The 254992-nt window shown below is 47.1% G+C and overlaps 16 protein-coding genes across 28 annotated transcripts; 8 read left to right on the plus strand and 8 right to left on the minus strand.

Moving 5' to 3' along the window:
• Nucleotides 1–29629: 29629 nt before the first annotated feature.
• Nucleotides 29630–40263, plus strand: NET1 (neuroepithelial cell transforming 1). Its single transcript, XM_065743807.1, has 10 exons — nucleotides 29630–29800; nucleotides 33232–33339; nucleotides 34077–34244; nucleotides 35023–35085; nucleotides 35490–35586; nucleotides 35701–35777; nucleotides 36275–36532; nucleotides 36848–37018; nucleotides 37877–38063; nucleotides 38828–40263. Exons 1-10 carry the CDS (start codon nucleotides 29708–29710, stop codon nucleotides 39214–39216), a joined length of 1611 nt encoding a protein of 536 aa, XP_065599879.1. The 5' UTR covers nucleotides 29630–29707; the 3' UTR covers nucleotides 39217–40263.
• A 2953-nt stretch (nucleotides 40264–43216) lies between these two features.
• On the plus strand, nucleotides 43217–44343 carry LOC136053145 (calmodulin, striated muscle). Its single transcript, XM_065743808.1, has 2 exons — nucleotides 43217–43831; nucleotides 44022–44343. The coding sequence occupies exon 1, from the start codon at nucleotides 43362–43364 to the stop codon at nucleotides 43809–43811; it is 450 nt and encodes a 149-aa protein (XP_065599880.1). The 5' UTR covers nucleotides 43217–43361; the 3' UTR covers nucleotides 43812–43831; nucleotides 44022–44343.
• Nucleotides 44344–51478: 7135 nt separating this feature from the next.
• Nucleotides 51479–58541, minus strand: ASB13 (ankyrin repeat and SOCS box containing 13). Of its 2 annotated transcripts, none has more exons than XM_065743810.1 (6): nucleotides 58469–58541; nucleotides 56633–56820; nucleotides 54866–55016; nucleotides 54125–54259; nucleotides 52909–53100; nucleotides 51479–52169 (listed from the first exon to the last, which is right to left on the minus strand). In XM_065743810.1, the coding sequence occupies exons 1-6, from the start codon at nucleotides 58509–58511 to the stop codon at nucleotides 52042–52044; spliced, it is 837 nt and encodes a 278-aa protein (XP_065599882.1). In that variant the 5' UTR covers nucleotides 58512–58541; the 3' UTR covers nucleotides 51479–52041. The 2 variants fall into 2 exon arrangements, with proteins under 2 accessions (XP_065599882.1, XP_065599881.1); XM_065743809.1 differs by lacking the exon at nucleotides 58469–58541 and adding an exon at nucleotides 57053–57363.
• Nucleotides 58542–66057: 7516 nt separating this feature from the next.
• Nucleotides 66058–97737, plus strand: TASOR2 (transcription activation suppressor family member 2). Its single transcript, XM_065740939.1, has 24 exons — nucleotides 66058–66224; nucleotides 72934–73079; nucleotides 74505–74600; nucleotides 75817–75889; nucleotides 77005–77096; nucleotides 77709–77846; nucleotides 77945–78069; nucleotides 78169–78188; nucleotides 78290–78389; nucleotides 78939–79039; nucleotides 79754–79857; nucleotides 82114–82186; nucleotides 82299–82373; nucleotides 86009–86785; nucleotides 87199–87435; nucleotides 88621–89521; nucleotides 89825–90329; nucleotides 91208–94480; nucleotides 94890–95015; nucleotides 95263–95416; nucleotides 95901–96006; nucleotides 96910–97085; nucleotides 97393–97507; nucleotides 97639–97737. Exons 1-24 carry the CDS (start codon nucleotides 66188–66190, stop codon nucleotides 97640–97642), a joined length of 7554 nt encoding a protein of 2517 aa, XP_065597011.1. The 5' UTR covers nucleotides 66058–66187; the 3' UTR covers nucleotides 97643–97737.
• Nucleotides 97738–99194: 1457 nt separating this feature from the next.
• GDI2 (GDP dissociation inhibitor 2) lies at nucleotides 99195–112692 on the minus strand. Its single transcript, XM_065743811.1, has 11 exons — nucleotides 112510–112692; nucleotides 105643–105750; nucleotides 104687–104786; nucleotides 103965–104099; nucleotides 102873–103071; nucleotides 102438–102569; nucleotides 101794–101893; nucleotides 100911–101082; nucleotides 100360–100504; nucleotides 100118–100172; nucleotides 99195–100021 (listed from the first exon to the last, which is right to left on the minus strand). The coding sequence occupies exons 1-11, from the start codon at nucleotides 112552–112554 to the stop codon at nucleotides 99866–99868; spliced, it is 1347 nt and encodes a 448-aa protein (XP_065599883.1). The 5' UTR covers nucleotides 112555–112692; the 3' UTR covers nucleotides 99195–99865.
• A 1391-nt stretch (nucleotides 112693–114083) lies between these two features.
• ANKRD16 (ankyrin repeat domain 16) lies at nucleotides 114084–130173 on the minus strand. Of its 3 annotated transcripts, none has more exons than XM_065743813.1 (8): nucleotides 129688–130173; nucleotides 125826–126046; nucleotides 122265–122307; nucleotides 121012–121120; nucleotides 119246–119407; nucleotides 116605–116683; nucleotides 114757–114958; nucleotides 114084–114541 (listed from the first exon to the last, which is right to left on the minus strand). In XM_065743813.1, the coding sequence occupies exons 1-7, from the start codon at nucleotides 129999–130001 to the stop codon at nucleotides 114798–114800; spliced, it is 1089 nt and encodes a 362-aa protein (XP_065599885.1). In that variant the 5' UTR covers nucleotides 130002–130173; the 3' UTR covers nucleotides 114084–114541; nucleotides 114757–114797. The 3 variants fall into 3 exon arrangements, with proteins under 3 accessions (XP_065599885.1, XP_065599884.1, XP_065599886.1); XM_065743812.1 differs by having other exon boundaries at nucleotides 122265–122361; XM_065743814.1 differs by lacking the exon at nucleotides 114084–114541 and having other exon boundaries at nucleotides 114868–114958; nucleotides 116605–116804; nucleotides 122265–122361.
• Nucleotides 130174–132013: 1840 nt separating this feature from the next.
• Nucleotides 132014–155479, plus strand: FBH1 (F-box DNA helicase 1). 6 transcript variants are annotated; one of them, XM_065743822.1, is made up of 22 exons: nucleotides 132019–132041; nucleotides 133207–133585; nucleotides 134595–134759; nucleotides 135492–136024; nucleotides 136792–136922; nucleotides 138663–138798; nucleotides 139014–139204; nucleotides 140535–140651; nucleotides 141936–142030; nucleotides 142960–143128; nucleotides 143858–144086; nucleotides 144769–144856; nucleotides 144998–145084; nucleotides 147106–147242; nucleotides 148344–148443; nucleotides 148593–148714; nucleotides 149238–149313; nucleotides 150650–150847; nucleotides 151471–151596; nucleotides 153297–153403; nucleotides 154107–154235; nucleotides 155152–155479. In XM_065743822.1, coding segments are annotated over exons 2-22 (3057 nt in total). In that variant the 5' UTR covers nucleotides 132019–132041; nucleotides 133207–133584; the 3' UTR covers nucleotides 155272–155479. The 6 variants fall into 6 exon arrangements, with proteins under 6 accessions (XP_065599891.1, XP_065599892.1, XP_065599894.1 ...); XM_065743819.1 differs by lacking the exon at nucleotides 133207–133585 and having other exon boundaries at nucleotides 132014–132041; XM_065743820.1 differs by lacking the exon at nucleotides 133207–133585 and having other exon boundaries at nucleotides 132014–132041; nucleotides 141939–142030.
• Nucleotides 155480–156202: 723 nt separating this feature from the next.
• Nucleotides 156203–161514, minus strand: LOC136053161 (interleukin-15 receptor subunit alpha-like). Of its 4 annotated transcripts, XM_065743837.1 has the most exons (8): nucleotides 161389–161514; nucleotides 159556–159747; nucleotides 159378–159443; nucleotides 158696–158848; nucleotides 158506–158535; nucleotides 158171–158228; nucleotides 157768–158076; nucleotides 156204–157295 (listed from the first exon to the last, which is right to left on the minus strand). In XM_065743837.1, exons 1-7 carry the CDS (start codon nucleotides 161453–161455, stop codon nucleotides 157965–157967), a joined length of 678 nt encoding a protein of 225 aa, XP_065599909.1. In that variant the 5' UTR covers nucleotides 161456–161514; the 3' UTR covers nucleotides 156204–157295; nucleotides 157768–157964. The 4 variants fall into 4 exon arrangements, with proteins under 4 accessions (XP_065599910.1, XP_065599909.1, XP_065599912.1 ...); XM_065743838.1 differs by lacking the exon at nucleotides 159378–159443 and having other exon boundaries at nucleotides 156203–157295; XM_065743840.1 differs by lacking the exon at nucleotides 156204–157295 and having other exon boundaries at nucleotides 157978–158076; nucleotides 159367–159443.
• Nucleotides 161515–172855: 11341 nt separating this feature from the next.
• Nucleotides 172856–191671, plus strand: COPG2 (COPI coat complex subunit gamma 2). The gene is made up of 24 exons (XM_065743815.1): nucleotides 172856–172892; nucleotides 174948–175000; nucleotides 175645–175725; nucleotides 176471–176542; nucleotides 178150–178229; nucleotides 178590–178665; nucleotides 179082–179174; nucleotides 180009–180095; nucleotides 181118–181275; nucleotides 181536–181669; nucleotides 182282–182349; nucleotides 182956–183144; nucleotides 183988–184083; nucleotides 184484–184727; nucleotides 185145–185220; nucleotides 185673–185776; nucleotides 186702–186827; nucleotides 187682–187744; nucleotides 187828–187967; nucleotides 188454–188625; nucleotides 189440–189537; nucleotides 190066–190204; nucleotides 190525–190623; nucleotides 191280–191671. The coding sequence occupies exons 1-24, from the start codon at nucleotides 172856–172858 to the stop codon at nucleotides 191408–191410; spliced, it is 2616 nt and encodes an 871-aa protein (XP_065599887.1). The 3' UTR covers nucleotides 191411–191671.
• An 83-nt stretch (nucleotides 191672–191754) lies between these two features.
• Nucleotides 191755–195885, minus strand: MEST (mesoderm specific transcript). Its single transcript, XM_065743816.1, has 11 exons — nucleotides 195685–195885; nucleotides 195496–195575; nucleotides 195339–195416; nucleotides 194810–194946; nucleotides 194165–194223; nucleotides 193970–194010; nucleotides 193811–193881; nucleotides 193412–193513; nucleotides 193146–193222; nucleotides 192833–192896; nucleotides 191755–192444 (listed from the first exon to the last, which is right to left on the minus strand). The coding sequence occupies exons 1-11, from the start codon at nucleotides 195836–195838 to the stop codon at nucleotides 192327–192329; spliced, it is 981 nt and encodes a 326-aa protein (XP_065599888.1). The 5' UTR covers nucleotides 195839–195885; the 3' UTR covers nucleotides 191755–192326.
• Nucleotides 195886–196917: 1032 nt separating this feature from the next.
• Nucleotides 196918–205634, plus strand: CEP41 (centrosomal protein 41). 2 transcript variants are annotated; one of them, XM_065743834.1, is made up of 11 exons: nucleotides 196918–196947; nucleotides 197454–197517; nucleotides 198399–198446; nucleotides 201354–201415; nucleotides 201707–201776; nucleotides 202592–202736; nucleotides 202953–203104; nucleotides 203378–203445; nucleotides 204399–204513; nucleotides 204659–204871; nucleotides 205240–205634. In XM_065743834.1, the coding sequence occupies exons 1-11, from the start codon at nucleotides 196918–196920 to the stop codon at nucleotides 205368–205370; spliced, it is 1098 nt and encodes a 365-aa protein (XP_065599906.1). In that variant the 3' UTR covers nucleotides 205371–205634. The 2 variants fall into 2 exon arrangements, with proteins under 2 accessions (XP_065599906.1, XP_065599907.1); XM_065743835.1 differs by lacking the exons at nucleotides 196918–196947; nucleotides 197454–197517; nucleotides 198399–198446 and adding an exon at nucleotides 199146–199685.
• Nucleotides 205635–207320: 1686 nt separating this feature from the next.
• LOC136051944 (carboxypeptidase A1-like) lies at nucleotides 207321–210944 on the minus strand. Its single transcript, XM_065741670.1, has 11 exons — nucleotides 210873–210944; nucleotides 210599–210680; nucleotides 209855–209989; nucleotides 209672–209773; nucleotides 209198–209299; nucleotides 209012–209113; nucleotides 208795–208899; nucleotides 208483–208573; nucleotides 207976–208175; nucleotides 207670–207754; nucleotides 207321–207553 (listed from the first exon to the last, which is right to left on the minus strand). The coding sequence occupies exons 1-11, from the start codon at nucleotides 210938–210940 to the stop codon at nucleotides 207366–207368; spliced, it is 1260 nt and encodes a 419-aa protein (XP_065597742.1). The 5' UTR covers nucleotides 210941–210944; the 3' UTR covers nucleotides 207321–207365.
• A 909-nt stretch (nucleotides 210945–211853) lies between these two features.
• Nucleotides 211854–216217, minus strand: LOC136051945 (carboxypeptidase A1-like). The gene is made up of 11 exons (XM_065741671.1): nucleotides 216114–216217; nucleotides 215429–215510; nucleotides 214673–214807; nucleotides 214412–214510; nucleotides 214164–214265; nucleotides 213845–213946; nucleotides 213257–213367; nucleotides 213047–213137; nucleotides 212733–212932; nucleotides 212178–212262; nucleotides 211854–212086 (listed from the first exon to the last, which is right to left on the minus strand). The coding sequence occupies exons 1-11, from the start codon at nucleotides 216215–216217 to the stop codon at nucleotides 211899–211901; spliced, it is 1299 nt and encodes a 432-aa protein (XP_065597743.1). The 3' UTR covers nucleotides 211854–211898.
• A 1605-nt stretch (nucleotides 216218–217822) lies between these two features.
• On the minus strand, nucleotides 217823–224277 carry LOC136051947 (carboxypeptidase A2-like). The gene is made up of 11 exons (XM_065741672.1): nucleotides 224211–224277; nucleotides 222098–222179; nucleotides 221327–221461; nucleotides 221038–221136; nucleotides 220355–220456; nucleotides 220155–220256; nucleotides 219852–219962; nucleotides 219435–219525; nucleotides 218875–219074; nucleotides 218285–218369; nucleotides 217823–218110 (listed from the first exon to the last, which is right to left on the minus strand). Exons 1-11 carry the CDS (start codon nucleotides 224273–224275, stop codon nucleotides 217923–217925), a joined length of 1260 nt encoding a protein of 419 aa, XP_065597744.1. The 5' UTR covers nucleotides 224276–224277; the 3' UTR covers nucleotides 217823–217922.
• Nucleotides 224278–234078: 9801 nt separating this feature from the next.
• TMEM209 (transmembrane protein 209) lies at nucleotides 234079–243837 on the plus strand. The gene is made up of 14 exons (XM_065743865.1): nucleotides 234079–234245; nucleotides 234375–234433; nucleotides 234672–234803; nucleotides 235197–235435; nucleotides 235638–235842; nucleotides 236427–236602; nucleotides 237262–237333; nucleotides 238349–238445; nucleotides 239062–239187; nucleotides 239607–239704; nucleotides 241356–241470; nucleotides 241564–241661; nucleotides 242045–242118; nucleotides 242581–243837. The coding sequence occupies exons 1-14, from the start codon at nucleotides 234109–234111 to the stop codon at nucleotides 242633–242635; spliced, it is 1683 nt and encodes a 560-aa protein (XP_065599937.1). The 5' UTR covers nucleotides 234079–234108; the 3' UTR covers nucleotides 242636–243837.
• A 2786-nt stretch (nucleotides 243838–246623) lies between these two features.
• Nucleotides 246624–252397, plus strand: LOC136051948 (uncharacterized). The gene is made up of 20 exons (XM_065741673.1): nucleotides 246624–246681; nucleotides 247363–247495; nucleotides 247569–247695; nucleotides 247787–247895; nucleotides 247985–248101; nucleotides 248250–248317; nucleotides 248397–248516; nucleotides 248643–248828; nucleotides 248906–249008; nucleotides 249105–249246; nucleotides 249324–249507; nucleotides 249612–249711; nucleotides 249795–249913; nucleotides 250013–250050; nucleotides 250243–250355; nucleotides 250455–250603; nucleotides 251246–251340; nucleotides 251588–251666; nucleotides 251932–252040; nucleotides 252324–252397. The coding sequence occupies exons 1-20, from the start codon at nucleotides 246624–246626 to the stop codon at nucleotides 252395–252397; spliced, it is 2223 nt and encodes a 740-aa protein (XP_065597745.1).
• The last annotated feature ends 2595 nt before the right edge of the window (nucleotides 252398–254992 follow it).

Consider the following 254992-nt stretch of genomic DNA (forward strand, 5'->3'; position numbering starts at 1 on the left):
TTGCTTGTTGTCATCTCTATTTATTTCCTGTTCTCCCTTCTCTTCCTTTCCAGTCAGATGTGCCAGGGTATCTTATACTTTCATTTCTGTAGCAGCTTTGAATCTGCTATCACTGCATTCTTGCTCTGAAGAAACAGCGGAAGCGTGGGGTTTCTGGTGAGTGTCAGGGCCCTGCAGCACTGAAACTTAAAGGAACGTTTTGAAATGCCTGAGAAAGGAAAGCAGTGATAAGGGAGCCCTGTGAATAATTTGTGGAAGGAAGGACTCTTCCCAGAAAAGAACATGATAGTGAAAGATGGATGAACTCTGGGAAGCACTGTGATGGGAAACGAAGCTATACGAAAACGTCCCTGAAAAGTAATTCCTAAGTGAGGAGGAAACACTTGGTGATGGACTTGTAGTTGGAAACACTTGGAAAAGCCCTTTTCCTTCAATGTATCTTACACAGTGTGGGTTCTTACTGAGTGAGGATGTCCGTAATGGTGAAGTTGGTGCCCTTTTATTGCTTTCAGTTTTTAGAAACCTGAAATGTAGGTAAATGCAGAGATTACTTAATCTGCTAATCAGAACTGCCTGGCCTAGAGGTAGTGTCTCTGCCTGCAGCAGGGAGGTTGGAACTAGATGATCTTAAAGGTCCTGTCCAACCAAAACCAATCTATGATATAAGCGTGATAACTCCACGCTAAAGGACATCTATAAAATATTCCAGGTTAGGAAATACTTCATGCAGTGGAAAGCCACGTAGTGCTGAGCCTTCAGTAAATGTAGTGTGTCATCAGTGGACAGTTAACACAGCTTTGCTTTGTGCAAGTTTTCATGCATGAGCTGTGTCCCATTGTACCATGATTTTGTCACTTCCTGACGAGCCCTGACCACAAACACTGCAGGTGTGAGTTTAAGGAACTTGGTCTTCTGAACTAAACCCAACTAAAACCTTGTCATGCTACTTAACATCCTCAGTGAGCTAGAGAAAGACGGCCTGTGATTTGCTTTCAAGTAGTATTTTAAATCATCGTAAAGTTTATCCTCCTAGCTGCATGTCCTCTTTGCTTCTAGCTTTTAGACAATGCAGGGCAAACCTTAGCAGTCCCTGGAAAGCAGCTGCAGTTTCATGTAGCGTTCATATGCCCAAATACATAGCTTGTTCTTTTAACAGTTTAACATTTGCAGCTTTGATTCAGTTGCAGGATCTCCTTCCTTCACTATGAGAAGTATAAATAATTCTGCAGTTTCCCTTCACAAAGAATTACAGGCTGCCAGCAAAATCTGCTTAACTCCACAGTGCTATAGGGTTGGTGGTCCCACAGTTACCACATCCTGGTGAGAGGGGAAGTACCTTATTAAATGTTTAACATAATTGCAAGCAATTACCTGACCAAACCTTCAACTTTACCTGCAAATGGACACGAAGGCAAGCTTGATCACAGGACTTGACTTCCTGGTGTCTTTTCCTCCTCAGGCAATTTTATTTTGGGTTACTTTGAAGTCTTTCCAGAAATTAAATCTGGGATGGAGACCCTCCCAAGAAATACCTTTTAACAGGGAGGAAAAAGGCACAGATGATATCAGACCTGTCAAATGTTTGGATGCTCCCAGGTGGAGGAGATAATTTTTATTCCTGGAGTAGAACCCTCATCGCTTCCCAACAAGTGCTCCAAAAGAGACGTTTACACCCATAAAAAGGGATGTAAAGTCTTCTGTTTAAGACCACAGCTGCAGACTTTGTGTTCTCAGCATAATCCCTGCTCTATTTGGATGGCTTGCTGCTCACCTTTATTCCCAACAGTTGTTTTGGTGAAGCTGTAGAGAACAGACAACAGCAACAACAAAAGAGGCCTAAAGCCAATAATGTGATTAGAATTGCAAATCTGAGCCACCCCTGTCTAATGTGTAGGAGTAACAACAACCTTGGCTCAGGTTTCCTGCATGTTTCAGCAGGTAGTCCCAAGGACAGGCAGTATTGTACCTGATTTCCTATGGAGCTGGCTCATGCTTGGATTCACTGGTGCCTTTTTATCTCCGTGGCTGAGGCATAACAGTTCATTCATGTTGCGTGGAAAGAGAGAGAGAGTGGTTTAGATAGAACAAGTGTGTGGGGGTTGAGTCTGAGTCTGTTCAATGGAGGCATATTGCACTGGGGAAGGCATAAATCAATAAAGCAGCTTACCCACTGCTGGTGGGGTCTGGACCTTCTTGGGCTCTGATCCCAGAGGAATCTGAGCATCATATGCAACCCACTAATGCCATCCAATACACTTTTCCAGTGGTGTGCAGCAGGAGCTTTCTTAATTCTGTCATCTTTGTGTTTTGGAGTGCACACACTGGGAATTCCCTAATTTGAGCTTAGGGACTCCAGAACTGCTAGGGCTGAGTCAGGCAGAGCTTTATTTTCCTTATTGCCAAGGATGCAATGAAATCCTCCTCCTCTAGGTGTCACCTCTGGACTGGGGAACAGATCTCCCTTCGGTTTCACCCCAAGGTATAACTCAAGTGTTTATATTTGAGTTTAATATTATAATAAATCGACCAGCTGGCCTACATTTGGAATTAATTTCATTGTACCAATTCAAATGCTTAATGCTCTCCCACCCAGGGTGAAGGGAAAAAATTTTTTTGCCTACAACAGGATGACTGCTATTTTTTTTTTCCATTTCCCACACAATTAATATTCTTTCGTGACATGCTGTCTGCTGACCAGGTACTTTTCCTAAACCATTTAAGCTCTGTGAGCTCCAAGATGACTTGTGGGGAAGAAAAGCTAGCAGGGAAGCAAAGTAAATGAATGGATCTGGGTGTGTGGGTGGTCTGGAAGAGGGCAGGGAGTGTTCATCACCTGCATCTTCACTTAAAAGCCCTTCTGCAAAGCAGTCGGGATGGTTCCAGGTTCATTTCTGACAACCAAGAATATGTTATTATTTGGCATCAGACAGACCACAAAAGTTTATTGCACGAAGTTACAGTTATGCTGATTTCACACCCCCGCACACATAAAGACATTAAGACTGAGCTCCTTCTGTATCTTGCTCACTGAGAACAGTCACTTACAGTGCTTGGCTCAGTGCAGATCTCTAGATGCAACAAGGCCTTCCAGTGAGCTGAAGTGATTTAATTTCCATGGGTGGTTTGGTTTTTGTTGTTTTTGAATGGCAGTTTTGTTCACCAGTCCCTTGAACTGGCTGGAAAGTATCACCCAGAACACTACGAAGCATCAACTAATCAGTGGCCTGTACTCAAAGCCCTTCCCTAATGCCATCTCCATTGCTTTCAGGACTTTGCACTTCACACAGCGATCTCTTGAAAGCGTTGCAGTGGGGTTGGGCAGCTGATTTTGTTAGAACTGATTTACAGAGGGCTCAGCCTCAAAGCTCAGAGCAGTTAACAGCAGAGCAAGGCCAGTGCAGAAGTGCTGACTTTCAGCAAAACCTTCTGACCACAGCATGGCTTGGCCTCTGGCTCTCCCACCTAGAAGACTGCCAGCTGCTGTCGGTGTCACGTCCCCTTCCCTATGGGGATTTATATCAGTCACATTAATCTGTTTTAAGTTGTATTCCACCAACACATGGGAAAGAAAGTGCTCTCTATAAAGGGCAGGGTGTTGAGATGCACCACGTTGTCAGTGCAGCGATCCTTATTGTTGCATCAGGCCTTGTTTTCTGAACCCAGTTTACCTATGTGATGTGTTGCGTTGCTGCTTGTTGTTTCAGCTGACTAATGTAACTCCCTGATGTTTTTTGACATTGGATTTGATGTGGAGCCATGCAGTGGGGCTGCTGCAATGCTAACCCATACACATAAGGGGGCAGATGTGAGATTGTTCTGGAACCAAGCTCCATTTTCTTTGTGTTAAAAAAAAAAGAAAGACTTCGGTATAATCTTTAGAAGAGACACAGCAATCTTTGTACTAACTGTCCAAGAATGTTATTCTGAGCATGTATAACCACTGCTTGTGCTGAGTGAGTTTTAATAGCGGGTTTCCTGTGGCCGTCTAGCAGACTTTCTCTTCTCTAAAGACTGTATGTTCTTTCTAGTGAAGTGCTGTTTGTTTCACTTGCACTGAGATTTATTTTGTGTGTGGGTGGTTTGTTTGTTTGCTGTAATAGCTGGAAGCAGCTACAATGCTTTTATTAAAAACTTCATTCTTACTCTTGACTTGAAAACAGTCTTCAGGTGTATTTATGCTTCTCCTGTGGAAAGAGATTAGAGTCTTGTGTCTGAACTTTCCTCCCCTTCTCATTATGCCAGCTTATGTGTCTTCCTTGGCCCCCAAGCTGCAGCTTTTCCCTGCCAGCCTCCATAAAATTATCCCTGCAGGCAATGGTTCCTTGTCTACTGTAGTAACTACATTTTCCCTCATTTCTTAATCCTTCATCTTTTATTGCTTTGTCTGAGTTTCAAGCTCTTTCACTCCTTGCGGGCCTTTTGTTACTCTCTTCCTTATTGGCTGCTCCCTCCAAAGTCTTTATGGTCACATATCCAAATGGTATCAGTGGCTGTCATTTCCACAAAGTGAATTGAGGCTCTAGACTGAGGTCTAACCTGATGTCTGCTACCATCTAACCTGACCTCTACTGCCATCTGTGATCAGCCTGAGCTAAATGGGCTACATGAGGAGAATGAGAATGCTCTCCAACTGGAACCTACCATCCAGAACTGGTTTCTCTAATGCTTTCCTAAGAGCATGAGGGATTGGAGGCCCTCAGTACAAAGCATCAGGAGATGCTCCTAAACATGCTTCAATGGCTACAGAGGGTACGGAGGGGCTGAGAAGTATTGTTGTCATCTTAACATCAGAACTGTCACTACGAGCTTAGGTCAGACCCAGATGCCAGCCCTCTGGGCCAGTTTCAATTGTGACCTACTGCTGAAGCTCCAGTGGAAAGTACAAGGCCAAAATATGCTGCATGAGAAGTGAAGCCACTGGAGGGAAAAAAGATAGTTAAAGGTTAAAATAGTGTGAAGAGAGGTAGCCTCTGTGAAAGGAGGCAAGTATCCTGGCGAGTCAGAAGGTGCACTAGTTTAAGTGCCTTAAATAAATTTAATAGAACAGTGTAAACCTTGGTTGTGAAAATAAATTCTCCTGGGGTGGTTACTGGCCTTTGTCAACTCAGCACAGGCTAATTTCTTACTGGCTTGCAGAGCTGCCTGGGATATCAGCACTAAATGTGTTTACTTTTTCTTGCATTTAGTAAGGAAAGAATGAAAAGGGTTGTCCCCTCAGAAAGTAAAAGCATTAAACAATTTCTTTTGTAAGAGCAAAGTACACCTTCAAGTCCTTATAATGTTTAAATATTTAAAATATGAAGTCACTCAGTGCTGCCTTACCACCCACCTACTAAGGTCTGTTTCTCTTACAGACTTACCCTTAAATTGTATAGACATTACATTACACAGCTCCACCCTGCAGCCATTTCCTGCCCAGCTCCTCAGTTCTCACTCTTTTCCAATTATTTTTTTCTCCTGTCTCCTTTTCTGTTTTTCCTACAGCTCTGGGTTTTTGGTTTTTTTTTGGAGTCTAGGAAATGAAGTTCCTAGACTGCTGCTGGATTACTCTGCCTGCCTAAATCTAGCCCTCCCTCCTGTTCTTTTTTCCCTTGTGTGGGATAAGTGCTAATCGCCTTCAGCCTCTAAAGCAATGCAGGGCATCTTTTTATAGCCCTGCTGAAGATGAGGAGGAGGTGAACTTTCCTAAGAACACAAGAGCTGATTCAGGCCAAGGGTCCCTCTGACCTAATGTGCTTGTTCTGGGCACCAAGGGACTATTAGAAACAGAGCTGGCATTTATAATGCTCCTTTCTCCCACATTGTCCCAATCTCCAGCAGTTTTCAATCTGTCGCCTTCAGTAACTCTTCCTGGGCTTGGTCTAGTTTGTCATTGAATCTTTTAAGTTTGGAAAAGACCTTTGAGATGAAGCCCAGTTGTCAGCCTGCCCCCACTATGCCCACTGAACCATGTCCCTTGGTGCCACATTTCCATGTTTCTTGACTGTCTGCAGTGACAGTGACTCCACCACCTCCCTGGGCAGCCTGTTGCAATGCTTCACCACTCCTCAGTGAAGAAATATTTCCTAATACCCAACCTGAACCTCCCTCGGTGCAACTGAAGCCCATTACCCCTCTTTCTATTGCTATTTACTCAGAAGGAGAACCGACTTTGCCTTACTACAGCCTCCTTTCAGATAGCTTCATCTCCTATGTGGACCTTGCTTTTCTGACAGCTTTTGGTAAGAATTCCCCTGGGTCAGTAGTTTGTATGGGGTGTTCCCAACAGGGCCACAGCTGGAAAGGGCTCTTTTCCACTGAAATAAGCAGGAAAAGGGATGTGCCCTGCCCCTATGCTTCTGCAGAACTGCACCCGAGGTCTGATGAGCCCAACCCAAAATCATCCTGTGGCTTTGCTTTTATTGTGAATCATAAATGGTGACAAACACATTATTCTGGTGTTAATGAGTCCTCACGTGGGTGCTGTAGCAGAAGGCAGGATGGCTTCCTTCAAACACACACAGCACTTCCACTGCTGCCATCAGTCCTCCACCTCCACTTTTACAGGAGTCCTGAGCTGCAGGATAGTGCTGTGGAATAGGAGCAGGCTATGCTGCTACAAGCAAGCAACCGCATTGCAGTGTTCTTTCATTGCTTTTTTATATGCACATGTGCAGCTTAAGCAGATAATTGTCTTTCACTGAGCACAAGCCTACCTTGTCATTCAGATTACCTTGTATTTCTTCAGGTTTCAAGGACACATGGGGAATGTATAGCGAATGCATTGGTCAATGGTAACTTGTCACACTGTGTTAAGCTGTTTTTCCAGCCCTACAACTGGCTTAACTGCTTTCATAGCAAGGGCCACAGCAATTGTTTGTGTAAAAGAGAAAAAAACACAGAGCCACTTAGAATTTCAAAAAGAGAGAAAAGTTTCTGCCTGTCAGCATTAAAATGTACGTATTCCCGAGCGTTCTTGTGATGATTTGTAATATTTACTGGATTGAGCTTGGTTCCCACAGGAACTCAAAATAGCCATGTGGATTTGAAGCGAAGCAGCCCTCCTCGGCTGGCATGGCTGCAGGAGGCCGAGCTCGCTCCCATGGCTTCTGGGCACTTGGAATTCCTCCGTCCAGACCACTCTCCCCTGGGAGCATTCAAAATAGGTACTGGAGGGGAAGGGGCTCTGGGGGTGGCATTCAGTGGAAACAGTTTAAAGTACAACTTATTTTGGCTGAACTTGGAACTCTTGCTCCCTGCCTGGAAATGTTGAAAAAGTGAGAAGTTCACATGGAGCCCTTGAGAGCATGGTTTTGTGGGAATTCAGCGTCAGGTGAAGTTAAGCAGAACGGGTGAGAGGTTCATAAAGTACCCAGAGGTGGGGGCCTTCACCATGGTACAGAAAACACCGTATTTTCAAGTCTAGTCCATGAGACGATGCTTTTCTGTGAGGCTGTCTATTGTTTACAACATTTGCTTCCTTTCTCTTTCCTCCTTGAATGCAGCTCAGGCACCCAAACATTTATTCATGGTGGATTTTATACTTTGTCACCTGGTGTTGCAAAGTTGTAACACTACTGAGAGGCCTGCTTTTATTTTTTAGTGGTGGCAGTTTCTCTGGAACACAGCTCAGTACTGAATCTGGGACTGAAACTGCTGGAGGGGATGGAGATTATTTGGGATAAAGCCTGCCTAAAGATTTCTTTAAACCTGCTATCACATGTACACATAGGATGAGTCTAAGTGAGTAAAAATGTAGGTATTCTTTTATATAACTGAACAACACTTGCATTTGAGCTCCAGCTAGAAACTTTTCCCTTTCAATTCACTTAACTTTGGTCCCCCCAAAAACTGATTGCTTAAATCCGAGCCTCACCCGAGGTTCTTTTATAGTCATGCAGAAAGAGAGGCGCCTCCAGGGCATGGCCAAAGCAGCTTCAAATGCCTGGCCAAAGGTGTCAGCCTCCCTGCAGGAGTGACAGGGGAGCCTGGACAACTGCCTGCCTGTCAGGGGGCTGACAGATGAGCCACGTGCACAGCAGGAAAAGGGGAGCAGAGGTTCGGCATGCAGGGTCGGTGCTCTTGTATTTCTGTTCCTGCTTTTTAATTGTTAGGATTATCTTCCAGCCCATCATTCATCTGAGAAGCCATGCACGGCTGACAGAGCTGATTGACAAGGGCCTGGTGCACAAAACCCGTGGCTCAAGGGGTGAGGATGCACTGTACTCTTCTGCCAGAGATGACCCTGCAGCAGTGAGAGCAATTGCATGGCTGCTGACAAGCAAAATATTTTGTCAGCAGCTGCACTGCTTCTCCCTAAAGTCCTCCTCCCCCCTCTGCTTCAGCATTTACATCATATCTCTGAAGATGAGAGTACAAATAGCTCTGTGAAGTGCACAGGATGACTACATGCAGAGTATCAGGAGACATTTTTTCTGTTGGTAGCTTTCATTTGGTCTGATGAAGAGGAATACAGTTTTCTCTTTCTAATAATGGATAGTTGCCACGATCTTCTGTCACATGCTTGCAAACAAGAATACCTGCTTGCAGAGCCAGGGCTCTTAGTACAGTGCTGCAATGAGACTGTGCAGACAAGAGCTCATTCTGGTCGATCTTCTAAGTGAAGTGAGGGCAAATGCAAGGTGAGAGAATGGCCATGCTTTGAAGCCATGAAAACGTTAACACCGATGTCTGTAGAGATGCCATCTCCCTCCTGTGCCTTCAAGAACAATGGAACCATCCAGGCTTTGTTTCCTCAACAGCATAGCTTCTCTCAAGGTGCTCCCATCTCCTCCTCAGCACGTTGGTGTGCACATGCAGAGGTGACCTTAGGCCACGACTGCTGCAGATTGATTGTGCAGACACAGAGGAGTTGCCTGAGCATGCCAGCTCGCAAAGCACCAAAGGTTTTCCTCTCCAGGCTTATGTTTGCTACCTCTCAGTTTGGCCAGTGCAAATGTTTGTTCAGTCACCTTGTAAACCCAATCACAGCGACGGTGCTCTTACAAATAATTATCACAAAAGACTATTGTAATCTGTTTCACTTCATGACGTTATTCTGCAGTGTGTCATCAGACCAGAAGCCTTTGAAAATGCCACTGTGTGGTGGGCACAAACGTTGCAGTAATCTGAGCAGCTGGGGTGAGGCTGCTGGGGAGAGGAGACCTGACTGTGTGCTGTTGAAATATCCTTCTTGTTCTCTTGCAGAGAAATCTGGCTGCCAGCCCCAGCAACACTGCTAGGAGCTCTGTGTTTGCTGACTTTAACTTGGAGCAGATACGCAGCCGGGGAGGGAAGTCTGAAGGCAAACTGGAAGGAAGATGCTTGGGTCATAAGGGAAGTCTGTGGTGCAAAGATATCACTTCAATCCTCAGATGGAACTAGATGTTGCTGTGTTGGCTGTGGAGAGATTGTTAGTGTGCAGCTCTGGAGAGGTCAGACGTGTGATTATTTAAGGATATCAGCGCGTGTTTAATCTCCTCGGCAATTATCTGCTCATGTTTGGTGCTGCTGCAGATTACTTCTTCAGACAAATAGCTACAATAATCCACTCCTACCCATGAGGAGCAAACACTTCTAATAAAATGGAAAAGCAGCCTTTCCGTTGAGTCTGTGCTGAACTTCATAAAACTACTTAAAATTAAATGTCCTTTGTACAGTGTAAACCTGCCCGGAGTGTCTGAAGGCGCTTCCTTTCGAAGCAGGGCTTGTTCCAACAGAAAAGAAGAAAATAATGGCTATTGCAGAGTGTCTGCAAAAGTACAAGAAGTTCTCAGCTCAGCAGTAGCACTCCTTGCTCCTGTCCAAGTGGTGGATGGGTTGAAGTGGTTTTGATCGCTGTTTAACTCCGCTGCCCCACGTTTTCATGGCTTGGCTGTTTGAAAGCTGAGCCTGCTAGAATCCCTAATTGTACCCTCATTGCGAAGTGTGATGCTGCTGCTGCCAGAAAAGTTATTGCAGCTTTCTAAACCACATTTCCAGAGAGCAACCCATCATTCTTTTGCTCTCGGTATAATTACGGCTATAAGTATCCCACTTCCTTTTGTGTGCAGTGAGAGCATTAATGAGGCAGCATTAATGATGGAGAAGCAGTCTGCGAACTTGAACTCCTCACGGAGTTCATCGACACCATTTTCTTCTCAGCCATTGAAGCACTGAGTCCTTCTGTCTTGCTTTTAGATATTTAAAATGTCTGTCAATAGGTTTTTCTCCGATTAAGGCTTTCACCCTGGAGCTTTTCAAGATAAGGAACCGTGACAAACTCTACTGTAAGTGCCCTTAGTCAGCAGTTGTTTGCATAGCGCTTAAGAGGCCTCTCACACTGGGCAAGGCCTCTGGATATTGTTGGGAATGGAAATATTAACTACATTAAGTTAGGGATCTAGAGGGTTTTTTGTTTTTTTTTTTTCTTACAGAAAAGCTTTAAATTAAAATTCAAAAGGCTCTTTGTGGAGCTTTCCGTGCTTGTCGTTCAAAATGGGGCTCACCCATTCAAAATGATGTTGCTTGTTTGGGCAACATGTTGCTGTAAAATTCACCATCTCAGTCCTTAGCTGGCACAAGTGGTTTATATTTAAGAACAACACACACTGAAAACATACCTCCACCCCCACTCCCCAAAAAATGGTTTGGAAGTCAGAGGGGAAGGAAACACACAACTGCTTCCCAGTCTGAAGAATGTATTTTGGAACTTCAAAAAGTGAAGAGAACTGCCAGATCAAAGGATTTCTGCAGTTTCCTGGATAAGTCATCAAAAATAAGCCAAAAAAAAAGAAAAAAGAGTGCAGACTGTCAAATGCTGCTGACTAGGCTGTGCACATTTACAGTAAAATGGGAAAAAAATGTTTCAAAAAACATAAGTGGGAAGTTGCTCTAACCTGATGAGTGTGGCTCTGCTGTTCTTTGCCCTCTAGGCTGAATAATGGGAATCCATTCTAGCACGCTTTTTGTGGGTGTCTTTTGGATTTTTGTTTATACCAAGATCTAATTTTTTTTTTCCCCTTCTTCCTCAAAAAACTTAAGCAAACGTCAAAACAAGAAACCCTAATTCTGGATAAGGCAGGCAAAAGATGTTTAAGAAGCCACACAGTGTAAACTGTTTGACAGAAACATTTGCTCGTTGATAAATCAATTTAAAACTAGGTGTTTACCTCCTTCTTCTCAGCTTCAAAATTTATCATGCTCTGAAGGGTATTGTCAACCTTGAAATTAAATCCTGAGGACAACTTTAGCTCGCTGATACAGTTGCATCCATCCCAACCTACACTAGTGAGAGGATCCTGATGTTTATTCAAGGAGGGTGTTGAACAATGACTGTTTCCTTAGCCTGGCTTCATGTGAAACAATTGAGCCTGCCCACTGGCTTTTATCAATATGTTATCTACTAAATCACCCAAACTTCCTCTATTAAGATTATCGGGGCCTCACTGCCTCCCCTGCTATGCTGCTGAACAGGTTTTGTGCTCAGGAGTTCCCCAGATTCCCTCCATTTAAGTACCTGCTTTTCTAACTGTTTGCAGACCAGCTTGAGAATATTATAAAGACACGTGCACTCTTTTCAGGTTAAGAATGTTTCATAACTAACTTCTTTATGGACCACCAGCATGGCAACTTTGATTTTAGCAAGAGGTGAAAAGATTTACTCTTGGCAAGACGGCAGTATCATCACTTGCTGGTAAGCAGCCTGGAACATTCATTTCTCAAAGCAAACAGAGGGCACCAAAACAGAATTGTTTGTTCTCTCTGTACAGTCTCAACACTATTGCCCCTCCCCTGCCCTTGGTTGGGAGAGGTTTTCTTTGCCAACGTGTTGCCGCAACGTTTTACATCTAGAAAATTATTTTTGTCTGTTCACGCAATCTTCTTCGTAACTCCAAAGTTCTTCATCGCTTTGAAATGTATTAGCCAACTGTAATTAACTCTTTCTGCTTGTCTAACCCCTGACAAGATAAGGAGGAGGCTGGGTCCTCTTTCCTTGCGTATCTGCTCATCCTGCCATAAACAAGAAAATGATGGCACAGACGGTCTATCAAGAAGAATCTTTTTCAAGAAACCCAGGAAGTGACGGAACCCAAATTCAGTCTTTGTTTGGGTGACACAGCAGTGATTTCTATGGTTGTCTCTACAACAGGGCTGTTGCAACATTTTGCTGTAAACACAGCAATTAACTGCATCCAACTGTTGGCACCAACACGGTGCTTTATTCTGCTGTCTTCAGGAACTAAAACATTACATCAAAGCCACTCTGCACTTCTTTCAGTTAATCACGCAGTGTTTTGAGCAACGACCTACAGTGCAGCTCTCCATCACGCAGCTCTGCTTCCTCTCCTGCTGCGTGGTGATATGTGTTAGGTAAAGCTTCCAGGATTGCTCTTGTGATCATCACTGACCTTTCTTTCTTTCACCAGCGCTGTCTTCGTGTTCTTGAGGGACCTTGCAAGGGATGCCCAGCTGAGCACTGCAATTATGAGTCATCCATTTGCACATAATACACGTGGTAATCATGCAGATGACTAAATTTGGCTCTGTATTTTTGGAGAGCTTTGCAGGCTTAAGCAGTAAAGCTACAGGCAGAGCTGGAGGATAAAATTCTGCAGGCAGTCATCCCAATGATCTTTGCTTAAATGATACCTCACTGTGGCTTGGTTAGCAAGGAGAAGGGAGACAGGCAATACGTGTGATGAAGTTTGAGATGGTGGAAGCCACTTTTCCTAAAGTTATTTTTTCCACTTAACACCAAGGTCTGCTGCCCACGATGTCTGATCCAATGTCAGCTCCCCATGCTTGGCCAAAGACTTAAAAAGGAAGGGGGTTCAGTAAGAACTCTCGACACCACAAAAGGCTTGTTCCTATTAACAAAGGATAGTTGAGAAATATCTGTGGTGCCAAGACCTGTAAGAAATTAGGATATCCCAGCACCACTGTAGGTGTTGGCACATGGGAAGGAGCAGTTTCTGATTTACTCTTTGCCCTTTTATCCTCTTGATTGAGTCCTCTTAGAGGACCACTGGAGGGAAGGAAAGAGCAGTAGGTCTACAATCTGTTCTGTTATTGCAGAAGATTGGGCACTTGGAGGACAGAAGGGAGCTTTCTCATTGGGGTGGATGCTTCTGAACTGTCTGTCTTTTGTGGTGATTGAGCAAAGAAGAAAGTTTAGGTGGTGGACTGAGAGGTGGAGAAATTTCTCTCCAACTCTGTTGGACAACTGGAAACCAAGCTGTCAATAGACTTTTTGAACCTTGGTCCTACTCTTCTCCTCACCCCTGTGACTCACTTCAAAATGCTAAGAAGCTTTACAAGTTAGTGCCTCTCATACACGATCGTTTCTCCTTCTCATGAAAGACCAGTGGCTGTGTACTCTTTGACACTGGGCAACAGCAGTAGAGAGGATAATACCTCTCTGTAGGTTGTTTTCTGTAAGATACCAGTGGGTAGATTCCCACCAGACTCTAAGAAAGGCTTTTTGCAAGGGCCACCCATGGGAGATACTTCACACAATTAGCTAAATGATCCCCACCACAGCTTGAACAGAGGGGAAAATGGAATACTGCATAGGCAATCCTGTGAGGCACATTGCCTTATAATGCATGGGCCAAAATTAAACACTGCTTTGGATTGAAATTCTGGTATAATGGCTACATAATTGGAAGGAGATGTGTAAATGGAAATTTACACAATTTCTTTACAGCAATTTTTTTTAAACTTATGAGAGTTGAGGATGTGATGACTGTGTAGAAGATCTTTAAATCTGAGCTTTTTGAAAAGCTGCTATTGCCAAACCTACTTGATTAAACCTCATAAAATCCCCATTTGGAACTGAGTGCACTCATACAAGTGGGCTGTCTGCATCTTGTTCTCCAAGACAGCTCTGTGCCTGCCATCCCACTGCTCCCCCAAAGCAGCAAACCCCAGACAACACAGCTGGGCCAGCAACCCACATGCATACTGGGATGACTGGGAGCTGCTCTGAACAGCTTTCAAACCTCCTGTGGCTTCTGTCTCACCACTTGGCCACCTCTGTTGTCTGAGATCAAGATTCACGAAATAAAATCATACTCCTGCTTCCCAGCATGAAAGCTCATGCCTTCACCAGAGCCTGAGGCTTGTCCGTTCTGGTGGCTCTTCACAGCTGCAAAGGGCACAGTTTGCAGACTGTCAACAATATCTTCACTTTTCTCTCTGTATTCGAGGAGAGTTTAATCATATTTTGTTCTTGGCAGCCAAGCAGGTTGTGATTAAACAGGGAGGATTGTTCTTTCACATGAGAAAAAAAAGAAAAAAATATTTTAAATTTCAAAGAAATTCAGTGCTCGTTCCCAGATTTTTTTACTTGAGCAGTATGTACCCTTTTAAATCCCAAAGAATGTTCCCTTCTAGAAGTTTCTTCCCCATCCAGTGTACTGGTATGCAATGCCATTTTCCTTTCTGGAGTGGTATCACAGACAAAGTGATTGTATTAAAAGCTTTTGGTGATCCTAAAGTACCTGAAAGTGGTGTGGTCTAAGGAATAATTTCCTCTGGTTTCATGTAAAATCAATATGAGCATGTGATATTTTGAAAAAACTTGTTTTTTATATTTATACATTTTATACTTTTTAGGTATTTTAGATATCCATATAGTTAAATAACTAAATATGCATGTAAATATAACACGTGCTACATTAGGTATTCTAACCAATTTAAATGTTCAGGCTTTGTGATTTTCCACTGATGCTGCTCTACTTCACATTTTCACTGCTTAAATTGTGGCCGCTGTGCACAAACCATTGGCACAACTGAAATGTTCCCTAAACTAATCCCGAGGGAACATCGGCCTCCCCAGAACCTGCAGGAAAGCTCCTACTCTGTGCTCTTGAGTCTGGCAACCTCATTTCTTCCTCACAGCTGAGGAGTGAAGATGCCCTTTTTGCACAGAGTGGCTCCATCTTTTTGGTACCAGGTACCAGTTTTGGAACCTTGCGTCATTCAGGTTGCTCTCAGTTGTGGGTGCCCCATCCCTGAAGGTGCTCAAGGCCAGGTTTCATGGGGTCCTGGGCAGCCTGATCCAGTGGGAACAACCCCCTCATGGTAAGGGTTGGGGCTGGGTGGGTTTTGAGGTCCCTTCCAACCCAACCACTCTATGATTCTATAATCTTTAAGGTCCCTTCCAAACCAAGACATTTTATGATTCTACAGTCATTTCAAGAAACAAAATCTGCTGCCCTTCCTGGAGTCAGGAATGCATAACCAGCTCAGACATTTAGCAGTTGGTTGGATGTCTTCTCAGCAGTCATCAAGTCACTTGTAGGAAGAAGTACACTTAAGCAAAGGGTCAGCACAGAAACTCATTTCTGGGAGGAAATCTGCTAATAGAAACTCACCTCTATAGCATATACCATCTGCATAAAATGTTTGTCTCATCACTGAAAGCATCTTGTTTTCCTTCACATCCTTCTTCCAGTATGGTGCAGTTCACAATACATGCATCTTGGTGCTCATTGAAGTGCTGAAGTATTTTCTGGGTGGTTGACTTATACTCTCCAAATACCAAAACGGAACACTGCATCCTCACAAACCTTTTGCAGACAAATGCTTTTTCTCTTCTGATATGGAGAGCTGTTGACGTTAAATGCTACTCATGCTCTGGGTGATGAATTTTCAGCAATGCCTGAGCAATGCTGGTGCGTAAGTCCCCTGAAAGTCGGAAGGATTTGCATTCCTATATTCTTTCCAGGTTTTTGAAAATCCTGTGAGAGCTCAGCATGAAGAAGAAAGATGCAGCTGGCGGGGAGATGCCTTTTCTGTCTGAATTTCTGACAGCAAAGGGGAAAAGTTCTCCCCATTCAGTAAGGCAGCTGGCCATCTTTGAAAAAAAAGTGTGTGGTCCATTTGGGACTGAAGTTCTACATGCAGAAACTCAGTGACAGACAAAAAGGTTTCTCCGTGCTACAGCCAGAATAAGCTTTAAAAAATAGTTACTGGAAACATACCTTAAGTCCACCAGACAGTGAAAGTTGGAACGTAACTTGTTTGCTTAACTCCATGCTAGTACAATAAATGACTTGCATAAGGCAATTCGTTTACCATTGTTCAAAGAGCGTGCATTATACAAACGGTCCATTGTATGTATTACTTTCTGGTGGTTTAACTTTCTTGGATCAAGAATGACTTAATGAAAGACCACGACTCAATTCCTGGTTGTAACTTTATGGGAAACTACAAGGCTGCATTGTCAAAGGTGCAGTTTGGTGCTTCCTTTCATTTCAGCTTCATTAACCTTGGAAAATGAGGTCACAATATTATTATTTTTTATTATTATTATTATTTTTTATCCTTCCTCTTGGTCAGATTTAAAACAATTGCCAGATTTGTGGTCAAAGAGAGGTTTTCCTCCCAACCAGGCTGTGGGGCCCAGGGGGAGGACTCTGCCTGACTCTGCTGCACAGAGTCATTTCTTGGAGTAAACCAGGATTTTTAATCTAACTCCTGCAATTGTCACAGGGAATACTCACAATCCCTTTTTTCTCTTCTTCCCAAAGGCTGCTCTATGTCATTGTCTTTGAGACTTTCAGGCTAGGAGCTGAGAGCCTGTGATACCATCAAAGCTGTGGAAAACAGATGTAGCTTATTAATGCAGCAAACCAGAAGTTATTTACCTTAATCCTTTTTTCTGCTCACAGGTACCCGCTGAGACGAGGCAGCTCTTTCACATTTCTCACTCCAGGACCACACTGGGACTTCACTCTGGTGAGTTAACTACTGGTGGGTGAATGTGAACAAAATCAGGAATAGGGATGTGAAGTGATGTGCTGCCTGGAGAGGAAAGAAAATCAACAGATTCCTCACTCTCCCTGTATAGAAAGATACATTCTGAGCCACTGAGGCTCCTGAGCTTTAGCTGGAGGGTGTTTTTCACATACAGGGGTGAAGAGAAGGCAGGATATCATGGAGATTACTATTTCTTCATAGACCTTTTACTTTCTGATGTTTTTCAGCAGATCATAGAATCATTAAGGTTGGAAAAGACTTCTAAGATCATCAAGGCCAATTGTCAACTCATCACCATCATGCCCTCTAACCGTATCCCTCAGTGCCACATCTCCACATTTCTCAAACACCTCCAGGGACGGTGACTCCACCATCTTCCTGGGCAGTGTGTTCCAGTGCCTCACCACTCTTTCTGAGAAGAAATTTTTCCTAATATCTAACCTGAAAAAAAAATGAAAAGAAAGAATTGTGCTAACCAAACTGGCAGTGTGATAGCAAAATGTAAAACATGGTGTAAAAGTGAAGATTCTTTTCTTAAATACAAAAATCTGTATTTTATTTGGTACAGAGACTACTTAACACAAATGTGTGGCCTTACTGCTGTAAGACTTGTACTCTTCTTTCCATCCCATAACAGGCATTCCTAATGAGGGAGGTGGTTTGTGTGTAACTTCAGCCTCTAGAGCTGAGAAAGGCACACCACCCTGAAGAACAGTGTAGAGGACTTTCACTGGGTATCTCTTATGTTTCTTCCTTAAGTCTGTCCATTTCATGCACTGAGGATTGCAATGTGATTTGTCAGCTGAAGTAGGTGCTGTGTACAGAAATGTTGCCCTATCTTAAAGCTCATTTCCATGAGCCACCTAAGCTGACCTGACCCTGCTGTCCCTGCAAGCAGTGATCCCTTCATTGGCCAGCAAAATTGACCTGGCTGAAGAACTTTGCCTTACCAAAAAGAAAACAAAATATTTCAGATGAGCTGATGCAGATGACTGAACAGGCCGTATTATTCTCATGCCAGTGTCAGCACGAGGAAGGGTGTGACAACATGTCTGGGGGTGAGAAAAAGGACAGGACTACCTTTTATGAAGGAAATCCTATCTAAAATCAACTGGAGCTTCTTGGGAAAGCACGTATGTAGACAGGCACTTTGCTGCCTGCCCCTTGAAGGGCGGCCATGTGCAAATTTGAGGCTGCACAAACACCAGTCCAGTGTGGGAGTGGAAAAAACAAAACCTGATGGTTTTTGCTTAATTTTAGAAACTTTCATCTGGTGACTACAGCTACATTAAACATATTCATTTGAATATTACTAAGCCCTAGAAATTAAATTCTTTCAGAATGAAAAATATTGTACTGTATAATGAGAAATTAAAAGTGTTTTGATTGAGTTTCAAGTCATTCCTGTTCTTATGTTTTTTTAAGTCTGCTTTTATTTGGCTGTATTTATCTTCAGTTAAACTCTCCGTTACAGTCAGAACTTATTGCTAGGCTTTGTAGTCATAACATAGACTGAAAAAAGCAAAGAATCTGTTTGAAGGACTTGACTCTCATCTGCATTTCTCCATCACGTCCTTCATCGTCCTGATTTGCCACATCTCCCTCCAAGCCCAGATAGCTTTATTTATAGCTACAGTGAGCACCCCTGAGCTCCAGATCTAGTCTGGAGATCCCAGCTTACTTGTGACTACCTGGAAGTTAATCTTGGACAGATAAACCTACCACTGGAAGACAAGAAAATAGAGAAGTGAATGAATAATGGAGAGTGCATCTCAGCTGCTGAGCAGACATACTCTTGCTACATGGCTTGGGACCAGGGCTCTGCTTTGCTGGTGTAATTATGCTGACTTATACTGACCAAAGCTCTTTATTTGGGTAGCAGCCCATAGGCAAGCAAGAACTGCCCTTTTCCCTGTGTCATCATTCCCATGTGCAACACACATTGCATTTTGTTCCCCATGACCAGCACCAAGTACTCCTGTGCTGACATCTCTTTGTGCTTTAGTTTGTGCAGCTCTTCAGCCAACAGCCTATGAAACATACCTGGCCTGAGTCTCAGAACTAGTGGATACCTAACTAGATGTCATACAGTCATTAAGGTCACTTTCATGCCTGCAGATATGGAGTGGATTTAAAGAGAAGGACCAGTGCATGTGCTACACAGTGCTAAAACAAGACCCATGGCAAAACACAGATTCATAGAACTGTTTGATTTGGAAGGGAGCCTTGATGGTCATCTAGTACAACTCCCCTACAATCAACAGGGGCACCTACAACTCGGTCGCAGCACTCAGAGCCTGCTCCAGAGATGGGGCATCCACCACCTCTCTGGATGGCTTCAGACTGGAAGCAAGGTTACACACAGTCTGCTTTCCCTACTTCCTCTCCATTAAGAAGGATGCATTTATGTTGTTTTAACAGTCCTCACCTGACACCTTATTGATGTTTTATAACTAAGGGTGGGCAATAATCAACACAAAAACAGGCTGATCCCTAATTACAAAAGAATTCTGCTTTCATGCAAAAGCTGTTTAGCATTAAGGAAAACTAGATGACTAGGATGATTTACAAACTGAAAACCAGCAGATTCTTAAAAAGCAACCCTGGAGTTTTCATGAGAATCCTTGAAATGTAATTAACATTCATGCTCATCACATTGATTAGATTTCTCTAAAATTAGACAAGGGAAAATGGTTTCAAACTAAAAGAGAGGAGGTTTAGATTGGACACAGGGAAGAGGATTTTGACAAGAAGGGTGGTGAGGCTCTGGAGTGGGTTGCCCAGAGAGGTGTTGGAAGCCCTGGCCCTGGAGACATCCTAGGTCAGGCTGGCTGGGGCTCTGAGCAACCTGGTCTAGCTGTAGATGCCCTTGTTCATTGCACAGGAGTTGGACCAGATGACCTTTAAAGATCCCTTCCAGCAGGGAAGACTTTCCCTTCTGATTTGCTTTATTTATCCCTCTCCTTTACAGTACCTCTTTGAGAGCCTAAATCAGGTCTCACGGTTTTTACAGTTTAATAACTTTCGTCGAAGTAACTTTTTCCACATGGCTTCAGTTTCATGAGAAGGTTAACGTATCAGATCTCTGATTGCGACCGTCTCAAAAATGTGAGAAAACAGGACCATAGCCGTTGCTTTTCTGTCATGTGGCTTTAAACACCCAGGTTGGAGCAGTCTGAAGAGGCATTTTTCCTGGAATCTGTTTCTGTTTTGGCACTGCACAGGAATGATACAGCTGGCTCCGTACTCAAACGTCTAAGATTTTGTATGAAACTATATTGGGCAAAGGAAATGGGGTCCGGCCAATGCAATACTTATTGCATAAGTCTAGCCAGTTTAAAAACAAAACTTTGGCCTTCCTTTCGTGTCTGGGCTTTGGTCTGGAGCTGTATGTTAAAGATGTTAATATACTCAAGTACATCAGGAACGAATAATATTCAGACCAGAAAGGCGTGGTGTCTTTGTCTTTATTGTAAGTTCTCTTCTGTTAAATAGATGCTAATATCTTTGACTTACATATGGGAAAAATAATCTGCAGACCAAAAAGGTGTGGTTATAGCAGCCTTTTATTGTAGGTTTTGATAAATAACCAACCCTGAATGTTTTACTAAGCTAAAAAAAAAAAAAAAAAGTCTGCATTTCCATGTGTTCTCAAGCCTGCCAAAGTACTGCTGAAAAAAAGTATGGAGTGTGCTGGGACATTAATTCCATGTCAGCGGTACAAATTTGGTCAGACAGAATGTCTAACATGAGAATAATTTTCCTCTGCAATTAGCAAGTATCAGAGAAGGGGCTCAGTGACGTGACAGGGGCAGTATCTTGTCTTCCTGAACACAAAACAGAAACTCTGCTTCAAGTAATTGGAGAATTTTGTACTTGAATCTGATCATTGAGCTAGTTTGGTCAGCTGAAGAAAAAAAGAAAAAAGACCACCACACCAGAACCCCAAATATAAGAAACTTGTCAGTGAGCTTCTATATCTCACCATTAAATGCATGTACTCAGTGTTGCAGTTAAATGGTAGAGCGAGCACAACCTGGACAGGTGAGAAAATACATTAGAGCCTAAGAATGGCGAGAAAAGGAAGGACTAGCAAACCAGAGAACAGGTTTGTGAACACCCTCCAGGGAACCTGGGCACCCCCTCAACAGCATGAGATAAGACAGGGTTACAAAGATGATAAAGGGCGTGGAGCACCTCCCTTATGAGGAAGGGCTGAGAGACCTGGGGCAGTTCAGCCTTAAAAAAAAAAGAAAACTCAGAGGGGACATGATCCACGTCTACATTTGCATCTGTTGGACTGGCAGAGCACAAGGAACAGAAACCTGCTGAAGTTCAGAGCACAATCATGGTGGTAGTTCCTTCTGCAGCTGCAGAGAAGCAGTTCTCTCCACTTCTAACTGTTACACGGGCCAATAACATGTAGACAAGAAGATGGACTCTGCTCTTTCTTTTATTTTGAGCGACAAGGGTCACAGGATGAAAATCAACAACTTGTTTTGTGGGTGACCAAATGCTTGTGACCCATGTTTTTTTCCAGAACAGGTGATTTCCAAGATGGCACAGCCTAACAGGATGAATCCTTGTTTAGTTTTCCATTATCTGTATAGTGTAAAAATAACACTGAAGCCCAGATAGTAGAGAAATAGGGGGAGGCTTCAGGAAGCTCAGTGCAGATGTCTTTGATCATGGTTCCACTGGCTTGTGCTTTTTGGAAAGGAAAATAGCTGAGAGCACCCCTGCCAAAAGCCCCATCTTTCTTCCACAAACATGCTTACTCTTCTAGCCCATTGCATTCCTAACAGGGATGCTTCAGCCACAGCTGTCTGCTGGCCCCATCCACAGTAATGAATTAAATAGGTGATCTAAAAGCTCTCACATACATGCATACGGTTCTTTAACTAACCTAGTGTTAAACTGCTTTATGCAGGATAAAATCTGTGGATCCCTAATTCGTGAACCCTTGCTAGGCTGATGATTAAGCATGATGAGAATTAGATATGGTATCATCTGGTGTCCTCTCCGAAATCCTAATAATCGCCAAGTCTGACCTCCTTGATACCTAACTCTTTCAAAAAGACCAAGTTTATTGCTGACTTTGACCAAAATCAGAGCCATGTTTCTGATTGCAAATCATGTGCACTGCTTTAACTTGGCTTCATCTCTTACAGAAGAGGAAACGCCGAGAGAAAGATGATGATGTCGTCAGCCTTTGCAGCCTTGACTTTAAGGTAAGGAAAACATATTGCTCTGAATATTGAGCAACCCCAGTGGCTTACACCGGGTAATGCCATACTTTCTGTGTTTGCATTTCACCATCAAGAGCACAGAGTCAGGTACAGCTGTGTTCCCTCTTGGCTACACCTCTGGGGTGGGCTGAGTCCTGCTATGGATATCCATAACACTGCTTGTGATCTCCTCTTTTAATCAGCTGAATCCTAAATCCACCACAGTTTTAGTGTTGTGTGACATGAATGTGTGTAAACTGCACTTAGCAAAAACATAAGCATTTTCAAGTGATGAGAAGGAAAACTGTGCAAAGCCCCTTCAAATGCACTTCATTGTATTGCAAACAAGCCGGACAGGCTGGGTGGTAAACTGCCTGTAAGGCTGAGGATTAAAGGGACTTAAAAAGTTAAGGGTGGGGAGTTGTATCGTTATCCACAGACAACCCAAGCTTGGTTTTGTGAACGGGAAACAGCTTCTAACTCTCTGTCTCTCACCCTGACGATCTCACCGTCACCGTCACTTCTCTGAAGAAGGGAAGGAAGAGAAATAGGGAGTTATTGAGGTGAGAGTTAACAAGTGGGTATTACAGTTAATAAACTGGAGTTAGAAGTTATTTCTTAGTGGGGAATTTCCTGCTTGACCTAATGACCAGCTCATCCTCTGCTGTTGACACTTACTTTGCATTTGTGCATTATTTATGAGCCTAACTTAGCCTGGCTACTGCTGGCAGTTTTCAGTGGCTGATTGTCCTAACTTTAGGCTTCGACCCCTCTAGATGAGATCTGCTCCAGATAAGACCATCCTTGTGATTACCTGTTAGGGAAGGGAAAAGATTATCTGCAGAGGGCTCTGACACAGCAGTGCTGATGCCTCTGAAGTGAGTGTGTTTTGGAGCTTGTTTTGTTTCTGAGGTCTTTCTGGTTTTTGGATGTAGATGGGAGTGCCATGGCTAAGAAAGCTGCCCTCAGGGAAGAGGATTTTCTTTTTTTTTTCTTCTGTTGAATTGGGCAATGTTTTTGGGTGTTGGACAAAAACTGGATAAATTAAGAGATTCTCCCTTGAAAGCAAAACTGAAATATCAACAATAGTTTGTGTACTCGCCTTTTAAGAGTTTTAACTGGAATCTTCCAAGAAGAAGGGAAATCCCTAAGCTAAAACAGTCAAAGTTCAGACTGCAGCTTTTGTTTAAGCTGACTTTTTACCTTACTGTTTTGAAAGGGTCAGGCTCTAGGGGATATTTAAGAGCTTGAGGCACACCCACCAAACACGCTCTAGTAGCTCTTGTTAAAATACCATAATGGTACCAACTGGGTTGTCCTTTGCAGGCTTTTTTATTCCAGTCCTCAAGGTTATTAAAAGTTTTAAAAGCAATGCAATCAGCTATTTATAGTTACGTTTTCAGAACACATCACTGGGACTTTAGAGTCTCATCACGCACTTATGCAGTAGTACAGATGATATTTTGCTCTGTCTGGGTTTGATGAGGGTGAACCGATAGGCTAAATTTAAGCTCCATCAGGCACAGATGTATCTGTTTCATTCATGAAATAAGGTCTCAAAAGGAATTTTGAGATAATTAAAGAATGTTATGTGTAGGTTAGGTCATACATTGTTTACCCCCATCTTACAGATGAGAACTGCTTTTCAGTGTTTGTCTATATAAGTGCCTAACTCCATCACGTAGCTCTTATTTCAGCTCCTCTATCTCACCCAGCAAATATAGCTCAGTTGACAAGTTGCTGTTTTGTCACTAAGTTTTGCCAGGATGCTGCATTCACGTTCCTATTAGACATACTCATGCTGACAAAACTACCTAGTGTAGAGGGTGATCTTGTTTTGGAGCACCCAAGTACCTAAACCTGGCACCCTACCCACTGAATGTTTTTAAAATATAGGTAGAGAAGGCTTTATTTAATTTGGACGTGTACCTGCCTTTCTGAAAAGGTTGAGCAGTCCTTTAACAATGTTTAAAACTCATGTATTGTAGATAGTTGTTCCCCAGGTTATATACACCTTCCCTTATACCAGGAAGATGATATGCAAAATGACAGGGGAGATCACACCAGCCCAGACAGTCTGCAGTGCTCTGGCTATTCCTGTTTATTTTGTCTTGTTAACCTTCTCCTTGCCCCCAGAGTCCTGCTCCACAGTCAATCAGCTCTCTTAGGTCTGTGAAGCTTCTCATTTGACATACAGCCTAAAACACTCCAAAGATAACCAAAATATGAGTGAGAAGTTATAACCTGAGAATGCAGGTAGAGCATCTACTTCCTTCAGTGCTGAGCCCACCCCTTCTCATGTGTCATAATACCCTCCTTTTGGGGGAAAAGGAGGTATTTTCTCCCCAGGTTATTTCCATACAATATACATTATTGGTAAGTGGGTAAGACAGAAGGGAGAATTGCAGTGCAGGGACCCAAACAAGTAATAGACGACAGGAATTTGTTAAGCAGATCTTTATACTTCAATACTGAAAGTTATTTTTGCATTTCAGGTAGGTTTCTGAGCTACTTCTTTGCTAATTGATTGCATATTACCCCACAGCTAAGTAAGGTGGTGAGTGTTTCATGGGAGGAAGTAGGACTGTGTTTTTTGAAGGTGTGTGTATCTTGATGTTTGTTAGTAACTGGATAAATATTTTTCAGTATAGGTCAGGGAACACATGGATGTGATAGTGTATTTTACCTGAGGCAAAACGAAGCCAGGTTGAGTAATGCTGGAAGAATCACGTCTCGTCTGGGTGATGATTTCTGGTGGTTATAGGATGTCTTTTTAAGGCTTAACAGGAGGGATTCCACAGAGGAAGTGAAGTCGTAGCAAAGACCCTTTTATGAACCTCCGTGCTGTGGCCTCTCCAAGCCTTACTCACCTTCTGGGACCAATTGTGTGAATATTACTCATCCTGGATGAGAGAGGAGTCCAGCCCAAACAAGCCCTGGAGCTGTACTGGTGTTGGCAGCAGAGAGAGACTGTGACGATAAAGCTGACAGTGACCATCTCCCCGGGGAAGGCAGATAAACCATGAATGTTTTTAAGGTAGAAAATGACTTGGAAAGAAGAGGAAGGGGGAGAGAGAATCCCTACGTGTCTGCATTCTTGTTGGTCCAGATCACAGAGAGCCATCAGTGAGTGTCTTTCCATGGTCGGAATCCCCAGGAGCAGCTTGGCTTGAGGCAGGGATAACACAGCCAAAAGAACATCCCCAAATAACGCAAGAAACTGCAGCTGCAACATCTTTCTTTAGAAGATATACCCACAGACTTTAAAGAAAGAACACAAACACTCTCTCCCTCCTCTGTTCCCTCCCCTCCCCCCCAAACAAAGATACAACGGCTCTAGAGGACTTTTATGGGAATTTTATTGGCGTGTCGGATTCATGCAAGAACGTGCCCATGCATAAGTTACAAATTTGTATTTGGAAATAGACTTTGATCAAAACGAACCTCGCTGGCATTGGCTGAGCTTTGCAACTGAAAAACAACATTTGGCACGTGAGCAGCTTGGGAGCTGAAGTCAACTTCTTGCTCCATTACCTTGTTGTTAGGGCAGATGTTGTGTTTAATAATATCCCAGGCTTGGAAGGTTTGTGTTTGCTGCTGTTGCATTCATATTCATAAGATGGAAATTGCTTTGCTGGCCTGAACGCACAAACATTCAGTTGAGGGACGGTGGAGGGAACCCTTTCTACCAAGCTCTGCACAATGTAGGTTATATTTCAGTAAAAATGCAATCTACATTGTGGGTTGGTGTTTTGGGTTTGGTTTTTTTTTCCTACTTATAACTGGATAATGGAGTTGAATGGCAGCTAATTATAGTGACCTCCCACCATCCAAAATAAATGCTGGATTCCAGACCGGCTCGTAAACATTTCAGATGACCCAATATTCTCTGGATGGGTCATAGCCTACTTTTGCTCATTTTCCAGAATACTGCTCCCAATTCGGCTCTGAATATAAATATCAGGGAGTGGAATGTTAAACACAGCTCACGGATGGTAAACAATGTTGTGTACAGCAGCAGGGCTCTGGCTGCTCCGGGTACGTGAAAATGCATGGAAGATGACTGCCTGTGGAGTTCCTACTTATTCCAGTCCTTGGATGTTCTGCATGTTATGCTATATATAGCACGTTAAGAATAGCTGCAACGTTAGTTTTCAGTTGGATTTCAGTTCCTAGTAAGCGGGATGTCAAACTGTACACACACAACAATGGAAATGAATACGCTATGAATGTAATGGATGCTTTCGTTTTCTGCGAGACTTCGAGCCGCCAAAGGGATTAAAATGTCGCAGGTTCTTTCTTTGAACAAATTGAATCCAGATGTCAGTCACGTTGGAGGCATCTGGGACCTGTGAAAAGTGGGAGAGGTGCCCACGGAGGAAGACCCTCTGCCTCTGGGCTGCCATCCTGCACCAGCTCGGGTCTTTTTCTCCCTGGGCAGTGGCAAAACTGAGACCTTTCATCTTTGGCTCCTGTCTGCCGCAGCAAACATCCTGCTCATAGGGTTAGGTATAAAACAAAGCAACCTGAAGTGCCCTGGCTGATGGCTGGGGCTGTGTAACCTGGGCAGACTTGAGATGTGAGGACATTGAGGGTGCTGTAATAACTCTCCCTTTGGACGTAGGCTGAAAATCGCATTCCAGATCTGCTAGGAGTTTATATTAACTGTGCCTGCTGTTGTCACGCATGATTTCCTTGAGTGTTGTCAAAAGAAAAGACAGAATATCAGGTCCTCAGTGCCGGCCATCATGGACACAGGTGATGGGGGACACATTCAGCTCTAGGGCAGCATTCCTGCTGCCATGAGAGGTCTGCACAGCATGCTTGGCACCCCCTGGTACTTATCCAAATGCCACACGTTGCTTAAGCAACCGAGTATTTTTTTTAGCAGTGAAAACTTAGATCAGTCAGGAACTGCACACCAGAAACTGAATGTGTTATTTCCTTAAGAATTCATCATTTCTAATCTAAAATGAATTCAGTGATGCTGTGGGGGCTAAAACAACAAAAGAACATCTGAGTACCCCCCAAGATAACTTTTATTCAGTAGCAACCCCACCCAGAAAAACACACGGGAGCGAAGAATGTAGTAGGTGTGAAGCTGCTCAGAACTTGTGGCAAACATATCAGTGTAACAGCAGTCTGCATGGAAATAAAAACCCGAGCTAAAAATGAGTATCAGTGAGGTCCAGGTGATCCCTCTGTCGCTCAAACTCTTCCTGACTCCCTAATTTGATGACAGCACAACAGGAATCATCAAGGTATTTCACTCCTAGAAGTGAAAATTCACATTTGAGTATAGGTGAGGAATGCTATTAAATACCCACTGCCAGAAGAGCAGGAAGAACTAGTCTGTTTTCCATCACCCCGTGCAAAGACCAGCCAGGCAGCATTCTCATGGCTTCGAATGCACAGCGTGGGCCAGACCCTACCCAGAGCCCAGAGGAGTTGGGGAAGGCATAAAGGCATCTGGGACCAGGACAGAGGAATAAGGAGGTACTGGAAATACAGAACGAGATGCTGTGGGGTAGAAAAATACCATCTGGGGTAGATTTTGTCTGGGGTACCATTCCACAAGTCATGCCACACTGCTTCTGCTGCGCAAGGAATGATTTTCCTTTCTTTTTTCATTTCTTTTGGCTTTAATCGGAGGACTGCAGCTTTGCTCACCACCTCTTGCTTGTGTTGCAAGTGGAGCAGAGGCAATGGAGCAATGCACAGGTATCACAGCACACCCTGAGCTGCTCACACTGATGACACTGCTGTAGAGAGAACAGCATGAGCCGGGGAACCTGTGCAAGCTCACCTTCTGCCCTTGCTACCTTTAAGCTTCTCTGGATTTATTCCCTTCTCTGCATGCTCAGTGTTGCACATTGTTCAGCGTGTACCCATCACAGCTCTACAGTGCAGTTGGATTTTACCTTGAAACAGCTCCTGATGATCTACACAGAGGTCTAGTGTGTAGCTATAAGGGCAGCTGGGAAATAGCTGGTGTTCACTGTGTTGTATTAACTCCTTAACCACCCCTTGCTTTCAACGAAGGGCAGTTGTCCAGGGCAATAACCCATCATCTAGGGCATGCAACCAGGGCACAACGTTCCATGTCAGGAGGCAGACAGGGAGCACCAATGTGTCAGGCCCAGAGCTTTAAGTTTCCATAACACAACTTCAGCAGTCTGCATCATCCAAGGTATTGCATCACCACGGATGAGCCACCCTCACCAGGTGCCACGCAGAAACAGGGATCACCCTGCCCGTGAGCTGTCCCTTCCCCGAAGGCTCTGGAAGGAGGGGAACAATTTAACTCCTACGTCACAGAGAACACTTAACATGGCATGAAGTGCTTCAGGACACAGGAGGACATCACGTTCTGGTCCTAAGGAGGCTCGTGTAAGAGCTGCCTTTGTGCATGTGACTGCTCTGTGCCTTCTCTCCCAGGTCCCGGTTGTTTGTGTCCTATTTTCAGTTGACAGCCCATCTACATCTACGAAAAAAGAGATGCCTGTCTGGGTTGATAAACATTCCCCCCTCTCAACCCCTGGATCACAGATCCTCGATCTTTAAAGTGCGTTTAACAAACCTTTGTCTTAAGGTTAAAAGGGGAAACAGGCACTTAGATAGTCCCAAAAACCCCAGTCAAACTCAGTGAATGGTTTGCCAGAGTCACAGTCTGGTGGGTTATTTGCTGTCTTAAAAACAGTTGACTTCATTAATCAGGATTAGCCCCGTCTGACGGTCTGTGGAAACTCACCATGCCTTCAGCTTCTGAGAATCCTGTGTTAGATGACCCCAAACGTCCCAGACTCAGCTGAGATTTATCCTATCACACCACGGAATCATATCGTACAATGCCTTGGGTTGGATGGGTCCTTAAAGATCACAGAACTGTAGGATGGTTGGGTTGGAAGGGGCCTTGGAGATCACAGAACCACAGAGTGGTTGGGTTGGGCTGGAAGGGACCTCAAAGCCCACCCAGCCCCAACCCCTGCCATGGGCTGGTTGCCCCCCACCAGATCAGCTTACCCTGTGCCAGTGCCTCACCACCCTCCTAACATCTGACCTAAATCCTCCCTTCTTATTTTAAAGCCATTTCCCCTTGTCCTATCTTCTGCCCACGTGAAACATCCTCCTGCCACCCTCCGAAGAGCAGCTATAGGCAGCCGTACAGCGTGCTTTTACCAGCTCAAAAGACCTTTTACTTTGGAGATTTGCAGCAGTGCCAGGAATAATACGACTTGAACAAACAAACAAAAGTACAAAACCCTTTGCATCCAAAGCCGGGCCTGCTGGGACAGGCGGCCCTGTTAGCTCTGTTAGGGGGAGAGGCTCAGCCCTTGGCTAGCAGAGCAGTGCCAGCGCAGCCTTGAAAGCTGAGAGCAGACTTCAAAGCGCAGGTCTAGACAAGAATTCGGCTTTTTGAACACGGAGGGTAAAAGAAAACAGGGAAGAAAAAAAAAACCCAACCCCGAACCACCACAGTTTGCAGCAGCAAATGATTTACGCTGCCGTCAGGAGGAGCACGTGGCGCAATCAGAGCACCGGAGGGGAGGGGGGACCTCAAAGCGAGGGGGCGTGGCTATTGACAAACTGACGTGGTTAAACGCGAATGTGGGCGTGGCTTTGTCTAGAGGGGGCGTGGTTTAGGCGGTAGCTCCGCCCCCAGCTGTGAGATCGGTGCGCGGCGCGGGTGCGGGCGCAGAGTGGGGATGAGTGCGGGCGGAGGAGGAGTTCGCTGAGGGAGGGGGAGCTGCGCCATGGTGGCTCACGATGAGCTCGGGGGGCTGCTCCCTATCAAAAGGACTATCCGGGTGATCGACGCGCAGAACCAGTCCTTCAGGGAGCAGGAGGTGAGGAGGAGTGGGGTTTGGGGGTGAGAGGGGAGGGGGAAGGAGGGTTGGGGGTGTGTTTTTTAGGGGGAGTTTGGGGTTTTTGTTAAGGCGGAAACTGCGTTTGTGTGGCTGGCAAGGTTTTTTCCTTATTAGGGCGGCTGTTTGCTTCGTAAACTGAAAAAAAAGACCAAAAAAAAGAAGTGTTGGTTTGCGGTCTTTTTTTTTTTCTTCGCTTAGTGCAGAGGTATTGTTATTTTTATGCTGCGCTGTTATGCAGATGAGGCAAATTAAGTTCCTGCTAGGTTATCTGCGGGTGAAAAGTCCGGCAGGGAGATAGGATGCTCTGGGCTGGGTTTTATTACCAAGATTACGGGGATGAAGAAGAAACAAGCAGCAGAAAGAAGGCAGTCTGGGAGCTCCAAGCTCCCCATCTGAAAATCCTGCCTAAAAACAGCCAAATTTGGGCAACTGCAGTGCACTAAAAGCAAACCAGGTCCTGAGAGAGAAGTAAAATCAACCAATAGGAGTCAAAGTCTTTCAAATCACCTCCATTTGTTAAAAAATGTGTGTTTTCTGGAAGGTGTAATCAGCACGTTGGGTATCGGAAGTGACACTGTGATCTGGGCTTGAGCAAAGCCCCCAGAGCCAACACTGCTATCAGTGCCAGGCACTCAGTGCTATCAGGAGCCACCAAACTTATCAGTAGAGAACAGTGCTGGATTGTCCCCATCACGGATGTTGAGTTGGTCAGAGGCAGTGGGTGGAAATCTCCATCCCGGTGTGATGGTTTGGGTCGAGCCAGGTCCGAGCTGGCACGTGGATCTTACAGGTAGAGTCAGGTGGCAATGACTTCCAGCAGGAATCCTTCGAGCCGATGGTTGCAATCATCTTTTGCGTGCCTGGCTCTGTAGGAGAAGTTCGGCCGCACGTGATTTTTGGATTTGTCACTGTGTTTGTGTCCCTCGCTATGGAGCTGGCCCTGGGGACATTGTCCTCCAGTAAATGATCCCTGTAAAAACCACTAATTATTACCTAACAGAGAGCTAAAGGTTACATGCGTGCGTGCTGCTGAGGGGAGACGTTTCTGGCCTCGGGTGGAGAGGCTGCAAGGTGCAAAGCCTTCCCATTGCAAAGTGAAGAAGTTGGGGTGGCTGAGCCGTGGATGTCCCTGTGGGTTGTAGGGGAGTTGGAGCTGCCGACCATCAGAGGTTCCTTCCAACCCTAAGGATTTTGTGATATTAAATGCCACTCGTGTGGAAACCCCACACAGGCAGAGATTTTGTGCCTATGTTCGTGGTATAGGATCGCTTGAAAGGGACCCTTAAAGGTCACCTTGTCCAATTCTGACTTTATATATATATAGCTGTAGGTATGTGTGATTTTAATAGAGACCTTTTAGGGCTTGTCCATTCGTATCCACTTCTGTTTCATAATCCCTCAGGAACAGGGAGCCCCTTTGTGCTGCCCGTCCCAAACACAGAGGCAGGAATGCCTCCTGCAGGACCTCACACGTACCCATGTGTCGCCTCAGCCTGGCACAGATGTGTTTAGAAAGCATTCCCACATGTCCCGTAGCCAGATGGTGCGTCCTTGTGTCTCATAGCTGGAAAGGTTGCCCAGCTGACCCTCCAAACAGCAAGCTGTGAAATAGCCCACGAGCATCCCGAAGTCCTGAGGTTTCTCTGTTAATTTTCAGCGTCGCATTTTTCTTCTCTGTGCTATTTATACCACTGGCCTTGACAGAGCTGTGCATGGCTTGTGTCTGTGTAGTTTCTGCTTTCATCCCTGCAGTTTCTCTTGGCTTGTATCCCTTTATTCCAGCACACAGTTACGTGGTTTTGTAGAACTCAATTACCTATCCTTTTGCTCCGGTCAAAAATGTCTGCGATTAATTAAAGTTTCCTTCTCTTCTCTTGAGCCCAGCCTTCTGGATAATCTTTTTCCCAGCTGACTCCTTCTTGAATATGGTATCCTTAGGGCTGGAAGGAGTGAAGTGACTTCAGCATTGTACCTAAACCCAGCTGAGGGTCGGGGGCCCAGGCCCAAGGGGGCTTTCTCATCGTTTTTCCCCATTTCTTAGCTCTGAAATTACCCAACCATTTCGAGCACAGCTTTGTGCTGCTCCAGAGAGGTCTTTCTGCTCTGCATCCGTCAGCAACGGTCTCTTTTCATGTTCTCCCCTGCAACTTTGAAGGCTTAAATTCAGTGTGAGTTAAGCTCCTCTGTTGCTTAACGCTGCCTGTAGGCAGACAGGCAGGCCAGCCCTGGGGTCACATTACTGAAAGCAGATCTGACATACGTAGCTTTTGTGCTTCCTCAGCCTCATAACTGGAATCCAGCCCTGCATGTTCTTTATTCCCCTTTTCAGTTTCAAGCATTTGTCACTTCCGTTGCTATACAGAAGCAAAGGGTTTGGGCTCCCTGTCTTCACAGTTAACCAAAAATCACCTCACGAAGCTTTGGTAAAATTTCAGCCGAGATGGACACAAAAAAAAACGAAGCTTCCATCAACTCATCAGCTTCATTATGAGGAACTTTATTGTCTTAATGAGTCTTTATTATGAGGAGCTTTATTGTCCTAATGCCAGGTGTTTAAGAGCGCCTTATGTAGCCTTTCTCCCAGCTTCAAGCTCCAGGTGCACACCTTTCCTTTACGGTATTCTTGATCCGGGTTACATAGGATTTCCAGTATAACAAGTGGGCATAAGCACCAGTAGGTTTCCCTGGGACATTTCCTCTTTCTTGGCAGCATTATGGTCAGGACAGTCAAACACCGGGCTCACAGTACAGATTAGCGTCAAGAAAAGCAGCAGCTCTGTTTTTCCAATCCAAACAACTCAGAAGAAAAATTACAACGAGTTACTGGGGGGCGATGGGGATGGCAGAAGGAGGAGGGAGCTTTGGAAAACCGAAGGTTTTAAACTTGGTCTGCTTGGCGTGTGCGTATCCCCCGCAGGAATGTTCAGCATGTTGTCATTTGCCATTTGTTAGGAGGGCTGCTGGGCTCCGACTGCTGCTTTTCTCTCCAAAATGTAATTAAAAATGGAAAAACGCATTCGTCCTACAAAGGAAAACGCAATAAAAGGGAGGAGCAGATCACAGCTCCATCTTTAGCTGAGCTCCTTTGCCCTGTAAAGGAGAGCACTTCAGTCTGTTTCTGTTCAAACCGTGACAGTCACAGCCTCAGCCTTGTTTTAAATTCTGATGTGTGCGTTATCTCGTCTCCCTTACACTGGGCAAGATCCTTGCAGTTCAATTGTACCCCTAAAGTTCAGACAAATATTTACAGCCTCTGTTTTCCATTTAAGATGAATGGCTACTTCAGAACGCTTTCTGTGCAGTGTTTCCCACTCCTTAAGGCTGTTCATGCTTTCTAAACCTGCCCGGACAGCTTGAGAAATGAAGTGGGAGTCACAGCCAGTACAATTTGTTCTCTGTTTTATTTACAGGAGCCAAGCAATAAACGGGTTCGGCCTTTAGCACGGGTCACATCCTTAGCAAACTTGATCTCTCCTGTAAGAAATGGTGCAGTTCGACGCTTTGGGCAAACAATACAGGTAAAAAGCAGAGCTTTCTGGCCCTCTGTGGAGACACAGGACTATACTGGCTGTGTGGGAGTGAAACAGACACTGGGATTTCAAGGCATCGTTGGGAAAAGCTCCTATCTGATGAATGCAGGGATGCAAAGAGGAGTTCAGTTCGGAGGTGACTTGCTAGGTACCAGGTTACTGAAGGTTTAGAGAGGCGAGAAAAATAAAGCCTGATTCACACAGGGAGAGCATGGTGATGAACTCTTCCAGTACTGGGAGCGTGTGCCTAGAAGTGAAATGACCCCGCTGCTTGGTGATAAGGTTAGAGAAGTGTTGTCTAAGGAGCTGTACACCCTGTGCACTCAGATAAGATCACTTCTCAGTCTGTGTTGTAACAACACAGCAGTTCACGAGAGCAAAGTTCAAGTGGCTCCTGATTAGCCCCATTAAACATGGAATGATGATTCTAATTCATTTACTTCCTCATACCTTGGAAATAGACCCAGGCTTTATCAGCCCACCTTCCTCCTGAGTGCTGCGGCTGGATCAGTGCAGAGAGAGGCACGGGATGCCAACCTCAGGGCTCTGGGGGCCTTCTCAGCAGCTTGATTAGTGTTCCTTTATCTGAGGGAAAAGTGTCTGGGTGTGTTTTCCTGCCCTGCACAACAGAGGAGGATGAAAGATTGGGAGGGGAGTGGAATAACACTTCTGTGCTTCTGAAACGTTGGCTCCAAACTGTATTTTTTTTTCTTCAATCCCTGTAGTCATTTGCCCTTCGCAGCGACAGCAAATCTCCCAGCTGTGCCCAGAAGTCATGCAGCAGATCTGCTGCTCCTACCCCTCCTAAAAGAAGAAACAGCGTCCTTTGGTCCGAGATGTTAGATGTCAACATGAAAGAATCTCTGAGCACCAAAGAAATCAAACGCCAGGAGGTAAGCTGCCCATCACACAGCAGGACTGGGAAAAGCAGCTGAAGCTTTGACTCAGTCCATTTCCTGGGTGGGAAAAGGAGAAACGAGCATCTCTGGGTGGCTGCATCTTCCTCCCCACCTTCATTTCTGAACCTCTAGATTTATTTCAGCGCTAGGCATGGGAAAAGGTGTGGGCTCCTCTCTCATGAGTCACCGCAGAGTTAGCCTCCCTGGTTTGACCCTTCAGAGATGCCAAATGCTTTCCACGGGGGAGCTCAGCATTTCTGAAACCTGAGACCCAGCCACGCTGGTTGCTTTGCAGCAGACCCGAAGATGGGTCGTTGTGCAGCCAGCTGTCTTTCCCTTAAAGCTCTTGACAATTGGTTGAAAGCCAAGTAGCAAGGCCTTGGCTTGCCTTTTTCCTGTAGTTCTTAGACAAATCTTCAAATGACAACACAGAAGCTGACCGAAGACGCCTGGGATTTGACCTCTGCGGTTTTCTGGGTTTTGTTCTTTTTTGTACTTGCCTGTGTAAAAGCAGTGATTTAAAAGGTGCTAATATTTAATTTGGCTTGTGTGTGAGTGTCAGAGCTTTTGCACAGTTGTAAGTAATGTGGCTTTCTCCAAGCTGGGAAAGCAGACAGATTGAGTCGAGGTTGTCGTGCCCAGGTGGCACGCAGTGATTCAGATGGCAGAGCTGCTATTCAAGACAGGATGTACATTATGTGAAGTGAAAGGCTCTTTTAGAGGAAAGCTGGGATTAAAAATAACTCACACTGCTTTATCTCCCTCCTGACAGGCAATATATGAAATGTCCAGAGGAGAGCAGGACCTGATTGAAGACCTGAAGCTTGCCAGGAAGGTGAGTGAGTTTTCCCTGCAGTCAGTAATCGTACTGTAAATACACACAAATACTTACACCTGCAAACATTACACGTCACCTTTGTCAGGCCCAGCATCCACCTTTTGAAAGCTGTCCTGGAAAGCTGAACTGGGCAGTGCTAACAGTGCTGGTTTGATTGCAACAAACAAAAAAAAAGATGGAGCTTTGCTAGGGGAATTCCTCCTGTTGAGACAGGAAAGCCCATTTCACTTGTAGGCCTTGATACCTCTGTACAGAGTTGTATCGTGCACTGATGCCAGTCACTGTTTCAACCAGCTTCACTTCAAATCTGTCCAGCACTCCCTACATCTCCCAGTACTAATATTGTCAGCCTCTGAGCTTCTGAGATCTCAGTGTATTTTAATCCTGACTTTCTTTGACAGGCTTATCATGATCCTATGCTAAAACTGTCTATCATGTCTGAGGAGGAACTCACCCACATATTTGGGGACTTGGATTCTTACATTCCTCTGCATGAAGGTAAGAATGAAGACAACATGGCATACTACCTAAGAGCTACACTCCACGCTTTCTAACATTACAACACTTAACTGGGCCATTGTGGCAACTCCTATTTTTGTGTTTCAATTCCAGATTTGTTGGCAAGTTTAGGAGAAGCAACAAAACCAGATGGAACAGTGGAGCAGATCGGGCCCATCCTTGTAAAGTGGGTGAGTACGTAACTCTCAGGCACCAGGCTGAAAATGATGGTGAGATTAAAGTACATTTAAAGCAAGAAGCTGAAAAGCTTGCAGGCTTTTGTGGCCTCGAGTGAAAGATTGAAACGGAAATCCTGACCGCACTGAAAACAATGGGACTCTGTCAGCTGTAATGGGCCACTGTTTCATCTGGGAGACTTGCACTAGTGTGGCTACAATTACTTAGTGATTTATGTTTGAAATATCTCTTATCTTCTGGGCTCTTTGCAACCGATGTGATTTCATTAGTGCTAACAGCGTTAAACATCTGAACTTCAAAGGCACTGCACTCAGGATGCCCTTGTTCTCCTCACAAAAGACAAGCTATGTACACAAGATGCCCTGTTAGCTTTTTTTTCTGGGTCAAATATCGCAGTAGGGGAAAGTAGAACTCCAAGTTGGACGCGTTAATGTGGTTTGTTTTGCCTGCTCAGAATTTGACTCCTGAACATGACTCTGTTCTCCTGCAGTTACCACGACTCCATGCCTACAAAGGTTACTGCAGCAATCAGCTGGCAGCCAAAGCACTGCTGGATCAGAAGAAGCAGGACCGGAGGGTGCAGGACTTCCTGCAGCGCTGCCTCGAGTCTCCTTTCAGCCGCAAGTTGGACCTCTGGAGCTTCTTGGACATCCCTCGAAGTCGGCTGGTCAAATACCCACTGCTCCTAAAAGAGATCCTGAGGCACACTCCCAAAGACCATCCTGATATTCAGATTCTGGAAGAAGCCGTAAGTCACAGTGATTGTGTAATCGTTGTTCTGATAGAACCGTGGCACTCAGTTCTCTCTACACTGTGTCCCTCAACACAACATCTAAACGTTCCTTGAGCACCTCCAGGGTCGGTGACTCTGCCACCTCCCTGGGCAGCACGTTCCAGCTCTTGACCGTGTCCTGGACCAGTTTAAACCTGTGGCTGTAACCCCTTCTGAAAACAAAGGAACCATCAGTCCACGGGGGTCCCGTGTTATTAAACAGCACTGAAATGGGAGGTGCTCAATTGTAAGTCCTTATCTAATCATTTGTTCAAATGCTTTGCTTTATAGATATCGATAATCCAAGGAGTCCTCTCTGACATCAACTTAAAGAAGGGTGAGTCGGAGTGCCAGTACTACATTGACAAACTGGAGTATCTGGATGAGAAACAGAAGGACCCGAGGATTGAAGGAAGCAAAGCTTTACTGTGCCACGGGGAGCTGAAGAACAAAAACGGGCATGTAAGTTCCTTACATCTGTGGCAATTAATAATCAGTTTCCCTCAGAGACTATTGAAACTGTCATAGCATGACCAGGAGCACTTACCTCCTTAGTTGAGGCAATTAACTAAATTTTCCAAAGCAGAAGAGAAAGGACCTGATGGCAGAGCCCATTTCAGGGTGTAAGGGAAAGTTTCCTGCTGACAGTTTTACAATTGGCCTTCAGAAGCTGGAAAATAATGAGCACCAAATTACTGTAGAAAGTATGCTCCGTGCCCTAGCACTCCATCAGAAGGGATTTCCTGCCGGCTGTTTACTTTCAGGTGCTCTGACATTCCCCATTGTGAACCCCGGCGCACAGTTCTTCCAAACAAAAGTGCTCCTGCAAAAGCCTGTTTGGCTTTGAGATGAACTGCCAAGAGTTTATCTCCCATTGCAGCAGCCCTGAAAGACCCCGCTGTACTCAAAGGTTTGCTGCCTTTTGTTCTGACTCGCAGGAGTGACCTCAGTTTAAACATGAAATCTCTTTCTCTTCTTATTTTTTTTTTCCTGTGGTTGATTGGTTTGTTTATTCCACTCATTACACCACGGGAGACGTGAAGCATTTGACTTAGGCAGGAAAGTTATTGCTTCTGATCGTTCTGTCCATGCCATCTGCACATGGTAATCCAATTTAGGGGCCATAAGACAATAAATGTGTTGCTTAAAGTCCTGTATGTGCCACCACTGCCAGAGCCCTACGTGACTGCAACAGAAAACAGTCCGAAAGTGAACATGGGTGAGACTTCAGATAATGTGGCCTTGAATTCCAGAGAGTGTAATCACTTTGTATACAGACTGCAACGCTTTCCTCGTACTCAAACGCGCTTTCCCTTTCAGAAACTCTACGTCTTCCTCTTCCAAGACATCCTGGTTCTGACCCGGCCCGTCACTCGCAACGAGCGTCAGTCCTACCAAGTGTACAGGCAGCCCATCCCCGTCCAGGAGCTGCTCCTCGAAGACCTCCAAGATGGAGATGTGAAAATGGGAGGGTCCTTCCGAGGAGCGTTTGGCAATTCAGATAAAGGTACAAACCACTCCAAGCCGTATGTGTGGGGATTGTTTTGAGGATAGGAGGGTACGTGTGGGCACGGATCATAGAATCACTCAGGTTGGAAAAGACCTCAAAGATCATCGAGTCCAGCCACGTCCTAACCATACTGCCCTAACTCTTAACAACCCATGGCTAAATCGCATCCCTGAGCGCCGCATCCAAACAGATTTTAAACACATCCAGGGATGGTGGCTGAACCAGCTCCCTGAGGAGCCTGCTCCAGTGCTTAATGACTTCTTCTGTAATGAAGTTTTTCCTTATATCCAACCTAAACCTCCCCTGACACAACAAAGTTCATTTCCCCTTGTCCTGTCACCTGTCATCAGTGAGAAGAGACTAACCCCACTCTCACTATAAGCACCTTTCAGTCACTGGAAGAGAGCAATAAGGCCTACCCTCAGCCTCCTGTTGCCCACACTAAACAGCCCCAACTCCTTCAGTCTCTCCTCATAGGGCATATTCTCCAGGCCCTTCACAGCCCTGTTGCCCTTCTTTGGACAAGGGTGGGTCACTGCTCAGCTCTGCAGTGTTATATCTGGAGGCCATAAACTTCAGTGCAGTGCCTTGCGGCTGGTGCTAAGATTAGGAAGTACCTACTTGAACTCATCAGTGTTGGGGATTTTTTTTTGGGGGGGTGGGGTGTTTGGTGAGGTGTTAAACGCTTCCCCTGAAGCAAAACAGGGCAGGTTGGGTCACTTGGGTCACGAGCCTCGGATCTAATCTGTTTTTCCCTTCAGCTAAAAACATCTTCCGAGTCCGTTTCCAAGACCCCTCCCCGGGCCAATCCCACACGCTGCAGGCCAACGATATCTTCCACAAGCAGCAGTGGGTGAACTGCATCCGAACCGCCATTGCCCCCTTCCAACGCACCGCTGCTGCCACGGAGCTGAAGGAGCTGCCAGAGCTCAGCGAGGAGTCAGAGGAGAACAACCCCTCCGTGCCCAACGTCACAGCCCAGCGAAGGCGCTCCGCCATCGCTGAGATGGAGCTCGATGAGAGCACCGAGTGCGGCTCCGTCATGGACTCGGAGGAAGACAAGGGTGTGAAAACACACAGAACACTCTCTGGGCACAGGAAAACGAGGGAGAAGCAGCTCAGCAGCAAGAGGAAAGAAACGCTGGTGTAGAGAGGAGCCCGGTGCTGTCGTGGTGGAACTGTTTATTTATAAATAACGTGTACATTTTTTCTTGTCACGTGAGCATGGTTGGATTTGCTCTGCTGAACAGAAGTGTCTTTTTTGTTTTGTTTTTTAATGTCATAATGGCAGCTACTGGTGTACAGTTAACACTGTTGAAACTGGAGTCTGTTTTTACAGCAGGGACGGCTCTGAGCCCCTTAATGCTGTCAGTCAGCATTAGCTGAAGCTGAAGGCGCCCTTTGGTTTTGGATACGTTTCCATGTGTGGTGGCAGAGGCTTCTCAAGCAGAAGTTTGTGCCATCCCCACGAACCCCGTGGGCTCCAAGAGCCCCTTCAGAGTGTGCTCCAAAGCTGAAACCACCGTTTTCGCTTTGATTTTGAACAGTGCACATTTGGCAGCATGAGGCCATCGCTGCCCATCCCACAAAAACAGACCCCAGCTTCAACAGGTTCTCAACTTAACCTACTGGAACCTTCCGCCGTAGTGCGTCCATTTGTACATTCCTCATTCTCACTCATGTAACCCTGCCACGTATTTAATTTCTTTTTTTTTTTTTATTGGTTGGTTTTTGGGGGCTTTTTCTTTTGTTCCCTTTGGGTTGTTTTGTGGGTTTGTTGTTTTGTTTTTTTTTTACTTTTGTATTTTTGTCATCATCTTTAGTTCTCTCAGACTTGGCATTTCCTTCCCAGTACCCCGTCCTTCTTGTTCAGAGATGTACAAATTGCTTCTCACGTCGCTCACGGAACTGGATTGTGTGGGGTGTAGGAAGGTTGTAGGCACGTTGCGAAGGGTGTGGGGAGGGACGAAGAGCAGCAGCTAGAGGGGATAGAGGGAGCGAGCGTAGCTTTTTTTTTGTTGTTCCCGTTGCCTTTTGAAAGCGAAACGCCTCTCACCGCCCGTGGGAGGCGGGTTTGGAGGCAGCCAAGAGGACACTGCATGTGGTAGAAAGGTAGAGAAAAGAAAGCGTATAGAGTAAAGAAAGCAACTGAAGCTGATGAGTTAAGGAGAGAAGAGGTAGCGGCTGTATATAGGTGTATAACGGCGGCACTGCCGCGTTCTAGTGATCCAAAGATCGCCGTGAGGCGCCAGCTCGGGGACCCGCGTCGGAGGAAACAAAGTGCTGACGGCTCTGACTGAAGCCAAAGCGCCGTTCCCGCCAAAGCGCTTTTCCCGCCAAAGCGCCGTTCCCACAGCGAGGCTCGAGGGGACGCGGTGAGCATGGCGATCCCACAGGAACGTCACACGAACCTGGGGGCTGCAACTCACAGGTGGAGCTGCACTCTGTCAGCACAGAGGAAACGGGGAGAGGATGCACGCAGACACAAACCCGCGCGGTGCTCTGTAAACGTCTTTGTACAGTTTCCAGTGCCAAGTACCATTAAATTCCTGACGGCCTCCTGCTTGCTTGTGTGAGTTGCTTGCCTGGGTGGGACGCGATAACGCCACTGGGGCTCTGAGGCTGAGGTAATGCAGAAGTGATAAGCTCATGCGCCCGGCCTCTCCAGCCCATGCTGGGCCCCGTGATCCACCAGGAAGCTGTGCTTTGTCACAACCCTCTGTCACCGTTCCTTTTTCTGCTGAAAAATGTGAGCAAATGGTTTATGGCCCGGCGTGCGGCCTGACACCGCCCTCTGTGTGCTGTAAAACAGGGCACAGCTCTGTGACTCAATGCTGGAGCCTGCAGAGCTCGCTCTGTGTTCTGGGGTGCGAGGGAGGCAGTGGTGAGACTGCTCCCTCCCCAAATGCTGCAGGCTGACCGTGTAGGGCAGTGTTCAGGCACGACTCTGCGCTGACTCCTCTGAATCTCACAGTGCTGTGTGCTAAAGGGCAGCGTTTGCACTTAGTTTTTGCTGTCTGAGCATAAGGTTGGAGCTGGAAGGGGCTCAGCCCTCACTGGGCTCAGGAGCAAGATGATACGGGGAAAAAAAGGGCATTACAAACTTCATTTCCACCACCCCACGTCCCAGCAGTTCCTCTCTGTGATGGTTGTCGAACCTGTGTGCTCCAGGGCTGGATGTGCAGACTGTGCTAGACTAAACAAGGGCATTCCTGGCTCCCCCTGGCTCCCAGCCACTCCTTCCCACACTGCCAAGGGACGTGGGGACACAGCAGCGGGATGGAGACCCTGTGCATCACTGCATCCCCAAGCTGCACCGCACCGACACTCCAAAATCCCATTTGGAGCCTTGAATCCCAACGCAATCCCTCCTGGGCTTTAGTTCCTCCCCATCCCCATGGGTGGGACCAGCCCCAGCGCGCCCAGGCTCACATAGGGGCCCCATGGAGGTTCTCTGCCAGAGCAGCTTTGCTCTCCACCTCCAAGTTTCTTTCCACAAACTCTCCAGCCTCCCCTCCCGCGCCCCTTCCCACTCCGCCTTGTCTGCAAATGCAAACCCAGACTCTGCTGCACGCATCTGTGCTTGCACTACAAGCCACGCCGGCTCAGGGTAATCTGTCTGGGTGCTTTTAACTGCTCTTTTTTTTTTTTTTTTCTTAATGCTGTTTCATGGATCAGACAGATGTCGGGAGGAGAGGACGCCTGGAAAACGCTTCACGAGGCGTTAACTTGAGCCACTCGCACCCAGCGGCCTCGGCTCCCTCCTCCATCAAAGCATGGACCCCTCGAGCCCCAATTGGACGCAACCCAACGAAACCGGAGCTGCTTTCCTGTCCTCTGAGATGCAATAAATAGGACGTGGCCATAAACCACGGGGTTTTATGGGCCAACAGGCAGTTAAGATGAGGTTAATTGCCCTGTCCAACTAATGAGGGCGCAGTTAAGCACAGTCAACATCAAGGGCTGACCTTCTCCCAGTGGCTGTGGTCAACGGGAAGGCAATGGGTGATGGAGAGCCTGCCTGATGGTGTTTGCTTCTCCCAGCCACCTCCACCAAGCTCCCCCTCTTCCCGCCTGCCCGGGGGCTCTTTCCCAACAGCTTTGATTCATCCTGGAGCAGAACAGCATGAGAAAGCAATGAGATGGAAAATCAGGGAGCAGCTCATTGCACAAGAGGAGCTCCGAAGGGCTCCCCTCCCCGAAACCCTCTTGCCAGACAAGTTTCCAGCAAGGCTCAGCCCATCCCTCCCAGCAATGCCTGAACGTGCCAAGAGGTTTTTCCAGATGAGGTTTTCCTTGAGAAGGTGCTCTCCTCCCAAGGCTCTGTCGCACCTGGAGAACACAGTTCCCATGCTATCCCATAGTTTGCTTCCGTTTCACGACATTCCATCCAAATCTCACAGCTTTACATCCTCGCTGGGGTAAAATGGGGAAAAGTGGGGGAAATGTGGTGCTGTTTTCTTGTAGCTGAAAAGGTCAGATTGTATTCTGCTGTAGAGTTTGGCCACTTGGACCTGGTAGTACCTTGGTGCAGCTGGTGAAGGTCACTTGGCTGTTACAGGGACATGGGAAAAAGAAAGGGATGGATGGATGGATGGATGGATGGATGGGTGGATGGGTGGGTGGGTGGGTGGGTAAATGAATGGACCCGTGGATGGATGGTTGGGCAGCTGGATGGATGCATTGAATGAATGGACAGAGGGGTGAATGGGTGGATGGTTGGTTAGTTGACTGGATGGATGGATGAACATGGACGGGTGGGCAAAGAAGCACGCCTCATCATCGTGTGCTTATGAACCCCTCGTCATCATGTGCTTCTCAGCTCCCTGATGTAAAAGATGAGCACAAAAGGAAAGAAGAGCTGATAAGGTGATTAACCCTCCTACAGCCCACAGTTAACCCCTGACTAACAAGGGCATGAGCTTCATGATGAAACTCCTCTGAAGTACAGCTGTGTCAGCTCCTGGGGGTCACGTGGACACATTCGGGGAGCCCAGACAAAAGTGTCATGGCTGACTCAGGTCCCCATCAGCAAAGAGCACGAGGAGTACATCACAGCCAGGCTCTGCCTGGACCTGCACGAGCAAGGAGCAGGAAACCTCCTGCATGCCCCAGCTCCTCCTCTTTCTCCTCCGGGAGAGGGAGAACAGAAGGGAGGAGGCCCCAAGGAGAAGGAGGACAAAGGGAGGAGGCTCTGGGAGTGGGAGAACAGGAAGGAGGAGGCCCCATCCACACCTCCCCGCCAGCGCTGCGTGCCGGGGCAAAGCCGCGTGTGAGCGGGGAGAGTGGGACGCCATGGCTGAGCGGCTGTCGGAGGAGCAGATAGCTGAATTCAAGGAGGCTTTTTCCCTTTTTGATCGCGACGGTGATGGCTGCATCACTACAAAGGAGCTGGGCACCGTCATGCGCTCATTGGGGCAGAACCCCACCGAGGCGGAGCTGCAGGACATGGTGGGAGAGGTGGACGCTGATGGCAGCGGCACCATTGATTTCCCCGAGTTCCTGTCGTTGATGGCGAGGAAGATGAGGGACTCGGACAGCGAGGAGGAGATCCGAGAAGCTTTCCGTGTCTTTGACAAGGATGGCAATGGCTACATCAGCGCAGCAGAGCTGCGGCACGTCATGACCAACCTGGGCGAGAAGCTGACGGACGAGGAGGTGGACGAGATGATCAAGGAGGCAGATTGCAACAACGATGGGCAGGTCAACTACGAGGAGTTCGTGAGGATGATGACGGAGAAGTGACCTTCATTCCCAGCCCACAGGTAACTCGTGCTCAACCCCACGTGCTCTGAAAGCCCTAGGCCGAGGGGTCCGTCCTACCAAATGCAATGGCACACCAACTGTCCCATTCGACACCCTTGACCACCTCCTGCACTGCTGGTGGTGGTGGTGGTTGGGAAAAGCAATGTTGAAGGTGCTTTATAAAAATTTTTCCTTCATTTTTTTTCATAGGGAAAACAGAGACCATGGCTCCCCCCAGCCCCTCCATCCCCTACTGCCTTCTCTCTGCCACACTTGGGCTGAAAAATGATCTTTTATCCCAACTGGATCATCACCAACCTACATCTATGTTGGATGCAGGCATTCCACCCCAGCAGGACAGGGCTTGGGTCATGACAGCTTGGGATGATGACAGACACTGGGGGGGACTCTCCTGCTTCCACCCTCGAGATGTAACTCTTCTGTTCATAGAGGTGACAGTGCTCATTGCACATCATGAGAAACTTGATGAGTCCAATAAAATGCCCCCCTGTGTCTACGAGCGCTTCCTTCTGCTTCACTTTGGGACCACTACTAAGAAACTCCCTCCCTCAAAAAATACACTACCCTAACGGGGTGACAGGACTGGGGACAGGACCTGAATCACCTCCATCCCTCTTCTCCACATTTTTTCACCCTGAAAGGTGGAAAAAATGCTCTCCGGGGCTGCTCAGTATTCAGTTCCTGGGTTGTGAGCATCCCCACCCCAAAATCCCATCCCTTTTGGAATGTGTTGGCTGCACCCATGTTCTGGCTTCTCCCAGAGGAAGGGCACTGAGGGCTCTTTTTTCTCCCTCCCCATCCCAAGAGGAGGGCTGGTAGATCCCAAACAAGGCAGGACGGAATTATCATAATCCACCCTACAATGCTCTTTAGACTCAGTTTCCCCACAAAGCAGTTGAAACACCACAGCAGCAACTCTCCCACCCTGGGGCTGGGAGGATTTCCTTTCTCTGTTCAGAAGATTTGGAATGAGAATTAATTGCAATGGGTCTCATCAATGCTGCATCTCTACCAAGCAAGCGGAGCAGTGGTGTGAGTAGGGCATAAACATTCCGAGGGGGGAATCACAGCTGTGGGGATGTACAGCCAACATGAGGATCTCAACTGTTTGGCAACCTCAATGTTCCCCCAGTGCTGGGGAAAGCAGACAGGAATCTGCATGCTGGGATGGCTATGGCAGCGCTCAGCACACCCACACTCACTCCACCCCAAGCCAACAGCACCAGCGTTGGCACTTTCACCACGTGCTCCCCTCTTGCTCGCACACATCCCCACAGAAAACACTAAAAGGGGAAAAATCAGCCCCCCCTCCCCCCCAAAAAAAAAAAAGAAACCAATCCAGAATCACCGAGATAAGCCAAGGGGTCACACCAGGCTGTTGTATCCGAGTGCCTAAAATTAGACCTTCCCAAAAATGTGATTATTTATGAATGCGTTGCTTCAGAGGCAAAATTGTGTGCTGTATTTTTAGGGCTGACCTTTTCTCTTTCTATTCTGGGGTTGTTTAATTACTGGCACATTTTCACGCTGATCATCCTGTGCTGTTTTTCTTAATGATAGCCTTTAACGGGCGGATGGACCACGGCCAGAAACGTTGGCCCTGCATTCTCATCATCAATTTTCACCCTGTGGAAAATGTCCAATTTGCCCATTTCTCCCCTAATTTGGCTCGTGGGAGCATGGTGAGGTTTCCACTACTGTCACCAAGGATCACTCAGGGACAGTGGATTGGGACCTGGGGGGTCACTAGGAATGGCTCTTGGGAGATCTAAGTGAAGGATCCTTTGGGACAGGATCTGGTAAAGCCTCAAATGTGGAACCTGGATGGGGAACACTTAGGATAGGACATAGGACTTAGGATAGGACATAGGACTTAGGATAGGACTGGAATCACTCCATGTGGTTCCTTGGTGGGGATCATCATGATGGGACATGGGGGATCCCTTGGGTTAAAATCTGGGGGTCGTCTAAGATGGGACCAGGGCAATCCCTTGGGGTAAGACCTGGGGGATGATCTAAGATCTTCGAGGGGATCATGTGGGATGTGTCAGGATGAGGCTTGGCTGACTACCTGGAGTGGGACAGCTGGGATTGGACCTGAGGGATCCTCCGGGACGGGGCTTGTGGGATCGCTTGAGATAGGACCTGGGGGCTCATATGGGGTGGCAAGTAGGGGATCACTTGCAATGGAGCCTTGAGGGATCAGCTGTGCTGAGACCCATCTAGGATGGGTCATGGGCACCACCTACAATGGAAGAGCCCACGGAATATGACCCAGAGGATCCCTTGGGGTAGGACCTGGGGAACAGGGGGACCTCATTCCTGCCCTGATATGAGCTGAGGGTCACCTCTTCCCCAAAAATCCCATGGGGACACTGGTGAGGGGCTTAAAGCCCAACACCTCTCTTCACTGTGTGTCCCCATTTTCCTGCATCCCACAGCTTGTGTAGCACTGAACAGAGGTTTTTTCTCTAAAATGTTGCTTCAGGGGACATTTTTAATACTCTCTAAAATTATGAGATTTAGGAAATTATTATTTTTTTCACTAACATTACAGAGTTTAGGAGATTTTTTTTTTTCTCTGAAGTGGCAATTGTAGGAGATAAGCAACCCCAAAGCCCCCCAGCACCTTTAACCAAGAAGGTGGGAGATGGGACACTTCCAGTGCAGGAAGGGATGGGGAACTTTGCTGAGCACTTCTAAAGGACCTGACAAAAAAAAGGAGGATGTGAAAGAATGAGGCCACAGAGAAGGGAGGCTGTAGGAAATGGGAGTGCTAAAAAGGGTTGAAAAGTCCTTTTTTTGGCAGCTCCAAGCTGGCAGGGAGAGGGGTGGACAAGTTAAGATGGGCAACTCACAGGAGTTGGGTTGAGTTCATAGGATAGAATCATAGAATTGTCAAGGCTGGAAAAGACCTCCAGAATCATCCAGTCCAACTGTTCACCTACCAACAGTATTTCCCTACTAAACTGTGTCCCTGATCGTCTTTAAGGCCCCTTCCAACGTAAGCCAAGTGTTATGGGACCAGAAGACAGGACAAGTTGGGTCAGGAAAGAGAATGTGGAGCCTGGAGAGGGGAAGTTTCACCATTTTTCAAGGGCTGTCATCTACATTTGACACCAAGGGAATATGCTGAGATTTGGCTTTATCAGACAAAAAAAAAAATTAGTTCCAAGCAAGAAACCCTACAAGAGTTAATAGAGCTGGGGAAGTGGCCACTTCTGGAGCTGCCCCAGGCCCCTTCCCTGCACACTGGGGCATTAAATGGGAAATAAATCACATTGTGAGATCAACCACCACCGCTTCACGTTGGGAGCCCTCCAGAACAGGGAAGAATTTGGGGCTTTTTCCATCTTTCCTTCCCCCAGGATCAGGAGGGCTCCCCCCATCCTCTCCTTGCCCGTTACACAAGGGCTGTTCAGGCTTGCACAGCTTTCACTCATTTGCCAGTTTTCTCCCCTAGAACACACCACGCCTCCACATTGCAAGCTGAGATCGGAGGGGATTTTACTACTGACAGATCTGGGGAACCTGAAAAAGCTTTTGTAATGTGGAGAATTGTAGCCCTGAGCTAGGAAAGAGCCCAGCTGCTTTGCAGGATCTGTCATTTCCCAACCAGGTTGTCTCTTGCAATTGATTGCTATATTGGGGCATTTCTGGTGGCATTCTATGATGGAGCAACAAAGGGAAGGGAACTGAAGTAGTTTACCTGCACTTGTGCAAGGCCTTTGGTGTGGTCCCGTACTGCACCAAACGGGGGTAATGTGGGTTTGAATGGTGGATAAAGAGCAGTTGGATGGTCGTAGCCAAAGGGTTGTGGTTTCATGTGCAGGTGGAGTTGGTGACGAGCGGTGTCCCCCAACAGAGTTCTTCAGCATCTTTAGAGGTGACACAGATGGAGGGATCGTGTGTACCCTCGGCAAGATTGTAGGTGATACCCCACGGGAAGGGGGATGGAACTAGATGATCTTAGAGACTCCTTCCAAGCTGAGCCACTCTATGCCCCAACACTACCATCACAACAGACATTGTTAAAAGACATTTTAATGGCTGTGCAGGAAACCTCCGTTCATGCCTATGGGACAGGCGCCATCTTCTTGCAGGCAGCTGCAAAATCACTTTTTCCCTTACACGACAGAGGGAGGTGATGAATTGGGTGTGAGAAAGCTCAGGTAAACACTTGAGATCTCCAGTGTTCCGTCTTTTTTTTCTTTTCTTTTTTAATGAAGAGGTAGAAGGTGTATTTCATGCCTGTGCTTGCTCGGAGTATGATGCAATGAGTGCTACATCCAAAAGACACTGGGGGCTTTGTTTGCTGCTGCTGAGAACTGGGCAGTGCTTGAGCTTGGGATGTGCAAAGTGCCCTGAAGACATTCAATAAAAAAATGAAGAAACTGTGTTTGTGCTCTTCCATTTCCCCACCCGTGGACTCTATGATCTTTAAGAGTCCCATTCAATCTGGGATATTCTGTGATCCTATGACTCTTTAAGCTGAGAATCAACAGTGTTTTTCTCTGCCATTCTGGGCACAATTCCTTCATTCATGCAGGGGGAGAAAGATGAATCCCCTCCACCTCTTCCAGGCAAAGCAACGGTTGCATGTGGTACAAGGAGTTAATTCTTGGGAGCTGTAAGGCTTTCCTCCAAGGCACCAGCTTGAGTTACACCTTGTTTACTCTGGATCAACTTCATAAAGTTGGTGGGAAGCTGCTACGATCAAGTTCCCTGCTGGAGAGCCGAGCAGCAAGCAGAGCAAGGCTGAGCATCAGGAACAGCACTGTGCCGTTTGCACCTGGACTCCTTCAAACATTAGGTGGAAGCGGGGTTATTTTGGAGCATTGGATGCATTACAGAGGTAGAAGGCAGGAAGGAGAAACACACAGGAGAGAGGAAGAGGATTGAAATGGTAGACTGGAGGAACAGTTTGGGGATTGGGTTCTTTCTTGGCTCCAGGAGCCCAGGAAGGGCATGGATGAAAGCAGCACAGACCTGGTGCGTTTGGATTTGTTTGTGTTGGGTTCAAGCCTTGATTTGACATTCAGATTAAAGACTGAAAGAACTGAAATTGCAGCCAGAACTGGCATAAAAATAAAAGCAAAGGGTGTAGCCCCAGCAGAGCCAGCTGAGGAGCTGCAGAGAACTTGGGAGAGTCGGACCATCTCCTTCCTTTCCAGCACTCCCCAAACCCTTTGCCAACCTATAGGGACTAATACAGCACTGGGCAGTCCCTATAAACTCTGTGTGAATTGGGGGTTGGAGATGGTCCAAGGTTTCTAACCCCTGTTGGACCTGCCAAGCAGATATGGTACTGAGGGACATGGTTAGTGGGCATGTGAGGATGGGTTGATGGTTGGACTTGATGATCTTAGTGGTCTTCTCCAACCTTAACGATTCTAAGCCACGCACAGAGGGTTAAAAACATCATCACAGCTCCAAGAGCAGCTGGCAATTCATTACCTGCAATGTGATGGTGCATGAGACAGCAGGACAACCCAGTTGTCACAGTATGCCATGTCTCCATGAAGTCTTGCAGGTGATGATTCCGAGTTGTCCACGTGGGTGTCTCGCATCAAACAGAGCTGTGCAGTAATGCTCCAAGGACAGACCAGCAAAAGCAGAGCACTGGGGAGGGCAATTTGCAGGTCAGAACAGACTGCAATATAAACGTTACCCTTCCCATCCAGCTCAGATCCCCATTCTGGGACAATGCTACCTCCAAAGCTTCTGATTTCCATTTGAATTTGGGGTGGCTGCAGAGATTTCCAGCTGTCCAGACTATACCTGCAGCCACGGTGACTCATGCAGGGACACCCACAAAAAAAAATGCAGCCTGGCACATTAACAGAAGCCCAAACTTGGGTGTTGGTTTAACTCTGCATTTACTGTCTCTCAGAGCTGTAAAATAGCTCGGAAGATGCTTTCACAGCTGGCTGAGAAATCCCTGCAGGATTTAAAGAAGCGAGGGCAGGATAGGATGGATGAAAGATAAAGAGCATCACCGTTGGTCTCAGCTCTGCATCCATCATCAGGGGTCTCTTAAAACTAAACTTCACAAACCTACTGTGGAGGCGACTGATGGGAAAAAAAATGAAGGTGACAGAAAAAAAGGAACTGGTTGTTTTATTCTTGGTTGTTCAGGAGCCTTTTGTACATCAGAAACTTGGGATTTTACCATTTCACCAGCTTAGGTAATGTAAAAAAAGCAGCGAGGGATTTGAATTTGAACCAAGAGGAAGGGTTTTCATCCCAGAATCCTGAAAGGTGGACATTTTCCTGGTGCAGATTTACCTGTAAGGACAAGCATTTCGGGCAGGAGAAGCTTGCATTGAAAGATACATTACAAAACCTTTATCTCAACAACCACGGGGGTGAATCCCACTCCAGAGCTTCCCTGAGCTTCTTGGCAACTTCACATTTCTTCTACGGCAGACATCAAACTCCGGAGAGAATAATAAACAGATAATCTCATAAAAAACAGCCTCAAAAACTCTCTTGACCCAGTTCTACATGATATCACACTGCAAACAACAACAACAAAAAGCAACAAAGGGGTGCATGGGGAATGAGCCTAACCAAAAATTAAACAAAGCAATAATAATTTGCTGGTCACCATTAAAGTGCAATCAGTTCCACCTCAGCAATTGAACCCTGTGCTTATGCTATTTTGCCCTGTCATGTTACCTGCAGGTCTATGAGAGCTCACTAGCTGCAGACAGGAGGCAAGCTACCATTCATCCTTCACAGCATGAAGGATGTTGAGCGCCCTGAGTTCACTTGATCCCACATCAGCCACAGGATTTCTTGCCCTTTACTGTTATTTAGAAGAGGAATTTGCTCTCATCACAGCACTAAGGACCTGCCACCAAGGAGCTCCATCCCTTGCATCCCGTGGTATGGAACGTCTCATCTGGAAGGAAGGCGACAATTTTGGCTCTCCTCACATAAATGTCACCCTGGAGGTTTAAATCACCCAAGTACAGAGCTGCAAAACATCTGCTGGAGCCAAAAGACTCGAGCACAACACTCAGCAGCACAGCACTCAGGGCTGGCTCCTGCTGCCAAACCCCAGAGAGGTTCCAGAACCAAGAGACAAACTCAGAAGGGAAAAAGAATCCCAAATCGCAGGGCAGAGCCCTGCTATTACCTCTCACATGTGGGTCTATGCCACAGGGATTAGATCACAGAATCACAGAACTGTAGGGGTTGGAAGGGAGCTCTGGAGATCATCGAGTCCAACCCCCTGCCAAAGCAGCTCCCTAGACCAGATTGCAGAGCTAGGCATCCAGGTGGGTCTTGAACATCTCCAGAGAAGGAAACTCCACCACCTTCAGGGCCGTGCCCTTGCCATACAGAGTTCTGTACTTTGGGTAACACCAGGCAGTGCATCTGCCTCTTATTGCACAAAAAAAAAGAAACAGAAATGTCACAGTGGCTCAGAGTAAGTGGAGAAATATTCTTTGGGACCAGCTACCTGGAAGGATGCATCCTGGGACATGCAGACTGACTTGCCTCCGGCCTGGGCTTTAAGGGGAGGCATAAAGATGTCCTATAGGAACGTGACAGTACAAGCTGGCTCACCTTCAGCAAGGACTGGGGGCTTAATTTGCCCCCAGCTAGAGCACACAGGTCACCCAAGTCAATTATCACTCGAGTTATTAACAGAGAGGTGGGCTAAAGCACTCCCAGTTCATAGACATGGACATCCATATCCAGAGTGTCACCTCCAAATCCCTTTGCAGGCAGCAGAGACAGGTGCCCCAAAGAAGCTGTGTATCATCCAAACACAGGCATCTAAAACAGGAGGGATGAATCATGCTCTGGAAGTATCTATTTCTCTCCACTGCCTGCAAAGGAAGCCTGGCTGGATCGTACGGAGATGTGTTTAGGCTGGAGACAGCTAAAATTAGGCAAGACAAATCCCATGCACAGAGCAAGCACTACAGCCTGAAACACAGTGACAGTCAAACAGAACAGCCTGGGAGAGGCTGTAGCTCCAGGTCAGCACTACACCTTCCCTAAGGTCATCTGTGCCCAAGCAATCCCTCAACAGAGAAGAGGAAGGGGCGTGAAGCTCTGCCTCATAAATACTATTTACACCGGTTTGCTTAAATTAAAATTCATTTCTTGTGGGGAGGTAGAAGAGAAAGAGACGGATAATTCACGCTGTGCAATCTGAAGGCAGTGTCCTTCCTGGCCACCTTGGTGCCTGTCAGTTGTAGGACAGGTACTGGATTAACCGCTGAGGGATGTTGAGCTTGGCGATCTTCTCCAGCGCCCGCTGCCCAGCAGCCTTCCTCACTGTTACTCTGCAGAGCTGTGACAGACTCAGGGGGGTTTCTAAAAGGAGAGAAGAGGACACCAAGTCAGGGCAGTAAACTCTGACAAAGTACAACAAGTATTTATGGCATTGTAGAGCTCAGCCTCTTCATCCAGATCAGCTGCAGCCAGAACAGCACGCTTTGCTGCAACCTGAGAGCAATTCAGACACTCCTAAGAGAGAATCAGCTTTAAGGTGCTCACTACGAAAAGGAATGTAAAGCCAGAAAATATTTTCAGGGCCATCTGGTGCAGTGGTTTGAGCAGCAGTCTGTAAGTGCATGCAAGGGTGTGTGAATTACTCCTCTGAGGTCCCCAAAGGGTTCCCACGACCGAAAGCCATCCTCAAACCTCAGCTGACTGTCTCCTCAAAAACGTGACAGCCAGTGCAGCTGAAGTTGAGCATGTTTTGGGCCCCAAAAGGAGTTTTCACCTGGGTGATTTCCTCGTTCTGATTTAATGTACCTCGTTCTGATTTAATTTCCTCGTTCTGATTTAAAGTGTACGTGCTCATGCTGACACATGAGAGCGACCTGAACTCAACGAGGGCAAGACTTGGACTATCTTACCTCCGTCATTCAACCAACACCAAGAAGAGATAGCCCACAGCCAGCTGGCTTACACTGATCACCAAGAGCTCTAAACCTGCCTAGGAAGATCACCAGGGATCTACAAATCAAAGTGAACTGAGAACCTTGATACGGTGCAATAGAGCCAGCAGCCACTGAATTCCGAGGGAAGGGGATCACATTTCACTCACTTTCATAGTACTCAAAGCATTTTGCTGTGGGACTGCTTCTCAGGGTGTAATCTGATGGCTTCTTTCCTCTGTTGTCCCTTGCGTAGATGTTTCCTCCAAACTCAATCAGCATCTCCACCAGATCGACGTTCTTCACTTTTGCTGCGTGGTGGAGGGCCGTCTCGTGAAGTTTAGCAGCGTTCACATTGGCCCCTGAGAACAGAAAGGAAAACAAACCTGTTTGTGAAAGCCTCATTTGACCCAAATGCTAAGGATTGGCTTTAAGTGGGGAACAAAATCCTGTTAACACACGTATGAGTGGCTAGAAAGAGATCCAAACCAAACAGTACAAACAGGAAACCGAACTGCTGAACAAGTTCTCAGTGCTGGCAGCACGTGAGTTTTCTTCTCTGGCTTTGTTTTCCTTGCAGAGAAAGGATTTGAGTCAATGTTACTGAGTAAATAAGTTGCTGAGTGTGAAGTTCAGAACTGCTTTCCCAAACCTGTGCTGATGAAGCCAGCACACAGCCATTCCCAGTCACCCCAGTGGAGTGCTCACACTCAAGGCAAACGGTGATGTCCATGTGGAAGCTCTTCATCACACACTACTGCAGGATCAAGTCTTTTCTGGGGAATCAATCAGTCTAATCTGAGGTTGGGTGACCAAGACAAGGAACTGGAGGGATAGAAAACAGATTGGCTTGGCTGTGTAATTTCTAGACAACTGACACTGAAAAAGCCAAATCACTTCACAGTTAAGCACAGGCAAATACAAGAAACCCAGCTCCAAGCGAGCAGAGTGAAAACTGGGAGATGAAACCTGGAGCGTGCAATGCTGACTCAAAAATCCAGTAAACTCACCTAGGCATAACACTAAGCAGATCTCCCAGAGGCATGAGTGACCTCATCTCTGCTTTTTTGCACAACATCAAACCCTAACATCTCTCCCTCTCAGATTTATGTAAGGCCACGCAACCATGTCAACAAAAGTGTTACTGTGCAATGCCAGCTGGTGTCACTGAAACGTTGTTCCAGAGGGTTAAAGTGTTTAGATTGTCATTGAAACAAAAAAGGAGAATGGAATGAGGTTTTGCTTGAGTAACTGCTAAACTTTCTCTCTTTGCCGTCTTTGTCACTCTGGGAATGAATGAGCTCTTGGGCAAGAGCCACACAGTGGAGCACCAAGTGGGAAATGCTGCACACAGTCACCCCAAAACAAACCCCACAGCAGCCCTACCTGCCTTCAGCAGCAACTTCACACAGTCCAGATGCTCCCTGGCACAGGCCACGTGTAGGGGCGTCCCAAAATGGCAGTCGTGAGCCTCCAAGTTGGCACCGACGTCTATGAGGAGTTGCACACAATCTGAGCTACCTTTAGAAATGGAAAATCTGAGTGAAAAGGAAGAATCCAGCTCAACTAGGAGCACCTGGCAAGACGAGATCAGCTCGAGCCAGGAGCAGCTTGTTCAATATTTGGGGTGATGGATGCGAAACAGAAAGGCTTGTGAGCCAGATGCTGCACCACAGGAGAGAGGCTGAGACCACAAGAAACAGTTAGACCTGCACAGCATTAAGCTAGAGCTAATGGTCAAACCAACGTGATGCCAAGGGCTGGCACTAAGCAGCCTGAGGTTTGCTGGGTTGGTTGTACAGCTGAATGAGCCCTGGGTGGATGAGATCACCTTCGAGACCACAGCGGCCTGAACTTAAGGCACTCACCAGCATAGAGTCTTAGGAAAAAGGCTTTAACAGGGGAAAACTAAGCAGGAGCTGACAGGTTAGGATGGCTTCTGCAGCTGTCCTCTCTTGAGAAGATGGTACTCCATCTGCCTAAGATCTGATCCCACGCCCATCATCCAGGAGGAAAGCACCCAACACAAGGGGCTGCTTTATTCCCCCATCACCACTGTGCTTTGCATTCCGAGTTCATTTCCCAAGCTGCAAATAACCACGCAAGGAGAAGGCCACACCAGCTTACCATTCATGCAGGCTTCATGAAGGGGGGACGCTGTGAACAGAGGAGGGTTCACCTTGGCACCGTGGGACAGCAGCACTTTCACACACTCAATGCTCCCCGAGGCACAGGCATCGCAGAGTGGAGTGCTGCCATCAATATTCCTGGCATCCACCTCCAAGGAAGAAGAAATGTTATATGCTCACTTCATGCTGCTGTGGAGGAGCATCCTCTTGACAGCAGTTTTGAATTCTATTCCCCCCAGCACTGTCCTGAGCTCAGGAAATGGTTGGTGACACTCCCAGCAAGCGGGCTGCTGCTGTTTCTGTCACCCCCAGGGCACATTAATGTCACAGAGTCACAGAATGGCTTATGTTGGCAGAGTCCTTAAAGACCACTGAGCTCAAACCTCCTCCTATGCACAGGGTTGCCAGCCCAGGGACACCTTGAACACCTCCAGGGATGTCACAAGTAGCTGCCACAGTTTAGGATCTTCCCTCTCTCCTAATGCTTCCCTGCTGCTCTCCTGTTGAACATTACAAGCACTGCAGCTGAGCCAGCATAGCACAATGTACAAGTACTCCTCGTCCATGCTAGTGCAAAGTCCAGCTTTGTAACGGGCTGAATATGCAATGAGGAGCACAGAGTGCATGCACACGGAGTGAAAACATGATCAGTTTCACCAGGTTCACCCTGAGGACAGCCACCTTCAGCATATGGGATGGCACAGTCCACTCAAGACTGTTTTAGCAGCTTCTTTCCTGTGTAATAAAAATTAAAGTGAAAAGAGAAGAAACTTAAGAATGAGTGTAAATTCCAACACGTTCCCCTCTCCGCTCTCTTCCTTAGAATCATAGAATCACAGAATTGTTTGAGTTAGAAGGAACCCTTAACGGCCATCTAGTCCAGCTATCTACAACAAACAGGGACACCTACAGTAAGATGAGGTGCTCAGAGCCCCACAGTGCCTGACCTTCAGCATCTCCAAGGTCGGGGCATCCAACCCCTCTCTGACCCTCGGTTCATCCCAGCTGGCTTCAGGTACTTGAGTCATCTCAATTAGATTACCCCAGGCTCTGCCAACAGTCAGCAAGGAGAGTGGGAGAGAGAACTATTTCCAGGCAGTTTAAATCCTCAGCTAGTTCCAGCACCCTCTGAAGAGGCGTGCCTCCCTCTGCTGACCATCAGGAAACTCGGGCTGCCTCTTCATAGATATCATCAAACCACAGAATGGTTTGGGTTGGAAGGGACCTTTCAGATCATCGAGTTCCAGCCCCCCCACTATAGCAGGGACACCTCCCTCTTAGAGCAGGTTGCTCGAAGTCCCATCCAGCCTGGCTTTGAATGCTGCCAAGGAGGGGACATTCACAGTCCTTAATACACCAACGGAGAGTCTAGAGCCAGATGGAGTGAATCCAGACCCCTGAAGTAAGTTCAGACATCAAGATGAAGTGGACTTTCAGAGCACCGTTTTTCTAGGTTGGTACAAAACCTGGCTCTGAGCAGCCTGATCGAGCTGTAGGCGGCCCTGTTTACTGCAGGGGAGTTGGACTAGATGACCTTTAAGGGTCCTTTCCAACTCAAACGATTCTACAGACATCATCCTACACCAGTACTTGGGGCTCAGTGCAAGATGAGAGCGTAGCAACAGCGCTGTAGCTACAACACGGATCGCAGAATAACCCAAGCTGGGAGAGACCTATAAAGATCACCCAGTCCAGTTCCCACACAGACACCACATCTACAGCATGGGGGCTTGGTTTCCAGCTGGAACCACAACTGAGCACTCACTTGGGCCCCCGCAGCCAACAGGAGTTTGACACACTGTGTTTGCCCCCTCAGGCTCGCCTCGTGCAGCGGGGTGATGGAGTCATAGGTGACAGTGTTGACGCAGGCTCCGCTCTCGATCAGCTGTTGCAGCTGCAGGATTTCTCCCTGCCTGGCTGCTTCATGAACCGGGGTTCGATCGACCCAGAAGCCTGAAAGAGGAAAAAAGAAAACGAATTTTGTTGCTGTTTTTAAACGGACGCGCAGAGGAAAGGAGATTCTGTGCTGGAGAAAAGAAGCTCTGCTGGAAGGGGAACGCAGGCTGGAAACAGGAATGACAGACTCACAGGAACAAAGATTGGCTCGAGTTGGAAAGGGCTTTAAAGATTATCTCGTTTCAACCCCTAAGAAGAAAGAGATGGGAATAAGAAACTTATTTCTTACTGTGTCCCCAGTCCAGCACGTGATGCTTTGCACTGGGGGGCCTCCACTGAGCAGTCCTTGGGCTGCTCATGATGCTGCATTCCCTTCCAGTATTTGCTCGAAGCTTCCCTTCACATACCAACCCCCAGCAGCATCCCGTGAGGCTTAGATTCCTCCCACTGCCTTCATAGATAATCAACAATAGGAGCAATGTCCTTCCTGTCTCCAGCTAAGATCACTGGAAATGGGATTTAGCAAGGAGGAAAGCACAGTCCCACCTATTTTCAAAGCACCTTCAGCAAGGTAAGCTTGTTCTCTCTGCAAAAACACGTGCCTCAGTGTTCTGCCAAAGCAGGGTTTCAGGTCAGTGACAACAACCATTGGCAAATGACACCTTAAATGACACCTTGGCTCCTCCCAAACTACGTGGCTGTAAAACCTGTTTCAAGGCAAGCACTCACAGCTGTGGAATGGGAGAGACAGAGATGAGCAGGAGCCTCAGCTTACACAGTTTTGGGTTGACTTCATAGAAATGTTTGAGTGGAAAGGGACCCTTAAAGGTCACCAAGTCCCCTTCAGTGGGACACCTGCAGCTTGATCAGGTGCTCAGAGCCCCATCCACCCTGAGCTGGGATGGAAGGATGGAGCATCCACCCTCTCTCTGGGCAACCTGCTCCAGTCCTTCACTACTGTTACTGTAAGACTTCTTCCTCATCTCTCTTCTCAATCTCTCCCTCTTGGCACATTCAGCCAGCTTGTTGGAGTCCTCCTGGGGAGATTTAGGAAGAGTTTGTGCTTGGATTTATTGATCCTCATGAGTGCAGCTCCTGGGGGCACTGCTTGAGCTGTCTATGTCTCCCCAGATGCCATCCCACACCTCAGGCACGTTGACTGCACCACACAGCTTGCTGTCATCCCACTCACACCTGATCCCACTGCTGATCAAACTGCTGATGTCACTGTTGAAGATATTAAGGAGCAGCAGTCCCAGCACTGACTCCCGAGGGTCACTGATCTCCAACTGAGCACTGAACCATTGACCACCACTCTGTGAGCACAGCCCCACAACCAGCTCCTCACCCATCGAATCCACATCTCTCCCATGAGCAGCTAAAGGCTCACAGAATCGTTAGGGTTGGAAGGAGCACACCCACAACCCAACCATCAACCCGTGCCTGTGACCACCCTACAACGTCTCAAACACCTCCAGGGACGGTGACCCCCCCAACCAAACACACACACACACCTTTAAGGCCGTCACCTCTCGTGCCAAGGCCCCGCCAGCAGCACATCCCTCCCATAGGATGGTTAACCAGGGCCCCATCGCTCTCCCTCCCTTCCCTGCCCCCAAATCCCACCCCCAAACCCAAAAGCACAGCGCAGCCGCCCTCTCCCCCATCCACACAGCCCATCCCAGCTGCCCCCGGCCCCACGCACTGATGTCACCCCGCAGCGAAGCGCTGCCCCCGGGGATCGCCATAACCCCAAAAGCGACGGGGACGATCCGGCGGTGTTCAGCGGTGCGTCCCGGAACCGCCCCCCGCTCCGCCCCGCAGTGCACCGGGGAACGCTGGGAGGCGTAGTGCGGGGGGAGGGGAAAGGGGAAATGGGGTCACTGGTGTGTGGGGACAAGGAACTGGGAGGACTGGTGTGTGAGGAATGGGGCACTGAAGGGATTGGTGTGGGGAGAGGGGGACTGGGAGGACTGGTGTGCGGGGGGAGAGGGGGACTGGGAGGACTGGTGTGCGGGGGGAGAGGGGGACTGGGAGGACTGGTGTGCGGGGGGAGAGGGGACTGGGAGGACTGGTGTGCGGGGAGAGAGGGGACTGGGAGGACTGGTGTGCGGGGAGAGAGGGGACTGGGAGGACTGGTGTGTGAGGAATGGGGCACTGAGAGGATTGATGTAGGGAGAGGACAGGGGTCACTGGTGCATGGGGAGAGAGGGAACAGTGGAGACTGGTGTGGGGAGGGCAACTGGGGAACTGGTGTGTGGAGAGAGGGGGGTACTGGGGAACTGATCTGTATGGAGTGGCTTCTGTAAGGACTGGTATATGGGGAGTGGGGATACTGGAGGTACTGGTGTGAGGGGGCCTAATGGGGGTAGTGGTGTATGTGGGTTACTGGGGATACTGTTGTGTGTGGGGAGAGAAGATACTGGGGGGACTGGTATACGAGAAGAGGGAGCATTGGGGCTGGTGTAGGGGGTTGGAGGTACTGGTAAGTAGGGAGAGGGCATACTGGGAGTACTGGTATGTGGACAGAGCAAGTACTGGGGGCACTGGTGCAGAGAGTAGGGAGTATCACAGGGACTGGTGCAGGGGAGAGAGACTACTAGGGGGTACTGGGAGATAGGGAGGGGTACTGGGGATGCAGAGGGTCGGGGCACTGGTTTATGTGAATGAGTACTGCATGTACTCGTTGTGTTGGGAAAATGGGGCACTGGGATGTGGGGAGGGGGTGCTGTGTGTTCTGGTATATAAGAGGTATATGTTTGTATGTGGCTGTTTGGGGGATTTCTTGCAGCAGAAAGAAATTTGGGGGGTGTTGGAGGGGACAGGAAGAGCACTGCAGGTAGAAATGGGGGAACTGGGACCTGGTGTGTACCACAAACGTAGTGGTTCTGGCACAGAGTGAGCTGCTCTTCATCACCAGGACCAGAGCAAGTTCCTTGTTAATTATGTCATTGATTATATTACCTCCTGCAAACAGCACGTCACACACGCAATGTGGAGCACAGAGCTGGGCTTCTGGCCTCTCCTTTGGCAGATTGAATTGCTTGGATAGAGGTATGAGCTCACTGTTTTTTCTGGTCCTGCGTATGCAGTGTCAGAGCCAACGGCTGTTCTGCAAAATGTACACACAGATAAAACAAAAGCACAGAAAGGTGAAGTGATTTGCCACAGATTTCAACAAGAAATCTGTGCAGAGCTGAAAAAAAAACCAACCCATCCTGTCCCTTAATTTCTGCTTTTTGCATTAGAAATGGAAAAAGAACCCAGGCTGTGCTGTTATCTGCCACTCATCTCTTTTTTTCCTTCCTCTGAGAGTGAAGTCCCCCCTCCTGCCCTACACTCGTGGCCAGAAATACAAAGCATCTGCTGCCCTAACTCCCAATTATTAGGTAGCTGTGTAAGGGGATTTGGTGTCTATGCTTTATTTATTATTTTTTTGTGCCCTGGCAAAGCCTAAAAAAGAAACCAGATCTGCTGTCCAGCATCTGCACGGGCAAGGAGTTAAATTTGGATGCTGCTTTGAGAAATGCAACTTGAGTTCGTGCTTCCTGTGTTGCAGGCTCAGAACACTGGCACCTTCTTTTCTCTAGCTCTGTCTGCAGCTTGGACCTCTGCCACATCACAGTGTCATTAACTTATTTACATCCAGGTCTGGAAAGAGGCAGCATGTGTCTGTTGTCATGAGTGTCCTCCTTCTCACTTGCACTCTCACGGCCTTGCCCTGATATTCTTCCCAAAGTGCTGGAGCATGCTGACAAAGAGATATGGGAATGGATTAAACACAAAGACTGAGGAAAAAAGCCCTCACCCCAAACGTTCTGCAGGAGCAGATCTGAGAGGAGAGATCTGCAGGAGCAGGTCTGCAAGGAGAGCTCCTCCCTCTGAGGACAGATCCTCAGTGGGTCAGATGCTCAGTGAGGGAACAAACACCAACACAAAAATCCTTTTTCCAGCATTAATTTCCACATTAATTTTGATCAAAACAAATTTTCCAGTGCAGGAGAAAGAAATAATTCCAATGGGAAAGCTCTGTTCGCTGCAGTGGTGGGGGCTGCTTCCATGACTTCCATGTCACTCATCTGCTTGGTGCAGAGCAGCAGGCAGTGCCAGGCAGGGATGGACACATACTCTTGCAGTAATTAGTATAATTAACAGAGTGGTACAACCTAACTCCAACCTCACACAAGCCAGCACTGGCTCTGAAGTATATCAGCAACTCTGAAGATAATACCAATGACTGTGAATGCATTCCTTGTGTTATATTAGTACAGAATTACTGCAAGAGGAAAGAGACATTCTGTTTAGGAGGTCTGGGTCCTCTCCTACCTGTGGTCTCATGTTTTGGCACAGAGAGTCAGGAACATTTTGGTTATGTGATGAGCTGGTGTCTTCTGGCTCCAGTTCTGTGCCTGGTAAGGAGAAACAGGTAATGTTTAGCTAACGTTTACTACATAAAACACTCTGTCTTCAGGTTTACATTGTGAGTAAAAGGGTAAGCAGCACAGTTATTAATTTTTTTAGGAAGCTTTCTCAGTAATGATTGGAAAATCAATGGTGAAAGGACTCGATAAAAGAAAAACTGCTTGCTCATCACTGAAAAGAGCTAATCTACACTCATTACTTTTGACTCATTTCCTGGCTGGACTTCGTAGGCTTTGTGGTGTGTGTTTTTGCCATCATAAAAACACCATAAAACAACTGAAGTTTTATTAGAGGCTTTTGCAGGGGGGTAGTTTGTTTAACAATTTTGGCTCTGTTCCCTCAGTGCTGCTAGAATTCCTCAAGTGTTTGTCATCACAACTTGAACGAAAAAGTTGGTTTCCTAGGAAGCTGCAAGATGCCAAAATAACCAAAAAACAAGACAAGAATAAATCAAACCAGAAACTGAAACTCTTAACCATGTTTTACCTTGAGAGATGTACACTGCACAGAGCACATCCTGGAGTTTTACTGCAGTGAAAACGTGGGGCATTTTCCAACAAACACAAGAAGCAATGTGTCATTAATGGGCACGTCAGGAGGTGGAGAATGATTTGGGATTTGCTGAGAAATTAATGATTGGTAGGCTTGGAAAATGTTCCCAGCTGCATGTTTCATCTTTTTATCTGCTGTTTGGTTCAACAGTCACTGACAGAAAGCAGAGCAGAGCAGAAATGGGTGGAAATAAAGCTCTTTCTACCCTCCTGAATTAAACCAGGAGGGCTCAACCCTCAGCAGCCATCAAGCTCTCTACCTTCGTTTTTCTCTTTCTGTTAAGCACTGGAGCCAACAGTTCCCAAGCCAAGGGGAAGAAGACCACCAGGGAGATGAGCACCCTCCCGAAAGGCACCCATTATATTTCCACGTGGTTGTGTTTAACCCGTAATAAATCAGTAAAAATGAAGAAATGGCTTTAATTTGTCCTGGTCGCCAATGAAAGAGCTTTCACACCTGGACCTAAGTGCCACGGGGGTACACAAATCCGATGGATTTGGCCCTGAGGTCCACCCAAAAACAGATATTTATTCAGAATTACCTTGAGCCACATACAACCTCCTCCCATCTGTGTTCCTTCCACAGCAGTCAATGGGGCAGTTCACACTCTGGATGCTCCCACAAGCAGGAGAGGAAGAAGGTGCTTCAGCGGGCCACCAGCTTTCTAGAAGATGGACAGGAGTTTATGAAACCACAATACTGCAGTCACGTTGGGCTGAAAGCTGCTAATGGCTTCAGAAATCAAGGAAAAGCCAAGACTATCTTTGACCTGTATATTAATATAGGAAAAAAAAAAAGAACAACCCAGTGTTGTTCCTGTGCCCTCTGCTGTCCCCTGATTTACACACAGCAGGAAGAAGAGGTCATTCCATGTCTGCAGGCTGGGCTCCTACGCTTCACACAGCAGCTGGGGATCCTACCACTGCCCCACGCAGTCAATAATGATCTCAGAGCAAATTATTTACTTTATCTCTGGCTTGTTATCTTTACACAGGGGGTCACTATCATTTCCAGGAAGTGCTGATTCCATCTCCCAGTTGACTCATTTCATTGCAACTACTTTCTGTCTCTTCTGAGGAGGAAATAACTGACAGCGCCCGCATGTATCATTCTTTGTTTTTTTGTTGGTTTTTTTTTTCTGAATAAAAGTGGAAGTAGGTGCTCTGATGACTACTTCTTTATTTCAGACTTTTAAATATACCAGAACTCTATGAGTCATTCTTTCAGAGAATTTGAAATAGCAAATTAACAGGATTCGGGCCTGCACCAAAAATAGCCCGCCAGCAGAGACCACACATGTCTGCCTGCCCAAGAAGATATGAAGAACCAGTGACGGAGGAACTCCAGTTAGAAATGAGCTCCACAGCCTCCAGTTCCTACTCTCCCCCACCAAAACCTGACAAAAGTTCCCTCTAATTCCTCATGCTTTCATAACATGAAATGGGAGTAGATCACTGAGAAAGGAGCTCTCACCAGAAACCCAACTTTTCCTCATCAGAAATAATTCCCAGTCCTACGGATCTGTGTTTCCTTACAACCTCTGCAGAGGTTTTGTCTCACCCGAAGATGGATAGAAGAAAAAAGTTGTTTAGAATGAGGGTAGTGAAGCACTGGGACGGGTTGTCCAGAGAGCTGGTGGATGCCCCATCCTTGGAGGCATTCAGGGTGAGGCTGGATGGGGCTCTGAGAACCTGACTGAGCTGTAAATGTCTCTGTTCATTGCAGGGGTGTTGGGCCAGATGACCTTTAAGGGTCCCCTCCAACTCAAACGTCTCAGAGCCTATGATTCTATGAAATATTTTGTCATGGGAACTTGGAAAGCCTTCTTTTAATTACACCTTGGCTAACTACATGCAGGACCAGCAATGCTAACAAGCATTCAAGTCTTTGAAGTGTCAGTGGGATCTAGGAGGACTCAACACACCTACACGGTCAGAGCATGTGATTGCCATCACTGACTGTAGGAGAACAGTGAAATATCCTCAACAGCAACAGCATGACACTGATCTGAATCACAGAACTGTAGGGATTAGAAGGGACCTCTAGAGATCATCTAGTCCAACCCCCAGTGTGGCAAGGCCTTGAGTGGCTTACAAGTGAGCTGTCACATCATCATCTCATTAGTCTTTTTTTTTTTTCCCATAGATTCTTAGAAACATTAAGGTTGGAAAAGAGCTCCACCAAGTCCAACCATCAACCCATCACCACCCTCATAGAATCACACTGAGGTTCAAAAAGACCTCCAAATATTCAAGTCCAACCATCAGGCCATCACCACCGTGCCCACTCATAGAATCATAGCCACTCAACATAGAAATATACACCCAACTGGAGCTAAATCAAAGCCTGGGCATCCCAGCAACATGCAATTGCACAATGCTTTGCATAAGGAGTTTGGATGAGCCCAGATCACCTTGTTCCTTATCTATGTGAATTACTTACCTATATTTTCCTCCTTAAATGTTCATTTGCTCCTCCCATTCTTGGGGAAGAACCATCCCCAGGCTCTGCTCTTCGATGTTTTCAAGAGGAACAAAATTCCTGGGGGTTAACACCCCGTGGGACCAGATGCTTGAAAATATATTGGGAAAAAAAATCCTATTTAAACAGGGCAAACAAGTCACTCTTTATGTCCCTCACTGTCTAGGGACACTTTCCTGAGAACACCATTGCTCAGGTTGGAAAAGACCTTCAAGATCATCAAGTCCAACTGCAACCAAACCATACTGCCCTGACTCTAACAACCCAATCACGTCCCTGAGCACCACATCCATACGAATTTTAAACACACTCAGGAGTGATGTCTCAAACACGGTGGTGGGCTCAGAGCCACCATGGGGCTTGAACACACAGAGGGAAGTGGGGATAGGTCTGAGGGCATGAAGGGAAAGGATGACACCGTCTCCTTCTCATCCTAAACCGGATGAGATTTAACAAGAGCAAGTGCAGAGGCTTGCACCTAGGAAGGAATAACTGCATACAACAGTACAGGTTGGGGGGTGACCTGCTGGACAGGAGCTCTGAGGAGAGGGAGCTGGGTGTCCTGGTGGATGACAAGTTGGCCATGAGCCAGCAGTGTGCCCTGGTGGCCAAGAAGGCCAATGGGATCCTGGGGTGCATTAAAAATGAACGTGGCCAGCAGGTCGAGGGAGGTGATCCTCCCAATCTACTCTGCCCTGGTGAGGCCTCACCTGTGTCCAGCTTTGGGTTCCCCAGTACAAAAAAAAACAGGGATCTCCTAAAAAGAGTCCAGTGGAGGGCTATAAAGATGATAAAGGATGTGGAGCACCTCCTTTATGAGGAAAGGCTGAGAGAGCTGGGGCTGTTCTGGAAAAAGAAGACTCAGAGGGGATCTGATCCACGTCTATAAATACCTAAGGAGCAGGAGGCAAAGGGATGAGGCCGGACTCTTCTCTGCAGTGCGTGGTGGTAGGATGAGGGGAAATGGCCACAAAGTGAAGCACAGCAAGCTCTGCACAAATGTGTGTGGGATCTTCACAGTGCGGTGATGGAGCACTGGAGCTGCACAGAGAGGTGGTGGAGTGTCCTTCACTGGAGATGTCCAAAACCCACCTGGATGTCTACGTGTGCAACCTGGAGCTGCTTTGGCATGGGGGTTGGACTCGATGATCTCTAGAGCTCCCTTCCAACCCCTACAGTTCTGGATTGGAGAGGTGAAGGAGGGCACTGGAAGATGGGGCTGAGAAAAGGGCTGAAGGAAGGGACGGGGACAAGCAACGGGGCCACAGAGGGTACCAAGGGCTCAAAGAAAGGCACAGAGGGAGCGAGGGGAGGACTCAGGGGGGACATTGGTAACATCCTCTCAGGAAGAGCAGCCATGCACTGGCACGGGCTCTGCCCAGGGAGGCAATGGGGGTGTCACCATCGCTGGAGTCGTTCAAGAAACGCAGAGATGTGACACTGAGGGACGTGTAGGGTCGGGCTGACAGCTGGGCGACCTTAGTGCCCATAGCCACCCTATGACCGGGGCTCAGGGCACGAGGCGAGGACGGAGGGGAGAGGGAAGGAGCTGAGAGAAGAGATGAAGAGCGGTGCTTGGGAGGATGGGGAAGGGGAACCGAGCCGAGGGACGGCAGTAGGGTCTGAGTGAGCGGACCGAAGCGTTGTGAGGAAAAGGGCCGCGCTGACCCGGCGGGAAGAGGAAAGCGGCGGGCGCGGCCCCTCGCTGTCTTTCCGGTTCAGTTTTCACTTTCTGTTTTTTTTTTTCCCCCTCCTCCCTCCTCCTCCCGCCCTCGGCCCGCCCTCTCCTTCCCTCCCCGGGTTTGCCTTCCCCTTTCCTTGGGGGCCGGCGTTAGGTTGCGGTCCCCCGTTTCTCCTGAACCCCAATATCTCGGCCCGCCCGGCCCCGGGACCGCGGAGCCGCGCGGGTTGGGCCGGGCGGGCGCTATGGCGTGAGGGGACGGAGCGGAGCGGACAGAGAGCCCCGATCATGGGCGAACGGCGGGAGGAGACGGCCCGAGAGCCGGGTGAGCGGTGCGGCGAAGGGGACGTGGGAGCGGGGATGAGCGAGGGGAGCCGGCTCTTGTCTTTTCCTGCTGAGGTGTGGTTGGGGGGAGGGGGGGAGGGTTGGGATTTGCCTCCCTGTGCTGCCATACGGCGCCTCGGAGGTTTCCCTCTTTCGCAAAGGGGATGGCAGCAGCCCTCGGCCCTACAGGCAGCCACCCCGAGGCCTTCAGACTGCTTCACCCTTCCAGGCACCCATCCCGAGCCTTTCAGACTCCCTCAGCCCTATCCCAAGGCTTTCAGACTCTCACCTCTACAGGCAGCCCACCCTAATTCCTTCAGACCCCCTCAGCCCTACCCCAAGGCCTTTGGCCATCCTCAGCCCTATATGTGGTCATCCCAAGGCCTTCAAAGCCCCCTCAACATTACCCCAAGCCCTTCAGACCCCCTCAGCCCTACAGACAGACACCCCAAACCCTTCAGACCCCCTCAGCCCTACAGACAGACACCCCAAGTCCTTCAGACCCTCTGAGCCCTACCCCAGGACTTTCAGACCCTCTCACTCCTACGAACAGCACCCCTATGCTCCTCGGACCCCCTCAGTCCTACCCCAAGGCTTTCAGACCCCTCAGCCCTACAGACAGCCACACCAAGCCCTCAGACCCCCTCACCCCTACAAACAGACACCCCATGCCCTTCAGACCCCCTCAGACCTACCCAAATGTCTTCCAACCTATAGTAAACCCCTTTTAATTTCTCCTTGGGAACGCATTGGGTGTTCCAGGCTTCCTGCTCACTGTGTGTTCTGGTAAAAGATGCAGTTGGGAAAGGTGGGATCTTTATTTTGTTGTTGCTTTGTGGTCTCTCCTTGGGAGCTAGGTGAAGTCATGCAGTTGCCCTTCAGGAGGGCAGGACTCAGAAGTGCAAACAGCAACTCACGTGTGGGATTTAGGCTGAATCCTTTGTTCCTCTTTTGGACCCCTGCTGTGATGGGAATTGGCGTGATAGGGAGAATAATTGGCATTAGAGAGATGTCTCTGCACTGACTTTGCACAGTTCTGCTTCCTGATCATCCCCAAACTGTCCTGCAGAAGCTTGTGCTCACTGTCTATATGCACTCCTCAACAAGGGGGAAATCTGGATAGACAGAACTCTCTAGATTGCATTACTTTGCTCTGTAATTGGTTGTACACACTGCTTAGGTCTATTTTTAGTGTTCCTGTTAAACCTGGTGGGTTATTATTATTATTATTATTATTATTATTATTATTATTTTTGCAGTAGCAGACCTAGTTTAAGTGTTCCCAAATGATACAGGGGTGGATGGCAAGCTGGACATGAGCCAGTAATGTGCCCTATCCTGGGCTGCATCAAAAGAAGCGTGGGTCAGCAAGGTGAGAGGGAGGTGATCCTGCCCCTCTGCTCTGTGCTGGTGAGGCTTCACCTGAAATAACAGGTCCTCACGTGGAGTCCTCAGCAGAGGAGAGATGTGGATCTGGTGGAGCACGCCCAGAGGAGAGCAACAAAAATGATCCAAGGGATGGCACGTGGTCGTGCCAGATTTCAAGCCGCATTGGCACAACTCTTTGAGGAGCTGTGTGCTAATCCAGAATGTTGAACTTGTTTAGACTAAAAAATAGCTTCTTGTACTTTCTCTTCTGCTGTTACTTGCTGGTTGTCTTCATAGCTTAACCCAAGGTGTAGAGAAGGAGCACTGAGACAAATCATAGAATCATTTGAAGGGATCTTTGCAGGCCATATAGTCCAGCTCCCCTGCAGCAAACAGGGACTCGTACAGCTCTGTCAGATTGAAGCGTGGATATTGGATAAAATCACTTTGAGACAAGAAAGTGAAATACTTATCATTTTTGGTGAATGCTGGTTTGGCATTGTTTGGCTTGTTTTCCTTTGTGATGATAACTGCTTGATAGTTCTCGTGGTTATCTAAAATTGCTGTGTGTGTGGGTAGATTTTATTATTTGGCTTCATTTCTATTTCTCCTGGAAATTGTAAGTGTGTCTTGGTAATTTCCATTGCCAAAGGGTTCACAGGGAACATGTGGTAGAGTTCTGTCGCTGCATTAAGCAGGGCAAGAAAGTGAAAGTCAACACTCAAAGAAGAGCTTCCACAGTGAGAGCAAAAGGAATGCCATGGAACAAGCTGAAGAATGGATTCAAGCCTGTTTCAGGCTTTCTCAAAGGCAAAAGGACTGGCAGATTGGAGGTGTGTAGCTACAGTTTTTCAGGCAGCTAATTATCTGACCAACTCTTCCAGCCATGATCCTTTCTCTTTTCTTTTCCCCTTTTCTTAAATGGAAAGCACGTGGTGGAACATCACATAGCACAGGTAAACCTTTGTCATCAGTGGGTCTTGAGTTTGCTGTGCATGCATTTACAGCTCTCCCACAGCTCTGAGTCTGTCTTAGGCTATTGTGGCTACTGATTTTGTTATGAGAAGGACATTTTAGTTGTCTGAGTGCTAAAATGCTCATGACAGTGCTACTTGGAAGGTTTCTCTGAAGCAGGATTCCTGCTCTGAGCAGATTGTCACCAACATCAGAATGGGGCATTTCTGGTTTTGCTCAGCCAAGAGTGGGGACCCCTGTGTCTCTGTGACCTGTCCAGAGGCCATATCACCCTCCAGGGTAAAAAACAAGTTCTGGAAAGGCTGTTGATCCTCTGGACAGCATGGCCTCTCTTCTGAGAGAGTACCCTGCATAGTCTGACTCCTAAAAGATGATAAAAATAAATGTTGTCTACCTGGGTAACTGCATTTCCCTGTATTTCTAGAGGGAATTTTAAATACAGCCCAGCACCTGTGGTTTTTTTTCCAGCTTATCAGCAGCCACTGTGAATGTTTTAGGTATATCAAACCAGGAAACTGCAGAAGATACCACAGCTCCATAGTTACAAGGCTCTTCTGTGCAAACCAGCCCCTCTCTTTCTAAGAATACAAGGTACATTGCAGAGAGGTGGTTTCTTTTTCCTCCTTCTCCCAGATACTCTCACTGCCTGTGAAGGTTTGTGGCTTGAGGGCTTCCTGAGGAAGAACTGATACATTATGGTTTAATAGATTTGGTTTCTTTCCCCCACAAATCTGAGGGGATTTTTGAACCCATCTGTAGGATCCTGAGGTGTTTGGAAAATGCTGTTATTGGAACTTCACCTTTCCCAGTAGTAACCCCACAAATGTGAGGCTCTAGCCGTTGTCCGTGTCCTCAGGTGTGACAAATAGGAAGGAAGGAAGCAAGAAAGTGAAAGGAAAAGAAGCAGCAAAGCTGCCAGTGTGGCTGATAACAGCAGGAGCAACAGGAGCAAGGTGCTTGTCTTGTGCATGAGATGGTGTTTTGAGATTGAAAGGCTTTGAAGAACGCACATTAAGGCACAAAAAAAAAACCAAACCTGAGAGGCTCAAATGAGCCAAAGCAAATCATTTCCTGCTTTGGTGCTAACCATGTCACGCTGCCTGTAGGAGGAGGACACCTGCTGAATAGTGGGGACTGCAGAGCAGTCTTTGGGGTCTGCCTCTGTTGATCAGTTTGCAAATATTCTGGTTTAATTTGGCTGCATTTTGGGCTTATGCTGAAGGAGTAAAGAGTCTTCTGTGCTGTAGTGCAGTAGCTCTAATGAACCAAGGCTCGTTATAAAAGTTGGGCAGCACAGGCTGTAGCTAAAAGAAGCTTGCAGGTAAAGAGCTGATCAAGCAGGTGATAGCATGTGTTTTATAATTAGAGCAGAATTTAAAGGGACACTTCATGTAATTATTGTAGTAGTTACTGTGTGCTGGAGGTGAGCAGCAAAATCAGAATGAAAGAAAAAGAGAGAAAATGGATGTCAGCAGGAGGAGGGTGGTCTTAAAGAATCTCAGCTTGCTGTACGTGGACTTTCCAGTGATAAAAAGTGGCATGTGATGCCAGAAGTGATGATGGCAGTGAGGCCTGCTGTTACAGCTCACCCTAATGATGGCACTACACCTGAAAAACTGAAGAGATGAGATGCAGGAGGGCTGTGGGAAGGGGCTGTGCAGAGCTGATGTGACAACATCAGGGTGAACACCCATAGGAGAGCAGCATGGCTGTGTTCAGCCTGCACTGACCACACAGATTTTTGGGGATCATCATTCAAATGCATGCACCAAGCACATTAAGGTTAAAAAAAAGGAAAGAAAACCTTGTTGTCTGTACTGGTAAGTGGTTCAAAAAGCATGGGTTTTCCTCCTGGGGTTGGCTTTGGAAGTCTCCACATGGTGAAGCTGTCCAGAGGTCGTTTGGATGAGCAGAAAGAGGATCCTGCTATTGCAACGGGTGAGCTGCTTGGCCTCAGCTGCCTCTGCTGACTGGCATCCAGCACAGAACTGAGAAGAGGAACAGCAGCATGCAGCTCCTGGGAGCAAAGGTGACTGATCTCTCAGGGTTGGAAATCACCAGGACTGTGAAATCTTTTCCTGAGGATTTTGGGGCATGGATAACACCACTGTGGGGTCATGTGGACTCTGTTGATGCCAAGCCACAGTGGGATCGATCCATCCATCCATCCATCCATCCATCCATCCATCCATCCATCCATCCATCCATCCATCCATCCATCCATCCATCCATCCATCCATCCATCCATCCATCCATCCCACTGATCCTCTGTGAGAAATCATCCCCCTTTCCCCTTAAGATGCCAAGGCATTGTGGTGGCATATCCAAGCTGCCCCGAGGGAAAACGAGTGCTTTCACTTTTACTCGTGGTGTCGGCACTTTCACTTTCCCCTGCTCTGAGCCTGCTCGGTGTCTGTCTACCTCCACACAAGGGCTGCACGTGTAGGGGTTTTGTTGGTGTTTCCTGCACGTGTAGGGGTTTTGTTGGTGTTTCCGTGAGCACAGAGCTGAAGGTGCCTCTTTACATCTGAAAGAGGAATCGTGGTGCCACGCTCTGCCTACTCCATCTCGATTTTTGTTTTAATGCTGCAGCTGAACTCGAAAGGAACAGAAGGAACAATTGTTTGAGTTAGAACCAACTGGCTGTCAACGTTGCATCTTGCAAAGCTGTTTGAAAAAAGACTTTAGCTTTCACCCCTGGAAGATACTGTTTCTGTGATTTAACACCCCACGCCCTCTGTGTGTTTTCTGCACCCAGAGGGGTTTTTAACCCCATATTATCTCTTTTTCAACTCAGTATCTCAGCATAGAAACACACAGCTGGGTCCAAGCTCATGTGTTTCAACACATTCTCATGCTCCAAGCTCCCAGACTTGTCAGTGATGTAGAGCTGCAAGGTAGGAGGGGAACAGTATTGCGTGGCTCCGGACACGAGTGTTATTGTGGCTCTTAGGGCAGGAAGTGGAAGGGAACATTGTGTTCTGTTCAAGTTTCTGAGCAGAGCTGAGACATAACTGCCTGATCTGCTTCACATGGAGGAGCCTGACTCCTGCTTTTAGGTCTAGAAGATGGAAGAGGGTGACAGAGCAAAGCAAAAGGCAAGTGAGGAAAAAGTGAGCAAAGCCTGAGAGAGAGAGAGCAAGATTTATCACATAGGCAGTGTTTCTGTCTTTTTATATTATTTTTTTCCTTCCTGAGTTAAGAGGAAATGAAGAAGCAGATCAAAATGTACCCTTTAAAAATAGGAGTCAAACCCCAAGGAGGTTTCAGGGCAACAGCTGATGCTATCTTACTGCCAAAACAACAAGGGCCTTTCCACTGCGGAGGCTAAAATGAGAGCTGATCTTCAAAACTTGCTGTGAAGTTTTTCTTAGAGAGGAGCCAGCATTGAAAACTTGCTCTCCACACGAGGTTTGGAGTTTCCACGTTTCTTTCCTCATAGGTGATTGCTTTTTTTTTTTTTTTTTAATGTTTAAAGTTCACAGGGATGTAAGAAAGAAACCTTTTTGATGCGTCTCCGTTGCAAAATCAGTTTGAGGTTTGAAATCCCGTAGCTCATGAATCATCACCAGTAATAAAGCTCTAAATGTGCAATAGAGACCAAGCCCAGGATTTCCTGTATTTCTACACGGTTATTTTATTTAACATTTGGATTTGAACAGCTGTAAGGGAGTAAAAACTGCAGGGCTTTTTTTTGTCCACGCGTCCTTATTTGATTTGTTGACTGGGATGTGGATCTCCTGTTGGTGGGATGCTATTGGGAAGTGTCTGACTGGAGCTTTTTTTTTTCCTTAGATGAGATGTTTGGAGTGAATTTGGGCTTTGGGAAAACTGCCACTTGAGGCTTTGAAGCAAGAGAACCATGTTCGTTAAGGCCTGAAAGTCTTTAGGGTAAAACTGATAACCCAGAGAAGCTGATCTGATCACGGGCCAGGAAACTTCAGTAACATTTTAGCAGAAGAGAAAACTGACTTGCTTAGAGATCATGCAGTTAAATTATCATCACGTGGTTGTGAACAGTTTGACTTTTTTTTTCTGTTGCAAACGATGAACTTGAAGGGCTTGATGGCACCCTGGGAGCCATCCTGACTGAGGACAGTTAGCTTTCAGACAAAGACCTGGAGGCTGCATGGCTGGAGGGAAACTGCTGACGTTTCCTTGGGAGCTGCAGAGCTGATAGATCAGCCCCACGGAGATGTGGGCTTGTTAAATGAGTGCACTCAGCTGCCACCCAGGTCTGCTGAGGCCCTGTGCTGATATCTGGGAACATCCAGAATCCACATTTGCACCTGTTTTTTGGCTTTATTTCTTGGACTTGATCTTAGAGATTTCTTCCAAACTTCACTATCCTATGATTCTTTCACCAGGTTTACATCCAAAGATCGAAGAGTCAAGTTCCCTTTTGCAGACAGCAGTTTCGGTGCTGCAGAGTTCCTACTTGGATTCTACATCTCAGGATGGTTTTCGGTACAGCCAAGCAATTCTGGTGGAAAATGATGTTTTTCTGAGTGAGGTAAGGCTATTGGGAGAACGAGGCGTTGCTGGAAGCTCAGAAAAGGGCGGTGTTTCTTACTTGGATACATTGTAAAGCCCCATTCACAACTCCCATCTACAGAAAGCCTTTGCTTTGCTTTGCTTTCTTCCTTTCCATTCTGAACAAAAGGTCACTTCATCGTCTATTGCAAAACCTTCAGCAGGACGCCCTGCAGCAGGCCTTTGGGCATAGGTTGCAATGCTGGTTTGATGCTTCGAAGGAGAGCTTTAATCCCTTTGTGTGTCATGCTTAGTTATGTTGATTCACAGCAAGGCAGGTATCCAGGTGGTATTTCTGCCCTCATGCCTAAGCAAGCACTAGATTTAACCCCAAGTTTCCCTTTTTCCAGCTGAGTGGGGCCTTTATGAAAGCACTTCTAAATGCCTTCACCCCTATAGTTTTCTTGTCATCGGCATGGAGCAGGCTGTCTCCTCTGAGTGCTGGAGCTGGCTGGTCTGCTTTCTGTCATGAAATAAAGAGAGCTTGGAATAGAGCTTAGAATATCCCAAGCTGGGAGGAACTCAAAGGTCATCGAGTCCAGCTCCTAGCTTCATGCAGGACTATCTAAGAAAGTCAGGACAGAGCTGGATAAAACACAAGGGAGGCAGGGATTAAGTAATTTCATGATTTTCTTGTGAGTTCTAAAGTCAAAACAAGCCAAAGCACTGATGAGACTGTTGTTTTCTTATTTTAGAACAGCATTAAAAAAATCTCATCCTTCCATGTCTTGTTTAATTACAGTGCAAACACAGCATGGATGCAGTTCTGTGCTGTCAGCACTGGGAACACATACTACTTTCTAAGACAAAAGAAATAGAAGTGACATAATCTGGCTGGAGCCAAACCCTCTGAGCTGTACTTGCATGATACATCTGCCCTCTAATCAATTAGTTTCAGCTTCCCTGATCGGTGGAGAGAGTTTTCTCCAAGCATCCCCCCCTTGTGTTGGTATCTGTTCCATAACTGGGATGATTTGTCACCTGATGGCCACAGCTGGCTGCTAAACGTGATGTTTGATGAGCCCACATGCTGCTCAGGGACACATGACAAACGGTGGTGAAAGGGGCGAGGTGGAATAATGCTGGCTGTTCCCAGGATGCACACAGCCACAGTCTCCTGCAGCACAGTGCTGAATGTGTCTGCTATCTCTTGGTGGATATCGAATGTGTTCATCTGGGAACAAAGGCAGAGACATAACTGTATGATTTGGGGTTCTTATGGTGGGAATGGTGTGTGGGTGCGTGAGCTGGAGCAGTGTCACCCATCACTGGATGGATCAGTGTCTGAGGTGACCACATCTGGAAGGAAATACATGGGACACGCTGTCCTCACGTGCCCTGTACTGCTCAATCACTGGTTCTGGTGCAAATGGACTAAAACAAAGTGTCCTCGTGTCTTCTGCAGCTCAAAGCTTTTGTGCAAGCAAAGGAAGCAGCTGGATACAGCCAAGAGGAGCTTGAGGAGACCTTTGCATTTCTCCTGTTTGACAACGAAGAGAAGGTAACCTCAAATGTTTATTCAGCTTAGAAGGTCGATGCCGAGCGCTGACGCACGTGCTCCTTCCCAGCAAAGCCCAGCAGCTCTGTTGACAGAGCATCCTGACTCTTTGTACCTCACTTACCAGTGCAGTTACTGCTGCATAAATAGCCCAGAGCAGATTCTGCAAGTAGCTCCTGGGAGATTCTAGAGATGGACCCTAATTTGGGTCTCTCCAGTTGGTTACTGTTTGAGGTCTCCTTTGCCCTCTGTGGAGAGCTTTGTTCCAGTGGATTTACAGTCAAGTACGGGCAAGTGAAACCTTTCACATACAATTAGAAGAGAAAAAAAAACATTTCTGTGACTGAAGATAGGATTTGCCATGTGGTTTTGAGCAAATCCCCTTAGTTTTGCCATCTGCTTGGGGAGAGAGACAGACCATTTCTGGGAAATACTTTTCCTGCCCGTTATTTCATGAGGATGTGTTTGTTTTTGTGTGAAGAGTTTGCCTGCACAAGGATGCTCAGGGGGAATTCACTTGTCATGTGCTTTAATGATGCTGAGGTAAATAAATCCCTGCAGGGATAGTTTTGTTCAGGATGAGAGTAGCCTGAATGCAGTTTAGTTCTGTTCAATTTGCATCAAGCTACATCAAAATAAACCACATTCAGTCAAAGTCTGGGAGCAGGCATCGTCCTGCAGAGAATAAATTTGAATTCCCTTTGGAAGTGGATGAAATCAGTGCTGGTGAGATACTCCCAAGGAAGCAATTGTGCCCCAGCAGGTGTGAGCATGGAGTAAAAGGTGTTGTTTGCATTCATGCCAGACCGTTGCAGTTATCTTTCAACAAATTTCCTGTGCAGATAAGGCTGGACTTTGCACTTCATGCTTGCATTGGTTTCTGGAGGTGCTGGAATTTTTTCCACACTTCCTAAGGACTTTTCCCTGCCCCTCAAATGTAGAAAATCCATCTGTTCCCATGGAGCAGCAATCCTTTTAGAAGTACATACAACTCGTTGGTTAGCACCCAGAAACAGATTTTCTTCTTTGTTGATTTCAGCTGGTTTAGCAGTGTTCATGCTGCAGGTGTTATGTGTCTGCAGTGATCTGTAATTGGATTTCAGCACAGAAATGCTTGCCCACTGCAAGTCTTCCGCTGGCTGCTGCGCTGCAGATTTGGTTGCTGTGTCCTTTGCCTTTCAAAACAGACATAAAAAAGAGGCTGTTTCTTCTTTTGAAGGCAAAAGAGGTGTGTCAGACCGGGCTCCGTGTGAACAGCAGTTCCATTTCCATGCTTGGTGACCCAGCGAAAGGTAAAGTTTCCATTCAGCTCACTGCTCTGGGGGCATTGTCTCATTTAAAAGCACAAGCCCAGGTAAACCCTTGGTGTTGCCTCTCTGTTTGCTCAGTGAGAACTGCTTGTTTCTTACAGGTAAATTACACTTGTTTGGATCAGAGCAGCAGCAGCAGGGTCTTCCTTTTACCCCCTCAATCAGATGAGGGTGGGATATTCCCCAGGAGACATATCGTCTCTCCTCTGCATTTCCAACTTTTTCTCCTTTGCTAATAATCTCTCATGTCACCAACATGACTTTCTGGCAGTTTATAGAGCACTTTTGGTGCTCTATAAAGTCCACTTGCTGAGCTTTTTGCCAGCAGTTCTGTTAATAACTAAAGCAGATTGTGATGTGCCAAAGCCCTTTACAGCCTGTGCCTGTTCCTTGCCCGAAGGCCTGAGGTCTCAAGGCACACAGTGCAGAATGCATTACTCAAAGAAATCCTTCTGCCAGGAGCAGAATGTCTCCCAGTGCTCGTCCTGGAAGTCTTCACAGTCCAAGACACCTAATTATGGAATGATCAATAGCAGAACGTGCCAAACCAAGCAAGACTGGAAGTGGTTATTTATCTGTGTGTGTATCTTGGTCCTGAAGGACTGAGATGAATATCACAGCATATCTCTTTGTAGTCCTCCTGTGCCAAATCCCCATGTTTCCCTTATGTACCTCTCTACACATCTTATCTTCAGGTACAGAGCAGGATGGAAAAGCTAACACCTCTGTCCCACAGTAAATATGCCATGGGCTTATAGAAAAGTTGGGAATGCTATTCCTATCAGTAAAGGTAGAAGGTTTACAGTGGCAGCTGAGAACCTGAAAGGCCATAAAGAGCCAGGGAAGGTGCCTGGTAGGGTCTGTGCCCCACGAGCAGCATCCCAGCAGCGTGTGTTCCCCAAATCCAAACACCCACACTGCCTTTGCGTGACTCCAAACTGAGCAGAAGACCTGCTGCACTTCCAGTCAGACCTGGCAGCCCTCGGTCACACCTTCCTATGAGAGACAAGTCCTTTCTTAATCCATTTTCATGCACTGTCATGTGTTGCAGGCAGAACAGACCATTCTTGTAATCTTGCTTTGCTTTCTTTTTGCAGGGGTGTATATTTCCAAGTATGCAGACTGCCTTCATCCGAGACCTTGGTATCATGGAAAATCAGGCTTTATTGTCATCTGTAAGCTAATTAAGGTAAAATGCACATCTCCTTTTAAGTGGAGTAGTTTTTGGAAATCACTGTAGAGTGCAGGCAGTTTGTAAGGATGCACTGATGCTTATTGACGAGGTAGGGTGTAAAATCAGCTCTTTTGAGAGGTGTTTGGGATTTTTGACCATGGGATGTGATAGCAAGGTATCAAACTGCTTTCAGCTGATGGCTTGCAGGGGTGCAGAGGACCTTTGAAATCCCCAGTGGTCTTTTTTTCACTTCTTTCCCTGTCGTGTTATGCATTTTTTGGTTCAAGGCAGAGGCCTTAGGGTGGTTCAGATCATGACACCTTTCTCTTCTTCCACTGAGGTGGGGTATGGCCCCTCTCTCCTTTTCCCTTGGTCTCCTGCTACAACAACACATTACTCCTGTTGTCTCTTCTTAGCACTTTTTTGTCTGCCATGACAAGCTCAGAGAGGTCCTCCTGTTTGAAAAGTTTCAGATGCCTACAAACCCCTCACAGTAGGGAGTATCTGGCTGCCAGCAGCAGTTTTCTTTGGGGGAAAAAGGAGGGTTGAGGGATCTTTTAAAACATATTTCTGGGTTTTTATTTGTTGAGGGTTTGTTTGTTTGTTGTTTTTAACTTTCTTACACAGGGAAAGGTCAAGGTGGTATCTGAGAATTACACAACCAGCTATACCTGCCCATCTCCTGGCTATGATTGTCACGTCGCCATGAGCAGGAGCATCATGTCATCAAAGAGCAGCCCCTGCCAAGCCTTTGAGCAGAACCAGGTGTGGAGTTTGGGGCAGCAGAGGGAAATGCAGTGCTGGCTGAGGTGCCTTGCTCATTCCTCAACGTTTATGTTCTCCTCTTTCCCTCCTCACCTCAGTACTATGTGTATGAAGTGGCTGATGGCAGCACTGCGGAGCGCCCCAGGCAGATCTGCCCGTACATAGTCATTGCCTGCCAGTACAGGGAGCCAAAGGAAGTGCCCATCTTGGCTAGAGAGAGCCTGTAAGCAGCTTGCTGTTGTTCTGAAGTACTGCAGTACTTTTGTGGGCCATTTTCCCTTTCCCGTTGCTAAATGTTCCTCTTTTTCTCCCTGTTCTCTAGACCTGAGCCTAACCACAAAGGTAAGAGCATCTGATCATTGTTGCTTTGTTTTAATAAGTGGGTCTTTCTGTTTGCTCTCCTCTCTTTCTTTTCCCTAAGACGCTCTCCCTTTTGCCTGTAGGACTGTACTGCCCATGGAGGGGGCAGCTCTCCATCCAGGGCCAGCTCTTGTGCAACATTGCCCTAAGGACCCCATACAGCTCCACGATTCCAGCACAGCTGTAAGTTGCCATTTCCTCTTCTTTCTGTGGAGTGTGCAGCATTGCAGCCACTTTTGCTGATGATTTTGAGATCTCCTTTGGGTTCTTAAGCAGACAGGTTGACTTCCAAGCTGGGTATCCTTGTGCCAGCAAAAGCCAATTCTGTGTCTCCTCCTGCATCCCTTTGCTGATCAGCAGCTTCTTGCAGCCATACCAGCCCACCACATCTATAGGGGGAATCCTCACTGTCAAGAAATGGGCGTTGGGCAACCAGCAGTGTCACAATAGCAGCTGGAGGAGGACACAAGATCAGGCCCTGCACTGCATCTGGAAACATTTATATTTTATCAGGGCTTTGTTACGTTGACTGTTTTGGGATGTTTATTCAAAAGGAAGTGTTTCCAGACAAGGTCCTCCAACCAGCTAAGGGCTAAGCAAGATGCATCTCCAACTTCTCCAGAGCTGCTCTCTCTGGTTCTCAGCGATGGGGCAACCTAGGAGTTTTGCTGTGCCTAATCCTGAGAGCCTTTTATGGGTGTGTTCTGACCCTCTGCTCCTTCCTCCCCATAGGCCTCACAACCTGGATGTTAACCATGTCATGGTTTTGTCTGACTTGAAGAAAAAGCTTCCAGAAGCTGCATTTGGGAAAAGAAATTACGTAGAGAATGAAGGTGAGTGTAAAATCTGCCAGCGTGGTGTTGTCTATAGTCAAGCACTTTGCTCTGCTTGGCAGAGGGCACAGAAGGAGGTTGCCTGTACCTGCATCTTTGCTATTCATGTGCTGTTTGCTTTTTGGGTTGGGGTTTTGATGATCCTGGCAGCTCTCAGCCCCGAGTGTTGAGCTCCTGATGGCTGTGAGTGGCTGTGCACTGCAGCAGAGAGGCAGCCACTGGCACAGATACTTCAGGCTGCTGCAGTGCTTCCTGCAGTTGGTGTATCACCTCTGAGCCTGGCTGTGACGCTGATGAGGCTTCTTTGAGGTCTGGCAGTGCAGATCTACACACAACAGTGCCAGGACATGGGAGGAGTAGGGGAGGCCACAGCAATGCTTGATTAAGATGTCATGGAGCTACATTCTTACAGTTGGATGATGAAGGAGAGGGAACACTCATTTGAATGGAAGAATTTTGCTGTGAGATTCATGAAAGAGTAAGGTGAGACAGGGAGAAACATCTCTGAAGCATGAGCTGAAGAGGAAACTCACTATAACATAAGACCAGTGTAGGAAATCTTGATGGCAGTGTTTTAAGAAAGAAAAACAAGCCCCCTAAACCACTATTGCCATTAATTTTGCATCCCTCCACCTGCTATGGGGGCACTGTTTTGTTTGGAGTTGATTCAAGAGGTGCCACATCAGCATCAAGTTCTCTCTCTTTTGTCTGCAGTTTGCTTTCAGGGCGTTTACTTCAGCCTGTACGAAGTGGAAACATCCAATAAGGATCAACATAAAATGGATCAGTTATTAGAAAGTCTAAGGAAAAGGGACTTGGTGAGTATTGCAAAGCATCATTTGGGCAGGAAAGTGAGCATGCCTTGTACCTCTTCTTTGGCTGTGTTTGTGCCAGGTCAGATTATTTTATTGAGTTTGTCTTTGCATGGCAGATACCAAACTGCAAGGGGATCTTGTTTATTAGAAAAGCAGAAGTAAGACCCTTAGTGCTAGAATGATAATTACAAAGCAAAAGACACAAGCTGTCACGTGCCTGCCTTTATTCCCATGGCTGAAAATCAGTCCCTGTTAAATAGATGTAGTGCTGAAGCATCACAGGCTTCTGAAGGTGTTGAGATTTATCTTTGCTTTAGCAGATAATTTCCCCTCCATCGTTGCTAAGGACTTCTTGTAAAGTGTTACCTGATAAGAGTCTTCCACCATGCTAAGGCCTTTCTGTTCCCACTGTGATCTTCATGTCTCCTTTCAACTTCAAGAGTCGGACCCCTGAGGTGCACAGCAATTACATCTGCTGGGCTTTGGGGTTGGCTTGGCTTTGGTTTTGCTGCTCCTGGTTGCTCTGTCACATCTGACACTCCCTGTAGGTTTGGGGTTGTAAATTCACAGCTACAAACACACAGCTGGCTGTGCTTTTGTTGGTATAACCACTCAAACTCCATAAAATATTGATAAGAGGGAAATGATGCCTTTTATGGGTGACAACGTGAGAAGAAAAAAAGAGGAGATGGAATAGACAACGTTAATGTCCCTTCACATGCCAGAAGCCCTGAACTGTGCAACATCAGTGGTTCTGTTCTGGTCTGATCCTTGGGTGGTCCCAGTTGGACTTTATGATCCTTAGGGGTCCCTTCCAACCTGGGATGTTCTGTGATTCTTTTGGATGGACCCAAAATAAGGACCATTTACTCCAGTGCCATATGTCTGCTCGGGGTTACAAAGTGCATCCTGCCAAACCTCACAGAGCTCACTTTAGAGGAGTCAGGGGAGATGAGGTGGTTAAGTTGTGGCCGTAAAGACACTGATACTGAAAGCCAACAGGAACACTGTTTCCCTGAAGCTTCCCCACCTTCATATCCCTGTCAAACCAGATTAAACCATCTCCCATATTCAGTAAGGAAACATTCACAGCCTGTGTCTGCTTCTTCCTTCCCAACATGCTGTTGAATGGCCATGGGTGAATCTGCTTTGGCAGCAGGTCCTGGAAGCCCAGGTTTAAAAACACCTCCTTGTTTCTTTTTCTTTTCCATGGTTGATGATATCAGGCTAGCAAGTGAAAATGAAAGAGTGGCTGGGAAGAAGTGGGGTTGCCTGAGGACAGTTTGGGTGCAGGGTGACCTCCCAGCTCCGTGTCAGGTGGTGGATGACATGGAAATCACCCCATTGGTGAGGAACAACAGCTGTTTCATTGAACCAGATGACATTTTGGCTTTTTATCTGCTGTGCTCTGCTGCCTGGAGACAATGGGAGCAAGGAGCTACTGTTCTGAATAGTGAAGTTGTTCAGCATTTCCAAAGTTGCTCCGTTGTCACGGGGAACTGAGGGTTGGGCATCAGTCCAACCTGAATACACTGAATGGGATCAGTGAGGGCGTTAGAAACCCTAGGGTTATTCATTTCCTGTAAGTTCCCTTAAAAGCTGTGTCTGCACAGAGGAAAACAGATCCAAATGGGTGTCCCCGTGGAAGGAAAGGCAGCCCAAACCCAGCTCTGCGACAAGGCAACACCCGGCTACAAGGAAAGCCTTCATAAGCACATGTGTATTTTTTTAGACATACAATCATCCACTTCTGAGACAGAGTCGCAGCAGTCTCCTGGGCTCAGCAGATGTAATTTTGTTTGTTTCTTTGCTAACAAGCAAGCTGCTTGGACAGAACTTCAGCTGGACTTTTAGCCGGAACCGTGGGTGTTGTGCTGTCAGATGCTTGTGTCCAACTTTGCTTTCCCTTCTGGGAAAACCCTCCCCTTGTGCTGCTGAGAAGCCCAGAAACTTCTGAACTGAAGGGACTAAAACTATTAACCTTGTTTATTAATTGCACTCAGCTTGGCTAAGCATATATCTCATTTTAAAGTAACAGATGGAAGGACTTGGAGAAGAATAACAGCCTTAAATGGAAGACTTTGGGTTCCAGGTCCCTGTGACTCAAGTGGCATGGCAATGTCCTCAGCAAGGAATGAGCTGGTGGTGTTGGCACACGTCCACCAGCAATCAGGGCTTGCTGACAGTCATGTTGTGAGTTAAAGAATGCTTGGAGGGGGAAGGGAGAGATTGCTTTAACTCTGTTTTTGTTTGTTACAGGCGATCATCAAATATTTGCAAGATCAAGGAGTTCTGATCCTCCTGACGTCCTCTGCATTGGCACGAGATGATGGTAATGCATGGAGACAAAGAAACCAATGCTTGGGCTTGAATGACCTGCCCTGGTTTTGGGACAGAGGATAGACACCCTCACTCTAACCAAAACCTGTCACTTTACTTCCCAGGATTCGACCCCAAGGAGCCTGTCAGCCTCCTGGCCCTGTTTCTGTTCTCCTCATCCCGATCAGTGTGTCTGAGAGGTAAGAGGTTCCCATTGCTGGTTTCAGATGCTGTATTTTGGGTGCAGGATCCTCGTCAGAGGGTCCTCACGGACACATTTCTCTTGAAGAGCTCATTTCTCTGCTCAACACCACCTACAGCTTTAGTGCATAGGGTATTAAAAGAGGAGAGCTGAGTCCCTTCTGCTTCACTGTGCTGCTGTCTAAACCAGGTCCACATGTTTCAGTCCTTCACCACACATCCTTTACAGCAAGTTGATGTGTGTGAAAAATAATTGCTGTTCTTCCTCTCAGTCAGTTTTCAGCAGCATCTGCTCTCTGCACTGACTTATGTGGTGCATGGGAGTCTGACTTAAACCCATAAAGGTGCTCTGGAGCTGTGCTCAGGGAGTAAAACAACATATGGCACTTGCTGGACTGGCACAGAATTAATGTGGTTTGATAAGCAGCAGGAAAAAAAACCTGTCCTAAAAAAATAAGTAAATCATTTTCTGTTGAGATATCAAATGAAGTGGGTTTTGTTGGTGTGGGCAATTTCAAATTCTCTCAGTATCTCTTGGCTTTATACTGCACTATATGGAAATGTTCATGCTACAGTTTCCTCCTATGGGCATAAGGAGAGGTACTGCTCCTCATTCCCTGGTCAGCTTCATCCGTGCACTTCTCACTCAGTGCATTTCATCAGAAATACCCCTGGCCCTGCACATCCCCAAACAGGATATAAACAGGGGCCCTTCTCTCTGCATAAATCCTGGCTTGTTTTCTGTTGAGTCACCCAAGGGACGAGCCAAGAGTTCATGCCAGCACACACTATTGCAGTTTTTGTGTGTGTGTGTGTGTGTGTGACAACTGGCATTGCCAGCAGGACTGTACAGGACGTTGCTATCACTCCTGAAGATGAAATCAGCAGAAAAGCCAACAGGACCCTTCTGCCCATCTGAGCACGGGCACTGAAAAGGTGTTTAACCTCCAGCTGTAAACTTTTAAGATCTGCATATGAAATAGGCTTGCAAGTCTGATAAAGACACAATGGTGACTTGGCGATGAGGGAATGCAGATTTTAAGCGTGTGCTGGTGGTGGCTGTGGCAGCTTTTCTTTTCTGGCTGCAAGAGAGAGATGCACACACTCAAGAGAACTGACTGCTCAGATATTGAGCCCCATAACGGGGAGGAAATACCCTCTGGAGCAAAGGGCTTTCATTTTTGGCAGGAACTGTATGCTGAGAGAAGGAAGAACAAGGCAGGGGAGGTGTATGTCTTGAAAAGGCTTCTTGTGGAAGGAGGTGGGACAGGACCAGACATACTGAGCATCCTGGAGCAGAGATGGCACAGGATGTTGATGGGAAGGTTTGAGGCTGCAGCACATTTAGGGCTGATGATGGAAGCATGAGCAGCCAGAAAGCAGTGAAGTGAAGAGGCAGGAGGAGGAGGATAATGTTGAGCAAATGCTCCACACTGTTATGTGACACGGTCTGAATGCTGATGGCTTCCAGATGTTTTCCCTCTGGTGCCAGGAAGGCTCCTGCACGTGCTGTCTCATTTCTTCCTATGAACTGCTTAACTCCAGCCAGCTGTGCCTGCCTCTGGAACCGAGATTTTCTCCTCTCTATGAAGATAAGTTTACATGAAGGTTTGGGAGACAGAAAAAAATGGCAACTGAAGGTGGCAGGGACAGAGAGAAAAGGGAGTGAAGCACACACACATTTAAAGTCGCTCGGCTCAAACTTGAAGCGTGAATAATGTTTTCCATTTCAAAACCAGCGGCCTCTGAAGCTGTGTTCTTCCTGTCCAGACAGCAGACGGGAGGAATGTAGGGCAGCATAACACCCACTGTGCAGACGTGCTGCTGTGTTCCCCAGCCAGACTCGTAGGGATGCTTGGGCTTGCTGTTAACGAGGAGCAGAGTTGCCAGTGCGAGGCAGCAGTGAGGCCAATAGGTGAAGAAAACCATGCATCTCAGAGAGCAAGAGCAGCTCCAGCCTGCCCCAGTCGTGCCTGGATTCAGCCTTGCTGCGAGGGGAAGTGATGGGGAAGGATGCTGGGGCTGTCAGCTTGTCCCTGCAGCCAAAAGAAACATGAGTTGTATTTTAATACACAGATGGGCCAGGCCTGCAAAGCATCGGACCGGCTGCAGTCTTGTAGTGGATGAATCATAGAATCCTTAGAATTGGAAGGGACCTCTGAAGGCGGCCTAATCCAGCTTCCCTCCAATGAACAGGGACACCACAGCTCCATCAGGTTGCCCAGAGCCTGATCCATCTTCTCTTTGAACGTCTCCAGGGACAAGGCATCAACCACATCACTGGGCAACCTGTTCCAGTGCCTCACCACCCTCACTTGGAAAGATTTTTTCCTTATATCCAACCTAAATCTACCTTCTTTGAGCTTGAAGCCACATTTCCCCTTGTTCTATCACCACAGACCCTGCTAAAAGAGTCTGTACCTTCTTTCCTGTAGGCTCTGTAGCTCCTCTTTAGATACTGACAGGCCACTATTGTGTCACTCAGAGCTCTGCCTTGCTTTCCTAACCCCCATCCCTACACAGCCTAACAACTTCCTTACAGTATTCCCACAGTATCTGTCCCTGTTTCCACTGCCTGTGCATTTTCTTTTTGCTCTTCGGTTTGACCAGGGGTCCCAGTTCAGCCATGCTGCTTTCTCACCTTTCTTTCCTGACTTGCTACACCTGGGGATGGAGAGCTCTTGCATGCTAAGGAAGGCCTCCTTAAAAGTGTGCCAGCTCTTCCCCACGAGGACAGTTTCCCGGGCTGTTTTGTTGACTAACTCCCTGAAGAGATGGAATTTAGCTTTCCTAAAGTTCAGCTTCCTAACATCCCTTCATCCCATTCTTCACCTGTCTCGTATCCCTCCGGAGCGTGAACTCAACCACGGCACGCTCACTGCAGCCCAGGCAGCCTCCAATCCTTCTGGCACCCATCAGTTCATTTACACTGGTGAGCAACAGGTCCAGTATTGCACTGTATTACAATCCCAGTGTTGTATCCCATTGCCTTCTCCTGTTGTCTGATCATCATTGTGTGCTGCAGTGTTGCCAGCACCGATCCAGGCAGTGGATCCTTCAAGGCCCCTGCAGGCACCCCGTCCCTCTAATACAGTTATGCCTTCCCATGCCCACAAACCCAATGCCATGTAGGCTAATGGGTTGTCTTAAAATCCAAATGTTCTGGTGACAGCAGCAGCCACAAAGCTGTGCCTTTAAAGCTAAGATCCTTTGGATTGTGCCTGCGTTCTTACCCAGTACAGGAGGCAGAGAGAAAAAGATGATCTGTGCATTCAGTCCCATCAGCTGTCATCCCAAGGCCCTGAAGTCCCTTTGGATGGCCTTTAACCCACACATGGGTGCTTCACCACCTCCTACATGGAAAAGCAATAAGGGGTTGTGGTCTGACAGCCTGGCCAAGTAGTTTCCTGGTGACATCCCTCACCTGAGCCCTTCCACATCCTCATACCTGTTGTATGAGGCACCTGGAGGGGAGGGAACCACTGAACCAGGACGTTGCCCCAGGGCAAGCTTTTTGTAGGTTGGCTATGGGGACTTGTGCATGCCTTTCATGCCATGTAGTGGTGAGGTGACTTGGAGAATGTAATCCTTTATTAATATAAGTAAAATTCTTTTCTTTTTTTTTTTTTTTCAGTCGAAGGGCATAATCCAAAACAGGAAAGGAAAGCTAGTGACATCTCTTTGAAAATAGCCTCTGTTTTGCCTGGACTTCGCTATGCTTTGCAGAAAGCCACCAATTCTTCGTGGGGGGACGTGCTCAGTACCAACGTATGCATCAAACAGCACTTCCAAGAATATGCAGAGCTTGAACAAAACACCCAGCAAGCCTCCAGCCAGAACACCAAAGCTCCCTGTTCTTCTTGCCTGCCACCAGCCAAGGATGAAGGTGTTCAGTCCTGCAGAGGACACTCGGAGCAGTCTTTCTCCCAGCTGCAGCATTACCTCTCCAATCCCAGCAGCTACACTCTGGAAATGTCAGCTGCCTTAGGATGCTTTGCTGGTGCTGCTCAGTATCTTTGCTGCAACTCAGAGACTGCTCATAAAGAGGACTTTTCTTTAGCTGTACCACCAGACCCTATCCTTCCTGATGTAAAAGGTGGAAACCCAGAGGCTGCCTCGGGGCTGGACCAGAGCAAAGGGCCCACAAAAGATGTTAGTGCACCCAGCAAGCTGTGGGTGAAGCAGAACAAGAGGAAATCCAGCGGAACCACTGTGACAAGCACCAGGAAGAAATGGTCACCCCTCAAGATGCAAATACATCCTGTGGGGGACAGCAGTAGGAAGAGGAAAGCGACCAAGAAGAAAGTCAACATCACGTTCTCTTTTCCTAAAAAAACAGGGCTTGCAGCCAACTCCAATGAGCCCATGCTTAAATTAGCCCATTTACAGTTTCCTCACAGAAGGAAAAGAGGTAAGTGCTATATAATTGAGGCTGACTTCCTCCTGCTTCTCTGGGGTATCCAGCTTGGATAGTGAGGCTTTATTAGGAGCCTGTCTCGTGATTTTTCCTCCCGGGTGCTCGGAGCTGATGGATCTGGAGTAAGTCCTTGCATGCCTCTGGGAGTGGTCTGTACCCTCAGGGTATGCCAGACAGGAACTGGTGTCTGATTCACAGAGATCACCTATTCTAGCACAGAAAAGCAGGTTTCCAGTGAGCCAAAGAAGCAATGCCTGATTTTAACAAGTGCTTGCTGGCCATTTGCATCAGTATCATATCTTATCAGATGCACAAATTGTTGCTGAGGATGATTCTGCTGCTGCCCATCGCTTCTAAAGCAGTCCTTCCACATTCTTATTTTGTAATCGTTGCTTTCCTTGTCCCAGGTGCAGAGGTGCTGTCTGCAGAATTTGTGCACAAAACACAGTCTGAACCCATCCAGAAGGGAACCTCAGCTCCCAGCAGTTCTGGCTCAGAAACAAAGAGACCAAAGATGCTGAAGAATTCAGATGTGAAAAAGGCTCCTGTTAATGAAACCATTGCAAAGCCAGTGAAGAGGAAGGTGATAAAAGGAGTGGCTAACAGGCCATCAAAACCTCACACCAAAAAGCCTGCAGAAAGCGGTAAGAATGCTGCTCCTTGTGGAAATATTTACCTTAAACACACAGCCATCCAACATCACTGTCAGGTCATTCAGCAGCTGCCAAAGGGCCTTAGGGCTGAGGGTCTGGATTGGGATCAGGTCTGTTAGGTTGCAAAACCAGAGTGGGTCTGCAGTGGATTTAGGAGGCAGCGTGGATAGTCCCGCAGTGCAGCGTCTGCAGGTGCTGGCTGGGAGTCTGCTTTTAAACTGAGAGCCAGTATTACACTGCCAAAATAAATAATGGAAGAGGAGAGACACTTTCTGCTAATTCATCATGTTTTCTCTCACTCGCACTTTGATGTCTTCTCAGATCTGTCTCTGGGCTTTATTTTCCCTCTTTGCGGAGGCTTTCAAGACTGGTTTTGCCACTGGGGCTCAGTTTGTCCGATTTTCTCAGTCTGCTATCCCCACATGCTGTGAGACTTCCTGATACGTGGCAGTTTTCATCAGTTGTGCTGTCAATGTGGAGGCTCCTGGAGCAGCTCTAGCCAGTGCTCTCGCATGGGCAGGCTGTAGAGCGGGTCCTGCTGTTGAGTTTGGTTCTTTCAGAGGGCTCTGCCCACATCACTGTATGTAACTCAGAAAGGCTGAACTTTGGATCTACAAAAAAAAAAAAAAAGCAAAAATAAGAGTGTGTAGCTGTAAGAAACACTCAGTTCTTGTGTACCACTGTGTGTTTCCCAGGGAAATTAAACGTAGCGTGTAAGACTCTAGCACACTTCTCATTTAATTAGGTTTTACGTGGAGATGTTTTGCAGTTTTTTAGTAGAAGGCTTTAACCTTGTACGTGGGCTTAGAGCTATGATGAGGAGTGCTTTTAGATGATATTACACGAATCCTTTTTTCCTGGATCCAGACTGCCTGATGCACAGAGGCCAAGGGAAGTTTTCTTACCTGTGGATCCAGAGCCATTGATTTCTGAGAATTATCCATTCCCTGAGGTCAGGATCCTTCTGCAGCACCCATCACCTGCATACCTTGGAGGTTTTGGGGCTTTTGAGAATGTGCAAAGCTCGTGTTGGAGAAGCATCCTTTTCCTAACATACAGGTCCTTAACGTGGAGATATTGGAGAGGTGCTGCCTGCCACAGTATCTGTCTAAATGCCGTTCACTTTGAGCCCCCTCTCTGGTACCTCCACTTACTCTCTTTATTTTTTTAACACAGACTGGAAGGATCCATTCTCCATCCTCCCAAGCCAAGTTTCTTCCCAGAGCCACGCAGCGGACAGCCAGATGGGTGAGCTTTATCCTAGCGACATCACCGGCCGTGTTTTCGATACGAAGGGGAATGACTACGAGTCCCATGCCTTGAACTTGCTGGCAGACCTGGCTCTGGGTTCCTGTATTCCTCCCTTCATCCCTGCAGACAGCGAGGTGCTTGCTTTGTCCTGCAGCTCATCCACTGACTCCACCAAGGAGCAGCAGAGTCATCGCAAGCACAAGTCGTCACGCAGCACTTCTGACCACGAGTACCACAGGATAGACAAGCTTGCAAAGGCAGCTGTCTCATCCAGCAAAGCATCCCCAAACCAGAAGCTTCCACCTGCTGGAAAAACAGAATTGAAAGACTCAACCTCTGTTCCTGGAGAGAAAAGCCTTGGGATTTCCAGCAAGAACAACCAGCAAACATGCGTGCTGCCTCCGAGGGAGACACCGCAGGAGGCCACCGAGGTGAACAAACACTCCTTCATCTCCTCCGAGCACTCCTATGCCTCGCTGATGCCTGAGCACTCAAAGAAACACAGAGGTGTCCCCTACCCTGGCTCAGCACTCTCCAGAAACGGGACCAGGAGCGCCCGAGCAGGACCCCTGGTCGGGAAGGTCCTGCCCTTCCGCCACCAGAACATCACCCACCCACAGTGCCCCACGGAGGCTGCACAGGCAAGGCACAGGAGCAGCCTGCTGCCCCCGAGGCTGAAGGAGGACTTTGCCAAGTCCCACACGGTCAGCCGCTGTGGTGAGTCCATGAAGGTGACGTGCCAATGGGAGGCAGAGTACCTCTTCCATTTGGACAGCAGGTACACCAACGATGCCCTGGAGAAAACAGTCATCCGTGCCCTACATGGGTAAGTCAGCCTGGAAGGCCATCTGCAGGGGACATCTTTTGCTAGAGCACTTAGGGAACGGGTTTTCTATTTTGGCTTTGCTTTGCATGATGATTGCCCTTTTTGCTGTGCTGAGGTGCGTGTTTTGTTGCGTCAGAACTCTGTGCCTCTGCAGTTAGAATGGGTACGTGGAGCTGTGCCCGTTTGCAGCTGTGAGTTTCTCTTGCTTTCAAATTGGAAACCACATAAGGCGATGCAGCTGAGCATTTACAGCCCCCCTGTGCTGGGGCTTAGCACTGGAGATGAGTTATCTTTGTCTTCCAGGCCCTGGGACTCCGATCTACCCGACGACGTGGAAGAGATGAAGCTGATACTTCACATGTGGGTAGCTCTGTTCTACAGCAAGCCCAGCAAACTCCTGAGCAGCACGAGGAAGGTGGTGGAGCACAGCAACCCCAAGAAATACGTCTCATTAAACAGCACCGGCGACTTCTTTGAGCTGAGTGATGACAGCGATGATTGCTTTGAGTTGGAGACGTGCCCTGCAGATTCTCACTCAGACCCTGACCAGGCTCCTAGCAGCACTCTGGATCCAAGCACACGCTGCCAGGGGTGTTTTCACCCAGAGGAGAGCCCTGCAGACTCTCAAACAGATGCTGATGGGACTCCTGGCGTTGTCGATAGTACGGTGTCCTCCTCTTTAGGGGAGGAGGAGCCTTCCTCCACGAGCTCAGAGAGCCCTTCCCTCACTGAACGTGCTGATCAGAGCAACGTGCCTGGGAAATGCAGAACTGAGGAGCGTGTGCGTGACGTCTCAACTGTCACTGCAGTAAGAGCTTGGGGTGTGGGTGCTAAGAGCCTGCAGGGCACACAGTGTGTTTTGTGCTTGTGCAAGTAGGTTCTTGTGACAGGAATGGAGCAGATGTGCCTGTGAGCTCTCTTGGAGCGAGGTAGTTGGGGTCCCTGAAGTGTGATACAGGAAAGTCACTTGACAGTTTGCTGCCCTATGCACACGTGCCCAGAGTTGTCCAAAAAAACCCAACTTTCAGGCCTTAGTTCCAGTTCACGGCCTGAGCTGATGTCCCTGGACTCTGAGAGCATCCGTATCTATCACTAACTGAGGGATGAGGAACACAACATGCATGAATCCCAAAGAATTAGGAGCAAGTAAATATCAGTTTTCTCAGGGCCACATAAACACGAGCATCTTCTCTCTGGGGTCTGAGCAAACCCTCACTCACTGGGGTTCTCCAGACCCTAGAAAGAAGATTGCTGGGATCCAGCATGTCTCCTGTCTAAAGGTCTCTATTAGCAAGTCTCAAATCTACTTTTAAACAAGGGAGAAGGAAAACCACAGCTACCTCCAAGATGGGGTTTCAAAAGCCTGCCTGTCTCCCCTGGGCATTTGCCTGCCTGTGATTGATCCTTATTGGGATCTCTGCACAGTTTGGTCTGGTTTTAAGCCTCTTCACCACATAAACAAGGTAGAAAGCTTCAAAGCCTTTCCCTGGCTGTCTGTGAGTATGGCAGTGACTCCTGTGGGGTAAAGATTCAACCTGGACTTAAACTTGAGAGACAAACTTATCTCTGCAGATGCTACTGGAGTGATTGTACCGACAAAGTCTGAGCTTTTAAAATACCACATCCTCATGCACAGGTGTCTCAGTTCCTGTCTTGAAATTTAACCTCTGGTTTGTGTTGTTTCAGGTGGAGCCACCCAAGGAGGAATTGATGGATGCTAGGATCACCCCCAGCCCTTCCAATGAGTTTGGGGATGCTGGTGAGCCCCGGGCTGTGCTGGGCAGGGAAAACCCACACGGCCAAACCCTGAATTTCAGCCCAGCTCCGCAGAGCGATGCCCTGGGTGCTCAGCATGAAGGTGGAGAGCAGCCAGAGAGCAGGTGGGCAGTGTGGTCAGGGGGGGGCCCCAGTCCTCCTGAGGAAAGAGGGAGCGTGGCAGATGCAGGGCATGGTATGGACAGCAGCTGGGCCACCAGTTCCTGTGATTCGAGGCCCTCACCTGCAAGTCTCAAAACTCACTCAAACCCCATTGGGTTTAGTGAAGAAGAGGGGGAATCAAAAGACCCCCATGCAGAAAAAGAGGAGGAAGGGGTGGAGGAGGGAAAAAGAGAGAAGGAGGACTCTGAAAATGAAAGCACGATCGCAAGACCCGTTGATTCAGCATTTACAGAAAGAGATGATGGAGAGCTGGTGAATTCAGCACCTCCAAAAGACTCTGGCATTCCTGGAGATGGCCCTGTGCCCATCCCCACTGCCTCTGCGTTCCCCTGTGAGAACGGATCAACGCCAGCTCTGTCAGGTGGGACTGGGACTGGACCTCAAGGACTTCACAGTGATGCAGCCCTCAGCATGGGCACGCTGCAGGAGCCCTGGGGGGCTGTGGCCACCCCAGGTGCAGAGACAAGTTTGGCTGTGTCAGTGCTGCCGTGGTCCTCCGATCTGAGCCTGGTCCGTGGGGTTACTGTTACGAGTAGTTGCCCATCTGCCAGCGAGATGCTCGGGGATGGTTTGGAGCAGAAAGATGAGGATCGTGCGCCCTCTGCAGAAACATGGCTGCTTGCTGGGAACAAAGCTGCCTGCACAGCAGTCCCTGAGTCACAGTACGACCGGGGACCCTTCCTAACCCTGTCCTCTGACCCCAACTCTAACAGTTTTGATGGAGAATCTGATGTGGAGGCTGCTCCGGAGGACCAGGTGACCACAGCACTCCTCCAACCTTCACTGAAGAGTGTCTTAAGAGAGAGCCTTTCCCAAAGGGGTGGAGGTTCTGCTAACGCTGAGCTCACGTTGCCGAGTGCTGATGAGTCACACCGAGATGGGGATGAGGTTTTAGAGGAACAGCGTGTCAGTCCTTCTGCTGACCACACTGATGTGATGGATGAGCCCACGGGAGACTGTGAGGGCTTTGCCTCCAGCTGTGCAGCCTGGGCAGGTGGCTGTGACACTGAGGTGAGCACTGATGTATTTCTCAGTGTCCAGAAGCCTCCTAGGAACAATGAAACGAGCACAGCCGATGCACCACAGGAGCTGAAGACCTCTGTTTGTAATTCTTCCTCCTCGATGAGAGAGGGGGTGCCTGCAGGTGATAAACCACCTCTCACTGGGGCTGAGCACCAGCAGAGCTCTCCAAACAGCCCATCCCTGCCCTCCCCACATCGGGACCCTTCTCCCCACGGTGTAGCTGCAGACCCCTGTTGCTGCTCATTAGAGCAGAGCAAGCAGGAACCAGACCTGTGCCCACCTGGAAAGCTCTGCAAGAAAGTGGCTGCTGAGAGCCCAGCACTGGATGGCTCCTTGAAGCCTGGATGTGCAGAAGGAGTGAAGAAAGACTTGGGGCTGTGCCATGCAGTGCCTGCAAAGAGCTCTCCCCTGGGTGTGCTCACATCTGGAGAAGCAGGATCGAGGCCTTGTTCTCCTCTGCATGGCCACGAGACTGAGCCAGACTTGATCTTCGGTGTGGACCCCAAAAGGAGTCCAACTCCTGCTCCAGATGCTGCCCCAAGCTCCAGCTGCGTGGGACAGCTACCACCAGATGCTGACCCTGGGATCCCTGAGGAGTGCGAGGGAAGCAGCAGCATCCCTCCTGCCAGCCCTACATTATTTGGAGCAGGGGAGTTATTCATGCCCATGGGAGAGCCCGGGTCCTTGTGCAGTCAGGGTGAGTCCGCTGTGTCTGCTGATCCACGCTGTGCTGACATAGAGTTGGAAGAAGGAGAAATCCCTGTTTTCCCAAACCCAACATCACTGCTACATGCAGATTCTGGAGAGAGCTTAGGGCTTAGCAACACTGGGGACATTTTAGACACCCTCCTGAAGGCAAAACACTTCTCCAGCACAGAAAATTGTGTGGGTTTGAGCTCAGAAGACCCATCCTACAGGTCCTCCTCCAGTGACTCAGTCTGGGAGAAGCACTTGGGACGTACTGCCCACCCCTTTCTTTCACCCAAGGGTTGCCACTGCGTGAGGTCCGTGGGTGCTGCAAGGACTGACTGCGATTCCTCATCCTCCGTGAGCAGCGACGAGTGGGGATCTCTGAGTGCTGAGGAGGAGAGCTGCTGGTGGCCCACCAGCCCATGGGATGCCAGCAGCAGGCAAGTGCCACCGTATGTCAACATCACTGACAGCCGAGGGATCTCCAGGGATTACCTGAACTTCACAGTCACCACAAAATGCCCGAGCAGGATGGGATGCCCGCAGCCTTCGGGCAGACGCAGCCCCGGTCCAGGCCAGGCTCATTTGCTGGAGTCGCTGATGGGGACGTGGAGGGGTTTTGAGGAAATCACCCAGCACACTTTGGATATGGAGCACCTCCGTTTCCGTTATAAGCTAGAACAGATCCTAAGGAGTGGGACACCACCCCTTTCTACCTCCTGTAGCATTTTTCCACGAGACTGCTGTCCCCAGGCATCGTCTGTGCGAGGAGCTCCTGCCCCTCACTCCCTACGCAGCAGGAGCCCTTTGCAGGTGACGATCCTGTCCTCAAGCACGTGGCCACGTGGCCTCAGGTCCCACCAGCAACGCAGCCACCGCTGGGACCCGTCCCAACCTGCCCCGTCGTGGGACACCCACTGGCAGCAGAGGAGCAGAGCCAGCTCCCCAGACCGGGGCTGCGTGGCTCCTTTCCATCTCAGCAAGCTCAGATACAAGAATAAACTGAAGGACTCACGCGGGGACATCTCGGTTATCCTCGATGAGTACGCGGAGTTCAACAGGGTGATGCTGAGTAGGGTTGACGTGGGGGTTGAGAGCAGAGGGAAGGGTTTGGCACACAGGGAGGACGGCGGCACTCGGAGCTCCGTGTCCCTCCCCAGGGGGACAGCGGCCTTCGAGGACGTGATTGCGGAGCTGTGCAGCACGCTGCACCTCCGCCTGCGCAGCGTGGCCGAGGAGGCGTGCAGGCAGCCCGGGATGTTCTACCTGGTGGAGACGGGAGAGGAGCCTTTCTTTGCAAGAGTGAAGGTAACAGCTGGATGGGGATGGGAGGCTGTGGGGGTCGAAGCCAAGGGCAGCGTGAGAATCAGAGAATTGTTGAGGTTGGAAAAGCCCTCTAGGATCAAGTTCAACGTCAATCCATCATCATCACCGTGCCCACTGAAGCACGTCCCTAATCATAGAGGTTGGAGAAGGCCTCTAAGGTGACCGAGTTCAACCCCAGCCCATCCCCACCGAGCCCATAACCACATCCTCGAGTGCCACATCTCCATATTCCATGAGCACCTCCAGGGACTTCACCCTGGGCAGCCTGTTCCAATGCCTCACCACTCCTAGTAAGAAGTCCTCATCCTCTGTCATCAGGAACCATCACAGCTGGCTCTTGCATGGTTGTGAAGCTGTTTCTTCTACAAGTACGTAACAATCTCTCTTTCAGAAGTCGCTGAAGAAAGATGGCCACGTGGAGACTGAACCTCTGAGCTTCTGCAGAACGAAACACCGGGACACCAGCTGGCTGCTCGTCATCATCAGGAACGAGGACATCTCCTCACACATCCACAAGGTAAGAGCTGAGGCCAAAAATGAGCCAAAAATTGACTTATTTAGGGGAACAGAGTGCTTCGGCTTGTGGGCTGCAGGGAATGTGCAGCAGATCGATCTGCCTGTAGCTTCTCATGTCACTATCCATGGTTTTAGAGCTGGGCCGTGGAGACGTGAGCATCAGGGTGGTGCAGACAAAGGCTGAGGGTGGGCTCTCACCTTCTCGTGGACTGTGCACTGGTTTTACAAGAGCACTCTGCCTTGAGCAGATCCCGTGTTTGCTGAGGCTCAAGCAGTGTCCCAACGTGGTGTTTGCTGGAGTGGACAGCCCCGAAGACATAACGGGTCAGACGTACCAGGAGCTGTTCCATACTGGTGGCTTCGTGGTGTCAGACAGTGAGGTGCTGGAAACAGTGACGTTGGGTGAGTCCCTCTTGTTCGGATACAGATGATGAGCGGGGTCAGCTCCATTTACCAACACTTGCTTCCACAGATTTACCACATTTGCTTATAGTTTTTTGCCCTCTGATAAGTGCTTGAGACCCCATCTGGATAAATGGGTCCATATCCATATCAAAAATATCTGAGTACTGGAGCAGCAGAGGCCACCAAAACCATCAGGGGGTGTGTAGAGATGTTCAGCCTGGGCAAAGGGAGGGCAACGGGGAGACCTTGCTGGCGTCTTTGACTTTTCAGTGGGATGAAAAAATAGATCCACGCTCCTCCTGGAGATGCACAACGAGTCTCCCCCTTTACTCTGTTGAATATTAAGGGGATAAATTCACAGCAGTGCGTTTTCAAACACTCTTTGAGGCTGTGATTCCCCAGCTCCCCTTGGCAAAGCTCTGAGTGACCCCCAGTGCCCAGCTTCCAGTGGGAGCCTTGCTGACTCTTGCTGTCTCCCCAGGGCAACTGAAAGAAGTGGTGAAGGTCCTGGAGAAGCTGAACAGAAGCGGGAGGTGGAAGTGGCTCCTCCACTACAAAGAGAGCAAAAAGCTCAGAGAAAACGTCAGGTAACGGCTGCATAGTGGAAGATCCTTTGTCCTCACTGTCCTCAGACAGGGCCACCACAGTGGAAGTGCCTCCAGGTGGGCTCTGACCTCTTGCAAGATGAGCATGAAGGTTTTTAACGTGAGAAGTCCCGTTAACGAGCGAGCTTAGCATTGCCAGAGGTTGGTATTCGCATGCTCATATAATACGTGAGGGATATGGTTTTAAGAGGGAGCAGGGGGACTAGGACCTGGAGAGGAGCCAACCCAAAATGCTGCGCCCTCCACGTGATCCCGGATGAGGCAGAGCTGTGGCAGCTGCCCCCCGTGCACCCTGCTGCATCTCCATAAGGTGCTTCCCCCCTCTCTTTGGTTTGTTCTCCCTGAGCAGAAAATGCTACAACAAACGGGGTATTCTCTGATCCTCTCCACCCTGAGCACACTGATAGCACACAGTAGTTTTGAAGACCCGGTTTTCAGCCCGCTGGGTGTTCCCTATGGCAGTGTATGGTTAACAGAATGAATAATGCCAAGTAGGATTGTAGCCGAGGTATTCTACAGCTGGCATAGTTAGAAAGGTTATCACGATGGAAAGAGATGATCAAAATAAAGGGAAATGCTCATCTGTGTCCCAGGCTCACAGTAGGAAACTCCAAAAGAGTGATCTCCAGGAAGAGATCCTTCTCCAGTGGTGGTTGGGCCTTAAATTGGGTCTAGGAGAGGTAGAGCCAGACTCCACCCCTTCGGGTCACACGGGTGCATCGCCTTCACCTGTGCTCCTGCGGCTGACTCAGTGCTCACCTCAGGTGATCAATCAGAGGTTCAGGCCATGATTCAACAGTTCCCATACAGGTGGGGAGGTGTCTCAAGCTCTGAGCTGTGCGTTTTGGCGAGGTGAGGGCTCAAGCTGTGCCCCTCTCCCTGCAGGGTGGACGCCAACGCCCACAGGAAGAACTTGATCCTAAAGTCATGCCAAGACCTCATCGAGGTGCTGCACTACCACGAGTGTGATTCCAGCTCGTCCTCTGAATCCGAATACATCAAGTGCTTGTTAAATCTCCAGGTGCAGCACGTCAGCTCCAGGTTTGCAGTGTATCTCACAGGTGAGGGCAGCTCTTTTGGGTCTCTTTCAGCTCTCAGTGCTGCTGTGTTGATGTGAGGTGTGGGTAAGCAGCTGCACAGTGAGTCAGAACAGTTAACTGATGAAACCAACAGATTTCTGGGGGGAGGTCCTCTCAGTTTGGGTGGTTTTTCTGAGCCCGTGGGTGGCTGAGGCTGGGAAGTGCTCCCGTTAATCCGTTCCCATTTGCAAAGCTGAAGAACTGCAGTGGGATTTGGGGGCATTTCCCTGCAGCTTGCAGAGAAATATCTCATTTGCACGTCTGCATTACGCTGCCTCTCTTTTTGCAGAGAAACCTAATGTCAGCAGAGAGGTTCTCGAAAGCAAAGGGATCCTCGTGGCCGACATCAGCACCTTCCTCAGGATGGCACACAAAGTGTCTGCTCGGTTTAGGAGAAGCTGCTGGTAAGAGGGAGCTTGGGATCGACCCCCCCCCAGGCAGCAGATTGAGGCGCAGGAACCGGCTGAAGAGCAGCTGGGTGTGAGCAGGGAGCTGGCACCCAGCAATAACCTGTGTCACCTCTCTTTTGATGCAGGTGACAAAGCTTTGCTATGGGGCAGCTCCTCTCCGGGCCCTACAGTGCTGCTTGAGCTCTTCCAGCCCTCCTTAGGACAGCCCCCAAAGCACACAGGGGCAGGAGAGGGCTTCAGTTTTGTATATAGGAATTATTTAAAGATGGCTTCCTGCCATCGAGTCGGGCGTAGGACGGAGGCTGGCGTTGTAACGTTACAGTTTTTAAGTTATTGCAGTGGTTTTAAGCAATTAGTGCAGCTGACAGTGGAAGAAATAGGAAAATGAAAAGCAGTTTACTCGAGGGGTAGAAGCAATACTATCAGCTCCAGCTCTCCACGACTGTTACTGTACACAAAAGCACGTGTTGGATGCTGGGGGGGTTGGGGCGAGGGGAGGGGGGTGTATTTTAAATGCCATTTGGGGACCATTGTCCGACTCTGGGGAAGCAGAAATCCTCTCTACACTACATTTCGAGTCGCCCACGTTGCCTCTGGGCACCATTTCATTGTGGGGATGTGTCTTCTCCAGCACAGGGAAGTGCTGTAAATGCTGGGACAGAACCTCTTATTTATAGCAGCTCAGACCCACTCGCACCGATGAAGAGGACAGCACTAAGGACCTCTGTAAGATGCTCTCTGTCTTCACGTGGAGACCATTTGTCCTTTGTTGTTTTGTTGTTTTTTTTTTTAATGAAACACGAAGTGTACAGGATGACTTTGTATATAGTTTGACTAATAAAACCTTGAAGCTTTCGTTCCGTGGCTGCTGTACACAGGAAAGAAAGCTGCAGCAGCTTCCCATTGCCCTCCTCCCCTCTCGTGGGTGGTGGTACTGAGCCCTGCAGCCCTCAGCTGTGGAGGGACAACTTCCCCTGCAGCAGTGAGAAGGTGATGCCTGAAGCACGGGGAGAGAGGAAGTGCTGAAAGCCCCTAAAACCTAAAGGGAGGAAGGAGGCACACCTTCTCATCACCCCACTCCCCCCTTTAGCAACAGAGAGCTACAGGGAAGGACAGACCTTCCCCCTACCTGAGTGAGCCCAGCAGCTCAGCAGGGGAAAGCTGTGTCCGTTGTGTTTTCTCCTCGCTCCCAAAGTGAGCACACCTCTCCCGTCTGAAGCCACAGCAGCACCCTGCGAAAGGAGTCACAGCAGCACGAGTTATTACTCCCGCTGTTCCCGCGTGCGGACGCCAGGGGGTGGATGCAAGGAGAGCGCTCCGTGCCTACCTCCAGCTCCGGGCCTCGCGTTGCTGCATCTCCTGCCCCGGCACGAGCAGCCGCAGCTGGAAAGCTCAAACCGTGGGACATCCACGCCCTTTATTTGAGCAGGAAATGCTCCGCAGCGAGCAGAAACGCGAGAGAAATCAAAGAGGGGAAGGCTGCTCGTGCAACCGAAGCGAATCAGACCAGAGCACAGGACTGGTTTTTCCAGAATTTGGCTTTACTTCGCAGTACAGAAATCATTTGGAGCCTTCAGGAGACACAAGAAGCACAGGCTCTGTCATATCAATACCGCAGTGCCATTTGGTCCTTCCCAGAAGCCACCGGGGTTCAGAAAATACTCCCACATCTTGCCTGCTCTGTAATTTGTTCTCTCAATTTTATTAAGATTAAAACACAAAGGAGCCTCAGGCACAGCTGTGTCCCAACCGATGTAAACAGTTTTAGAAGCTTAAGTGGAGGTTAAGTTCTGTGCCCAGAACTAAGCCAACATTTGCTGCTACAATAGATGTGGTCTTTGTCCATAATACAGCTTGCCACAGAGTTAAGATTGATGGCAGAGACTTTAGGGATGCTGTCCACAATAATGGAGTGCTCAGTGTCTATTTTCCTTGCTATCAGGTTCGAGTGACAACCGTCACATCTACTAGCTCACCAGAAGCACATGACTGTGAAGGATGTTTACAAACGATTAAAAAATACAAGGTAAGACACAGCTGTCAATGAGTTATTTCAATCTGCACCAACATCTACGTCTGCAAAAAAAAAAATAATAACAGTTCAAGTCTGCCTTTCACTTAAAGGTTAGTCATTAAATCAGTAATTTTGCCAGATTCTGGACAGCAGCCCTACTAGAATGAAATAATTAACACGATATCCAAAAGGGGAACATTACCAGTGCAGTACTCTTCAATCTCTCAGAGATGGGATTACAAAAGCAGGCCTTACAATATTGAATTTCATACAGTGTTCATTAAGTTCCTTATATATTCATATTAGCCGATTTAATTTCTCCTAATTAGAGACTCTCATTACTGCTGCTCCTCCTCCCCGTAGATATCGTTCTTCTTGCGTTTCATCTCTTCAAAGTCAAACTCTGAGCCCATCATCCTCTTATAAATATCTTTGATGTCGTCGCATGTTGTCTCAAAGTGAGTGGTCGCGTCATAGGTGCGAGAAATGAAGATCTGGAAAGAGAGGGAGAGGAGAAGCAGCAGTTGCAGCAGTTACAGCAGCAGAGCTCTCCTGGCTCGCCATCGCCCCCCGGCTCCGTGCTCACAAACCTGGCTCTCAGTTCCCAGGTCGGTCGGTGCAAACAGGTCGCTGATGCTGACAAACCTGCAAGGAGGAAAACAAGAAAACAGAGCTGCTTCAGCGTGGGTTTCGAGCTGGAAGAGGTGAAACAGAGGTCACTGCGAGGGAGCTGGGGATTTCAGCACCTCTGTGAGGCATTCAGGTCCCCTCTGCATTAGTGCTGCGGGGGGGGTGGGTGAGGAGGGGCAGAGGGGGCTCGCTGCACACTTACTTCTGCTCAATGGGCTCCAAGAGGTCCAAGGCCGGCTTGATCTCTTTCTCTGGCTCCGCAGTTTCCACAGTAGTGCTGGCAATGGCGATGTACTTCCCCTGCGCTGCCACGTTGTGTGCAGAGGAGATCATGCAGACGTAGATATCTGGGCAGGGAAGCGCACGGTGGCAGCAGGTCAGGACACGCCAGGTCATCAGGCCCACCCCCATCACAAAGCCCCCTCTGCTTCACCCACACCTGAACAAACCCAGGGCAGTCTGCTGTGCCACTGTGAGGCTGCAGCAGCTTCCCGGGGCAGCACAGAGCTCAGGGGTGGCAGCAGCTGTGGCCAGCAGCACTGACACCCAACAAGCCCAGGGAGCAGAGCCACACACAGTTAGAAAGCTTCATACGGACACCACACGGCCCAGGAGGCTCTCCCTAGAGAGAATGCACACTGAGAGGGATCTCTCCAGAAAAAGAGCTGCCCTGAGCACACCTTCCTTCTTCTCCAGACCATCAGAAGAGACGCATACAAGGCCAGAGGGAGCAGCACAAACCCTGCCACACACCTGATTTCCGATTGACCTGGTTCTGTGGAATGATGATCTGGCACGAGTTGGCATCGTTGGTGTTCTTGATGGGGTGGCTGAGGATGCAGATTACCCGGATCACTTGGCCAACCTTTGTGACACGGTCCGAGACGTAGCTGGGGTCACAGATGAGCTGTTTGCAGCGAGCAACCTGCAGGGACAGACAGGCAGCACAGCTGTACAGGAGCACACAGACACGAGGGCGGCGATGACGGTACTCTGAGGTGGCTGCTCCTTTGCTGCCAGCAGCATGCTCCAGCTCAAACAGCACAAACAGAGCTGTGTGACTGATCACAGCTCCCCCTCGTTAGCACACAGTTAAGCTTGAACCATTAGAGTCTGGTCCTTCCAATCTAAGGCTGTAACTCGCTGCGGTCAAGGCTGAATCAAGCTGCTAAGAACTGACCATTTCACATTCTACCTCATTACCACAGTAACAGTTTCACATTTGACCAATCCTGCAGGCAGCCTGCACTTGGACACATCAGTCTATAGCACAGATTATCACCTCTGCTGCTAGCTGGGATCCATCATCCATGCCCAGAAGGGACACGTTACCCTACCAGGGAGTGCTATAAACTGTTTGCGAACGGAGCAGGAGCTTTGCAGAACACATTTAGAGCTCCCAAGCAACTCGCTGCACTCTTGCTAGTTTTACACTGCAGACTTGAGAAGAAGCTGTGGAAAGGCCGTGTGCCAGCAGGCTGAGCAGCTAATCCTTAATGTCAAGGGCAGAGCTGGTTTCATACTCAGGTTAGACACCAGCAAGGCAGCTCCTTTCCAGCTTTCTGGACTGGCAGCCTCATCTTAAAGGCAAGACAGCAAAGAATGGAAAAAAAGAAAGAACTGGAGGGTACAGTACCTCCCCTTCAGACTTCACACCGACCACTTTGCCATTTTCTATCACAATCTCTTCAATGGGCTTGTTCAGCATGTAGGTGCCTCCATAGATAGCACTTAGCCTGCAAGAGTAAAGCCACTTCAGCAGGTTTTTGTTTCTTTCCAACAACCCTGCCAGCCCCCAGCTTCCCTTCTGTTTCAACAAACCACGCATTACACTTAAACCTCTTCAAACCACGACACCTGAACATCCACATGGGGGATGCCAGCCTGATATTCTTCCTGCAAGGCAGCAGCCAGCACTGGGAGTGAATTACAGGTGCCGCGGCAGCTAGAAAGGATCCACTTGGCATAACACAAAGTCCTGCAGCACTAATGCCACAGGCCACGCTGGGTAAGCAAGTTCAGCTCCTTGGATAGACAACACAATGCAAACAGTGTATTTGAGTGAGCCCAGGGCTGCCACTGCTGGCAGAAATGGCAGTAATGAAGCACAGAAGCAGCAGTCTCGCAGGGAGGAATGGCTTCTGGACTAGGACAGCGTGAGAACTATTAGTGACTGCAGTTATTTTTACACAGTCACGTTCTGGAAGTCTGAGCACCAGCTCCATCCTCACAGCAGGAGGAGGGCCGAGAAAACAGCGGAGCCCAAAAGCAGGTTCTCACCTTGCAAAGCCCTGTGGCAGCTCTCCAAGGCCATAAAGGGGGTAAAGGTACGGGCTCTTCCCATACCTAGCCAGCGACTCGCTGTAGAGCTTAATCCTGTTGATTGTTTCTTGGCATGGTTGATCTAGATAACTGGAGAGGGAAGTTAGAAGATTTGTTACATCAATCCAAGTCGTGAGACAACACACACACACCCAGAAAAGCAGAAACTTCCCTTTCCATCAGGTTTCCTCCCCCATCCTCCCCGGGAGCATTTCCCTTTCCGAAGCTCTTCGCATCACCAAGCTTTGCTCAGGAAAGCAGTGCTGCATTAACCCCGAGGAGTAGCGCAAGATTTAAACACCTCATCAGCAGAGGACCCACCCACGGACCCCGCAGGGTCTGTTCTGTAAGCAATTAGCGCTCGTTAAGGTGGAGAAGTGAAGCCGCACTTACTCATCAGTCCTGTACAACGCGAGGGCATGGCCTGTGAAGTCTATAACATCTTGGCCCAGGTCGAATTTCTTGTACACATCACGCATGGTGGTCTTCTTGGGATCAACGCCTTCGAAAGTTCGGGGGTCGTTCTCATCGAAGTTGGCCACGTACACGAGGAATTTCCTGAACCGGCGTTTCTCGAACAAGCCCATTAAGCCTGAAAACACCACGGCCTGTCAGAACCCACACTGCTCCTCGGTGGCTTTTCCAACTGCTGAGCTTTTCAGTCATCCCTCTGTGAGGCAGATTACAGGCCCCGCGTGTTAACCAGGGCTCTCTGCTCCAGCAGGAGAGCAGATCCCACCAGATCTGCTGCAATGCCCGACGTGGGCTTCCAAAAAAGAGACGTGTGTTTGGCATCTGTCACCAAACCAAACGGTCCTGGGCTCTCTCACAGACTCACCAAGTGCTGCTGGCATCAGAAATTCCAATGCAAGATTGCACAGGCTGCACACAGGGAGCTGTATTTGCAGGAGTCACTGCACCACACCATGGTACTGCATACATAGCACAGCTAAAGCTAACAAGTGCCCTCTGCTAGCTCCTGATGCACATCACTGAGCTTTTGGGAATGATCTGTAGTTCTTCTGTCGAGAGTGAAACGTTAAGTAGCTGAGAACAATTAAGACTTGGTGCCCCATGGATTTGGCTGTTCCAGTTTGCCTGCTGACAAATGCAACGTTTTTTCTCATCATCCCATCCACCAAAGAACCAACATTGAATATTTACAGGAAGCGCAAGCCCCAGCTGTAACCTTCTGATGAATTAAAATGCTGCCAAATTCCCCTGCTCTGAGAGCTCCAAGGAGACAGTAGCTCAAAGGCTTAGGAAAGCCCAAGAGCCACAATGCTAATCAGAGCAGGTGCAGAACCATGTATTGAGCACAACTGGTGACAGTGATAGGAGATGCACGCACCACCCACCACAAGAACAGCCTAAGATTTCTTTTTGACACTAGCACAGGTCGAATATCCTGATCTAGGAACCTGCCTTGCCTTTGTTTAGCAACAACAGTCTCAGCAGAGGGAAAAGTGAAATGCAGCTACTCACTGGATGCCAAGGCTTCTGCCTCGGTGGAAGGAACCTTGTAGATCTTTCCTCCCTTGTAGACAAAGCTTCCCTCGATCACCTTGAAGTCTAAGTAGCGAGTGACTTCTGTATAGAGCAACATCTTTACCAGCTGACCTGTGAAAGAGGTTTGCCACAGGTCACCAGAAGCAGAGAGGCAGGCAGCTCGTCACAAACCCTTCATGTGAGCTCCACGCTGAACCCACACAGCTCTTACGCCTTCGTGTACCAGACAGGGAGTGGCAGAGTTTTATTATCAGGCAGCTGTGATGCTTTCTTACAGGCAGTCAACAGCCTCCTCATCATTACTCTATCAGTCCTCTGAGGAGAAGCCATCCTGCAGCAGTTACTCCACTGCAGCACGCTGCTGCTCTGCTCTCTGTAGTTTATCTGCATGACAAACAAGGTCACACCTTTGGGCTCATCCTCACCATTCAGATCCAGCACGCTCTGCACTGGCTAGAAATTGCAAACACTCTGAGAGGATGTCGGAAGTCAGAGTCACCTTCTGAGTTGGAGAAAGCCAAAGAAATCACAGAGCAGAAGCTGCTGCACGGACACCTGTCTGCGTGCAGATCAAGGGAAGCAAGCTTTCAGCAGCTCTCTAATGCTTCAGCAAGTTCACCAAGTGATAGCTGAAGGGCTCTTGATTTGTTTCCAGGCTAAGCTTACAAGGCAAGATTTGGAAGCTCGGTATCGCTTACCATTAGCCATAAGGAATTTGGGGATTAGGTCCACGTTCCAGTCTCTTCCTCGTCCCATAGATTCTGGGGGAGTTCCTGGTAGATTAAACCTTTTATAAAGCTTTGGAGAGAATATAAAACTTATTTTAGCAGAGGAAGTATCTATGTGTATACTTTCTCCCACACGCTTTCCACCCTCCCATCTCCCCAGCAGAACATAAGCTCCTCACAGCAAGCTTTTGGCCAGGGTTTCCTTTCCAATTTGACTTTTGCTGCAGTGCACAAAGCACATCCAGTCAACTCTTACAGTAAGAATCAGGCAGAGTTGTTTTGCTCACCCATCCTTTCTTCCTCCAAGGCTTAAAAAGCTTGGCAATTTACAACCTGCTGAACCAAAATACTATTTAAGATAGCTAAAGGTAATTTGATCCAAATGCCTGCTTCAGAAGAGGACAGACTCCTCCATGTACTTATACTGGGAATGAGATTTAAGTCTCTAACCCAGGTAAGCAGCAAAGAGAGCAGTGGTTTCTCTTTAGGGACTGCACAATCTCACAGCAAAAGCCTGTAACCAAATAAGGAAGTGCCCACCTGGCCAGATGTGCTCAGACAGCCCACGTAATGCCAGGGCACAGAGAACACACGGCATTTTTTTAGATCAGCACCTACCACCAAGCAGTGCAGCAACGATTTAGCTGAAGAGTTTTTATGTCTGGCTGCTGGGTGTTGTACTGCCAAGCGACCACTTAACGTGGCACGCCGAGAAGTGCAGAAAACAAGCACTATCCACCAAGTGGGAACACACCCAAAGGTTTCCTCCCCACCATCAGCTGCTGTGGGGTACCATAAAACAGTGGTTGTCAAAGGAAACCCTTAAAGAGTAATTAATTTGAATCCACCCCCAGGACAGCCAGAAATAAAGCCCCTTTGTGCTCCCGAGGAGGTCACAACAGCTGGGTGTCAGCCTCAGTACTCACATCCTCCAGGGGTGTAATGGATGCGCTTTCCCCTCCATAGTAAGAGTTACGATCCATGTGAAGGACTTTCTTTCCATTCACTGACATGATCCCAGAGAGGATGCATTCCTAGAAAGGGAACAATAAGATGCAAGGGAGATGTCAGCAGCCTTTGAGTCACCTTCCATTTGGGCTAAGGATGCTGTCTCCAAGAGCGTGTTCAGACAGCCCGTGGAAATATGTGCTCCTAAACCACGAGCTGTCAGCTTAAGGATGCTCATCCTTGTAGGCAGGCAGCAGCATTTACAGGTGACAGCAGGGATATGAAGGAATGCAGGTAGCTTCCTCAAAACCTCACTCCTGAAGTCTTTGCCACGTTGGGTCACACAGTCAGCAGTGGCTCTTAGAGGGTACGGGTAGCACAGAGAAGAAATAAAGCCACACAGGAGCTTTACCACCTCAGTGGATACTTCACTATCCTCTCTGTGTATGCACTGAGATCAAAACCACCCCAGTTACTTAGAGCAGCAGATCAGCTGTTACATCCAACACAACACCAAGAAGCTGAGAGCAATCTCAGAGGGACACAGGCTGCAGCCTGCAGAGCCAGCCAAGGACTAGCGTGGCTGAATCCCCATTAAAACATGACTTTGCAACTGACTTGGTCTCCAGCTCCAGCATTCACAAACCAAAAAGCTCAACAAGACATCGTCTACTTGCACGCTCATCACGGAAGAATTACTGATCTTGCCTGTTCTGCCTCAACTCCTTCCAAAAGGAGAAATGAGTTCATCCACCACCAACCTCTGCCAACATCATCACTTGGGTTGTTCAGCCCAAAAAGGAGACCAGGAGTCGGACTCATGACCCTCGGGGGCCCCTTCCCACTGGGATACTCTGTTATTCCAGTTTGTAGACGTGAGCCACATCTCAGCAACCCCCAGACCATCCCATTGCAGGAGGGTTGCACTCCATGATCTCTAGAGCTCCCTTCCAACCCCTGCAATTCTGTGATCCAGCTGCAAAGAGCACATCTGCACGCTCAGGAGCAGAGAAGTCATTCAGCCAGCACTAGCAGCTGGCTCCTGCAGCACAGATCCACATTTCCATGCCTTCCTCAGTGCTCTGCGTGCTTCTGTCTCCACAGAGAGCCGAGACCTCTCCTCCTCCATCACTTCCTCCTGCTGCAGTGCGTAGGACACTTATTTCCAACTCAATTACAGCAATGCTGGCCAACACAAGGACTGCTCAGCACACTCAGCTGAACCGTGGTTATAAAGCAAGATGTCCCCTGCAGCATACAGGGTTTACATGACTCGCAAATCCCAGCTCTGGTAAAACACGGTGTAAAGCTCTTAAGGCTTCACCAAAGAGCAATGGCTGCTTTTAAGAGGACTTATTTTGTTCAGAAGCATCTGTAGAGGAGAGGATGGTCAGCAGGGATCGCTGCCACTTCGGCACGTGGAGAGGATGGTGTGAGGATTTGTTGTTGCTTGCAGGTGACAGAGGTCGAGTCTTCCCTGCTGGGACAGCAAGGCCCTGCCAGTTCATTACACACTGTGATACCATCATATTTTGGACCCCAGGTGACTCCCAACAGTTTGTGCTCAGAACAGAACACTTCCTCCCATAGAAACTCTCCAAGATCCACTGCTCCTTCAGCCACCACCAGATCCTCCGTGGGCTCCATGTCCTACACGGACCCTCTGCTTTTTCCAGGCTGAAGCAGAGACCCTCACAGCAGACACAGCTGCATCAAATCCAGTCTTAACAACACCAGCAGATAGAGAGCCACGAACCTTACAAGGTGGAAGCAGCACACAAGTGAAAGCACAGACAGCTTTTATGGCTGTCAGTTGAAATGTTCATGATCTACCAAAGCGACGTGGGACTGCTGCATCACCGTGATCTCCTCAGCGAAACCAGAAATCAGAGTGCTGGCCTCACTGCTCCTCTCTGCTGAAACACATGACTTGATTCCCTCCAACATCTTCCAAAGCAACAGCCCTGCCAGGTGGTGGCAAAGCACTGCCAGCCTCCACGCTGAGCCCTAAGGAAGCCAACCCCGATTTCAAAGTACCCACTGGAAGGATGAAGTTACAAGTAAAGGCAGAAGAAGCTACTTTCTCCAGCCCAGATGTCAGCTGATTTCCTTCCTCTTCCACTTAAGGAAACTTCAAAGCACTTGTTGTTGCCCTGTCATCCCAGAACAGCACGCCCACTGCTTCCCCTGAGCGTGCATCCCTTCAGTGGGCCGCCTGCCCGCGTTGCCAGCATCAATCTGTAACTAACAGACCAGTAAGAGGTCTCGAGTACCTTCTCAATCTTATTTCACATCCATTAAACACTGATATGGGGATTAAGGCCCACTTATCACGTTCTCCCAGAGCCCCAAAGTGCTGCAATCCCACAGAGGCCTTTGCAGTCGTTTCCCATCGCAGCCACTGAACTGATGGCACGCTCATCAAACACACAGGGGGATGCACAATGGGTTTAACTTCCCAGCTCAGCAATTCCTTTCAGATGCAGCTATTCTCACACTGGTGCACTGGGCTGCAGCTGAGAAACATCAGCTGTGTCATTTGGGTTGGGGAAGGAGGAAAACAAGCAGCCTGTGCCAATAAGGGAAGGGCTGGAGGGAGTTTAGACCAAAAGAAAAAATAAAGGGGGAAGCTTCAGAGTTCAAACCTGTGGCTTTCTGGTTATGTTATAGACAGAAACACTGCTCATGTGGGTAAAACTGCTCCCCTCACTGACACAAAGCAGTCAGGAGATGACCTTCTGCACGCAGACGCCTTCAGAAAGCGAGGGAAGAAAGTTAGTTCCTATGGACTTTCTCCAAGTAGGGCAGCAGTTCAGAAAGGCTCGGACAGACAGATGGAAACCTGAGCCAGAGAGATCCCGTGCAAAACATTTACCAAAATCCCTTTATCTTCAAGGTCCTGGCACAGCGAGAGCTCCTTCTTAGAAAGATGGGGCTGCTCCCATGCTGTACCACCTCCAGCACACGCTGCCTGTGCCTGACATGTCAGATTGAAAGCTCTGCTTGGCTGTACGAGCTGCAGAAGCAGTGAGCGTGAAGCAATGCCCTCAGCAACCAGGGGATGATGCAAGGGACAGGGATGCTCTACTCAGTGCTGCCACTCTGATGTTCTTCTCAGGTCCTTACTGCTCCTGTACAAGTAAAAACAAAGAGCCCGGCCTCTCTGCTCCTATAGAAAGTGAATCTGTTCCTCTGCGATGGATTGACACTGCTTTCACATGGCGAGGCAGTTGGCAGGTAAGAAGCTTAGCTCAGCATAATGGTGCCTGCAACAAGTGAAAACCCCACAGGAACACAGAGTTCATCTGCTGGGGCGGTTTGCTTGCGCTCAGCGTACACATCTAGCAACACAGAGAGCAGATAACCACCTTAAAGCTGTTAAGACTGGAGCAACTTGGAGAAACCATTCCCAGCAGCAACTGGGAGAAGGAGCAGATCCGTGCTGGGCAGACACAAACACCTGCATACTCAGCACCATGCCACGTGTGGAGAGCTGGGGAGGAGCACCCTAATCTGAGCACAGTGAGCTTAATTATACCTGATGTGCGAGCCTGTAGTATCAGCAGTAATTCAGGATTAAAGATGTGCTGTGATTATTTTCCCCCCCTGTGCTCCAAAGACACAGCTTGGCACTGCAATGGGTCTGCCACTGGTATGCACTGGAGGGAAGAGGGGGTGTGCTGGGAGCCAGGAGTCCCAGCCTGCACGCTGCCTTCAATGCTGGGTGAAGAGATTAATATTGGGGAGAGGCTGTTCCCAGTGTCATATCCCATGACACCTTCAGATCAATCAGAAATGGCATTCACACACATGCTCTTGTGCACTCATGCAGCCACGGCCCTGTGGATACAGTCAGAATCGACTGCTGCAACAAACTCATTCGTGCCTTGTTTGTACTGGCTTCAGTGACTTCTCTTTATTTATTTATAACCAACAACTGATTTTCACTTTGGAAAAGAGAAAGGAAATCCCTCCAGGAGAGATCAGACGCTCGCTGCATCTCCCACGTGGTCTGGGTTAGCTGATTTGTGAGTTTCGACCATCAGCTGCTGGGAGCTGTACGTGTGGCAGAAGACATGGCACAAAAAATGGGCACAGCCCAACAGGCAGCAATAAACAAGGACCTCCATCTCAGCAGCACCAAGATCTCTACCTGAGCTGCAAGTCACATCCTTTAGCAGAGGCCAGCTCTAAGGGAGGGCCACTAGAAAACACCACCTGACATTTCCCAACAGTTCAAGGCTCTTTGGAAAAGGAAAAACGCATCTCGACGCTTTTACGCAGCGCATTTTGCGGTTCCTTTTCCTCAGGAGGACCAATTCTGCCACAGCACCACGACCAAACCGAGTCAGAGGAGCTCCCTGCACACTAACAGCTCACTGCTTCACCTGCAGCCTGAGAAAATCCTGCTGCTCGGCCCCTGACACCACTGACAGCCAGACTGTTAAGGGATCAGGTCCCACCCCAGCTCACCGGCTGCACCGTGTCCAGGTGAAGTCCATCGTGCTCTAAGTGGTGTTTCAGAGGTGAAGGCTGCATGGCATATGCTGCCCTGCACGCTCTCAGCACACCTCCAAATCCAGATGTCATTTACACCCTTCAACTCAACCGATGGGCAGCGTGAGCTTGCCTTGAATGCATTTTCACAAGAGGCCTTTTGTCAAATTCACACTGGTGTTTGTCAGTTTGAAACGAAGCAAACCAACTCGATACCGAGCCTCCCTCTAAAGCATAAATTAACATTTTAATGGGGGCTAAGAAGCTCATTAGATTTCATCTCCCCCCCCACCCCCAAGCCCCGTCTCCCTGTTTCGGTGAAGCCAGATGCAGCTTTTGTGGCTCTTCCCTGTCGGAGGGAAGGAGGTTTTTCTGCCTTGGAGGTCATTCCTGACAGCTCAAAGGAACAGCCTGCAGAGAGAGGAATGAAAGCAACCAGGGAAATCAGCTTCAGCCCACAGCAGTGGCTGAGGAGATGCTCCCACACTCCGCACATTTCCTTCGTGCCACATCCTGGTTTTGTGATGATTCCTCACAGAGAAAACAGAGGGGGGGTGGGGGGGGGAGATAAGAAACCACATTTGTCCTCAGTCATATGTCAGCAGCCATGATGCCTCCTCAATCGCAGCGCGTGGATTTGTATTTACAATGACCACCAAAAGGGGAAATGAGGGGGGGGGGGAATGCATCACAACCAACCCCAAAGATCACACTCTGCCCGTCCACCAGTTAACAGGAGGAAACAAAAGCAGGAAAGGCTCGAACGGGAGGAAAACCTCCTCTCCACCATATTGGATTTTCTCCCCCCCTCCTCCCTCCTTCTTCAGACAATGCCTCCCATTTGCAACCTGCGATCCACCGCCCAGCCCCAGATAAAAAGCAAAGCAGATCAACCGAGTCCGCGCATCTCCCCGCTTTAAAGGAAGGCAGAAACCCGAAGGAAACCCCACCGGCACAGCAGAGCTGCTGCCATTTTTTTTTCTTCTCCTCCTCCTCCTCCTCAGCCGCCTGCAGCAGTGTGGGGCTGCATCCTCCACAATAGGACAAAGCCACGGCGCTGCTCGCTACCCCCCCCCCCCCCAAACTCCACCTCACCCCGAGTGCTGTCAGGAGGGGGGAACCGCAGCAAAAGGTGTGGAGAGATTTGGGGTGATGGGGAGGGGGGAGAAAAAAATGAAAGGAAAAAGGAAAGCTGAGGGATGTGACAGGCGTGCACGGCTCGCCCGCATCCCCATCCCCCTCCTGCTGCAGTCAGGATGGAGAGCTGAAGGCTGCAAAGGCGGAGCAGCGCGGGGCTGCCTCCACCCTAAGCTGGGCTCAGAGCTCTGGGTGGTTCACAATAATAATAACAATAATAAAATAATGCAATACTTAGCACTCTGTTGTCCCCATCTCTCCTTAAGTAATCGCATTTATTGGGGGCAGAGAGTAGGGAACGACCCCTCACCCCCCCCCGCCCCAAGGGAACATGTAGGGCTATGGGGGTACACAGCAGCACTACGGGGAAGGGGTTGGGATAATGGGGGCAGACAACAGTGCTAGGGGGAAGGGGTGGGATTATGGGGTGCTATGGGGGATAGCAGCACTGCTAGGGGGAAGGGGGTGGGATTATGGGCGGGGGGGGCTATGGGGGAAGGCAGTAGTACTATGAGGAAGGGGGTGGGATTATGGGGGGCTGTGGGGGAAGGCAGCAGTGCTACGGGGAAGGGTGTTGGACTATGAGGGGCTATGGGGGAACGCAGCACTGCTACGGGGATAGAATTATGTGGGGGCTATGGGGGAAGGCAGTAGCGCTAAGGGGATGGGGGTGAGATTATGAGGGGCTATGGGGGAAAGCAGCAGCGCTATGGGGAAGGGGCGGGATTATGGAGGAACACGGCACTGCTATGGGGAAGGGATTATGGAGGGGCTATGGGGAAGGAGGGGGACTATGGGGGGAAGGCAGCAGTGCTATAAGGAAGAGGGTGGGATCATGGGCGGACTATGGGGGAACACAGCCCTGCTATGGGGATGGGCAGACCCCAACCCACGGTGGCTAATTCATAGAAAGAATGCAGGGATTCTAACAGGGAGGGCTGCGAGGATGAAGAGCAAAATATGCAGCGGGGAATGAGGGAGAGAATGAGGTGAAATGGGTTGGGGGGGGGGGGGGGGGAAGGGGAAAGGTGGGCAATAGGATCCTGAGAACTGGAAGGGTGATGCAGCCCCCACGATAACGGGGAAGGGGGGAGGGGGGGGTTAGGAAGGGAGGAATAAGCGCGGCTCTGTGAGGGAGGGGGCTGTGAGGGAGCGGGGCCGGCAGGGCGGCGGCTCAGGCCCCAGGCCCGAGCGGGGCGGTTCCTCCTCACCGTCAGGCCGGTGCCCAGCACGATCACGTCGTACTCCTCATTCATGGCGGCGGAGAAGGAGGAGGAAAGGTAAAGGGGAAAGGTGTCTCTCTCTCTCTCCGCCGGCCGAGGCGAACCGGACGCTGAGGGGCCGCGGGAGCGGAGAAAATGGAGCCGCCGCCGTGAAGAGAGCGCGCTGAGGGAGGGGGGGAGGGGGCGTGGCTTCGCGCGTCCCGCCCCACCAATAGGGGCTGTCAGTCACAGCCTGGGCGCCACGCTATTGGCTGAACGCGGCGTCGCTAAGGGGCGGGCGCTGCGCTGTGACGACGACGGCCGTGCCACCGTGGTGGGCGCACGGCGCGCATGCGCGCCGCTCCCCCCCCCCCCAACTCGTCGCAGCGCGGGAGGAGGGGTCACGTGGGCGGCGCGGGGGGCGCGTGCACGCGCGTGCTGCTGGTGCGCGGCTGCGCGCGGCGCGACGGGCGGGGGTGTGCGTGCACGCGGGAAGGGTGCACAGCCACGGGCACGCGCAGGGGTCGCAACTGCGTGCCCGCGCAACGGCCATTTGCGCGCAGGGAGCGCTGCATGCGTGCAAGGTGCATCACGGGCACACTCACGAGCGTGCAGTGCGTACAGGTGTGCAACACTCATCCCCACGTGGGGTTGAATTTACCCCAAGCACGATACAAAAGGGAACCCGCATTAATTTGCAGGTGTTTGCCTCAGCCCTCAGAGCTGGAAACAGGCATATGAAAACGTTCTCGTTTGCTTTCTCATACAAGCTCAGATTCACAGGCAATCTGAGCACGTCAGGAGGAGCATTAGGGGAAAATGGCCTGCTAAAATCGTTGAAAGAAAAATGGGAGTGAAGCAGTTACATGGACCAGGCTGCAGCACTGCTGTTTGCTTTATGAAGGCCAAACGTGTAGAAACATTCAAGATCCTTAGAGGAATAAAACCACTTGGTAAGGGGCTGGCACAGCTTCCATCGCACTGTTTGAACCCTCCAGCACTAATTTCTTTTCCTCTTGGGTAGCCAAGAATCCTCCTTCATTTCACAGACGGACAAAGAAAGGTGTGGTTCAAAACTGCCACTAACAGAGGGTTCACTCTGCTCCTAAAACCAAATGTAAAAGGTCCCAGAGGAACGCAGCGCTGCGGTTGCTCTGGCTGCAGAGTGGGGATTTTCTCACTCGAACAGAGCTCAGCATCATCTCAAATCCTCCTGGGAAAACATGAGCTGAGCATCAAGCCATGACGTGAGCACCAGGGCCTGGGCAGAGCAAAACCTAGCTTGCTTATAGGCCTCTCATTTTTACCATCTGCTGTCACTTAAACTGGGGAATAGGGTTATTTCTTACAAGTTGACATTACGACAGATAGGACGGCAGTATGTTTCCATGCAAGAGAAAGCTTCTTATTCCATATAGATACAAAGAAACCGGACAGCTCCAGCAGCTCTTACCTTTATGTATATTCCTGACTGGTAGAGACTAATTAGCTACATTAAACATTAAGCCACTGCCCCACACACTTCAAAGAGCAGGAGTTTTTTCACTGCTGGTGAGAAAGCCTTGCTTGGCACACGAGGAATAACTAACACCTCTTCTTCACTCTGATCCCCTTGATGTCCCCACAAAGCTTAGCTCTTCTGTTGATGTCAGCAGGCTTTGGGATCAGGCTTGGGCCACATATGAGGATGATGCAGCTTGAAGTCCTCCTGCACTCATCCACTGCAGCTTAGCCCTGACGAAGGGAGGCACTAAGAGCTCAGCTTTGCTGCACCATGTCCTCTCAGGGGCTATTAAACACAGCCACTTGAGGAACAGATTTGTGGAGAGCAGCTACTTGAAGGGCTGTAAAAATGATGCAGGTTTCTTCTCCTTCAGGATGTACTGAGAGCTGGGCAGGCTCCAATGGGTTCAAGCCCAGCAGGTGCCCAGAGATCATCTAGCAGCAGCCCACAGGGCACCTTCCTTTGTCAGTTTTCCTTTGGGAAGCTGCAGCTGTTAGGATGCGTTTGATGCTGCACAGGAAGAGGTGTAGCTCAGCCCTGAAATCTGGAAGTGAAAGAAAAGCATCCATGAACCTACAAGGATGGGGTCAGAACAGGAATACAACAGCCCAAACCCAACAAATCCATTCTCACATTGAGATAACTATACTTCAAGCACGTTTCTCCCCTCAGTGCTCAGTTCGGTTCTCCTGCTCACTCTCTGAGCAAAAATCCCACTATCTTAAACACTCATTAAGCAATTACAAATGTACCATGCTGAAACGAAGTAGGTTTCTCTTCTTCCCAGCTGCCCTCAGGAGCTGACATTCGTTTCCTGGAAAACCTGGATGACATCTGGCTTCCTTGCGAGCTGCTGTGCCAGCGTGCCCGTGCTGTCCTCACTATCCTTCAGCCCTGTGTTGAGCAGGATCCGTGCAGCACCCGAGTGCTGCCCAGCACACGCTGCATGCAGGGCTGTGGAAGAGACAGGATGTCAAGAAGGAACTGAGACTGAGTGCTGGCTTCAGCCCCAGCCCACTTCAGAAGCAAACATTGAGTCCTCAGCGAAAGAAACCAAATCATCAGAGGGAATGCACTGAGAGATAACTTGCAACATTCAAGCAAGCAGCTGTGTGATGGCTCAGCTGCCACAGCCAACCCAGTGGGATGGCTGAACCCACAAAAGCATTGGATACTTCTTTTTCCAAGCCCAGCTGTGCTGGTAGAAAAGCTATCATCCCCACCTCCTCTTTTGCAGGCTGTCTCTCCAACCCATCAAGCAGCACTAAGCTGGCTGAGCCAAAGCAAAAGAGGTTTGCAAACAGACTGGTAGGACTTAAGCCAACTTGGATCATTTTGAGTCATGGGAAAAGGGTGCCTATGTCAGGAGGGAAAGGTTGTGCAACAGAGCAGAAGGCCCACGGGCCCATGTTAGCTGTGGGCATCTTATTGCTCTGCATTTGGGGTGGATTTAATAGAGGGGCATGAGAGAGTGGTTTGAAAAGATGCTGGATGTGACCTGGGTGCTTTATGGGCTGGGGCATCCTGCCAGTTCAGTCTAGGGCCCATGGGTAAATAAGAAAGGTTTCCCTGTACTACAGAGAGCATCCCACAGGAGGAGGCTGAAACAGCACATCTCAGGGAGCCTGCTCATCCCAAAGATCCCTCCAGGCTGATCCAGCTCAGCTCCAGCACAGTTAGGCACACCAACAGCCCTGTTATAGGGTAGGCCAGCCTTATTCTCCAGATTAAAACCTGCATAGGGTGAGTGTCTTTGATGCCAAGGGTCACTAGCAGAACACTTTGCAGAAGCAGATTTAGGATGAGAAACACCCCAGCATGCTGACACAAACACAGCAGAGGTGCTGGAGAACAGGGTACGAACATCACAAAGGTCCCAGGATTGGACAAGTTCAGCAAAGCCCAAATTTAATCACTTGAGGAGGTGGAGGGAGAGATTGAGAGCTGCAAGACTGCTCATGTTCACCGCTGAACCGTGTCATTGAGCAAACCTGAAGTATGGGGAAGTTGCCAATTTTGGCAATGGTTGAAACCATTTCTTATATACTCTTTTCTTGAGAGAGATGCTGATGCAAGAGATGCCTCATACTCTCACTGGTACTACTATAGCAACTCTGTTTACTTTCAAGCTCTCTGTTACTATTTGTTCATAAGCCATTCGTAGGCAGTTTGATATGACTTTAAAGACTGCAGTCATGTTTGTCTGCCCACCCAAAGAGTTTTGAGCAGCCTAATTTCAAACAAGTTTGATGGAGGGTATCAAAACTCCTGAAAGCTTCATGCAAAATAAGCAGCTGCGTAAAGAGAAACCCAAATGAGCGTGTCCCCACGGGGGAAAAGCCCAGATACAAGCTTAAAACATCACGAGACATCAGAAAGTCCAGCAGAAAGACAGCTACTAAATGAAAGTTGCCAACCATTTTTACAAAGAATGGGGTTCATATGTTGTGCTGCTCCACGAAGCATTTTGCATCCATGCACCTGGCATCCCGTTGTATGAGCAGATGCAGCACAGGATGCTCTAGAGGCCAAGGCTCCTGTTCCTAAAGCATGCTCTTGCTGCTGCAACACAGTGTGAACACGTGGCTGAGCAGGCTTACCAGAACGACTCTTCCCATCCTTTGCGTGGACATCAGCACCAAGGGACAGGAGCAGCTGGATGGTGCACGTGTGTCCTTCCTGCAGTGGTGAGCACAGGCACGTGGGTTATTTGCTCAGCAAAACCAGCACAGTTCCTTTGCACTGAGAAGAAATGACACAGGCTTGAAAAGAAAGAAGGCCACGAGCAATCTCCAGGCACCTGCAAAGGCACAGATGGAAAGTCCATTTGCCACAGTCAAATCTGTGACTGCCAGGAGTTGTTACAAGATCCAGAGGACCTTACAGCAGCTGGAAATCTCTGCTGTCTGCTTGTAGCTGTGCAGATCTGTTCCATTAGCCAGGGACTGCCCAGACACGTGGCCACATTGCTGCTACAGGACTCAAAGCTTGGCCTTTGCTCAGCCTTTCTGCAAGCTGTGCCAGCAATTTTGACCTAGAGGCCAAAAAAAAGAGAGCAAGAGGCATCCCAGGAGCATAATCCTCTCTGCACTCTTTTCCTCACAATTTCAAATTAAAAGCATTACAAAAACACTTAAGATGATGCTACAGTGCAGAGATGTCTCTGGTGGTGGTGTGACAGCCAAGGACTGTCTCCTAGAACAGTTTTGCTTGTGGCTACAAAGGAGTTAATGCACAAATGACCTCTGACTTGGGACTGGGTGACAAAACCTAAAGATGTTTCTTAATAGCAAATTAGTGTACTGATTTGTCAACAGATCCTGCCTTTTCCTCTCCTCCCAACACGTAACTCAATTAAATTGCTTTTAACATCAGCTGGCCACAGGGCCCTAGGATCCCTGACTTACCTTTAATAATGGGCAGCTGGCTGTTTGTTAAAAGGACTCAATATCAGCATAGAACTGTAGTTGTAAATGCACTCCAAGTATTACAGAGATCTACAGCTGCTCTTCTTGAGGTGTATTTCAGCTCAGAGAGAAGAACCTGCTGCTGCTGTGCATCTATCTAGATCTATCTATCTAGAAGACGTAGAACATCACACTTACACACCAGTACAACCCATGGTGCTCTCTACCTTGTCTCTGCCAGCAGCTAAATGTAAATGCTGCAGGGGAAAATGCAGTACAGCCCTCACACCCCTCCTGGCTGCACAAGCTTTGCCTGAAATAAATCCTCTCTCCCTAAATAACGTGGCTGATTTTGTAATTCCTTCTTCCATGCAATGAATTAGCCTTTGTAATGTGGCATGAGAGTGGAAGGCCCTTATTTTTATCCCTACCACCCACTCTTTCCCCCATTATCATACGACTCAGTAGCATCATATTCTCCCTGCTCAGGGTTCCCATTTCCCTGCTGTATGCACAGACCCTCTCCGTGGCAAAGCCAGCAAAGCCAGGAGCTGCTTCTGCTGCCATAGCCTTGGCAGCAAATTGAGTTGAAAGCATAATTTGATTTTCATGTATTTATAAATGCAAAGTAATAAGGAAAAAAGAAAAAAAAAAAAGAAAAACCAAAACACCACTGGCCACACAAATGATGCTGTAAATATAAAGCGACACTGAGCCTCAGGAAGGACGAGAAGCCCATCAAATTGCTCCCCAATCAGCCACTCACCAAGACAGAGCTGGGATCTTCTCCAAGGCACATTATTTTCCCCAATAGCCTTGCTGTTAAACGTACCCTTGGCAACCAAAAGAGCTTTCAACATGGTTTCTCAGAGCATGGGAGAAAAGCTTCCTTTGTGGGAGCCAGCAAATGCCACGGCTGGGTCCTGTTGGAGCAGAATGCTGTTGCCAGCACTCTCAGTAAGTGTCATTGATGCTTTTGTAGGAATGGGGCACAGGGATGCTGCTTCATTCCTACTACAAGTCTCTGAGCTCTGTGTGTTCAAGCTCATGAGGTTTGACATGCTGGGCTCTGAGCAGGGATGTTTCCTTTGGAGCACAGGCAGTCAGCAGCACAAAGCAGAATTGAGACTACAGGCCCTCAAGGGGAAACCTGGTCAGCAGAGAGGCTCTGGGGATCTGCTCTGCATGCTCAGGGAGCAATGCAGGACCCAAAGCCTTACTCTCTCCACAGGCATGAGACAAGAGGAGAGAGCTCAAACAACTCTGACTGGAATTCCAAACAACTGTTGTATGAAGGACACTGATAAGCACTGGGAGCTCCCTCCACCTTTCCATCTCTCTTTTCCCATGTCTGGCCACAGGCAGGTTATAATCTGACCTCCTGGGACAGTGTCTCACAGCACATGAGGCTTTTTCTGTTCAGCAAGCTGCTGGCATGGAGACCAGTTTCTGATCCTCCAGGGTCCAAACCAGCAGGACTGAAGAAAGAGGAGAAAGAAATCTGAGCAGTTTCACCAATCCTACTCGGCCAGATGAGACAATGCCAGTGAAGAACCATCACCTCCCATGAACTGTTCACACCCACAGCTCCCATTAACCAGCACAGTGGAGTCCCTCCAGGCACTACATTTTAGTCCAAAGGTGACAGACCGGAAGAGTAACTCCCACCAGAGATGTGGGTCGAGTCCGACCTGAAGCACAACCAACTGCATGAGTGGCAAAGGAAACTGTGCCCTATTGCCACTCAACCTCTGCTCCCACTCAGGGCCATGCAGGGGGGTTCACTCACCCTCAGCACGGTCAGATACTGTCAGGATTTGGGATAAGGACAAACCTTGGCTGCATAGTGCAGTGCTGTAAGCTGCAGAGTTGTCGCTTTCACATTGACATCCACACCCAATTCAGAGACAAGGAATTGGATGGCTCCATCCTGTGCTGTGATGGCTGCCCGATGCAGAGGCTGAGCACCCAGAGCATCCACAGCTGTGGGACAAGCCTGAAAAAAAGGGAAGGAGGGGAAGGGAAAGCAATGAACAGCCTGGCCAAACTCTGAAGGACAACCACCAACCTAAGCAGAATCGTGCCTGCCTGCCACAGTAACAACGGACACAGGGGATGTCACCAGCACCAAATGACACCAGGTTTGGTAGTGCTGTGATTTGCAGACCAGAGCCAGCTCTCTGCTGAGATAAGCAAAAGTAGTATCAAAATAGAAGAATCAAGCTCCCTCTCTTCGTTTGGAGCACATATGATGATCAGTCCTTCAAAGCAGCAAGAAACAACCCATCTCCAGCCTCTGTGGTGGAGGAGAAGAATTTGGGCGTAGGTCGAGGGAGAAAGATGGGTCGAGGACTTCATGAGATCTCTTCTGTGAGTCTCTGAATGCAACCACAAAGACACAAAACCAAGATGGGTAATAGGGATAATACACAGTGTACTCATCTAAAAGGATATAATACAGCCTCTTGCAGTCTCACGGTCTGACCTAGGAGGTTTTACTACCATTTTATACTGCCATTAATATTTCCAGTGCTTGGTTTCATGGCTGTAAGCCAAGGCACCAGAATGAGGAAATTAAATCAACAACTCCATCCTCATCATCTGCAGTGTGAGACTAAAAAATTGTAAGCAAACATTTCATACCGTAAGGGCCAGATTCACAAACACAAGAGCAAAAACACCTCCCAAAGTTAACAAGCATGCATGCACTTGAACACAGTCTGAGCACTAAGCTATCTCTGCAGCCCTGTCCTGCTGCGTGCAGCTCATGGATGGCCAAATCCACCAGTTGTGACCTTGAGTAGTGGGGTCCCACATTCCCTTTACGTGCTTCTGGCCCATCCCATGCCATGCTGGGAGCTCAGTTGGCCAATTCCACCACGTCAATTCAGCGTGGCACAAGCAGGTTCACTGTTTGTGCCATGCTAGCTTCCTGCCAGGCCAGCAAGTTGCACAGAGTCCAAGCCTTGGAACTGGTGCAGAAAAAAGGCCATGCCATGGCAGAAGGGGTAAGAAGAGAGGAACAACCTCACCTCCGTGAGAATCAACCATCAGGTGGCCTCCAACCATCTCAAATGAACTCAGTAGTCAATAAATAATGCAGTGGTCTGGTTCCTAACATGCACAATTGGCTCTAATGATATCCCTATTATGCCTTGTATGCCGGAGGAAATAAGAGACAAAGATGGGAGTAGCAGCTGTCACAAGAGAGGGAGGTCAGAGATGAGCTGCTGTTGGTTCAGCAACATGCTTTTGGTTTATCCACCCTCAGTGTTGCCAGAGAGCCCTCATACTGAGCCCTGGCACTCCCAAGAGTCAGTTTTGGCTTTGACATCACTGCCCCTGGAGCAGTGGGTAAGTGCTGTCCTTTCCTGCCATCATTCCTCTACCCCCTTTCACCACCCAGGGGATATATCCCCATCACAGGGTGAGATCTCCTACACGAGCCCACTCCTGCTGGCCTTGCTTGGCAAAACCTCACTTACCTGCATGGGAAGTTTGCCTGAATTGCTTTGCTACGATTTGGTTACAAACTGATCACCTGTCCTGGCAGCTTTAGCTCAGGTCCTGGACAAGGGAGGAGAGGTTTTTGGCACCTACCTGGTGTTTTTCCAGGAGCAGTCGAGCAATGCTGACATGCCCATTCTGGATAGCATCCATAAAGGGTGTGACTCCACAACTGTCCCTGCTGTCAGGTTTGTACTGGCACCTGACAAGAAGAGAAAAGCCAGGACAGAGTTGGTAGTAGTTGTGAAATTCTCACCATCTCAGTTGCTTTGTGCTGGTGGAGCCAGAAATCAACAGTGGATAAATAAAAAGATACACAGAGCCTGCCTGTAGACTGTGCATAAACCTGCCTTGGTGTTTTACAGCCTGGGGTGCAGACCAGCCAAGGATTCTGGGGTCAGAGATGTGGTACTCAGCTGGTGCAGCTCATTCAGGCTCTACAGATCATTTTTACTTCCTTTGTTCCCCAAAGAGATGATGCTGGAAGGACTAATGTGCACCCAGACTCTGCAGAGAGGGAAATCTTAGCATCACACAACAATGTCACGTACAAAATCAACACTCACAGGTCTCAATCAGACTAAAGCTCCACTGAAATGAGAGAAGAGCGAATTAAAATTGAAAGCCTGGCTCAAATCACAGAGCTACATTTATGCTGGGCCAAGCATGAACACGAATTAACAAGGCTGGGATGAGCAGGTTAACGGGTACTGTGGCTGTAATGCCTGGGGAAAGCTGCTCCAGCTCTAGAAGCAGGCAACATTATTTAGGAAGGCACAGGATCAGGATGACTGGGCATAGGCTGGTTGAAAGCCAAGCAGTCTCCCAAGAGCTGCAGCCTGGAAATCACAGAATAATAGAATGGTTTGGGTTGGAAGGGACCTAGTTCCAACCCCCTGCTATCAGCAGGGATACCTCTTCTCCAGACCAGGTTGCTCAAAAGCCCCATCCAGCCTGGCCCTGAATGCTGGATAAAGCCTGGAGGTTGAATCCAGGCTGGAGAAGATGCACCAAGACCAAGCTGGGCAAAAAACACACTGGAGGCAACAGGAATGAATCAGCAGAGAGAAAGAACAGAGAGTTATATAACCAGGGCTTATGTCACGGTGAGGTCTGAGGCTATCTGAGCCCATCCAGAGCTGCTGTTTGTCTGCAAGGCCCAACACCAGCCGTGAAAAAGCCAGGAGGAAACGGAGACAGCCTCGGGATCGCATGCAGAGCAGCTGTGCAGCTGGGCTTCCCGGATGGAATAAACGCCCTTTGTGTGCGGGTGGCTGCAGAGAGCCTGGCTCTGCATGGAGGCGGGGGAGAGAGGAGAGGCAGTGCTGGGAGGAAGATCTGCTTACCGCTCTAGGAGCAGCTCCACCGCGTCAAAACAGCCGTGCATCGCTGCAAGAGAGAGAGGAAGCAAAGGGTAATTGATGTTTCCATGCCGCCGCCCGCCTACGGTGAAACACGATCAGGTTTCAGACCCTTTTGGCTTATTCATGAGGCAGGAAGGAGGTCCAAGAGGTTTCGTATTCAAAGCTCCCGATTTCATTTTTGTAATTAAAACATCGCCTCCGGGTCTCCAGGCTTCTCCTGATCCTACATTAAAACTGGGGGGGGGAAGGAGGGAAGTATGCACATCAGCACTGTTTGCTTCTACCTGCAGAACGCACACACAGTCCCTGAAGTGAAATCTGTGAGATGCAAAACGAACACAAAGAGATGGGGAAAGAGCTGGATGGCATTTCCACCCTTCCTCAGCCACCCAGACTCCCCATCACTCCCATCTCATCACCCTAATGAAGCATCCTTGCCTAGACAGCATCTCTGAGAGAAAAGAACAACAGTGGGGGAGGAGATCTGAACATCACACCCTGAAATACTCTCTTTTTTTAATTTATTTTAAACATCACATTACAGCAATGTACAGACAGCCTTAATCAGGCTTTGTTTTGTGTGTGTGTGTGTACGTGTGGGCTTTTGTATTCTGGCAGGTCATCCTGCAAAGCAAATGGAATAAAGGAAAAATGATCAAGCCAAGCTCAGAGCTGTGACATCAAGCTGTTTACCCCATGCCACAGAAGAAGGGCCCCCAGCGAATGTGTTAACAGCAATAACCTTCAGATGTGGCTGCACAATAGATGCTCTTTGAAAGCCCAACGAGCACTCCCACCCTCCCTGATCTCTGGCTGTGTTTTCCTGCTCCCTTGCCACGCATCTCCCCTTCACCTGAGCTGATGTAAATTCAGGCAGAACCACACTGTGAAAAGGATTTCTTTTTTTTTTTTCCTTCAAAACGAAGGCTTTCAAAAAGCCAAGCTGCCTGAAAAAAATAAAAAGCCACCCAAGCAACATGATTACATCCTTGAACAGCAACAGACACACAAGAAAGCTGCAGTGTTTGGATCTGCCATAGCACTCCACTTCCTCTAATTACACCTCCCCCACTCTTGTGCCTTAGGCTAAGGATACATGAAGAAGAAACGCTTGAGGAATCAGCCTGAAAATACATTAAAAAAAATTGCAAGGGGAGAATATTATCCGTCATCTACCCGGGGATAATCGTGCCAGGAAGGCAGCTGGCCTGGTCACGGGTTAACAAGCTCATATCCACACCCAGGGATGTGAACTCATAGAGAAGGCAGCTCATCTGACATGATTTCCCTCGGCAGCTCCAGCATCGCCTCTGGCCCTTCATCCATGCCCTCACCTTGGGAGCTGTGTCTGCACACTGGCACCAGCACTGAGCACTGCATGCAATGAGCAGCAGCCTCCAGCACTGTCCTGAGTTGAAACGATGCTGGGAGCGAAGGTGGTTTGGCAGCTGCAGCCACTCCTCCTGCTTCGTTGCTTCTGCAGCAGCTGCTGCTCCACTGATGTGTGGCTGAGTCTGAACTGGAGATCTCAGTGTAACAAATGGAAATCAACACAAAAAGTGTTGGAGGCTTTGCCACGGGGAAAGTCAAACATGGTGAGGTAGAGATAACTCGATGTTGAGCACACCACTGCTGCCTGTACCCCCACATCCCAAGTGTTATGAAGCAGGAAAGAGACTTGAGGGCTGGAGCACTCCTATGAGGAAAGGTTGAGGGAACTGGGTTTATACAGTTTGGAGGCTCCGGGGAGACCTCTTGTGGCCTTGCAATACTTGAAGGGAGCATATAAACAGGAGGGGGAAAGACTGTTTACATGGGTTGATAGTGATAGGGCAAGGGGGAATGGTTTGAAGCTAAGACGGGAGATTTAGGTTGGATGTTAGGAGGAAGTTTTTCACTCAGAGGGTGGTGTTGCACTGGAACAGGTTGCCCAGAGAGGTTGTGGATGCCCCATCCCTGGAGGCATTCAAGGCAAGGCTGGATGTGGCTCCTGAGCAGCCTGCTCTAGTGGTTGGTGACCCTTCCCAAACTCAATCATCTTTGAGGTCCTCTTCAACCCAGGCCATCCTATGATTCTGACTTCAAGCTCAAGGTGTTCTCCAGGAAATTCCTCACTCTGCTCCTGATTCCATTCTCATATTCTTGACAACCATCTTAAGGCTGAGAGGGGCTGTGAGCCCAGGCTTCTGGTGCAGAGACAAGGACAGAAGACTTGGGATTACACTGGGAGAGTAGAACGTGCAGATAAGCAAGGATTATCCATTTCTCACTCACACAAGTTGCTCCTCACTGCTCAGCATGAAACATCAAACAGCACATCAGCTATTTTTCTCTCTCAGGTCAAGCACAAGGACTAAGGAGCAGTCAGTGCCTGTGGGCCAGGACTGTCACTGCTGATGAGCACAGTGTGGTGGACAGGTAACTGCTGAGGGCTGGAAAAGTAATAAGAATGACAGCCAAAAGGGTGACATACCCAACAGATTAATTACAGCACGGCAGAGGTCTCCTCCCTATACCTCAGGTCTTTCCAGAGAGTCAATCCCTATTACAGTCTTTGGGAAGTGAATTTACATAGCTGTGGCTTTGAGCAGCAGCTCCCCATGCTTCTCTCTCCCATGGTGGCACAGAAGAGCCCAAGGAAACAAAGCCAAATCTCTACTCAGAAACAGAGCACATTTCAGTTTCAGGTAAGCCACCATGCTGCAGCCCCAAAGCTGCCCCACACCATCATTCCAATGTTCTGTCACACATCTTTCTGTTCCTTGGCCCTACTCATCATCCCCCTGCATCTCTGGAGGGCAGAGTTAAAGAGATTTAAGCCCTGACAACACACGTGTTGTCTGTATGGGTCTGTGGGTAAGCAGACCTGCTACTCTGCAAGCAAAATGAGACACGGCAGGACAAACTTAATTCAGCATTACCAAATTTTGAGGCCATCCAGCTTACTAAAACACAGAGGACTTAAGTGAGGTACACCATGTGACATTGATCAGTTAGGTATCCAGTTCTTAACAATGATGCAAGGAAAGTCCAAAAGCCAGAAAGCAAATTCAAACTGCTTTTGGGTTGCCATTCAGATAACTGTGTCTTCCTGCTCCCAACCATGCCCTACAGATAACCTCTGCAGTTCTTCAAACCAGGTCACACCCTTTATAGGTTGATATACCTTCCTTTTAAACCACTGCAAAAGATTGAAAAAGGGAATGGAACACAGCAGACTCTTAACAGCCCCCGTGCATTCCCAGCAAAGTATCTTTGCAGAAAGCAGTCTGTATTTCTCCCCACTCAACGCTACCTTCTTAAGAGGAACACAAGAAGAACAAAACCTGCAATGCTTCCACTGGGTGCTGTGCCTACCGACCCTATTGCTCTTCAGATTTACCATAAAGACTTAATCCACTAAGCATCTGGACAAGGATGGATTGGTTTGAGAGAGGCATGAGACTATGAACCAAATTGGGAAATGTATGAAGGCAAAATTCAGTGCAGTGGGAACTGAGGACACTCCAACCTCATCAGCACTGGGAACAGGACTCTCCCTACCTGCTGTGTGCAGTGGTGTTCTCCTGATGGAGCTCTCTGTGTCCCAGCTGCTTGGGGACACAGCCAGCAGGTACTGGAGGACCTTGAGATGGCCCTCCCGGCTTGCAATGTGGAAGCAGTTCCAGCCATCCTTGTTCTTCAGCAGTGGGTTGGCTCCATGCTCCACGAGATCTTGGATCACCTCCAGGTTCTGCTTGGTGCAAGCCATCATTAGGGGAGTCCTGAAAGAAGGAAATGATCATAAGCAGTGTTTCCTATCTTGGTCAGTCCCACCCCTGTCACCCAGAGGGTCAGCTTTTGTTGCAGGTAGCAAACCACAGGCAACAACCTTTCTCCCAGCACAACTACACCAGCAATGTCACTCTGAAAAATTTCTGATGCCAAGGAATTGTTTCAGAGGGAAGTTTTACAGAGCTCTGTCCTGTTTCATGTGTCTGGGGACAACCTCTGGTATGGAAGAACACTTCTACAAGCTCCCCAGCAGAACAACGTTTTCTCCATCCCATAGTTTCATACTTCTGCACAGATTGTGGGGGGGCTCCTGGCAAGCAAGGACAGCAGGTATAACTTGACAAATAAACACTGTTAACAGCCAACCATGCCCTGCGTCCAACCCCACATGCACCAGTGATGTTTTCACACCTGGAATCCATGCACTGCAGATTAACAGCATCAGCTCCTGACTGGAAAGGTTCACTCCCAGATTTTTCTCCTTTTTAGAGAGGAGAAATTCCTCAGCTCCTTATCCATTCCCCCTTGCAAGGATCAGAGAGGTTGTGGGCTCTACAGCCTCCCCTGGAGGAGCAAGGAGGTGGCTGTCAGCTGAGGGCTTACCCTCAAGGCAAGGCATTTGGGCTACTCAAGGCAGTGAACCCCCATCTCCAGCATTTGGCTCTACTTTGATGACTCATTTTACTGATCTCAGCAGCAGCAGTTTGTTTTCTTTAATCACCATGTTATCTAACCAACATGGTGTTAGGAATAATAAAGGTTTATCTGTTGCAAGTGGGAGCCACATTCTCCATTTTATTGATTCAAAAACTTGACCCCATCATCAAACTCTGGGTGCTTGCACAGCTTGGATAGAAATCTTGAGCTTTCCCACAGATGATGAACAGCCCAGCAGCACCAACTATCAAGTATCAGCTGAGGGACAAAAAGAAATACATTTCCCCATTCAGAACAGCACAAGAAACTCTTCCCCCTGGACAAAGCATTCATGGGCCCAAACCATGGTGAAAGATTTGGCTTTGACACGAGGAAAAATGCTCCAGCTTTAAGGACATGGAGAGAATGCTGAGAAGAGAAAGAAAAATTTCCAGTGATGGAGATTTTTAAGAAGAGATAACTGCCTGGCATGGGTAGAGCTGAGCCTGAAGCTCATTGCTTCCTGCAGCTCTGCTTCTACACAACGCTTCAGTCCAGTGCATATTTCCAATGCAAATGAAACTTGGAGGGCTAGGACACGTGATAGGATGCATGCAGCACCCTGTATTTAATCCATGGTGTTGTGGACCTATCACAGAAAACCAGGCTTGCACACACATCTGCATCCAGTTCTGAGATCTCTGCCTTCCTCTGCTCCCCCTGATGTCAGCTTGGTGCTGGCACAACATCTAATTAGGAGGACTGGGATGCTGCCTTTGCTTTTGTGTTATTGCAGCTTTAAAAAGGCACTGCTCACCTTTCATTCGTGCTAGGGGGAAATCTCAGCTTTCTTCTGCAAGGTGGTGGAAGGAATTCTTTCCCCAAGAGCAGAGTTTGACAGCAATATTTGTGAACCAGGCCTGCAGCACACCTGTGCAATAGACCTTGTTTTCTACCCCCAGTGCTCATTCACTCACCATTTGATGATGTGTTTGCCACAAAGCAGGCAAAAAAAAAAAAAAACACCCTGAAGAAACTAGCTCTTTCTTGGGTGGTGATGCTGTTATTCTATCAGTAGCAAATCTTTCCCAAAAGGCTCTGTCTGCTGGAAGGAAATGGAAGCAAAGCTTTTTCTTAATATTTCTGGCTTCTTATTTCAGTTTCAGAGGAAAGAGGCACAGCGAATTGCTGTCACCAAGTCCTGTCATACAAAGGAGTGAAACAAATAAAGCTTTTAAATTGGATCTGCTAATGAAGCAGTAACTTAGAACCTCCAGAGGAGTCTCCCCAACCTCTCTGTGCAGTCTGTTCCAGTGCTGTCACCTTCAAATTCAAATTTTATCTCATGTTCAGATGGAAATCCCTGGGTTCTACTTTGTGCCTGTGGCTCCTTGTCCACTTGTTCACTGCACACTACTGAAAAAAGCCTGCCCTATCCTCAACACTCACCCTTTAGATATTTAGAACTGTTGATAAGATTCCAGCTCAGCCTTCTCTCCTCCAAGATAAGCAGCACCAAATCTCTCAGCTTTTCCTCCTAAGAGATGCCCCCTCCAGGCCTTTCACTGACATCTTTATAGCCCTCTGCTGGACTCTCCTGAGCAGTCTGCCTTGATCTGGGGAGCCCAGAACTGGATCCAGAGCTTCAGATGAAGCCTCCCAATGGCAGAGCAGAGGGGGAAGAGAACCTCCCTTGCCCTGCTGGCCATGCTCTGTGCAATGCACTCTAGGGTCCCACTAGCATTCTTGGCCACAAGGGCATAACGTCAGCTCTTGGTCAACCTGTTGGCCACTGGGGCACCTGCAGAGCTACCTATCAACAAGTCAGTCCCTAGCTTGCACTGATGCGTGTGGTTAATTCCTCCCCACGTGTAGAATTTGTGTTGCATACTAGGAAACATTTCTTCACAGGAAGAGTGGCACTGGAAGAGGATGCCCAGGGAGGTGGTGGAGTCACCATCCCTAGATGTGTTCAAGGAACATGGAGATGTGGCACTGAGGGACGTGGTTACTGGGCATGATGGGGAAGGGTTGGACTTGGTGATCTTAGAGGTCTTTTCCAACCTTGAAGGTTCTATGATTCCATTAAGAAATGGGCTGCCATGAGTCCTCCTCTCAGTCACTTCTTTGGGTTGAACAAACCACAGAATCATAGCACCACTAAGGTTGGAAAAGACCTTAAAGATCATCCAGTCCAACCTTTCACCTATCACCAATATTTCCCACTAAACCACATCCCTCAGTTACAACACCAAACTTCTCTTGAACATCTCCAGGGTCAGTGACTCCACTGCCTCCCTGGACAGCCCCTTCCAGTGCCTGAGCACGCTGTCAGAGAAGAATTATTTCCTTATGTCCAACTTGAATCTCCCCTGGTGCAACCTGAGGCCATTCCCTCTAGTCCTATCACTAGTTACACAGGAGAAGAGACTGACCCTCATGTTGCCACAACCCCTCTTCAGGGAGTTGTAGAGAGCAGTAAGGTCATCTTGATCTCCAGACTGAACAATCCTAGCTCCCTCAGCCACTTCCCATAAGACTCATGCTCCAGACCCCTCACAGCTTCATTGCCCTTCTCTGAACATGCTACAGGGCTTCAATGTCTTTCTTGCAGTGAGGGACCCAAAACTGAACACAGTACTCGGGGTGTGGTTCCATCACTGCTGCATAGAGAGGGATGATCACTTCCCTGCTCCTGCTGGCAAAATTATTTCCAGTACAAGCCAGGATGCCATTGGCCTACTTGGCCACCTGGGCACACTGCTGGTTCATGTCCAGCTGAACACTGACCAGTATTCTCAAGTCTGTTTCCTCTACAAAGTCTTCCAGTCACACTGGAAAAGCCTGTAGCATTGCCTGGGATTGCTCTGGCCAAAGCACAGACCTGGCACTTGTTGAACTGCCCTCAGATGCTCTTCACACATCTTGCTCTCCAAACCCTTCTCCGTTTCCTCTGCTTTCAGCTCTCAGAAGGGTTTGGAGAAAGCTCACCTACCAGTCAGCCCTTTTCAGACAGTCCACATTGGCTCCCTTGGCCAGAAGGTAGGAGACACACTCCCTGTGCCCCATGGAGGCTGCTTCATGGAGGGGCCTCTTGTAGTCCCCATTGGCCACCTCCACATCCATGCCCAGTGTCTCCAACAGCAGGACCAGAAGCTGGTGGTGGCCGTGGCGAGCAGCCACATGTAGCAGAGTGTCACCAGTGCGGTCACAGCGTTGTTTAGTGGCATCTCCATCCCTCAGTGCAGCCTCCAGGAGGTCCAACTTTCCTTGTCGGGCCAAGGTCAGTAGCTTTGGCCACTCTGCCATGTTCTACACTTGGAAAAAGGAGAGGGCAAAGGCAAGGTTTAGTCTGTTCAGAAGTGGCCGTTTCTTTTCTGTCCCCTCAAGAAAAGCAGAGATTGGGATTTTGCTCAGAGAATAGCATGGTTTTCCCCCTGGAAACCCACTGAAGGGTTCTGAAGGCTTTGCCTCAGGAGAAGAAAAATGTTCACGTTCCTTGAGGAAAAAAAATAATAATAATTTAAAAAATAGGCAGAAATCTTCTCTTCCTGTGTGAAGGAAAAAAGTAGAAGTTTCATTTCCTTTGTCGGGAAAACAACAAAGAAACTTCCTTCTTTCTCAGGGGAGGAGAAAGAAAAGAGCAGAAAATGGCCTTGCTCTCAGGGGCCCAAGAAATTTGGGAGGGAGAGAGAAAGGGAAGGAGGGAAAAAGAAAGGAAAAGAGAGGAGGAAAGGGATAATGGAGGAAAGGAGGAGATAAAGCAAAGTATCTTTTTCCCTAAGAAAAGAATGAGAAGTTTCCTTTCCCTCAGGGGAAAAAATAAATCAGAAATCATTATTTCCTAAAAATAAATAAACAAATAAATAAAGGAAATTTCCTTTTCTCCTCAGGAAAAAAAAAAGAAAAAAGAAAAAAAATCACAAAATTTCCTTTTCCAAAAAATAAATAAAAAATAAAATAAAAAATAAAATAAAAAATAAAATAAAAAATAAAATAAAAAATAAAATAAAAAATAAAATAAAAAATAAAATAAAAAATAAAATAAAAAATAAAATAAAAAATAAAATAAAAAATAAAATAAAAAATAAAATAAAAAATAAAATAAAAAATAAAATAAAAAATAAAATAAAAAATAAAATAAAAAATAAAATAAAAATAAAATAAAAAATAAAATAAAAATAAAATAAAAAATAAAATAAAAAATAAAATAAAAAATAAAATAAAAAATAAAATAAAAAATAAAATAAAAAATAAAATAAAAAATAAAATAAAAAATAAAATAAAAAATAAAATAAAATAAAAAATAAAATAAAAAATAAAAAAAAATAAAAAATAAAAAAAAAATAAAAAATAAAATAAAATAAAAAATAAAATAAAATAAAAAATAAAATAAAATAAAAAATAAAATAAAATAAAATATAAAATAAAATAAAATATAAAATAAAATAAAATATAAAATAAAATAAAATATAAAATAAAATAAAATATAAAATAAAATAAAATATAAAATAAAATAAAATATAAAATAAAATAAAATATAAAATAAAATAAAATATAAAATAAAATAAAATATAAAATAAAATAAAATATAAAATAAAATAAAATATAAAATAAAATAAAATATAAAATAAAATAAAATATAAAATAAAATAAAATATAAAATAAAATAAAATATAAAATATAATAAAATATAAAATATAATAAAATATAAAATAAAATAAAATATAAAATAAAATAAAATATAAAATAAAATTAAAAAGAACTTGATCTTTTCCCTTGGGGAAAACAAAACAAAACAAAAAGAAGGAAGGAATCCCAAATGTCACCACACGTCATCATTCCTCAGAAATCAGAACCCCCCCCCCCTCTCCCCCCATTGCCTCGAACCCCCACAAGCTTCACTTCCTACCCCCCCCCCCCCCCCAACACCCCCAGCGCCACACCGACACCGGGACAGGTCTGACCCCTCCCTTAAGACCCACCCGAGCTCTTCCCGCCATGTGACGTCAACGTGACGTAATCAGCAGACGCGTGACGTCACACACACACTCGGCACGGGCTGTGGTAACCAAACTCCGCGATCGTTTTCTTTCGGCCCCGCAGCGCCTTCACCCGCCCTCACAAGGCCGGACCCGGAAGTGCCTCGCCATTGGCCAGCACCGCATAGCTGGGAGTCCTCTGATTGGTCAGCTGAAGGAGGCGGGGAGCGACTGGCTGGAGGCGCGCGGAGGCAGGGCCGAGCTTGCCGGAAGTGGAGTGAGTGTGATGGGGGTGTTTCCCCTTAGCGATACGGGGGGGCTGCGGCCATAGAAGGAGCGGAGCAGAGGGCCTTGGTCATGGAGAGGGGTAAAGGGGGGGGCACCTGTGATAAGTTTTAGAAGGGGGGAGAGCTGAGGAGTTGCTGGGAACGAGGGGAGCGGCGGTATTGGGAGTTTGGCAATGGGGAGGGGGTTTTGGTAAACGGTCGGGGGCTCTTGGTGACAGATTCTTTAGCAGTGTGGGGTGGGGGGTCTTAGCCATGAAGGGGATCCTCAGCAATGGGTTTCTTTGCAGTAGGAGGGCCCTTGGTTCCTAGGCAGTGGGAGGTCCTTGGAAATAAGGAGGAGGGTCCCTTAGAAGTATGGGGGGAACTTGGTAATGGATCCTTTGGTGATGGGGGAAGTCCATTGGTTGGGGGGGCCCTGACTAATAGGGGGTCCTATGGCAGAAGGGGGGTCCCTTGGCAAAGGTGGGGGGGGATTGGGAGGAGGAGTTAGCAATTAGGAACTCCCTTGACAATTTAGGTGAGGGCTGAGTAATAGGCAGTGAATCCTTTTGCCGTAGGGGACACCTTGGTAATGGATTCACTAGGCAATTGGGTGACCCCTTGGGAACAAGGGGGTCCCTAGGCAATGGGAGGGGGGGTCTTTGCTGTAGGGAGGACACTTAGTTATGCATCTCTTGATAATGGAAAGTCCCTTGGCAATGGGTCTCTTGGCAACAGAAGGAAGTTTGTGGAAACAGGAGTGCTATTGGCCCATGGAAGTGAGAGCAAAGGGGATGTTGCTTTGTAGTAGGGGGGATCTTCATGGTGGATCCTTTGGCAGTGAGTGGAGGCCATTGGCAAGGAAGGGGGGCCCTTAGCAGTAGTGGGGACGCTTGGGAATGGATACCTCAGCAGCAAGCCTCTTGGCAATGAAGGGAGGTCCTTGGAAACAGGGGAGCACTTCATCATGTTCAGTCGTGGGGGTTGTCCTTGGCAATGGGTTCCTTGGCACTGGGGTGGAAGCTAGGTAATGGGGCCCTTTGCAGTGGGGGGGACATCCTGCATCCTATCTCTCATGAGACCTTTTGCTCTCTGCAAATGTCAGAACTGGGGAACCAGCTCTGATAAAGCTGGTTCCCCAGTTCTGACATTCACCACAACCTCATGCTTAGGAGAACTGAGGTACTCCAACAATTGGAGCCATTGAACATTTTCAGTATCAAGTGAGAAAGGGCATTTTTTGACTTCCTCCTCCTTTGCTTGCAGTCTGCCTTGCTTTGCTGTTTTTCTGCTTGCCTGCCCCATTTTGTGGAATGAGGAGCTCCACAGGCACTCTGAGTGCTGCCCCACAAAGCTAACGTGGATGAAAAAGAAGAAGCACTGCAAGTGAAACGAGCTTACCCCTGGATCCTGCCTCCTGTTACCCTCCTGGCTGCCTCAGATATGCCAGAGAAGCATATCTTCTGCAGCTCAGGGTAGTGATAAAACAATGTTTTGCTGGTAATTCTCGTATCAGGAGAAAGCCCACCCTGTGGGGTGGCTTCGGTTTCTTTGTGTGTGTTCACCGTTGGTGCAAGTTACTTTTTTTATATGACTTCTGCTGGCTGCTCAGCTTAAAGAAGAGAGGAATTCCTGCAGATATCTAGTAAGATTTTCTTAAAAAACAAAAACACCAAAAGAACAAAACTCTTTGAATGATTTTGCTTGTCTTCCTAACCATCCTTCTTAGTCCCTGCTGTCTGCCTCAGGGATTTGCACTGCTTAGGGTCCCTTGCTGTTCTCCCAGTGACACCTTGTCTTCACGCAGCTGTCTTTATTTGATTCCTTAATATAAGTTCATAAGTTCATAAGGTTGGAAAGGACCTATAAGATCATCTAGTCTAACCATCCTCCTATCACTATCTCTACCCAACTACTAAATTAAGTCCTTTAGCACCTCATCTAAACGCTTCTTGAACAGCGCTAGGGATGGTGCCTCAACCACCTCCCTAGGCAGGCCATTCCAGTGCCTGACCACTCTTTCAGAAAAGAAATGCTTCCTCAGGTCTAATCTAAATCTTCCCCGGCGCAACTTGTGGCCATTCCCTCTCGTCCTGTCATTACTTATCAGGGAGAAGAGGCCTACCCCCTCCTCACCACAACCCCCCTTCAGGAAGTGGTAGAGTGTAATAAGGTCTCCTCTGAGCCTCCTCTTCTCCAGACTGAACAATCCCAGCTCCCTCAGCCGCTCCTCATAAGACTTGTGCTCCAGGCCCCTCACCAGTTTTGTTGCCCTTCTCTGAACACGCTCCAGGGCCTAAATACACAAAATGTACACAGATTCTGGGTTTACGTTGCCCTGTTTTGTTCTGAGTCTCAAGCATCACAAGATGAAGACTTGGAGCAAAGTGGTCCAGATGTTGCATTGCATCAGGGAGTTTTAGCACAGGGGTTGGACTAGGTGATCTCCAGAAGTCCCTTCCAACCCCTGCAATTCTGTGATTCTGAGCTGTAAAAGCTCCTCTTGGGAACTATTTGGAGAAACTCCTGACCAAAACACTGGGACTGCATTGTAACACTTCTGAGTTGAAATTTCTTTATCTGCATTCGCCAGACAACTGTTTGCTAAGTTTTCCTTTTGCTTTGTTGTTTATTTTTGCATGTTGGCAAAGCAGTGAAGCGATTTAAGAAAATGCACCTTACAGCTGATGACTGCAGAGCTCTCAGTCAGAGCACTGAAGGTTTGTCCTCCCTGACACAGCCCTTGAATCAAAGGCAAAGCAGAGGAGATGTCAACAGGGGCCTCCAACCCACCCATAGAACAAGGAGACAACCAAGAGGTATGCTGTTTGCCTTAAAGCCTGAGTGATCTGGGGGAGAAAAATTACTATGGAGCAAAATGGGTTTGGTTCATCCATCCTTGAACTTGTGACGTTGGAGGGAAAGGCAAGTTGAGCTCAAACAAGACTCAGGCATCAGTAGGATTTAGTAGGTTAGCTTTTTTTTTTTCTTTTTTTCTTAAAAAGTACCTTGTGAATGAGACCTCTTTAAGCTTCACTTTTGTAAGCATCCAGGAACAAAATGTGTTAAAATCATCAGTAGCTGCTTGTGGTTTTGTTTTTCTTTTCTTTTTTTTTTCCAGATTTACTCTTAGCTAAGATGTGTTGCAGACCAGGAGCAGGACAGAGTGGTGCTAGTGCATTCTTGGTGCTGACAAGTTGAATCAATGGGCTTCATGGAGTGTGTGGCTGTCCAGGAGAGAGGCTGGAAGCAGTCTTTTGCCAAGTTTCAGTTTTGTTTATGGTCTCCAGTGCATTCTGACACTGCAGCCAGGAAGTGTTTGTCAGGAAATGGCTGTTGGTCCTCTTAAAAGAGTCCATCTCCTTTACTCTACAGTTGGGGCAGCCTGATACAGGCTTGTTGGTGCTGTGATTTTCTCTTGGTGCAGTGCAGGATTCAGACCTTGAAGCTACTGCCACATACAACCTCAAGTCTCCTTGTTAGCTCAGGCAGGAGCAGTGTGCTTTGTGCTGTTTCTGTTGACTTCACTGATACTCTTCCTCTTTCCGTAGCCCAAGGGCAGCAGAAGAACATCACAGATTTCTTCAAGACCTCTCAGGCACAGCACGCAATTGCTGGTAGGACAAAGAATGTAAGCATCAAGGAGGAGCGACCAGATCCTTTCTTTGCTGAAGATGATGACAGCAGCATCTGCAATGTGATGGAGACAAGTGGTGATTCCTCTCCATTTCCAGAGGATGACTACATGGAAAACTCAAGAAAACGGCCTCTGTCAGCCACAGCTCCAGGCAGACTCCAGATAGAGCATGATCTGTGGGGTGAGCCTGAGAAGAAGGCAGTGCTGGTTCATCCTGAGCACAGTCAAATCAAACAAGAACTTGATGATGATATGGAGATTGAGCCAGTCCCTGACGCACACTACGGGCTCCTGGGGACTCGGAACTGGGAAGTTCCTCAGGGAAGCATTGAAGATTTGCCTGATGAGGTCCTGAGGAGCATCTTTGCTTTCCTACCAGTGGCTGATCTGTATCAAAGCCTGAGCCTGGTGTGCCACCGTTGGAGAGATATTGTTGGTGACCCACGGGTGAGGACTGCTGTGACGTCGATTTGAGCCTGTCCCTTCTCTTACTGCTCTGCTCTTTCTCAATCTTGTGGTTGCTGTAGGAGCATCTCTGTCCTTTTTTGTACCTTTAAATCCCTTTATTATTCACTAGTGCCCACGTCCTTTCTTCCTAGATATTTTTGGCATCCACAACAGTGAATATCTCCTCAGATGACAGCTGGGGTAACTTGATGCTTTCTTCCCATACATGGAAAGAACATCCTGTAACACTCCCCCAAATCCCCTTTCATACCTTTCCTTGCACACTGTTTTTTCCAACCAGGAAATTGTGGCTACCAGACTGGGCCATATGTTTTTACAGCCCATGTTCATTGCTGCGTACATGTCTGCATGTGTGTGGTATCTGCTGTAGGTTAGTTTTAAGAGAAGGACCTTTAATTCTGTTTTTACAGAGCTTGGTTCACCTATGGTCAAGGCCCTCACAGTGCAAACAGTTGTAAACCTGCTGTTGATCAACTTTTGCCCAGACAGTCCAAGCAACAGGATGTGGGTGGGCAGGGCTTCGTTCCCATTGCTCTAGAAAAAACTGCCTATTGTTGGCAGGCTATGAGGAACAAGTCCTTTTTCTTCTCTCCTCTGTCTCATCCTAGATACCTGTTTCCATCGAGCTCCAGGGACTGTTTGAAGTCCATGTCTTCTTTGAAAGTCATGTTGATTAGCTTGTTGACAGGAGCCTGTTTTCCTGAACTCTTGAGAAGAAAGGTGGTGGTGTGTGTTTCACATTCCAGTTCATCCCTTGGAAAAAGCTGTACCATCAGTACCTGATGAAGGAAGACATGGCTCTGCACAGGGTTGAGCAGGTCTTGCAGGATTTTGCCATAACAGATCAACATGAAGAATGTATCTTGGGGCTCATCAGGTTAGTCTGCTTCAGCACTTTGAAGCTGTATATCCTCAAACCTTCATTGCTGTGGGTCTTCTCCCATTTTATCCTGTGAATTTCCAGGAGATAAATGGCCCTGCTTCCTGCAGGGTGACCACACTGAAGAGAGTGAGATTCTACTTAAGCATCCCTTTCAGTGTCTCGTTGATTATGTTTTGTGGGTCTGTCATTTCACCACTCCTGATCAGCAGAGGTCTCATAGGGGCTCAGCATATACTGGGTTTAGTTAAAATGCAAGTGTTTCATGAAGACTGTGAGATTTGAGCTCCTGTTCCTGGTTACTCCCATCTCAATATATCTTCATACTTTTCTTTCCTGAGAGACTTTTTTTTTTTCTTGGAGCAGTACTGGCTGTCTGCTAGAGCTCAGCAATAAGCCCAAGCTGGGTCCTTGTTACAAACAACTGTTCCATTCAGATATCTGTATACTAGGGAACAGTTTTTTATGGCAGTTAAATAATACAAGAAGAGTCAAATTGGATGAAAAGCAATGTGGATCTGTCTTCTGGAAGGAGACTTTGAGACAGCCAGGAGGATGTTGCAGGCTAACAGCTTGCTGCAGCAAAGTATTTACGTGTATGTCCATGTAACAGAACTGTTAAGTGCTTGCCTACATGGCTTTAGGCACAGAAATAAGTTGGAAATCCAAGTTTCTTAGTTGTCCAAGTTTCAAGCTATAGATGTCTCTTTTCATTTCAGGGGAGTTGGACTAGGTGACCTTTAAAGGTCCCTTCCTACTCAAACAATTCTATGATTCTATGATTAATTCAAATCTTGCATCATTTGATGCTCAGAGGAATCCGAAATAAGAGCAGGTATTCCTCAGGACCTATAGCATATAATCTTGTTTTGTGAAGCAACACAAGGTACTAAATGGAACTTAGCAGCTGTATTTAGGGAGTTGAGCTTAGCCCTGGCATTGAAGGAAAGTGAAAATGAAACTCCTGGACTTCAGGAAAGCAGACTTTGGCCTTTTCAAAGATCTGCTTGGAAGGGCCCGTAGGATAAGGCCCTGGGAGGAAGAAGGTCCCAGGAAAGCTGATTAATATTCAAGGACAACTTCCTCCAAGCTCAAGAGTGGTCCATTCCAATGCATAGGAAGACAGGCACAAATGCCAGGCAGCATACATGAATAAACAAGTAGCTCCTGGCCACATGCAAACGTAAAAAAGCAGTACACAGAACATGGAAGCAGGGCTGGATAGACTAGGAGGGACAGAGATACATTATCCAAGCTTCCAAAGATGAGATTAGGAAAGCCAAAGCTCAGCTGTAATTGAATCTGGGCAGGGATATCAAAGTCAACAAGGATTTCTGTGAGTACATTGGAGACATTAAAAGGAGTGGGGAAAACACACGCTCACTGCTGAATGAGATGGGGAAGTCAGTGACACAGGAGATGGAGAAGACACTGAATGCCTTCTTCAATCTCAGTCTCCAACCTGAGTCTTCACTAGGAAGACCAGAAACCAGGAGGAGAGTGTGGATTAAGGAAGACCCTTCAGTAAAGGCAAGAAGGGGACCTAGGGTACTCCATGCCACTCAGCCTCACCTCCATCCCTGGGAAGGTAGTGGAGCAGGATGATCCTGGAAATGATTTTCAGATATGATAGACAAGAAAATCATCAGGAGTAGTCCACACGGATTCACCATGGGATGTGGGTGCACTTACTTAAGAAGGCTTATTTACAAATGCTGCTGTTCCCCTTCCATGCAGGTGTGTCTCTGCCATTCCCACCAGCAGGAACGTAGATCCCAGTGCAGTCCTTCAGTGTTTGAAGAGACACCACCTCTTCTCAAAGGCTGAAGTCTGTATTGCAAACAAATTACCACACTTACGGAGCAAGACAGGGGTAGGTTTAATGATTATTCCTCTCCTTCACCCCACAGTTGTTGGTGCTTTGAGGCTATATCTGCCCTTCCGCATCTAGAGGTTTTCCCTTTGAAGCTTTACTCTGTACTGTTCAGGGAGGTGGAATAGAATTTAATAATTCATCGTGGCATCAGTGCTGTTTCAGTTTGACCAAAGGCTCAAAGCTTTTTGCTCAGTCTTCCTTGTTGTTCCCAGCCTGAGAACATGTGGGCCATCATCACAGCTATGGTGCTTTTCTCTGATGGTGTCCGTGACATCCAAAAGCTGATGGCATATCTGCAGAGACCCTGCTCTTCCCTCTCTGTTGTGGATGTGACTGAGACACTTTACTGCATTGCCACACTGCTGTATGCCATGAGGGAGAAGAACATTGCCATCACTAACAGGTGAGCAGTTTTCAAAGTAACTGTAGAAACTTTCTGCATAGAATCAGAGAATCGTTTGACATGGAAGGAACCCTTAAAAGCCATCTAGTCAATGAACAGAGACAGCTACAGCTTGATTGGGCTGCTCAGAGCTTTGTCCATCCTGACATTGAATGTCTTCAGGGATATGGCATCCACCATGTCTCTGGGCAACCTGTTCCAGTGTTTCATTAAAAAAAAAAAAGTGTATTAGTTAAAAAGAATTTAATGCAGGTATTACCTTCCTGAGGTTTATTTCTCACTTCACTCCTCAAAGGCACTACAAGTCCCCTGGACACTGTGTACAGTGGTTCTTTCTGCACTTTTTGATCACAGAGTGCCTTGTAATGCAAATAAGAGCCCACAGGTTGCTTCAGAATTGCACTGAGGATGAAGTAAGGAATAAGAACACACATTCATATTGGAAGACAGGAAAAGAGCTGCAGTGGAAAACACATCTGTAGCCAGAAAGAAGAGTTCTGTAAGTTGCTGTCTGTACAGCTAGGCACAGCATAGTTCATTGTTTCCACCAACCAGGGAAGTCAGGGTGCTTGTTTGGCCTATCAGTAACTGCTAATTGCTGGCTAAGGTAATTAACTTGAGTGAAAGTCTGCTGAAGATGTGGCAGACAGTGTCATTCACTCGTGGTCAGAGACACCTACGTCCCATCTCCTTGGAGCAGATGAGCAGAAATATGAATGACCACCTCTCTTCTACCACTGTCTCTTCAAACCACACAAGGTTTTAGCTCACAGTGATGTAAATAGCCCTCTAGAAACTGTCTTGTACCTCTTTACAGCTCTTAGAGCAGCCAGTGGGTCTGAGCATGCAGTTAATTTAAAGCCATGGAGTTACTATGCTCCTCTCTTTGTACTTACAAAGCACCATGAAGCACTGTCAGGGCTAACACGCTAGTGTAAAATCACTTTCAGACAGTTACTGGAACTGATTCACTTTAGAGGTCCAAACTAACCCCAGATTCTGTCTCACACTGCCCCTGCACCCTGTTACTGAGAGTGGTTTGGAAGAACACAAGGATCCTGTGGACTCTGATCCCAGGTCACGTTTGAATGGCAGATCCTGAAACACAACATTTCTAAACCCAAAGCAGAAATAAGGGAGAGACCACAACCCCATGGTGCCTTTGCAGTCACTTTTCAAGGTATAACTAGCTGCACTTTGAAAGACCAGTACTGTTTCTACAACTCACAAAGCATTCAAGATGTTGGTGTCTTTAAAGGGGGCTGCAGAAGTTTAATACGTTATTGATGATTCCTCAAAATGACAGATTCCCTTTTTTCCTTCCTGCCAGGATCCATTACAATATTTTCTACTGCTTGTATCTGATGGAAAATGCTTCTATGACTGCACCACGGGTGGTAGAAGAGGAAATGCTGTCTTCACGCTGCAGGCAGGACTTCTGGTCCAGGTAGTGGCTGCTGAAATATTGCAGAGCCTGAATCACTCCTAAATGTACTCCCAAATCACAGCTCTCCCTGTAGATAAGGTGCTTTGGAAAGAGGGGACTGTGCTGCTTTAATTTTAACAGCCAGTTCCTCTAGAAATGTAGGTTACAGCCATGTAAGAAGAAAGCTGGCATGATGATTAGATTGTAGTGCAGGTCACATGGAGGTTCACCTGTGAATACAGCTGCAGGACATTGATTCAGCTCCTCTTTTCAGAATCCTGTTTGGTAACTGTTATGTATTAACTGTTATATATACAATTGCTCAGAATTGTCACTAGATGATAGCTTGTTTCCTAGAAAGGAAGGGCAGTTAAGAGTAAAAAACTTTAGTGACCTTTGGAGAGCTAGACTCGATTCTCCTTTTATTGGGTTGAGTCACTTAGCCTCCTTGTCCTTATCCACAGTAATGCTTTCATCCTTCACAGAGGTCTAGAAAAGATGAATCCAATAAAATCACCCATTATCTGTTGTACGACAGTGACAGAGACCATAATGGAAACAGAACTGAAGGTGAACAAGTGATGGGTTTAATTGCTTCTTGGTTTCACAGACCTTTTGTTCTCCTCCTCCCTTTTTAAGTATTTTTTTTCCCTAAGCAGAAATTTGCTTGTTCAATAAAAATAAAGCAGACAGATACTGAAAGCAGGCAGGTACTGAAATGTCAAGGATATCTGGAGAAGGCTTTATACCTTTCCACATCCTGTGGGGGAGAAGAGCTGGTTCACACTGTGGGCTGATGATGAATTTCAGACCTTTATGAATAAAACAGCTGCACTCCAGCAGGAAGTGCTGAATGCCTTTCTCAACATTAATCACAGCTCTCAGCTCCCATGTGAGGCAGAAATAACTGATGTTGTCTGCTGAGGAATCTGAGAGCAGTTTAAGATACATGCTCTCAAAACCAACAAGACACCTCAAACTCTAAGATGCTGTTTGCTTTCAGTGAGCCTAAGCCAAGTAGGTGCAAAATTTCTTTTGAAAGCATGGCTGAGTGCCCTTGAGAAGGTCTTTTCCTATATAACTTTCACAAAGTTTACTTTTTACTTTTGCTCTCTTCAGCCTTAATCTGTGGAAGGTAATACTTTTTTTGCAGGTACTGCACAATGACCAAGTTGCCCCAGTGCCAACCTCCTGTTTATGGGACGGGATAAATCATTTGTGGGTTTCCTTCTGCTATTAAATGTATTTATGTGGGAGAATATTTATTCTTAATTCCTTAGGGTTTTTTTCTTATTTTTTTTTTAGTAGTTTATCTGAAGTGAAACTGACCCATGAACAGCAAAGGATTTTGAATCACAAAATTGAGCGTGGTCAAATAGTGAAAATTATGGCATTTGCAGGTAAGAGCAGCAATGCAAGCCAAGAGATCTTCTGCTCTCATGCTCTGTTTTGAAAAGGGAAAACTGTATAAACCCAAGGAGGCCTATTTAAAAGGTGAGGGAAAAGTAAATCATCTCCTTTCACCTGCAGCATGATGTCTTTGCTTTAAAGACACTGTGCCTGAGGCTCAGAGCTAATGGATGCTGTCTGCCAAGGGACATACTATCCCAAGCAATACGGTGGTGGTTTTGTGTGACTGTACAAAGTCACTGTGTCCAAATGACAAAAATGGGCATGTTCACAAACTCTTGACAGATTATGTGTAACCACAACCAGACAAAGTGGATAAGAGCCTTAGAAACCTTGTTACCCTTCTCCCTTCTCTTCTTTGGTGGATGAGGATCCTTGCCAAAGCATCTGTTAGATAAATGTAATGATGCTGCAGAAGAATAGCTTTATCTTTCTGCATCTGTGTTGCTTGTAGAAGGTCTCAGAAGCACCAGCCTCAGACTTTTCTCTAGGGGGGTTCAGCAGTGTATCAGTGTCACATTCACAATGTGAATGCAAAATGTGGATGAATTAGGCTTTGGTACCATTCCTTTCATGATCCGGGCTGCATCACTCAAAAGGAACTCATGAATCATTCAGAAGAGCAATTTTGATGTTTCATTTACCAAGCTGCCTCTCAAGGGAGCTGATATCTCCATGTGCACTCAGGCTTCTAGAATACTGGAGGGCAAAATGATTATTTTTCAGAGCTTTTGGTCTGCAGAGTGTAATTTTTCGAAGCTGCTCTGCTCTGTGGCTTCTGATTTCATTCGAGTCTGTGAATAAATTCCACTGGGTGCCAATAGCCCTGCTCTGCAGTTAGTACAGGAGGGCAGTGCTAACAGAAGGTGTGCAGGTTCATTCATTCTTGACAATAATTTCTTGTAACTCTGTTTTTCAGGTACAGGAAAGACCTCAACGTTGGTGAAGTACGCAGAAAAGTTTGCTGATCTCAATTTCCTCTACGTGACATTTAATAAAGCTGTGGCAGAGAGGGGCAGGCTCGTCTTCCCCAGAAATGTTACATGCAAGACTTTTCACTCGTTAGCATTTGGAAGCGTTGGCAAACAGTGAGTGGGAATTTTTTATTCCCTAGGGGAGATGGGAAGAGGTGGCAGGAAGGGAAGATCTGAACTCGAGACAGCCGACATAATAGGGGAGACAGCTGATTTCTGTCACTTGCTTCAAGTCAGACTCTGATTTTACAGTTTCCAAAGCCTTTCAGATTGGATGGGTCAGTGGTTTTAGCACTCACGTGAGCCTGAGGAAACAGATTCATTTCCCATAGCTGTTTTGAGGCTTTTCATCCTGCTTATGTTTGTAGCCAAGGAGCCCTTTACAGGGAGACAGCCACTGAGAATGGATTTTTCCACTTTCTGGCCTAATTTGCTCACATTGCACTTCAGTGGCTCTAAACTTTGCTTTCCTTTAGCAGAGGAGGGTTTTTCATAGCCTGAGTTGTGCTAATAATTCTAATAAGAAGGGAAAACAAGGCACGTCACAAAAGAAGAGGGAATCCTCTTGCTTTGTACTGAGAACACTCTGTAATTGCAGGGTAAATTATGGGAATACCTCTCTGCCTTGATATTCCATCTATAAAAATCTGTAAAACGAATCAGTCTGTGTTTCCATCAGGAGTATAGTGAGGATAGGTAGGTACAGATTTTTAAGGTGTTACATTACCAAGTCAAAATAGGGTGTATATAACAGCTTCTGTGAGTGTTAGTGTGCATCATGAGCTAGCTTCTCCAGTAGACTTCTGGCATGTGTTTCAACATCTCTTAATTTTTGTGGTGCAGCTATAAAGAGAAAGGCAAACTGAATTTCTCGAAGCTCTCGGCGTACTCTGTGAGTTTTCTTATCCAGAACCGTAAGGAACAGTCTGTCTTCATAAGGGGGAAAACGGTCTCACAGACCCTTGAAAACTTTTTTGCCTCTTCAGATGAAGAGATCTGTGAAGAGCACACACCAATTTGGTTCAAAAACACCCACGGAGAGAAAAAACTTGTCAGCCCAGAAGAAAAGGAAGTGAGTACCCATGTTGAAAGAAGAGTTGTGCTGCAAGGCTTAGAATATTTCTACAGTGGCAGTAGGCTGTGGGCTGTAGTCATCCCAAATCTCATTGTTCACAAGTTTTCATGCTTCAAAACTGACTGTCAAAAAGTGTTTTTCCTCTGGTGACAAATCCAAAGGAACTGGAGTCTGATTGCGTGCACAGCTGGCATCTGGAGAGTGGATTTACATCTCTTGCTGCACATTGCAAATGTCTCTTTCCCTACAAGGGAAAAAGAAGAGATTGCATGCATTTGTATCAGTGCCTGAGTGGCAGAGTGATATTACACGTGAACACAAGAAACATTTCATTTGTCATTTCAATAGGCAAAGCCAAACCCAAACATTCTAATCTGGAGTACAAACAACCATTAAAGAACTGACATTTCAGACTATGGACTGGAATTGTGAAGATAAACCTTTCTGCTCTGCATTGATCACGTGTGATCAGATCCAGCTCAGCTGGCAGAAATCCAGTCTGCAGTTCAACTCAGAAGTTGTCTGGAAGGAGGAAAGGAATTTAGATGGAATATTGCATTTCAGTACTGCAGGCTCATGACTTGCCTTTACCAGCCTCTCTACTGTTCTGAGGTCTGCTGTGCCTGGATTCTTTCTGCTCAAAACAATCTCTGCAGACCCTTTTATTTTCTTCTTCTAGATCAATGTGAAAGAAGCAAAAGAGATATGGCATAATATGAAGAAGCTGGATGGAGATGTAGAGAGGAAATACAAGATCACCTGTGATGGTAAGAGAGCATGGATGTCAAATAGCCTTCAGGTGGTGAGCAGTCATGCAATTTCCAAGCCAGAAAGGCCTTGGAATAGGGCCAGAAGCTGTTATTCTTAAGAGATCAAGACAAGCAAATGACCCTCTCTCTTTTTCACAGGGTATTTGAAGCTCTGGCAGCTCAGTAAGCCTCAACTTTCAGGATATGATGCCATTTTTGTTGATGAAGCACAGGACTGCACTCCAGGTGAGTGATAAAACAGCTGCAGCCTTCCTAGGTTAACCTTCTTGTTGGCTTTCTTTGCCAGGGGTACATGAATCATAGAAACACAGAATTGTAGGGGTTGGAAGGAACCTACAGAGATCACCTAGTCCAGCCCCCCTGCCAAAGCAGCTCCCTAGACCAGGTTGCACGGGTAGGTGTCCAGGTTGGTCTTGAACATCTCCAGAGAAGGAAACTCCACCACCTCTCTGGACAGCCTGTGCCAGTGCTCCATCACTGCACTGTGAAGAATAGGAGTACATGAGGATTAGGTCTCTGGTGCAAAGCAGATTGACTTGGTTCTGTAAGGAGTTCTAAGTGGACTGAATTGCGTGCTGAAGAACACAGGAAGAGGGGCAGAAGATGGCTTGGTCTTTTCAACAGCTGTTAAATCAGCTCAGAGCCTTCATCAGACCATTTCCTACTCGTATTCTTTGGAGACCTGACCACAGAGAGCTTATAAGTGAGAATTAAGCGACAGGCTAATATGGGTGATACTGTTGTGGGTGTATACTTAGAAACTACCCGATCAGGAGGAGGAAGTTTGTGAGGCCTTCAAGAGACAGCTGGGAGTAACCTCATGATCCCAGGCACTGGTTCTTCTGGAGGGCTTCAGTCATCCTGATGTTTGTTGGATAGGCAACACTGCCAGGCACAAACAGTCCAGCAGGTTCCAGCTGTGCATGGAAGAACAGCATTCTGACACAGGTAGTGAAGGAGCCATCAAGGAGACATGTGCTGCTAGGCCTTGTCCTTACCAAGAGGGAAGGGCTGATTGGGGATGTGGAGGTTGGGGGCAGCCTTAAATGTAGTAACTATGAAATAGTGGAGTTCAGGTTGAACTCTTCATGGAAGAAGCAAGGCACTAAGTAGGATTACAGCCCTTGACTTCAGAAGAGCCGACTTTGACCATTTCAAGGATCTTCTTGGAGATATCCCATGGGCTAGAGAACTGGAAGATAAGGGGACTCTAAGAGAGTTGGCTGACATTCAAGCATCACTTCTTCCAAGCTCAAGATCAGTTCATCTATAAGAGTAAGAAATAGAGGAAAGTTGTCAGAACTGCCTGGGTGTGCAAGGAGCTCATGGAAAAGCTCAATTGAAGAAGAAAGCCTTCAGAATGTGTGGAAAATAGGTCTGGCCACTTGGAAGGAATGTAGGAATGTTGCCAGGTCATGCAGGGATGCAACAACAAAGGCTGAGGCCCACTTGGAATTAAATCTTTGTGATGGAACAGCTTATTCTGGATGTCATCTCCAAGCAAGTGGAAGAGAAGCAGGTTATCAGGAGTAGTCAGCATGGATTTACGAAGGGGAAATCAATGCTCAACCAAGCTGGTAGCATTCTGCAATGTCATCACTGGCTGTATAGAAGAGGGAGAGCAATGGCTGTTGTGTACCTTGACTTTCACAAGGCTTTTGATCCTATATCCCAGAACATCCTCCTAGGTAAGCTTAGTAATTATGGGATAGTTGAGTGTACAGTGAGGTAGGCTGAGAACTGGCTGACTGGCAGAGCTCAGAGGGTCCTTATCAGTGGCACAGAGTCCAGCTGGAGGCCTGAGGCTAGCAGTGTAGAGAACCTGCTGTAGCAGAGAGGTTGGACTGGACAATTTGCAGAGGTCTCTTTCTACCCCTACAATTCTGTGATTCTATGAGTTGAAGGGTTTCACTGCAGTGTGTGCCCTAAGTCAACATTTAGGTCAAGGGGATGAGTGGTGGATTTGTGCTGGGCTCACTCGTGTGGGATTTAAATGCTGTGCAATCCCAGACCAAGAAAAATCCCTCAGACTAAAATAGTGGGAGGATACTTAGAGTTCTCACTGAGCTGCACCCTTCTCATTACTTTTCTGCCACTTGCTTTCTACTGTAGCTGTGTTAAACCCTTCTTAAGAACTGTAAGTTGTCAGGAAAGGGATCCTTCCACTCTACAGGCACAAAATAACACAAAGTTCTCTCTGGCTTTGTGAGCAGGTCCTCTTTTAATGCTCTGTTGTTTTTCTGTAGCCATTGTGGATATTGTGCTGTCACAGACATGTGGTGTAATCCTGGTAGGAGACCCTCATCAGCAAATCTATTCCTTCCGAGGTGCTGTGAATACCCTCTACACAGTGCCTCATACCCATATCTACTACCTGACCCAGGTAAGAGCCTGTAGAATCACTAAGGTTGGAAAAGACTTCTAGGATCATCTAGTCCAACCATCAACCCATCACTACTCTGCTCACTAAACCATGATGAGAGTCTGCTTTGGGTGGATCACAAATAGAGTGGAAAACATTTCATGTCCTTCTTCAGAAGGTATCTGTCAGGCCTCTTGAGTTCATGGTCATGAAGTATTTGACTTGCATGGATTAGTGGTGTGCTCTTCAAACTCCATGCTCATTGTACCTCTTACTGGAGTGATCTTCAAAAATGTAGCTTGAAAAATGGGTGGTAGGATATTGATCTTAACGAATGACCCATTTTGAGGACATACACTCTTTCTGTGTGAGTTCTCAGTTCCTGTTGAGTGTGCAGGGGCAGATATCCTCCTTGTACTGCTAGTCCTACCAGCACTATTTGTCCATATTTCCTGTCCTGGTCATCTACCAAGGACGTGATTTTCATAAGCAGCTTCAGCTAATCTGAGTTTACCCCTGAAGAGAGCTCTCTCCTTTCAGCACAAATGATGTCTGCATTTCCAGGCTGGGTTATCTAATCTGCTGTTGTTGTAACAGAAAGCTCACCCTGGTGCATATGGCTACATGGTTTTTGCAGCTAATGTAAAGGAGGCACCTTTAGGACTCTGTGAAGAATAAACCAGCTTAAACCAACAAGACGGGCTCAACAGCAGCCTGCTTCTAAGCTAGAACTGACATCAAAAAGCCTGTCCATTCAAACTGCCTTTTCCCCCTTGTACCATGCCAGCCTTGCCAAGGGGCAGCACCCAGGGACAATTACACAGGAGCAGAGACTCTAGTCCCTGCCCACAGGACAGAAATGACATATCTCTACTGGGAAAGAGTCTTATTGAAACAGAGAGACTGGAAACCATCTTCTGCCCTATATGAATGTTCCCATCTCACTGCACAATTCCTATTACTTTGGCTGGAAGGGTGGTTTCTTGGAATAATTGGGGGAATTTGGATGCTTTTTTTAAGAGAAATGCCAGCCAGAAGTTTGTATACTCCATATATAGTAATGCTATTGTAGGTTATAACAACTTCTTCTGTTCATGCTATTTCCTTCCCTTTTCCATGTAGAGTTTCAGATTTGGTCCTGAAATAGCTTACATTGGAGCAACCATTCTGGATGTCTGCAAGGGCATCAGGAATAAGACACTAGTGGGTGGAAACCAAGAGGGTAAGTGCTATCCTTGCATTACACAGCTCTGTTCAGTGCCCAGGTGTTGCAGAGCTATGGCATAAAAAACAAAGCATCTCTGGATGAATCCTGATTTATGAGGATCTTTGGTTTTTAGATACCCACTAACTGGCAGTTTTTTTGTGCAGGTGATGTAAGAGGCAGCATGGAAGGGAAGATAACAATGCTCTCACGAAGCAACATCAGTGTGTTTGAGGACGCTGTGAAGCTTGCTGGAAGAGAAAGGCAGATTAAAATACACATCATTGGGGTAAGGAGGAATTGCCAACACGTCTTGCATGTCCCCAGGCCTGCCAGCACTTGTAGCAGCAACACCTGTGCACCTTGAAATAGATACGATTGATCTACTGAGTGTAAGCAACTCCTCTTTGTGTGCATGTCTGCAGAAATTCATGTGTGAATCGCAGGGACATTTGAATGCTCCTCATTTCTGAAGCCTCAGAAGAGTCATTCATCTTCATGCTCTGAAACACAAGGAGCTGTGGTTTAATTTGAGACATTGTTCTGCACTTAGAGGTGTCAAAGGACAGGGAGAACAAACTGTCTTCGTTCTAAATGTGTTCGAACCTGGTTGTCTGAATTTTAGGCTGATATTTTAAGTTCTTTAACAGTTGGTGTTTGAACTGACTGCTCTGTACCAAAATGTGTTGTCTTAGCAATTCAGGGTGAGAAATATCATTTAAGGCCAATGCATCTCCTGATAGAAGAAAGTAAGCTCTGGGCAGCACCTTTACTTGTGTACATTATACTGTTGTACATTTTTTGTATTATAGGGGCTCGTGCGTTTTGGGCTGAGCAAAATTTATGATATTTGGAAGCTGAGTCAACCTGCAGACGAACGGGAAAGAGGTGAGTACATAGAATCATGGACTCTTGCATCCTCACCCTTCTGTCTCTGAGCAGCACTGGTGTTCCACTATTTGCAACAGTGATGGAGGGCTTCTAGGTGTATTGTTTTATATTTCCCTTATATATTCCAGGGAATTATATTCTGTTACAGAGCCTTGCACAGCATCCTTCTTCAATGCCTTATCTTGACTGCAGGAGGCCAATAAATTGATATAAACGGATACTTTAAGATGTTTACCCTTTGATTTTTCTGATTTGATTTTGTTTTTCAGTTGTCAGAAGGCTTTCCCTATTTTGGGATTCATAGAATGGTAGAATATCCCAAGTTGGAAAAGACCCATAAGGATCATCAAGTCCACTCATTTTTGTTGTTGTTGTTGGGTTTTGTTGTTGTTTGTAAGTCTCATTTATAGGTTCATAGGTTCATTAGGTTGGAAAGGACCTACAAGATCATCTAGTCCAACCATCCTCCTATCACCATCCCTACCCACTGAACTACTAAATCAAATCCCTTAGCACCTCAACTCTTCACTATTCTTTTTCTCTGTAGGGAATGAGTCATTCATTTACAATCTGCAGAATTTCATATGCACTGTTGGCAGAAATTCATATGCAGAATTGGCAGAAATTGCATTGTTAAGTGTGAAGCACAGGGAAACAGTCTATTACTGCTGTGAATGACTGATGCTGTTACTGGATCACTGGAACATGAACTACTAGGAAAACTCCTTGCCATCTGGGTGAGAGGAGGGAATAATGCAGGTTGGAAGGGCCCTGGGGCTGCCTCTGAGTTCCTGCTCCAGGCTCTGAAGTTCTGTTGAGCGTTTTCAGGTTGCTCAGAAGCTTTTCCCCTTGACTTACAAATTACCCCAGGGATGAAAGGTTTGCAGCCTTTTTAGGAAACTCGTTAGCAACAGAAATGAGTGAGTTCAGTGAATGCTCCTTCCTCAAATCCATTTAAAATCTATGATGTTTAATGACTCTTCCAACTCAACCTCTTCTATGATCTTCTAACCCAACCTTTTCTATGGTTCTGTGGTCTTTAAGGTCCCTTCCAACTTAAGTTATTCTAGGATTCATGATCTTCAAGGTCCCTTCTAACCCAACCTCATCTATGATTCTGTGGTCTTTAAGGTCCCTTACAACTGAAGCCATTGTATGATCATAGCAGTGGCAGAGCAAGGAGTACACCCCAAGCTTTCGCATCCCACAGCACCAATACATGCACTGCTGCACACCTTCTCTAATATTTACTCTGAAATTTGATTAGAAATAAATAAACACTATCATATGTGCCTGTTAAATGGACACGCATTATCTCCTACTTTCCCTTCAGCAAACCTTGTGATAAATGACTCCTTTATCAAAAGATGGGAAGAAACTGAGGGCTTCATTGGTTTGAAGGAATATGCGACACGTGTCGATGACAAAGAGCTGGAAATGAAGATTAGGATAGTGGAGAAATTCAAAGAGCGGATCCCTGAGTTGGTGCAGAAGATTGAGAGCAGCCACGTGTCACAAGAAGCTATGGCAGGTAAAGCCAAGCTGTGTCATAAAGAAACAAGTTCAGGTCTCTTTTCAGCACAGCTTCAGTGCTGAATCCACCTCGTTCTGCAAAAAGGTTGGAGCAAGTTGGTTTTTTAGGGAGAAAGGAAGTAGGACAGTAAGGTGTATCTATCTACCTACATATATAGATATCTGTATATATATAAAGGTGTCCTGGTGTTCAGGATAATGAGCCTGCCACCAAAGGATTGCTCAACCTGGCTTTTCTAGTGGCAAATAAAGCTCTGTGTGCAGTATTTTCTACAGGTGGAAAGTTCTAGGTCTTTGTTTTGCTTTTTTTGTGATTGCTGTTGCATTTGCTCTTCAACTTGCTGTATTCTTGAGCTGGGGACAAAGCAATCACACTGACAGTTCACCAGACACGAAGAGTGTTGCTGGTTGGGGCTGCTTTTAACCAGATGTCCTACTTGGCTGGGAAGTTGCCTGTAGCAATCTACATTCCTGTTAGCAGCACTGTGCTCCCAGTTTGTATTTGAGGAGAGGTGAAATGCATGCAGAATGAAATAATGGTATTGTGAAATTAAAAACATCAATCACTGCAGCAACGTGGATAATTTTTTCCTTTGTTTTTCTGATGTGCTCTGGTTACAGATTACCTAATAGGCACTGTCCACCAAGCCAAAGGCCTGGAGTTTGACACAGTGCTGATTGCAGATGACTTTGTAGACGTACCATGTGTCAGTGACAGTAATCAGAGAAGACCTCAATTCCTTATTGGTAAGGGAATACCTGTGTGTGGCACCCATCCTGACCTAAAAATGGGACAACAGAGCGTGATGCTGATGCTTATCTTGCAGGCCTATGCTGTTCTAGAAATCATTTGATCTTGTAGTTCCCTTCTGACAACACAGAGAGACCACACTTGGGATAAATGCTGCTCTGAGCCATGTAGCACCCTTCTGGTCTCACTGTGCTGCTGTGCAAGTCATAGAATCATATAATTCATAGAATCATTACAGTTGGAGAAGATGTAGCTTAAGTCCAACCCCAGCTTGTTCCCACCACGCTCAGTAACCCATGTTCCTCAGTGCTACATCTTCACAGTTCTTGAACACCTCCAGGGGCAGTGACTCCACCATCTCCCTTGGGCAGCCTGTTCCAGTGCATCACCACTCTGCTGCAGGACTTCTGATCTCCAGGATATCCATTAGCACCTCAGGAAGCCAACGAATATCATCCCATGAGCATTTAAAATTAAACACAAGTCTTTATTAGTAGAAAATCATGCAAGAAAGCCTTCACTTGACTCTTCCCAAAGCTTTCTCCCATGATAAGGAATGACAATACAGCCAATCTGGAGCTGTTCATCAAAACTGTCCCCAGGGAGCTGGGCTATTAAAGGCAATGTACTCATCAGTAGCTTCATGCAGGTCATGCTAACCCCAAGGATCAACCAGATGTGGTTGGGAGCCCCCAGGGTTGCACCCTTTATGGAGAAACAATTGGATTAGGGTATGCTGGGACCTTTGGTGACGAGAGGAGTGAAGGCTGCTGTGTAAACCACAGCCCTTGAATGAAGACTGCCATTCATCTCTGCTTCTGAGTCACTGCCTGACCTTGAGAAAGTCACTTAATCTCTCTCTGCCTCAGGATCTGCATCAAAATAATGATGTTGTATGGGAAAAGGCCTACCGTATCAAACATCATTCCAAAGTGCCTCTTTCAGATCTTTCATTAGAAAATAAATTCTATAGGGGACAGAGTTTCAGAATGAATTATTAAGCCTTTCCCAGTGTCTTGGTGCTTTGGACTAAATCTCAACCCATACTATCACAGAATCACACAGAATTGTAAGGGTTGGAAGGGACCATCTAGTCCAACCCTTCTGCCAAAGCAGGCTCCCTAGACCAGGTTAGGAAAGTATTCTTATTTACTCCAGTGGCAGCTTCAAGCTGTGATGATGGGTTGTTATCTAGTCAGTTATTTTGCCATTTACAAAGACAGACAGATAATAAATCTCTCTTTCCAGAGAAATTTCCTCTTTCCTTTGCTTCACATCTCCCTTCCTTCCTAATCAACTATTGAGTCATTCTCATCCAGTTTTTCTTCCAGAAGTCTTTTTTGGGTTTTTTTTCCTAAACAGCTGTCAAGCAACCAACATTTTTCAGGTCAGAATGGAGCTGGAGATAGGGCAATTACAGGAGTGGGAAATTGGGCAGTTATTTTTAATGGGAGAGAAAAATCCTCCATTGATATCAGCCAAAATAGATATCTATCCTGCTTAAAACTTATCCTGTCTGAAATAAATGTCTACAGTTTTTCACCCTATTCTAATGCTCTCCGGTCAACAGGAAGAGGCAGGGCTTGCTGGAAGCAAGGTCAGCTTTCCTGGAAAAGCTCTGGGTGTCGTTTCAGGAGCACCAGCTGAAGTTACAGCATGGCAGAGCTGTGCATTTGTGATCTTTCTTTCTATTTAGGCATGTATGCTGAGGATGAATGGAACCTGCTCTACGTTGCAGTGACACGTGCGAAGAAATGCTTGCTAATGTCACAGTCCTTGGAGCACCTTTTGGCATTGGCAGGGGTAAGTGAAATCCTTCCAAAGTGTGCAAAACCTTGAGCAGAGCAACATGGGGCCCTGAGAGATACCCTTTGTGTCACACTCCTCCAAAGCAAAGCTGTTAATTTGTCTGAGCAGCACTGCCTGATGTGGATCTGAGCAGGCATCTCATCCAACCCCTCCTGCAATGAACAGGAGCATCTGAAGCTCAATCAGGTTGCTCAGAGCCTTCTCCAACCTGACCTTGAGTGCCTCCAAGGACATTTGGAGGGTCTTTTAGTGATGAAGGACCATAAAGAAAGGGTTGTGGTGAGATTCACCAGAAGATTCATGCTGAGGATGGACTATGACCTCCTCAATAGCTGAGAGCACTCTTGTCACAATTCCCACTGCTCTGCACTGTGCTTTCTGCAGCAAGACACTCAGTTGCAGTGGTGCAGCATTTTTTCCCCAGTCCTTCCTTTTGGATGTTGCCTTCGTAACCTCCCTTAGCGAGGTTCCCTTTTCTGTTTGCCATGCCCTTACTTTGCTTCCTTCCTTGCCATTGAGTTCTGCTTGGTTTTGTTGTCACTAGGCACTTCCTGGCAGTCGTTTAAAAACAGTCCCCATTGCAAGTCATTTCCAAGGGCGTTCAAAAAAAAAAATTAACCCCCAAAAATCAACTGTTTCCATATCTCATCTCCCTGGGAGTGTTATTTATTGTTGTTCTGCTTTCCTTGTCTCCTAGGAGCATTTCCTTCGAGTGGAGCTGATGGGTGAGGCTGTGAAGAGCGGGCTTGCTTGTTGTGCACAACGGTGTACACAGACTTTGCAATCTGGCACCAGGCTGGTCGTAAAGAAGCTGCCTCTGATTCATGTACGTCCCCTCCAGTCACTGCTTCTGGGTCTTGAGCAAGCATGCCACACCAAAGACCTATAAGATCGTGGTTTTCAGTCATGAGCCTTCACAGACAGTTCCTGTCGTGGGATGGGTGTCATAATTCTGAGTTATCTCATGGGGAGGGGACTACTTCAGTGCTAAATTTCTATGGAAGTGAGCAAGGAGTGTCTCATGGCTCAGCTCTTTGTTTCTGACCTCTTGAATGCATAGTTTGGGGTGGTGGTGCTATTCCTATGGAGTTACTCTAGTCTTGACCTCTCTCCTGAGACTGTGATCTCAGGTGGGAGGTGGTTTAGGATTTTCTCTTCTGTCATACGCCAAGTTTCTCTTGGGGCATCTGCCTCACTCTGCAGAGGCCATCAGACATCCATCTGGGAATGATCAGAGCATGCTTTGTCCCTGCCAGGAGCTGTATGTAAACTAGCAAGAGGGTGACAATCTGATTTTTGGGTCCATTTTTGGCTTGAGTGCTGCTTTATTGCTCTGGGGTTGATCCTCACCCAAAAAGTGCAGTCACGTAGCACACAGTAAATCCAGTGGGTCTCCATGTCTGGGACAGGAGATGAGAGATGGCCCTGATCCATCAGCAGGGGATATGAGCAGTGATAAGAGCAGGATTCGCTCCCTATCATTGCAAAGAGCCATGTGCGTGTATGGGAGGAGGTACCAACTGCCAGACTCTTCCTTCCCCAAAGAAAACCTGCATAGTGCTTGCAGCTATTAAGCAAACTGTCCCACAGGGGATTTCTTTGCATGGGAGGTGGTAGGAAATGCTTTGGGTGCATCATTGCACTCTCATCTGGTCCAGTGGGTTTGAGCCTAAGGCTGGGAGCAGAAGGCTGTGTTGTTCCGGCCTCACTCTTCTCTCAAATCTCTTTTTTTTCCCCCACAGAGCAATGGCAGCAGGGATATGGGTGGCTACCTTTGCTATTCCTGTGTGCAGAAGTGTTTTGGCACCATGACACCCCTGGCCTTCCTCCCAGCACTTCAGCAAGAGCCCATCGTGCTCTAACGAAGCCTTCCAGCTCCCAGAGCCATTGCCTCATCCCAGAGCTGTGCTGAGTGCAGGATGACAACTGTTGTCACACCCATGCTCCAAAATCAGGTTGGGTTCTTGGGACCAGCTTCAAGAGGAACCATCTGTGTTGTCTATAAGTATAGAGTGGTGAGACTTTTTCTCAAGCCCTCCAGGAGCTGGCCAGTATGGCTTGCATCACTGCACAGAATATGCAAAGTCTGTCAGACAGGACTGGTTTATTATTATTATTTTTGAGCACTACTCATCCATTCTCTCCATCTCTAGGAAAACACCTTCAGTGGCAAAGCTGCTGGGCTTTCCCTGCCTTTTCTTTTCACATCATGCCTCAGTGAAATCCTCATCCAACGAAAGAGGAGTTTGATGCTGAGAAGTACTCAGAGAAACATTTTATTCTAGAAGATGAACTTTTTTTTCCAGAGCCTGTTTTAATGGGGACATTTTCACTGTCAGCTCTGTATCACTGGGGAAGAAGGAAGTCATAATTTCTCCCAGCTGAGTTTAAGTCCTTCACCTTACTTGCAGCCAGGAGGTTTCCTCAGGCTTAGTTTCTCTTCTCTTTGTAGCAAAACACTGAGGGAAGAGAGGCAGCATTTCAAGAACTGCTTTGATTTAATTCCAGTCTAACACTGCTGATCGTAAAGAAGCCAGAGAATATTTTTAATAAAGAGGTAAAATTGATAAGATTTGTAGCAAAAAAAAAAAAAGACTGTAATACTTCCTTTTTTCTCTCCTATTAAGAAGTCCTCCTGGGTTATATTCATTTTTCAGCCATCACAGTAGCAATAGTGTCAGCAGGAGGGTGGTCCTGTGAATCAGAGGGTGGCTCACGCTGTTTGCTTGAAGATAACACCTTGGCTTATTGTCCCAGAGCCCACATGCACAGATCAAAACTGAAACTGATTTAGGTAGAGTCGTGATCTTGGCCGTCAGCATGGAGCCATGAGCAAAGGAAACTCCCACGTCCTTCAGACTTCTGCTGTTATTTGTGGAAATGCCAGCTACTTTGTTGGCTCTCCTTTTGCTTTCGAATCAGTGATTCCAGGAAGGCTTTCCTTTTTCTGCTTATCAAAACATGCAGATAACTTTGCTCAATACTTGGAAGTTTGAATACAACTGCAAAGCTCTTGCAGACACAGGACCATGGACCTCCAGTATTCCCTTCCATCTCTTGTCCAACCATCCCATGGCACTTTGGGGTTATAGGAAACCTTGTTTTATCGTGTGTCTTTACAGCAAAGTGCTGTGTTTTCCAGCTCAGGCAGTCCTGAGTAATGGCACAAACAGAAGAACAAGAGAAGTAGTGACAAAGGGACATGTTGGGTTGGCTTTCCAGCTGGCTGATGAAGCCCCTCTTCCCTTCCACCTGAGCCAGACGGGTGATGATGAAAGCCACCTTGCCTTCACCCTTTGCTTCTAGAGGATGGTGACACTCATTTTGAGTTTGCAGTGGATGGTCAGAGCTGAAGCTTGGGATTCAGCCATGAGCCACCCATCCTTGTTGTCCAAAACCAAATTCTACCCGTGCAAATTCTTGGCATTTACAATACCCGTTAGTGAGGAGCTGCAGTCATGGCATCTCTCCTTTCCTCTGGTTTAGCCCTACCTAGAAGACCACCAGCAAGCCCTGGCTGCTTCAAGGATGAATTTCACTCCAAACGAGCTCCTGTCTGTCCCAGCATTCCCACTGTCCTTCCCTTGTGGCTGGCAAGACACCCAACTAAAGAATCCACTACTCTGTGTGTATTTTTATATTATAATATATATACCCTTTATATATAAAACATCAGTACAAAATCACCTGTTCTTTAGCAAGGTGAGGGGGGAGGGAAATGAGTGGATAACAGCAGATATCTTTGCTGTGTCCTTGTCTTCAGGCTTTGGTAGTGTTTGTAGCAAATCACTCCCATGTGCAGTCCCCTGCGAGCAGCTGGCATAGGTGCTGAACTGGTGATGGAGCTGGCACCCTTTGCTGTGGTTGTTGGTTCATGGGTGAATGGCTAGAAGAGAGCAGGAAAGGAGTCAAGGTACAGATATTCACCTGGCTTTCTATTTATTGACCCTATCTAGGGGGCAGTTTGGGTTAAAGCAACTCTAAAGATGGGGCTAGTGTCCAGATGGCCCTGCTCCTAGCCAGGGGATGGTTTTACTTGGGGAAGCCTGACTTCAAACCGCCACAACCAAACTCCATCCCCTATCCAACAGATGTCCTTTACTGGGGCAAGCAGCCTGGACCATGTTGATTATGGACACCTAGTCTCACAAGGATGGGCACATCCTATGGGCTCAGGCCACCAATGAGTGTCCTGTTAGTGGCCTGGCTGTGCCCCCTGCATCCCATTCTTGGTAACTCTTCCAGCCCTGCTTTGTGCTTGGGTACTTGTCCCTAATTTTGACTCCCATTTAGGATTTCCGCTGCATTCACACCACCCTGTGGTGCTCATTGATTTATACAATAGGATAACCCCTCACCTTCAGGCACCGGAGTGATCTCATCCACTTCTTAAGGCTGAGAAGAGCAGCTACATGTTCCTAGAGCAAAGATGTTCCATGTGAAGGGCAGCTGAGGACTTGCCCCACGCTGCTGCCACTTGGGGAAGCACCCAGCTTCAAGCATCCTCATGGCTGGCCGGGCTGGCAGGTACACCAAGGTGCTCAACACTGGGTGTTCAGCCCGTGGGGATGTCACCAGGAGGCAACATCTCATCGTTCTCTGCCATGGTGGTGGGAGCCACCATGGGGATGGCTGTCACCGCCACCACGTAGTTCTGCTGTGCGTGCCTGCGGATGGGAGAGGAGTGTCAACGGTGCCCAAAGGGTCTTCCCCAGCTTTCAGGAAAGCAATGGGTCTTGTGGAAGGGCTCAACAAACCTACATCTTCATCCTCCAGTAGCAGAATCCCACAACACCGACAATGACCAGAATCGAGAGCCCTAAGGGAGAAAGAAAGCAGATGATGAGCACCTTCCAACAGATGGCCAAGGGAGCAGCTCCACAAAGAGTCAGAACTACGTTACACACAACTTTCATAGTGCATTTTCAAGGTATCTTCTTTGCCAAAGGAAGAAATCGGGGTGCTGCATGATGCCCCTCTTGGAAACATTGCCCTCAATCATGCCATAAACCTCACACAGCCCTGAGAGTGATTTTTAGGGTTAAAAAAAAAACAACAAAGCAGCTCATTCTTACCATCAACCCAGCAATGCTTACCAATGGAAGAGGCCAAGATCTGGGTGGAAGCTGACGAAAAAAAAAGGAGAAATAGAGATTTTAGCTGGGGAAGCGTGGGAAATGGGGAGAAATACTGGGGAGAATCTTATGTAAAAAGTTGGAGTTATGGGAAAAAAGTATTGAAAAAGAGAGCCCTTGGTGATGGAAACACAGTGGGATATCTCCTCACCTGCAGCATGGTCTGTGGGAATGGTGGGCAGTGGGGTTGTCCCCAGGGCTGTCCCCTCTCCCATTGTAGGCGTCTTTGGTGGTTTGGGTATTGCTGGTGGCACAGATGTCTCTGGCAATGGCACAGGCACTGCTGCTGAAGTGGTGTTGGTTCCTGCAGGGGGAAATGGTGTAAAACCTTTCAGTTTGGGGCAGCGCACTCTGATCACTGTGCAGTGTTTTAATTTGGACGTGGCAAGGGTGATAAATCCCAACCACTTTGAGATGGGATAATTTTACATGGTTGAGAAGATAGTAGATGTGGCAGTTAGGGACATGGGTTGGTGGGCATAGTGGGATTGAGTTGATAGTTTGATATTTGTACTTGATGATGTTAGAGCTCTTTTCCAAATGTAACGACTTAGGGATATGGCTTAGTGGTCATGGTGGTGGTGGGTTGACAGTTGGACTGGATGATCATTGGGGTGTTTTTCCAACCTTAATGATTCTGTGATTCTGTTTATGGACGTGACTTAGAGAGCATGGTGGTGATGGGTTGATGGATGGACTGGATGGTCATTGAGGTATTTTCCAACCTTAACGATTCTACAAAGACTCTTTGATTCTATTCAATCCCGCACTTAAACTATTTTGCTTCCCACACCACAATGGTTGAATTTTTGCCACATTCACCTCTTCCTCACCTCTCTGGCTTGACCTCACAGTTGGGTGCTCAGGGCCGGGGGTTTGCAGAGGTAGAGCCGGGTCCCCTTTGGGTAGACACAGCAAAGATAACCGTCAACAGCAGCAATGCCACCCTAAGTCCTCCTTCACCCCCATCCCCATTGCGTCCCATCCCTGGGGACACGAGCGAGTGCTTACGGATGCACTGCAGCTCAGTGGACGTCCAGACAGGCTTGCCATGGTCGAGGACACACTGGATGAGGGTGGAGGTGCCAGCTTTGCGTTTGTAGCCCACCATGCAGGTGTAACGCAGGCTGGTGTGGAGCAGCTCCGAGTCGCCCGCGTCGACGAATGCATTGGCCACGTCCTTGGGGCGGCCGCATCGCACTGCTACAGAGCAGGGAAATGGAAAGGGAGATGGCAACGGGAATGTCACAGCTGCCTGGATTTTGAGTGGTCCTACATGGAGCCGGGATTTGGACTCCGTGGTCCTCGTGGGCCCCTAGAGGTTCTGTGATTCTGCAGTTCTATGATGTGTGGGGTTCGCAAGCACCAGGAGTTGAGGCTGAAGTTATGGCCATCCCTTGGACAGGAAAACAACAGGGACAGGGGCATGCTGTCAGCGGGGGCCAGAATGTGATGGCAGAGGGGACAGAAGTGCAATAGGGATGACAATGGGGATAAGAGCATGATGGTGATGGAGGCAGGAATGTGATGCCAATAGGAAGGGACAGGGATGGAAGCATGGTGGGGACAGGACCCACTTCTGGGCATCCCCGCCTGCTCCCAGACGCCCTCCAATCCATCAGCATGCCACATCCCACTGACTGCAGCACCACAACACTGTGACATGCACTGGTGATGGTGATAAGGAGTGGGCATTGAGCCAGGAGCTGGGAGAAGCCAAAGGATATGTCCAGGTGCTGCTGCATGGGTATCCTACACCCTTCCCAACAGCAAGAAATCCCAAAACACCTGAGATAAAACCACAATTAGACAATGGAGAATCCCCTCTATGGGGATGGATGCACAATTAGACACCAGAAAATCCAATCAATGGAGATGCACAACCTCTCTTAGACACTGGAGAATCCCCTCTTTGGGGATGCATAGCCACAGTTCGACCACCATGGTGCTTTCTGCCCCAAATCGTGATCCTCATCACACCACCACTGCTGGGAAAGCCATTTAACAGGGCAGGGCAGGAACATAATGCCTTCAGGGATATATTCTTCTGCTCTGGATTTGTGGCTGATAACAGAACAGTCTCATTTTCCATCATATTGCATATCTGGCAGCAAAAAGGGGCATTAAGGTTATTGTACAAAATTTTGGAGGGTGTCCAGCTTTGCTTCTTGCACTTCCACAAAAAAACTTCTAAATCTCATTGAAAGATCTCGAGGGGGGTAGGGGGGAGGGAGGGAGGAAGGAATCACACTGCAAAATCCCCGTGAGATGCATCTCCTGGATCTGTATGGGGAAATCCCATTGAGATGCCTCTCCTGGGGGTTTGTATGGGTCCATTGTTTGGGACCATGGTGCAGCACTTGTATCTTATGGGTCCTTATGGGTTCGTGGTGCAGCACTCAGATCTTACGGGTTCATGGTGCAGTATCCAGATCCTATGGGTTCTTATGGGTTCATGGTGTAGCATCCACATCCTATGGGTCCTTTTGGGTTCACAGTGCTGCACTCAGATCCTACGGGTCCTTATAGGGCTGTGGTGCAGCACTGGGATCCTAAAATCACCCCCCCCCCCCCCCGCGGATGCTACTGGTGGAGTGTTGCAGGAACGCAGTGGGGGGCAATTGAGGTGCACTGTGGGCACCACACCTCGAGGGGATCCTGATCATGTGTGGGTGCAGTATGGGCACCGCGAGAGGAACCTGGAGCACCTATGTGAAGCACAGCCACGCGGGGAACCCCGTCACCCTCCCCCAGCTCGCGGCGTGGATCCCTACTCCACTACCCACGAGGAAATTGCGGACACTCCCAGCGGCAAGCCGGGAGCACCGGCACCGCTCTGCTTACCGCTGTCAAAGGCGCTGTAGGGCAGAAATAGAGCGAGAGCAGCGCAGAGCAGCAGCAGCCGATCCATGGGCGGTGGTCCCGGGCAGGGAGAGGGGGCTCAGCGCTCCCCGAGGGGTTTCACGCTGCCCCTCCGTGATCCGCCGCCTCAGGACATTACCTCTCCTCCCGAGCTCCTCCTTCCCTCCTTCTCCCTTTCGCTTTCGGTTTCATCATGGAGTGATCAGTGGGGACGCGTTGTCCTATAGGGGACTGGGAGGGATGGGGCTGATGGAGGAGGATGCGGGACCGGAAAGGGGTGAGGTAACTAACCAAGGGGAGGTGAAGTACCCAAAGAGGGACATGAGGAGGGGAGGATGTTAAATTCGGGGGGTTTTGGACCTAAAGGGAGAATGTGATACCGAAGAGGAGGATGCCATACGCATCGGGGGAAAGATGCAAAACTTCAGGGAATGCAATACCGAAAGGGAAAAGGATGTAAAACTCCTTAGATGCAATACCCAAAGTAGAGATGCTGCATCCAAAGTGGGGAGGATGCCGAATTCGAGGGATGCAGTACTCAAAGGGAAGATGTGATACCCAAAAGGAGATGCAGAATGGAAGGGGGGATGTTGTACCCCATGTGGTGAAAGATTCAGTACCCTAAGGGGGATGCAATACTGGAGGGAGATGCATTGCTCCCAGAGGTTGCAAAAGCATGATATGAGAGGAGGATGTGACATCCTAAGTGGGGATAAAATAGAAAAAGTGACAGAAGGGGTGTCATACTGATGGGAAATTCATTATAACCCAGTGTCATTGGGAATGTAGTTAGGAAGAGGGAAGAGTTTTGGTGGAATGTGTTACCCAGGGGGGGATGCAGTACCACTGTAATCCAGTAACTGGAGGGGATGCAGGTCCTAGTAGGGAATGATGAAGTCTTTAGCATGGGAACGGGCTGCCCATTGGAAACATGGTACCATGGGGCAATGCAGTCACACACACACACATCCTGCTCCCCTTCCCTCCCCCTCCCCCTCCCCCTCCCCCCAACCCCCCCCCAACCCCCCCCCTGCCCCCCCCAAACCCCTGGTTATATCCAATGCCAAAAGTCTCTTGTACTCTAGTTGGGTAACTCTCATACCAAATTCTCAACAAAAACTCTTTGGTTGGGTTTCATTGGGCTGGGCTGGACTGTGTTTGGGGTTGGGTTGGTGGAAGGTCTCGTGGATGCAGATGTCAGAGGCCTTCAGTGCTGGAGCTAGAGTTTGCTGCTGCCAAACAAAAAGAAGCTATGATCCAAGGCCCTGGAAAATGTCCATACAAGAAATCTTCCCCATGCAACCTCATGTGTCCATTCTTTTTGTGCCTCCATGTCACCTTCCATTGACCATAGCTCATTCTGTCTTGATGGGTGAATATTGGCAAACACTTTTATAACTACCAAAGGAGAGGGCTATTCGAAGGATAACCTTTCATGCCCAACCAACCAGAAATCCTACATGGGAAGCAGATAAACTATTGACATTTGATGACCTATATGGCAGAATAGTATATTGTGTTGCCAACCAGTTGATCAGTCCTTAAACTCTTCCAGATATATTTCACAAAGAGCAAATACAAGACTGGAAATCTTGAGAATGGGTTGTATGTCCCCAGATTCACTACCAGAAATACACAGGGTCCCACAGATCAAGACACTGCACCAACTGCACACTATTTAACTGAGATTTCAGATTCCTAAAGCTCCATATTTAAAGGCACTCCACTGTGGATTGAACACAGTCTTTAACCTGTGAACTCTGGACAGGTGAGGATTTCACAAGTGTTACGAAGAACCATCAGTGGGTTAGAGTTCATCAGCAATAAACAGCTGAGGGCAACAATGCTAGGATTTAGTATGGGAGATCCTTGGGATTTGAGAACTTTCCACCCTTCCTTGAAGGCACTCATAAACAAAACAAAACAAAACAAAAAAAGCCAGCTCTAAAACACTTACTTTCCTTGCTGATCCCGATGGGCTTTTTTGGTCATCTTTATAAAAATAAACCATGTAGCTATGACAATTTTATTGGATAATGTAAACAACGTATGAGGGTTTATATTAATCAAGTTGGAAAAATGCTCTGCTTGGAAATGTCTTATTTCCCATAAGAGATGGGAAATACAAAAATCAGAGCTATCAGAGGCCAAATTTGGGCATCAACCCATCAAGCCCTACCATAAGGAAGCTCTTTGTGTGCTGAACTCAAAGCATGGCATCAAAGGAACCTTCTCACTTTGCCCTACCCACCAAGATAACAATGTCTTGGTGCATCCCTAACCATGGGATATGGAGATATCCTGGGGCTTATCTTGAATTCTGTATTTTCAAAGGGCTTCACCACCCCAAAACTGTAAGGGCTGTCTTTTGTAGCATCTGAAAAAAAAAAATCAGTCTATCTTGCTTTTGGGGAAGGTTGGATGTAAATAGCTGACAAGCTTTTGCCTCATCCAGTGACTCTATTGTATTTTGCAGCTGGTGTTTATTTGTTTCTTGTTGGATGGAGGAGGACTGTACTGCTGACTCCAAGTCTTACACTGAAGAAGAGCTGGATTCAGACCAGGACTTGTGATGTATCCATCACATGTCTTTGGAGACACACTGCTTGTTCCAAGATGCCGAGCAGCTCTCTTCTGTTTGGGTAAAAATATTCCACTGAGTATATTTCCTAGCTAGAATCAACCCAAATTGATGTTTATGAAGTGACAATAAATCTGCTTTTGCTATTTTTTGAGTGTTCATCCAGGAATTATTTCATTACTTAAAAATTATGACCTATGTGTTCCCAAGCTGAGTGCGTATCACCAGTAGGGATGTGAGATCATCATTAAATGCTCCTACCCTTGAGAAATATTTGAGGTTGTTAATGATGAATAGTTTTGAGGATGGCTTATCCAGTGGTAGTAACTATCAAAGGTTTCTAGAAACCATTTGTACAGATCAGATTGGCACATTGGGTTGATCTCCCATCAAATTGATTTAATTGATTTAATTTTGTCTTATCTCATCGTAGCATATGGCCTCTCTCTCCCAAAACAGTGACACCTGGAAAAAAATCACAATAAACCACTTTATACATATACAATTGTTTCCTTATGCATGCTTGTAATTTTGCCATGTGGTAGTGACAATACTATTGATCCTCTCTAATGAAAGAAGGAGCTGGTTTTCTGGTGCCAATTCTGAAGGCTATTAGTTATGCTGTGGTTGCCCCCAATTAAGTCTGCAAATGTTTAATGTAGGTGTGGGGTCTGGAGGGCCAAAAGTCAGCATGACCCACACCTGCGAGGTGGTGCTAAGTGGGGTTGACCTGACAGTCTTTCCACCCAGGTCTGTATAAATGCAAAATACCTTATCCTACGGGTGTTACAAGTGAGTTAATAAGCAAAATTTGACAGTGAGGGAGAAGAGGAGAAGAAGGGAGGTGGTAGTGATGAAGATAATGGAGAAGAAAAGGAGGACAGTGATGGTGGTGATGATGAAGATGAAGAAGAGGAGAAGAGTGGTAGTGATGATAAAGGAGGAAGAGAGAGAGAGGAAGAGAAGGAGGAGGGTGGTGGTAGTGATGAAGGAGGAGAGAGAGGAAAAGAAGGAGGACTGTGGTGGTAATGAGGAGGAAGAGGAGGAAGATGATGGTTATGATGGTGATGTGGGGGAGTAAGAGGAGCAGAAGGAGCAAAAGAAAGATGATGCTGATGATGAGAAGCTGAAGGATGATGATGATGGTGACAGAGATGAGGAGGAAGAAGAGAATGGTAGAATCATAGGAACAGGATGAGGAGGAGGAAAAAGAGGAAGAAGAAGCCAACAGTGATGACAACACAATGATTAGCATTCTAGGATAGACCATTTTCCACTAGGAGCTAAACCACATTAAACTCATATTCATTATAGGATTTCTACATTTATATTCTTGCATCTTAAAAGCTTGGCTGAATGTTGGCAGAATTCATAGAAATGTGTTCAGCTGCCCAGAGGAATACCCCCAACAGAAAGGTATGAGCCTGTTACGTTGCAGGAAAGTCCTACCTTTCCCAAAGCTGTTCCTGAGCTGAACTAGATGAGTTGCTCCATGCTGGAGTTCAGCATGACTTTACTGCTGAGGAATCAAACCCTCAGGAGATGAGGAAGACCTGGGGCTGCATGGCTCGATGGGGATCTCCACAGGGATTTCTTGGAAATTCAACTTTGTTTCCATTCAGATTGGGAAAGCACCTAGAAGACCATAAATAGAGATTCTATCTCAGCAGCACTTTGACTTTTATCCTTAGGTATTTCCAGAATTCTGTTTCTAAGGTCATTCTTTTCACAAAGAAAAACATAGATTTTGGTCACAACACTTGACTTTGTGCCTCCATATAGCTTTCCTGAAAGGAATGAATAATTTACAATGGAACAACCAACCAGAATCACGCTGACTAGTCTCAGCAGTCATAAGAGGTTGGACCAGAAGGTCTTACTGGTCTTTCCAACCTTAATGACTCTATGATGGAACACAGGGACATAACACTTCAGCTGTAGGCTTCACTTATTGCCCTCCATAAGCTGTCAAAGGCAAGAGCTCGTTACAAAGCCAGAGACTGTAAAATACTCCAAGTTTTCTATTTATAGATGGTTTCTCTACATCCTATTTTTGGAGCTCTCTCTTTAATCCAACTATTATATTTCATCGGGTTTATTTCTAGCCTTTCTGCATCATATCATCCACGAGAGGATTAAACAAATGTCAGTGTTCCTCCGAAGTAGTGAGCAGACACAACCTCATAGGTTTTATTCTGTGTATTACAGTGTCAATATCTTGCTATGAGATTATGCAGAACCATAGCTAAAAAGAGATTTAAGAAGAAGACAGATCACACTGACCATGTCTTTTTGAGTACCTTTAACTGAGGAGTGCTCCAAGATTTATCTGAAGGAAATGAATTTAAAACGCTTTCTGGCTCCACAGACACAAAGTATTTGGAGTATGAACTTGGGCTTGAAACAGCAAAATGGTGTGAATTAAGTTCAGAGGTGAAGTTCAGGGTTTCAGAAAAGAAATGATAAGAATTCCTGAAAATAGCAGAAAAGTCCCAGGCTGGACTCGTTTTTTGTGAGTCTGTACTTGGAGATGTGGCACTATGGGACATGGGTTAGTGGGCATGGTGGGGATGGGTTGGGATGGATTTGGTGGCCTTAGTGGTCTTTTCAAAACTTGTCAATTCTGTGATTCTATCATTTCTTTTTGAATTAATTTCACACACAACATTGAATGCTTCAGCATTCCTCCTTCAGATTTAGGTATGCCCAGCAAAAATTGCCTTATGGAATATGCCAAGTTGGAAGAATCGTTGAGTCCAACTTCCTTTATAGCTCATTCACATAGAAAAAGCAGAAAGCTGAAGTTGCCCCAAAGAACAGAGAGTCCTCCTTGTTCTGCATGTTTATGCTGCTCAGAAGTACTATTGCAATACATTTGGTCTGTGCAGCCACCACTTGAATTTTCCCCCGCTGAAGATTGTATACAATCACACGAAAATAAGTGCAGTACGAGGAGTTTGTATAAATTACATATATAAATATGTAAGCAACAGTTCAAACTTTCTGCTGAAGGAATGCATCTTGTTCTCGATTTGCCTTTGCTGGGTTGCATGCAAAAGTAGAACCAGAAATATTTTAAGGGTAATCTCTCTGCATTCATTATGTGACTCAAAAGAAAAATGCGATGGCAGTACTCGTCATCATATTATCCAGACGATGCAAACTTGAGGAAATGGAGAGGATAGTGACTCCGAATGTTCAGAGAAACCAATCCAGACAGGCAGATATGTAACCAAAAAATCAGGTCATCGTATTTCTTGTGGATCATGGAATGGCTTGGGTTGGAAGGGGCCTTATCCCAAGGAATCGTTAGCAACACAGCACTTCAAACTTGATCCATGACATTTCCTGGGATATCTAACCAGATAAACATATGCAAGACACAGTTCCAATAGCCCTAGCTAAAGGCAAGCAGCTCAACCTGGTCCTTTTCAAACAGATTCACAGATGTTCTCCATCCAACTGGTTAATTGGGTCATCAGATTACAAAATTAAGCTTTGAGGTCCTGTTGTGACAATTAGGGCAGCTGTAGTGCATTATGTTTAGCTCTTCTGGCTGCATCCCAGCTGATTCCATATGTCTCTATGACACTGAGAGGAGCACCTCTCACAGAGAAGTCTGGAAACCACTTTTTTCCCCTCTTCTGCTCGTTCTTTAGAACAGCACTCTAAAAAACAGGAAGCCACGAACAGTGAGAAAAGAGGTTTTGATGTAAGAGCATGTAGGAAGCGTGTCGTGAAGGTTTTGGCCTGGAGGACAGGAGGTTTGCTCTTTGGAGGCTGAGATAGTGTAATGGTCAATGGAGAACAGTGGAAAGGACTAAAAGAAAATTTAGTCATGGAGTTGGGAAGAATTGTTTCACAGAATCAGAATGGTTGAGTTGGAAGGGATCTCAAAGATCATAGAACAGCAGAATGGTTGGGTTGAAAAGGTCCTTAAAGATAATCTAGTTTCAACCCTCCTGCCATGGCAGAGTTGCCAATCAACACAAGAAAAAGAATGGTGGTGGTTATGGAGAGAGGCAAGAAGAAGAAAAATCTGAACACAGAAATGGTGAAGTTGGGTGGGAATTAATTTCCTGTCATGGGCAGAGAAGCTGTTGCTTGATGATGATGATAGTAAAAGAAAGGGGAGAAGGTTTGGCTGTCTGCAGGTCCTGTGCCAGATTGGGTATTGTTAGTTATTCCTGGCTAGCAAAGGGAATAAAAGCAAAACAGAGGTGCTAGATAAAGAAATGCTAATTCACCCTTCGCTCAGATAGCACTGGTAGTGCTGATAATGGAGCAGTGCACAGCTCTGTGGTTAGCAATTACTGAATCACAGCCCGGGGAGAACAAAAATAAATGAATGGAACAGTTTTGATTAGAACATTTTCTGACTGATTTTCTTTTAAATGTAAGCTGACAAAAGGGAGTGTTCCTCAGACTTGTTTCTACCTCTGTTGCAGGTGCATGTCATTCAATATGAGTCAGCACACAGTGATTACAACCCTTTATTTGACACCCATACATCAATTGCCCCATGAAACTACATTCTCCTTTCCATTATAAATGAAGCCCAGACAAGATACCTTATTCTAAGGCACTTAATACTCAGGAAGATTAATTCTTGCCCTGCAACAGCAGCTATCCACACACCTGACCTGCACCTGCCATATACATCAAATGGCAGCCAGTTATTAATATATTTGCCCATGTTAATTAATGCTGTGGGCAGAGGCCCCAGCACTGGAGCTGTGGGAGGTGACACAGGGATGCTGGTGGTCCTGTGGTTACTGCATGGCCCTGGGCATACCCTCTGTAGTGGTAGCAGTAGTGGAACAGGAAAGAAATGGAAATAGGAATGGAACAGGAATGGAACTGAATGGAACTGAATTGGAATGGAATGGGAATGGGAATGGGAATGGGAACGGAATAGGAATGGAATGGGAATTGAATTGAATGGAAATGGAAAGGAATGGGAATAGGAATGGAATGGAAAAGAATAGTATACGAATAGGAGTAGAGAAGTTCAGGTAGAAAGGACCTACAAAGATCATTGAGTTCAGCTGCCTGACCACTTCAGGTCTGATCAAAAGCTCACACATGTCACTGAGGGCATTAGCCAAATGTCTCTTGATCACCATCGGGCATGGGGCATCAATCACTTCACCAGGAGCCTGTTCCAGAAATCTCCCCACTTCTGAGCAGATGGCCATGCATCCCAAATATGGGTTCCTTTGTTCTTGAGCTGCTCTCCATTCACTCGTCTCCATTTGTACCTGTGTCTGGCATTGCTCTAACTCAGCCACAGCACCTGGCATTGAACTTCTTGCTGTTGATGATTGCTCAACTTGGTGCCTCTAGCTTGGCTGCAAGCACTGGGGTTGGTGTGTCAGTTCCTCCCCACTGACACTTAGCCATGCTTCTTTCCCATGTCCAGGAGGGAAAAAAAAAACCCTTGGAACCAATAGTCTTTCTCATTAAGAGTTGTATATTCCTTTGAACTTGTGCCAGGCTGGAGGACAGCTGCAATGCGAAATGAAAGAAGTTTAGTGTAATGCCAGCTCTGCATTTTTCATTCAGATCAAATGTTTGAAGATGCATGTTGTCTAGTGAGATTTATAAAAGAGCCTAAGGGGGCTCAAATGATAAAAGGCTTTGGGTTTTTTGGATGTAGCAAGCACCTTCTTCCATCTGGCAAAAGAAATGTAAACGGTGCTGAGGTTTCTGATGGAACAAAGTTTCTGAATCACTTTAGAGGTCACATAAATCAGAGTTTGAGGCTCTATGCCATGCTGTTTATTTTTACAGCACCAGCAATCATTCTTCATGCTTAATAAACATAATTAAATTGTCTCAATTGGAGATGTCGAGGACAGCCTGAAAAGTGGAAGATAATGCATGGGAAAGGAAAAGCAGATAATTGAAGATGTGAATCTGTGATAACTGTGACCATGTTTAGATTCTTCTCTTCTTGTGCAATTTTGCAATTCTAGGGGAAAAAAAAAAAAGTTAATCCATCCATCACTCCAGTCTACATACTTTGCTATTGGAAAGCAACTGGATTTGAATGTATTATTCAGAAATTCTTCAGGAAAAAGGTAGTATGTCATCAGATCAGATGGCCAGAGTTGTGACATACACCAATGTGGTTAAACCATGCTCCATTTATTACCCAGACAGCCTCATATTCATAGCACTAAGATAGGGGTGTATAGAAAATAGTACACAATCAGTGGCAGAAAGCCTCTGGAAAAACAACTCCAAAAAACACTCCCAGCAGTTAACAGTTCTGCAAAATACATCCTGGAGGAGGTAAATTTGATTGCAATATCATCCTAGTTCTGCAAACTCTCTGATGAAGGTCAGCTCCATGAGTCGGTCCAAGCCATGCACTCTTCCTCCAATTAGGGTCTGCCATCACACAGCTTACTTGAACTTGTCCTTCCTTTTCTTCTGGAAGTGTCCTTGGTTCTCAGCCTTCCTTTCTCATGCAGTTTATCCTGTTCCACAGCTTCTGCTCTAAATATACTTTCTTGTATTCCCACAGTAGTATTGTCAGAAGTTGGCCCTACTGCCAGTGGAGTAGGTGAGTTGGACATGTCAGAAATGGCAGCTCCACTCTTTGTTTCTTGTCCAAAATTTCATAACCTTCTGGCTCAAGAGTGGCTACACATCAGCAATCCAAAAAAGAACTATGATTAAGTATAAATATCAGTGTGCTACTGAACAACAACCTTGATAATGCCCTTTTTGTGCAAAATAATAAATCATGAGAAGGTAAGCAGACAGCACTATAAGCAGAAGTCAAGAAATGGTGATGAAATAAAGATCTTCATGAACTATGTTGATAAAATATGAAGAAAAGTTCAACTTTGAGAAGAAAGCTATTTATAGACTTTTTCCATAAGGAATCAACTGGAGCAAGTAGCTAGGAGTGGGAAGAAGATGTGGGTTTTGGAATGCTCCTCACTTAAACTGTATTAAAACACAACAAGAAACCATACCTGCAGCAGAAGATCCTGTAGGGTGAAAGTCTGAGGCACTTCAGTGATGCTGCCAGGAAAAGACATTCCCAGCACATCTTTGCTGTTTGCTTTTGCCTTTGTGCTATCACCTTGGTTGTTCAACTCAGCTGGCTATTACTAGCCAAGCTCAGAGAACATGGAAAAAATACATGCAGGTTTTTTCAAACAAAAATGAAACAAGCAAGCAAATGGGTCCACTCCAATCCTATTTCGTTCTGATCTTATTCTATCCCATTCCTATTCCTATTCCATTCTTATTCCACTCCTATTCAATTGCGTAAGGAATAATGTAAATACATCCTAGAGTTTTTACCTCCTTTATGGGAGGTAGCACATCATTGTATCATATTCTTTTACTTCTTGACTGCAAAACAGAGATAATAAGAGTCTTAATATGGAAGTTTAGTGGTTGAGGAAAGGCATCTATGGATGGACATCTGTATCTCCAAATGGGATGCTTGGCCCATGTGCAACATCTCCATCCATCTCCCTCTTTCACCTTCTACTCAGTAAAGAAGAAAACTGAATGACCATCTAAGATATGACACCTATTTTTATCTAGCTGAAGTTAGGGGAGATTAATTCCAGCCTCAGATGTTAGTGATGAAGCAAATATACTCAGTGAGAATGTAACACAACTTAAGGAAGGAAAATGTTTGGTTCATGAGCAATGTTAACCTGAGAATCAACAGAAATCCCCTGCTCTCATCTACTCGCATGACAGCCAGGCCCCAAAGGTTTGCTTGTTCATCAATTTCAGCGTTTGGCACCTGACTACTCCAAAAAGCAGCTGAAATCATGCTCATTAATACTTTATCTCTTGCCATTTTTATCTACTAAAGCAATATAGCAAACATGAGAACAGGTAAATAAATGGAGGGGAGTGCTCAGCTGGTTTGGGCATCTGAGGTAAACAAGAACCAATTTTGCAGCTAGACCCAGACTCTGTCCAAAGAACACACTAGAGATTGAATCAACCTTAAAGTTGTCTAAGGAAACATATTCCTTTTCCTTTCCATTTCCCTTTCTCCTTCCTTTTCCTTTCTTCCTCTCTTTCCCTTTCTCTTCCCTTTTCTTTCTCCTCCCCTTTCCTCCTTGACTTGCCTTGCCTTTTGCCTTCCCTTCCCTTCCCTTCCTTTCCCTTCCCTTCCCATTCCCTTTCCCTCTTTCTCTTCCATTTCTTCTTCCTTTTCCATTCATTTCTCCTCCCCTTTCTCACGCTCTTTCCTTTCTTCTTTCCTCTCCCTTTTTTCCACCCATCTCTTGGAGGGGTGTTCCCCAGGGGCCCATTCTGTTTAATATCTTTATTGATGACCTGGATAAAGGAATTGAGTGCACCCCCAGTAAATTTGCAGACAACACCAAGTTGGAGGGAAGTCTGTATCTCCTGAGAGTTAGAAAGCGCTTCATGGGGACCTGGACATGATGGATTGATGGGCTGAGGCCAATGGGATGAGGTTCAACAAGATTGAGTACTTTGGTCACACGAATCCTTTCTGAAGGTATCTGGTGGTTAAAATGTGCGTTCATAGTTTATTACAGGATTCAGAGGGTTTATTTTTAATGTCAGTCGAGATCAAGCACCTCCACACAAAACGACGGAGCACTTTAAGGCGCGCTTCCTTTCAGGCGCACTTCCCGCCCTCCCCAGCCCCGCCCAATCAGCTGCGGGCGGGGGGGCGTGGCTCAGAGAGAAGGAAGTTCTATAGAGTGGCAGCTTGAGTGGCTGCTTGAGTGGCAGCTCAGTAGCCCAATCAGACAGCGATCTGTCAGGCGAGGGGGCGGGTCTTCTGGTGGGATCCGCTGCTCTTTCCGGTAGGAACCGCCGCTTGAAGGGAGGAGGGCGAGTGCTGGCGACATGATCAAGAAGTTTGACAAGAAGGACGAGGAGTCCGGTCCGTTGCTTACGGCAGAGGGGGAAGGAGGAGGCAGCGGGATTAGGGCTGGGTTGTGTTTCCCTGAGGGGAGCGAGCGTTAGGAACACGGGGTGTGTGTGGCCTGTAACGGGCGTGAGGGAAGCGGGTATCGGCCTCTGAGGAATGGGGCTCGGCTTCGTCGCTCTGGGTGGGAGCAACCGTGATGAAAACCGAGCTGGGTGTGAGGTGTAGTGGATGAAGCTGTAAGCCTGCGTGTTTTCATTCCGCGAAGCCATCTGGAAATTCGGGTTGCATTGAAGCCCTCCTACGTTGAGGTTTCTAGCCCCCAGTTCAGGTTGCACGTGGTCACTGATGTTGTCTTGAACCTGTGCCCTGTTCAGATCTTGCACTTGGAGCCTAGGAAGGCCAGCAGTATCTCCTCAATGGAGAGGGGGGGCAGCAGGGTGGGGAGAGGACTGTCCCCCTCTGCTCTGACCTCATGGGGCCCCATCTGTAGTACTGCATCCGTGTCTGGGCCTAAGCACAGGAAGGACGTGGATCTTTTAGAATGGGTCCAGTGGAGAGCCACAAAGATGCTCAGAGGGCTGGAGCACCTCTCCTGCAAAGACAGGCTGAGGCAGCTGGGCTTTTTTAGCCTGGAGAAGAGAAGGCTCCAGGGAAATCTCATGGCCTTCTGGTACTTAAACGGAGCTTATAAGCAGGAGGGAAATCAACTGTTTGTGTATGTGGATAGCAATAGGTACAGGGACAGTTTTTAAACTAAAAAAGCGAGATCTAGTTTGGATGTCAGGGGCATTTTTCACTGAGAGTGGTGAGGTACTAGCACAGGCTGCCCAGAGAAGTTGTGGGTGCCCTGTCCCTGAAGATATTCGAGGCCAGGTTGGATGTGGGCCTGGGCAAACCTGATCTGGTGCCTGATTTAGTGTGTGGCAACCTTGTCTATGGGAGGGGGGTTAGAACTAGATGATCTTTGAGGTCCCTTCTAACCCAAGCCATTCTGTGACCCTCTGGTCCCCAAGATGTGACCAGTTGGATTGAGTTCTCTTTCATTCTCAGTTTTCTTCTGCTTGGAGTGTGAGAACTGAAGAATGCGTGAATTGAAAATGAAGCATTTCTGTTGGAGGGAAGGGCTCAGAACCAGGAGTAGGGTTTGGAGGGATTTATGTGGCTGTAATAGTGATTCTGAGAGGTGGTTTCTCCATTAGTGCAGATTAGAAGGTTCTTCTCCATCCTGCTAGCAGAGGAATGTCATCTCAAAGAAGTTAAATATTCAGGACTCCAGAAACCTTGGAGAAGACAGTCTTTTACCTTTCTTGTCTTCTCTGAAGCCAAAGTCTTCTCTCTGCTTTCCCTAAGAGACTCCAACTCAGTTCATTAGATATCTAATATATAGCTTATATATCTGATATATAATCTATTATATTAGACGTATGGTAACTGATGTAGCTGGTTCTCCAAAATAGAGGAAAGGAGTTAAAATGTTTCTCTATAACAGGACTAGAGATGGATTTGAGCTCCTCGAAAGAGCTAGGGTTGAAGGAGCCATACAAATCTTCCATCCTGTCTTTCCTCATTTAAAAAGAAATAAATGTGAGCAAAATTAACATCGTGTTTCCCCTTCTGAAACATTTTTGATGTCCCCTTGCAGGTTTTGGTTTTAGCTGGTAAGTGTTTTCCAGCTCCTGAATGTGGGCTGAGAAATTCATAGTAATGGTTTTTGTGATGTGTTGCAACCAGCCTGTTTTTGGAGTTTGCTGTGTAGCTTTTAGTGTCAAGTCGACCACTTTACTGCTATTTCAGATCCTGAGCAGCAGCTCCATCCTGATGTGTTCTGTGCCTGAGGAAATAAAAATAGGGGGAGAAGGAAGAAGAGGGATTAGCCTTATATAAAGGGAGTATTAAAGCATCTTCACAAGTGAACACTTTTCTTCTTGCTCGTTCTCCAGCTGTGTTGAAAGATTGTCACCCCTTATTTTCTTTTGTAACTCTGAATATACAACTTGAGAATGTTCTCTGTTATTGGTGCTTTGACAAAGGCATTTTCTTAACAGCGAGGCCTCTCTTGTTACTCAGGTAGTGGCTCCAATCCTTTCCAGAATTTGGAGAAGAGTGCTGTGCTTCAGGAGGTATGAATATTTGTTGTCGATTGGGAAGCTTTAGCAGCTTGAGGAGGAGTTACAGTGCAGGAATGTGAACAATTAATTGTGAATAATTGATTTAAAATCACAGGGGAGGGTGTAAAAATGCAGAATATTGCTCAGTGATGGTTTTATGTCTGGCAGTTAGATCTTGCTGAAGAGGTGACCTGCTTGCTTTCATCTTCTCATTCAACACTGTGTATAAAAAGCCTTTCTACTGCTCTGTGCACCACCAAGTGGTGAGATGAAAGTGTGGTTAAATAAACAAAGAATTTTGGGGGTTGCAAACAGCTCCAAGAAGGAGCCTCAGTTTTTCTGTTCCCACAGATTGATGCTGAGTAATATTTAGTCAGTGGATGCTATGAAAGGAGCTGAGTTGAAATATTCTACATTTTGCTTTTATTTTAAGTTATTTTGCTAGTACCAAATAGTAAACTGAGTCATGGTCTCCAGTTCAGATTATCCAGCAGGCCCATCACACTTGAACTGAATGCCAAGATGTTTGTTAGGATGCAGTTTAGAATTAAGTTGTAAGCTGCTAGGTTGATAACAAACTGCTTTAATTTTTCTGGTGAAGGAGAAATTATTACTGTTGGATTATGCTGTAATAAGTATTTGTGTTGAGTTTGCAGGCACGAATATTTAATGAGACTCCTATAAATCCACGAAGATGCTTGCACATACTGACCAAGATCCTTTACTTGCTGAACCAGGTAATCGTGTCCTGCCAACCAGATTGCATGTTCATGAGGTGAATTTCTGATACTTCCTTTTTGGAACAGGTTTTATATCTCCTCTGGTCAGATGCAGCAGTTAGCTTTCAAGTACACCAGAAATAGAGAACTTATGATGTAGCTCTGTGTAGCTCCCTTCCTGACTTCCCCACTAAAGTGAGATATGTCTGTCCTTGAAACTCTTAAGACTTCTTCTGAGTGCCAGAGAGAGCTGTTATTTGGTCTGTGTTTGCTAAAGCACCCTGTAATTAAGATAATTCTTTTTGCTTGCGAAGAAATTGGAAGCATGGTAAGGAAGGAAGATTTACTTTAGGTTACTGTGTGATCAGGATTCCTGCATGCACCTGAGTCAGGCAGATTTTAACATAGTTACCATCGACTAGGATGGCTCTATGCTGTTCAGTCTTGATTGGCACAAGTAATTTCTAACTACATACTTAACAAAACCAAACCAAGTGTTGGCACAGTGATATCAGAAGAGGGGACAGAGGCTGCTTTGACAAACTGTTCCATCATTGTGGATGACAGATTGAAAGCAAGTGGGTAACTGTGATAGTCTTGGTGTTTATTCCCTGGGAAACACTAGGCAAAGGAAGGACTATTGTTCACAAGAGGAAAAAGTCTTCAAGGAGAAGATTCTTGGTGTGTGAGTGGGTATTCTGAATAGAGGTTTACAGGTGGAGGCTTTTACAGTTTTTTCCTCTCACATATGTGGTGTTTTCAGGGTGAACATTTTGGAACCACTGAAGCTACGGAAGCTTTTTTTGCAATGACCAGATTGTTTCAGTCTAATGATGTAAGTACCTTGTGCTGAATGATTTCTGTCTCCTTGGCTTTGACTGGATTCACAATAATTGCAAAACAGATCAGTTCCAGGCTTTGAGAATAGGCTGAGGTAGGCATTTCAGAGAACAAGTTCAGTGAGCAAATCACCTGCTAGAGGCAATTCACCATTTGGAAACAAATGACTGAATGATAACATACCTGGGACCTCAGGGATCATCAGCTTCCATCTCCCCTGCCACAGACAAGGTTGCCAAATGCTAGACCAAGTGCTAGATCAGACTGTACAGGACCCTGTCCAATCTAGCCTCGAACACCTCCAGGAACAGGGCATCCACAGCCTTTCTGGGCAACCTGTACCAGCACCACGCTGCTCTCTCAGTGAAAAACTTCTCCCTGACATCTAATCTAAACCTTCCCTCCTTTAGTTTAAAACCGTTCCCCCTTGTTCTATCATTGTGTACCTGTCTGAAAAGTTGTTTTTCTTTCTGTTTGTAATCTCCTTTTGAACACTGGAAGGCTGTAATTAGGTCTTTCCACAGCCTTCTCCTGGCTGTACAACCCTGGATGCTTGAGGCTGCCTTCACAGGAGATGTGCTCCAGCTGTCTGACCATTTTCATAGCCCTCCTCTGGACCCTCTCCAAAAGCTTGACACCTTTCCTGTGTTGGGAACCCCAGATGCAGTGCTCCACATGGGGCTTCATGATGGCAGAATTGAGAGTGATAATCACCTCCCTTGCCCTTCTGTCACCCCTCCTCTGTTGCAGTCCATTGGTTTTCCAGGCTGTAAGCACACCCTGCTGGCTCCTGTTAAGTATTTCATCTGCCAAGACCTCCTCAGCAGGACTGCTCTTGAGTTCTTCCCCCAGTCCATATACATACTTGGGATTGCCTCAACCCAAGTGCTTTGTTAAGCCTCATTAGGTTCACATAGGCTCACCTTTTGGGTTTATCAAAGTCCCACTGGATGGTGTCCATTCCTTCTGCTGTATCATCTGCACCACTCAGCTTGATGTCATCAGCAAACTGCTGAGGGTGCACTTAATCCCATCATCTGTATCATTGACAAAGGTGTTGAAGAGTACTGGTCCCAAGACAGACACCTGGGGAACACCACTCATCCCTGACCTCCACCTGGACATAGAGCCTTTGCCCACAGCCCTCTGGCTGTGACCTTCCAACTAGAATTTCTGTTTTTTAGGGATTTGTCTGCAGATGACTCCATGTGTAACTGTTAGAAGAATGAAAGTTTTAGAAACATAGAGTGTTTGTGATCTTTCTTTATACCCCAATTGTAGAAAGTAGCTTATTTTTTAGTGCAAACCTTTGTATGCTTTCAAAGAGTTAAAATGTACTGTAATTTCTTTAGTTTCTGCTTTTCTCTAGTGATAGAAGAAATATTAAAGCTTTTAACTGATAATTGTGAAGACTGGTGTGTTGCTTTGCTCATAAATGATGTGTAGATTTTGTTAGTCCTATCATTTTGTAAGACATCTCTTATTTGTTTCCTGATTTGTCTGAAAGCAGGAGGGATGCCTCATTTACTTTTGAAACTCCTAGTGAGTGTTCATTCATAACTGCCTTTGAGTTTAATGGTTTTTTGCCATGTATTTTCACAGCAAACCCTTAGAAGAATGTGCTACCTTACTATCAAGGAGATGGCCAACATTTCTGAGGATGTCATCATTGTCACAAGCAGGTAGTACAACTTCAGGAAACACAATATCAGAGCTCTGAAACAAGCAGCTGTGTTGAAACATGTTTGTTTTAGCTGGGATTTTCTGTAATCTTGCTGAGTAAAGGAGCTAATTAAGCCAGGTCCACAGCAAAGCAATTTAGTGGTCAGTGGATTTTGTAATCTTCTGTATTTCTACAAAATCTAACGTTAATAATTTTCAAATAACTAGTTCTTAAGATGTCCTTTCAAGCCATACTGGATCCTTGCAGTTATGTGATAACTGCTTGAACAATAATTAATTGAGAGGAGCTGAATGTCACAAAAGAAATGAGATCTCAAGATGCTAAGGAAGTGTTAACAGGCTCTCCTTGGTTATTTCAGCTTGACCAAAGACATGACAGGGAAGGAAGATGTGTACCGAGGCCCAGCCATCAGAGCACTGTGCAGGATCACTGATGTAAGTACAAATCACAACACTTTTATCAGAGAGATTGCAGGTGTATTTAAAATGAAGTGACTGCTCCGTAGCAGGGTGTGTTCTTAGAATAGAAGTGGAGCTGCCACTTTAGGGAGGACTGCTCTGAAGCCCTGTAACTGATGTGATAATTCTGTGGAGCTATAGCACTTTAATCACGGAGTTAAAAGGTGGGAGCTTTGAAGGTTTAGGTTTTTGGCTCTAAGATGACTTTGCTGTGGATTTAGATTGTGTCACTGAACCTTCAGTAGTGGGCACTTGTAGAAGTAAGTGTTTTTAGAATCAGTTTAAGTGTTTTTCAGATATGTTGTGCATATGTTGTTGTCTGAAAACTGCTTTTTTATGCTCTGCCTCTAGAGTTTGAGTATCAACATCTTTCTCCCTCTCCTTTTTCACAGGGTACGATGTTACAAGCCATTGAGAGATACATGAAGCAAGCCATTGTGGACAAAGTCCCCAGCATGTCTAGCTCTGCACTGGTGTCTTCCTTAGTAAGTAAAGCAGTAGATCATTGTAAATCCACGCGTTGTGTTGTTTCTAGAAGGACTAGTCTGCTGTTTGTGTAGCTTTGTTTGCCTTTGTTTTATTCTCTCTTCATCTCCCTTCCTTTTGATATGGTTCTTCTTCGTCCCCTCACTGGAAATTATACAAAAATAGCAATGGAATTTCCTGGGTCTCAAATAATCTCTCTTCTCTATTTCCTTTTAATGTTCTCTCTGTTTTAAAATAGTTGATTTTTAACAGCTTAAGTGCAAATTGCTCAGTCATCTCTGCATGTAATTAGTGTGGAACATTAATTGAACTGGTAAGGGGGGTGAGGGACTTATCTTGGTTTTCAAAAGTGAAGTACACTGTTGGCCATGACAATGCTTAACAGCTTGGTGAGTAATTAAAAACAACCTGTTCTGTGCTGGAAAGAATGGGTGCTGATGGTACTGAAGGAGCATTTGAGTTCTGCAACAGGAATTAAAAGCAGCTTGCTATGTGCTATGCAAAAAGGAAATCAGTGGAATTGCCCTGATAAAATTGCCATTCAGGGTAGTTTTTGCTGATATGTAGTAGGAGGGCCAGATGAAGACTTTCACGGTGTATTTTCTCTCTGTTGTTTAAGAGAAAAGGCTGGAAAATATCTTGTTTGTTTAATACTCTTGTTAAAGGAGGGAAATACAGGTGGAAATCTGAGTCTGAGGTGCAAGAGAAACAGTGATTTATTGGTGCATGGGGTAAATAGATTGGCTTCACTGGTGGATCAAAGCAGTGCCCATATACTTCACAGTGCTTCTGACATTAGCTTGTTTGCAGTCTGAGTTTGTGGCTTCTTCCAGCATATGATGAAGATCAGTTATGATGTAGTCAAACGATGGGTCAATGAGGCTCAGGAAGCAGCTTCCAGTGACAACATCATGGTACAGGTATGTTTCAGTGCCACCCTGTAAGTTCTTCAAATAACCTTAGGGAAAAAAAAAAAAAAAAAGAATGAATACCAATTACTTTCTATTATTCTCTTAAAAACAGTAATTTTGTCTTGAGGGAAATGATTCCACAGCTTCAAAAATCATGACTTTTCCCACCTTCCTGCTGCATTAAATTTATTAATTAAGAGGTGGTGCTTTATTGCAGTCCTCTGCCCTTTCCCTAGCAGTCTTCTGATAGCTGGATGCCACTGATAGCTTTCACAGCCATTACTGCAGAAAAAGAGCTTTGAATCTGAGTTCTCAAAAAGCTGAAGAATTGATCCCTCTGCTCCCCAGAAAAGCAGCATCTTTTATCTTGGCCTTCATAAATTTTGCCACTTACTGCAGGAAATAGCCCATACTTCTATATCTGTGTTAGTAAAATCTTTGCACAAATACTGTAAAAGCTTTTGAAAGGAAATATTCCACATGTTGAGGGACAGAATGAGCAACAAATCTCCAAAACCAGCTTTGTTGGTGCTCAATTAGCAGCTTCATTAAGCTGAAGTGAACTAGTCCTCTGGCAAAAAAATGCCTTGGCAAGCAACTGGAAATGTTCCTTTGTACTTTAGTTTGGACTTCTGTACTTTACAATTTGGACTTTCAACATAAATGTGTCAAGGATTTTTCCAGTCAGCTGCAAGTGGAAGGGCTTGGGATATCTTGGATATTAAGGAAGGTAAGCTTCACTGTGCATCACAGTTAAGTAAGCTGAAGAATTCTGTAATTTAATGGGGAGAAAAGGGAAAAAAGTAACTGAAAGGCTCTTTTTATCTTTAGGCTTTCTTAACAGGGAGACAGAAAGGGAGAAAAAAAATCACTGTAGGTCATTGGTGCTTGTCAGGAAATGTAGATTGTTTGTGATCAGAAGAAACTTCTGCTTTTGTAAGACACAGAAGAGTGCTAACTATCTGCCTTTTCCAACTACAGTGTGTATTTAATGTCTTCATGTGTTCCTGTGCCTGTTTTTGGTTTCTTAGTACCACGCTTTGGGGCTGCTCTACCACCTTAGGAAAAACGACCGTCTTGCAGTTTCCAAGATGCTGAATAAGTTTACAAAGTCTGGCCTGAAATCCCAGTTTGCATACTGCATGCTGATCCGAATTGCAAGCAAGCTCTTGAAGGAATCTGAAGAGGGGTAAGAAAGAATCATAGAATCACCAAGGTTGGAAAAGACCTACAAGATCATCCAGTCTGACTTGTAGAAGCCAGAAGATGAGCTAAAGATGAATGGAATCGTAGGGAATGGGAGTTTTAATGCTCAAGTGTGAGTTGAGCAATGCAGCAGTGCAAGAAACAAAAGAACCAGAGTGCTGTGTTTTCTGTCATGTTCACAGAACCACTGCGTTAGGATGTATGTAGTTCAGCATCACAGTGTGAAATGTCTTCTGTTTGTAGGCATGAAAGTCCACTGTTTGACTTCATTGAGAGCTGTCTGCGGAATAAGCATGAAATGGTTATTTATGAAGCTGCTTCTGCAATCATCCATTTGCCAAACTGCACAGCAAGGGAGCTGGCACCTGCTGTTTCAGGTCGGTCCAGGAGTCCTTTTTTACCCCCAACTTGGCTGAAAGAAAGGGTGGAAAAACACACTGGAGGGACAAGTACAGCTTAACTGAAGCACTAGAGCTGATTGTCCTTGAGTTCTGGATGGAAAGAGATTTGATTCCTTCTTCCCCATTTCATTCAGAGCTTTAGAGAGGGGACAGCAGAGGTGCCACCTACAGAAAGGGAAGGTGGGAGGGAAGAGGTAGAGGAGAACTTGGTAGCACAGATGTGTCACTTACTACTAGACAAACAGTGTTATTGTTGTAAGGTGTAAAACTGAAAGCCATTTTTAATCTTTTGATGGTGACAAATTATGAATAGAACTGCATGAATGTTCAGCATGCCATCTGCAGTTCAATGGGAATACATTAGACTTCTCTCTCCCATTTTTAGAAAGACTGTATTTGATTTTCTGCAGTGGTGACTTCTGACTGTACTACTTGCTTTTCTCAATATCAGAGGGGAGGTACAAGGCAATTTCCACATCTTTTCTGAGCATAAGGGCTCTCATAAGTTGCATAGAGCCAGATTTTACTAAGCAATCTCTACTCTGCAGCATTTTGTCATGAGTTATTCTCTTGATTGTTTATTTTCAGTGCTCCAGCTTTTCTGTAGTTCTCCCAAACCTGTCTTGAGATATGCAGCTGTACGGACCCTTAATAAAGTGAGTGCTTCCAGGATCTTCTAAACAAGGATAAATCTCTGAGCATCAGAGGAAGTTAGACTTTGGTGCCTGATGATGCCTTTATTACCTAAAACAGAGCAACTCCTCATGTGATTACTGAAATACTGTTGTTGGAGGATTGGCTTTTCCGTGCCAGATTTTCTGATGAGACAGAAAACTTTTCTGCACTGGAGCTATATTTGCTCATTTCTGGACCACAAGGCTACAGCAAGCTGTGGCTGAATAACTTGTGAGCTCTCAGCTGTCTAAGGAGCAGAGCCTTCAATATTTAATGCTGCAAAAAGTATAAATAGAATGTGTGGAGGAGATAAAATTCTGATCCCAAAGCTACAACAGTAGTAGAGCAACACTTGTGTCAAGCCACGTGGCTGTTAATGTATGGTTAGAGGAGCTCCTTTCCAAAAGTGGAGAACCTGAGCTGTGATTACATCCTGTTATATAATGTAGGTTGAAATGTAATCTTTGTGAAACAGAACAGTGGCAAAAAAAAAAAAAGCAGATGCTTTGTGAACAGATGCCCCAGTGAAGCTTTGAGTTGCAGGATGCTGTTGCTCCCCTGTAGCTTTGAAATGGTTTCCTTTGCAGGTGGCCATGAAGCATCCATCTGCAGTCACTGCCTGCAACCTGGACCTGGAAAACCTCATCACCGACTCCAACCGCAGCATCGCTACCCTCGCCATCACCACCCTGCTGAAGACAGGGAGCGAGAGCAGTGTAGACAGACTCATGAAACAGATCTCTTCCTTCGTCTCAGAAATATCAGATGAGTTTAAGGTGTGGCATTGGAGGCCTCTGCTCTTTCCAGCTGCAGGTTTTTCTCCCATTCTTGTTTTTATTAAGTTTTTTGCCATTTGTTAATCCTCCAGGGATTTATTAACCTGATAGAGTGAAGCTAGCTTTAAATTCAGGTGTACTCATCTGTCTTCTAGCTGTCAAAATACACTGGTTCATTTCCTGTCACCACTCCGAAAAAGGATGAATATCATTTGGTAGATAACTGGCTCCCGTGCAGTTTCCTAGGAAATTCCCTGCTGTCTTCTGGCTGCCAGCTTGGGAAAGGAGGAGGGATTTTAACTGTTCTACTTGAGTCTATATCACTTCAGTCTGATACTTCAGAAATTAGTGGAAGCTTAAAGTTCACACTAATTTTTTTATTATTTTTTTTTATTTTAGTCATTATAAAATCAGGTAATAACTTGGTTAAAGTCCCTCTTAAACTGCAGAGCTGCCTTGAGGGATAGAGCGTGACTGTGCAAAGCTGATATCAGTGTGCAGGGATCTTATCTAAAACTTGATATCTTTTGCTTATAAAAACAGTAAGAAACTGCCGAGAGCTTTAAGGACAGAACGTGATCACTCAAGTTTGAATTAGATCAGGGTCACCAGAGGGCAGAAGAAGGAATGGGCCTTTGAATTCATTCCAAAATACAGTCCTCCTAGCAGAGCCAAATCTTGCAGCATGTTGGCATGGAGTTGTTATTGCATTCATGCTGAGAGTCCACAACCAGATTTTATCCTTCTTGTACAAGTAGTCTGTCAAGATAGCAATTTGAGATAGTGAGAGGACTCTGTTCTTAGAAGAGTGTGTGACTGATGTCTTTCTCTGTTGTTTTGCAGGTAGTGGTAGTACAGGCTATCAGTGCTTTGTGCCAGAAATACCCTCGGAAACACAGCGTCATGATGACCTTCCTCTCCAACATGCTCAGGGATGATGTATGTTTGAAACTTCTTTTGTGTACTTCTTGGCAGGTGGCTCTGATGGTGGGAAGAGTCTCTTGTTTTACATCAATGGGTGCACAGCAGTGACGGGGCCTGAGTGATCACCAAAAGCCTGTTTATCTTGTGGGTCAAACCTGTCTGAAAGATGCTTATGAATTAGAGCTGGTGCATAAAAAAGCAGTCTGAAGAAATTCTAAAATGCTGTGCCTATTTTGTGCCATGGGAACTGGGAAGACTTTATTAGATTATCCAGCCTGCCTCCTCTTTTCTGTTTATGTACAAATGTTTGATTTTTCCATAACGGAAAGAAGTAATGAAGGCATGAGGGGAGCTGTGCAACACTCTGGTCTGAGCTTTGCCTGCCCAGTGAGTGTTCTTGTTTTTCTCTTCTCAGGGAGGCTTTGAGTACAAGCGAGCCATTGTGGACTGTATAATCAGCATCATTGAGGAGAATCCTGAGAGTAAAGAATCTGGCTTGGCTCACCTCTGCGAGTTCATTGAAGACTGCGAGCACACTGTCCTTGCCACAAAGATCCTGCACCTGCTGGGAAAAGAGGGGCCAAGGACTCCATCCCCATCCAAGTACATCCGTTTCATATTCAACAGGGTCGTGCTGGAGAATGAGGCTGTGAGGGCTGGTAAGTTCTCAAATGCTCAGTGGGTTCATGTCTCAGCTCTGTTTGAAATCTCAGGGCTGAAACTGGATGTGGGAGGCAGTGGTTATTCCAAAGGTGTTATTAAGAACTAACTTTTCTGCATTGCTTGTGAAAATGACTTTATGCTACCTGAAATTAACTCATCTGCTGGAGAATTCTCTTGGGAGAGGGTTGCAGAGCTGTTAAGGTGACCTTGGTCTGTAATCCCTAACATTTCACTATTTCTTATATGGATATAGTTTAGTCTTTGCTTATCACTAAAGGGTTTGTGGAATGAAACTGACAACCTTCGTAATTGGAACTGCAGGAGAGCAGTGCACACAGCACTCTGAATCTGGCCGTGAAAACGTTTGCCTGTAGCTTTAGCACCTCTGACACCTCCTTTTTTTAATCTTCTAGCTGCTGTAAGTGCATTAGCAAAGTTTGGTGCCCAGAATGAGAATCTTCTTCCAAGCATCTTGGTGCTTTTACAGAGGTGAGTGGGTATGAGTGCTGTGTTATGTGCTGAGAGCTGGTGGCAGTGGGCAGTCTGTCTCCATGAAGAAGCAAGTTAGACCAAACCAGAGCATGTGCTGGCTCTGCTGAGCAGAGGGTGTTCTCCTTCTTGTCTGGAAGGAGCACAGGACTGCTGGAGGTATGTCAGTGAAAGATGTGATTACTCATCAAATCATCTAACAATCTGATAAGAGAATGTTCCTTAGAGGGCAATAAATCTACAGTGCTTTAGTAAGCATGATTAATTCTGTATTCATCTGTAGTAAGAAGATAGGTTTCCATGTCACTCACAAATAGTAACTTGTGTGTGGCTGAGCAGTGCTCTCAGCTGTTCCAGTTTCACAGGTTTGCATCTCTTGCTAAAGCCACTCAGCCTTTCTAAGCTGCCTGTACCTTCCTGAGAGAGCTGACTGCTGTCCTCCTCCACAACAGGTGTATGATGGACAGCGATGACGAAGTTCGGGACAGAGCAACGTTCTACCTGAATGTTCTTCAACAGAGGCAGATAGCCCTGAATGCTGCCTATATTTTTAATGGTGAGTGGTAGAGTTGGAATCTTTGCATCCTTGAAGCCCGAGCTGTTATTTCACATTCTGGATGGGTTTGTTGCTGTAGGAAGAGTTTTGCTGTAAGACATCTTGTGTAACTTGGGTCAGAATAACCAGAAGGAAGGTAACCATGTGTTTTTTCTGGCACTGGGTCTTTGCTGTGCAATATTTATGCCAACTGAGAATGGCATATTTAGCAAAATAGGAGAGGGGTTATCTAGGTAAACAGAGCAGAAATATAGGATGGGTGTTTTCATCATTGCCTCTTCCATTGCTTTGGACCTCTGCTTTCTTACCTTTTGCACTGTCTTCTCCATGAAACAAATGGGGATAACACATTTTGCTGTGACAGTTGGTCATAAAAATGTTTTATGGTCCCATGGCTAAAAGGTCATGCAAACAAAGTGTTTAAGATTGAAGTATATTGTAGTATGACTTCTCTCAAGTGGTCTGCTTAAACTCCAGTACCCTCTGGAAAGGCAACTTTCTCTGTCATCTTCAGAGCAGCTTTTTTATTCTGTACAGGATCTTGATGTACTTCATGTGTGTGTGCATGTGTGCAAGCGTGTGTGTGTTTACTAAGAAGTGAAAGTACTTTTACCAGCTGTTTCTTAGCCAAAGTCCAAACAATATCTATTTAGCCATGAACTCTAGATTCCATACGAGAGTTTTCTCAGCAGTCTGAGCCAATGGACAGGCTACAGAGAATAATTTTACTGTAATAGATCTCAAGAAGGATGTGACTGAAATCCACTGGTCATTTTTCAGACTCTGGCACCTTGTTGCTTCTAGTGCAGTGGGCAATACAAAGCTGGCAGTGTTCATTTGTCAGCCCTGTATCACAGTGCCTGTAGGTTTTTCACAGTTCCACCTATTGAAACTGAAATCTTTTGTCTGCTGTTCTGCTTTGCAGGGCTAACTGTCTCTGTTCCTGGAATGGAGAAAGCCCTGCACCAGTATACACTGGAGCCTTCTGACAAACCTTTTGATATGAAAACAGTTCCTCTGGCCGCTGCACCAATCTTTGAACAGAAAGCAGGTAATGCTCAGGCTTCCTATAATCAGGTTCTAGGCAAGACTGTAAGTATCTATGTTGCTGTAATGGTACTTGATGTCTGTAAACTGGCTGCTCTCCTAGTAGGACGAGGCCAAGACTGGAGGTGGCTCAGCTGAAATACAGTTCAGTGCCACAGATTTTGCCTAAGCAAGCCTGTCTGGGCTTCAGGGATGAAGGAAAATAACCTCTTCCAAAAATTAAAAAGAAAAAAAAGAGTTGGCAAGATGGTGTTATTCATTGCACTGATTTTATTGGAGGGAAATGTGTTCACCATCAGAATTTATCATCTCATAAATGTTTGAAAAAAATGTTCCAGATGAACCAAGTCACTTCACGGGCTTTCTCTTCTGATCCCGCATAATCTTGCATCTTCACATTGCAAAACCTTTCTAGAAACTGTTTTTGTTTTTTTTTTTTCCTCTTTCTCCTTATCTTTTAGATATGGGATTTCAAATTCTATGGGTTGAATGTCCTCACGTAAGCAGGGTAAAGAAGTTAATGACTTATGAGAAATGACAGCTTGTTTTGAATATTGCTGTGCTCACATATCAGTGCTGTGGTTATGCTGTGTACTGAAACTGGAGCAGTCATGCAGTCAGTGTAGGGAGCTTTTTGCTGGCTATTCTAGATTACAGTGGGCTTTCTTCATCAAATCTCTCTCCTTTCCTTGCAATCCAATATTGCCCAGCAGAAGAGACTTCTAAACACGTGTAATGAAGTGGAGGTGATAACGAGCAGAATGTGTGAAATGCTACAGGTTAATGAGTTTTTAGCAGAGATACAAAGGCATTTAGAACTGCACAGTGGAGCTGACAGCACGTCTTTTCTTGTCACAGAGATTTCCCTAGTGACCAGCAAACCTGAAAAAGTTGCTCCTTCACGTCAGGATATATTCCAAGGTATGAGAGATCAGTGCTTGAAGTAGTGGGAGTGATGAACATGCCTGTCACTAAGTGTCTGTTTCCTTTTCCTCTCTGTGCAGAGCAACTGGCAGCCATTCCAGAGTTCAGGGGCTTGGGGCCATTGTTTAAGTCTTCAGAACCAGTGCAGCTCACGGAAGCAGAAACAGAGTACTTTGTTCGTTGTATCAAACATGTTTTCATGAATCACATTGTTTTCCAGGTAAGGATACCAGATCTGGAGGGGGGTGGCCCTGCCTGTGGCAGTGGGGTTGAAACTTGATGATCCTTGTGGTCTCTTTCAACCCAAGCCATTCTGATTCTAAGGGATTAGCAGTGCTGCCAGTGTGCAGGAGGAGTCAGCCTTTAATGAGACCAGACTGTAATACAAACAGCATTGTCACTCTGCCCTGGAGAGAGCAGCCTTCCTTGTAACAGAGTTGCACAATAGAGTTAAGATACGCACTGCTCACCTCAAAAAATGATTATAAAAAAAGAAAAAAGGATCATAACCCCATCTGTCTGCTGGAGAAATGCAGTAAAATTGGAGAGAGCAGCTGTTCAGTGAGAAGAGCTGGTGTAGGTCAGAGACAGGTCAGAGAAAGGATGCCTGCTGTATGCAGTGGAGCATTTTGGCTAATCTGAGGAAAAGTGCTGGTTGGAAATGTTTCTTCCATGCTTGAGACCTTTTCAATTTATACTTCTGCAGTTTGATTGCACAAACACGTTAAATGATCAGCTGTTAGAGAGAGTCACTGTGCAGATGGAGCCATCGGATGCTTATGATGTGATCTGTTGCATCCCAGCACCCAGCCTGGCTTACAACCAGCCAGGCATGTGTTACACCCTTGTCCAGATGCCCCAGGACGACCCCACTGCAGGTACCAATTGGGAGGGAGTGGTTTAGCTGTTAAAATGTTGAGGGTGTGAGATTTGGTGAGTCCATACTGAGATCCCAGTACTGCTTTTCTCATCTGTCTTACTTGCTGGTTTTTACGTAGGACCTACATTTGTGCAAAACAGTACACATGATTTTTTAACTAATCATTCATATTGGGTGATTAAAACTGAGATGGTAGTGAGGACTAGAGTACAGGTGACACGGGAAACTGAACTTATCTTCTTGAGTCGATGAAAACATGGATGCTGGGTAGTGTTTGGGAACAGAATCTGCAAAATGAAATGCTAATGAAGTAAAAATCAATTGGTAGATGAAGCCTTTATTTCTCTTTCCTAATTTATTCACACTTCAAATAAGCTCTGTCGGATTTGAAGCTGATTTAACATGGCTCAGCTTGTCTGTGAGCTGGATTTCTTGGTTAGCACTTCAAACCACAGAAGATCAGAACTAGTCTGAATTCCCTAAACTGTGATTTTTGGATTGTAATCCACTTGCCAGGAACCCTTGCGGTGTTTCTTTGCTGGTTGATGCTGACTAGAGCACTGCAGCACCATGCAAGTTGGTGGAGCTGTGCTTGTCACAGTACAACATACTCCCTCTCTGAGATCCTCCTTTGTCTTCATCTTGGAGTCTAGAGGAAATTTTATAAGATGAAAAGTACCCTGACTGCTGCACGTCAGTATCTTTTGGGGAAAAGCTAATGTATTTTCCTCCAAGCTCCTTTTTGGGAAGCAAGGGCTTAAGTAGAAGAAACTGCACCACTAATCTGTATGGGCTTTTCCTTTCCTCCCCAGTTGCTTGTACTTTCAGTTGCACAATGAAGTTCACTGTTCGGGACTGTGACCCGAACACAGGAGTCCCAGAAGAAGATGGCTATGATGATGAGTACGTGGTGAGTTCAGGGCTGTTTTTATGTCTTCTTCCTTTAATTCCAAGTATGTGGCCATTGGACTGACAGTTGTCTTTCAGTTCTGAAGCCAGTAGGAACACAGGGTGTACAGGAAACACTATTTCCAGAATCTCATAGTTCATGACTGCTCTAAATCCTCACCCATAACCATTCTTCTGCCAGAAGTTAGTTTGACTTTAGTGCCATGTGAAGATAGGATTTGTGGTGGCAGGTGTGAAAGAAGCAATAGCTCTGTCTCAAAAAGCAATTGCCCCATTTTCTGCTTTCCTTTGGTTTCACTAATGCTTTTCTGTACATATTTTTTAAGATTTACAGATGACCACCATAAATACTGACTTTTCTTCTCTGCTTCTTCTTTTCTTCTTATTATTATGCATTTCTCCTGAAATTAAAGCCAGGAGTGCCAGAGTTGTCTCATCAAAGTTCTGCTCTGCCTTTGTTTTTCTTTCTAAGAGTTGGATCCTTCTTGTAAATGGCAGCTGAAAATCTCCTTTGCTTTTTTTCTGTCAGTTGGAAGATTTGGAGGTGACAGTGTCTGATCATATTCAGAAGGTTTTGAAGCCCAACTTTGCAGCTGCATGGGAAGAAGTGGGAGATGACTTTGAGAAGGAAGAAACCTTTGCGTTGGGTTCAGTTAAAACCCTCAATGGTAAGATGATCCATCCTCATTACCGACTCATGTAGTAATCCTGGTAAATATTCCACTCTGAGGAGGTAGGTAGTGTGGGAGGAGAAGGATTTGGTGCCTTTTAATGTGATATCATGTCCCAGCAACAAAGCTTTGCGTTGCAGTTTTGGGACTGTAGTGAGCAGAAGCTTGGCAGTTCTCAGGCTGAAGCTTGGCAGTTCTCAGGCTGTTGCCTTTCTAGGGCTGTTAAGACAGCAGAAAAGACATCACAAGTTAGTTGTTCTCACAGAAAGCGTGGCACCGAGCTGGAGATAACTTTCTTTTTCAATTTCTGAATGCAGAAGCTGTCAATAACATCATCAAGTTCTTGGGCATGCAGCCCTGTGAGAGATCAGATAAAGTGCCAGAGAACAAAAATTCTCACACGCTCTACTTAGCTGGTACGTATTCACACTGTTTGTTTCCATGTTTCCCACACAGAAAGATTTTTACTAAATGATGGGAAATAGGTTAGGAGATTCTGCTCTCATCATTTTCCTCTGTGGAGGGCTGAATGCAGCTGGTGATCATTTTGCAGCCTACCACTGTGGGTGCACTCAGGCTAGGCAATCTGTCTCTCACCATGAAGGTATTCTGCATGTGGGAACAGCAGTGAATCCTTTGAGTAAGAACTTCCAGGAACACTTAACTAAATTCCTTGCCAGCTGGTATCTCAGTAGTAGATTTCCAGGACCATTTTGTTTTCAAGTTCCTGCCACTAAAGCCTCATCCTAAAATGGCCTGTTGTATCCACATTTATTTGGTGGTTCAAGCTTACACTTCTGGGAGCACCTGCAAGATGAGCCAATGGGCTGTGCTTTCATTGCAGAATTGCTGTGTATTTCCTTCTCAAAGTGGAAGTGAGCTTTAGCTATTCCCTTCCTGGTTTCTGCCCACTGAAATCTGCCTGGCCTTCCAGCAACGCATGCTGAGTCTGGATGTCTGTTCTTATCTTCAGTCTTGGACTCAAGAGCTGCAGGGATTTATATTTTTGGTTGCATCCCCAGTGCAAACAGCCACAACCTTAATCTGTCTTCTTATTGATTTTGGTCTTCAGGTGTATACAGAGGTGGTTGCGATGTGCTGGTAAGGTCCAGGCTTGCACTGGGAGATGGCGTGACCATGCAGGTGACAGTCAGAAGCAAGGAAGAAATGCCTGTAGATGTCATCCTGGCTTCTGTAGGCTGAGTGTTACAGTGCCTCAGCTGCGTGGAAACTTTGCAAGCACCAGTTGGATGTTAAACCAGATCAAGCAGCCTGTCTGTCCTTCTGCATGTGGTTTTTACTCCTCAATTTGGTAAATATTTTGTATGATGTTACAGTAGTGGCTGGCTGGTTCTGAGCCTTTCCCTTACCATCACTTTCTCACTCCTCTCTAACTTATTTTATCTCTGGCCACTGGCAGTAGAGCAGGGAAAACAAAAGACGTAGGTGGCAAGAAAAACGGAACTGGATTTTTGTCAAAACTGATTTTTATTAACACTGGTCCAAGTGGTAGAATTCACATGAACTACTGTCAATAAAATAGAAAATTCTTCTAATTCTGTCTGCTTTCAAGTCTTCAATTCCAAAAATGAGCCCTTAGGAGGGGCTGTTTACTCAACAGAAGCCCCTCATTCCTGAAGGGGTGCTGTTAGGTAGTTAAAAAGCACAGAAAACCTGCAGAGTCTGCTAGCCCATAAATGTAGGGTTTTTTTTTTTCAATAAGTTTGTGTAAAATAGAGACAAAAATACCCAGTGTATGTAGAGATTAAATTTCACCTATGAATGGCATATTCCTTTTGTACTGCAGAGTACCAATTCTCTGAACACTGTCAGATAATACCAAAAACCATTGCAGCTTTCTCTTGGGTTTCAAGCTGTGAAAAGTCCTTTATCACAAGTTGGGAATAGAGGGGGAAGTGGGGAACCTTGTGCTGACTTCCTTCTAAAAAGGGATTACCAAAGAGAAAACTGTGGTGCTTCAATGCCCCTAGACAGGTGCAAATGCAGCATATCATCGCTGTCTATACTTAGGGGATTTACAGATCCAAAATCTTCGATCTGGAGATAAAAATCAAGGTCTCTTGAACTGTAAACAGAGAGAGAACAGAGCTGGAGCGGCTCAGAAGGAGTTGATGAAGTTTAAATACGCATTCAGAAAGCCTGTTGGATCCTCCAGCTGGGGGTAGTGGCTGATGTGGTCATCCAGCACTGACACTGTGGACATGGGAAGCACTTTTCTGTTGGAAGAATGGAGCAAGACTTAAGCACAGGAACTGCAGCAGGCTGAGACTGCAAACAGCTGGTGAATGCCTTCTTGCACAGTTGGGATTCTGTCCACAGCTTGATCTTGACACCATAAACACTCAAAAGAGCTACAGCTGGACCCATTCTATTTTCTGGACTTAATAAATCTTAACTGACTGATGTGGTTATCACATGCATGATAGCTGTGACTAAGAATTGGGACTTTGAGGCCTAAAATTGGGAAACAATTTCTAAACTACTGTACTGCCTCGCTGCATAGGTCGGAGGTGAGAAGGAAAACTAACCTTGACAGAAAGGGAACTGAGACAAAACCCCCTGTGAAATGAAACCCCAGTTGCATATTGCTGCTCTGTGTCTTACTTGTAAAGCTGGAGAAACTCTGGGTGTGGATTCACAGGGTCCAGGGGCCCATAGATTAAATGCACTGCAAGAAAAAAGCACAAATTGGGCTTTTGTATCCACAGACATCCTCAACCAAGCCAAGGAAGCAACCCCACTGAACCTTAAACTGGAGCTACCCCTGCACAGACCCAACTTGAGCCTTGTTATCCTCATCAGAACTGCAAGAAGCTCCTTGATGAGTGGAAGGAGCCAGCACCACGCTTCAGTGCCTGCGGGAGGTGCAGTTTCCCACAGCCTCACTCCAAATGGAAGAAAATGAGTTCCTACTCACATGGGACAGAGGTGGACATCAAAGCTCCAACCCAGCGGTCTCTGTGCTTCGTCCTCTGGTTTATGTACTGCAAAATACTGAAGAGAAGCCCGTTGTTACACAGCTGATATGTTCAGATCACACCCCACATCTTTTTGGGGGGTAAACAGTGATCCCAAACCCCAACAAAAGCAGCATGAGACAGAGGATCCCAGGTCTGGGCACATGGTTGAGCACTGGCAACCTTCAAGAGTTTCAAACTCAAGAGCTCCTGCAGCAATTCCTACCTGTCCACAACGAGATTGCCATCATTGGTCCTCACTGCTGTCCACATGTCCCAGTACTCTGCCTGTGAGGGCTGCGTGTATGGCCCAAAGACAGCCCCGAGTCTGAAAAGAGCCCAGGGCACAAAAGGGTCACTGTAAGTAAAGTGTGGTTTAGAGGTTTTATTGCCTCTAACACAGGCAATTCTACACTCATGGGAGAGAAGGATTCCAGCAAAATAAACTACTTTTCCAACCTCGGAGCACTGAAGCCATTATTCAAACTCATGAGTAAACCTCTGCTGGGGCAGCACCTGGGATTTATCTCTCTTTGCCAAATACCCAATATGTAAATCATTTCCCTCACATTTCTCCATGTCCCACACCTCTGGATGGAACCCAGCATCACAAGGCCCAACTCACCCTCTGGAGAAGAAGAAGAAGTTCATCAGCCTCGTGATGATGGGGGACAGCAAGCCCCCATCCTTGAGAACCTAGGGCAGAAGGAAAAAGTAGGTGGCACCACTCTGTAGGGCACAGATAGGTGATTCTGGAGGGCTCTTCCCACAGGCAGCAGCTCACCTTCTGGATGAATCTGGGATAGTATGTTTCGGGGAAAATTCCTGGAAGGATTACAGAGAACAGAGTGGTAATGCCTTAACTGTTTTGTTCTGCGTTTCCCAGTCTTTCCCTTCAGCAATCTTGGTGAAAACCTGAGCCAAAGGACCTCTAAAAACTGACCCTACTGCACATCCCAGCATGCTGGGAAAACTTTACCTCCATTGGACAAACAGAGGCTGTTGATCAGGATGCTGCCAGTTTTATTGTGCTCGTACCTGGGAACAGAAGGGGAAATGGTGATACACCCTTTGTCCCTTTGTGAGCTGGGGGGCATCTCAAAGGACCCTTCCAACCCAACATCCCGTGACTCTATGATCCCTAATGTCCCTTCCAACCCAACATCCCATGATTCTGTGATCCCTAATGTCCCTTCCAACCCAACATCCCGTGACTCTATGATCCCTAATGTCCCTTCCAACCCAACATCCCGTGACTCTATGATCCCTAGTGTCCCTTCCAACCCAACATCCCGTGACTCTATGATCCCTAGTGTCCCTTCCAACCCAACATCCCATGATTCTGTGATCCCTAATGTCCCTTCCAACCCAACATCCCATGATTCTACGATCCCTAACGTCCCTTCCAACCCAACATCCCGTGACTCTACGATCCCTAACATCCCTTCCAACCCAACATCCCGTGACTCTACGATCCCTAACATCCCTTCCAACCCAACATCCCGTGACTCTACGATCCCTAACATCCCTTCCAACCCAACATCCCATGATTCTACGATCCCTAACATCCCTTCCAACCCAACATCCTATGATTCTATGAACATGGAGCAGCCAAACCAGCAACCTGTGGAGCAGCTCCTGTGCGACCGTATCCCCATAATCATGGGACAGGAGGTTTATCCTCTGGTGGTGGAGGCCGAGGTGACGCACCAGCCGCTCGACGATGCTGGCTTGCTCAAAGATGGAGTAGTGGTGGGGCCTCTACCAACAAAAGCAGAATCACTGTGAGATGGCCCCTATAAACCCACAAACACTCCAAAATCAAGACCCCGATGGAGGATGGGAGCCCGGGGCAGCATTTTGTGAGCCATCCCAAAGTGGCTGGGGTGTCCTCAAAACTATTCCCCGTGTCCCCATAATACTTCTATGTTCCCATAACCGTTCCCCATGTGCCCTAAAGGACCTCACACCCAAGGAAGGGCAACACATTGACTGCACCCATCTCTACCCTGAACCTTATTTATCCCTTCTGCTATTAGAATGTCTCATTCCTTTTCCAGAAGTTATAAATGGGGGAAGAAATTGGGATGTGAAGCCCAAATGAACTCCAATTCCCAAACCCCCAATAGCTCCTCCTTCCATGCTATACGTACAGGCTTGTCGCTGAAGCCAAACCCTACAAAATCCAGCGCGATCACCCGGTGAAAGCGTTGGGTCAGTCCTTCCCATATCTGCAAGGAAGAAGAACGTAGGAAAATAGGAGTTTTGCCAGGAGGGAGGAATCCCAGCGGGCTGTCTCCATGTTCTCACCTTGCTCCAGTCGTAGCTGGAGGTGGGGAAGCCATGCAGGAGAATGACAACATCGGAGCTGCCCACAGCACCAGTGGAATCTACGGAGGGAATGTAAGGATCTCAAGATGCTGCACCACCAAAACAAAAGGATTTTAGCCCAAATCTTGCCTGCAACCCAATTCCCTCATGGCCACGCGGTGTCCACACCTCTGTAGAAGATGCTTTGGTGTTTGTAGGTGAAGAAAGCTCCAGAGGCCTTCCAGGAGAGCAGCGCTGGGGAGAGCCGTGGGGGTGGGATGTGCAGGTACACGGCCAAGAGTGGGATGCTGAGCAGCCCCACCTGCACCCACCACTCCTTCATCCTGCAGGAGGTGAGATACCATGTCCCTATAACTTCATTCCCATAAATGTCTGTCCATCCCATATCCCCCCCATCCCTATAACCCCCCATCCCCATAACCAACTCCGATATCTACATAGCCACCTCACATCCCCATAATCCTCCCCTATGACCTCATTCCCATTCCCTGTAACTCTACCCCATCTCCATAACCAGACCCTATAACTCTCCCCATGTCCCCATAACACTTTCCATTCCCATAAACCATCCCTCATCCCTATAACCACCCCCTTGTTCCCATAACTCCTCTATGTCCCCTTGACCTCCCAGGCCTTATAACCCTGTTCCTTCCCCATTACCCTCCATAAGTCCCCATAACCTCACATCCCTATAACCCTTCCCATGCCCATGACCCCATAACCATTCCCCATGTTCTCAAAACATACCTAAGTCCCTACAACACCCCGTGTCCCCATAACCGTTCCTAACAACGTTCCTATCCCACAACACCCAACTCATAAACATTCCCACGGCTCCATAACCCACCCTATGTCCCCACAACCCTCCGTATGCCCCTATAACCTCCCCACAGCCCCCATAACCCTTCCCACGTCCCCGCCCACCTCGCCCCCAGCTAAGCCCCACCCCTTCAACAGGAAGCCCCGCCCCCTCCCACGAACAAGCCACGCCTCGTCACGGCGCGCTCCAGTTAGGCCACGCCCCCAATCTTTTATTCCCTAACTATAGCCACGCCCCCTCCCCACTCGCCCCATTCTCCTGCGGGGTTGAGGCCACGCCCACCGCCAGCAGGGGGCGTGGCCTCAGGTCTTGGCTCTCCCTCACCCGCCCTCAGGTGCGCCGCTCCCGCGCCGCCATGGCGCCTTGTGGGCAGGGCCTCCTGCGCATGCGCATGCCCCTCGACTTGACCACGCCCACCCCGCTGCGGCGTCTTTCCGTTGCCTGGCAAAGGCTGAACGCTGTCAGGCCGTTGAGCGGTGCTACGCCGCTTCTGATTGGCTGAAAGGGCGGCGGGCGGCCAATCGGGGCGGGGATTGCTGCGGGGTGAGGGCAGACTGAGCCGGACGGGGTGTTGGGAGACGATGTCGAGCAGGAGCGTTGGAGACCCGGAGGTGGGCGAGGGGATGAGAGGGGGATCTTTTCGGATTCCCCTCAGCGTATGGGTAGGGGAGGAACGTGGGGGGGGAGCCCCTGAGGAGAGGGGTTGAGGTCCCAGAGGGGGAGGCCTTGAAACGAAGGCCTTGAGGGTAAGGGGCTGGGGGGGGAGGGGTTGAGGTGTACGGGGTAGGGGGAGTGTCCTGGGGAAAGGGGAGGCTGTGGATGGGAAGAAATCAGGATTTGAGGGTGTTCTTGGGGTCTGGAGGGGTGATGTGGCGCAGGAGGTGGGTTCCTGTGGGGTTATGGGATGGGGGAAGGGAGTGGAATAGTGCTTGTGAGCCCTTTCAGTACGTAGATACAGAGCTGAAGATTTGTGAGTCCGTCCTGCTGGAAGTTAGACGGTGTTGGGGGGGGCTTTTCCCTGCTCTTCGTGCTCTTAGAGCTGTCGCTGTGTCTCCATCATTCGCCTTTTACTTCAAACGCCTATTGATCCCTCCCACCTCTCCCATTCTTCCCGCAGTACTTAAGCAGGCGCATCCCTCAGAACCCCCGATACCGGCACATCAAAACCCGCATCGATACCGGTGAGTGGCGCCATCACGGGGTTAGAAACCGCCAAACAGAGGTGGAAGAATAACGGTAGTTACACTGAGCCTCTCAGCTGCTTTGTCCCGGTCCTCTGCAGCAGCGTCAGAGCTTGTGTTGCAATTGGGATGCTCGTGATCTTGTAATAGTTGCCAAATCATTCGTGTCAGGTTCTGATTTATGCACTCCCATAGAAGTTACTGAGCTCAGAGTGCCTATATATTGGCCTTTCTCCTGTAAGTTAATGCATGACAGAGGTATAAGTCACAATAATTATTTGGAGGGTCCCTTTTTAAGCTTTTTTTTTTTTTTTTTTTTACACTTAAAGGGATTGAATTTTACCTCTTGATGGTGATACCCCCAAGGTAATGTTGGGTAAAGGGCAGTGCAACCACAGCTGTGCCTGGGGCCGTGTATCAGAGGTGGGATTTGGGTACCAACATTCTGATTTTGGCTCTCTGAGCGTGAGGACTGAACGTTCAGACTCACGTACAGAGTTGAAGGTGATGGCCTAAAGGCAATGATGTTGTCTTCTGAAGTCTTGCAGAAAAAATTCTGCTTTCAAGCAGAGAGGGATTGCTGTGGAGTTTGTACCTGGTGCCCCATGCTGAAAATCCCATAAGATAAAGCAGTTAGATGCATTCTGTAGAGGAATGTCCTTACCACTGTGGGTATACACCGAAGATATGAGCTCTTTTAGTTGTGACTCTTCCTAGTGAGTTCTGGTATCCCATACAGGGGTTTTCATCCACAGAGCACTGCCCGTAGGTTCAGCAAAGCTTCAGCATGGCCTTTTCTTCCTTCTTAAACATATATAAGCCTTAATAACCCTGTGAAAAGCACTAATTTGTAACGAGCTGTTTGGTTGCTGTCGTTACAGGGAACAGCCTGACAAAATACGTTGAGAAGTTGGAGGAAATAAAGAGAAGTGAGTACCTGGAGGGGGGCAGAACATAACTGTGTGGGTCAGTTCCAGATTGAAGCAGGGCTGAGTCCTGAGCTCTCTGCTTGCTCAGAGATCTCCTCTCTGATGATGCCCTCAGGAAGAAACTCCATAACCATGCACCAGCGGCGTTAAATACTGTAGTTTTCTTACTTTGCTTCTCTTGTGAGCATCTTCCATTTTTTCATGCATCCTAATTCTGCCTCGTGCCACTCCCCTGCTTTTTTGGGGGGGTATACTTGATGATTTTGTTGGATCTAACAGTGCTGAGACCTTGGGCTGTTGGAAGCACAGCTGATCCCATCCTTCGCTCTGTGCTCCCACTCAAAAGGAGCTCGTTAAAATTCATGCTGATAAAGCTGAGCTTTTCCTGCTTTTTATTTCCAGCCATTGTCAGCACTATTTTCACACCAAGCCAGCAAAGCTTTTAACGCCCTGAGCTGCGTTTACCAGTGTGAAAGAAAAATCCCTGCAATTAACAGGGATTAATTAGGATTTTCAATGTTCCATCTTCATTCTTAGTGCAGCACAGTGAGATGGAGGTGCTCAGTGTGGAAGGGAGGTCACTACTGTGGTGTGGAAATGTGTTTGTGTTTGGCTTTGTGTAGAATGGCCCTTTGTTGCTGTTGGTTTGTGATGGATCTTCTGGGAAAGCCAAGAGAGAAACACCCTTATTTTCCAAAATCCTGTGTTGACAGACTAAGATTTCAGTGCTGAACACTGCGTTGCCATCACTTCTTATCAGCACTGAGAATCTTGTTGTATCAGTGTTGTTGGTTTTCAATCTCTGCCGTGAATCTGATTTCTCCTCGGGTAGAAGCGCCTTTGTTTCAGGTCCTGGGGTCTGGCAGGAACTTTCCTGTTGTGTTAAAGCTGAATGGGCACCTTGTGTTCCCAGGCAGTTCGGAAACTCCTCTCCCTTGATTTCTCATGGATAGATGACACCGTTTGGGTTCAGCTCTGAATACATAGCACAGTGAGCTCTCTTGTCTCCATGTAATGTGAGAGAGTGGGGCTTTATACCCCGAGCCTGCAGTGGAATCAAAAATAAGGTAGCTGGGAGTGTGATCATTATCCTTTGGAGCAGCAGCTTGAGGAGAGACGCCACGTCTCTTCTCTTCCTCCTCCAGTGCTGAAGCACAGAGAACTTTCTGTATCTGAGAGCATTCACATCCTGAAGCACAATGTCAGAAAATCCAAATGGACCTCCCAGGGCAGAACCAGGTATGTGGCATTGCTTTTTGTGGGCAGAAGCAGCACTTCTTCTGAACTCTGGTGATGGTTGAGGTCCTTCTTCAGGCATTCAGCTCTGTTGATTCTGGGTCAGGCTTAGCACTAGCCACTGTTGGGTGCTAAGGGGAAGATCTGTGCCATAAAAGCTTACTCTGGGGTAAAGAACCTTAACTGAGACTTTTAGAAAGCATCCAGTTTTGTACAGTGGTCACAGTTAAAGCACTGCTGTGTCACGTACGTGTGTTACACTGTAAGTTTTGCTGCTTTTAGTTCTCCTAAATCAAAATTGCTTCGTGTTCTTCCCACGTCTTGGGTATTTTGCTGAGTGGGTGGTGTCTGGGAGAGAATTGCTGCTGTTGTTTCGAAGTTACGGAGCTGATGCTTGAGACCAAGGAGTCTCAAGAGCTATGAGCATCCCTTTCAGCTCTTTGACTTTCTGAAACCCGTTGCTTTCTGTTTGAAACCCACGGTTTGACGTGGGCAGCTGCAGTGCACTGATTTGTTTTTGGCAGGCTCCTTTATTTCTATGACACTCTTCAGCAGTGAGTATGCAGTGCTTTGCAACCTGGTGACAATTATGTCCTACCCTGTGTAGAGTTTAGGAACTCAGCTCTGAATGCTGGAAGTGAATTGTCCTGTTTCTGCAGGAATAGGATGGGAATCTCATGCAGAGAGTTCCTGTAAGCAAAGTATTGCAGTCATTCCTCATGCAGCAGTTACAGGGATGAGGACAGGAGCCCTCCTCCCCCATCTCCCTGCAGTTTATCAGGGAAGTTCAGCAGATGGTGGGATTTAGAGCTGCTTAATTGGATTGGATGAAGGTTCTGTGCTGCATTATTAGCTCCTCTTAGCCGGAGAGAGAGCAGTCAGGAGTATCCCCCAACTGTTATTGAAGATACTGAAAAAAATATGAAGGATTTTCCTGATTTCCAAGTGGAAATCTCTGATGTGAGGGGTAAAACATCATAAGCAAGGAGGAAGGGAAAGGAGGAGCACTCAGAGCACTCAGGTTCCCATCCCTGCCACCACTGAGCTCCATCATCTCTGCTCTGGTTGTTTGCCAGTTGTTCCAATGGGGTTTTCTCATCCTCTAAGCTTTGCCTTTGGGCTTAAGATTTAATTAGTCCCATCTCTCTGCAGCAATTACGTCTGCTTCGAGCTGGTATCTTCTGCAGTCTGTTCCATTTCCTGCATTAAACCCCTTGTGTTGATTGCTCACTTTGTATTAAATTCCAGCCCTCGTGATTCATTAATTGTCAGGTAGCATAACAGAACCTGGAGCATCTTAATCAGTCATATTGAACATATTTATTTAACACTAAAGCTCAATGTTTTCAACAAAACTGAGGGCACGGGTGTATCTCAGCTTCATTCTGCTGTGATTTGTGCAATTGAAAAGCACAGAGTAATAGTGTTAAAGCAACTGAATTTCTTCTCTATTTTACTTGCACCTGGGCATTACCTCTCTATTACTGATCTTGATCTTCCCAGAGCCTTCAGGGTTTGCTGCCCTGATCCTTGTTGCCCTAAAATCTTGCCTTTTTTTTTTCCCCTGCAAGAACCTTCGAACTCAACGTGTGCAAATGTTTTTTTGCTGTGTGCAAAAGCTGAGGATTGATTTGAGATGTGTGTCACCCTCTTCTGTTTTGTTTTTTGAAGATTACAGGTACAAAAAGGATGAGCTGTTTAAGAGACTGAAAGTGACTACTTTTGCCCAACTGGTACGTATGGATCTTCTCTCTCGTGCTCAGTGTCCTTGCTTTACCCAAAGCCTTCCCTGTGGTTACATAGCCTCAGGCAATTGGTAACTCTTTCCTAATTGGGTTTTTCTGCAGCTTTGTTTCCTACTTTGTCCTGAAGTGGAGCGTTCTTTCTTTTTGTTACAACTTTTGTTTAATAAGTAGGCCTTGCAGTGCGAGGGGTTTATTTTTCCTTAAGGTGATCCTTGCTGTGTTTCACTGATAGCTGTGTCTGTATATCAGGGCTTTGAGGTTTGCTTCTGTTCCCTGCAGGTCATTCAGGTTGCTTCTCTGTCTGATGAAACCTTAGAAGTGACAAATGAGGAGATCCAGAAGCTGGAAGGTAATGATATTTATTGTGAACTCTAAGAGATGGAGCTGTAGATAGGGCACAGTTCAACATATGACAGCTGACAGGCATAGCAAGCCCTTTAATTGGGGGGAAATAACCCCACCTGCAGCCATTCTGCTCTGGGATGTTGTAAAGCGTGAGGTTAACAGAATGCATAATACCAAATGGTATTATAGCCAAGATATTTTATAGAACTCCATTTTGATGGAAAAGAGACGATCAAAATAAAGGGAAAAAATGCTCACTCGTGTCTTAGGCTTGTGATAGGAAACTCCAAAGGAGCAATCTCCAAAAAAAGAGAACCTTCCCCAGTGGTGATCAGCCCTTAAATGGTGTTTAGGAGAGGTGGAGCCAGACTCCACCCCCTTTGGGTCACACAGGTGCATTGCCTTCAGCTGTGCTCCTGCAGCTGACTCAGTGCTCTCCTCAGGTGATCAATCAGTGGTTCAGGCTGTGATTCAACAGTTCCCATACAGATGTGTAACTCCTAAAGCAGAAATGCTCTCGAGTAGGAGAGCTGTCACGCTGCGAAGTTTTAGGGCAGTAAATATATAACTTACATCAAGAATGAGTTGAGCTGTTATGTTTCTGCTGAATTCCTAAAAAGGAGCTCTTCAGCTCTCAGAAATCATATGGCTCTTTACTCCTTTTTGGCCTGGGGCTCTCAGTAAGTCATCCTCATGAGAGGATGAGGCTCTGGTTGATATGCACTTCCTTTCAAAAATAAAACAAAACAGAGCCCAGGCTCAAAACCTGCCTGTCCCTTTCCTGCAGCACTGTAACTTTCTGCCTTGCTCTCTCCCCAGATGGTGATTCCACTGCTTCAGATGCAGATGCTGAACTCACAGAGGGGACAAATGGCAAAGGAAGCCCCAATGGGACACTCCCCAGTCCTGTCCTCTTCATAAACAACACTGGAGCTGGAGAGTCATACCGGTCCACACTGCAGAGGTGCCTGCTGACAACACAAAACCAACTTTGTCTTGTGGCAGATAACCATCTGGTTAAAAAATGAAAACAAAACAGTTATTTTTTACCCTGCTGCTAAAACATAATTGAGCTATTAGGAGGGGGAGGGGGGGAAAGGAAAGCACCATCTCATGGTTATGAGGTATGGAAGCATTCCAAGGAAGCGCTCTCACCTCAACATCAACTTTCCTCTTACAGTTTGATAAGTGGTGTTGGTGAACTGGATATAGAAAAGGACACTCCTAAGAAAGCAGACACCAAGGTGAAGGATACACCTTATCCTGACTGCCCCTTCCTGCTGTTAGATGTCCGAGACCGGGATGCTTACGACCAGTGTCACATAGTTGGAGGTGAGGAGGCTGGGATCCCAGCCTGGTGTGTCATTCTGGTGGGCATTGCTTGGATGCTGAGTGCTCTCTGCATTCATCCAGCACATCCATCTTCCCTAGGAAGGGACTGAGGAATCATCAGGCTGGTGTTAATCCCTTATTCACTGTGTTTCAAGTGTTTTCATTATCTGTTATGCTTCTACAATCCTGTGTTGGCTGTTACAGGTTGTGGTGGTGGTGTTCAGCCACAGTCTGATTTATTTTTTTTCCTCTTCTTTTTTTTCTCCTCTGCAGCTTATTCTTATCCTATTACAATGCTGTCTAGAGCCATGAATCCGTATACAAACAGTATTCTGGAATATGTATCCTTTATATACAGTGCTGGAACCAACAGCCATGAGAAAAACCAACTGGTGGCATGTTGGCAAGGGCTTCCAAAACCAATTATTCTGATGAGGCCAGTGTTTAACCACCAGAATCCTGGGATGCAAAGGAGGGTGGGAGGGAAGCTCCTTCCTGCTGGCTTGGATTACCTGGTGGGGTTCTGCTGCAGCCATAGGATGCTGGGTTTTAGTTCCTCAAAGCTGGAACCTCTTGGTTTCAATGGGAGCTGTCTGAATTGGTGTTCCCTGGGGTTGGATTTGCCTTCCAGCAGCCACAGCTGTACCCCTTGGGCAGCTGTCTCTTGCTGTTGCTCAATCACTGAGCTTCAAATCAAACCCTTTGGCTTCCTCCCAGCACCTTGATGAGGATTGCCTTTTCTCACATGGACAGAAAGAGGATTATTAGCAAGGATTAGGCTGATCATTTCCCAAGTTATTAGTGTGGGAGGGCTGCAGGGGAGGGGGGGAGGTTGTCAACAAATTGTTTCTAACCGTTTGTTGCTAACCAGTCTTCAAATCAGTGGTGAAATGTGTGTTCACAGAGGGGATCAGGCTGTGCCCTTCCAGTGCCTGGCAAGCTTTGGTTGCTGAGAAATCAGATTTTGAAACACTGAAGGGAAAGCATTCCTGCCCAATAGTTGGAAATGGCACAGGGAGTCTGTCTCCAGTCCCGTTTGTCTCTTTGTTCTGAAGTGTATTAAGTCTCAATCAACAGTTGGACTTCAACCAACAAATTTCAGTCAGCAGTTGGAATTCAAGCTGGTCCAGGGAGCCTGCTTTGGCAGGGGGGTTGGACTAGGTGGTCTCTAGAGCTCCCTTCCAACCCCTACAATTCTGTGATTCCTGGTGTCCATCTTGGAGGTCTGTTTCCAACCTTGGTGATTCTGTGGTTTTAAGTTGACCAATGCACCCTTAGCTCTTCCACCCATCAGAAAAATGCACATGGAAAGATTATTATTTTGTACGACGATGACGAGAGGCTCGCCAGCCAGGCTGCCACCACCATGTGTGAGAGGGGCTTTGAGAACTTGTTCATGCTGTCTGGAGGTCAGTGGGGATGAGCAGGACGCCGTGGGGAGCGGCTTCTGCAGCCCCCAAGTGGGCTCAGTGGCTTTGGTGTGAGCTGAAGGTGGTGAAATTGCTCCCATGTTGCATTGTGGTCATCAATAATACGTGGTCTGTACATCTCCAGGGCTGAAGGTGCTTGCACAGAAGGTTCCAGAAGGGCTCATCACCGGCTCGCTCCCCCCATCCTGCCAGGTGACAGCTCCCATGGGATCTGGCCGAAGAAAGGTCATTCCCAAGGTGCCCCCCATGCGTGCTGAGAGCAAATGGAGGTACTCTCCAGAAGATGTGCAGAAGATAAAGTACTACCTCGAGGAGCAGTTTCCTTCAGACACTGCCAGTAAGAATCCATGACAAACGCCATGCAGTGTTCCTCTGCTTTCCTGTAGTCTTGCCTGGGGATGGGAAGAGGTTTATTTCCTAACTGTGCTGATCCCTGAGAGCTGAAAGGTTTGATGACTGCACGATCCTGGCTCTGGATCACGTCAGACATGCACCGTGCTGCCCGCTGTGTTTGATTGCCTTTAGGTTTTCCTGGTGGTGAGCTGCTTTTGCAAGTCCTTAAGCTGTGCAGAACAAAAAAGCCTGATTGAAACTGCCCACAACTCCCCCCCCCCCCTCACGGAATTATTGAAGGGTCTATAAGCTTAGAGTTAGGAGTTCCCCATCACACAGCTTCAACTTGGATTTCCAATCCTTTTCCTTCAGGTCGCCTTAGCCGTGGCTCTTCGGGACGTGATTCCAAAGCCACAACAGCACAGAGCAGTGCCAGCTTCCCCAGCTTGGCAGGATCCCGCGTGCTCAGCAGGAGCAGCCTCCAGAACAGGCCATGGAAATAAACAGTGCTGTCTCCTTCCACCGAATAAATGAGAGTCCAGGTTTTGGGAACCCTGAGCAGTGCAACCCTGTTTGTCGTTTTAGGAATCCACGGAGGAAAGCGGTGCTGGTTTGTAAATGGCAGCTTGGGTAAGGCTGGGGAGATGGAAGGGTTGATGTGATGTCTTGTAGGAGCAGTGCCACGTTGGCAAGGCCACCTTCAGGGCAGGATTTTGTAGGGGAGGGAGGAAAACTGGTAGTGAAGCCTGTGACCACGTAGCAATTCAGACTAAAGGAAACAGGTTGGAAGTCTGTGAGCTTCAACTGCAGTGTTTTGTGGCAGGGATGGACTTGCAGCAAATTGCCAAAGTGGTGGAGAGAGGATTCCGTTGCTCTCTTTATTTTTATTTATGTTCATGAGCAGAAGTGTTTGTAATAAAGATGTTTTGGGAAATGATGACCGGTGCGGTGTAGTAGTGTGGTAGTTATTTTTGATTATGGATGATCTATGAGATAGTTATGTATTTCTGAAGGTGAGTCAGAGGGGTTGAAATTTATTCCTATATGTACCCTTCCCCCACATGTTTTGGAGTAGTTTAAGATTAGGGTGGCTGAAGGGGATCTCTTCCCATTCCATCAGAATCCTGAAAGTAACCCTAAAAATGAATCTGGTAACTGGAACAGGCTGTGGAGGTTTCATGAAAGCTTTTGTCTCGTCAATGCTTTCACCGTGCCAGTGCTGGCTGCGGTACCTGAGAGAATCTGAAACTCATCAGTGACAAAGCTGATGCAGGGTGTGGAACATCAGAACCAAGCTCACCTACGTTGTATCCCTGCAAAAGAAAGGAAGAGGTGTAATGAACAGCTTTTCTGCCTCTAGACTGCTCTGTTCAGAGTCACTCGTAGCGTCAAATGTGGGAGGAGGAGCACAGAACTTAGCTTACATCAGCAATGCTCACTCAAGTGATATTTCTGCACCTGGGAACTGGAAAGCTCTTTCTGATCCCCTGCACCTCCATAGGGAGTGTGTATGTATGTACTGAAGTGTGTAGTACAAGTACAGTGGGACTCTGTCTTATTTCTTTCCTTATGTAGGAAGGCAAATGCATCTCACTGTCTTATGAGTGAGATATCCACCTAAAGCTTTCCCAGGGCTTGAGTATGTCATGGAAATGCCACATTTAGCTTTGAAATTTGGAGTATGATGAGGCTCACACTCATGCCTATTTCCATCTCCGTGGCCTGAGCTGTCTGCTTCTGTCTGCTCTGGATGGTGTATTCTCCACTTCCAAGTCACTGAGATAAAAGTATTGAACAAACTGCTATCTCCAACATGGTTCAGATGGTGGCTTGCCAGGTTGGTTGATACTATTTCTGAAGCAATATAGCTGAAGCTGAGTGTGCACGTGTGAGTGCCAGAAGATTATTTATGTTCTTAAAAGGCTGGAAGCAGCACAGCCTCCACGTCCCACCAGTATGGCAGTAGTTATTTCACCCCACAGGTGCTTTTAGGTGATGGTGTTACAGATGCATCCAGCTTAAAACGATGATGACAGCTGAAGTGGCCTTAAACTGAGTCCTGATTTTGTTGTCCAGTGGATGGAGAAGGAACCCAAAACCCTATTGCTTTGGACTGCATGGAAAACTTCCCAAAACAGAGGGGCGAAACTGTTTGTGCTGTTTAAGATCCTTCTAATCCATGGCAACAAACCCACTCTCCAGTCACCCTACTGTCTTGATGCGTCTCTATGGGATGTTTTTTGTTTTTCTTTTTGGATTTTTGACTTGGTGTTGTTTGGAAGGAATGAATAAACTCTATATAGTCTGGAAGTTTTCATAGGTCTACGCACACGATATCTGTTAACTATCAGCTGGAACACTGAATCTCCAAAAAAGCTTTTTGTCATGATTGGAAGAAGAGAAACACCCCAAAACACCCCTTATTTTTTTTCCTCACTTTTATTTATTGCATTCCTCTTCCCCAGTCAACTCAACCACCACTCAGCTCCAGATCCCCTTCAGTAGAGGTGATTCCGTGTGTATGTCATGATGACCTCCAGTGCTTTCCATGTCTCCTGTGCAGTGGGGACAATCTGGCTGGCAGGCAGCAGGAACCCGTAGCGTCCCGTGTCCCGGAGCTCAAAGGTGAAGGAGTACTTAATGCCTTGATTGTAGGTCCAGTCAATGGTTCCTCCACTTGCTTGATCTTGGTGAGGAAAGAGCAGAACTTTGGTCGCTCTGTGTCTTATGGTTGTTTCATGGGAGGATGTGAGAAGGGGTGATTTTGGTTCCACTGGGAGGAGAACAACCCCCATTACTTACAGATGGTGGTGATGATGCTGCCGTACTTGTAATTCGTGCCATACAGGGAGGACAGAGCTGCCACAGCCTCCTTTGCAATCTGGTTCTAGAGGGAAGGCACAGAAAGGTAATTTGGGGAAGGGAAAGCCTATAGTAGAATGGAGAAGGATTCTATACTCATTCTACTGCAAAATAATAAAAAAAAAACAATGGCAAAACTCAATAGTGTTGGCCTTGAGGAGGTCCCCGTGGGGGTGGCAGAGCTTCTTTCCTGCTTGTGTGGGATGTAGGATGGTTACTTCTTAGTGGCCCCTAGGTAAGCCCTACCAGTTCCTCCTTGTCAGGCACAGCAGTGGTGGTGTAGCCATAGGGGTAGAGCAGAAGCTGGGAGTAACTATGGATGGAGATGAAGGCTTTGATGTTCCCATGGTTCTTCACAAAGTCCACGATGGCCTTCACCTCTGGCTCTGAGTTGGCGTAGGGTCCATGGTATGTCTCTGAGCAGGGGTTGCTGCTGGCCCCAGAGCCTGGGGAGAAGAGAATGGTGAAAATGCAGCATTTGTTGGCACTTGGGTAGCTCAGAGAGTCATAAGCCTCCAAGGAGGATTGCTTCTGGGGCTCTACCCACGCACTGTGTGATGGTTTCCATTTGTGGTCCCTACCGTATTGGTCACCAGGGGTCACTAAAGACTTGATGGAACCCAAATCCATTGACCCTACAGCCCATCCCTTTCCTGAGGCCACCAGTGGATCTCTCTGAGCCAGAAACATCCTCAGGGCCCCCACCTAGAGGGCAGACCCCAATCTGTTGGGTGAAAGGGAGAGAGTTCTGACCTCCAAAGCCTGCGTCCCAGTTGCGGTTGGGGTCAACACCGACGCAGAGGGATCCAGAACGTTTGGACCTGGTCTTACGCCACATACGATTCTAGAAGGGCAGAACCAAGTCAACCAGGATCCAGAGCTGGAACTTCTCCAGCCACAAGCAGAGAAGCAGAAGTATTTTGAGGGGTGGGGATGGGTCGTGGATGTCCCCTTTCTAACCTACGTGGAGATAGAGAAGCCTCGAGCTCTCAGAGGCTATGCAATGCCCACATCGAGCTCCCCAGCTCCAACCAAGAACAAGTGGGATGGATGCTGGCACCATACCGAGGTGTGGGTGAAGACGAAGCCATCAGGGTTGGTGACAATCTCCAGGAAGATGTCCATCTGGTCCAGGATGGTGGCCAGACCTTCATTTTGCTCTTGGACAATCTAGAGAGTATGGTGGTTTGGAGCTGGCTGGAGCACCATTTGGGTGATCACACCATGTTCAAGAGGTCTACAGGACCTTGTAGCCCTTTGGAGATGTAAGATCTGCCCATACCTTCTTGGCGAACCAAACGCCGCTTGCTTGTGTCACCCATTCACGGGAGTGGATGCCGGTGTCAATCCAAATGGCCGGGCGATTCGTGCCACCTTTGCTGAACTGGAATTGCAAAAATGAGGCAACTGGGACCATGCAAGTTCCAACACATGAACCTGGTTACCTCAAAGGCCCCAAATCCCATACCTTCAGCACGTAGATGGGGCGGTTCTCTGTTGTTCGGCCGATCTCGAGCTTGCTGACCAGGTTTGGGTTTTCAGCGACCAGTAGATCCATGAAGGCATGAATCTGGGTTTGGGAGAGGGATGTAGGACATCATGAATGTGTAGATGAATTAGTAGATGTGGTACTCAGAGATGTAGTTTAGCAGGCAATATTGGTGGTAGATGGATGGTTGGACTTGGTGATCTGAAAGTTCTTTTCCAACCTTAATGATTCTATAGTTTTATTTAGAGTTGAGGTGTAGTTGGCATGGTGCTAATGGTTGGACTGGATGATCTTAGATGTCTTTTTCCATCCTTAATGAGTCTATGATTCTATGAATGGCTCATGAATTCCTCCATTTAGAACAAACCCCTTTACAAAAGCAATTCCAAAATGTGAATTTTTTTCCCACTCAAAATGCCCCTGATCTTCTGCTTCCCCCATACAGAGTATCACCTCGTCCAGGGTGTGGTAGCTGGTGTAGTCAAAGGTACTGGTGGAGAGTGGCACAAAACGACGGCGACGAAGCATCTGCATCTGTTCACGGTCCACCAGTGCCTGTGGGATATGGGGCAAGATGAAACCTCGTCCCTCACCAACCCATGACTCCCACCCACCACTCCCACCAGCACCACCAACCTGTACGTCCTCAATCATGATGGAGTAGGGGACACCATTGGCCTCCAGGTGGACTTTGAGGGGCTGCAGGCTGGGGAAGGGCACACGGACGTCAACTGGGTCTCCAAGGCCACGGGGTGAAAGCCAGAAATCCAGCTGTGTTGGGGAGAAAATGGGATGAGGGTCAGACCCTGCCTTAAGTTGTGCCCCCACCTCTCCCCCTCCTTCTGTACTGTTTTTCTCTAGGTAGTCCACTATGGGTCATCTTCTCCACCTCTACTACACTGTGGGACATCATCTTCCTACCCCATCATAGAACCATCGACTCCACTGTGGGGCATCATCCTCTCCAGCAACATGAAATCATCCCACTTGCCACTCCATTACAGGACATCATTCCTCACACCCTACTTATGGGACATCCTCTCCCCTCAACTCCACAAATAGCCATCATCCCCCCCCCTTATTCCACTATGGGACATCATACCCCTTACCCCACAACGGGACATAACTTTCTCCCACCCCAAACTGCGGGACCTCACCTGCCCATACCCCACTATGGGACATCATACCCCACGATGGAACATCATTTACCCCCCCCTCCATGCTGCACTATGAGACATCATCACTCCTTTCCCCACTGTGGGACATCATCCTCCCCCAGCCCCAACAATGGGGCATCCCTGCTCTGCACCGTACCTCAGTGGAGCAAAGTAGACAACACAGACTTGAAAGGGATCCCTAAAAGCTTCCCCCATCTCATACCTGCAGGTGCTCCAGCTCCTGCAGCTCCTGCACCTTCTGCAGCTCTGCATCGCTGCTGGGGACGATGCGCAGCACCTGGTGCCTATGGGGTCAGAGGGCGTTGTGGGGTCCAGCATAGCCATCACCCCATCCATCCCACACACTACCGCTCTTGTCACACTGGGGCTGAGCCAGCTGCTGTCCCCATCCCAGCCAATGTTCCCCACCTGACCCACTGTCACCATCCCTGTCCATGTCCACATCCCAGCCATCCTCGCTTTCCAGACCCTCCTACCCGACAAAATTCTCAGTGGTGGCAGCAGCCACTGCCCCCAGGGCAGCCAGCAGCAGGAGTGCCCTCATTTCCAGCCGAATGAATAAGTTCCAGGTCCCCACAGCACCTCGGGACGTCTTAAATCCTGGTGATCCCCAGCCCGGCCCTCTCCACCTGCCCAAATTCCCAGGGCCGTGGGAAGGCTCCGGACGGTGCTGTCAAGGTTGGGTGAAACCTGTTCTGGGAGCTGGGAACAGGACGGGGCCGTCGGTGACTCAAGGGGGCAGGACACGGGGAGGTAACACCAGGTGCTGGATCCCAACTCCCACTGCCCACAGAGGAGGAGAAAAAGGGTAACGTTGGGTTGAGCGAGGTGCAAGGTGTTGGTTTTCTCATGATCCAAACCCCAAGTGTTTGCCTGGGGGTGGGAATTGGATTAAAGTTTAGCACAGGTGTGGGTTGTCTCAGCTGGGAAAAATAACACAGCAAATTCTTAGAAGGCCTTGGCACACAAAATTGTTCCCCTTTCGTCCTCGGGGGTGCCCTTATGCCAACCCCAAGCAAAGGGAGGGGACGCCGGATCTGCCCCCAAAGCCACAAATTTGGGGTTGGCTATCCATCCACAACAATGTCCTTTGGGGTTGTCAATCCCAAAGAATGGGGATGAGCAGAGAGCAGGGATGGGAACGTGTAAGACCAATGCAAAAATGAGAGAAGATTCCTAAAAACAGAATCCTAAATATTTTTTTCACCATTTCTCAACCATACGGTCTTATTTTGGGGTGGTTCTATGTGGAGTCAGGAGTTGGACTCAATAATCCTTACATATCATTTCCAACTCGGGACATTCTATGAGTCATTGGACTCGAGGATCCTTATGGGTCCCTTTCAATATGAGATATTCTATGACTTTTTTGAATCCTACCATGAAAAATACCAAAACAACAAAGACCTAGGCTTAAACCACGTAGAATCTATATAATCCTTTATTGAGCTGTATGGTGGGTTGGACCAATGGGGTTCGCCTCTCCATTTACACCAGTGAGCTCAGTACAGGTGCTGCTGGACGTGGACCAAGATGTCCAGCAGTGCTGGCCATGTCTCGGTGGCAGTAGGGATGATCTGGCTGCTGGGCAAGAGGAAGCCATAGCGCCCCGTATCCCTCAGCTCAAAGGTGTAGGAATATTTCACCCCGTTCTCGTAAGCCCAATCAACAGTGGTGCCGGCCGCCAGGTCTGTAGGGTGAGGAAGGAAGATGTGAACCCAGAGTTGAGTGTTGGCCGTGCTGTAGGGTTGGCCAAGGTGCTTTGGGGTAGGAATGCTTACAGATGGTGTCTGCGATGCTGCCATAGGTGTATTCTGTCCCGTACACTGCAGCCAGGTCACTCACTGCCTTTTTAGCCAACTCATTCTGCAATATAGCCCCCAAATGGTGAGATCCAGCAGACTCAGTATCTCCCCACAGCAGCAGAGACCCCAGGGCACCAGCACTCAGAGCCCATCATCTTTTCCTACCCCTCTGTTCTTCTTTTTTCCCCAAAGTACCCTTAATTTCTGTCAGAAATTAGGCACATCTTGTGATTATTCTCCCCAAAGGACCTGGAAGATGATGAACTCAACATTCAAGTTGCATCTAGCAAGGGGAACGTTGGGGTCCCAGCACAGTCTGACCTGACTTTTCATAGGACCATAGAACCATCAAGATCTCTGGAGGTTGGTGGCCCTGCCTGTGGCAGGGAGGTTGGAACATGATGATCCTTGGGATCCTTTCCAACCTAAGCCATTCTATGATTGGAAAAACCCCTAGGATCATTTAGTCCAACCGTTTTCCCCCAGAGCTGGTGATTGTAGCCCCGTAGCCACTTTTTGGAGCCATCTCACCAGTTCCTCATGATCGGGTGCAGGTGTCCTCTTGTAGCCATAGGGGAACATCAGCATCTGTGAGTAGCTGTGGATGGAGATGAGTGCTTTCACGTTTCCATGGCTTTGGATGAAGTCCACAATAGATTTCACTTCACTCTCAGAGTGGGCGTAGGGGCCATGGTAGGTTTCAGAGCAGGGATTGCTGCTAGAACCAGCATCTGGGGCACAGTGGAGGAGAAACCATGCCATGAGTTGTGTTGGAAGGGCTTCTTCCCCAGGTTTCTCCCCAGCAGAAAAAAAGTTTCAAGGTTTTGATATGAGTGATATCTCACCTCCAAAGCCTGCATCCCAGTTTCGGTTGGGGTCCACACCGATGCAGGAGGAGCCGGTGTTGATGGACCTCGTTTTTCTCCACAGGCGGTTCTATGTGAGACCACAGGTGCACGAAGTCACCTCCATGCACCATCCAAAAAAACATGGCTGGACATGATGACCAGAATCAATCACTGGGACACGTCCCCTCAAATTGTCCCCACACTCACAGAGCTGTGGGTGAAGGCATAGCCATCAGGGTTGGTGACAATCTCAAAGAAGATGTCCACGGTGTCCAGAAGGGAGGTGACAGTGGGGTCATGGCCATAATCTTCAGCAAACTGTAGTGGGAGAGGAGCAGAAGCTGCCTTGGTGTCCCAGGAACAAGGGACAGGAGAACTGGAGAGGCTGTAGGATTTTTTTCCTCATTGGGTTCAGCCACAGCATGCATGGATGTGGCTTAGGTTTGCAATTTCTACCCTTCACCCAAACCTTCATGGATAGTTCCCACTCTGCCTACATCCCTAATTCAAATCCAACCCACCACCCCAATCCCTTTTTTTCCTTCTCTATCCCTTCCATGTCCTCCACGTGGATGTGTCTGGGATGAGGTTGGTACCGTTGTTTGGATTTTATTTAAGAAATTGGGATTGATTCTTGGATTGTGAACCCATGAATTGTCCCAGCTGATACCCAAGCTTTTTGCCATGGATGAATGCAATGATGGTTGGCTATCTGAAGCCAGTAAGATTTGGGTGATGTTCACTCACAAGCACTCCCAGCCCCACTTGATGGCTATGTCCATGTTGTGGGTTTACCTTGTTGGCTGTCCACACACCAGTGGCTTGGGTGACCCATTCACGTGAGTGGATGCCGGTGTCCAACCAGACTGCTGGCCGATTCGATCCTCCAGTGCTGAACTGCACAGAGAATAGGATATCAGCCCTGGGGCTCCCAGAATGGCAGAAGGGTTGGGGTTGGAGGCACCATCAGCCCATCTGGTCCCCCCAGCTCCAGCAGAGCCACTAGATCTGTGCCCCAACCCCATATCCAGGTGAGTTTGGGGATCTCCAAGGAGGAGATGCCCTAGTGCTCCAGCACCTGGTCAGGATGAAAAGATGTTGGCCCTGTACCCACCTTCAGCACAAAAAGGGGTCTCTTCTCATAGCTCTCACCAATCTGTATCTTGCTAACGAGGTTGGGGTGATCAGCCACAAGGGTGTCCATCCAGTCGTAGATCTGAAAGGAGGAGATGCTGTGATGCATGGCTCACCCTGGCTTTACCTTTGGATTTTAGGATGTCTGGCACCAGACAGAGCTTCCCTGGACACAGTCATGCCTTGGGTCCCAAAAATGTGAAACAAACTCTATGCAGAGCAAAGTACCTCCTCTAGAGTATGATAGGATGCAAAATTGAACTTGCTGGCACTTCTCTCCATCCGTCTGGACAGCATCATGGTTCTCTTTTCCTCATCCAGTAATTGCTGTTAAAGAGAAAGTTTTTAGGGAGAAATATCCAACCCATCCCCAATCCAGCCTGCCTCTTCCCTCCAAAACCCACTATCTCCACCCCATCTGTAGGTTTTGCAAAGCATTGTCCACCGCTGCCTTTCCCTCATTTCCATCACCCATGAGGTCTGCCCTACCTGCACATCCTCAATCATGATGCTGTAGGAAATGCCATTGGATTCCAGGAAGACTTTGACTGCTTGCAGCCTGGGGAAGGGCACCCTCAGGTCAGCCGGGCGCCCAGGCTTGGTGGGGTCACGCCAGAAGTCAATCTGTTGGGGACAAGAGGAGACATTTCTACTGCCTTGGAGGAACCAAGGTCTCCATTTCAACCATTGTAAAGGATCTAAGAAAGCCTCCATTTCAACTGTCTTGAAGCATACTAAGGCGTTCTCAATTTCTACTGCCTTCAACGATCTAGGAAGTTCTCCATTCCTACTGCTTTGAAAGATCTACGAAGTTCTCCGTTTCTACCGCCTTGAAGCATGTAAGACATTCTCCATTCCTACTGCCTTAAAAGATCTAAGAAGACATCTAGACAAATTTGGGGACCAGGAGGGTTGGGGGACTCTTTGCCTTACTCAGTGGACCTTCTCTGTAGACATACTTCAGTCCCAATCGCTCATTGATGCATCTCTGAATAATGAAGGTTTTTGAACTGAGTAACTGCAATGAGATGACGGGGTTGCGTGTTGGTTTTGATCTTTAACTTGATAAAGATAAACCTGAAATCAGGTTTGTGGTGGGGAGCCTCTTCCCCATCACTCATCTATCTCTCTGCTGCTCCCACTGCCATCATTTCTCACCAGGATTCACTCCCCCACAGCAACCCAGCTTCATCATTCAAGCCAAAAAATAAAAATAATTAAAACTTGATATCACAGTGGGCTCACCTGCAGGTCTACCTGCTCACCCAGCTCCCTGAGCAGGGCAATCTGCTCCTCATTGCTGGCCACGACACGGAGGACCTGGTCCCTGGGGGGAGGTAGAGCCATCAGTGGGTGCAGGGGGTCGGGAAGGGGATGGTATGATGATGGTCCTCAGAGCTTATTGGATTGGAAATGGCATGTTCAGAACATACATGGGAAAAAAAAAAAAAGCACTAGGGAGCCAAACATGGTCTCAAGCTTTCCTTTGATTGCAAGAGTGTCTAAAATTGTAGGAAATACCTAAGACAGATTTGACTTTAGCAGAAGGGAAGGGTATTTTTGTGAAACAACAGAGCAGACCCTTTGATAATGATGACTTATATTTGTGGAGGGATTTCTGGAGATTAGTGTTATGAAATAAAACCCATTAGCAGAGGTTTTTGATTGAAAAATGAAGCCTAATGTGATACGCTCTTGCTCTGCTGAGGCTCAGCTCTCTGGAGGGTCTGAGCTTTCCTGCAAAACCCCAAATGAGTTTCAGCTCCCACCACCAGAGAAGGAAACACTCAAAGGGTGTTTTTCTTCGTGCATGAGGTGAGCAGGATCCATCCCCATTCCCATCACCCAAACCGTTCCCGTCCATATCCCCATCCCCATTCCAATCCCCATCCCAATCTCCATCCCAACCCCTGCTTTCAGCAGGACTCACCCCACAAAAAGCTGCTCACTGAATGTGCCCACCACGAGGGCAGCGAAGACCAGGAAGACCTTCATGTTGAGCAGGTACTGGTAAACCTTGGGCCCCGAATGCATATATGGGCATCTATATAGTCCCCCACCAAGGCCACCTCTGTCGTCCCTGCTGGGCCACTAGCCACAAGCAGATAAGCCAGCGATGGCTTCCGGGAGCCCAAATGTTTGTTTTATTTGGAGAAGTCAATAAAAGAGCAGCCAAGTCGGGAAGGATCTGATAACACCTTCCTCCAAGTCCAGTGCTGCCACAGATGGACGGTGAGGACGCTCTCCTGTGGGAGGAGGGTGGGACAGGGGACAGTACCACAGCTGGGAGTTTTTTATGGCTTCATAACACCAAAGCACAGGGTTCCTAGCTAGGAAACCCTATTTGTGTTTAAGATTATAATTGCCAGCTGGTCCCAGCCGTGCTGCCAGGATTGAGGTCTTCACTGAGGTGGATCATGGTGTAGCTGAGATGAGATGGGATATCTGTATCTCAATCCACATTGGGTTTTGGAGCCTTCCAAGTATGGAGAAATCACAGCTCATTGAGGATTCAGCTCTGGGGGCAGCCCAGGTCCTTCCATGTTGGGTTTTGAAGCCCTCCAACGATGGAGACCCCACAGTGGCAGGGTTGGCCTCCTGGTGGAAGATCTTCAAACATCCAGCCTGAGCATCTTGTTTCAGCTGATCCCATCATCTCTCTTAGGGTTCCTGGTCCCATTTTCTCAACAATATCCTCACAGAGACAGGAGGGCTGCTATTAGGTCCACCTCATCTCCAGGTCAAACCAACCCATCTCAGTGTGCCATCATGAGGTGTCCTCCTGTCCCTCCTGGTGGCCTCCAGTGAGCTTGCTCCTGGTCCAGTTTGTAGTCATGTAGTCATCATCCAGCCATGTGCCTTTAGAAGAAGGTTCAGATAACTTCAAGACATGGATCTCCGGATTGAGCTTCATGGGTCTGCAACTTCAGCAAGAGTCCCTGCAGCTCAGCCGGATCCAGGAGCTCTGCAGGTTTTTCCCAGCAGGGTTTTATTGCCATTTGGAGGACGGGGTTTTGGATCGGGTTGGAAAACGAGTTCCAGGAGGGTACAGGTTGCTCTGCACCCAGCACAGCTGTACTTAACCCAATAACAGTAGCACCACCACTTCTCATTCCCTGCCAATGAGTCTGAACTAACGTTTCACCCACTCGTATCAGGAGTGTTTGCTCTCTTGCCAAGCACACAGGGCAGTGAGTAACTCAGCAGATGCTGGGGGATTAGAGGACAAGAGATAAAACTGCTTGGTTTGATAAAAGCACAAAACGCTGCTAAGGGCGATTGTTGCTTGGTGCAAACACATTTGGCATTTATTAATGAAGACAGAGCTGCAGAGGGCATCCAAGGGGCCATAGGGCAGGATGCTTTGCTGCAGTCTTCCCCTTTCCAAGCTCATCTTTTGAGTCCTAAAATCTATGACACCTTGTAGGAGTCTACCAGACCCACAGAAACACATAGAAACCAACAAGGCAAAGATGGTGTTCAAGAAATGTGTAGGCACAGTGGCTTAGGGACGTGGTTTAGTGGGCAATACTGTTGGCAGGTGGATGGTTGGATTAGATGATCTTAGAGGTGTTTTCCAACCCTAAAGGCTCTGTGATTCTATGATTCCATGAAACACTCGGAACAATGCATGTGGGGTTTTTATTCAGGCAACTGCTGTATGATTACAGCTTTCTTGAGCCAAAGGAAGAGGATTCCTGAGCTTGCTGTTCTTGATGGCTGAATCCCATCCCTGCTTTTAGTATGGGTTGTCTCGTACATACTCCATGATTGTTCTCAGACCCAGCCAGGTCTCCTCTGCAGTGGGGATAATTTGGGAGGCAGGAAGGAGGAATCCATAGCGACCCGTGTCTCGCAGCTCGAAGGCAAATGAGTATTTGATGCCATAATCGTAGCTCCAGTCAATGCTGCCTCCACTGGCTTGGTCTGAAAGAGAGAAAAAACAGAGGGTGAATGGAGGACTGATCTGAGTTCTGCTTTCATACTTTTTTTGTCTGTGAGGGGCAAGTATAAGGTTTTCGTGGGAGCACTCAGCTCCAAAGTCACTCTCCAGAAGGAGCCCTGCTCTCAGGAGGGGATCAGAACAGCAAAATTACTCACAGATAGTAGTGCAAATGCTCCCCACTGTGTAGGTGGTGCCATACAGGGACTGGATAGAATTGGCAGCAGCTTTCCCTATGGTGTTCTGCAGAGGGAAGGATAAAGGATGAGTCAGAAAATTGCTGCAATAAAGGTTCAGATTTCACCAGCCTGAACCATGATCAGGAAAATCTCCCAACTGGTTTACAGCCTGCTTTCACTCCCACAAAAAAATAAAAACAAAATAAAATAAAACCAACACAGTTACACAAAATCAATTTGCTAATTACTCATACTACTGACAGTCCTGTCCACTTCAGTTATGACACTGACTCATATTCTATCACAGATATCACAGCTGTGATGCTGTCCTTAAAGCAGAAATAGGGGTTTCTGAATGAGCAAAGGCCAAGAATGGATAGGGAGGTCATGTGCTTGTGTAAGACCATGACTTCTCTTTAAAAGGCATTGCATTTCCCCAGGTCTTTGCTTGCTCTCATGGATGGTTACTACTACAGATGGCCCTTGTTTGCATCCTGATAGCTCACTGTAACTTTATTGTGGAAAGCCCACTGGATAGAACAGAGGAAACCCAAGCCCCGGTGTCTCACCAGCTCGGCGTTGTCTGCTGGGGGAGTGCATTTATAGCCATAGGGATACATCAGGAGCTGAGAGTAACTGTGGAGGGTGAGGAAGGCCACGATGTTTCCATGATTCTTAATAAAATTTACAATAGATTTCACTTCCACCTCTGAGTTGGCACTGGGTCCGCGGTAAGAGTCAGAACAGGGGTTACTACTGGCTCCAGGGCCTGTTGGTACAAAGAAAGAGCAACAGTACATCTGTAAGAATTGCTGTTTATGGAAATTCAAGGCAGATCAACACAAAGCTGAGCTTTCCTAAGAACCAAAAGCTTTAAGCACTGATAAATGCTAGAACAGAATACTCAAGGGACATCAGTTCTGGGAGATACAGATCACTTCCTTCATCTTTGCTCACTGGCAATTAATCAATATGAAACTATCCTCATAAAACACAGCTTCCATCCTATCTGATCATTTTCTTTCGGAGTCCCTTATATTAAGGAGGTTGTTGGTCCTGTGTGACAGAATCCAGGAGCACAAAAAGGAACTTCCCTCTTACAGCTAGAATCCAAAAACTTTATTCCTACCTCCAAAACCTGCGTCCCAGTTCCTGTTTGGATCCACTCCAATGCACAGACTGCCTGAGTTCTTGGAGCGGGTCTTCCGCCACATGCGATTCTGAAATGAGGAAACACTTCAGCTTAAAAAGATCTCAGTCCTTGTGTTAACCCAGAGAGAGTTGCCATTCAGCAGGAGGGGATGCTAGACACAAGCCTATGAATATTTCTGATGGGCTGACAGCCAAGGAGAGGCGGAATCAAAGGGCTGGTGAGCTTACAGTGAAGGAAAAAGATGGATTAGACAACTGTCTTTGGCTTCTTCTGTAACTCCACCTTAAAACATCGGGAAACGGACTTTCAAAGCTTATTTCCCTCGCTTTTATTGGTTTGGAAGAGCATGACAGCTTTCTCAATCAGCTTAGATGCACTATGTGCTTTACTCACTGTGGTGTGAGTGAATTCATATCCATCAGGATTAGCAACTGGCAGCAGGAAAATGTCCAGGTTGTTCAGCAGAGAGGTGATGGATGGATCATTCCCATAGTCAGAGGCAATCTATGCAGACACAACGTGATACATCGTGATTATCAGCAAATTTCTTTCCCTCTAACAGCTGTGTACAGAGGCAAGACTGGCTTTCAGAGCAGGCAAAAGAGAGTTCACAGAGCAGGCTGAACACATGCAGGTGCAGTGAACTTTTAAGTAGAGGCATACTCGAGACAAAATACAATCAAATGGCAAAGTGACCTTTCTAGCAATCCACATTGCACTCGCTTGGGTAACCCACTCTCGGGAATGGATGCCAGCATCGAGCCAGATCGCAGGGCGGTTTCCTCTTCCAGTGCTGAACTGTCAAACAAAAGAGAAAGCTTTAAAACCATATTCATGTGTATGCACACATTCTATGCTGTGTTATATGCCATTCTATGCTATGTTATATGCCGTACCTTGAGCGCATACAATGGCCGCTTCTCATAGGATTCCCCAATCTGGATCTTCCTGACAACATTGCCATACTCAGAGGCAAGATTATCCAGCTCTTGGTAAATCTAAAATGAAAAGGTGACATTGATATGACATTCATGTACAGTGCTGCTCAGAACAACCACAGGACCTGCTAGAGTCCACTTTTTGCCTTCACTACTATGGTCTTTCTGAAGCCTCATTTCACCTTACATCAGCACTCTCAGTGCTGTAGCACTGCTATGTCACCAAGTCCAATTTACTATAGGAATAAGTCCAAAAACTTTCAAAACCTCCTTCAGTAACTTCTGGAAGTAAAGATATTTTCCCTCTGCTCCACTTGATGGTTACCAGCATCCTGTATTTCCTTACATTTATTTATTTCTCGGTTTCATTTGAGGGTCAGAAGTGAGGGGTTTTGACCAAACTCTGTAGGAGTTTATCATGAAGTAGAATTAACACTTGCCTGTTCCAGCACACTGTGAGGGAGTGTTGGATTCCTGCGCTGACTGACCAGGAAATTAATAGATTTAAAAACCAAACTATCTACCAAAAGAAGCCAAAAAGGAATTTTCAATCTCAATACTTTTGATTGAGACATCATGAAATGAAAAGGACAGAAAAAACAAGAATGATCTTCCCCAAAATCTAGATCTGAAGTACTCACAGAAGCTAAAGAATGGTAAGTTCCATAATTGAAAGTGCTGCTGCTGCGTTCCAGTTGTTGACTGGCAATTATATCTCGCTTTTCTCTGTCAAGAACGACCTGAAATAAGCATTCAGTTATTGGAAAGGATGCTTAATTTCCAAACTTATGGCCAAATGTTTGTCAAGTCATGAAATGGTGATTTTGCACACAGAATATAGAAGAGTCCATGAATTGACAAAAGAGGCCAGACTGTGAATCACTGTTTGGTCCCACAGGATTTAAAGGCTGATCTCATGGCATTTCCTACCTGCAGGTCTTCAATCAGGATGGAGTACTTAATCCCATGGGACTCCAGGAAGACTTTGACTGCCTGGAGGCTGTGAGCGGGGATTCGCACATCCACAGGGAGGGCAGGGGTGGAGGGATTTAACCAGAAATCAAGCTGAAAAGAGAAGGGAAAATGGATTTGGTTTGGGGGAGAGTGTGTTTTGCAGTTTTCCTAAAGCTTTAGAAGCACAGATTTCTCCCAAGTAGGATAATTCCTGCAGCATTGCTCCCCATCATGCACACAGCACCCTCCTCCATTGCCACCACCTTGTAGCATGGCACACGATGAGTTCACACTCAGAAAATAAAGATAAAGCAGGAGGTTATTCAAATCAATACATTTTTTAAAGAGATAAGAAAAATTCTCACCAATGGCAATAAGAGCAGTAATAGCCTAGAAGTTAATAGCATATTTCCTGCTTCAGTATAATGCAGATTGATTAATAAATTATTGCCACTGCTCAGGGTGACAAGTAAAAAAGTATTAGCACCCCCATTTTCACAGCATGGTTTTTGATCCTAAGATCAAGAGCAGTTCAAATACAGTTGTAAACCCAATAGGGAGAAAAGCTGGATGCAGGCACTCCTGACTGCAAGGCTGATAGTAAAACCAGTAGATCAAAAAACACATACTATGGCAGTATCTCCCTATGTTACGGTGCAAACCTTTCAAATCTACTGCAAAGTCCCACCAGGTTAAGCCCTACTCCAGTCTGAAGTGTTAAAAAATGCCTCTGTGACAGTGGAATACCTCAAGATGATCCAGTGTTTCCAAAAACCTTAGCTTCTTCAGTTGTTCCTCATTTCTTGTCTTGATTCGGAGAACCTGGTGCCTGAAATAAATTAGAAACAGACTTGGTTGGAACTAGATGACCTCTGTGGACCCTTCCAACCAAAGCCATTCCATGATCCTATGACTGAGGAGGGGTCAGAATGAACTTAGTACTGAGATTACAAACTTGTTGAGTAGTTACAGAATCACACAAACATACAGTTTGGAAAAGACCACAAAGACCATCCAGTCCAACCATCAACACATCACACCACCACCCTCATTAAGCCATATCAGCCAGTATTGAGTTGACAGTGCTGCCCAGGAGTTCAACCAACAAACTGCAGAACCAGCCTGGTACGTGGGCACTGGATTAGTAGTGAGATAAAGAGAATGCTGAAGATCTCATCATAAACAATACATCATGTGGATGAGTTGTTAATTGGTTACAAGGATTCGTGCTCTGTTTGTTCTTCTTTGTCAAGAACTTGCCAGAAAAAAATAATAATAATTGAGAACCATCTACTGTTTGCAGAGCAAACAAAGCAGAGAGAACACTAAATATGGGATTTGTTTCACTTTTCCTCGGTCTAGTCAGGCTATTGACAAATTCCCTGTGTTACCATGAGAAGGTGGCTTGTAAATCCAGGTGGAATTAATCCCCTCCTGGAAGCACCTCGCTCTGCTGCTTACAGGGGCAATCTCAGCCATCATGATGTCCCTAAGTGGTTTTCAGAACATGAAAATCATGTGCCACGCAACTGCACAATGATCCAGGTGACTTAGGAAAATGAAAGAGAGCAGAGTTGATGCTGCTTTTGCTGGTGGCATATGGAGATGGGTTTATTTGCTTTCTCTTCCCCAGGTTGCTGTTTGAGACAAACAACATCCATGGGGTCCTGTATCTTAACCTAATTCAGCTGCACTGTTGGCACCCAGCACAAGCAGTGCTGGAAAATAGAGGTGACTCAGATCAAATCAGCATGATTAATTGCAGAACTGTAAATGGCATTGTAAGAAATGGTAAAAAAGAAATTTAACATAGGTGCTCTGTTATGTGTGTGTTTATTTGCTAGTGAGACCTCATCTGCTGAGAAGAAAAGCTCTTTAACTCCAATTTCCCCAATCTGGTCAACTGAGGTGTAAAATTCTTTTACCAAATTAAGTTGACAAAGAAGGTACTTTACCACTTTAACTTATGATTGGATTCTCCATGACTGTAAGCTTTATTTAGAACTAGATTCTTCTCTGAAGAGGAGATGAGGTTCACTAACCATAGTACTGGATGTGATTGAGGAATGAATTCACAAGAACCCAATCCACACTATGCCATAAATCAGATTAATAGGTTCTCCTGGTGTGAATAAATGCTAGAATTTTAGTAAATAATGTATATTATTTTTCTTTTTCTTAATCCTTACATTTTAATATAGAGTCATATAAACTCACTAGATTCCAGTGTTCACTTACTACTTCTCAGCAAGCACCTATTAGATGTTCTATAATTTTTCTTATTTTGTATATATTTTTATTATTTCCTTTTAAAGTTCTTACGTGGTCAGTAAGGCCGTGAAGAAATAGATGAGGAAGAGATAGTTTTGCAATGCAACATACTGATAAACCTTTAGAAGATAATGGTTGGAAATAAAGATTCAAATTATTTAGAAAGGTTCTGATGAAAATTACATGTTTAAAGAGAAGTAGGAACCTTCAGTGGGAAACTATCGACCTTTCAGATCTGAAGGCAGGTCTGGATCTGGCTCTTGTCTGCGCTGGATCAGTTCTGAACTCTCAAGTGCTGCAGTGAGGTTCAACTTTAGGTCCTGGTTGAGGTCACTCCTTAACTAGCATCAAATCTATTTGAATGTGAACGTAGGAGCTCAACTCTGCAACTAGACCCTTCTCCTCAAACAAGTCAGATGAAACTAAAGGGATTCCTTCAAACATGGGAGAACCAAAGCTGCAGGACCAGTTGGGCATAAAAGGCAAAGAATGTGCCCTAAGTTGATTTGTCAAGTTAAGATAAGGAAGAAGAAGAACTGGAGAAATAAGAGTCTTGAAGTGAAAGGTCTTGCACAAAAGCATGACTCACCCAACAAAAGTTTCCAGGCACAAGGCAGCCCCAAAGAGGGCACTGAAGATCAAAATCAGCTTCATGGTTGATGCAAAGGGTGACTCAATCTAGCAAAGGGGAATTTATACAGGACTTGTTAGGAATCCCTTCTTCAAAACACATGAATTCCATGTGATTAAATTCTCACATTTATCAGCATTTCAAGGTAACCAGAAGATAGGAGCCTCTAGAAAATATTTTCCACTCAGATTCAAACCAGTAAAGAATTATTTTCAATGCTTTGCTCACAAAGTGCTCTAGTAGATGTTTTTCTATATGGGGGAAAATAGAATCACATTGAATTAACAATTCAATCATTGAGGAACAACTGAAGAAGCTGTCACTAAGGGCACTGAGCCCTATTGTAGATTCTTGGCCACGGGTTTTTCTCCTACCATAGGTTACTAGTAGCCAACCCCAGCAGAAAGATCTCACTCTGTCAACAATGCTCAAATTGGTCTGTTATTGTGAAGGATGAGCTCCAGCTCACGAGTTGTCTCTGATACACCAGGCCCAGACGATGCTATTAATTTTCTCTCAGGTGGAACACACTTCTAGGTATAAGCCAGATCATTTAAATATATTCTTTGTTGAAACTAGCTTCTCCAATCTTCAGTCGTGGTGATTCATATGGATTATGTGCTTCAAATTAAGCAAATTAAGCACATTTCACATGAAGGCAATACACAGTAGGAGCAGAAATAAAGCCATGGGTGAACAAGAACTCAGGAGCTCAGCTCTGCAGCTACTCTCCTCCTTGGATAACCTTGCCAGACATCCTCATCTAATGAAGAATTCATCTCAGAAGGCTTAATAAAGTGCTGGTACAGCCACTGCTGGAGCCTCTCATCTTTACAGTGCCAACAGGGATGTTCCCTGATTCAACAGCTCTCTGCCTTCCTTTGCCCTTGTGCTCTTTATGGCTCATTTCACAGGGGATGGACTGCATCCCACTGGCCTTCCACACAGGTGTCCAGGTCTCTGAGCTGCCACTGTCAGTGTTGGAGGCTCTCTCCTGGTTGAGCTCTGAGAACTGCTTCCCTTGCCTTTGGCCACAGAAACACCTCTCTGTGGTCTTCCCAGACGTAGAAACGTAGGGCTGTTGGATGAACTTCCCATTATAAATGTTACTAAGGAAGGGCCAGGCACTGAACGTGCTGTAATATGAGCAGATAGGGCTACTGGGAACTAATAAGGGAGAGAACAGAAACAGTTCAGCTACTCCACAGTCAGCCTCAGATTCCCCTCCCAGGAGCCACACCTTCCGCCCTGAAAATCTACATGAAGAATTGAGGAAAATACATCTCTGACAATCCTGAAAGGAAGTTCTTACTAAAGACTTTATCCATATTTCTCTAAACAGATTATCCAAAGGGGTGGTGGGTGTCCCATCCTTGGAGACACTCAAGGTCAGGCTGGACTGGGCTCTGAGCAACCTGATCGAGCTGTAGATGTCCCTGTTCCATGCAGGGGAGTTGGATGAGATGGCTTTTAAGGGTCAATTCCAACTCAAATTATTCTACGATTCATTACCACCTCCTCCAGTTTCCACTCCTACCCTGCTACTCCTACCCATCATGTGTGTGCATAGCTCATCCAAGTAAGTCTCTTCCAGGAGAGCCTCAGGCAGGTATTCTGCCTGTTCTGGCAGAAAGGGGTTAGTCATCCTGCAATGGCTGTATCTTGGGGGCACATTATGGAGAATATACAGAATGCAAGGAGATAAAATGTGCTCCTGCCAGTCCACAGGTCTTTGGTGTCTTTGGGAAATGAGCAGATCTCCACTCCCCCCAGAGTAAATCAAGTAACGTGAGTTTCTCATTAAAGACACAATCCACCAGGAGAATTTCCTGCTTCCAGCTCTGCATTAATTCTGGTGGAACACAAATTCAAACTGCAGCCTTCAAAATTCTAAAGAGAATTGACAGAGTGTCCATGCCACCTCCTGTGGATTCACTCTTTGAAAACAGGATGGGGAGGCTTAATTTAGGGTGAAATTACAGCTTGCTTCATTAGTCATGCTATATCCTGCATGGGGTTACAGGGTGCCAAGAGATCTCACCAAACATTATGTCAGGGCCCAGAGCATACCAACAGGTGCCCTGACCAGCCCCGTTTAGTGCCTCCACCCACTGCATTTAAGGAGTCTGTGTTGGTGCTGCAGCACCAACCTTTGCACCCACTCCTGATCCTCACTGAAGGAATATGGTGGTTACAGAAGGCTGCGACCTCCCATATAAAGACCACGAGGTCTTTCAGGACTGAACCACAGGGAAAGTCATATGGGAAAAGACCTACGCAGGCTGAAAGTCAACCTCACTGTGTTCTGCCCAGGGTTCAGAACACCAGAGCAAATTATGGAGCAGCAAAAACAGGGGTGTACCACTACAGCGAGCCAGAAGCCAAAGGTGACAGCAAGGCAGGGAGGGTAGAGAGCTCACCGCAAGCAGCACGGCCCCACAGGACCCAAACACGAGGAGCAAAACAGGTCTGGTGACACCGACCAAAGACAGCCGCAGTCCCGATCCCCAGATAAGTCCACAGTTGCAATGCAGATCCAAGGGCAGGTTGTCAAGAGCTACAAGAACACTCTGAACCCACAGCAGTTCAAAAGACCAAGTGAATGCCCTCAGCTTAAATGCAGCTTCCAATGGGCGGAGGGTGTGTGGGAGGGTGCTCCGTATGAGGCCCTGACACATTTGTGTGGGCAGTGGGACACTGTGCAGTCCCAAAATGCCATCCCATGCAGTGAATCACAAATACTGTGGTGGCACGTTAACAAGTGAAGGGTTGAAATGGAGGGCTAAGCCACTGAGTTTTGAGATTTGGACCTTCTGTCACTGTCTGTATCTGGAAAAGATTCTTGCAACCAAGATACAGCATGGAAGTCTCTCGTGTAATGCTGGAAGGGGAAGGGCTGGGTAGGAAGAGGCAGCATCTGTCCTCACTGTGCCTTCAGAGCACATCTGAGTTGGAGTCTACAACCTGTGGCCCCACTTACCTCCCATCCTGTGGCCCAAACCAAGTGTTCAGCAGTTCATAGGAAAGTGAAAGAGAAGAAATGGGAAGGGTGGGACGAGCAATGCTGCTTTCCTGGTGCCCCTCATTTCCCCTCTCCCCATACATCACCTCCTTCTCTCTCGAGGGGTCCTGGGGCATTCTGTGTCAAACTTTGGTGAATCCTATGCACAAATTTACAAAATTCATCTTTACCTTTGGAAGCATTCTCCCTTTTGTCAGAACCTAACCTTTTATCTTGAGCTTTCTGGAGGATCTGTTTTAGGAAAATAACATATCACACAGGGTTTGTTACTTAGAGTATAATCACTATTTTCTTCATATCCAGGGGGAAAATACATGCTACAATATGTAGAAATGTTTGTCAACCTGCAACAGCAGCATGGCAAAGGGGATCCATCTGCAACTCATGTCCTGTCTGGTCTAAGTTAATCCCGTGCAATTGGCTATAATGCAGTTCATTGCAGATTACTGCTGGGAGAACTATTATTTCTGTAAGTAATGGATTACTTATGCATTCCTAATCCACAAGGCACCTTAGCAATGCCCCAGATAAGGAATGAGTAAGGATTTAAGTGTGTGGCTCACCAATACTAGACAGCACTGGCATCGTTTTAGGACTGTAAGAGACTAATATCTTATACCACTGCCTCAAAGGTTGCTGATGAACATGTCCGAACATGTCCAAGCTAGTCCTGGGCAAGGGTTGTGAAATCCCTTGTCTATGGGACAAGCTGATGGGCATGTCCTGGGGCAGCCTAAGCTGCAGCTCAGTGGCCGTTGAACACTCTTTTGTGGAACTCACCTCCAGGGGAAGATAACCATCTCAGGTGATACCCGCCTGATGCCCAAGCAGGAGGGATTCGAGGGGTTCGTCACGTAGACTGGAGAAATCTGGGAGATAAATAGAGGGGTCCTGCAGCCACGAAGTTGGAGTGTTTTCTCTGGAGTGGCTTCCTCTTGGAGAAGCTTTCTCTTAGTAGAGACCTCCCGAGCTGATCACTGCCTGCTGCTTCCCGGAGAGGCCTTCTCTTTGGAGACACCTCACGAGCTGATCACTGTTCGCTGCTGCCCCTCCTGGGGTTGACCCCTCGCCGCTTCTCCTGTGCTGACTCCGCACCCCTTCTCCTGTGCTGACCCGGTGCTGCTTCTACGGACAGCTGCTTGCTGCTCAGGGCTGCCCGTCGCTGCTGCTGTTCCCCCCGCTTCTGCCGCCCCTGCTCTTCTGCCTCGGACCGTCGGAGCCGCTTGCAACCGGACCGCCCCTAGGATCCTGGCTGGTGACTTTCCCTGCGTTGTACAAACCCTTGCTTCTTTCCTATCTTTCCTATCGCTCGCCTTCCCTTCCCCATCACCCTAACAGTGTCCGCTTTCCCCATCTCCCTGGTCAATTTTGGTAATAAACTGGTCGGACCAACATCTGAACTGTTGTTTCTTAATCTCACGCTGGGTATATACATAATCTAAGAACCTTTGTCGCCCTCCTTTATATTGGAGCGTGACAAGGACCAAAACCCTCATATTGATCTCGCTGGAGAATTTGCAGCTCTATGCCAATGAAATAACACTGGTTGCAGTGAAGCTATTTTAATCCAACTTCAGTTTCTTTAAATCAATGCCTTCCACTTTCCAGCGTTCTCCTCAGATTTCATGTGTCTGAGTCACACAGCAACACACACTCACTCCATCCGATTATGCTGTGGCTTTGTATTGTAGGACACCAAGCACTTGCATGAACTATAACTAGTAATAATCAGAAAAGGGTGGAAAGGGAACTGGGAGAGATACAATCTGTTAGTTGCACCTGGAGATTAAAGGTAGTCTAGCAGAGACATCATCCCTTGAGATAATTGGAAATAATAACTTCCTCAGAAGTTCTTCACAAGGCTCATAATAGGCTTCTGCTGGAGTCCAGCAGATGTCAGCACAAAACACAACATTGAATGATATCTTACTCAAGTGTAAACACAGCAGAGAAGGCAGATAATCAAAATGCCAGCACAGCACCTAAACAAGATTTCCCCTCTGATCCTCCCAAAGCCTTTTTTGTCTTCATTGTATTCCCTCTCATCTGGTTTCTGATTGGTGCCAGAGGACAAGGGCTCATTTTGTTGGTAATACCACCAAAGATAGGAAGAAGGGTGTCCCATGGAGCCACGTCGCTGCCCCTACTGCATCTGTATTCAGAGCAGAACCCTTGCAACCCCTTGTCCAATGGGCAGGCCTTGGAACACCTGGAGAGGAAGCACAGAGATGATGTCATCGCAAGAGGCTGTCTTTTTTTGTGCCCATTAAATCCTTTGGCTCTGATCCAGGGAGTGCTCTCAAGTCATGAAGTCACAGAATAATATAACAGCTTAGGCTGGAAAGGACCTTAAAGATCATCTTGGTCCCAGACACAGCAGGGATGCTCTTTAAGAAGAGTTATTCTACCAATCTGTATACATATCTATTTTTCCCCTGACTCAAGTGCAACATCTGTACTTGGCCTTGTTGAACATCATTAGGTTCACATGGGCTCACTCCTTGGGCCTGTCCAGCTCCCTTTGGATGGCATTCCTTCTTTCTGTCGCGTCATCTCCACTGCTCAGCTTGGTGTCATCAGCAAACTTGCTGAGGTTGCACTCAATCCCCCTATCTATGTCACCAAACCAGACCAAGATGGACCTGGCAGACACTACTCATCACTGCCTCCACCCAGACACAGAACCACTGACCACAACCCTCTGGCTGTGACCATTCCTTATCCACTGAACAGTCCAGCCTTCAAATCCACACCTCTACAAGTTGGAGATTAGGATGTGGGATGGGACCATGTCAAAGGCCTTGCACCTATCCAGGTAGATGACATCAGTTGCCCTTCTGTTATCCACAGAAGCCATTGATGCAGAGAGTGATCTCAATTCCTGTCAGACTGTAGGGGCTGTTAGGTGGAATCCACCTGGGATTGTTCAGTCTGGAGAAGAGGAGGCTCAGGGGAGACCTTGTTGCTCTATACAGCTACCTGAAGACAGGTTGCAGTGAGGTGGGGGTTGGCCTCTTCTCCCACATAACTAGTGATAGGATTAAAAGGAACAGCTTCAAGTTGCACCAAGTTCATTCAGGTTGGATGTTAGGAAATACTTCTCCAAAAAGAGTGGTCAGGCACTGGAATGGGCTGCCCTGGGAGGCAGTAGAGTCACAGACCCTGGAGATGTTGCACTGTGGGACATGGTTTAATGAGAGATACTGGCGATAAGTGGACAGTTGGACTGGACGATCTTGGAGGTCTTTTCCAATCTTGGTGCTTCTATGAGTCTATGATCTTAAAATGTATGTTCCTAAGCATAATAATATGCATTCTAAATCACATGATATGACATGGTATACAATAAGACTTCTAATATATTCTGTAATAAATAAGGGACTTCAATATCATAGAATTAAAGAGAGAGCTTAGCTTTTAAGATACATATAAAGCAACTTTTGAAACTAAGGTTAGGTTACCATGTGAACAGACCCTGGCATTTCTGACTGTAGTCCTTAGCATGGAGAGTAGATATATGAGCAGTTACACAAAGAACAACCTTGAGTAATTATTACTTCGCAGGCAATTAATTTGTGCTTGCTTTTCTCCCCTGAGCCTCTTCTCCAGACTGAACAATTACAATGCATTTGAAGTACCTCCAGAAATCAAACAAATCAGGCTGAACAGGGATGTGAATGCAAGTTCTGGAACAAACGCAGAAGTTTCTATAATATCAGGTGGGTTGAGCTTGGGGAATAATAGCAACTCCTGATTTTTCTCTCCCTCTTGTCCCTTTTCACCATTTAGTTGTATTTGATACTGCTAGTTTGGAGCTTACTCATCTGAACAGGCTGCCCAGGGAGGTGGATGAGTCACCATCCCTGGAGGTGCTCAATAAACATGTAGATGTGGTACTAAGGAACACGGTTTAGTGGGTAGCATTGGTGGTAGGTGGAGTAGATGATCTGAGAGGTCTTTTCCAACCTTAATGATTCTGTGATTATTTTCTGGCGCACAAGGTCAACTGGGAGAAAGATTCTCCTTTATTGTCAGTAGGGAAAAATGTTTGAAACACATCTGACCAAATGTGATCTGATCCACAGGTGTGAAGTACTGCACCCTACTGTCACTTTTCACCACATCTTATCACCTACTTCTCTCCGTTGCCTATACTATGGTCCCAGTTTGATCTGTCCGTTATACTGAGATTATGTGGGATGAAACCCATTCCTGGAGTCCTGCAGGAGCTCTGAAAGACTGTCACAAAGATACTTTGTGAATTTCCAGGGTTTTTCCATAGGGTACACATCCAGAGGTAGGAATATCAATTCTGACTGATATGAACGCAGTTTCATCCTCTCAGGACTCTGTTGGATGTGTCTCATCACACATACTGCACTATAGAGACCGAGGCCAAATCCTCTTCCCTACCCTCAGGTAACTATTTCAAGGTAGGGAACCACCACTTCTTGGAAACATCCTATTAAGAGTCACTGGCACCTCCCTGCACCTGAAACTGAAAAATCAACACAATCGATGTGTGTCTCTAGGTGCTGACTTCTAACAGAGGTCATCAGAGCGCCCTACTGTCAGCAGGGAGTTACCATGGCGGCCCCGCCCCGCCCTTCAGCGCCAAGATGGCGGCGCCCTCACCCTCCCCTTCCCGCGCAAATCTCCGGCCAGCAGCCGTCCCCATGGCAACAAGCTCCGCCCCCCCCCCCCCCCGCGCGTCGTGGGTCGTGACGTCACTGCGCCGCTCCGCTCGCGCAGGCGCGGACGGTGCGGCCGGTGTGCGTGAGGGTCTGGTGGCGGGAGTGGCGGTGTTTCCGTTGTCTCTGAGGGAAATTGTGTGTCGTTATGCTTTCCGCTCCGCTGCAGGTATTTGGGACTGTTCTCAGGGTCTCCTAAGTTGGAGGGGTTGTCTTTTTGGGCTTGTGAGGGCGTGATGTGTGAAGGCTGGGGAGCAAGGCCTCTAGGGACGGGGGTCGGCTGTGCCTGACGGGATTTAGGGCGGAAGGAGCTGTGGGGCCGAGTCTGTGTGAAAGGTGAGGGCTGAGAGGGAGATGTGGAGCCTAATCCGTGGGGCAGAGCTGCTTGTGGCGTGGCAGGGGCAGGGGGAGCTGAGGGGCTGTGTGTGTGAGCAGGGGGAACTGCTGTGCTCAGAGGTGCTGCAGGGCAGGGAAAGGTGCTGCAGGAATAGGAAGGAAATTAAAGGTGTTTCCTTAGGGCTGTTTTATCAGTATGAGAAGTCTCAGAGCTCAAATTATGGGAAATTAACTAGTCAGCTTATCCTCATGTAATTCTGCTATTAAGCGTGGTCCTATGTTACCTTTGACATACACAGCAAGTAATGTGGTTTTGATGGAAGCAGTGTTCAGTTCATAGAATCATTTATGTTGGAAGGGATTTTTAAAGGTCGTCTAGTCCAGCTCCCCTGCAACAAACAGGGATTCCTACAGCAAGGTCCTGTGGTGACTGTGGACAGCTTGTATCAGTGCATTTACCGTAGAAAGGCTTGGGTTGGAAGGGATCCTAAAGCTCATCTAGTTCCAACTCTCTGCTGTGGGCTGGCTGCCACTCACTCAGTCAGACAGATCAGGGCCCAACCAACCTGGTCGTGAACACAGTGTTGAGGCACCCAGTCCTTTGGATGAGTGTTTCCTATTTTGAATCTAAATAAAGAACTCCATTAATGCTTCTCTTACTAGTTGCTTTCTTGCAACATAGCCAAAGCTGAGATAATTTACTAAAAGTAATGAGTGTGGCTCACTGAGCTCATGAGACAGCTCCACGGGGCTGTACTTACAGAGGGGTATCATGCAGTTGTCACAGAGGTGAGTGATACGTGGGCCAGGGAGAACAGCTTGGCGTGGGGCTGCCTGCTCAGGTGCCCACTCAGGTACACTTTCTGCAAAAGGACTGCTCAGAAAATCACAGATAGCCCTGAGAGGAGGGGTATGTTATTGTTATTATTATTCTTTTAAAAAGTTAACTTCTGAAGACTGCTGTGCTGGTGGCATTCCCTTTGACCTGCAGTAACCAACCTGTCACAGCCTATGTAACACCAGTGGTTTGTCCTCAAACCAAACTTTATATTCCCATGTAGTGAAGAATTATATGACAAGTTTTTAAGCAAATAGCGAGGTGGAATGGCATATTTTTATGATGTTTTCTACTGAAAAGCAGAGAGAAACTCAAACACTGCAAGGCTGAACAAGTTTGTAACCTATGTATGGGACTGAGAGCACGTGCAGGTTTATATTTAATTTTAATATCTCACTGATACCACATAGGGTTAAAAGAACCAAATGAGAGGTGTGTACAGATGTTGGTGTGAAGTCTATCAGCAGAGTTATTTCTTTTCACACGAGGCATTATTGGGCATGAACGTAGCTAGATGTACAGAGATGGTTTGAAAACATTGTCTACAGATGGAAAACGGGAATTTTGTATAGGAAAACTGCAGAATTTTGCATGTCCTTTCCTTCTGGTGGTTGCACTTGCTTGGAGAAGACAGGAACTTGTCTTCCTGCTTCTGCGGGATGTTATCTTTCAAAAATGAAGTTGGATTCTGTCCTTCTCTTAGTCACAACACACTGGAGAAGAAGGGTTCTGCTTTGCAGTAATGAGGTGGAGAAATATTGGGAAAAAAAAAAACTCCTTATTTTTACTCAGTAGTAAAAATAATCTGTAGGTTTTGTTTGCTTGTTTGTTTTTTATTTGGTAAGTGTGACTCAGTGCTTAAAGTTTTAGATTACTGGTTTTTTTTCTTTTAACCTTATGCTGACTAATAATCTTACTGTCTGAAAATTGAGAAGTTTTCTCTTTACTTTGTCCTTGTTGTTGCAGATCATGACACCAGAACAGAGCCCAGCTGCTTCCCTCATCGACAGGACCATCAAGATGAGAAAAGAGACAGAAGCCAGGAAGGTGGTCTTGGCCTGGGGCCTCCTTAACGTGTCTTTTGCAGGCATGATCTATACTGAAATGTATGTTTTGCTGTTGCATCTTATCCAAACAAACAAAGCATTCTGCTTTGTGCATCCCTGAGTGTTCCTTTAAGTACAGTTGCTGCAAAATGGCAACTTCTTTTCTTCTTTTTTTTTTTGTCGTTTCAGGACTGGAAAACTCATAAGCACATATTACAACATAACGTACTGGCCACTCTGGTATATTGGTGAGTTGCTCCAGCATTTAATTTTCAGAGTTCTTCACTTTTTTTTTAAGCTGTATTGTGGGTGTGTGTGGTGTATCACAGTAACTGAAGTTTGTTGCAGATGAGTAGACTCTGAACTAGCAGTATCAAATACAACTGAATGGTGAAAAGGGACAAGAGGGAGAGAAAAATCAGGAGTTGCTATTATTCTCCAAGCTCAACCCACCTGTTATTATAGAAACTTCTGTGTTTATTCTAGAACTTGCATTCGCATCCCTGTTCAGCCTGAATGCTTTGTTTGATTTCTGGAGGTACTTCAAATACACGGTGGCACCAACAAGTTTGGTTATGAGTCCTGGACAGCAGACCCTGCTGGGGCTGCAGAACACAGGTGGGTGTAATAAATACCTCTAGCAGCCCGTTATATTCTTTGGATTTTGTTTTTATGGGGCATCTTTCTTCAGTGCAAGATTCTGTGAGGAAGTGAGTTCAGAATTACACAAGCAGTAAGCATACTTGCAGCATATTAAAGTTCAGAGCATTGAGTTTTTGTGGGAAACACAGTAAAAAAGGATTCAATAGTGAGGGACTTAAATGCTGTGAGGCTGAATAAGGAATTTGTATCCTATATATGGGACTAAAAGCAAGACAGTGAAGGTTTATATTTAATGTTATACTGATGTCGCATGGAGTAAGAAGAACCAAATCAAAGAGATTTATGAATCTTGTTCTTTCCAACACCTTCATGAACGTGCTTAATGAGAGTTGTTTTTCTGTATTTCAGCAGTGCAAACAACTCCACCACGTGAGCTGACAGCAAAGAAAGTCCCCTCTTCAACACCTTCTCCTCCAATCCAGGGTCAGAGCGTGCTGAGTTACAGTCCGTCCCGCTCCCCTAGTACCAGTCCAAAGTTTGCCACTGGTTGTATCCCAGGGTACAGCCCTCAGCTACAGCCTCTGTCAAACAACAGCACTTCTTACAGCAGTACGACCACCTATTCACCAGGCAGCACCTACAATAAGGTAACAATCAAGGCATCTCCAAAAGCTGTGGGATTAGATCATTGTGTGCTTGCATTGTGCTCTTGAAGGTGAGCACCAGGTAGCTGAGAGTTGTGTTTACCCGTGTCCCAAACAAGAGTCTTTTATATCCACATCATTTACGATTCAAAATGGAGTTCTGTCTTTTGTGTGTGACACAGCAGTTGGCTTTTATTTGCCCAAGGTTTCCAACTTCAGCCCCTCTCCTGGTGGATCACAGTACCCCACAAGCATTGGACCAGTGGAAAGTGGTGGGCTGAGGTCTCGTTACCGCTCTTCACCCATTCTCTACAATTCTCCTACTGGCAAAGAGGACTATATGACAGACCTCAAGTCACTGGACACCTTCCTTCGATGTGAAGAAGAGAAACAGCATCGAGTTCAGTTGGGTAAGTGAAGAAAACAGTTTGATATGAAAAGATTGGCAAGGCGATGGTGCTGGTTTGATGCTGGAGTTGATTTTGTGGATGAGGAAAGATGCAAAGAACTGCAGCAGAAAGCAGTGATGGACCTGACTCTTGAATGTTAATCACCTGTGAACTTGGTAGAGAGAGAGTAATTAAGATATGAGGTAGAATGGCATAATGTCTACACATCTTCATGGCTTAGGAGCTTGGGGAGTTTTCCTCCAAAGTACTCCCTTGGATAGGATAAGTACTTTTACCCATAGAATTGTGAAGTGTGTGCTGATGGATTATATCCATAGTGTTTGTTGGCTGTTGTGGACCATGATAAGAGATAAGGAGGGGTGTGAATTACCTGCAGGCAGCTTTTGTCCTGGATAGAGACAATGCTCGTTAACACAGAGAATGAAATCAGTGTTGAAATCACACTGATTTTGGGGTCTGTACCTGTGGTAGTTTGTGTCTGTGGCTTGTCAACGCCTTGCTTCACTGATCTGCTGCCTGTACTGTTGCTTCCACAGTTACTTGGCAAGAATTGTACATGACCTGTTAATGAATTATTCTTTCAGGAAGTTCAGATTCCAGTTCTCCTTCCAGCAGCCCAACTTTTTGGAACTACAGCCGTTCCATGGGAGACTATGCACAGATTCTGAGGAAGTTCCAGTATCAGCTGGCTTGCAGGTCCCAGGCTCCATCAGCACACAAAGATGAAACTGATCTGAGCTCAAAGCAGGCTGCAGAAGAGGTAAATTCAGCAGCAAGGTAGCCAAGAGAGAGAAGCGGGCCTCTAAAATATATAGCTTTGTCCAGAGGTTTGAATTTGAGCTCTAAAAATGAGAGGGAGAAATCCTAGAAATCCTATAGCATTTACATCCTACTGCTTTTAAGACTCCATGTAAAGGGACAGCAATTATAGTTGTAAAATGATTTCTGCCTTGGTGGGTAAGGAATATTTTGGATAAAATATATTTGTAACATAAAAACTGACTTGAAACACATCTGTTCAACTGTGTGTGTTCTGTATATTTGAAGGATATAAAATGCTCTCCTTCACTCCTGCATCTAGAAACCCCATTTGAAGAAACAGTTAAACAGTCTTCAGCTAAATTGATCTTTTTTGATTATTTCATACATAAACCCAACACAGCTTCCCTATTCAAATACCTTTCAAATCTCAGTAAATCTGAGAGCTTGAAACTCCATTTGGACTCCTGCAGGGGTCTTGTACCATGAATAAAGCATGGGAGTGTACCAGAAGTGCTGTTAAAGTCCCATGACAGCTAGCAGATGCAGGGATTCTGGAACAAACATGATTTGAATGATGCACTGAAGTTAGCATCAGAAAATGTTTTGAGACCTTAAGAACTCTTTTGGCATTACTGTGTAATGATGTCCTTTCCATAGGTTTGGGCACGAGTGACAATGAATCGACAGCTGCTTGATCACATGGACTCCTGGACTGCAAAGTTCAGAAATGTAAGTCCTGTCTCTAAGGACTGTGTGGCTTTTGAGAATAAACAGCAGACTGGAAAAGTTTCTGAGTGTCCCCTGCATGCCTGGGAAGGTGGAAAGGATTGCATTGTCTTTGAGGATTGGGGTGTCCTTGTTCAAGGAAGTGAAATCACAGCTTGTAAGAGGAACGTACTGGGCTGTATTTTTGTGTTTGTATCCTGAAGATGTCACAGTTGTAAAATCCATCCACCATTTGAATGACAAATGGAAGCATCTTGGATGCAACGAGATTTGTTTTTCCTTTTTGTGGTTTGTTGGCTAAATAGATAAGCAGGATTTCAAACTCAATTCCCTGAGCTTGAAGCATAGGAAATTCCATCGCACAAATGGGCAATCTTACAATCCTGAGATGTGTAATTAAAAAGAAAAAGCTTGATCTTATCCAGTAGGACTTACTGTAGCAGAATTTTAATTGCATGCAATGGGAGCATTGCTAGTAAAACTAACTTTGATTTACCTCTCCAGTCACAGCATCTCTCAAGTTTGAGGTTTTGCCTGTTAAGAAGTGAAGATTTGTGTGAGATCCATGAGCTCCTGGGCATAGGGCCAGCTTGCTTCACTTCCCAAATCCTGTCACGTAGAAATACTCCTGTGGTGTGGTTATCAACTCTTGTTTTCCTGAGTTGGATTTGAGGAAGGAGTTGACCCATCAAAAGTATATATCTTTATGGATGAGGAGCTCTCCTTCATAATACCACTTTCCTCATTGTTTAGAAAAACTTTATCTGATACTTGCTGGAAATTTGTTTTCTTAACTCCATTACATTTTCTGGCCTTTCAGAGGGTATTAGAGTCATTTAAATTCAGCCTAAGTTGGCACTGTAATTTACTTGCTCTGCTCTGTATGTGGCTTAGTGCTTCTATTGGAAAGCATTTTTGTGATTGTAACAGCAGTGATGACGAGGGTATAAGCTAAGGGGTGTTTTTAGGTATTCTTGTTACTTCTGACCTTTTGAATTTTCACCTTTTTCTTTCCCAGTGGATTAATGAGACTATTCTGGTGCCTCTCGTCCAAGAGATTGAGTCTGTGAGCACTCAGCTGAGAAGAATGGGGTGTCCAGAGCTGCAGATTGGAGGTAGGATGCCCCACTGCTTTGGGATTCCTGATACTGGTTAACAGAGGGCTGCTCTCTGTCTGGAGCATAGAACAGGGATCAGGTAAACTAGGTCTGTTGAAGATTAATATTTGTTTCTGCTTTAAGTTGATGGGCTTTTCCAAACCCTTAAAATTAGCTGCTTTCTGAAAGGACTTCTTGATAAAACTGTGATGAACTGAAGTTCTCTTTTTCATTTAATGATAAAATTCTGAAGGAACTGCTTCTCTTGTCACTCTAATTCAATATCCCCTTAACCAAGAAGAGGATTTGATCTGCTGCCTTTAAATGAAATCCATTTTCTGTGCACTGGTCGTTGTGTCCTCTCAAGAGCTGCAGCTGCTGTGATGCTCCTGGAAAACTGATCAGTGCTCACTCCATCTCCATCTGCCTACTCTCCCTATGCTCTTCAAAGTGGGGGTTGGTTCCACGTGGCTTTTCTGTGATGTAAAGCAGTTGTCCTCTTTTTCATTTGTCTGGAAGAAAGCATTTGGGGTGCTGTATCCTATGTTAAGTATTTCTGGGGTTTAATTTGCCAGAAAGGAGAGTCCTTGGTAAAGGAATGTGTTGACATGTGCTGGCTCTTTTCATATTGCAGAAGCCAGCATCAGCAGTCTGAAGCAAGCAGCGCTCGTGAAAGCTCCACTCATTCCAACCCTGAATGCTATAGTGCAATATTTGGATCTTACACCAAACCAGGAATATTTGGTCGAAAGGATCAAAGGTGTGTGGTGATGCTTTGCTCACTTGGGGAGACTTCAGTTACCACAGTCAAGCGTGGTGGCATTAGATGCTGCTTTGGTTGAGGTGTTCACACAGTCACAGCAGGGATGAGATCTGTTTAAGCAGGAGTTGCATTTCTCTGCCATTTTCTGATTTTATAGCAATGTAACAACGCAGGACTTGGGTATAACTTTGTTTTTAAAAGCTTTATTTCTTGTTTTCCTCTGGCATGCTTGGAGTGCAAAGTGCTGAGTTTAATCCCTTCATTAATCGAAAAGAAAAATCGCTCTGGAAATTTACTCCCCCAGTATTTTTTCCTATTTTTTTTCACTGTAAATACACCTGAAGTCCTCGAAGCTTGAAACCCTGCTCTCATATATTCTCAACTCCCAGTAACTGAATAAATCTTGTTGCTTTCAGAGCTTTCTCAGGGAGGATGCATGAGTTCCTTCAGATGGAACCGAGGAGGAGATTTCAAAGGCCGCAAGTGGGACACCGACCTGCCCACGGACTCTTCTGTAAGTGCTTCAAGTGGGTTGCCTTTCAGCATACGTTTTGGAGGTGTGGCCAGTTAGAAGCCTTTGGAAGAACACAAACATAATCCTGTTTGCATTGCTACGAAGATAATCTCATTGTAGTCAGTGAGATTACGTGGGGAATAATGCAAATGGGATTGGACGTTGCATAGATTACAAAAAGGCAATTGCATACCTTAGTCTTAGGCTGGCCTCTTCCTTGTGCTCACATGAATTGTTTCTCAGATAGCTCTGGGGAGCAGCCTTACTGGTAGGGATCCTACTGGGCAAAATGTCTGCCTTAACTAAACCTATTAATTTCTAATGCAAGGAAAACCTTTCACCTTGTTCTCCTTTTCCTTTGCTATAACGGAGAGAGGGAGAATGAAGTTCATCAGGATAATGCCACACAACTGTAAACAACAGCTTGGAAAATCAATGGAAAATTCAAAATAATTAAAAAAAAATAATTAAAAGAAAAAAACAACAAGCATTCCAGGAAGTAGAAAATAGGCTTTATAGCATGAGTCTTCAGTTAAACTCTGCATTTAAGAGAGTAGAGGTAGGGTGGTCTTTTGAGTTTCTTTTTTCCCCCCGTTGTATGTGGATACTCAGTTACTAGGCAGAATTAAGAAATAAGAGTTTGGAATGTCAGAGCTTTACAACATTGCTGACAAAGGTGTGATGAAAATGAGCTGCTGGAGGCTGAACTTAGAGTCAGCCTTGAAACAGGATTTACTTTTCTAGTTGTGAAGATGATGAAATATTTAATTGTGAGTGGCTGCAGAGGAACTCTTACTGTGTTGGCAGAGAGCAAGCTGAGCAGTACAGAACTGTTTAAAGGTCCGAGACAGAAAATCACAACCCCTATATTCAGTCTTTTATCAAAACCAGATAGGATAGGTCATGTTGGATATTAGACTTCTGCATATATTAAGCTTCTAAGAACTCTGGGAAAGAGGTTTTGATGTATCATTAATACGAACACTGTGAAATGTTGATACTAAATTGCTCAAGATAATTACTAGAAAAAACGATACTGATGTGCATTTTTGTTTATCTCATTGGATGTCACAAAGAAGTGCTTTCTGAGGTTCATCTTCAGACTTGATGTTCTCTGGCCTTCAGCCCAGGGAAACTCTTTTTGTCTGCAAAACAATATGGTACTCTTCCTAGGACTTTAATACAAAATGAGGAGAAAGGAGAAACTGGCTAAATAAATGTAGTGTTGTAAAACTTGAGTTTGATGACATCTGCCCTTCTCAGCCACCCCTGAAACAGAAAGCTTGCAGTTTCTGGCCAAGATCTGCTAACAAGATCCGTGGCTCTGCCAGGTTCTGCAGGATGCCAGGATAAAGTCACTTGTGTGTGAGCTGAACTCCTGACACACAGCAACAGTTTGTCACGCTGTGGCTGACACTGTTTCATTTACTGGAACAAATAAATTTGTCTCCACCCACATGGCAGCCCTGCTCCATTGAAATTCACTCTTTAAGCCTTGGGCTGCTAAACAGAGTGGAGTTATGTCAGGGTTGCAGCCAGCATCCACCAAATGCTTTAAGTCACGTTCTGGGAAGAAACTTGCTGTATTGTAGGGTGTTGTTCTTTGGTCTCTTTAAGGATGCCAAACCACAGTTTGTTTTTGTTAATCCAGATCATCATGCACGTGTTCTGCACTTACCTGGACTCCAGACTCCCACCTCACCCCAAGTATCCTGATGGCAAAACCTTTACTTCCCAACACTTTATTCAGACACCTGATAAACCAGGTACTGTTATTCTCAACGTGCTGCCTGAGCTGCTGTTTGTGTCACAACAGCACCTTTGAAATCCCCATTAACTTTTCAACTCGTCATCCACAGACACTTCAAATGAAAATGTGTTTTGCATCTACCAAAGCAGCATCAACCCACCCCACTATGAGCTGATCTACCAGCGCCACGTCTACAATCTCCCCAAGGTACACCAGTGTTCTGCTGTCAGAAAAGCATCACTAGATCTTTTTTTTTTTGTCTGATTTGGAATGTTGGCTTAGTGCAGAAAGCAACCCTTAGCTCAGTCATTGACCATTATGCAGTATTTAATCTAATTAGATAATAGCTTTAGTATCTATTTAAGGTACACAAGTACCTGGGCAGTATCTTCTTGTGTTCTTTTTCCTTATCTGACAATTGGTATCTAAAATCCCAAGTCACACAATCTGTGATGCATATTATGATCTTTTTTTTTTCCTCTCATGACAACGTGCACTGTGGTGCCATTTCATGATGTGCTCCTCATAGCTGCTGCTTGTCTGAAGTATTGATGAGATTTCTAAGCTCCTTTCTCCTTTTGTGACTTCAGGGCAGAAACAACATGTTCCACACCTTGCTCATGTTTCTGTATATCATAAAGACAAAAGAATCTGGGATGCTTGGGTGAGTAACGTGCCATTGTGATGTGTTGTGTCCTGTTCTCTGAAGGTGCCTCAAACTGAAACCAGATCACCTTCTCATTTGAAATGACAGCAAAGTTTTCATTAAAAATAGAGAAGTTTTATTTGAGCACGCAGAGGAGTGTGTAGTGCATAGGTGGAGGCTGTGCTGGGGAGGAGTGGTGTTGCTTTCTGACCTGAGGAGCTGTGCTCCCTACCATCGTGGCAAAGCCTCGTGTTTTTGGCACAACAAGACATGTTTGGAGTGCGTGCTGAAAGTTGAGATGAAGTAAAAGCAGTGTCAAGGCTTCCCATTGCTCCAGAGTTCTTAGTTCTGGAAGTGCTCTGCATGACTGAGAGCAAAGCACAGTGCCTGCCTGCACGCTGCAGTGCTGAGCTGTCATGCATATTTGATTTAAACAGGCAATTTGATGTACTTGCATCTGATTGTGCTTTGTTTCTGCAGACGTGTAAACCTTGGCTTGTCGGGAGTCAACGTCCTGTGGATTTTTGGAGAATAACATCTCATGAAGTTGCAGTCCCAAAAGATGATGAGCTGCCTTCTGGCAAGACAAAGTGAGCAGTGTCATTGCGTTGTTGATTTGAACACAGACTCTGTGAAGCACAGTACCTTAAGCTCTGCTCTGTGAGCACAGAAGTGTTTATAATTCCTGTACAGGTTTCACAATCACATTCTTGAAAACATTTTGTTGTTGAAACACTCCAGCATATGAATTCTGGGCGGGTTTTCTCTTTCCATCTCTTCACCTCAGCAAACCCTGCTTAAAAAAGCCCTTTCCTGTTGGTGTTTTGTGTGCCCTTCAATGCCATCACTGCTTCGAAGATGAACTGTGCCAGATGGTGGAAAGAGAAAACTGGCTTTCTGATTTCAGTATAGAAGATTTTTAGTTTCTTTTCTTTTAAAATAAGCAAGTCTTACAAGCTGTGAAGCACCGTGGGCTCCTTGAATACAACCACAGCGTCGCCCTTTGCCTTTGCTTTTTTATTTATTTTATTTTTTTAATCTCATCTTACTTCTCCCATCAGCTTTTCTGCTGGTACCCTCTCACTCTGGAGGCCGTGCAGCCTGGTTTTGGCATCTCTAGATGAGACCAAGCTGTGCAAGCCTGTATATCTCAAAATATATCCTATTTTGAGATACATTTGTTTCAAAGATACATTTGGTTCTTGAATATTTGACCAAAAAAAAAAAGCCACCATGCAACCAAAGCACCTTTTAACATGGGTGGGAGGAAAGATTTCAGGAATGCATGTAGCTTAATTTTTTTTAAGCAGGGATAAAAAATCACCACCCTGAGTTGCTGCAGCTTTTTGTGAGCTGAAGGCAGGGATGTCACTTTGTTCCCTCTGCATCTCAACACTGATAGAGTCCTTTGTTTGCTACTGTCAACTGCCAAAAAAAACATTTGCACATCTCAAGTGGGAGAACTACACAGGGCTGTGACTGGGAGTGAGCATTCCCTGTGTTTTCTTATGTATTTTTGTACTGCATACATCTGTTTTTTTTCCTCAGTTTTGTCCTACCAGCCCCAGGCATGCACCAATACAAACTGAGGTTTTGTGATTTGCTCAGGACAGGTCCTGTCAGCTCTCTGTAATTGGATGAACCGATTGTTATGTGACTCTTTTGAGGGATTTTTTTTTCTTTCTGGTGACTGACAAAGTGGCTCATTTGGTTCCTGCATTAAATGGGTTCATCTTAGCCAACGTTGGTGTTTCTCCTGTGGTTCAGCATCACTAATTTAATCCAAGGGTATTTGCACAAGTGACGTTGAGGAGGAGCACTCAGGTTCAGCATTGCTACTGTCAAGTGCTAAAAGCTCTTTCTGTGCGAACGGGCACTAAAAAACAGTACACCCAAATCTCTCTGTGCTGATACTCTGCACCCCAGTCCCTATGGACCCTAACGTCCCATGCACAGGGATGTGCTCCACACATCTGACAGGCCATGCATCCCATTCTCCATGCCCTCCAGTCCCAGGGTGGATCCCTTTGTCCTGGATCCCCATACAATAGATTCCCTGTGCACCCTAAAACCATGCACATCACCCCAGGACACAGCAGACCCTGGCTGTGTGCTCTCTGCTCACCATGCACCTCCATGGACCCCACATCTTCTGTATACCCCAGCACTGTGTCACAAATCTATGCATCTCAACCCCGATACACCACAGCCTGATACACGTGCACAATGACAGCATGCAGCCCATCCCTGTGCCCCCAGTACACTGTACACCCCAACCTCATGCACCTTGAGACATCCTGCACTCCAAGCCCATTCATCCTGCACCCTCCATGCGCCCTAATTCACAGCACACCCCAACCCCATGCACCCTACTTCCCATGCACACCCCAACTACACCCTGTCTCCCAAATCCTATGCACCTTAACCCCCATACAGAGCACACCCCAACCCCAAGCACCTTGATACACTGTACTTCCCAAACCCATGCACCTTAACCCCCATGCACCCCACTTCCCATGTACCCCAATACATCATGCTCCCCAAACCCGTGCACCTCGACCCCTATATTGCAGTACACCCAACCCAATGCACCCTACTTCCCATGGACCTCAATACCTCACATACCCCATTCCTGTGCACCCCACATCTTCTGTGTGCCCCATTACACAGCACACCCCAACCCCATGCACCCCAATACACCCTGCTCCCCAAACCCATGCACCTCGACCCCCATACACAGCAAACCCCACCCCCATGCACCCCAATACACCGCACCCCCCAAACGCATGCACCACGATCCCCATACCACAGCACACCCCACCCCCATGCACCCCAATACACCGCACCCCCCAAACGCATGCACCTCGATCCCCATACCACAGCACACCCCACCCCCATGCACCCCAATACACCGCACCCCCCAAACGCATGCACCTTGATCCCCATACCACAGCACACCCCACCCCCATGCACCCCAATACACCCTGCTCCCCAAACCCATGCACCTCGAACCCCATACACAGCAAACCCCAACCCCATGCACCCCAATACACCCTGCTCCCCAAACCCATGCACCTCGAACCCCATACACAGCAAACCCCACCCCCACGCACCCCAATACATCCTGCTCCCCAAACCCATGTACCTCGACCCCCATACACAGCACACCCCAACCCCATGCACCCCAATACACCCTGCTCCCCAAATCCATGCACCCCAACCCCACGCACCCCAATACACCCTGCTCCCCAAACCCATGTACCTCGACCCCCATACACAGCACACCCCAACCCCATGCACCCCAATACACCGCACCCCCCAAACCCACGCACCTCGACCCCCATACACAGCAAACCCCACCCCCATGCACCCCAATACACCGCACCCCCCAAACGCATGCACCTCGATCCCCATACCACAGCACACCCCACCCCCATGCACCCCAATACACCGCACCCCCCAAACGCATGCACCTCGATCCCCATACCACAGCACACCCCACCCCCATGCACCCCAATACACCCTGCTCCCCAAACCCATGCACCTCGAACCCCATACACAGCAAACCCCAACCCCATGCACCCCAATACACCCTGCTCCCCAAACCCATGCACCTCGAACCCCATACACAGCAAACCCCACCCCCACGCACCCCAATACATCCTGCTCCCCAAACCCATGTACCTCGACCCCCATACACAGCACACCCCAACCCCATGCACCCCAATACACCCTGCTCCCCAAATCCATGCACCCCAACCCCACGCACCCCAATACACCCTGCTCCCCAAACCCATGTACCTCGACCCCCATACACAGCACACCCCACCCCCATGCACCCCAATACACCGCACCCCCCAAACCCACGCACCTCGACCCCCATACACAGCAAACCCCAACCCCATGCACCCCAATACACCCTGCTCCCCAAACCCATACACCTCGAACCCCATACACAGTAAACCCCACCCCCATGCACCCCAATACACCCTGCTCCCCAAACCCATGCACCCCAACCCCATGCACCCCAATACACCCTGCTCCCCAAACCCATGTACCTCGACCCCCATACACAGCACACCCCACCCCCATGCACCCCAATACACCCTGCTCCCCAAACCCATGCACCCCAACCCCATTCACCCCAATACACCCTGCTCCCCAAACGCATGCACCTCGACCCCCATACCACAGCACACCCCAACCCCATGCACCCCAATACACCGCACCCCCCAAAACCAGGTGCCTCGACCCCAGTACACAGCAAACTCCAACCCCATGCGCCCTTCTTCCTGCGCACCCCACTACCTCGTACACCCCGACCCCATACACCACGCTACGCTGCACTCCACCCACCCCCCCCCACTCTCCCGTGCCCCCCTCTCCCACCGCAGGTGCTGCAATCGCGGCCCCTCCCGGGGGCGGCTCCCGGGGGCGCGCCCCGCGCATGCCCGACCCCTCCCGTTAAAAATCCTGTAGGGTCGGGGCCAGCTGTATCGCTGTCCCTCGGAACCGCTGTCCTTATGGCTACCGAGAACGAACCGGGTCGGTGCCACCGCCGCTGCGCGCAGGAGGGGCTGGGTGAGTGGGTGTCCCCATCCCCTATGGGGGAGGGGGGGCGTGGAAGGTATCCATCCCATAGTAGGTGTGTGGGGCAACATCTTGGGTCTGGGAGAAAAGGACATGGAGTGAAGACTCGGTGTCTGCATTCCCACTGTGGGGATGGGGACTTCGTGGTCCTACGGAGCTGAGGCGGCGTTTATTTGTTGTTCTGAGCCGTCAGTTAGTCGTTGTTTGACAAAATATTGCCCTTGGGGTGGATGTTGCTTGTTACAGTCCCGAAGCACTGCTCCATCCCAATCGACTCTGCAGCGGGACCGCCCCTCGTTGATTTTGTGCCCTGAATTCTTCTATTTTCTGCCTTTATGGGTAAAGGGAGAGAGCTTTTGAGCCGTTGTACCAAGTACGTGATCTTTAAGGTCCTCTCCGACTGAAGCCATTCTGTGATGATGCGCACATACCTATGCTGCGTGGCCGGAGTCACTCAAGCTCCACCTGCAGGATAAGTAGTAGTAAAAAGAAAATCACTTAAGAACGTGAGATGTTGGGGAAGGGATGATCGATGTGAGCAGTGCTCCACCTCCGGGGTCGGTCAGTGGGCTCTTTTCCCCCCATCCCATAGCGACCCCTTTAGGTAAGATTGACGCATCCCAGAGCTGTGCTGTAGTGCTGAACCCAGCGTGACTCCTATCCCTTCCCCAGATGTCCCCAAGGTCCCCGAGACCCACAGCGATGGTGACATCACCCGGCGGGGCTCTGTCTGCGACCGACACTGTGCTGCCATTAACAATGTGCAGGGAGACCTGGGCTGCCACCAGCACCATCTCCGTGGCCATGCAGGTAGGATGTGGAGGCAAGGGGGGAGGGGAACTCTGGGGGGGTCCTATGTTCTGTGTCACACCTTTTTTTAATGCTGTGTCCCCAGCACTCTGCTGTCAGCAGCACTCAGAGGAAGTCTGTGAGAGCTGCGTGGTGAAAACCACGCTGACGGCTGAAAACGCCGTGGAGGCCAACAAGCTCTCCAATAACTACAAGGTGGGTGCCTGTGGGGTAGATGTGGGGTGGGTATCAGTTGGATTCCCTCTTGGTTTGTTTGGTTTTTTTTAACCTCACCATCTCTCTACAGTTTGGCTTCAAGAAATGGAAGAGTCACATCACGGCACGGCCGTGGGAAGACCGCTCGGAGATCGTCAAAGAGCTCTACTCTGACCTCAACATCATCCGTGGGCCTGGAGGTGAGTGGCTTTGGGAACATGGCAGCATGGGATGAATGATTTGCTGCTGTGGATGGTGATGAGCCAATCTGGTGTGTCTTCTCCTGTAGGGTCCACGGTGACGTGTGGAAATGTCCTCTACCTGCTGCTCTTTGGCTGGTGGCTCTCGCTGCTCTACGTCCTGGTGGCTGCTGGGATGTTTGTCACTGTTGTGGGGGTTCCCTATGGTGAGCCCCAAATTGGAGAACCCCTCCATAGGAAGGGCTGGGGAAGCCATGCTGATCTTAAAAGGATCAAAGGGCCCAACATTTGAGTACTCTGTGGTTGGAGGGGACACTTGTGCCCACAATGGAGCTGACCCTTGTGTCCATATAGGGCGGCTCTGCTGGGACCTTGCTGGCTATTTCCTTTGGCCTTTTGGAAAAGTGATTCAGAAAGCAGAGGTAACAGTGCTTCCCAAATCTGATGGGGAGGTGACAAAGGTGCCCCAAACTGGACTCTGACCACCCCAATCTCCACCAGACCCCCAAATCCCGACAGGCACTGGATGTGCGTGAGGCCAACACAGAGAGTTCGGCGCTGCTTGGTGGCCCCACATCCCATCGCTGGGACCCACGGTGTTGGGTGGATGAAGGATATTGGGTGAGTTTCTGGGCTTGGGGAACAACGGGGACCCCTATTGCTGTGGGGATGGCACCTATGGGTGCACCAACTGCAGTGGGGTTGGATACTTCGGGGCAAAACCTTAAATGCATCCTGTTATTTCAGCAGCGTGCTGGCACTGTGGCATGGCTGTGCCTAGGCTACCCGCTGTTGGCACTAGCCCATGGGCTAGTGTGTGTTATTGCGTGGCTCCTTGTCTTCCTCATCCCTGTGGCCAAGCTGAGTGCCCGCACAGCTGTCCGTGTCTTGCTGCTGCCCCCAGAGTGTGTGCGTGTCCGCCGTCTGAGGATGGTGAGTGCTGTCCTAAGTGGGGTTGGGATATCCTATCTGAGATGGAGCCTGGGGGTCACCAAACTGTCCCTCTGCAGACAGAAGTGCCACTGGATGGGGAAGTCATCCTGTGCTGCTACCGTGCTGTCAACCCCTACTACTACAAATATGCAGTGGATGGCATCAATGTCTTTGCTGTCAGTATCCTTCCTCTATTTTGGGGTAGAGGGAGGGTGTTATGGGGCATGACCCCAAATCCCACCCTGATAGGGCCGTGTCCTTGACCATCCATCCCAGACTTGTTGCCACTGGTGCTGGTGACACTGGTGCTGGGCTATGTGGACAGCCACAACCAGTTGACAAGCTCTCCAGTCAAGTTCACGTTGGCACTGCTCTCCATCATGCCCCTCTCCTACTACATTGGGATGGCCATTGCCAGGTCAGTGGGAAATGGGGCTGCCTGGTGGCAGTAGGGACATGCACTGACCCCTCTGACATCCTCCTTTCCTCTTCCAGTATCTCAGCTCAGAGCAACTTTGCTGTAGGTGCAGTGGTGAATGCCACATTTGGCTCCATCACGGAGCTCACCTTCTACATCACAGCGCTCATCAAGGGATCGCGTGAGGGCAACAGCTGCTATGCTGAGATTGTCAAGTCAGCACTGACGGGGACACTGGTGGGATGTGTCCTCTTTGTCCCGGTGAGCTGGGCTGGTGTGTCAAAAGAACTCCTGGTCTTTATGGTTGGGTGAGCAAAGCGCTGATGGATTTCATTTTTCTGGGGTATTTTTCTTCATCCCCAAAGGGTTTGTGCATGGTGATAGGGGGCATCCGGCATCAGGAGCAGCGCTTCAACAGCCGGTCAGCAGGTGTCAGCTCGGCCCTGCTCTTCCTCTCTGTTGGAGGTGAGGTGGGGACAGAGGTGTCCCCAAGGCTCTGTGGGGTTTTGCCTTGAGGGCACCCAGCTCATGTCTCTCTGTCCCCGCAGGTGTCTTTGCCCCAACGCTCTTTTCCAAGGTGTATGGGAAGCTGGTGTGTGGCGAGTGCCACAATGTCACCCAGAACCCACTGGGCCACTACCTCTGCCACAACTGTCACTTTGACCTGGTGAGTAGGGCTGAGGACACCTTGAGCCTGCCTGGCTGTGGTGGTGGCAGTGGGACTGTTCTGCATCCGTGTGTCATAACTGATGTTCTCTCACTGCAGATGGAGAACAATGGCACTCTCTACTACAGTCACGTCCAGTGAGTAGGACTAGGGACTGCTTCTGGGGTTGGCGAGAGGCCTTCAGGGTTCTTGGGGTTGGCACTGCCCTATGTCCCTCTCTGCCCCCCCCAGAGGGTTCTGATCCTACACCCCATCCCCCAGCTAGTGCAGGGGTGCCAAAAGGGTCTTGGTTTGGAGGCCCTGGTAACACTAAGCACCTTGTTCTGCAGGCCCCTGGTGTACACAGTGTCCCTCCTGCTCCCTGCTGCATACCTCATCGGCCTCTTCTTCACCCTGAAAACTCACTCACACATTTATGACATCCACATCAGTGACTGTCACAGTGAGTGTTCCCCAGACCCCAGGACACCCATCTTTGGGGCCTTTTTATTCCATTGCCCAACCCCTGTGTCTGACAACCCCTGTGTCTGATCTTCTCCAGTGCCTGGCCACCACCACAGTGCTGTGGTCCACTGGTCCCGCTGGCGGGCACTGGTCATCCTCCTGCTCTCCACCCTCTGTATGTCAGCCTGTGCTGACCTGGCCACAGAGCACATCAGCCCCATCCTCACCAACTCTACCATCTCACAGGTGAGCATGGGGATGGGTCACCATTGCCTGGTTTGGGTGACTTTGGGGCCCTCTGGGTTGGGTCCATCCCACGAGGGGTGGCTCCCCTCCAGGTTGGGTCCCTTCAACCAAGGGATGGATGAGGGATCTTTGGGTTGGGTCACTTCACCAGGGAACATGGTGGTTGAGGCCCTCCATCAGGAAGTTAGGGATCTTGAGGGTCCTCTCTGATGGGGATGGTTGAGACTTCCCCCCCACTAGGGGTTGATGGGACCATGGGACCTATGGGTTGAGTCCCTTTCAACCAGGGTAGGAATGGGGGCCTCTTAGTTGGGTTCCTCCACTGTTAATAGATAGGGGACCTCTGGACTGGAATCCTTCTTCCACAGGATGGAAGAAGACCTGGAGGCTGGGTTCCCTCCTCATCTGCCCCTTGATTCATAGATTCATAGATACATTAGGTTGGAAAGGACCTACAAGATCATCTACTCCAACCGTCTTCCTATCACCATTCCTACCCACTAAACTACTTGGTTGGGAGGTTGGGACTCTCTGGGTTGGGCCATGGGACCTTGTCTTGCATAGCAAACCTCAAAAGCTTGAAAGGGGAAAGATGTTCCCAGCACTAGGGAGCTGTGCAATGACATCTCCATTTCCCTGCAGTATTTCATTGGTGTAACTGTGCTGGCAATGGTGCCTGAGCTACCAGAGATTGTCAATGGCATCCAGTTTGCCCTGCAGAACAACCTCAGCTTGAGGTGAGTGGGTGGAGTTTGGGGTATTCTCTCCCAGTGTGGTCCTTGTGCTCAGTCTCAGCCCTGTAGCTCTGCTGTGGTGACAGTGGTGGGCTATCTTACAGGAGAATGCTTAAAGGTACCAAAAAAGGATCAGAACCAGATTCTGTTCTGTAATTTGGTTCCCTGAGGTGGGTTTGTCTTTAGCTCGAGCAGAGCTCCTGTGAGTTGTTGGAGATATGGTGTTTAACAAATCCCTCTATCCTCCTAGCATCGAGATCGGGAACTGCATTGCTGTCCAAGTCTGCATGCTCCAGATTCCCATTCTGGTGCTCTTCACCATTTTCTATGTGAGTAGCCCCAGGACAGACCCAGTGACCCCAACCCATGTGGTCCACACAGCAACGTGGCAAAGGCACAGCCATTATCCTTGGTGTCCTCTCTCATCTGCTCAGTGCAGAGGGAAGTGGGTTCAGATGTCTCCTACCTCAGCCCATGCTGTCTGCAGCCCAGGGAATGTATGGCATGGGTTTGGGTGACACATAAGTCTCCATCTGGGGTTGGTAAGGGACTGTCTCAGCTGGTCACAAATGCCCAAAACTCTCTACTTTACAGCCAACCAACTTCACACTTGTCTTCAGCGACCTCCACGTCTACGCCAGCATGTTCAGCGTGGTGCTCATGAACTACATCTTCATGGATGGCAAATGTGACTATTTCCAAGGTCAGTGTGGGTCCTGATGTTCCCGTTGTCCCTGTGATAATGGGGTTGGGGAGCTTCTAGAGACCATTTTTGGGGTCATCACTTGATTCCCATCCAAGTTCAGGGTGGCTTGAGCAGCTCCAGAGTTTGACTTAACCAGGGCTTTGCAGAAGACCACATGATTCCCCTATGACATGAACCCAGGGGTCCTAGGTAATGGTAGCATCCCACCCAAGGGTCCAAAATGTGACCACCCTCCCTACTGCAGGGCTTAACCTCCTCTCACCTGTTCTCTGCCCTATAGGCACAGTGCTGGTGATGGTCTACTTCATCCTCCTGGCCGTGTACTTCTTTGCCCCATCACCCAGTGGCTGCTGAGTTTGGGACTCGTTGGGTTTGGTGTGTGCTGGGCCTTGATCTGCCATCTCAGGGATTTGGCTGGGCTGGATCCAGGCTGGAAAGCAGCAACAGAAGCACTCCTGCACTCAGATGAAGCCTTTGTGCCCCAACACTTCACAGAAAGATTTCTGGCTCATGTCCGTGGCTGGAAGGAAAATATCTTCACTGGTTGAGTCTTTGAAGGACATCAGTGTGGTCTCAAGGATGAACCCTCCCTTGGGATTCATGCATTGATGGTGCTTGAGAAGAGCCCTCATCCTTCCAGGCCATGGAGATCCCGGTTTCTTCTGGGTCTGGAAGGGATTATAACCTGGGCCATCTCACAGGGCTTTGTGATGGCACTTGGAGCTTCACTGAATGTCTTTTTTTTTCAGCTGTTTTGCCATTAAAGCAGTTTTGTACAGATCAGAAAGAAGGCTCACTTCTCCCTTTGGTCATCCTCCTGAACCCCTCCAAAGGTTAGTGATGATCTTGGGGTGATGGTGCCCATCAAGGTTGGTGCCAGTGAGTGGGCACTTATGGCTTTGGTTGGAGTAGGAACCATGGCAGGGGAACAGGACAGTGCTCATCCATCACCTGTTAATGGGATTAGGTCCACCATCACCATGCAGGGATATGAGATGGGCATAAAGAGTCGGAAGGGCAACCTGAGATGGGCAAAGAGGTTATAGGGTCCTCCTGATGTTGGTGTGACTGTCCTGGGTCATCCCTGCTTTTAAATAGGGTTAGAGCCATGTCCAGCTCTGAGCTGGATCCATTTAGGGGTAAAGGGTGGCAGCACCAGGATAGCAATGAAGAACTCTGTTCTCCCAGTGGAGAAGAGCAGTGTTCTCCCAGTGGAGAACAGCAGCAGCCGAAGTGAGAGGACCAAGTGGGTGATCTGGATGGTTTTATTATCAGAGTTTGAAAGGAGAAAAAAAAGAAAAGCTCATCACTCATCACAAATACAGATAATACAGCTCCTTCCCTACAGGGTGTTGCTCCAGGGGGACATCCTCCTCTACGAAGAGCTGGAAGGGGAGCAATGCTCTCTGCATGCAATGTGTGCGTGGGGCTCAAACATCTCAGGAAACTCTAAATTCCCCTCCGTCGGTTCTGGTGGAGATGCTGGATCCTTTCCTCCTCCTTTAAGGAGAGGTGGCTGTGCTCTGGTTGAGGCAGTTAACGCTCTACTTGCATGAAGGTACGGTGCTGCAGAGAGGGAGTTAACTTTGCCCCACGAGCATTATCAGCCCTAAAAAGGAGACGTATGCTTTGCAGGGTCAGTGCTTAAAACATAATTGTCTTTTAGGAAAAGCTGCTTTTCCTAAAAATATAACATTCTTCGAGACCTTGTGCTTGTTGTGTAGCACTGAGTCCAAGAGGATGGTTTTAATAGGGTAGGGAAGGGAGAAACCAGCACATGGATGACCAGGCTCATCCAGAACAGCCCCAGCTCAACTGGAGGCCATAAGGCAAAGCTTCAGTACAGGTGTCAGCACTAAAACAGTGGAAAGCAACAGTGAGGAAGAGGCCAACTGGTTCACCAGCATCAGGGTAAATCAGCTAGGAAGAGGTTAAAATGGGGCGAGGAGCTGCTGGAACCAGTCTTGCAGCTGGGCTGACCCACTTAAAAAAACAAAATAACAAAAAAAGAGAAAACCCTGCAGGAGTAGGAAAAGGGGAGGAAATCTGTCCCTAAGAGTTGCTGAAGTTTGGGACTGGGGTATGTGGGTGCACCCTAAGGGGAGTGGCACTGGCTTGGTGCTATTCACCAGCGTGGAGTCAATGCTACAGATTACTCAAAGTGAAAATATGAACCTGGAATCTCACAGTTGCCTTTGATGATGGAAGGGGAACATAGTGGGAAAAGCTGATTTAAAAAAAAAAAGACAACAAACAAAGGCACTTAAAAATGACTTCCAGAGAAAAGAAATTTTGCAGAAAGGACTTTGCATAACCACTATGCTAGCTGTGTGTGAGGGTGTTACCTGTGCTCTCTTAAGGAGCTTTACTGTAGGGGAGGCTCAGCAAGACAGGAGCCAGGTGGATCTCCTTCTCCTGCCTAGGCAGAGATGAACACCAACTGCAGGGGAACAGATAACCCTTGCTTCTCTTCTTTTTTTTTAAATGTTGTATTTCCTGGGATGAGTACTTCTAGGGAGCCAGAAGAGATTAAAGCTGCGTGCAGCAGCAACATCCCCACTCCTAGAGGAACAGGAAGCAATAGCAAACATCTAAACGTTGGGTCTGATGCAGCAGGGCTGCCTGGCAGCCAGAGGGAGCCTCCTGGGTGCTGCAAGGAGCTCAGCTCCAGTCCATTGCACCTCCCTGTAGGTCTTTACCGCACTGGGTGGGATGCCTGGAGCTTCCTCTGCTCCCAGGCTGAGCGGTCCCAGCTCTCTCCTTGTGCTGGGCTGGAGTCAGACCCCTGCTCTACCCAGCTTCTCTTGTACTGAGGGCTCATAGGCACAAACGTTTCCAAGATGTGGCCCCACCAGTGCTGAGAAGAAGGGAAAGATCAGCTCCTTGCTGGCACTCCTTTGTCTAATTCACCCTCCTTACAGCAAGAGCACGAACTGTTGGTGAGTTCAG

The sequence above is a fragment of the Cyrtonyx montezumae genome, unplaced genomic scaffold, assembly GCF_038088225.1.
Source record: "Cyrtonyx montezumae isolate F1298 unplaced genomic scaffold, pur_monq_1.0 scaffold_3, whole genome shotgun sequence".
Classification (NCBI taxonomy): Eukaryota; Metazoa; Chordata; class Aves; order Galliformes; family Odontophoridae; genus Cyrtonyx; species Cyrtonyx montezumae.

Bases quoted from the DNA above. Each gene is read 5' to 3' on its own strand.
- NET1 (XM_065743807.1), top strand. From the start codon at position 29,708: ATGGTGGCTCACGATGAGCTCGGGGGGCTGCTCCCTATCAAAAGGACT. The intron at 35,587-35,700 runs GTAAGAATGAAG...TTTCAATTCCAG, and splicing joins TTACATTCCTCTGCATGAAG to ATTTGTTGGCAAGTTTAGGA. The intron at 35,778-36,274 runs GTGAGTACGTAA...GTTCTCCTGCAG, and splicing joins GGCCCATCCTTGTAAAGTGG to TTACCACGACTCCATGCCTA.
- LOC136053145 (XM_065743808.1), top strand. From the start codon at position 43,362: ATGGCTGAGCGGCTGTCGGAGGAGCAGATAGCTGAATTCAAGGAGGCT.
- ASB13 (XM_065743809.1), bottom strand. From the start codon at position 57,122: ATGAGCAGCCCAAGGACTGCTCAGTGGAGGCCCCCCAGTGCAAAGCAT. The intron at 56,821-57,052 runs GTAAGAAATAAG...TTCCTCTTTCAG, and splicing joins CGTGCTGGACTGGGGACACA to GCTTCTGGGTCGATCGAACC. The intron at 55,017-56,632 runs GTGAGTGCTCAG...TCTTCCTTGGAG, and splicing joins TGTTGGCTGCGGGGGCCCAA to GTGGATGCCAGGAATATTGA.
- TASOR2 (XM_065740939.1), top strand. From the start codon at position 66,188: ATGGGCGAACGGCGGGAGGAGACGGCCCGAGAGCCGG. The intron at 87,436-88,620 runs GTAAGAATGCTG...TTTTTAACACAG, and splicing joins CAAAAAGCCTGCAGAAAGCG to ACTGGAAGGATCCATTCTCC. The intron at 89,522-89,824 runs GTAAGTCAGCCT...TTTGTCTTCCAG, and splicing joins GTCATCCGTGCCCTACATGG to GCCCTGGGACTCCGATCTAC.
- GDI2 (XM_065743811.1), bottom strand. From the start codon at position 112,554: ATGAATGAGGAGTACGACGTGATCGTGCTGGGCACCGGCCTGACG. The intron at 104,787-105,642 runs GTGAGTACTGAG...TTCTCTCCAAAG, and splicing joins CCATTACACCCCTGGAGGAT to CTTTATAAAAGGTTTAATCT. The intron at 102,570-102,872 runs GTAAGTGCGGCT...TTCCCTCTCCAG, and splicing joins GCGTTGTACAGGACTGATGA to TTATCTAGATCAACCATGCC.
- ANKRD16 (XM_065743812.1), bottom strand. From the start codon at position 130,001: ATGGCAGAGTGGCCAAAGCTACTGACCTTGGCCCGACAAGGAAAGTTG. The intron at 122,362-125,825 runs GTAGGGAGAGTC...GTTTCACCGTAG, and splicing joins AACACCACTGCACACAGCAG to GCGGGCGGCGGCATGGAAAC. The intron at 121,121-122,264 runs GTAAGCAGATCT...TCTTCTTGTCAG, and splicing joins GTGGAGCTGCTCCTAGAGCG to GTGCCAGTACAAACCTGACA.
- FBH1 (XM_065743819.1), top strand. The intron at 144,857-144,997 runs GTAAGAGAGCAT...TCTTTTTCACAG, and splicing joins ATACAAGATCACCTGTGATG to GGTATTTGAAGCTCTGGCAG. The intron at 149,314-150,649 runs GTGAGTACATAG...CTTTCCCTTCAG, and splicing joins TGCAGACGAACGGGAAAGAG to CAAACCTTGTGATAAATGAC.
- LOC136053161 (XM_065743837.1), bottom strand. From the start codon at position 161,455: ATGGATCGGCTGCTGCTGCTCTGCGCTGCTCTCGCTCTATTTCTGCCC. The intron at 159,444-159,555 runs GTAAGCACTCGC...GTCTACCCAAAG, and splicing joins CACTGAGCTGCAGTGCATCC to GGGACCCGGCTCTACCTCTG. The intron at 158,229-158,505 runs GTAAGCATTGCT...TTTCTCCCTTAG, and splicing joins GATCTTGGCCTCTTCCATTG to GGCTCTCGATTCTGGTCATT.
- COPG2 (XM_065743815.1), top strand. From the start codon at position 172,856: ATGATCAAGAAGTTTGACAAGAAGGACGAGGAGTCCG. The intron at 176,543-178,149 runs GTAAGTACCTTG...GTATTTTCACAG, and splicing joins GATTGTTTCAGTCTAATGAT to CAAACCCTTAGAAGAATGTG. The intron at 183,145-183,987 runs GTGTGGCATTGG...GTTGTTTTGCAG, and splicing joins AAATATCAGATGAGTTTAAG to GTAGTGGTAGTACAGGCTAT.
- MEST (XM_065743816.1), bottom strand. From the start codon at position 195,838: ATGAAGGAGTGGTGGGTGCAGGTGGGGCTGCTCAGCATCCCACTCTTG. The intron at 194,947-195,338 runs GTACGTATAGCA...TTTTGTTGGTAG, and splicing joins TTGGCTTCAGCGACAAGCCT to AGGCCCCACCACTACTCCAT. The intron at 194,011-194,164 runs GTAAAGTTTTCC...TAATCCTTCCAG, and splicing joins CCTCTGTTTGTCCAATGGAG to GAATTTTCCCCGAAACATAC.
- CEP41 (XM_065743834.1), top strand. From the start codon at position 196,918: ATGTCGAGCAGGAGCGTTGGAGACCCGGAG. The intron at 198,447-201,353 runs GTGAGTACCTGG...TGTTTTTTGAAG, and splicing joins GTTGGAGGAAATAAAGAGAA to ATTACAGGTACAAAAAGGAT. The intron at 201,416-201,706 runs GTACGTATGGAT...TGTTCCCTGCAG, and splicing joins TGACTACTTTTGCCCAACTG to GTCATTCAGGTTGCTTCTCT.
- LOC136051944 (XM_065741670.1), bottom strand. From the start codon at position 210,940: ATGAGGGCACTCCTGCTGCTGGCTGCCCTGGGGGCAGTGGCTGCTGCC. The intron at 209,774-209,854 runs GTTGGTGGTGCT...CATATCCCACAG, and splicing joins TCATGATTGAGGACGTACAG to GCACTGGTGGACCGTGAACA. The intron at 209,300-209,671 runs GTGATACTCTGT...TCCCAAACCCAG, and splicing joins GCTACCACACCCTGGACGAG to ATTCATGCCTTCATGGATCT.
- LOC136051945 (XM_065741671.1), bottom strand. From the start codon at position 216,217: ATGCATTCGGGGCCCAAGGTTTACCAGTACCTGCTCAACATGAAGGTC. The intron at 214,808-215,428 runs GTGAGCCCACTG...TGTCCCCAACAG, and splicing joins GTGAGCAGGTAGACCTGCAG to ATTGACTTCTGGCGTGACCC. The intron at 213,368-213,844 runs GTAAACCCACAA...CTCCCACTACAG, and splicing joins GTGTGTGGACAGCCAACAAG to TTTGCTGAAGATTATGGCCA.
- LOC136051947 (XM_065741672.1), bottom strand. From the start codon at position 224,275: ATGAAGCTGATTTTGATCTTCAGTGCCCTCTTTGGGGCTGCCTTGTGC. The intron at 221,137-221,326 runs GTAGGAAATGCC...TGCTTATTTCAG, and splicing joins TCCTGATTGAAGACCTGCAG to GTCGTTCTTGACAGAGAAAA. The intron at 218,370-218,874 runs GTGAGACACCGG...TTCCCTCTGCAG, and splicing joins CAGCAGACAACGCCGAGCTG to AACACCATAGGGAAAGCTGC.
- TMEM209 (XM_065743865.1), top strand. From the start codon at position 234,109: ATGACACCAGAACAGAGCCCAGCTGCTTCCCTCATCGACAGGACCATC. The intron at 239,188-239,606 runs GTGTGTGGTGAT...TGTTGCTTTCAG, and splicing joins TTTGGTCGAAAGGATCAAAG to AGCTTTCTCAGGGAGGATGC. The intron at 241,662-242,044 runs GTACACCAGTGT...TTGTGACTTCAG, and splicing joins ACGTCTACAATCTCCCCAAG to GGCAGAAACAACATGTTCCA.
- LOC136051948 (XM_065741673.1), top strand. From the start codon at position 246,624: ATGGCTACCGAGAACGAACCGGGTCGGTGCCACCGCCGCTGCGCGCAG. The intron at 248,517-248,642 runs GTGAGTTTCTGG...CTGTTATTTCAG, and splicing joins GGGTGGATGAAGGATATTGG to CAGCGTGCTGGCACTGTGGC. The intron at 248,829-248,905 runs GTGAGTGCTGTC...GTCCCTCTGCAG, and splicing joins GTGTCCGCCGTCTGAGGATG to ACAGAAGTGCCACTGGATGG.